Source organism: Numida meleagris, chromosome 2, assembly GCF_002078875.1.
Source record: "Numida meleagris isolate 19003 breed g44 Domestic line chromosome 2, NumMel1.0, whole genome shotgun sequence".
In the NCBI taxonomy this organism is placed as follows: Eukaryota; Metazoa; Chordata; class Aves; order Galliformes; family Numididae; genus Numida; species Numida meleagris.
In genome coordinates, this window is record NC_034410.1 from 95544657 (window position 1) to 95826332 (window position 281676).

Genomic DNA, 281676 nt, shown 5'->3' on the forward strand with positions numbered 1-281676 from the left:
AGCACCCATAATTCAGCAGTATGTGAAAGATAGGAGACAGATTCCTGCCAAGAAACAAAATACCAGAAATTATTACTATGCAGTGTAAGACAAATGAAATGAGTGACAGATCACAGAAAGAAATTAGTAGCAAACTTGGTTTATATGGGCAGATTTGGGTGTAGATAAAATCCACAGGTCTTCACATGAGTAAAGTGAGAGTAAAACTCCTATGCGTGTTTAGAGAAGAAGTGGAAGAGTGAACCTTATTTTATAGGACATTCTGCTTTGTTGCTGCTACAATCACAGTTTGATTTACAATCTGATTTTATTTGTTTTGCTAGGAAATCAACTGGATCTCCCAATCTGAAATCAAAACGAAATCTTTACCTAAAAAAAGAATTCTTACACAAATGCAAGAAAAAGATAAATGACAACTCAAAAAATCACATTTTACCACATAATGAGTAAAGCTGTACTGGAAGACACAGTAACCAAAATAGTACTTGATTAGCCTAAGAAATACCATTTGCAAATGCAAAACAGTCGCCCAGTCGTGATCAAATATAGCTTTAGCAGTACAAAAACAAGTTAGCTGAGGGGAACCTGAAGCGATGTTATATAAGCAAGCGGCTTAAACTATTCTCAGTCGGATGAACGTGCAAGGAAATGCAAAGGAAAAATGGAAGAACATCCGGACAAGCAACATAACTGACAGCTAGGAAGGTAGTAATGGATTCATAACAGATGGATATGAGGGTTGATCTCAAACCATATAAATTCTTCTGAGCTATCTTTAAACTAGTGATGTCAGGATGGGAAATAGAAATAGAGCCTGTAGGAGTAAAAATGTAAAATAGCTAGGCCTGAGAGTTCTCACAGAGAAGACAGGAAAGTCTGAACTTAGCAGCCGTGACTTTCCCGTCTGTTTTGGTGTGAATGGAAAGAAAAAGCAGAAGTAAGACAATGTACAAATCACTCACAAAGTTGACAGTCAAAACATTTTTTGTGGACTACACCTAATGTAATACTAAAAGCAATATTAAAGCTGTTGCTTACAGAACGGGCATTTGTGCTGGTCTTTGAGTTAAGGAAGCTTTTAGTGCATTTACTTGTGGGGATAATGTGAATCTTTCCCTATACTAAAAAATGATTTCACAGCACCACAGTAATATTTAATTACTTGGACAGAGGTATCAGACGGGATTTGGTGAACTCTGAAAGAGTAGGTCCTTATCCCACTAATTCTCCATCTCCCCAAATAATCTGCCTTTCCTAAAGCCTGTACCCTGCCATTTTGCATGGCAAAAGCTGCAGCATAGCATTGAACTATCCTGCCTTTACCCTTCCTGATGGCGGACCCCAGGCATGTACATGTCCCCCTCTCTCTGGGCAGAAGGGTCTCTGCTGTCCCACACATGAGCCTAGCCTCACTTCCATCTGCGGTCTGCTCAGTTTTTATAGAGGGAGTAGTCAGGGTCTGTATAAAAAGAGCATCATGGTTGTGGAAGGTGGAGGTGCATGAAGAAGAGAGTGGGAAAGAGAGAAGAGGGAGGTGCAGGACGATTCATTGAGGAGACAAGCTGAGAGGACTCAGTGGGATTTTGGCTGACTGGGAGGAGGATTAAGCGTCCCTCTCCATCCTTTGATGGATCTCAACCCTCCAGTCTCCAGATTCAGGTTCTCCTTGCCCACACTTCTTACCTCTCCAGCAGCAACCTAGACATGGTTTACATCTCTTCCACCTCTGCCAGAGCTCAGCTGTTCCCATAAAGGGAAAGGGCAGAGATAGGACTGAGTCAGATGGGTCATGTTTGCTACTGCTGACAGCACATACTCACTCTGAGAGTGAGTATAAAACATGAAAATACAGTATAACATATAGAAATAAAAGCATAAATCACTCAGGATCAGAGTAACTGGCAGGAGCTAGAAATCAGTTGTTCATATAGCACGAACAGCTCAAACCAGCAGTCTTCCTCTCCTCAGAAGGGGAGTGGAAAGAAAGAGTGGAGCCTGGCTGCTCTTTATTGGGACTGCTTTGCCACCCCGAACTTCTGCATTCATAGACAACCTGCACCCATGTTGCCCGCACCTGCAGCTCGCCTTGATTCTCTATTCAAGTAGAAGAAAGATTCTGAAGTTCAAATGGAAAGCTCAGCACTGGCTATCAGTATAAATAAATTATTTTAATCATCTTTTTTTTTCCCTTTGGAAAGAGAATAATAAAGGCTTATACTAGGGCATGCTAGCTGAACTTTGTCTGGTAAAAATCTGAACTTCAGATTTCAGATTTCACTTCTGCAGCAGAAGTGGTACAAGGCAGTTTGAAAGATTTCTGTCAACAAGACTGATGTCATCATTGCCGTATGAGCTACAGAGACAACTTGCTCATTACTCTTGTTACATGATTGGTACTTTTGCTGTTGGTAAGCATAGCAACCATTAAAATTCTATTTAGCTATGATAAGCCAAAGAGCTTTTGAAATTAACATGTGAAGAGAAAATACTTATTCCTCAATCCCAACAAGATCACCCACCTAAATATAAAGATATACAAGGACATTAATAGATTTCTGAAGCAATGAGTTTAACAGAGTTCATCTTGAAAACAGCCTCATACTTTTAACTTTCAACAAAAGAATAATCCTTGGGGCCATTTTCATGTGTCTAAAAGTAGGTGCTTACAGAGTCATGATCAGAAGACCAAATTCTATTACACATTCCAGGTCTAACAGGAATCCCAGCCGTGGCAAGTGCCTGTGGTTACAGACAGCTTCAGACTTGGAGGAATATTTCTGAAAGGGCAGTGAAAGACCAAGGGTTTCAAACTGTTAGAAAATGCTTTCATTTCTTCCTAGGTGGAATAGACTCTGCCTCTCTCTGAGATTTCAAATTTCCACATGTGTAACTTTGGTAGAAGTTTTAGAATCACCTATTTATAAATGTCATAAGTTTTACTTAACTTTAGATCTTTCTGAGATGACTCTGAGCACAATTAGATGGCGTTAATTTAACTAAGGGACAATGTGGGGACATAATCCTGATGATATATATCAGCAAATGTTACATGGACAGCACTGGAGTTGTGTGCTAGTGAGACCACCATTACGAGAAGCTGAACAGATCTGTCCAGAAACATTTTGTAACCCCATAGAGGTGAGACCAAAGGGCTCACTAGAGGTCTGCTAAACACTCCTCCCCTCTCTGGCACATCAGAAAGCAAAGAAGATGAAGCAAAGATGATTAGAGTTTTTAATTCAAACTCTGGAATTAGTTAGATAGACCTATCTAAGCCTGTAGGTGAGACATTTATGCACAATTTATTTCATTCTTTAAAATGTGGTCATCTGACCTTCACTGAAAAACAAAAAGAATTTATTCTGACAATAATAGCTCATTGTTTCCAAAGCATTTGAAACATCTGGATTATAAACATGTAATGAAAACCCAAACAGGATTCCAGAGGAGCTGTACTTCTAGAAGACACACGACTGCAAGAGCTAATTTTCCATTCACTGGACATTTTGAGAATGTTTTGTTTCCTGCACTTAATGCTTCAATCCCCACCACCTACCCAGTCAAATTCTTACTAACAAATACGCTGCTTTGCAGTCAGCTGTAAGAGTGTGTTCCCTCCGAAAAAGAACTATACGGTGATGCTCTACTCATCACTGACCACTTGATTCACCGTGTCTCAATGCAGAGTTGCTGTTAGATCAGAACCACAACAAGGAGAAACTTCCAACAGGAATGACTACAAGGAAGATTGTCCAAGGGACCAATCATTAGATGCTGTAAAGAATTTATATAATTTTAAATTAATGCTGTATAAACCATGTGATCATAGTTCGTGTTTACATATTTTCAATTAAATTGTTTCTAAACTTCACTGTCTCAAGACAAGAATGAGGTCTGCACAATTTAAAGTCTATTTTTGTCCCGGCCTGTACTAATTAACATGGTTGTTGGCCTTACAGGGCTAAGGGATATTTGTGCTGCGACAGACATTTAAATTGAAAGCTCTAGACACATGTCAAAATAAACACTGTCCAAACCTAAGACAGCATCCACCATATGAACACACTGAAAAGAGCACTCGAGTATTTTGAGACACATTTGTTCGCATCATGCCTTAGGAATAATAGCACTTTTAACATTCCCGCACAGCTCCATGGTGGAGGCTCAATAACTGCTGAACAGCAAGTACTATTTTCAGTGAAGGGCACATAAGTGATGCTAATTACCAGTAACTGCTTCCTGCCCAAGGTAACTCACATGCCACATCGTGGAGAAAACAATGTACGACTGACATACGTAACTGACAAAATGCATTCGACATTTCACACAAAAAATATCTGCTCCTGAGCAAGCTGAAATATAATTCTTCAAGATTTGTGCATCCTTGGTGAGTGGCTGATAAACTCAAGTCCTCAAGTACTAAACATAACTTTCAAGCCTAATGAATGCTCTTGAGACATCTCAAATCAGAATTCACAGCACATTGCAGTGCTCTGTGGGAGGATGGTAGGTAGAGATACTTATATATAAAAATACTGTGCATGGAGTATAAACACACACATGAATCACTGAACAGAAGTGTTTCGGGCATGGAGTTTACCTACCATCTCTCGAATAACAAAGATTAATAAACATGAAATATTATTTCCATTTTCCCCCAACAGTGCTATATTCTAAGACGTAAATTTCAAAGAGTTGATCACACAGAGGCATGTTGCCTTATTGCAGTACAACCTTTCCTATGATACTCAGCGTTTATCTGAACTCCTATGACAGAACTGTGTAAAATCTACATGAATATTGCACATTGATGATGCACATTTGACAGCAGATTTAGCTGCAATGGCTAATTGCAGGTACCTCCCTCACCTATCTCCTTCATCCTACTTTCAAAGGTTGATGAAACTCTAGAAATTAAATGAGAATTATCCTTAACACTTCGTACAAAGCCAAGAAATGAAAGCATAACATAATCTTATTGTTTGCTTGTTGTCCACTTTCCCTGTTCAGTGGTTAAGTAGGGTCTGGAAAAGAAATGAACATCCACCTTGGGCAAAGAAAATGCAAAGTGAAAAGAGCTTCCAAAATGAGTTAAATGTAAATATAAATACTTGCACAATCTTTATAATGTTCTTTGTTTCCTTATCTTTTTATAGCACTGTTCTATTACTACAAGTCTGTGATTTTTGAGTAAATGCATTATTTCATTCTTAAATCTTCAGAGGAATCTGACTCAGGGTGATTAAACACCGTTAAGACATTTCTCCTATAGACCAAAAAATGTTGCATTAGGGCATCTTAACAAGCATTTTTCTTTGTGACAAATTACTTTCGCTGTATTGAGATGATCTGAGTAAAGAAAGTATACTGGTCTATTTGAGAAATGGTAGCACAAGGCTATGAAAAAGAATGCCTTTTGATGACTAGAGATGTATCTTCACGTGCAACAAGAGAGTGGGAAGAAAATCTGAAATTTAAAAGAGGCGAAGAATTTCATACACCTGTTTTGATACCAAGCAGATGTGGCACAGGTGTGACACTGAGTTATTAATTCCAGTAAGTAGCAGTGTCATGACGTGAACTGCTGGAACTGTGCCACTGGCTAAAATAAGAAATCAAAAACTTTAACAACATTCCAATTGGAAAACCTGTGTTATGGACCCCTCTTTCAATACATTATATTCATTTCATCCTTTTTTTTTTTCAGAAAACAAACAAAATGATTTGGCAGTTACAGCAGTTTATACGCCACAAAGAGATGAGTTACAGGTTTTTAGTGCCTGGACCAAAGAGAACACAGCATACATTCAGAGACTGCAGGATATTTGTTATCCAGAACAGATTTTTTTAAGACTCCTTAATTTGGCAGATCATTTCAAAGCCATTGTTGTAAGACACAAACACAGTATTAAAATAAAGAGGAAAGATACATTTTACGTGCACTACCAATTCGTTTTCATTAGGAAGTCATACTGCCTGACAAATCAACAACTTCATCACAGGTCTTTGCCACCCTACAGGCAAAATCTATTTTCCCTCTTACTTTCTGATTCAGTTTCAAGGTAAAAAGAGAGATGTGATGATTATTACAATCCTGTCATGCAAGGTAAAACTAGCTCTGCCGATTCTTACGTAGTATCCCACAGCCCGTACAAGATTCAGTGTCTTTATGCACAGACCAGTATGAGCACCTTACTCTGTATCACATGCCAAGTGATACCTCAGCAGGCAGAACTATGCGCACATACAGGGAACCCTGCCATTGAAACAGTGATTCAGGAAACGTGGCTCCTCCAGGGCTGCTGATTATCTCAGCAGGACGAGCTTATACGGGAAACTGTATGAAATCAAATCTATTAAAGCCTACTTAAGAACAAAGACATCACAAATTTTGCACAGATCTATCTCTGCTAGCACAGGAAAGGCAGAATTAATTATTGTAATCTATGTTGAAGGCTCATTATCACATGGTGGATTTAAGCTTCTATGAAGTCAGAAACAATAAGATTCTAAATACAATTATTACAGGTAGCAGTAAGAGAAAACCTTTTCCTGTTATTGGCACTTCAGATTGTCTAATGCAATAGCATAAAAAAAAAATGGATTACAATCCTAAATCATGTTGCCAGAAACACTTTTATGACTTTATTTCAAACTATTAAAAAAAAAAAAAAGAGGGAAACACAATTTGGGAACTTTTGCACCCACAAAATTAGGCATAATTGGTATGTTCAGATGCTGGGAAACCCAAAGGCAAACTGGAACACAAAATTGAGAACACGAACTCATAACAGAAACATTTACCGATATTCCTCAGTACAAACTTCTGCCAAAACATCATTTCTTAGAAGAACTTATCCTAGCAAATAGCAGTGATAGGAGTTGTGCACCTCAACCTTTTCAGCTGTAATTCAGAGAATGCCCTTACTTTTGGAATCTGGAACATAAGCTTGAATGCAGATGAAAATATATAGTGTCCTGCAATAAGCCCCTATAATACAGAATCTGTGCTAGACAAGTTAGAAGATTATGGTAACATCATTACAAAATTAGGAAAGAATATGAATTGAAGACTTGCTGGGCAATATAATGCTGTTTTCCAGACTGCCATTTAAGCACCTCTTTGACCTTTATACAGTAATGGAAAGAGATGCTTTGGAATAATAACTGTGAGGTTAGATGTGGTCTAAGCGTGGAACAGCCCTATGCAGTCTGTGGAGGAAACCATTTTAAACCCAGATAAAGTGGTGGCCTTCCAGCAATTTCAAGTCTCTGTAAACTTGCAGTGTGAAACCTTTATGTCAGGTGTAGGCTGTCTCTATAGATAGACTATGCACTTTCTTTTCAAAAATCCCATGGTTTAAATTTAAATGCAGATTCAAGAGGATCAACTAACACAAACAGAGATCAGGTAAATTTTTTCTGATGGCAATTTCATGATCTTTTAAGGTGGAATGACATCAAGCTACTCTGGACGCTCACTGCATTAGACTTTCTTACCTGCAAACTATGATTTTGATAAATATCACAGCAGTTAGGGGTGAAAAGAGGGACAGAAGATCAACTAATGTATATAAACTAGCCCCAGCAAGTAAGATCCTTTCTACAAGCAAGACAAACAGTAACTTGGAGTCAACTCTTGGCAGCTGGCCATTCTCCTCTTCCTGTAGCCGTACCCTACATCCCATGCACTGACTCACAGACATTAGGTTTTGTGGCTGACTGCACATCGCAGCTTAGGTTGCTGGAAGGGCTGCTTCACAAAGCCACAGCAGTCTGAAGTCTCTGCCCATCAGACATCCTGGCTGGCTGTCTTTTCCGCTAACCAGTGTCCATTCACTCGTGACAGCACTTCTGCCAGCTGCAATTTCCTTTTTGCATTCCACAGTTATTTGAGCTTCACTATAGGAGTCCAGTGCCATGCAGACTGGCACAAATCTCTGCAATAGGAAACATGTCTCTTAAATAGACCTTAATCTTTCCTTTCTTCCTTGGCCATGAATTTCTTCTACCCAGAACTCTAAACTATAGTGTTAGGGCAATCATTTACTATACACATAGCTGTGTCATCCTTCTCTTCAAAGCATAATTATGTCTTCCATTAATTCCATCCCTGTTACTACACAACCATCTTTTATTAGACATTGGATGCTAGAATCCCACTGTTGTGGATCTGTGACTGATCCCTTAAGATGTCCTTAGCTGCAAACCTGCTAGGGTCCCTTGTGATTCTGCTGCTACTGCTGCTGTAAGGATTTGTATTTTGCTACGCAAGTTTTAAAGTATTGTCTTCTCTTGCTGTATGCCAAAATACTACTTAGAGTAGGTGAAGGAAATCAATAGTATAGCTGGAAAACTGGCAAGCATTTTCAGTAAAAGGAGTTCTAATGTTCATTTGAACATGGAATACAGTCCTCCAAAGCCTGAAATAGTAAAGTTCCACTGTACATGCAGAGAATCAATGAAACTCATTTCATTCTGAGCACTGGACCATTTTATTCATCTTTTTCTTCTCCCCACCAGATGCCAAAAGAGTGCCCAGCCCTTCCAGATTCTATCCTCTACTTGAGGGAAGAAAGCATCCTTTCTTTTCTGGGCCAAGGGCTATAAAACTTAAATCAGGAATTATATGTACTCCTGCTCTTGCATTGTGGTGAGCTTAAGTACATTATAGCTTTATTTCTTAGCAGCTAACGTTGGTATGGAGTGCATCTGTGAATAAAGTCACCTCAGGGAAGAATTTGTTCTTTATCTACTAATATCCAAAATGGTTCTCAGAAAAGCAGCACAGAACAGATCATTTCCGATAAGTGATACTTGGGTAATTTCCAGTGAATGACCCAAAAAAACAAATGGGCGTGTGAAGGAACAAGCACTTAGTCCATTCTGGAGTGGTACTAAACTTAATTGTTGGTCCAAGGTCACTGGATAAACAACATTCAGAGTTAACTTCAGCAGTCCTTTTCATGCTGATGAGGAAGAGCACCAAAACCAATTTTGACATCAGAACTGCTGTGGATATGAACTACCTTGGGGTGATAGTCTATCTGCCAGCACAGTAAAGGGCTTCTCCAATTATCAGACATTTTAATGAAGAAACATTACAATAACGACTTGCTTAGACAGAAAACACTAATATACCACATTCCGGCAACTCCATTATCCAGCTTTGCCTATGTCTCATGCTGTTTCAAGGGTTTAAGAGTTTATACAGCAGTTCATCTCCTAGCAGGAAGCTGGAGTATGTTATTGGCAACCAAGTAAATCAAATTTTCTAATGAGTGTAAATGGTTTCTTTTGTATATATGGTTTTCCTCCACAGACCAATATAACTGTAGTCTTGGGCCTACACTGGGCTCATTTCCCAAAAAGCAGTGAACTGGTACAACATTTTCAGAATATCTGCAGTAAAAAATAACAAGTAAAGGGCAAACAATAGCAATTTCTCCAGAAAACCATGTTTTTGCCAATTACTGTTGTTCTAAGCCAGATTTAAACAGCAATTAATAAGTATTTATTTTTACATAAGCTGCCTCCAGGCACCAATTTGCCTACAGATTCTAAACATAACTGCTGCCACAATCCCCCCCTCCTAGTAATACAATTACATTGCTTTCCCGATGGAAATATGTGGATGTAGTTCCCCAAATACCACAAGACAAATACAAGCTTCTAACGTGCACTACAGCTGCTAGTTAGAGCAGAGTACATACTATGTATATTTACTTAACAAAACTACATTTCTTCTACATTCTTCTCAAAATATACCAACGTCTGAGCAGCCTGCTCAGCTAATACACACAGAGTGTTCCTGCTGGTTGGCCTGTCCTTGGAGACAGGCAGGACATCTCATACTCTGCAGGGAGTGGCCTCCAAGCCTTCCCGGCCTTTGCACTAGAACAAAGAGGAAGCACCACGTTACTGGGCAGTGTCACTCTCTGTTCTCTGCACTGACAGCGCAGCACCCGGGCCGCCTTCAGCTGTGGCCATGCAGGGTGGCTTCATGGTGGCATGGATGCATCAAGTACAGCATTGCCAGCTGGCTGAGGGAAGTGGCTGTTCTGCTTTACACTGTGCTGGTGCGTCCTCACCTCGAATTCTGCATGCAGGTTTGGGTGCAGCAGTACTCATGGGACATAAAACTATCAGAGAGTGTCCAAAGGAGAGCTACAAAGATGGAGAAGGATCTAGAGGGGGAAAACACATAAGGAGCATCTGAAGTCCCTGGGCACGTTCAGCTCAGAGCAGAGGAGCTGAGGGGAGGCCTCATGGCGGCTGCAGCTCCTCACAGGGAGCGGAGGGGCAGCGCTGAGCTCTGCTCTCTGGGGACAGCGACAGGGCCCGAGGGAACGGCATGGAGCTGTGTCAGGGGAGGGACAGCTGGGGGTTAGGGAAAGGGTCTGCACCAGAGGGCAATGGGCATGGAACAGGATGCCCAGGGCAGTGGGCACGGCCCTGAGCTGCCCGAGTTCAGGAAGCATGTGGACACTGCTCTCAGACACGTGGCCTGATTTTTGGGTGCTGCTGTGTGGACCACAGGTAGGTCTACCTACCTACTTATTTTCTTACACCCAGCCTCTGGAAGATCACACTCTTATGAGGTGATAAACACCTTTTGTTTGCTGAAACATAAATTCAAAGAAACTTTTTTCTTTTTAATTAATCATTACATTGAGGATGGGCAGATTCACTTTCGTACTCCTAAATCAGAAACATAATGAGTTACTTATTGTACAGATGATCCCATGGACTCAACAGAGAGCATCCCAGCCTCACCCTCAAGTAGAAGAGTTTTTCCTAAACATCTTTCAAAGTTAGAATCATAGAATCACAGAAGCATCTGAGTCAGAAGGGACCTTTAAATGTCATCCGGTCCAACTCCCCTGCAATGAACAGGGATACCAACAGCTACACATTGGGATGGCGAAGCTAGGAGCAGAGCCCGCTCTGCCGCTCAGTGCCCAGCGCCCCGTGTCCTCTCCTCCTTACACACTGCGGAGGGCAGCCCAGACTCAATGCGCCCACACCGCGGCCGTACAGCTTCTTGCACGCCCCTCAGGCCGCGCTGGCGGCAAAGCGGGGCGAGGCTAACAACAAAGGGGCGGGACTAACAACAAAGGGGCGGGACTAACAACAAAGGGGCGGGGCTAGCGGACGCGACGGGGTAACCGCCAGGGGGCGGCGAAGCTGAGGGGCCGCTGTGGCCCCGCTTCGGTCTCCGCTCACAGCCGACTTCCTTGGTGACGTCATAAAGAAGCGCCGCCTCCTGCCCGCCTCGCCCCCGTGCGGCGCTGCCAGGTCTCGCGGCCACCTGCGGGCGGCGCCCCATCTCCCAGGTGCTTACTCCCCCTTCTGCTCCCCGGGGGCGTGGCCTAGGCCGCCCTCGCTGGACAGGGGCGGGGTTACGCATGCGCCCGGGCGTCGCGGGAGCCGCTGCGAGTGTATGTGCGCGCGCGGCGGCGGCGGTGTGGGCAGCGCGCAGGAGCTGGGCGAGCGGGCGGGCAGCGGTTCTGCCGCTCTGCTCCGGCCGCCGCCATGTCCGCCGCTATCGAGCGGGAGTTCCAGGAGATCGACGCCACGAACGACTGGCAGGCGCGCTATCTGGTGAGCGGAGAGGGGGGTTCAATTGCCTGGCGGGGAGAGGCCCGCGATCCGCGGCGCCCGTTGCCGTTATGCGGCGGCTCAGCGCGGAGCGGAAGTTGTAGGGGCACGACTCGCTCTCAGGTGCACGCAGCGAAACTGCGGGCGGGCGGCGCGCATGCTCCCAGGCGGCGCTTAGCTTTTCCTTCTCGGGAAGGGTGCGGAAGGGCAGCGCGCAGGCGTTGCGCTGGGGCCGTTGCCGGTGCGCATGCGCGCCGGCCGGCAGCGTGCGTGCGAGCAGCGCCTGCGCATGCGCGGCGACTGAGGAGCGGGGTTTGGGCTGAGGCGGGCGGGCTGCCTCGGCCCACCCGTGTGTCAGAGCCGCCCTCCGCCTGGCTGAGGCGGTTCGTACCTCTCGCTGCTGGCAGCGCCTGTAGAGTGGTCTTATAGATAATGCCTGAACTCTTCCCTGAGCCCTTCCTTGAGCGAGTTACATTGCTCTCACACATGAGGAAAAGCAACGCAAAGCAAAGTTCATTTTACTGAATTCAAGCAGTTTTTTGTTTTTTTTCTCAGTTGAATTATCACAGAATCATAGAATGGTTTGAGTTGGAAGGAACCTCAGAGTCTGTCCAGCCCCAGCCTCTTCCGTGGGCACGGCTGCCACCCACCAGCTCAGCTGCCCAGGGCCCCATCCAGCCTGGGCTTGAGCGCCTCCAGGGATGGGGCACCACAGCTTCTCTGGGCAGCTGTGCCAGTGCCTCACCGCCTTCTGAGTGAGGATCTTCCTCCTAACATCTAACCTAACTCTCCCATCTTTCATTTTAAAGCCATTCCCCTGTGTCCTGTTACTATCAGACCATGTAGAAAGTTGGTCCGCTCCTGTTTATATTATCACTTCAAATACTGGAAGGCCTCGCTGAGGTCTCTCTGGAGCCTTCTCTTTTCCAGGCTGAACAAGCCCAGCTCCCTCAGCCTTTCTCCATAGCAGAGGTACTCCAGCCCTCTCATCATCCTCATGGCTCTCCTGTGGACTTGCTCCAATATACTGACTTCTTATTTAGGAATGTATTTAGCTATGGCTGTGTTGTATAGACGACATACGTGCTTGTTGTGAGAGGCTTATGTTTTCTGAAGAAAAAATCCAGCTGAGTATTGGGGCTTTCTTATTCTTCTTGCTGAAACCTGTGTTAGCCCTTCCATTCCATGAATTTACAAAGACTTGTGGTAGAAGCTTGGAATATTTATGAAATTATAGGTATATTTCTGAGCACAGAGGATGCCTGTGCTTTTTAAAGCAAAATATATTGCTTCCTGTAATGGGATAATAAAAAAAACCAAACAACTACATCTGGGGGAATTTGATTGTGAACGCTTGCGATTTATTTGTTGCGTGTGGAGGCACTCCCAAGGTTTGTAAGGCATGTAAACTAGATGAGAACATAAGCTCCACTGTGCTGTACCAAAATCAAAATTTGGTTGTGAAACAAAGTGATTTATGTAGAGGTGCATAATGCATTGGTGCTTGGCAGTTGCTGCTCCGTATTGTAGCTGGGGTTTTCCGCAGGTTGTCATTGCACGTGTCACAGCATACAGCAGACACTAAAACATGAAGCTTTTTTACATTTGTTGGATTTACAAAGTCCTGTTTCATTGTGTTCGTTTTACGAGAGTGTCTCAACTGATCAATAAGCTTGAGAAAATGTTTGTTTTAGTGGAAGCACAGAGAAAGTCCAAAAATGCTTAGTTGTAAAGGGAAGTATAAATGCTCTTTAGGATAGAATCATGTCATATAGCAATTTCGTCTGGAAAAAAAAACCAAAATACTTCTAATCTTGTATCACTGCATGTCAGCTGAGTACAGGCATATAAAGACATGGCTCAGTCCATTAGAGGCTGCTCATCAATAGCACATTGTCTGTGTTTTCACACTTTTAAATCTGTGTTTTTGAGTTTGAGGGTGGAGTTGTGGAAAAGACAGTCTTATTAGAGGCAGTAAGCTTTAAAACAAACGAAAAAAACCTTCTACATTTACAGCATGTAAACAGTATTTCTTCTTTAAAATCGTGTGTAAATGAGTGTGTTTAAGTATCTTCCAAATGCAGATTATCAAAGGGTTTGTGTTAATGCCTGGTAGAAGCAGGCTGTGATTTTTTTTATTCATAAAAGTTGACACTTGGGAGTCTAGAGCTGTTTTCTCATATAGGCTCGTTTAATTTTTGACAGTTCATCTTGAACAGCCATAGACCTGTAACAATTTTGTGGCTGTTAATGATGTTATGGCTGCAGCTAGTTAGTTCATTTTTCTTTGTGGCATTTACACTGCCAGTTGCTGTGAAGGAGCTAGCGGTATACTGCTCTTAGTTTTGACTCTTACTTTTTCTGGGAAATAGCATGCAAATCTCAGTTCAAATGTAGGCATAAGAAATACTTTTTTTTTTTCCCCTTTGTTTCTGTTATGTCAGTTACTTGCCAAATTGTGCACATCTTAACGAAGTGTAAAAAGATCTAAATGGCAACAGCATGGCCAAGAAAGGCATGCGTTTTTTGAATGAGAATGGTATTAGCTGTAATAAAAGTTGGCTTAAAAGTTAATACTATTAATTACTGCAATTAAGTAACTGAGCTTGAGAGACATGTGATAGAATGTATAGAACGTCGGCCTTAATGTGCTCTGTGACTATAAGTGAATTGTATTTTTGTCTTTTAAAGGAAATTCGACATAAATCCAGTGACTACCCTCATAGAGTTGCAAAATACCCAGAAAACAGAAATCGAAACAGATACAGAGATGTTAGTCCATGTAAGTATCTTTTCTGTATTTACTGCAGTGCATTTTTCAGTTCATTTGCTACTGAAGTTATGTGGACTGTTTTTGCAACCGCGTTTACTTTAGAAACTTTAATCTAGAATCCTTACGAAAAGACACTTAAGCAAAAGATGAACAATGTGTAATTATAGCTAGAGAAAGCTACCATATATCACTTTCAAAAGGACTACGGGGAAAAATGAATACGAACTTAATTTTTCTATAAAATACTGAAGTTGAAACAGGCTAAATGTTTGCATGTCCTTTTTGCACTAGGTTTCCCACAGCAGTAAAATCTTTCATAAGCCCATTGTTCCTGGATCTAGATTTTTTGAAGAGTTGCTGATGTATTAGTGCTTTTTGTTTGAGAGCCTGCCATGAATACCTATTGTATATTTTGGAGAAGTGCTGAACTCCTTGTTTCCAGTTGAAAGTTGTGGTAACAGCATGTGCATAGCACTTCTCAAAATTACACACAAAGGGTCTCGAAGTGAGTCACCCTGTTGAGATAGCAGTGCTGCTCGCTGATTATTAGGCAGCTGCCAGAACGCTGGCTGGCATGGTGTACTCCTACCAAATGGATCCACTCTGGATTAATGCTGAGTCTAAATACAGTGCCACTGTGAAACTGAAGTTGAGAGTTCAGTACAGACCCTCCTTGCTGTGTCTGCGTGGCATTTCCCATCACCATCCTATCTGAGAAATGTGCAGCTCTGAAGAGGGTACCTCAGGTTAAGCTGAGGCTTACCGGCTTCTGCTGTGTGTCCAGCAGAATATGGTCAGGACCTGAGTGCCCCTGCTAGTCCTTAGTTAACCTGTGCAGGTCAGCCTGAGACCTCATGTCTCAGGTTTACTGTCCTGTTAGAGCACAGCATTAGCTTCTTACCTGTGATAAAGCAGATTGCATTTCATTCACTTTCTGTTTCATACCTAAATTGAGACAGGTTTTAAGAAGAAAAGGCAGGAAATTGGTTTTTGAACCCCTGAGACCTGAAGTCTATTCCTGTGTCTGTCATCTTCTACAGCTTTTGTAACAGAAGTTGTACTCTTTTTTTTTTTTTTTTTTTTTTTTTCTTTTGCCCTTTCTCACACCTTTGGATTTAATTTCTTTGAAACAACTGCAAGGAGAATGGCAGCTTATCTTCAAAGTATGCTATTTTTCTGTGTTTCTGAAAGAGAATTTCTGTTATTTCAGTAGTATCTGGAATCCCTGCAATCATACCTTACATGATTGGCTTATATTCATCTCCGGTAGGGTTGTGAGTTGGTTGTTGATTACATTTTTTTTTTAAATCAGCGTTTTCCTTAGTCATGATATGTCTTTCACAATAGTGAACACTTCTGCCCTGAAATGCTCTGGTGTCCAGGAGGAAATGATGCAACTGTAGTGAACAATGGGTCCAATATAACAACAAAGAGACAGTTAACTAAGACTAGTCTTGAAGTAGTATCTGGGTTCAGGAGGACGTTAAGTTAATGACATGCTAGTTCACATGGAGTTTAACACAGTGAGCATTAGGGAGCATGTCTCAGGTTTTTAGCATGCATGGAAGGAAGAAGGTTTGAACTGAACTGCCAAAATACGCCCGCAGAACTGGGTGCCAGTAGCAAGGCTGTATGAGAACAGAGCAAAACAGTCTTTGAGCTAATTACTGTTGCATTTTACATATATGTTTTCAAATACGACTCGAAATTGTTTCTGTGACGGTGGTAGGAATTAGGATGGGAAAGAGACCTGGAAGAAAATAGATGATAAATGACATTCTAACATTTTGGTACCTAAAACTTCAAAGCAGCTGGGGTAGAAGCTATACCTCTGATACCTAAGGGTCTTCAGATCTAGCAGTTATTCCTATACTAATTAAATATATTGTAAAACATGAGACATAATTTGATAACAACGTTCTATTTTTCCGTAGCCAAGAGAAAATGATTTGTTGGTCTTTACAGCAAACAAGCCAGTCTAAAATGTGAGATGGCGCGTCTGTAAGAGGAAATGCAGAGATTGTTTTGTGTTATGGAAAAGATGCTTTGGGTTGGTTTGCCCCACTTCAACTATAATACACGGAGCATGTACATTTAAACTAGTTTGTATATCCTGTACCTTTCTAGGTAAAAGATGATTGCAGCTGCCTGTATAAGGCTAACTGTCTGCCCATTACAATTGAGTGAGTTTTACATTGTCTCCTGTTTCAAAAATATTTTTGTTAGTGTCATTTTCCTTGCTAAAGAGCTACAGTGTGTAAAATTTTAGTTGGAGAAATGCCCTCAAGAGTGATTGCCTAGCCAAAAAACCAATAGTCATGCAGTCTGGTATGGGTCTAGAAGGGGGAGAGGAATATCTTGGCTATGTAGTAGTATTGAAACAGGAAGTTAATCTGAAATAGGTTTGGTTTGACAGCCAGTCATTTCCTGACAGATGAAACCATTTCTCAGAAAACATTGTTCAGAGGAAAATAACTTATGGGGCTATTATTCTTTATTGATACCTTTATTGGAACTCCAAGACTTAATACATTCCTTCTAAATCTTATCTCGAGTTCATATCAAAGGAGTCCAGTGTCTCAGGTTGACTGTAAAGACCTTTAGAGTCTTTAGAGATCTTCTTACTGTGTTCCCAGGTCTAGGGGCAGGAAGGGAATCCCCCTCAGTTAAAACTGTCAGGGTTTCTTTCTCCCCGCTGCTTTTGGAGGGTAAGTGAGGGATGACACAAGTTAGTTTTATCTTCAGCCTTCATTTGTAGCATGGTGTGTAGCCCTTTGTCTTAAGTCATCGGAACATTTTCACCAAATAGATTGTGTTGCTGTTGGAGAATCTTAAAAGGTAGTGATTTCTCTTCGTTTTCTTCAGGAGGCCGCTAGTAGACTTTGTGTTGGATCTTTCAACCATCGGCTTACAGTTGTTGGAGAACGTATGCCAGGGAGAGAGGAATGTGAAGAGTATTGTTCTTTACAAGGAACCGAGCTGGAGCCGATGTGGATGGTTTTGCACTTAGCACTGATTGTTTGTCGTGGCAAAATGTTCCCTTTTTGTCCTGTGTTTCAAGTTCGTGCCCAGAGGTTCTGTCCAAAATAAGCTTACTGCACTTCTTGCTGTCCATCTTAGAAGCTGAAATTAATGCTTTTTTGTGATGTTATCTAATGATTCTATAGGACATGTTGTTACCAGAAGCATGCTATAAATAAACTCTGTGTTGCTTTTGGAGATATTTCTTACTTTGTGTTTGGGGAATAGGGGAGTATCCTGGCACATGCTGATCTAAACTTTAGAACAGAGGAGTTCATTTGGAAGGGACCTTCAAAGATCATAGAGTCTGAGCACTTCAGAGCTAGCCAACATTTAAACCATGTTGTTGATAGTGCAGATTTTTATGAGCAAGGCATGCAGGCTCTTGTTTGTGGCTCTTGTTTAGTGTTATGATGCTCTTTGTATCTGTTGTAGTTTCCGTGGAAAAACATAAAGCATTACTTTCAGAGTGACCTACGTATTTCAGTACGAATAGATTCCAGTTACGAGCTAGGCCTTCGCTGATGTCTCATGGTGGCACTCACTGTGTGCGACCGGTGGCAAGGTGGGGAAAGCCGCTTTGCCTTTCCTTTGCCTTAGGCGCCATCTGAAAGCATTTGTCTGAAAGTTGAGAGTGCGCATCCCGTGATGGAGGGCTGTGATTTGGGTAATGTAGCAGCTCAGGTAGGCCAGCTTTAGATTAGTGAAATGAAGGGGATTTACTGGTAGGGGGTGAAGCGTCACACAGGGTCACTGGGATGGCTTATCGCTGCATGTTTTATTTATGACTTTGTTTAATCCACTAAGTAGCGTGTCACCCTCCTCTGTTATAGGACCGTATTTGGCAAGAAGGAGACATCTCTTGGACAAAAGATGGTTTTTAAGTTACACAGTGGTTTCAAGTTTAGAAGTGCAACTGTTTTCAAATAGAAACCTCTCGTTAACTAACTGTGAGATCTGTGTCACGTGAACGGCCAAACATTCCTATCTCCATTTTAACTGGATACGTCTCTTTCCTTTTAGCAGGGAGCGGGCATACTGATGTGCGGTGTGAAATCTTGGCCTGGTGTGAGATGCAGGGAACGTTGTCGGTGATAGTGGAGGGACAGGGTTTCGCCTGAAGTGAGTAATAAGAGCTTATCTCAGACATGTTGGCTGTGGGAGCAGGGTTCTTAGTGCAGGACCAGAATGAGAAGCGTGCTTAAGGTTGCCACTTCCTTTTCAGCTGTGTAATTTGTCAAAATAGGGAAATTAACACTTCAGAAAATGAGTGCTGTATTTTAGCTGTTGCGAGCTTGGCAGTGTTTGAGATAAATCTTTTAGATTAGATTTAAGATATGTTTATCGTTCGTATAAATCTGAAGTACTGTGTAACTGGAAATGATTTACATATGAGAAATACGTTACAGCTAACTTGCTGTCGAAGGTTGGCTCGCTTCATTTAATTCGGACGAGCAAGCCAAAACTTGAATGAGGTTTCTAGGTCACTGCGTCCTTTAGGAACCCATTCCCCTGAAAGGGAAATCAATACTTGCTCGTGGCTTTCTTTGTCCCCTGGGTACGCCACTGTATTTGGAGGCTTGCCTCTGTTTTGGTTGGGGAGGAGGAGGGAGATTAACTGTTAGGAGCTACTTCCGAACTTTCTTTATAATGTTAACAGAGCAGAACTGAGGGTTAAAAATAAGGCTGAAAATGTGTGTAAGCGTTACAGTACGAAGCCTGGTTAGAGCCCGGACAGTTATCTCCTGCTGGCAGCAGAGCAGCAGCTGCTGCTGGGTGATTAAACTGTTAACAGCGCCTGCTTACGTCACCTTTCCGAGAACACTAGTACCGGTATGTGTGATTTACTATAACAAGATCTTAAGTTTTTCCTGTTGGCAGATGACATGTAATATTTACAAAGGTCTTGGTTTCTCTCCAGTAGAAACATTTCAGATAAAGTGATACAGGAAAGGAAAAAGTAACACTTGAATTTCCAGATAAAATAATGCAAGGGCACATTTTTACCTTAAAATGCATCTTAACTCTACTGTTTTGACTGTTTTTTTTTTCCTTCGTACGATCTTACAAATTGTTTTAAGACTCCTGGGAGTCAAAACGGTGTTGCCTTACATCTGGAATGCTAATGAAAACAGACTAACCCAGTAGCTTTCTCATTCTTCTGTATTAAAAATAGCTTTGCAGCATACTTCTGTGCTCTACAGAAAAACAAAAAAAAAAGCCAGCAGCTCGTCAGCCTCAAACCTTAGTCCTCTGGGGGGAAAAATAATGAATTTTACTTTTCACTTTCTTCTGTGAATCTGGTAAGGTGCCCATATATTTAAGAGGCTGAAGGATATGTCATGTAAGAACAGTCATTACAGGTCTCGTAAAGGATCCGAGTACAACCTGGTAGCCTCTGGCAGCTGCCAGTAGCAGAGAGCTGAGGAAGAGTGTAAAAGCAGATTGAGGTGCATTCTTCCCAGGTTTCCATAACTGTGGAAAGTATTTGTAAAATCATACAAGCAGTCCACAGAACAAGGGGCTAATTCAGTAACTTTTCTGATTCTCATATAAGCTATTTGTCCAGTTAGGGTTATGTTCACGGATTTCTTCTTAGGTAAGCCTTGCGCTGTACAGGCTAGCGGTGACATAGGGACAGCACAGCTGTACTGAGGGTGATAATTAGTGGTTTATTAATTTTGTAAGATAGTTGTCAAAAGGAACTTAGGCTTTTGGTGACGGTACGGGAAAGGGAACAGTGGGCTGACGTGTTTTGGCAGCAGCTGTGACAACTCCAAGTAAGTTTTGTGGTCAGTGAAAAACTGGCATCGCACCCTGACTCATTGCTGGCTCTGTCTGTTGCTTTACAGAATGGCTTCCTGAAATGCACTGAAGTAGCCTTGCTATTGTTTCTTAGTTGTGCTTACAAACAATCCGTCGGCTCACAGTCACTCAGACCTCACTTTGTGATACGCAATTGTGTACAGGTTTCAGACAAGTTGCTGTTTATTTAATGGAGTCTGATAAATGGCTGACGAAGCATTATTTGCTGTGAATGAGTCTGATTACCTAAGTTCCTCCTAGAGGATAATTAGCAAGTACTGGAAAGTCCTGCGTACATATAGTCACAGTGACTTTATTATGCAGCATTGTCATATGACAGTCTGATAATCTTTTTCATGTTAATGTTAGTATTTTAAAAGCAACCCTTTGACTGCTTCCATCGGCATTAAGTAGGGAATCTTCTATCCTGCCTGCGTAATCATGGGAAAGGTGGAAACCACGTAATAAAATTAGGCTTTAGTTGGAAGATTTGTTGAATAGGGACATCTTTTATGTGCTACTTCCTTAGTGCTTCTAATTTGCATTGTGTTAAATTACAAGGAAAATTAAATTCAGCAAAGCTTGATTTGAATGACTGCAAGTAGGTGATCTTGTAGCTGTCTCAGTTTATGGTTCTGCCTTGGCCTGTGGAATTGTAGCTCACTGAAGACCTTGGAATTCCAAACTTGAAGCAAACCATGCAGTGGAATGGCACAGAATGTTGCTTGTTGTGGGTTATCATGCTGTTATATTAAGGAAGTAAAATTGTTGAAGGATGGACACGAGCTGCTTTTGTTGGGGGTGTGGGGAGTTGGTTGGCTGTTCTTTAGGGGAAAAGTGGTACTCCAGTTACTACCCTGTGATGGAATGCTGAGGAGAGGATGAGACAGACATGATTATCAATGTTACGTGAGAAACTGCTTTCATGTAGTTTGCCATTGGCTTAGAAAATAAATTCTTTATTAATGATTGCTTCTTAGGCCTAAACTTCTCCGCTTCAGAGTATTCGTGGAGATAAAGGCACTGTTCATTCTTAAGTTTCCTTTAATTTTAGATGATCACAGTCGAGTAAAACTGCAGAACACAGAGAATGACTATATCAATGCCAGCCTAGTGGTCATAGAAGAAGCCCAGAGATACTACATCTTAACACAGGTAAGTCGTACCAATTAATAGGTATTACAGGGACTGAGAATATGGGGGAGGTGGATTTGTACAGTGGTAATTTATATTTAGATGATTCCTCGTCACTGTGGATTATGTATCTCATGCTAATGGCCTGTTTGATCTAGTTGTGAACATAAATTTTAATAAAAAGGTAATGGGAGTACTTAAGTGTATATAGCTGACTATGTTTAAAGCTTTGCAGGTATTTCCTGCTCTTCAGGTAATAATGGTTTTATACTATTAAATACAAACTTATCAAAGTAAACCCTTTATACTTCTATGGCTTTGACAGTATTATCTCCTGTTTTATATGCTTGTATATAAATAAGCAGAGCATACAAATATAAAACAGAATATGATGTTAGATAAAATTAGGACCATACATAATTTTTATACTTTTTATAAGTGTAAAAATATAAAACAGTACTTTACCACTTAATTCACTTGTTTCTTTCCAGTATGCTGCAGTAGCTTTTCTTCTAGCTGCATGATAGTGTTGATGCCAAAACTAAAGCATCTATTCCCTGAGTTTTTACTGCATTAACTTTTAAGTACTTGAGTGATTTGTGTGATGTAGTTACTTTCCGTACTGTCTTCTCTATCATTTTGTTAATAGCTTGGTTAAACTTTTCAGACAAAGACTTTTCTCCTGTTTCACACAATAAAACATTAGCCATGTTCAAACATCTCTTTACTTACACATTTTCCCACTCGTTTTTCTTCTTGCCACACAGGGTCCGCTGCCTAATACATGTTGTCATTTTTGGCTAATGGTATGGCAACAAAAAACCAAAGCAGTTGTCATGCTGAACAGAATTGTTGAAAAAGACTCGGTGAGTAACATCAGGTGTTTTGCTTAAGTTACACGTAACATTACTGAACATACAGATCGATTGTTATGCTTAAAGAATAACACTTTTTTTTCATTGGTGTACAGCATAATGTGTATTTACTATACCATTAAACAAAGTGATGGAGCTAAGGCAAAATTAATTTCAGTAAAACCAGCATCTAGTATACATCCAAAAAGGTGAAAGTAACATGATGAAAAAGGAGCACATAGAGGCAGAACTAAGATGGAGTAGAAGCAGTACGGGTAAATAAAAAAAACAAAACCTGCTATAGGGGAAAAAAAAACAAAGTCTTTTTCTTCTAATGTACCTAAAACCACCGTGGACTTGAATAAGAAATGCATGTCATTTTATGGTGATTTTTTTTCTTTTCCTAGGGTGGATTTGTTAGTGAAAATGTTTTGCGTAGTCTGTAAAATAAGTCACTTATTTACCTACAGTAAGCCTGAGTGCAAGGCAAGAGGAAGTTCTGCACTGTTAATTCATTCTTGTGTTTCACTAAATCTTCCAATTTTCAGCAAGGCTTAGGAAAATCAGCACGATGTGTTGCATCACTTCTGTAAATGTGCAGGTGTCCATGTCAGAAATGTTGGGAAGAAGTGTTGAAATAGATGAGTAAAGATCTCTGTAGATAACTACGTGGAAAGTTGGGAAAAGGGAGGAGGGTTAAGGTACATCTCAAAACACTGGAACTGTAATGAAGGAGACCTTGAGCAGATGCAGCTGGAATGCCTAACACCAGTTGAAACACTTGCAATAACTTACATTCTGTAATGTTTACAGTCGAGAATTCCTCAAACTAGGAGCAGGTAATGTGTACTTCAATCTGCTATACTGTATTAAAAGGTCTCAGAATCTGGTAGCGCAAAGCCCAAGTTGCTAGGATATTTAACTAGATTTTTTTTCTCTTTTTTCCTCGTAGGTGAAATGTGCACAGTACTGGCCAACAAAAGAAGAAGAAGTTATGATATTTAGTGAAACAGGTTTCCGTGTGAGGCTAGTATCTGAAGACGTCAAATCCTATTACACTGTTCACCTACTGCAATTAGAAAATATCAACGTAAGCTTTTGGCAGTCTGTATATCTCATATTCCTGACATTAAGTATATAATGCAAACCATTTAGAACACTGTCACTGCAGGTTTAATTGAGCTTTTTACACTGAAAATTGTAATGTGTTTTGCTCTTAATAATGTTGAAGATGAAGTGTGCCATATAGCAAGCGAGCAAATCTCAATCTAAATGTTAAGAGAGAACTCTGTCAGCACTTTTTTTTTTATATTTTTGTTTTCCATTTCGCAGTACCTTAGCGTGCTGAATTCTTATTGATGGTAGAGGTGATCCTAAGAGGAGCTGTAAGAAATTCCCTAAAAGGAGGAACCTAGGATGGGAGGCTTCTGATTTCTTTGAATGTCAGAAATTATACTCGGTTATTACTGTATTTTTTTCAACTGTAGTTTCCCACATATTTCAGTGCAGCTAAGTAAGTTTGGGGTGGGGGGGGAGGGATAATTACCACCTGTGGATAGGTAACATTATCTCCTCTTGCTTACCTCCCCTTTTGCTCCACAGGACCAACCATCTTTTTGTCTTAAAAGTTAAGCACTTTGACAATTTAATCAAGTTAAGCTCAAAAAAAAAATTGTTCCTGGCCTCAGCTTGGGTTGGAATTTGCTGCTTCTGTTTCAGAACTGAAGACAGGATTGAAGAGCTTGTCTGTTTGTTCCAGCTATGTCTTGTAAGATATTCTCTCTCCCTATAAACCTTGCCTTATATTAATTGAAAGTGATCCTATGGCAAGTTTTATTCAAGGTTGTCTTGTCAGTGGATTTGGGAAAGGAAAGCTTGAAGATTTTTTTTTTGCATGTTGTTTTATGCAACTAAGTCTCGATGCGTTTGATCAAAATTATTTGAATTTATAGTAACTCTTAATGATACTTTGAAACAAGTACCATTTGTTTGTTAATTTGAAACCTCCCTCACGAGATCAACATGATAAAACTTGGCATGTTGTTCCCTGATTTACTCAATGAAAGAAGAGCTTTATGAAATTCTGACCTACTGACTTGGAGAATTTCTGTTTAGTCTTTGGTTTGTTAACAGCAAAGACTAAGAAAAAGAGCAGCAGTACTTACAAGATAGCATCTGAGAAAGATCCACAGTCCTTTTTGGAAAGCTGAGGCAAGTTTTCCAAACTATCAAAAATGCTTTTTTTAATAATTATTTGGCTGCCATTGGCCTGCAATCTTGGATTTCCTTTTTAAAAGAATACAATTTTCATGATACGTCTGCATTTGGACATAACATTAGCTGGAAAATGCAGAGATCACATGAGGAGCAGCACAGTAGTATAAACACTGTAGTAGATTTTGTGGCTTAAAGCTGCTGAGAACTTAAATTTCTGAGTTTACTGGACTGTTAATGCAGGCCCATCAGTGTTGTATAGACATTTGTGTAAGTCATTTAACTCAGATACTGAGCAAACTTAGTGTACTGAGTTTTTATTTTTATGCCCTAGCATTCTTGAAGCCCTATGGAAGTACTAACTCCAAATAACATTTCGTATGTAAAACAGAAGAAACCGAACATAATTGGTTACTCAAAGAGGGAAAAAATACATAGTTCCCAGAATAATAATGTTGTGAATTTCAAGTGCAGTTTAAAAAAAAAAAATAAAATGCATTCTATAAGTATGCCATAAGATTAGTGGGAATTGAGTATTCACAGTAAATTGAAATGTGACCTTAACTGAGCTCATGCAACTTAACTCTGGAGGGGGCTTTTGTGGGGACAGAGTAGGAAACCATTGAGCCACTTGATACCTGGAATATGAGTCACAAATACAGTTTTATTCTGAGTTCCAAGAATACTTAAGAAATTGCAGTATTTCCATGAGAACATGGAGAACTTAAATTGGTGTTACAGTTCAGCTCTTCTGAACTCAAGTAAACTATGTTATTTCAACAAATCTCACTAATACACAAGCAAAATAAATATGTATGAAAAGTAGTGTTTAATGTTCTTACCAATAGAACAAAGCCTGAATATTTGTTTTTAATTTCTTTATCGTTAAAGAGCAGTTAGAAATGCAGGTGATATGGATTTGAGGGGTGACGTGTGTTTTTTAGGATGAGATGATGATACTTGACAGTTTGATTGCTTTCGATCTGTTTTAGGCAAATGTTTGTTTTTGCTGTTGCGGCTGGAGTTGCCCAAAAACTCTGTAGAGGAGATGATGTTTATTGGTGTCTTTTTTTTTTTCTGCTCCCCTTAAGGAAAGACTGAATGTGAAGGCTTCTACAAACCCTTGCCTACACTGGAAAATAAGAATAGAGGAAACTGTTGTGCTTACATGATAAATTCATAATCGTTTACTTGAAAAGCTATTGCATGTCTTCGACTTGAAGTAATATCTCCAAGTGTAATGGAGAGACTTTGCTCCTTTGTTAAGTCCGAAGTTTGGTGACTGTCATCATATTCTGGGTGAATTGTTAGATACAGAATATGTAATTTTATTTATTAATTCTTTTGGCTTTTCTTGTGATGAGTACTTAAAGGAAAAAAAAACCTGGCATTTCCAATAACTTCTGGTGTGGTGGCTAGGTAGCGTGGAGAAAGATACAGCGCGCATCACCCACAGGGCATAGTGTACTGAGTGCTGATGAACTTGAAGGGAATAGGTCAGTATTGTGGAATTCAGGGAAGCTTCAGTGAACAAAGGAATATCCAAATAAAGAAATATTTGGGGGTTGGACTCGATCTCTATGGGTCCCTTCCAACCTTTACAATTCTGTGATACCAGTATTTTAGGGAAACCAGAGGCTGTCTCAGTGCTGAAATGCAGCAGTGGAATGGAATTGAAATTTCTAGAGGAACTTAGAGCACGGTGTTTCAGGCTGGATTCCTGGAGATAACAGTAAAGCAGCTCAAGGAGAGGTTTGCAAAGAAGATAGATTCTGAAAGAGAAGAGACTGGAAGAAGTAATCTAGATTTGTTGCAACATTAGTGGTAGGAGACCTTAGAGTAAGGTCTGTTTTAAAAATAAATAAATAAATAAAAGATCAGGTGTAATCACAGGATCAATGTAGTAAATGAAGATAAGATTTGATTTGCTGTTGGTTTCCAGTGTTCAACATTTTAAATGTCTGAAGAAGGTGTTCTGCTTATGGAGGCAGCAATCTAGTAGCAGGCCATGTTCTGGTATCTTGTGAAATCCTTGTATGTGGAGGGATGTGTGTGTGTCAGAAAATCCTTTAAAGCACTGTATTTATATATAATGTGATTTTTGTCATTGTGACTGTGTGTATATATTTATGTAACTCCTACAGTGGTTGGAAGGAATTTCTGAAACATAGCATACACTTGCTTTAAATCCTGGGACATTCTCAGCACTTTAAAAAAATTACAGTAGGTGTTAGTTTTGCTTCTCATGGCGACAGAAATAAGGCTGAGATGGTAAGAAGAATGTTGTTGCCTTACGAGAGTCTGGGTTTTCCTTTCCTGTATGTGAAATGCTTCGCAGCCTTAGTGGGCATAACTACCAGTACATTAACTGAGAGGATATGTACTTGTTTTGGAAAACAGAATATTTGTGAGGATTATTTGGCTGCATTATCTTTATTACCATTTTATATATAATTTGAAAACCATTTTGCCAGGCATTAGAATAAAAAAGTAGAGAAGGTTGTGGTAGAAGTCAATATTTTGAATGTGGATATTTCAGTTACTACCCCAGAGCACACCTTCTCATTTTTACACAAATTAAATGTTAACGCACTTGAGGCCTGATTGTTAAATACTAGACTACCACTGGGATGCGTGTGTATTATATTATTCCTTGATCCGTTAGATCATTTAAATAGCCCACCAACTATCACGCTTTTTTTTTTAAAAAAAGATGTGTGTGAAATTTGGCAGGTGAGCATTTTCTGTCTTAACTTCGTCTGCTTGACAGTGAAGGCATCAGCTTCTTTGAGCAATGATATTTTATTCCTGTTCAGGCTCTCAGGTGACTAAAGTTGTTCTGAGACTTTTGTATCCTTCTTGTTTTGGATTATTGGATATTCACTGTAAGATGATTGTGGTAAGGTTTATTTTGTTGAAAGGCTGCCTCCTTACCATGTATCATTCTTCTGCTCTGATCCTTGCTTGCAACTTGGAGCATGGCTTGTGATGGTACTGCCAGATATCAGTGGAGAACTGTGCAGTGTGGTATTAACCTTCCAAGCTAACCTGTTTTAGCTGTGCTAAGTATCTGATGTGAGCTTATCTCAGGAATGTAGCAATTGGAATGATCAACACAATGGAAAAAGGCATTACAACAGAGGTGTAATAATGGAAGGACCAGCTCGATAGAAAGGTGCTATAAAGGAGGGGAAGAAAATTGCTCACCCATCTCCAAAGATCTAGGTTTGCAGGGAAAAGCTCCACCAAGGAGGAATCTCCAGTGCGAGATCTTTCCTCAGTGGCAGTCAGCCCTTAAATGAGGCTTAAGAGGGGTGGGGCCTGGCTTCCGGTCACACAGTGAACTGCCTTCACCTGTGCTCCCAGGGCTGACTGGGTCTTTTCTCCAGGGACTCAGTCAGTGGTTCAGGCTGTGACTTGACAGTTCCGGTACACAGTATTGCATGAAACATTCCCTAGAATGGCTTGACACCATTTTTCAAAAAGTTTTTAAATATTATAAGATTATTTTTGTAGAATATTTCAGGTAGCTAGGCTTAAAGAATAAGTCTTAAAATAATATGTTTTAGTTACTACATATAAACTGATTCTCAGCTGTCAAGCAGAAAAGCATTACCTGCTTAAAACACTGATGTCGTTTAGATATCTATAAAATGTATAGTACCTGTCTGAATCCTGAGGCTCAGCTTTTTTCTTCAGAAGAACGTTTAACTACTTGATAGTGCTTTAAATAATTAGTTGTTCCTTAAACTCGGTTTCTGTCACTCAACAGCTGTAAATCCTTACCAAGCCAAACCTTTTTTCTATCTTGAGTCTTGCATGAGTTCATGTAGGAGGTACCTGTGGTGCATGGCTAGCCACATCCCCCCAAAACAAAGAATTTCTTCAAGAAAGAATGGTACAGTTACTGACATAAAGACAGTATTTCAGCTGTCCAGCTTGACTGCCAAGCACCACTTGAAAGAGTCTTTCTGTCTAAGAGAGAAAATGTGGGAGGTTTTGAAGAGTCAAATGGGACTTGGCCGTATGCTTAAAAAACTGCAAGTTCAAAGAAGACCAGCTAGTTGCAGTGCTTTGAAATGAGACTCATAAAGAGATGAAGAGCCTAGATATTTTTAAATGAGCTTAAGTGATGGAAAATTCTGGAATGGATAAAGCCTTCGTACAGTATGGGGAGGAAGAAAAAGTAATTCAGCGGGCTAGAGATGGATGAGATGAGATGTACGACAGCACTGGTCTATTTTTCCATTAGGTATAGCTGTTTTCAGATTTGTGTATGCACAGGGGAACACTTGGCCATGTGTTAGAAGCACTGCTGTGTGTTTTTGTTTGTTTGAAGATGAGGATGCCAGTGCTTGTTACAGTAAGGGATTTTAAAAAAAAAATCTTCAATCCCACAGGTCAGCTTTATTTTCCATAGATAAGTACTGCTTTTTATTGTCTTGAGGTATAAGGGAGGCTTTCATCTGAAATACTGTTTAAGAACCTTGAGGAGGAGGTGAGAGTACAGATTACCACTTCAAAAGATCATCTACATTCAGAAGAAACACCTTTAAACTTCTCTCTACCTATTATGTATTTCTTCCTCCTCTCTCCATTTTTCCTCTTGATTTTTGTCAACTGATGAATGATTTTTCTTAGAAGTTGATGAAATTTCTTAGTACGCTACCTTCCTTAAATTTTTATAATTTCCAGATTTATAAAGAACATCTCCTTTGTGATGTTTAAAAAAGTTGACTAGTAAGTTAACTCGGTATCATTAAAACTACAATCTCAGTTGAAAACACAAACCTTCTTTTTACTGCTTTGCTTCAGACAAATAGCAAAGGAAAATCCCACTGTATTTATATAATTGAGGAGGGTTTTGATTTTTCATTTTTGAAATCTTACTGTGTACTCATGTACCAAGTGTGATGGGTCAGACTGTTTTCCATGCTGAGCTTTTAGCCAAAAGATGAAATATCCCTGCAAAGTGTTGTGTATTTGAGATTGAATTGAGTCACAGTAATAGACCTTGTTATCTGTGGAACTGTGCATTCTTGCAGTATCATGGCAAAAGACAATGTGAGAATATTCTTGTTATTGTGGTAACTATGAACTGGGCAGTCTTAGTTTCTCAAAGGAGTTTCATAAATTATCCCTCATCAGACATCGAAACAAACTGAGCAGGAGGTGAACAGTGAATTTCATAGATGTAGCTTGTTTTTGCTGAAAAAGAAAAATGGATTTTCTGTAATGCACGGGTATCTTAAATCTACTGATGTTTCAAATATATGCAAGTTTATGTAGATTTCAATCTCTGTGGGAAAAGTAGGTGAAATGGAGGGAGGTTAAAAATTCCTGAAAGAAACTGGTGACCAAATTGTCTCAAAATCAGCGTGTAACAAGAGAAGAGGGGAGGCAAGGAGTAGCATTAGTATTTAGCAGCAGATCTGAAGGGAGTTCTGTAAAGATACGACTCAAATTCATGACCAAAGGTTTTCAGAGTACGTGCAGATTTGCTTACTGTTGTTTTGTTGTTTGCAGAGGAAAAACTTGGGTGGCGTTACGATTCTTATTTGCTTACAATCGATGAATACTTCAAGCTGAGTCTTGTTATGCATTTAGTGGTGTGCGTTATATGTGCCTTTTCCACAAAGCTTCCTGCTACTCAGTGGCGTGGTTAGTAGAAAGGAGATGCTAGTACCTCTTGGTATTGTACCCTGCTCTGAACAGAAGGGAGTGCTTACAATACTGATGGGTATTTCTTCAGTCCTGTCCATGATAACAGCCTCGCATAGTGCTGTCAGCCATTAAGTTGCGTTAATGGTTGAGAAGGGATATTTGAGGGCAAGTAGTAAAGCAAAAAAAAATAAAAAGAGTGAAAGTTTGAGAAGAAGAAAAACAATATTTGGTAATAATTACAAAGGGAAAAACCGCTAATGCGGGTGAAGAAATGCTTCAGATTGCATCGTTGGTAGTAGTCCAACTTGAGGAAAGATATTAGATTGTTTATCTGAATGGGAGGTTTAAAATAGATTTGGATTGATTTGGATTGGGGAAATGTGTGCTAACTAAACACAAATCGAGTACTTTCTAGTTGCACTGTTTGTTTTCACTTGTAGAGTGGAGAATCCAGGATGATATCTCACTTTCATTATACTACGTGGCCAGATTTTGGAGTTCCTGAATCCCCAGCTTCATTCCTGAACTTCCTTTTTAAAGTCAGAGAATCTGGTTCACTAAGTCCTGAACATGGACCTGCAGTAGTTCACTGTAGCGCAGGGATAGGACGATCCGGCACGTTTTCATTAGTAGATTCTTGTCTTGTTCTGGTAAGTACTTAGTTGTTTTCTGACACCACTTTCCTGCCCACACTCTGCCTTTGTTCCCAGTGTGGGTGTTTTGGTCAGAAGGCTTTAAAACCATTTGAGTTAATGACGTATCAGTGAAAGTTTTAGTTAAGGTATCAGGTTTTTTTTCCTTCACGTTTTAATGGTTATGTACACAAGTCTTAAAATATACTTACAAATCTATCCGGAGGTATTTCACACATTTCACAGCATTCTGGAACATACGTAAGAAGCGCTCTTTGCCTTTTATATGAGATACATATAGAGTAGATTGAGATTAGCCTAGGTTTATGCTCGTGGACACTATAATCTAATTGCTGATAATTTGAGTGCACTTTAAATGGTAAATAATATTTAAAATGTCTTTAAGTTTTTGTTGATTTTCAGATTCCAGAGTCCACCTTTGGCTGTGCTCATTACTAGTGAGAAGTATGGCATAGGGTTAAGAGAGAGGATTTCATTTTAACTCTAAACAAGTCATCTTATGTTTTGAGTGTGCCCTCTCAATTTGTTCTTTTTCTTCAGGTTTTTTTTGTGTATTCTAAAAAAAAAAACCAACCCAAAAATTAAAACAAAACAAAAAAAACCGGCATGTATTTTGATGCAAGCATACTCACCGTTAAAAGAATTAAAGCAAACATTGCAAGGAGTGCAAATATGTGGTTTAAAAAGCTCCCGTGAGTGTGGAATGGAGCTCAAAGTGTGTCTGTTGCTTAAATTAGAGGATCTGCTTTAAGTAGGGAAATCTCTGCTTTGCTCACTCCAAACTGATGTTCAATTCAGGAGCTGTAGGAAATACTACTTTCTGATTCTGATTGTGATAGGCCTGTTTTCCAGTATGTCCCTGAATAAAATCAGGCGTATCAAAATTTCTCAAAATTAAGACTTGATAACAGAGTATTGATGTATTTGGTTAATACACGATCGTAGATTTGCTCAGGAGAAGCTTTCATTAATAATTTTTTTTTCCCTGTGAAAACAGCTTAGAAATCTTGAGCTGTTTGTTTCTATCAGTTACATAAGAAATTATGTGAAGAAATTAATTGTTAGTTTGAGTTTTGTGACTCACAGTTTTTTAATTGTCATTATTTTTTGTTATTTTTTTCTCCATACCTATGACACTTTCAATTCTTTCACTTCCTTCTTTACAGATGGAAAAAAAGGATCCATTTTCTGTAGATATTAAGAAGGTATTACTGGATATGAGAAAATACCGAATGGGACTTATTCAGACACCTGATCAACTAAGATTTTCATATATGGCTGTAATAGAAGGAGCAAAATTTATAATGGGAGATTCAACTATACAGGTAATTATTTTAGCTCTGTGTGTTTAAGCATAAACAATAGACTGCTAACAGTAGTTGAAAATGAGCGTTGAGCTACTTTAAAATCATCAATTTTGTGAGTTTTAAATAAACTACCTTTTTCAGTAGATGCCTTGAAGGTATTAAAGGTTTCTCATCAGCCCTTTCTGGCTGCTGAACTCTTAATCCTATGTAATTGTCTTCTCTGAGATGAAATGCAAAAATAACCTGTCTGTACTAATTTTAAAAAGATTAAGTCAGTATCTTCAGTACTGAAAAGCAGAAGTAACACTCGGTGTCACTTTGAAAAGATAACAAACATCTCTGCTGGATTTAATTCTTGCCCTACATTTTCCTAGCAGTAATAATAGCCCGATGCTAAAGATGAGCTTTATTAGTAAAACTGCATTTTTTCCATATCCTTTAAATTTTATGTTACAGTTAGCAGAATCTAACTGAATATAGCGAGGTTCAGAGACCACCAAATCTCACTGCTCTATCAGCGTGATTGCAAGAATTATGGTAGCAACAGCTATTTTAAATGTCTGGGTGGGGAAGGGAGGGCCAGGAGGAGAGGTTGCGTAACAGACTTAGTTCTGCTTTCATATGCTAGGGCTTTTTTATTCAGTTGATTCATTAAAATTAATGAAGCAGATGGGCTAAAACATACATCTCTTCTTCTGCGGTTCTGGTAGTTGTCAGATTCTTCTTCAAGAATTTTTTTCTCGACTCGCTATGCATATAAATAAATGATTTTACACAGCTATGTACCAACACGTAGGGAGTTTGCTGCTAATCTGAACAGCTGCACTGAGCGCCCAGAATACTGCATGATTCATCCAAACACACGCAGCCTCCTACCTTTCTGGAGCTTTCTTTCTGGGAGCATGAGGGTGTTCTCTTTTTGTAATTTTTCTGCTTTGTTGATTAAAAAGCTGTGCTTCAAGTTGTGCAGCTCTGACTCCCACATCTATGCAGAAATCTTGCAATATAGATAGATAGAAGGAAGAATTGTCAACTCAGAATACTGCTCATCAAGTTCAAGTATGTTGTTTCTGCATCTGAGAGTATATCTGAGGCATATTTCTGCTGGTTGCTTGGGTTTTGTTTTCTCTGTTGATTGTTCAGGTCACCTTTCCTAAGTCATTGTTTTCTGTAATGTAGTTAGTTGTCTGGATGCTCTTCTCTTTCTGCATCATGGTCATGTGCAGAAAATCAATACCTGTTTGACCCAAGCCTGCAGTACATACAGGGGTGTTTCTCCTTTCAAGGTCAGCTGCGTCATGTTTTCACCCACAGAGATCTGTTGTACTGTCCAGAGTGTGAGAGCTGCTGGAGTGAGCATGTAGTTGTGGCAGGTTTCTCTCACGTAGTGCTACCGAAATGTTCGTCTCTGACTTCTCCATGGATTTTAGTAAACTGTGCAAGCAAGCACAGCACATGCTTGGCTGCAGCTGCACTATTTATTTCAGGGTAGGAGAATGCTCTTCCCTTCACTTAGCACATGTGGGGCTTCCACCCAGGACTCTCAGGAGGGGATCAGTGCTCACCTCATTTGCCCTGGAGCCCTACAGAGATGTGTGGCTGGTGTGCTGATACCATGGTTTCGTAGCTAAAGCACTGACTTGCTTCTTGATTGTACTGCAGCACTATGTGCTATAAATGAGGGGGAACAAGACTCAAGTTTTTGTTTCTATAAAATACCTTCTTAATGAAGTTAAATTGTTTCAATGATGCAGCAGAATAATTTGTCACTTTTTCAGGAAAAAAAAAAACTGTTGAAGTGAGTGGTCTCTGGAAAACGAATTTGTGGCTTTGAAAGGACAAAGAAGGTTGAATTGCTTAGGTCATCTCATAGAGGTGTTTTGCCGACATGGAACACAACAACTTCGTACTGATGTTTGTGAATCCCCAAAACTGGAGCTGTTGTTCAGCTGACAGGATCAGATGTTCATCTTAACATTTCCATTGCCCAGACACATTCTTTATTGTCTCCATTTGTTCCAAGAGGCGATACGGGCCCTAAAGCTTAGCTACCTTTCACAAACATTTTGGTTATAATTTTGAGGGTGATTGTATGACAGTGATGGAAATTTCATCACTTGTTTGTTCCAGACGTCATTTCACAAGATGCAGTGCAGTACCTCAGTTCCAGAGATGCATTTTTGTTTTTTTTATAAAGTTGCAGGTGCTGTCATCTAATTGGAAACTTTAACACCACAGTCCTTGCTGCTTGTTTGCTCAAAGATGTACACTTCTCTTTTTTTGCAGCCCTGATGTTCAAATAGTCTTGTCATGGAGATTTAAACTTAAAATTATATTTTGGACTAGGCATTGGAGCCAACTTATTGCAGTTACAGTAGAATGAGTGGTGGGAAATTCCTTTTGTGTGATAAAATTAGTAAGCTTGTCTCTGATTTCAGTTCTTCCTGTGTGCTTGTTACCCCAGATAGAGTATTCGTCTTAGCCAGCAAATATCTTATTGACACAGCTATGTCTTGTGAAAAGACTTTTTCTCTGGCAGTGAATCCGCACTGTGGATTTTCTTGAATTGTTAGTGGCTGTTTCTTTATAAAGCAAAACAAAACCTCTGCAGTGGAGGAATTAGTTTATTGCTAAAGCTGATTCAGTGGTTGGAAAATCAGCATAGTGAGGTACTCTTCGTAGCTTCATTTATGAATAGCTATGGTTTTGACATCAGTTTTTGAGGGTTTTTTTTTTTTAGGTTAGTCTTGAATTCATTCCACAGATGACAGTCTGGCACTTGTTTTGCGAAGAGTCAATTTACAGTTCATCTTTCTAATCACAGATATCTAAAAGCGACTTTTCTTTTTTCCCCAAGGTATTCAATGTCCTTATTGGCTGCATGAGAAAATGACTGGTTAGTTTTTGGCAGCAGTTCTTTTCCTTCCTTTTATCTTCTGTTACTTGCAGGTTTTCTTACGCATAAACTTTTTCTCATGCAAGAAAGCCTTCATTAGTACAGCACTACCCATTAGAACAAATACCTAGCATACCAATTTTATTTTTATTTTCATTTATTTTTTCCTCCCATCTTGTTTCAGATTACTTCTCCAAGCAGGGTGAATTTCTGTCTTACGATATCGTGGATCTGTAGGCTAATGGGACTTAAAATAGATGAACTAACAGATTGCAACTTTGGCATCAGTAACCCTAGTTGTTTTTAGATAGTTCTCACACATAAGAACCTATTGTGTTTTGGAGCCAGGAAAGCTAACAGCACAGAGAGATACAGAGAAAGAGAGTGAGATGACAAGAAGTCGCTGAACAGTGCAGGACTATACAAGACAAGCTTATTCCTCATTTTGGAGCTGTTGTAAGTAGTATAAACCAACATCTTCACAGTATCGTGATCCAGGAGAAATATAAGAAGAGATCATTGAAGGATATGGAGGAGGTAGTTAGCCAGAGATCCAGGACAGGCAACAGGGGCCCTGGAAAAAGGCTGAAGAGATGGTGAATGGTAGAGCTACAGCATGTCTAATTCAGTATAGAGACCTTGCTTTGAGCTTCCTGCTTAACTCCTTACCGAGAGCTTTCAGGACAGGCTGGGAAGAAGCCCTAAATCACTCTTATAACAACAGCCTCCAGGTAGAGAATGTTCAGTTGTAGAGCAGGAAGGTACATGACGCTAGGAGTACATCAGCTATAGTGAGGGCTGTGGTGTGGAGCTGCCTGCGAGCATTGTGTCAGGTACTTTTGTTTACTGTAAATGGAGCTTCTCAGATTCATGTCTCTGGTTTGAGTGAACCTAGCAAGAGGTTTTTGAGATGAGTAAAACTGGTAGAAGGGAAATGATCTAATTAGAAAGTGGTGCTGTACTTGTGCCTTTTTGCTATTGGTATCATATCAGTTGCAGAATATGTGTTTTAAAAAAAAAAAAATCTCCAAAGCTGTTATACTAAAATACAAACAATGTAAAAGGAAGATATTTGAGCTCCTTCTAGGATTTCAGTGTTTTCTGGTGCTAGCATTGCATCTAAGAAGGGCAGTCTCATACCTAGATTTCGGCAAGTCTTAGGAAACTTCAAAATCTCTTCCTTGTTGTCTGCCTAGGAGTCTCTGACAGCCTTTCTTCATTCATTTTTTTTCCCATCAGTAGTAGAAGGACGCTTCAATACTATTCTCATTTTCAGTGTAGTTTTACTATGCTAAGCCTGCCTTTCCCTGTTCCCTTCCTTAGCTTCCCCATCTCGTTTGAAAAAACAAGTTTCCTTGAGCCTTTTGAAGGCTGTAGGAATTAATTTGGGTGGTCACTTATCTAATGAGAGCAGTCTCATCTCTGAGATGTGTGATCTTCTCTAAAAACAAAGGAAAGTATTTATCATCAATCCTTACAAAGTACTGCTGAACTAAAGACAATCTGTGCAGTTCATGCAGCAAAACCTGATCTTCTGATCTTTAATGTGAATATTCCTAAGAGCTTTGTGCTTATCTGTCATGTAAAAGTAAGAAATTACCATCACTGGAGTCTTTGATAAAATTTGTGTTAATTGGTTACAGCCATCATACCGGTCTGTGTTGGTAGGAATGGCTGTAAATTTTGATCTGTCTGGGAATTGTTTATGCTAGCTCGTTAATTTTTCTCATCAGAACACACACCTTCACCACAGTGTTCTTGTGTCTGGTTTTTGCTCTGTTGCTGAAGTGTCGTGTAATTAGCAAAGTTAGTATTTGTCATAGTTGTGCTATTACACTATCCCTGACAGTAAATTTAGAGAGAATGTGTACTAGGTGGCAGAAGTTGATTTGTGAACTGCAATAACTGGGGAAAAATGTGTTAGCGAGATCCTGGTATTTCAACAGCATTAAGTGTTTCTACTAATGTTATCCAGCCCCAGTCAGCTGACCTGTTGTTGGAGAACATCTTTATCTGACCTTGTTCATTTGTCTAGCAATTTTTATTTTTATTTTTTTTATTTTTTTAATCTCAAAGTTCCTTTAATCCACATCTGTGGCTATTCTGTGGGAGGGCATCTTAGACAAAGAGTACCTTCAGTGTTAGGAGAATGTTTGAAACACATTCTTCTTGTTTGCAGAAACGGTGGAAGGAGCTCTCTAAGGAGGACCAGGCGCCAAGTAGTGAGCAGTCTCCTCCACACCCAGCCAAAATAACCACCGAGAAGTACAATGGGAACAGCGTAGGCCTGGAGAGTAAAGATCAAATGGAGAAAATAAATACTGGTCTGTCCTCTAAAGTTCAAGATGGCACAGATGGAAACGTTGAAAGGTACGTAAAATGAAGGAATTGAGACAGAGATGCTCTTGAGGGGTTGAGTTACTGTGTGCTTTTCTGATCATAAATCTTGAAGATCTTTCTTCAGCAGAGGGAAAGGACAAGGTGGTATTTGAGTCTTACTTCTTTTTATCTTCAGATATTTCTTTTGATAAAGCTTCATTGTGTAAAGGTCAAGAGAGAAAAGCAGACGTCTCTACTTTAGCTTTAGATGCCCCTAAACCTCAAGCTTGAAATAATTTTCCTATAGTCTGTGAATTCCCTTGTACAATGTGAATTAGGTCCTAAAAATGCCCGACATCATTTGATACACAGTTTAGACACTATAACAACTTTCCTAAAATACATGGTACTTTAGGAGCACAAAGGTTCGTATCACCTACAGTTTCTAATTTGGTGGTTGAAATTGCATGGTGGAAGCCATGTGTTACCTTCCATTCATGTTATATGTTCACAGATTTCTATGGTCTAGCTGTGGTATGTGAATTTGTCTTTCTGTATCAAGTTAACCTGAGTCGTGAGTACAAACGCCTCAGCTCCTGGATTTATTCGAGTTGAGGTTGCTGTGTGCTGCTGTATTGGGAATTGAGTTGCTTTGGGCACCGTGTCCCCGGGGTCTGCCCCTGTTGCTGTGGGGCCAGAGACCAAGGCTGGATTGTGCGGAGCTGCATGAGTGTGAGCTCTGCTACAGAGGCAGACATTAGATACTGCAAGTGCTCTCGTCTCATACCCTACGCTGCGCATAGCTGCAGTCTCCATGCAAAACATCTCAGCCAGCAAGTGGGGCACTCATGAGAGTAAAAGGCAAATAATTCAGCTAATTCTATTCCCTGTTGAACGCTTATGCCAGCACTATTGCCGTCTTCACATACGTCGTTTGCTAACTTCAGGGGGCTTCACTTACCTTAAACTACCTACGTGAAGATTGTTAAAACAGAATGTACAGTTGAAGAGTTACCTTTTTCTTTTTTTTTCCTTTTTTTTTCTTTAAGTGCTGTTCGAAAACGACTGCGAGAGGATAGGAAAGCTAACACAGCACAGAAGCTACAGCAGATGAAGCAGAAGCTAAATGAGACTGAAAGAAAAAGAAAAAGGTGGTTATATTGGAAACCTATTCTCACTAAGATTGGGTTTGGTACACTGATTTTAGTTGGCGCTTATTCTTGCTGGAAAATGTATTTTCAAGAACATTCCTTGTAAGTAACAGTAAGTCTGTGTGCTCCGGCAGCTGATTTTGCTGCAAGTTAATGACCAGGGGTGTGACTCTAAGCAGTAAACTCCTTACACCTGGAATGGGTACAGACCATTACATACAATAGAGGAGTGATGTAAACTTGATAATCTGTCAACATCTCAGGACTTTCCACTGCAGGTACTCAAATGAACTGCTACCCCCCAACAGAGCTGTTATTTTTTGTTTATATAAGCAGGTACAAACGTGCTGCAACTTCCAAAAATGGTCTGCCGGATCTAGAGCAAACCCTGAACCACAGAGTTGTAGCTACTGAAGGCTGTTTGGATTTAAATTTACATGCCTGACATAAGCAATAAACAGTGTTGTACCATTACGTTATTAATACCAAGAAGTTATCCTTAAATGTGTGTAATGTGTAATGTACCGGTGACACGAGCATAAACATTTTATATTCTTATGACCTAGGATAAATATATTTTATAATTGCATATTTAATCTTTTTGTAGTTCACTGTACTTTTAAAAGCTCAGTTTGTACAAATTTCTGACCAAAAAAAAATTTGATTTAGAAACTACGTGTAATTTGTGCATGAAAATAATAGTGCAACCATACCCCGCATTTTGACTCTCAGATTTACGATGTGAGCAGCTAGGGGTCTGATGAAGCACTTAGCAATTTCTACTCTGTTACTTTGCATTCCTTATTTATTTTTTGTAGCTTTTGTTATTTAAGTAAGGCTTGAAAATTTGAATTTTTTTAAGGCTTTGGAGAACTTAGCCCCCACTGAAAAGCATACTGTTCAACCGATCAATGTATTCAGACTTCAGCTACTGTTTGAAGGCCAGCTTTGTTAAAGTTCTGACATTCCATTAAATGTGAAACGTAATGTTCTGTGTGTCTATAGATTAATTGCTATAAAGAATAAAATCCATTTATCAGTAATATACGTAGAAAGCACCTCAAAGGAAACTAGTTTGTCTTCCCAGTGTGGCTTTGATAGAAAACAAATGCTGGTAGTATTCCTTGTAGCCAGTATTTTCAGTTGTTAGCCACTTTCAGAATTTCAGGAAGTGCAGAATTGCTTTTCAGGTTGCATATCGCCTTGTTTGAGAGGCGTGATAGTAAAACACTCCATGATGGGATATTTTGGGAATACCTATCCTATAGGCACTTTAGTATTGAGTACTCCCTTTCCATTGCTTGGATGATAACAACACTTGCTAGGCAGTAACCGAACACAAATCACTTGCTGTCCTTTAAGTTCTCTTGAAATACGGAGCTTATACGTGGTGTATTAGGTTGAAACTTATTAATTTGTAGTATCGGACTGCACTTTGAAGCCTGGATGTATTTATTCAAGTGTTGACTTGTTGGATGACTTCAGAGAAGTCGTGTTGACTTTCTCCATTGTCCTGGCTTGACTGTTCTCTGCTGGGTGTGGGATCCTGGGATTCCTTATTGAGGTTTTTTTTGTTGTTCTTTCCTAAAGCACTTTTTGGATTGATTGCTGAAAAATACTGAGAGAGCTAGATGATTTGCTCCTCATTCAAAGGAAGTGACAGGTTTCCAGCACGTTTGAGCTCAGCAGTAACGTGCCAGGCATGGGGCCCAAACAGGCTGACGTAAATACGCAAAGCTCAGTTGTGTGTACTGTTTGAAACTCATTTCACAATAGTTAATATTATTTTGGACTACACTGTTTATATAGTAAACAAATGCTAAAGTGTCCAGATAAGGAAGAGAAAACAAGTGTCCTTCCTTGGAACACGCAGTTCTGTATTTGGGAAATGGTGTGTCAGTAAAACAAAGCTAATTTGTCCTGTGGCATTGCTGACCCGCTGTACAGCTATAATAGCAGAGCGGCGTGCCAGTGGCTGTGACGCAGTACGGGCAGGCAGCTTATGTATTTTAAGACATTCATAATTTTGACAACTGCAATAACTTAGCCGACAAGTTGGATGGAAGACCCTTTTCTTTTTCCTTTAATTAGGAAGATTGAGGATTTTTGAAGTATCAGCTGCAACTGATACACCATGTAAATTTATGTGCCTTATAAAATATATTTTGGCTTTAGAAAACCACGTGGAATGTATTGTTATAAAGAAATATTCCAGATTTTACTCAAAATACTTAAAAGCAGCTTAGGAAAAAGTGCAGTCAGAAACTTCAGTGAAAACATCATCGTTTTCCACCTTTGTGTTCGCGTTAGATGAGTTTTGTCTGGTCTGCCAGCATCCTCCAGATGCTGAGCTCTGCTTGAGTCTTGTCAGGTTTTCACTTCAGAGTTTCCCTGATTGCAGCTTCTATGTTTTGGCTTTTTGTTGTGTAGCTGCTGAGGAGGCCCTCTTTGCTGGGAGGGAGCCGTGGGCTGGGGCAGCAGGGAGCCACTTTCTGTCATCTCGCGTTACCTTCTCGATGCAGTAGAGTAAAGGAAGCATCTTCAAGTGGTGATAGGTGGAAATTTGGCTGCATCCTTGTAAGTGTCTTCAAGGTCTGAGTGCCCTTAAATTGAGTTATGAACCAGGACAAGTCTTGGAAAAACAATTTGAGCAGTGAGTTTTCTGTGAGAACGCAGGAGCGGGAGGGAAATGAACATTAGCTCTCTTAGAATATCCCAGGTGTCAGTTTGGATAAAACTCATCTTTCTGGCCCCTCAGCATCAGATTTGAGCTTGGGACAAAACCCTTCAGCAGAACTTGTGGAGGCCTGAAAATTTCTGGCTGCAAACGGAGCCCTTGTGATATTTAGTTCTTTGGTAAGATTAGAATGTAGAGCAGTTGTGTACAAGTTGGATGTTAAATAAGAATAAATGTGGGCCGCAATGAAGGCCTGTCGACCCCAGGGACCTTTGTTTTAGGAAAAGCTTAGAGTGAAAGTGAGGGAAATGCCTTCTGCCACCCTGCTCTCCTGATCTCTGGCAAGCTGTTGGCTGTTCCTGCAGCACTTCAGAAGTGTTTTTGCACTTTGATTTGAAGTGTTACTGCGCTGGGCTTTTCCCTGGTTTGGAAATACGTCGGTCAAAATGTTTGAGGCGTACTGGATGTTAGAATTTGATAAAGCAGTGTTTGACTCAGATGAAAGCTGTATACAAACCATGTGCGTTTTTATGAAAATACCACTAACAAATGTTTGGACTTCAGTTGCAAGTGGTTTGGAATTAGTCATTAAGTCTTCTGGTTGGTGATATTCTTCATGCAGGGACGGTCCACTTAGTGTCACGGTACAGTTGTATCTCTTGAAATAAATTAATTAAATTGAATTCATTGCAAAACAGAATTCTGGAAAAATTAGAGATTTATGAAAGTAAGATACTGCAAGTGGAACCCAGGTAACTTTGCTAGGTCTTGACTGAAATGGTTTACTTGCATCAATTGATATTCCACTGAGTAGAGAAGTAGTATAAATGTGTATTGGATTGTGCTGGCCACGAGCAGCCTGGTGAGCTTTAAGTTCAATGAATGTTCACTCAATTACTTAGCTTGCTGTTGGCGTTATGCTTTAACCTGACACACTTGATGACCGCACAAGAGACTAAATTAGTGACAAAAGAGGAAGTCTTCCGCGTGGCCGAGTGGCTTAAGTCACAGGATGGAGTTGGCAAAGTTGCCATAACACACGATAGTCTTCCTGGGTTCTTAACCCTGACATCCCAAAGGTTTAGGTCAGTCTTTCATTTCTATGTATGGAAAATAAAAAGTGTTCAACATCGTACTTCTGTCTGAGTCGTTATTTAAATTGGATGAGCACTCGGGATAACTTTTTGTATTTTAACTGAACAGAAGAAACCTGCTCTGTGCATCCGCATAGTGCTTGCAGAATGTAGAAGCGTTTTGCTTGTAGCACGCTGGGTATTTAGTACCGCGGGCTCTGTGCATTCCTTGGAGTGTAGCCTTTGTTCCTGAGGGCAACACGCCTCACATACTGAGGAAGACATTCCAACAAGCAGGCTTTGCCTAAAAACTTACTTCTGTGCCAGGATTGGCCTACAAAGCCACGAGAGGCGGCAGGTCTGCTGAGCGGCAGCCTTCTGTAGTCCCCCTCAGGTCAAAGAAGATTTCTGCAGCGCTTGTGGCTAAGTGCATGCGTAAGCGGCTTGCTGGGCTGACCGCTACTTGGAGCTCTCCAGCGAGCTGTGCCGTACGCGGTAATGTGGGAATACCTTCCGAAAGCGCAGCAGCTTCCCAAGGGTGCTTGCCGCAGGCGAACAGTGATCGGTAGCCACTTCAGTGTATGCATGAGCAGCTGTTTGTGTTCCGTAGCGAGTTGCCGACCCGTTGTCTGTTCTGATTTCTCTGTCCTTGCACTGTGTACTGAATCGGTGACTTTCTTTTGCGTTGTATGTCGTAGGCCGAGACTGACTGACACCTAAGCCTCCAAGACTTGTGAATATTCTGCAGCTATAAACTGCAAATTATTGACATGCAAAGCGAGACATGAACCCCTCTTCGGGAACAAAAGTGAGGTCTGTTAAGTACCAAGAGGACCTCAGTTATCTGTTTACAGCGTAAACCGCATCCAGGGGACGAAGAACACCACCAGCATGCTACTTTGCAAAACAAAACGACTTACTGTCTTGTGTTTTTATAATGCCTGTATTAATGTAGAAAGATGTAAAAGAAATAAATTAGGAAATATTTTGTTTTGTACTGCCATTCTTATTGTATTTTTATACGATTTTGGCAGCATTAAATATTTTTTTAAATTGACAACGTGCTGTTGTGTGCGAATTATGTTAGGAAGCCACGGTTAAAAGCTGCTTTGGAGCTAGAAGAGACGTTTCACCTCACAGTGTTTCCTGATACCCTGTCTTAACTGGAACGTTGCAACATATTCTCGCTAGAATGGGCTTTGTGCAAATACTTTGATGAATGCTAAGTATCGTAGTCTCTGCTGGGAGGAACTCTTGCACGTTTCTTTTGTAATACACCACTAAGAACATTATTTTATTAACCTGCCCGGTTGATTTGGTAATCCTGATGTTTGCTACCGCACACACACAGAATGTTTGGAGCGACTTTGGGAATGTGCCCTGTTGTTCTGCCTTCAGGGAAGGGGGAGTCTCGCTGCCCACCTCTACCTGCAGTGAATGGGCTGAGGGCCGGCTGCCCAGGTGGAGCCTTTCATTAAAGGGTTTTGTATTGTGCCATTAGCGTGTGTTATGTGTACTATTTCGCTTCACATCTCCCATTTATCGGTGTTCTGAGGAGCTGCAGTGGGAAGGGGTGAACTAGGATGGTCTGAAGTTGGTTTAATGGACTCAGCGCTGTTTTCAGCCCTGTGCCTTCTGTTATGGGAGCTAAGCTAAATTCTGCGCTCGTGGGAACTCTGGTAGTTTCAGATAAACCATAATTCCCTGAAAAGCTGTATTTTGTGAATGTCTAGACTACTGCATGGTGGGGTTTTATATGTAACTTGCACTTCACGTATTTCTGTAACAGGATTTTTGTATAAACCCTTAAGTCCCTGAAAGCAGTGAAAAGAAAACTACTTGGAAGGTGTGGGAATGCGGGATAGTATTTTGGCTAAAATACACAGCCTGAAGTCCTGACTTGGGTTTGAAGCTGACTGGTGAAAGCACGTTTATCCAAGGTGGTGGTTAACTTCAATATGTAGCTGAACAGGGCAGTACTTCATGCAGCTATTTAAGCTAAGTGAGTGCTCGGCCCCAGCTTGAAATAGTCTTCAGCGTTGGGTTTGTCTACATACCTGTATTTCGTTAGGAGATAGTACAGGGCCTATCCTGGGGAGGCAGTGCTGTCACAGTTACATTCAGCTTCATTTTAAAGGTGGTGTGGCTGTGCCTACTTCCCGTGAAGGACGGAGCTGTGGCCTATGCTGCGGCAAACCTGGGTGCTGCAGAATGCAGGAGTGGAGCCTGGCTGCAGCACTGCGTGCATCTTTGGATACAGCTCGCAGCACTTCATGCCTTTTAACCTAACTTGAGATTTACGTTTTCATTATTTTTGCCCTCTCTGAATTGTGAGTTGGCCTCATGCATACAGCGATGGGGAACACGTGTGCACGCTGCTTTATTTCACCTGCCGCTATCTCTGATAGCTGTCCAGTACGCAGTAACTTGTACTTCGTGGTGTGCCCTGAGGGTACTTTGGCCCTTATCCCACAGTGACTCAATTCTCAAGCTGCTCTTCAGGGCTTTAAAAGCTGCTCTCTCAGCTGAGTGGGTCATGGGGCTGCCTCACTGAGCACAGGGAACTGAGAGCAGTTCCCATACGGACGGGCTGTACTGTGACAGCAGCAGTGTGAAGACACAGGCTCAGGAAGTCCCAGCACGTGCCTCGCTTCTCTGCGCAGGGCTCTCAAGTTCTGCTGTGAAACATGAAGGCAAAAAGAGGATGGGCTGCTTCTTGAGACAAAAGAGAAATGAGTTTCCAGCTGGAGGCTTAAATTGGCTGCTGGACCCACACGCAGCAGGCACACACTCCCTTGGCCTTTCCTCCAAGGCTTTTTATCGTTCCTCCTTGCTTCAAAGCAGAATGAGTAAGGCTTGGAATATGAGCCATCGTGGCTGTTAATTGATGGAGACAGCTCTGCAGTTTGCCACCTGCATCCCAGAATCACTCAACATACATCACGCTGCATCCTGATTACTGCAACTAATTGTTACCATCATTCCATTTGCTGAGCTTTCTGTAGATACCCAAGCACCACTTGCTTGTCACCCTAATAAGTTTTGCCCTTCAGATTATTTCTGTGTCTTTTCAGAAACACAGAAGCTGACTTGAGTATTTCAAGGGTCATTTTTAGTACCTTGTATGCTTTCTCTGTGCACAATATATTCTGGACCTCGGACAAAGCTGATGCCTGCCTCCAGCAGCTGCAGGGAACCTCGTGAGAGGCTGCTATGTGCACAGAGCAAGTTCCTCAAACACCAAAGCTGTCCACAGATGAACTCCCAGTGTGCAACACATGGACTCCCCCTGGCTGGAGCGCTGAGCATCAGACAGAAGCCCAGGCTGCGGGGAGCAGAGACATTTCCTAAGTTTGCTGCAGCGTGGCTGAAGTTCACAGGTGCTGGAATTATGGCACTTCAGAATAAGGCCAAAATGAAGTAGTTATTCTGATCCCACAGGAACGAAGTAGTTGAACAGATCCAACTGAATAAAGCTTACACAGACCTCTTGGTTATTTTTTAAATAAGGAAACCAGAAAACTGGAAAAGCTTGTTCTTGTAGTTGTTCTTTTCCCGTACCAATATTTTATGACGGTTGGAAGAGTCTCATTAAGCATGCCCAGTGCAACTATACCCACCAGCTGTACTTGTCGCATGAGCAGGATGTGAGCGGTAGGCAAAGAGCTCTCTGAGAGGTGCTGCTGCATATTCTGCAAGTTCAGCAGCAGAGTATTTAAGACACCTGTCCTTTTCTAACCATGCAAGATTTGAATAAACAGCGTTTGCAGGTATGAAATACCACTGTGATGAGTTCTACGTAAAGGCTGCAAAATGGTTTGGCCTTCCAGTCAGGTTTCTTGCAAAACAATGACAAGACCATGAGCCAAAAGAAATAAAAAGATCAAAACTGAATATGTAGCTTAGCAGTGCAGTGAGTCCCACTGCAAACATGAAACACGTGAACAAAACTGGTATTCCAGACTAGGCCTGTAACATACAGGCAGCAGACTGCTTGCTCTCAGGACAGCATTTTACTTTCTTTATATTTCAGGGCACGGTCTACATTCTCATAGTCTAAGAAAGCTCGTCTACCTTGCAAGCTTTCCCTCTCGTGTTTCTGCAGTCCCTGGAAGAAGAGTGGAAACTGTTACCATGAACATCAGAAAATACCGCACAGGCAACTCTGTCACTCACAGCCTCCACAGCTGAAGCTACTGTGGCAGCACTGGGAAAAGTAGGCAGAAGGATCACTTGTGAGCTATACTGACATCAGCAGGAAGGTTTTGCAAAAGAGATCCACAGTTAACTTAGAAGAGTGAGGCTTTGTCTTTCTAGAAAGAAATAAAATACTGCACATCGGTCAAGTTCCCAGCTATGCTAAGAGAGACACTGTGAGCTTTTCTACTACAGTAACACTTAACCAAAGAAAAAGTTTTTAAAAATATTTTATTTAAAAAGAAAATCTTCAATAAACAACTATGCGAAACCTATTTCTTTGTTCCATTTCTGCAAGTTACTGTTATTTCAATAGTTAGCAGGGGTAAAAGGTTTTTCTTAATGTATTTACATAACAAATCAGGCTGCTGTCGCTTGGCAATCAGTAAATAATCATCTTTTCAAGGGATATCGAGACTATGCCAGTGTGACTTACAGAAGAAATCCAAACAGATCAGAAGAGCGCAGGTGGAAGACCGTTGCCAAAAAGCAGGCGCCAAGAACTTGGTATTTTCCATTGTGAAGAAGTATCTGGTATTTCCCTCTCTGGAGAAGCATCTGCGGAAGAGTTTCTCTGCAACAAGGACAGAAGAAGGCTTTAATTTTAAATAATCACACAACCGAATGCAATTCTCTCTCTGGCATACGTATTAAAATCATGGGCAGTCTTTTAAGCGTCAGTGTCATAGTGGACTGCTTTAGAGATGAGTAGAGAAGAGTACTGCAAGTTCTAAGTAGACCAAGTCTTTACACAGTTTTCCACCACCTCTGCCCAAGGTTTGTTTTTTGGGTGGGAAACTTCCCAGCACAATTTTAATCAAAACATATCTTATACTTGGCCTGCTCTTGGCGACCGCAGGCCAAAGTGAAGCCAGCCAATACAGAAAATGAAAATAACAGAGATAAAATATGAAAGCAAAAGCTCTAAAACAAACAGCACTTACTCTGATTTTAATTAGCTGAAGCCATTCATTCAGATAGTTAACAAGCCCAAAGGCGTCAGGGATATTGTCCCCTTCTGAGCAGAATTTGAGAAGAACTGCCATGTGGATTCCTTTGGAACAGCTGCAACAAAAACAAGCAGGCTTTTCTGGTTCTTTTACAAATCAAGAACAAATGTATTTATGTATTTAGCACAACAAGCTGTATATGGTCTTTTAAAACAGAAGTATCATACATAAAAAGGAAAATACAGATTTCCATATACTATACATACACACATGTATTCCTTATATATTCATATACACACACACACACAAGATATATATTTTTTTCTCTTTTTTTTCCTGCAGATTTGATTGGTTGCATTTTCACACTTAATGTTTCCTTTCTAAAATGTGAATTTATTCTTTCTTTGCAAGGCAAGAATCCCATCTCATGGAGAGTTACTCAGGGCCTCCTTTACATGGAGTTTGCCACCAGAGCGCTGGCATTTTTGTCCTGGTGGGGCATTTATACAGATCCTTTGGTACAATCACTCCTCATCCTACCGTGTATTTCAAACGACAGTTTTGCAGGCTGTTAAAATTTCCACTTCTGCCTCCTACCAATGAAGCGAACTTTCCAAGCCCCGTTTAATATTTCAGCGTTCAGGAAAAAGTCATTAAAACCCACAATCACAGCTGACTTAAGCATATATTCTGCAAAAACATACGTTGAAGTTTACCCTTTCCTTTGTTAGAGCAGAACCGCTACTTCTGGTAAAATGGCTTTTACCATACTGTTGGTATTGTTGCTTTTTGGTGGGTTGTTTTTTTTTGGGGGGGGGGAAGTGATACCAACTAGAGGGCCACAAAACAATGTCAATGAGTTTAAAATTAAGTCCTATGATGTATGTGCCACAACAACTTCAATTTTTTTTATCTTTACACTTCAGCTTCCCTTAGCATTGCCATGTTTTATTCGCTTAGGCATGAAGTTTTTGTGTGTTTTTGATTGGTTTAGTTTACTTTAACTTCTGCAGTCCTGGGAAGTCTCAGCTTTCGCATCTATGCACCGTTTCCAAAACTGAAGCCAGCACAAAGGTAAGCATGATAATAGGAACTCCTGCTGCTGAAGATAACAGTTTGGATGGGTGACAAAAACAATAGTGAAGGGAAAAAAAAACCACACATGAAAAACCAAAAATCCAGAGGCTAATTTTCCACCTGGCACTTACAAAACAAATCCCTTTTGCAGAACTAATAGATTTAGCACAGTGATTGAGCTTTGCTAGCTAAAGCTTGCCACCCGACATGCTTTTGCCACAACTTCTAACGCACACACCTTTTAACAACAATGAAAAACTGCAGCTAATCCACAGTAATTTTACTCATGCATTAGAATTATTGAATGGCTTGGGCTGGAAGGGCCCCCCAGGATCACCAGGTTCCAACCTCCCTGCCACAGGCAGGGCCACCAACCTCCAGATCTGGTACTAGGGCAGGCTGCCCAGGGCCCCACCCAACCTGCTCTCGAACACCTCCAGCTGCTCTGATAGGACACCTGATATCTTTTATGCATTTATCTACAGGCAGCTCACCTCTCAGTAAACAATAACTTTGTGATGCCACCTCCGGGAATATGTAGAACTTTTTCTGTATCACTTATTCCAGGGTAAGCTGCTACTTTTTCCATTTCTTTCCATTTCAGCTCCTGTATATGGCCATCAATTGCTTTCTCAAGAGCTGGTGTAAGTAGGTAGCGCAGTGGTGTCCTAGGAACAAATCAAGAATGCATTCAGTCTGACAGTAAAACACAGCACTGAAGTTACTACTTGTGACAGCAAGGAGCTGCAAGCATTGAGGACCACTAACTTGCAATGAAGAATTGCAATATTCCCTTCCTCCCCAAGCCCAAGTTTACAAGTACTCGGTGACTTCGGACAATATACACAATTTTCTGCCACAAATATAACCAAGGTATCCTTTTTTATATACTTTTGTAACCGGCAAATACCAGAAACATAAGCACATAAGTAGGAGAACTTTTGCTGTTAAAATAATTTACATATAAAAGGTGTTTTTTCTTCTTTCAGATGGGAACAGATTCAATTAAAGTTAGTTTGTAAGCATGGACTTCACTGTTACACAGTATTTTTAACAGGCTCACGCTACAACTACCCACAGACTTCAGTAAGCTGTTTTCTGCATGTGTTAGTCTTCAGTGACTCCGTTGTCTGAGTTATGCGATGGTGCTCGTGTTCCCCTTCACAAAAAAAAGTGAAATGGGTACAACTTGTGACTCAGAATGCGCAAAGTGACTATCACTCCAGCCCACTTCACTCCATCTTAGCTGGCCGTTCTTCAAACTGCATTCAAACAGCACTGGGAACTCTTATCTGGGATGCGCATAGACCTAAACCTCCTTTAAGGCTCTACACATGTATGCAGCCTGGAGATCTTACCATATATTGAAAATCCTCAACATGCAAAATAATCGAATAAAGGTTAGGAGACTAACTAATATTCTCAATTTTAGATATCTACTCTGTGACCTCTAGCAGCTGGTCCTTGACATTGCTTGCAACAGCAGGAAATTAAGAAGTTATAACTGAGGCTGACAGTGCAGGCAAAGCACGATGCCCTTACAGTGTATGATTTGCTCTGGACTTTCAACAGGAGTAAGTTCAGAGACTAGCGCCGCATAACATAAAATATTTAATACATTATTAAAACAAGATGTCCTATCTACACAGCAAAGCAAAATAACGAAAAGTACTACAAAAAGTACTAAGCAGAGAGAAAAAAGTCAGTTTGCCAAAAAAAGCATAAGTATTAAGTAGATCTTTTAAGGACACAAACATACCCCAGAAGTTGTTCGTCATCACGCTGGTATGCGTGGCTGCTGGACAGAAGAATGACTCTGGCACATTTGCTGCTTTCCACCCAAGAAAGCAGTGTTTGACAGAATGGCCTGTACTTGTTCTTTATGCAAAGACAGAGGAAAATGAAATAAAAATGTTTTGTGTCAATAAAAAAACACCAAAAGCCAACAATGTGAGATGTTATATTTAATGCTCAGTTTTGTATAAATTTTTCTTCACATCCCTTCAACTCACAGGTTCACATTTCCTTTCAAAAAGCAGTGGACTGGCAATTTACTTAATCAAACTACACACATGATGATTATATTTACTAAGATCACATTAATAACAACAGTTTTGTGTGCAGTAAGTACCAACGGAAAAAGCTCTAGAACAAGATGGGACAACATTTAGATCACATCGTATTCTTCCACATTTTGCCAAAAAGCAGTGGCAAAAAATGAAGCCATTACAATACAAGATTCATACGCAATGACAAGAACTCTATGAAGAAAAGAGAAATGGACAAAACTCAGAACATTCTGTGTTTTGTTCAAGACTATTAATAACTAAGGACATGTTAACAATAAAATCTAACAATACGGCTGAGCTGTTCTGGGGTTTGGAAAAACAAAACTAAACCTCAGCCCATAGAGAGTGCAGAAATCAGCTCTGACACAAAACTGTATCCATCACAAAAAGTATTGCAGCACTGAGTAGAAAAATATTTTGCTAGATTTTGGTCTGTTTTACGACAACATTTTCTAACCTGGCAGAGTTCTTCTAGTTGTGCTTCTTCAGTCTGTTTATTTTGTAAAATTTACCATCTGCGCACAGAACTACAGCAACTACTGACCAGTAAGCTCAGAAGAATCCATGGACGCACATACCTTTATAAAAGGTGATCTGATCTGCAGAACTACAAGTTTCTTTGAAGGCAATGAATACACTACAAGGAGAAATAATGAAGCTTTTTAACAAGAAAGAAATCTGGGCTTAGAAGTATACAGGTTTATCTGCCTTACAAACCTGAGGATAACCTTTCAGTTATCAAATCCAATTACTGGAAAACTCGACTGCTGTTAAAAATAAATACCTATTTTCATGCGATGTCTTCATTGGATTTAATTTTACTTATTCCTAAGACAGCGATTTAGGTATTGAAGCTGTTATTACGGACCTTAAACACTGTTCACATAAGCAAAATGTAACAACAACAGAAGTAAATGCAACCTTTTTTGCACCGTATGCATCTTGCAAACACCATCAGCGTTCAATACACACCTTCAGCATTTATGCTCAGCTCCACTGAGTTCTCTTTTGTTGTTGCATATGGATTATTCCCCACCATCGGCACCAGGCAATCGGTGTAGAAGTAGCCCACTTTAGGCATGCAAAGTGTGGAGATCACTAGATCTACTGCCAGCTGGCCAACGTTTCCCACCGACACTGCTGGCTGAAGTAACAGAAGTCAATGAATTACAATGTGTTTTACTTTCCAAATGGTGAAGATTCAAGATACTTCATTTCTGACTAAACGTGATTTCTTTAAGTGACAGCTCTTTTTCAGACAAGATGACAATTCCTTAGGTTGGTCACACAGAATCATACTGGCCACTTCTGCAAATAACCTCGTCTCACTGTAAACTTGAACAAAGGTTCTGAAATTTTCTCCTCCCTCCCTTTTTTTTTTTTGGAAGGGGGGAGGAGGTGGTACAGAATAAGTAAAAGTCACTCCAGAAACAAACGCAGAATGGCAGGCCTCAAGTGACACCTAATGGTAATGCTGATATTACACACTAAATTAAAATCTCAGCTTGACCAGTATACAAGAATAAGGTAAGTCCTGGTGGTAGGACGAGGGGGAATGGCTTTAAACTAAAAGAGGGGAGATCTAGGTTAGCTGTTCGGAAGAAACTCCTCGCTCAGAGGGCGGCGAGGCGCTGGCCCGGCTGCCCAGAGAGCCGCGTGTGCCCCATCCCTGGAGGCGCTCAGGCCGCAGCCCCCCGCCCCCCCGGCACCGCGGGCCGGGCCTCGGCAACCACTCACCATAAGCAGCGTGAAGCCCGCGAAATCGGAGCCTCCGCCATCGCAAGGCACGAACATGCCGGCAAGGCCGCAGGGAGAGATGGACGCCACGAAGCCCCGCCCGCTTCCCTCCCTCCCTCCCCTCTCAGCGGGGCGGCTCGGCCCCTCCCGCGCTCCTCGCTCCGCGGCCGTTGGGGCGGAGCTCCACGCTTGGCCCCACTGCCGCCCGCCGCCATGGCGCTACCGCCGGGAAAGGGATCGGAGCTGAAGCAGCTTATCCAGCAGCAGCTGCAAAAGGTGAGCTGCCCCAGCTGCCTCCGCCGGGATTTCGCCTCCTCGCCGCGTTTGGAGGGGGAATCTCCCCCTAGTGTGGTGCTGGAGTGGGGAGGAAATGGGCATTGCCTGCTTTTGTGCCTTAGAGAACTCAGAAGTGGTCATCTGAGGTTTTTATTTCTTTGTCTCCCTCAAAATTCAAACGGGAAACGGGTGGATTTGCAGGTGTTTGCGAGGAAGAGGTTTAAGGCCCAAAGCATGCTCACGAGGTTTTCATTGGTAGAGTTGCTTTGGGGAGGCAATGTGACTTCCTCGACTGGTTCTTATTAAACCAGAGAACTCATGGGCACTGTGTGCAGAAAGTACTGGCAGCCCTACAGAATGCTTCTTGAGTTGTAACTGGTATGGGAAGCTTCTATCTGTAGCGTGTCAGGGGTTCTCTTTCAGATGGATGTCCATGGCAGGATCCGAGAAGTTCTTGCAGAGACGATCCGTGAGGAGCTGGCACCTGAACATCAGCAGTTATCCACAGAAGATCTGATGAAAGCCTTAAGACAACGAGGAATCATCGATGACGTTATGAAAGAACTTAAATTTGTGACTGTGAGAACCTCTTGAAGAGTGAAAATACTTTGCTTATTTCTCTTACTGACATGGTGTCTTGTCAAAGTTGTAATGCACTAAAAGCATGGAATCACAGAATGGCTTAGGTTGGAGGGGACCATCCCCCTGCCGTGAGCAGGGCTGCCACCCACCAGCTCTGCTGCCCAGGGCCCATCCAGCCTGGCATGCCTCACTGTCCTCTGAAAAAAAATATTCCTTCTATCTCATCTAAATCTATCACTTTTCAATTTAAAGCCATTGCCCCTTGTCCTATCTGTACACTCCCTGTCAAAGAGTCCTTCTCCTATTTTCTTGTAGACCCCCTTAATGTACAGAAAGGTATTATTTCTAACAGTTCAAAAAGGCTTTAGTGATTTGAGATGTTTTTAGGACAGAACAGTGTGTGCTGTATTTGGTGTAGTGATAATACTGCACTGTCAGTGTTTGTTCAGTTTTTGTTAAGACTCACATATTAGTAGCAGGCTTACAAGAGGAATAACATTTGAATAGAAAGGAGGATACTTTAAATTAAAGAAGGATGTGTTGCTTCACTTAACACCTTAATAATTCTTTATTATGATTCCAGGATGTGAATGGAAAGGAGAGGACTTCATCTCCAAAACCATCGACACATTTTGTTGATAGAGAACCACTGGTTTTGAAAAAAAGTATGTTGCTCGTTTATTTTAATATTTCTGGATTGTAGTTTTGATAGAAATATCAAGTGTAGGATTATTGAACTTCGAATTAATAATCCAGTATGAATTGGATTCATTTAAAGCCTCCAAAGAGGGGAAATAGATGTCTTCCCTGCTTATCTAAAGGATGTAAGTTTGTGTGACTGATACAAATTCAAGTTTTATGTGATGTTAATAAGCTTCATTTATTTTACATTAAGGTAGCTTCGATGTATTTTAAAATCACTTTCTCCCAAGGACTTATTTTCAAAAACTTTTTTTTTTAATTTCAATTCTCTTGTTAGTTAGCTGATGTTTAACATGCTTCCTGAGATCTGTTTGTAGTCTCGTCATTTTTGTTGCTACGCTTTACAGCTAACATTGACCCAACACGAAGGTATCTTTACCTTCAGGTTCTGGGTGGAAAAGCTTTTCTGGAACATCTTGAAGAACAAGATCCTCTTCCTGGCCAAATCTGTTCTACTTTCACTCTATGTCTACATTTCCGAAATCAGCGTTTCCGTTCTAAACCTGTTCCCTGTGCTTGTGAGCCAGATTTCCATGATGGTTTTTTACTTGAAGTACACAAGGATAGCCTGGGTAAGAACACCATGGACTTAAAGCTGATGCTATGTTGTTTCTTTTGTTTTTTTTCATTGGATTTCTTTTTGAGTTAATAGTTAATCTGAAATAGATCTGATATTATTTAGTGTGTTTCTTTCCTATTTATTACTATATTTTTGTAGGGAAATGGATGACTGTATTAGATGTCTCTTCTGGATCCTTGTCTTTTCCACTTTAAAGTAACTGGCATGGTCCTGGGCACCTTGCTGTCGGTGTCCCTTCTTGAGCAGGGGCTTGGGCCAGCTGACCTCCAGAGATCCCTTCCAACCTTGAACATTCTTGTGGAGATAGATAGAAAGCTGTCACCACGCAGAAGGAAAAACTTTACTTTGAGCTCGGTTTGCTACTAGTTGGCAGATACCTGTGGAATAGTCAGTTGTCTACCTCCTGTATTACCTTTCTGCTGTTGGTAGCCGGGGAGCATGGTAGCAGCTAAATGTTACAGGAAGAATTCTGGAATCAATACTGGTGTATAGTAAATAGACCTAAAGCATTCCATGTTATCAAGAGAATATATGCAGTTAGTTTCATTTAGTGGTGTATTCTAAAAGTAGTATTATTTTAAGGAGGGCTTGGGATGATAATATTCTGGCTATTTTATCTTGGTTTAATTATGGCAGGTGATGGAAGTAAAATGGTGGATGCAACCACTATGTTATCTGTATGTGATCCAGTGCATATGGTTCTGATCAAAACGGACACCTTTGGTGAGACAACACTAGTAGCATCCTATTTCTTGGAGTGGCGATCTGTCTTAGCTGCAGAGAACGGCGTAACAAATGTTGCTGTTGAACTCCTGGGTGTAGGTAAGAATAAATAATAAGCATTTAATGATTAATTAAAATAATTGTATACTAAGTTTGCTTATCAGCTTAAAGAAGTATTTATGATGTAGTTTGATTTTAGTTCAATTCATGAATTACTTTAAGGTATCCTTAGGAAGAGTTTATGTAGGATACTAATGGTCAGATTTTTGTCTTATTGAAGTGCTAGGAACATGTGTTCCAGATCCTGTGCAGTAATGGCCCTTGTATCTGGGAGCCTCCGTTGGTTTTCTGCAGAATGTGGATAAACTATCAAGACAAATATAAGTCAGCAAATGCATCTCCGGGAAACTATCCTGTCAATGCTCTCAAGTGTAAAATCTAGTTTGTCCTTTGTAGCAACAGTTGGAGAAAGGGATCTCTGCTGTGCTACCATGCATTCCAGTAGCTGGAAGCATGTTTTCTTATAGAAGGGTGGAGCGGCTTTGTTTAGGTGCTGAACTGTTAACATACCTTTGTATTTTTGTGAGTCACTTGTCATCGCCACCCTTTTCAACTGTTCGTCTTGAGTATTTAGGATAATACAATTTTAAGGCCTGAAGTCTAGATCTAGGACCATCATGATGTATCTTGACTTCCTACCCCAGCATTCCATCAAATAATAGCTGAGTTATTTGAGTATGTGTTGTCACACTCTCTCTACCTGCTAGGTATCCTAATAGGCCCTTGCTAATTTCAATGGAGATTAAACTCTATCTTCAAAATAGTTTCAAGATCTAACAAGCTATTTAAGTCATTATTAATTTTCATCATTGTAGCAATCAGAAGGACTAACACGATGGAAATAGCGTTAGAAAAGGTGGAAGGAAAATATAGCGCTCACCCGGATCAGAAGATTTTGTGCTTACAGGGAAAGGCTCCCCACAAGGAGGGATCTCCAGAAAGAGAACCTTCCTCAGGGGCAGTCAGCCCTTAAATGAGGCCTAAGAGGGGTGGAGCCAGGCTCCACCCCTTCTGGTTGCACAGGTGAATTGCCCTCACCTGTGCTCCCAGGGGGTGACTGGATCTTTCCTCCAGGTGCTCAATCAGTGGTTCAGGCCATGTCTCAGCAGTTCCCATACAATCATTATTGTCTTCTTTTCTTTTTCAGTGAACACAAATATAGTATGTTTATTTACTAATATGCTTGCATCATTTTATTCTGACAATGCCGATTGTTGGCAAAGCTTTACAAAACAATATGGCTTTGTGCAGACTTTTAGGTACAGAGGTGTTTATTTATAATAACTTGTTTGACACTTATATGGGTGATGGGAGGAGTTCTAATCTAATTTTCTAATTAATTTATCATTAACTTTTTTCCAGAGTAATAAAGTATAAATCCAGATATTCAAGTGCTTTTTCTCCTTTCCCAAAGTCTAGCCGCTCTACAAAATTCATCAAGAGCATCAGAAAGCATGCTGCTATCTCACATAAATAGACAAGCCACTATGTGATGTTTCTGCTCGGATTATTTATCATTCCGTATCTCTATTGTAATTTATTTCTTCTTGCTGTTTATGGAGTTCAAAATGTTGAGCATTATGCAACAACATTAGATTCCTTTTTAAAATATATGTATTTTAAATACGATCGTTTGTGTGGCATCTCAGGTCTTCCATAATAAACTGTATGCTGGGTAAAATGAGCTTCACCCCGCTCTGACTGCATCAGTTTGAGCAGTGAGTTGTACAGTCAGTAAGAACAGGCACTTTTACACTGTGGCTCTTTTAATCTGTTTGTAGTTGCATATTCTAGCACTTACAGAGCAGCATTAATATTCTGATATTGCTTAAAGTATTGATAAAGTTCTCATATTGGCTGGAAAGAGACCCTCAGAGCTCAGATCCAATTACCAGCTTCTTAAGCCAGGTTATTTTTCCTTTCATTCTTGAGTTTAAAATTTAAGTGAAGATCTTTATGTTATATATACTTAGAGAAGTTTAGATATTTTTCATGATTGTATGATTTTAACTATTATTTGTTCCTGCCCGCTGAAGTTCTGAGTAAAATGAATTTGAAAGGACTGATAGGAATTGTATTTTGGTTCAAAGGTACAGAATCAAAGGTTCCTGTTGGTGTTTTGAACGTCAGACTTGAAATGTATCCACTGCTTGGTAAGACGCTGTCTCCAGAAATAACGAATACGCAAGTAAGTAATATCCTGGGGGGCAAGGGGGTGACCTCTTCTTTTATCGGCAGGGGGAATGCTCGCTATACAATTACTTATGTAGATACTGGGAGCTGTGGGTTTTTGAATGCTTTTTTTTTTCATTCCCTTTAAATGCAGTTACCTTGTTTTAAACTACTTTGTTTATACTATTCATTACTTCATTTGAAATTTTACAATGTTTATTTTTAATAATTACATACATCGAAACTTTAGAAAGTGAAATAAGTAAGATACTATCTGAAGAACATTAAGTATATTGTATATGTTTCCTTGCTCTCTTTTCCCATTTGAAAAAATAATTTCAACAGTCAGCTATTCTGCTTGAAAAGCCAGTAAATAGTGGCCTGAAGATGCATACAGATATTATCCCATGCTTCACAGGCTGAATAATCCTTCTATACAGACATGCATCACTGAAGATGAACGCTACTCAGTTAAGCTCAATATATGAGCCTACAAACAAGAAATGTAAATTGAGTTTTACATTCATTGGATTTTCGTTTAAAATACTATTCTTTAGCATTCGTTGCGTGCTGTCCTATTAAACTTCATTTTACATATGCAAGGATTGTATGCTACTACGTACATTGATTACTTTTTTTATTCTTATTTGGAATTATATGTATGATTGGTTATGTTTATTTTCTTACCTATAGTTTACTTTGGAACGTCAGAAGATAGCAGAAAAAGAACGTTTATTTCTTGTATATGCTAAACAGTGGTGGAGAGAATACCTGCAGATTAGGCCTACACACAACACAAGGCTGGTAAAGATTTTTGCACAGGTTTGTACATTTTACAAATATACCAATCTGTTCTTCAGGATATCTTTTTAATCTTAGATATGTTTTTGAAGTTTGTGTATGTAGAATCTGTATAGATTTATGATGTGGTTACATTCCAGTCGGGACTGCATGTGACATAGCATGCTGAAAATGAAATTTTCAAGAATTGAACTATGTATACTGAAGCTGAAGAGCATGATGCATAAAGAAGGGCTGCTCCAAGCACCCCCGATGTAGATGGTAGCAAAGCCAATTTAGTCTTTTCCTTGAATAACTACAAATGGCAAATGCTTAAGTGATCTGTGCAAGCTATTTCAAACAAGTTTTACACAATAATAAAGAGTGGAGTTACTGGATATATTAGAGCAGATCCACACAATATTTGAGCATTCTGGTCAATAAAGTAATCTGGCTGGTGAATGTTGCGTGGCAGCTACAGACATGAACAAATCATAGGCTAGTAAGTTACGGTGCATCAGTTGTTCCTTGGTAACTGCCCCTCAGTGGTATGGTACTTTGTGTTTATCATGCTATGAATTTAACTTGCAGAGTAGCAATTTTCCTGGCACGGATGCTGAAATAACTTCCGGAAGCAATCCATACCTACTGTTTGTCTTCAGTGAAGTGAGAGCTTCCGTTCTGGCAGGACCAGGTGTGTTCAGGGGTAGTGTCAGCTTCCACGTAAGGGTGTGGCGGGTTCATCTCACTGCTGAACGCACCTGGTGCAGCTAGAATGGAAGTTTCACTGAAGACTAGCAATAGGTCTGAATTGCTTCAGAAAGTTTTAACAGTACTATTTTTTTTTCCCATGTTCAGGATGAAAATGGAGTAAACCGTCCGGTATGTTCATATATCAGACCACTTCGAGCAGGCCGGTTGCTAGACACGCCTAGACAAGCAGCGCGATTTGTCAGTGTCCTGGGTTATGAAAGAGCTCCTGTCATTGGAGGAGGTGGTGGAAAACAAGAGCAGTGGTGCACTCTTCTCGCATTCCTATGTAGAAACAAGGTATGTAAAAACAGTCTTTGCATGACACATTAATTCTTAGATGCAAATAGCTTATTGAAGATAATTTAAAACAGAGATGGATGTTAAATAGTAGACAAGAAGGCTTTGGAGCTGACTTACTTTCTTTAGTGATGTTGTTGGAGTCTGTTTTTCAGTGCATCCATTGGACAGTGAGGTTGCTTCATTTGCTTCTTTAAGATCCTATGTAGTTGTTCAGTGAATTTATGCTTAATTTTGGACTAATCCAGGAAGAACTAGGAAAGTCTTTTCTGGAAAAATAATGTTGTAGATGGTGCTAAAACATATTGACAGTAAGTGTTTGCGTTCCATTTATGCAAGATAGGGTTTTTCACTAAATGTTTCCACCTAGTCCACGGTTTGTATCACATGACTATAATAATTTAAATCGTAACTCATTCTGGATTAGAGTTTTTATCTTGTATTTATTAAAGTAATACTGATCCCTTTTAATACCTCCTTGGAGTCATTGGTGCTTTTCATCACCACCAAGATACTTCTGTGTTCAGAATCACAGTAATTTGCTTACGATTAAAAGTAGAGCTGCACATGGAAGCAAAGCAGAGCAAGGAGTTTGTTTACTACTTTCCCTCACACACAAATGTTCAGCCACCTCCAGGAAAGCTGGTCTCATCACATGTAATGGCTCCTCGAGAAAAATGCCGCCACCGCAAATGTCCCCCCTTCCTCTTTCACCCCAACTTTTATCGCTGAACACGGTGCCATATGGCATGGGACATCCCTTTGGCCAGTCTGGATCAGCTGTCCTGTTTCTGTCCTCCCAGCTCCTTGTGCCCCACAGCTCCCCGCAGTCAAGGCAGCTTGAAGAGCTGAAATATCCTTGGCTCTGTGTAAACACTGCTCTGCAACAACTGAAATGGTGTGTTATCAGCACTGTTCTCTTAAATAATCCAAAACACAGCACCATATGAGCCTCTGTGAAGAATGTTAACTCCATTCTAGCCAAAACCATGACATGTTATTAAATTAACACATTCAACAAAAACTTGTTTAAATGTACTTATCTGGATATTTTCTTTGTAGATTATATTAGGGGAAGACTATGCTATTTATCTAATGAATGCTGTGATTTGTATTAGCAAGGCTTTGTTGCGTGTGGACTTCTTTTCTTCTTCTACAGCTAACATGTTGTAAGGAACATAGGAGGAAAACTTAGACATAAATTTATTGCTACCAATTTCTTAACATGAAGAAAACTTATTTTCTGATTGGCAGGAAATGCAGTGAGACGTGACTTGCAGCTGTTTAATAGCTCAGTCCTTGGGAGATCCCATTTTATATTTTTCTGAACATTATCAGTACGTTTAAGGCAGTATAATTACAGAAGAGCTATTTTTTATTTAGTGACTAAGTTTCCTAACTTATAATCTCTGATATTACCTCGGGTATTTGCCTAATGTACATTTGTAAATTTAATTAGAATATTAGTTTTGTCTTCGCAGATGGATAGGTCCTGGTTTTGGCTTGCTTTTCTGTGGTATGTGCATAGATCTTATTTTTCTGCTGTACTCTTATTACAGTCTTGGCAGTTGTAAAAGCCTGATATGCTTTGATACAGTGCATATAAAAAAAGGACTTCAAGATTTTTAAATTTGTAAACCTTCAAGTCCTGACTTCTGGTGCGTGCTTTAGGCAAACAGGAGGGAAACATGACATGTTAGATAACAACTGGAGAAATACTTTTTTCTTTCTCTAATATTTTTAGCTGTGCTTGATAATCAAACCAACTCACAAACATTTACTGCCTAGGGTGACTGTGAAGATCATGCTAACCTTCTGTGCAGTCTTCTTCTTGGCTATGGATTAGATGCCTTTGTGTGTGTAGGAACAAAGGCAAAAGGAGTCCCCCACACCTGGGTAATGACATGTGGAACCGATGGAACAATTACTTTTTGGGAGAGCTTAACGGGACATAGGTGAGTAAAAAGAAAATAAGAAAACTAAACAATGTGTACTGAGATTGATGTAGTTCTTTTGGTGGTTTTGTTTTTGTTTGTGTTCTTGTTGGTTTTGTCTTGTTTCTTTGTTTTTTTTGGTGTGTTTTTTATCTCTCTGTCTTGTCATGTAAGTAAGTATCTAGGAGACTTTTGTCTTTGAATCTTTTTTCTGTGTTCTTCTGCTGTTGGGAGAATCACTGCTTGAGTGTGAGGTGAAATATTTCATAATATACTTTTCTGTGGTTTTAAGCAGTATGGTAACTGTTTTGCCTCTTAGGGCAATTGATTGTTGTGATTTGTGAAGAAGATGAAATCTGACACAATAGTTTAGGGGCCTATATATTTTTTTTTAATCTTAGTTCATCTGTGAAATCAGTGTTACATTACTTTGTTCCCTGCAGAAATCTCTGTAAGATCTCTGAAATCCTCTCTCGTGTGGGTTTTCTTAGAAGAGCACGTGTAGTCGTGTGCTCTAAAGCTTCTGGAATCCGTTAATTCTTCCCCTTTTTCTTCTGTGAACCCTATCTCTCAAGTGCATAGAATAGTACTGGAGCCCGATTTTTACAGCAAATTTAAACAGTATGCTCAGAACTTCAGTGAAAGGAACTTTCTGTGTATGGATGTCGGCGCTGATCTGTATCATTATACTTCTTAGTGCTATTTGAAGCAATACTTTTAGAAACATAATTTTTGTAATACGTAGCTTCAAGTCACATTGGTGGAAGTACAGTGGGACCGTATATTTAAACATAAAATTTTTGGCTTTGAGAAAAGAGCTGATGGATCTCGAGTGTTGAAAATAAGAAATGATGTTTCACCAGTGATTGCGTATGCTGTGATGAACATTTTAAGATTTATTTCTCAAAATGTGGTAAATAATGTGGAAGCTGTATGAGTATGCAGTTGCAAAATGTAATTGCTATTGAGCATCTGTCCTATTGATTAGCTTACTTTTCTAGATTTAAAGAAGAAAAGTGATGCGTTATTGCATTGTATGCTACGCCTTCAAAACGTATATGATTACTTTTCTGTAAGAATGTCATTTTGGGGGGGGGGAAGATAACAAATTTAGGTAACATTTTTACAAGAAGAAATGACTTACTCCTGTCCTATCAAAGTATTTTTAGCCTGACTTGAAATACAAAGTGTATTAATTCATAATTGGGTGTTTTTAATCAGGTACATCCACAGACCTATCAACCCTGATGACCCTCCGATAGTGGAACAGCCCAAGCCATTGTATCCTTATCGCACAATAGGTTGTGTCTTCAACCATCAGAAGTTCTACGGAAACTGTCAGCCCTCTGATGCTGTGGAGGTCTGTGTGTTTGACCTACACGATGAGTCTAAATGGAAGCCCATGAGTGCAGAAGCAATAAAATCGGTGTGTTCTCCTGGAACAGCATCTTCAGTTCCCCCTTTTCCTCCTTTGTGTGCTTCTGCAGTAGATGTAGCAGTGACAAGCAACGATATAGAACTGCAACTGAGAATACTTGTCTCGGAACACAGGAAGGTAATCTTGTTTAAAAACTGTCACTGATAAGGTAATAAAGATTCATGGTTTTACTGTGTACTTGTTTTGAATAGCTGCTTGTAATGTAAATACTTACGCCTTTGTAATGCGTTCTCCATCAGCTTTTGCAGAAATGCAGTGTGTTAAAATTGAAGCAAATGAAAAAAACATTTGGGATGACTGTACAGAGCAAGTTTAGATGTCGTACATACTGTTTGCAGTGGCAATTCTGCATTTGCATGTGGGCTTATTCCTCCCACCCTGCCTTTGGTCTCTTGAGGAGTATGATTTTTGGCTTACAGGCATCTACAGGCTGCTTATGAGTGCTCTATGATAGAACTAAAAAGAGAAAATCTGTTTGTCAGTGAGCTGAGTGTATCCATCACAGTTTTATTTATTTATTTATTTGTCCCTTGATAAAAGCGGTCTTCCAGCTGTCATGATTTTACTCTCAATGCTTTACAAAATTAGCAGGTATTTCTGGAAGTTAGTTTCACCCTTAATCAGGATTTCTCTCCTTCCTCCCTCTCTCTCACTCTCTTCCTCTCTTCAACTCCCCCTTTTCCTCCCCTCCTTTATTTTCATTATTATCTCTCTCTTACCACATAAAGCTCAAACTTAGGGTGGCAAACAGTTCTCAGAGTATGTATCTCATAAACTATATCTGGTAGATTTTTCTGTTTGTTTGCACTTGTGGAATGGGTGGAGGAAAGTGCATGTATGTGTGTGTGCATTCGTTCTTTTGGGAACTTGTGTGTTTTTTGAAGTGAACTTCGAAGAGACATTAGAAGAATATGAAGTGAATCTTAGTTGATCTTTCCCATATTTCTGCTGTGTCTTTATGACCTAGCACCATCTTAAATTTCTTCCGAAGTTACTGTAGCTAAAACATCTAGTTTTTACTCTGCTAGTCTTGGTTTAGTCTAGTCTGACTTAATTTCTTGATCAGTGCTTGGTATTTTGTTTGTGGTGTTTGATTCCTGATCCTTCTAGTTTGGTGTGTGAATCAGTATCTGTATCTTACTGCTTCGTGGATTCACTTCCATGAACTACAAGTGTCATGGTTTATAGATTTATCTGAATCTATACAGTATGCGAACGTAATAATATCCTAATTTATTTTTCTTCGTGGTTGTCATCGTGCTGTGATTTGCCTCACAGGATCTTGGCCTTTCTACTGTTTGGGATGACCATCTATCCTATCTATTGTCACCAGCATTAGCAGCCTATGAGCTTGAACGTGCAACAGGTATTTCTGCAGGAAACGAGGAGTTTCAGGATGCTGTGAGAAGAGCAGTACCTGATGGTCACACATTTAAAGGGTTTCCTATCCATTTTGTGTACAGAAATGCCAGAAGAGCATTTGCCACATGTCTTCGGTAAGACTAAGTATATATAAATACCAAGTAGTAATAGTTAATTATGAATTGTGGCTTTTTTGGGGGAGGGAATTTTAAAGAAAATCAGTTTCCTGAAGTAAGAACTGGAGGAAGTGTGTGGTATACTTAATGAATGGCTCATGGGATACAGCTCTTACGTTGAATGGGTATGTTTAGTGATGAGAAGACTTCTAATGGATTAAATAAAAAGACAAGGTGTGTCTTTTTTTTTTTTCCCTGAAATATGATTATTTTTGTTTCTCTGCAGTTGTTAAAAGTGGCCAGTGGTAATCTTGTTCTCAAACACAACAGCCATTCCACTACAAAACAGTATTTATTGTATCCGCAGACCTCGGATGTTCATAGTTAACTGTCAAGCGTGTTTCAAATAATTGCACACGTGTAACTGAAAATGTAAAAAGCAGCTTGGTGATATTTGTTACTCTTGTCTTCTGTCACAGGTCTCCTTTTTGTGAAGAAATAATCTGTTGTAGAGGTGACCAAGTGCGACTTGCGGTTCGTGTACGGGTGTTTACATACCCGGAATCTGCATGTGCTGTTTGGATCATGTTTGCTTGTAAATACCGCTCTGTCCTCTGAAAAACAAAGTAATTCACACCTCTCTAGATGTGCAAAATAATGTACTTGCATATCAAATTACGCAACAGAACGAATATTGTATTTTATATAAATGCCACTGATTTTGAATACTGCGGTATGTTTGTAGTGAAATGAATTGTGTACACAGTAATGATTGTATTTATACAGAGAATTTATTTTAATAAAAGCTACTTTTAATACTTACAGGAATGTTGGTCAAGTTATTAAAATGCATACATATAATATTGTTTTCTCTTCCGCAGTTCTGAATTAATGTGAGAGCTAATTTAGAAAATAGTCTGTTTTATCTCTGCATCGGTGGTGTCCAGGGCGTTCTTTATGAATGACGGAAATCAGAGTTACTGAAGTTCATTTATGCTTCTTCCATGATGGAAATTTATTTCTGCCTCTTTTGGGGCTAACAATAGCTTCTAAGTTCAGCTTCTAGGAACCAGCAGTCAGGTACAGGTAATACAGTTAATCTATGAATGTAACAAATTATGGGGTTTTTTTATGTTTAAAAATAAGTCTTGGACACCTGAACATGTGGATAGCTGTACTGAGTTTGGTAATGTCTATCTAACCTCATCCCTTTTCCCTGACAATGTAGTGGATGATTAGAAGAAAAAAAAAAAAAAAACAACAAAGCTGTAGAGGCTCTTCTCTGTAACAATTCTACGGTTTTTGACAGTCAAACTTAGCAGGCTTCTGAGCTAGAAGTTGTTTTGGTTAATAACCAGTCCTGATTTTGTCAGATTCTGATATTCCCATCCACACTTAATTATCTATCTGTGGTTTTGGTGGTCTTAAACACATGGATGATTTTGTGTGGATGTCCTCTAGCCTTTATGCTTTGAGAAATGGCAACCATGCCCTGCATCTCGTGCTTTTTACCATGGGAACTTTAGCCTTCACTTTTTGAGGCAAAATTGAAATGAGTCAATTGCTTCTGTAGAAGCTGCTCCTTGCCTTTGATTATCTGTGTCCACCTCCTTTTGTTCTGTTGCACGATAGAACTCGATGCTGAACTCTGTTATGAATAATATTAGAGAAGCTTGCAACACATACTGCAGCTGCTGAGGATGAAATAATTACGTTAAGCTGTATTTATTTGTCTGTTACACAGTGTAAAGCACAATTTCTCCCTTGACTTCATTGTATCCAGTACAAGTTGAAAGGCTGGATTGCATTGGATGCAGGATAGGGGTAATGCAATGGCTCGTTTAAATACTGATTGTGTCTCGGTTACAGTGGTGTCCCTTACACACGTGCGTGTAACTGCAGGAGGGTGAAAAGCATTATGTTCAGTACGGCTGAAAGCAAAACATGGACCAGTGTGTGTCTCTTTGGGACCTGGCAGTGTCTTGCCTGTCCAGCATGTGGTACTCTGCTTGTACAGACGGGGGCACTGCAAAATACTGTCGTGTATGTTACCAGCCTCGTATTTCGTAGGAAGGGGATGCTGAGAGGGAATGTTTAACTGCCTTTGCTAAAACTGCAGCTGGGTAAAATTGTAGGTGTCCAGATGGGTCTTGAATATCTCCATAGAAGGAAACTCCACAACCTCTCTGGGCAGCCTGTTCCAGTGCTCTGTCACCCTTCCTGTAAAGAAGTTCTGCATGTCAGGACAGAACTTCCTATGTTCCAGTTTTAGGCCATAACTCCTTGTCCTATCGCTACACACCACCAAGAGGAGCCTGGCCTCATCCATTTGTCTCCCACGTCCGTTAAATATTTATAAACATTAATCAGACCCCCTCTCAGTCTTCTTTTCCTGAGGCTGAACAGACCCCGGTTACTCAGCCTTTCCTCATACAGGAGATGCTCCAGCCCTTCAACATCTTTGCGGCTCTCCGCTGGAGGGCCTCCGACTCACGCGCAGCCCCGTCATCTCCCTCACGTGTGGAAGGCAGCTCCGGCTGTGGGCAGCGCACACAAGAGCTGCTCTCAGGCCTTTGTGTGCCTGCGGACTCTCCCGCCTGCTCCCGCGACGGAGACCGACCGAGCTCCCTCCCGTCAGGGAGCTGCATGGCCCTGGGCGTGGGTGCTGCGCGGGAGCCGCGGCCCTCCGTCAGCTTGAACACAGCGCTCTGTTCGCTGACGCTTTCTGTGCAACCTGGAACACCAGTAACAGTGAAGCAGAATCGTGCAATTCCTAAACGTTGGAGGGGGGTTTATCGGCGAAGCTGTGCGGAACCCACGGCCCAAGGACGCAGGCTCATCCGTGCCTGACGCAGCGGGCAGGCCCGGGCCGGCCGGCAGGGGGCGCTGCGGCGCCGAGCGGCGGCCGCTGGCGGCGGGGGCGGGCGAGGACGCCATTGCGTTGCTATGAGCTGTGCCCCCTGCGGCGGCGGCGGCAGCGGCGGGCGCCGCTCCTCCCGCCGGCCGGCCGCTGCCCGCCCGCCTGCCTGGGCCGGGCTGTCCGGCGGCCTGCTGCCACTGGCGGGGCGGGGAGGATGAGCGCGGCGGGACCGCGCGGCAGCACCACAAGCAGCAGCAGCAGCACCGCGAGTGGCAGCAGCAGAAGCAGCCGCAGCGGGGCCTGAGCCGAGCAGCAGAGCGGGCAGCCCGGGCGGCGGAGCGGGGCATGGCGCTGCCGGGGGAGCGCGGCGCGGAGCCCCAGCCCGGCGCCTCCCGCCCCTCCGCCGCCGACGAGGAGGAGGACGGCGGGGCCGGCGGGCAGCCGGAGGCGCTGTCGTTGGAGGAGATCCTCCGGCTCTACAACCAGCCCATCAACGAGGAGCAGGCGTGGGCCGTCTGCTACCAGTGCTGCGCCTGGCTGCGGGCCCGCCGCCGGGAGAGCCCCGCGGGCAGGCTAGGGGCGGCCGCCCACCTCCGCGTGTGGCGGGACGGGGCCGTCACCCTGCAGCAGGCCGAGCCCTGCCGCGCGCCGCCCGCCGCAGGTAAGGGCTCGGGGCCGGTGGTCCTGCCGGGGGCGTCGTGTGCGGCGCTGATGTCCGGGCGGGGGGCGGCGGGCGGCCCGCACCTGCGCTGCGCAGCGGACCCGGCTGCCAGTAGACGCGGTTGCGTATAAAGCTTGGTTTCCGAAAAGAAAGTCAGGCTGGCCAGCACGGAGATGCAGCTTGCCGTCGCTCGGGAAGCGATCCGCCAGCATTCACCAGCGCTGGCTTTCCCGAGATAGAAGTGTAAGGGCTGCGGAGCGCAATTCACAAAATGGGAGCGTGGGTATTACGCTGGGTGTTGCTCGTTAATGGGGCCTTTTGATGAAGTGTCTGGCTGAAGTCTTTGCAGAGATTCACAGTAATCCGGTCTAGAGCCGGCGGTACACGCGAGCATCAGAATGCACAGGATGAATCAGGGGCCCTGATCCCCTTCCATGAGTTAAACGAGCTTAATAGTTGTCTTCCATTTAAACGTGATCTGATGCGCTTTTAAATTTAAAAATTAGGTTATTGTCGTGTTAATAGAATGCCAGCCCAGCCCCCAGAGGTGCTGGGGAGATACCTCCGCAAGCAGGGAAACTGTGTCACAAGAACGCACAGAGCGGAGTACTGCATGCTGCTTTACTTACGGTGCTCTGAGATGCTATCAGACTCCTTCCTCTCTCTGTTCAGCAGTAGGAAATGCCTTGATTTATTATGTTTTTTTTTTCTTTCCCTTTTGTTGCTTTTTCCTTGCTGTTTGACAGCTCATTCCATTTCCTCTTACAGTACGTATTAATGGCCTGTAGGAAGGTATTGGGTGTATCAGGGTGTGAAGTTCAGGCTTCTCCAAGGGAGGAGGCAGGAGGGAGCTTGCTGCCAGCTGTCCACTGCTTGATGATCCCACTCCTGCCTGAATCTTCACGGCAACAGCATTCCTCCTGGGGTCCTTCCCCCATCTCCCCTGTGTCTGTAGCTTTGAGCACACTGGGGCAATGCGTTGCTCAGCCTTTGAGCTTGTGCAAAGGATTCTGTGTGTTTGTAGGAGCAACTGTCAACAGCACAAAACCAGTGTGGTTCCGGTCAAGCAGCTTTTATTCATTGGTTTGTGGATCCTGCGCTGGTTTCCATTGGAAACCATCATTTGCAGGATACAGTGAATGTTGATAATGCACTAAATTGAAGAGCTGATATCCAGCTTGCTTCTTTTTGGTATTTTTTGAGCTGCTCCATTTCTTTTCTTTACCACTCCCCTCAATGTCCTTAGGTTATGATTAGTGAGCATTGTGACCCAATTTCAGCACAAGCCTCTTGAATGGATACTGACTTTAACACTCATGCCTTCTGCTTACTTGCAATGAGAATATAAGGAGCACTACCCTGGTGCTATGGCTGGGGAGCCCAATGCAGGAACGTGGGCCCTGCAGCTGTCTGGACACGTTAATTTTACTCTTGAGATACAAATTAAAGTTATCTTAAAGAGAAGTACTGATTATGTAGAATTCAGTGGTACGTTTCCTAATCCGTTTCTTATGAATTAGTTTTCTGGTTAACGTGTAATGCTTGAAATTCCAACTAAAAATACTCAGAAAATGTATAAAATGTCCTTGAGGTAGGAAACAAAGATGAGTTTCACTGATACGCAGGGCAGAAAAACAACCTTGACACTGAGCCCCTGTCATTAACCAAAACCAGAGAACAATTTTAAAATCTTCTTGGTTTTACCTATGGAGTCTGTTAATACTTGGTTATCTTGTTATTTTTTTAATCAATTAGGTTTTGGCTAACTAGAAGAAAAAATGATTCAGAATGGAAACATCACCCAATTGTTCATTTTCACGCGAGCGTTCATGTTACCTGACGTGAATCCTTGGTGAGAGAGGATCAGGAAGGATTCCTCATCATTGTTTTCCTGCCTTCCTATCTTGGACAAGTGAGGTTTGAGTAGCTGTGTCAGGAGATTAGTGGGAGCAGTAGGGGTTCTGTGGGTTAGTGCTCCGAGCTGTGAAACTGTTTTGTTACTGCATTAAAAATGTATGACTGTAGGTTGGTGCATAGGTTTGGATGATTCACAGAATCCAGTATTGGCTGTTGGTTTCTGTGTCTGTGCACAAGAGAATCCTGTGTGGGCAAATAAAGGAGTCCCCAAAGAATGGCGCCTTTGGGTAGTGAACATTCGGGCTTTGTTCAGGGCTGCGGGGAACGATGTGATCAGTCATGCCTGTCAGCAGAGCTCAGGCTAATTCAAGAGCAAATGCGGCCGTGTCACAGAGTTTGCTTTAGGGACACTGATGAAGCGATGTTTTCACAGTGTGTTGCAAACCATACCGTCTGCCAGATCTGGAGTGAGGAAAAGAGCAAACCTGAATGTGGAAAAAATAAGGAGTTCGCTGTGGTCTTCTTTGTATGAATCATTGTAACTGCCTGACATCTCGATACCACAGAAAAGTGGGTTGCTTAGGAATACCCCAGATGAAATTGGAGATAAAGCATAGAAAGTATTTTACTTAATGCATGTTTTTGTCCTCTGTATTTTACTTGCAATTAATACGAAGTGAACTCAGGGTCGCATCTAGTGAGGTGCCAGCTGCAATCAAAACCAACTTCTGAACAAGTTTAAATGTTTGATGTAAATGTGTGGTTTGACTCCTTTGAATCCTTTCCTTGAGGGGCAGCGCTTGCAAGTGGTGGTGGTTGTTTTTTTAAACTTGAAGCAGTGATGAAGTGATAGATACAGCAGTAGGGAATCTGCACAAGAAGGAACTTGTGCCCTGTACTTAGATGCGGCAGGGTTGCAGGAAATTGATCCTCAGAAACTGTGTGGCCACGCGGATGTTCTTTGAGCCCTGGCCACACATCCCTCTACTGTAGGAGACAATTCTGGGGATGAACAAGCTTGGAGAAACCAAGTTTCAGCTGCTGAGGCCTGCTCACAGACAGCAATCCTTCACAGGGAAGGCCACAGAAGGCCTTCCCTTCTGTGCGCGATGGTGGCAGGCCTTGTCTGCGCTGTGCTCGGGCCCTGGAGGAGGAGGCACAGAGGAAGGCTGCCACTGGCTTTGTCAGCATTAAGTACCATGCAGGTTTTCTCTGGGACAGCTGCCAGGTGTTCAGAGTGAGGGTATGGTGCAGGGGGTATTCCTGCTTTGAACCAGGAAGATCACAGAGAAGCTGACTGTATGGTGGCTTTCATGGGACTCGGAGAGCTCAGGGTGAGACACGCCGGAGAGGAATAGCTTACACAATGTGGGCAGTTTTAGTGATTTTCACGTTCTTCTTTGTGTGCCCAGCTACTGGAAGGCAGGGCGGAAATTATAAGGCTAATAAATGCAAATTGAGCTTGTGTGCATCAAGACATTCTCATCTACCAGTCTCTTGAAGAATGCTGATGAAAAATATGCAGGCTTTTTGGAACAAAATGAATGTCCTGATGTTTTCCTTCTAATTTGGTCAATTCTTTTGAAAGATAATAGATAGGACTAGCTGTGTTTGCTGTTTAAATTTCAAAATAGGTGCTGCTATGAATACTGCTGAAATAAATCCCACTTCTAGAATTAACAGTTACACTCTGAATCCAGAAGGATATTCAGAAACATCTGTACTTAAAGCTAGTAAGGGTCAACAAATCTCACCATCTCTTGGCTGGATTTTTAAGGTATATATCTAGTAATGGTGGAAGTCAGCGTAGGAAGAAAATGGCTCTAGACAGCAGAGAAAGAGCCTTGGTGGGTTAATGCTTCATCTGTGTTGCTTGTTGCACTCGTCTGTAAAAGGGAAAAGGCTTAGGCCTCATTCATGCCAAGCTTTCTACCATTACAGTATTTTCTAGTATGTAAGAGTAACTGGAAGTCTTCCAGTTGTGGCTTATGCTGAAGCACTGGGAGTTTGGGTGGGTTCTCTGTGAATGCAAGCGGATGCCCAGGGACCTTGTTGGACAGAGAATAACAGAAAGACCCCAGTGTAACAAAATAATGTCTGTGGTTTCAAATAACTAAATACATTAATTCACATTCCAGATGCTTGCACAAAACAAGTGGAAGAAAGCTACCAATAGTGATAGGTGACCTCTGTTACTTATCACATTTACATTTTTGCAAATCACGCTAAGAAGGCATAGTGAGTAATTCGGTGTTCTCTGAAATTTGCATTTGTAGCTCTTAAGGAAAACTTTAAGATCTGAAACTTTGAAGAGTCGTGGGCTTCAGATATTCATGACGCAAAAAGTACTGAGTAATGGAGTCCAGTTTCAGTACCTGGCTGGAGGTGACACTTTACCAGGTACTAACTGGGTGAGGGATGATAGGTAGGAGTGGGGTAGCATGTTAAGGACTTCAAAATTGAGGGCAGTAGTTGTGATGGTGTGACAGAGTAGCCTTTAATGGGGTGATTCAGGACCGAGAATGGCCTCAGGCAGAGAGGCTGACCCACAGCAGCGTGCTGAAGGAGCCTGACTGGAGCGTGACTGTCCTTGCCGAGGCTGGAGCAGGTGGGTTGTGGTAAGGCAAGCAATGAGAGGATTAAAGATACGTAGCACCCTGGATCCCTCTTGACAATGGACATATCTTAGAAAAGTGAGGGAGCTTTTTCATCATCTCTATCAGAAGAAAGCTGCAGAAAAACTTTTTGTTTCTGCATTAATTTATTAGATTACAGAATTGGATCCGGTAAAGAGACAGAACAATTAATTATTGTTCCATTCCCGATAAAACCTTAAGCTCGTTTGCGTGACGCACGTAGAGCTGTGAGTGTGCTATTGAATTTTATTGCTGTGCACTTTAAGGGCAACAAAGAGGTGAGTCAGTTTGTACAGTGTAAATACAAGGCTGCAGACATAGCCAAGGTAGAGAAAAATGGAGGACTACTTTTCCATCTATTTGAGAGTTGATTAACAGCTGGTAAAAGTTCATGACTGGTACAACAGTGCTGTGGTATCAGTTTAGGAAAGCTGTGGCCTGCTGGAAACTCCCAGCAGCCTTCAGTGGAGTCAGCATTCTCTTGCAACACACATGCTTGTTGGACTGGCAAGTAAGTGGATAGCTCCAGGAGGAACAAAAATACAATTAGAGTAACAGAACTTAAGGTAAAGAAAATTTTTTGAGACATGTGAACTATGAGTGCACATTCATGCGTTTTTGGGAAAAGACTAATATATGGGCATGCCAGAGAAGAGTGAGTGCATTATCTGTACTTTAATAAGTATTTGCACAAAAGAATGATGGCTACAAATAGAGCTGTGCAGCACTTGGAGATGTGCATTGACCACAATATTTATCTTAGAATAACAAAATTGACTCGATCCTTAGGTAGACTTAGAGGTTTGCTACGGAGGGTGAGCAGCTGACTGTAGAAACAATTGTCCAGTGGCCAGAGCCAGTTTCCTTGTGCAGAGTAGAAGTGGGACAAGACAATAAATAATCATTGTATCATACCTTAGAGGATAGCTTTAGCATAGTGTGGGTTTGTTAATTTGGTATTAAAGAATATTATTTTGAAATTATTTTCACTACAAAACATAACCATGTAAAAGAACTGTCAGTCTTTACTTGTTTTGTACAATGTATAGAGGATTCCAACTCTGCTGTGGCTAGGGGCTGGAACTTGGTAATCCTTGGAGTGCCTTTCATCCCAAGCCATCCGATGATTCTGTGATTACTTACAACTGTGTAAAATGAGGAGTAATTTCAGTGAATCCGGGTTGAAGGGAGAAAGATGGAGGCATGATAAAAGATTGATGTGGTGGAGGAGATTTCTGGCCTCCTTCTGTAACCTCTCTGAATTTTCTTTGTATTTTCTGTGAATTTTCTTTCCTTTGTCATGTCCCAGTGTGAAAAGTGAGGCAGATCATTTCCAAATCATCAACTGGAGGCAGATACATAAATCACAGTGTAGATCCCAAAAGTCATGAGCTGTAAAGGTTCACCTAATTTCTTGTCATTTTTAATTACATAGTTTAGAAGAGAGATCTGTTGATCCTGAGGATCTAAGCGTTTTTCTTAAAAATAACCTCTCTGAGGGGTCTGTTGTTAACTCTCCTACTCCCAATCTTCTTCCTCCTGTTCTCAGTCTTCTTCACCTTCCATCTTGCAGCCTGGTGGTTCGTATAGCCTATGCTTGACCTGTATTTTTCTTTGCTACTTTGACCTTTTGTTTATTTGTTTTTGTTTTTACCCAAGATCTCTCTCTGTCCTTCCATTTTTTTTTCATTTCTGCTTCTCCTGTAACATCCATCCTCTACAAGAAATCTGTCTCACTCTTGCTACATCCATTATTTTCCTCTCCACGTAAATATGAATCCAGTTCTTTACATATTCATCTTTTTATGTTGCCTGGTTGCCTCTGCTTTCTTTGTTCTTTCTCCTTTTATTGGTGCAAGTCTTGACTCTTGAGTTGCAAATCTTGTCAGATTTGGTAGTGAATGCCCCAATTCCTGCAGTCGGATGGTTAAATGAGACTGATGTTTTTCTTCTAAGGAGTTCCTTCTTCTCTTAAGGGCAAGGAAAAGCCTACTATTATTGCAGGTACAGTGCCTCTTGAAGACTTGAAAGTCAGAAAGCAAATACAAATTCAACTTATTGAATGGGCAGTGCCCCTCTATCCTGAAGGCACTCTGAGGTCTACTGTTGTGGAAGCAGTAGGTTTAGTTCACCCAGAAGCACGGAAGTAGGCTGTGAAATCTAAGTAGAATGTTACTCTTCAACGCAAAATCATTTTCAGGCTTGTTGCTGAAGCATACATCAGCTACACAGTTGTTGGAACATCAGTGCTGACAAGCTTGATTCTGAAAGCAAGCCAGCGCTTTCAGATCCATCCAGAGGAGCTGGGGATGTTGAAGGCAGGCCAGGAAGGTGCTCTGAAGCTCTTAAGCTGCTTCTAGTGGAAGCAACAGCCCTGCGGCTGTGGTGTCAAATCACAAACACTGACTCAGTAGTTTAGGATTTCTTTGGACAGTGGAGTGCAAACTGTTTTGTACATCCTGCGTTTATAGCCTATATTGGTCCATTTCAACATGCCAAATTATCTACTTCAGCTTTAAAATGAAGTCTTAAAAGCAGGCTCCTTAGTACTGGCAGCAGTACATGATATGCTTGCTGTTTTTAAATCTGTGGAGATCCTTACCTGTGATTTGCTCATCCTTGGAAAGCATGGCAATTGTACTTGAGTGAAGCACGGGCTATTGATAAATTGTGTATAGTCCTTTTTAAACAGCGTTCTGAGAGATTATGTGAAAGTAATTATTTTTCCCTGTTGAAATGGCGGCCTGAAGTTCCTGCCCTGAGGGATGAGTCAGAGTGCCTTAGTGCTTGATGGAAGCTTGGCCTGAGTCCACTTGCTGGGGGTTGGAAATATGAATAATTTTCAAACAGAAATTCTGAGAAATGAAAAATGTTGCCCAGGGGTTTGTTGTTGTGTTGTTGTTCTTATTATTTCATGACACATGTGGCTCTTTGAAAACAGTTTTCAGACATACAGGAAACCTCCTATTTAAGCCTCTTTGCTTCTTGCAAAAAACGAAGGGTTTTTTCTTTTCACCAACCTATGAGTGAAAGATCATGTGATTTCTCAAACTGTAGCATGTTTGTAAATTGAAGTTAACTTGATGATTCAAGTTATGCTGTTTGCTAGTAATGAATGCATTAGTCACTATTGGAAAGCTGTCATGGAAAAATACAGTTGAGATATGTATATTTTGGCATGAAGAACAGTGAAATTGCTGCACAGCTTAGCAGGTAGCTGAACGGCTGTGAAGTGTGGAGAAGGATGGATCTAGGTAAAGAAGCAACAGCTGACATGACTTTGTAAACCTTCACCTAGTTACCGGATAAACATTGAAGGCTGCTTGCAGACAGAGACTGCAAACAGAGACAGTTTTATGACTTATAGGGACGTATTTTTATTCCTCCCAGTGCAAATTAGGAAACTGTGACCCTTAGGCTATGTTTAGAAGTTCCTGTTTTTTTTTTTTTCAGTAATCTCAGCTGAGGAGAAGAAATTTCTGTTCCTGGCTATTAGGAGTAAATTGGCTTGCGCAGACCACACAAAAGCAAATTCACGTCAGTCTTGACAAATTCAAGTCAGTGTGTATTTCTTGGGCGAGTACTGTTAGTACCTGGGTCTTCGGTAATTTGGGAAATTTTCAGAGGAGTGTGCCCATAAGTCACTGCAAACAGATCAGGGAAATCTGCTCAGTGTATAGCTGGAATCAGAGTTCAGAGGGGTAGGTAAGGGAGGAGTGAGGTAAATCTATAATATTAAAATGATGTACATCAATCAGTAGTTTGCACCTGACTAGAATACCATCTATAGTGCATTTGAGCTGTTGTGAGACTTAAACTACTTGTTCCTCCCCCTTCCCTACCTGGAATATGGAATCCCATGCTAAAAAACAATTCTGTTGTTTTTAAGTGCTGGTAGAAACATGGCTCTTTGGTGGTGTTACCCAGTTCGCAGGTAACGAGAGTAAAAAAATCAGCTTAATATGTTCTCTACATTAGTTACAGTAATAATAAATATTTGCTCTGAAAGCAGTAGTTAATTTTGATAGCATCATGTATGAAATAAGGCAAGTTTCTAAAGTTCAGATGCTTTCATGAAAATTTATCAAAGATTTATCAAAGGCGTTGTGAGATGAGTTTCTTGCTATTCCGTTATAAATGCAATTTTTACATTGTTTGTTCTGGTCTGAGCTGATGGGTTTGTTTTGGAAGGATTTGGTTAAACCTTCTGTTCAAAGGCTCTTTGTAGGACCTCAGCGTGGCTTTGAGGTGTAGCGATGGGTGCTTTGTGTCGGTGCTACTGAGAGGATCTGGTGGTGGTTGACTCCTCTTCCACTAGACTATGGGAGATGCAACTTGAAATAGTTTATCAGTGGTTACAAGTACTGGAGGACTGGTATGCCATTGCATGGTTAGAGGTTTAAAATGGCTATATGTTTTTTTCCTCTTTCTTGACTGCCTTTCTGAGAATTGCTCTTGTATTGTCTTATATTGTGGATTTACATTGTTTTGGTCAGCGTTCATTTGAATTTCACAGAAGTGGCCCCCAGTATTCATAACTCTGCTAGTAGCCATAGGAGTACTAAAAGAAAAGTTCAGTGAATTTCCCCCAATTATAATTTAAAATAATAACACGAATCTTACGATTTTGAATGCCAAAAATGGCTCTTCTATGGATCTTGACCTGAGTGAACCAGAATCACCAGTCCTTTTGAGAAGAGGATGCAAAATACATTTAAAAGCCGCCCTTTTAAGTCACTCTCCTGTGCTTCATTATGAAATCAGACACCAGTGTTAAGTGTTCAGCTTACACTGGCAAGAGTTCAAAACAAAGGCAAACAACTTTCCCTCTGTTGGTTAGGTGTTCCCTATTCATTCAAGATGTGTTTAACCTTTAGTTTCAAAGGCAAGGTGAGTAGTGCAATATGAAAAATTAATCTGTTACTATGCGAGTGACTTCCCTGGCGCTGTCAGTTTTGCATGCCATTCAGATTTTGCTCATTAAGCCAGCATGGTCATTCCTCAGTGCAAATATTGTGCTAACCACTTGGTTCAGCTTCCTTGAGCTCACCAGGCAATCTGATAAAAGCAATCCTCCTAGTTAGGGCTACAGATTGCAGGCTCTCCGTGACCACTCCATTCAGGCCTTCGGTTCTGTGGGCGTGCTCAGCAGCCATCAATCGGAGCAGATGTTCCCGGCCAACACGTGCAGCCCTGAGTTCTGAATGCAGGGGGATGTAGAATCACGTCCCATGCTCCCAGGCTGAGCGCCGCCAGGTCTGGCACTGCGGATTGCAGGTGTAGCAGTGTGAGTGCAGCGCAACCCAAAAAGAGACAAAGGAAGTGAAATTAAATGTCTGCGTGTTTTGAAATTAAAGTTTTGGGTATCTCCTCTTTGAAATGGAGATACTTCTGTGGAATATTTTCTTGAATATTGTTTTCCAACAGAAAATCATCCTGCCAGAATTATTTCACGCTGCTCTGGTAATGAATTATTACTATGAAATGGTAATCTTGCTGCTGAAATGGTATATGATGCAAAACTTTTGTCCTATTTTTTGAAATCCATCAAGCCACTTGCACCTTTATACCAAAGCGTTTTGACTTTGAGAAAATGGAAATTTTCAATCTGAAACAATTGAGAAACTTCATTTTTCCGTATTGTATAAATTCCAAAGTGATGTTTCTGAGATGCAAAAATTGAGAGGGGGGGCTTACAAAAATATTACAGTAATATTTCTACTTTAGTTTTCTTGAAGTTGGTGTTCTTGTTCAACTCTTTGATATCCCGATAGTATCAAATGAGACAGTAGCTTTTTCCTAGTTACGAATTAATCATATTTTTTCTCTTGAAATAATTATTTGCTCCCGCTTAATTGAAGCCAACATGTTTGCATGTTCCCTTCATGGCTGAGCATCATTCATACAATTTAAATAATGAAGCCAAACATTAAAGACGGATCTTAAAAGGGAGAGTTATGATCAAATAGAGTGCAGGATCTTTCTGTTGTTAATCCTGTGATGCGTGTGTAATGCCAGTATTACTGAAATGTGTGATTGAAGTAAGGCAAAGAACCATGTTTTCTGTCCACTGACTTAATCTGAAAGCTTTTTTTTGTTTGTTTTTAATTACAGATAAATCGGAGCGTTTACACTGCACAGAAATGGAGGTAAGAGAAGAATTTGTGTTCTATGGTGGTGCTGATTTAGCTCAGAGCTTTTTCATTATTGCATAGCGTAAATGTGGAATGTTTTCAATGGGAAGTCTTACTGTGAAATGTGCATAGTATTTGTCACCGATTAACAGGTACATAAATGTGTCTCAACATGGGATAATTGGTCTCATGCTCAGAAACAGGAAAGTAAGTCCATGTAGTTTTTGATTAACAAGGCTGGAGATACAATGTAAACTTGTTTGTTACTCATTTCTTTTAAGTATGAATCTTTAGCAGAATACTTTATTTTATATAATTCCTCTTGGATAAATTCTCTTGATACAGTTACTTTAGAAACAACTAGTAGATTGTGGAATAAATACATAGCGTTTACAGAATAGGTTGATGATGTTTGACAACCCAGGAATTTGGATAGAAGCAAAGACAAGTGATCTCCAGATTGTTTGTCCACTTAAAGATGTCCTAATTTCCTGTTTTTTTAAATATTTCTTTTCATTCAGAGTTGGCACTAAGAAATGTTATATGATGTCTTGCTGGACTAGCGACGGAAATACAGAATCAGTTAAAACTGCTTGCATTGTATCTTGACCATTATTTGACGCTGTATCTTTCGTACTTAGCTGTGATGAGGGTTGAAAGAATGTTCAAGCAATCATTCCGTCAGATTCATAGATTTAATCCAAAGCTTGAATGAAAGCTAAGCAGACCTTCTTGCTGAACAGGATGTGAACTCATAGTTGTTTATTGTGATACAGACTAAGTCATATAGTCTACTCCTTAAATAAACTTTTCTAGCAGTAAACACAACTATCTGTGTCCTTTGCAGGGCAGTCTGTTCTCACTGCTTTTGAACTTTCTTTCAAATGTAAAACTGAGTTTTTTACTTCAGCTGTTCCACCAGTACCTCAGGCTTAGCCTGGAGATGGTGCCAGTGCAGGCATCCTAATTGGCGGGCTGTCTGTTTTCTCATCAATAATATATGTGAAGGTGACAAATGGCTGTTGCTATAAGGTTTATACATAAATAAAACTGTGTATGAAAATGGCTGGTTTAAAGGTAAAACGAAAGGCCAGCTAATTCGACTCACATGGCAAATTGCCAAAGCCATCCAGATTCTTGCGAGTGTTTATAACAAAATGGGAAGGTTCTTTCTGGAGTAAGGACTAATTCCTAACAGAAATGAGTACAGAAATTGGAAGTCAACACTTTTTGTTTCTCTTTATATAGTTCAGATTAAGCAAATGCATCCTGTCATGTTCCAGAATGTGTAGAAACTTGGTTCATGAGTGTGGTACCTTACTTAGAAATGCGGATCTACTGTGTCACTTGCTTTGCATACTAAATACTGTTTACAGTTTTGCTTTGTGTTTTTTAACACAAGATAATGAAAGACCCCAACAGTAAAAATGGAGACGATGATAATAAATCCCTGGTAAAATATTTGTAAGGGAACATAAGAAAAATTCATTTTGGGAAAATAAAAATGCTTTTATTTTGAAAGAAAATGCTGAGATTCAGTTGGATGAATTGTTATCTTCCATGGAGAAAGAGCTTTTTAATTTTGGTATTTTTTAAAAATTACTTTTGACAATGGTTAGAAAGAAAAGCTTCAGCGGGTTAGAATTTGCCTTGGGACAAAGGCACCACTTAAAATTCTCTCTAATAATTACTGTGACCATGATCATATTGGCTCTTCTGTTTGTCATTTTGAAGGAGACAGTGAAGGAGTCAGTGGCTTCTTCCTTCTCCCAAATCCCCTAAGGGCTGCATCTTTAGATTTGGTTATGATGATGATGGTGTTCTTCAGAACCAGGAATTCAGCAGAGAGCGCCTATTGCGCTTTTTTATTCCCATAGAAAAGAGCGTGGCCTAATTGAACATATTAGAGTTTGTGGAAAACTTCTTAAAAATGTAGCTAATAACAGTCATAACTTTTTTTTTTTTTTGCAGAGCATGTAAACTAACCTGAATTGATACTCCTTTTATTTCAAGCTATGTGTGAAATTCAGGGTCCAGTTGCCATAGCCGTAGTGGGAAGTAAGGAATCAAGAGACCTCATTTAATGTGCGTCTGCCTGTGACTCTGTATGAGATGATAGCTTTGTTGTCTCAAACAAGGTGGTGAAGATTATATAAAATATGCCAGCCTCATTTGTAAACACGCAGCGCTCATATAGAAAGCATTCTGTGAATGTGAGTGACTCATATGTAGGAGGGGTTAATTGCCAGGTACTGGGGAAGACCCACCTAACAGCATATGCTTGTTGTGTGTGAATAATGGAGTTAAGTGGTGTGTATGCTGGTATAAAGATGCACACAAACTCACTCATTTGTTTAAAAGTCGGGAATTAATGAAATAGTCTGTCCCAAACAATGGTGAATAAATTTCTTGTTCAGCATCATCCAGCTCACGTCAAATCACAGAGTGAATCAGTTGTCACACTGTTTCAAGGAGCCTTTTGTGTGCTATGTCTGCAAGCTATTGGTTATATTATTTCACGTAATTATTACAAATCTTAATGTGCTTTGAAAATTATGGTATTTGTGGAGTTTTTTTCTTTGGGAACTTGAAATATTGTCTGTTTCAGACAATAATTTAGGGGATTAAATAGGTTATAGAGATGCTGTGTTTATTTAATTACATATAAGAATATTCTTGTTATTCATTGTATTGAATCAAACAGAAAATCAGCCACCTCTCTCATGCTAATGGAGATGAGACCTTGTATTTAATAGCACAGGATTTGAAAAGCTGTGTAATAATTTTGTTTTAAAAACAATGCCATGCCTACATTCAAGTGTGTTATATGCTCAAAATTCAAGCAGTATTAAGTGAGTTTATTTACCGTATACTAGTGTCTAGGATTTATTTATTTATTTTAATCCCTGGGTGTACAGTAAAGTTGCATTCTGATTGAAAGGCAATTGCAGCGGTGAAGAATCACGGACACGTGCAGTGATGATGGTTATTTCTACTCACTGAGTTCTGACCTTATGGTGATGATGGAATGTCACTGCGAGGACAGGCAGAAATGTTTTTATGAGAGTAATTTCCCTTTGTAAAAATATGTCTGACTCTTGTCAACAAAACTCTCTGTGAATGGTTGGGTACAAGTCTAGTAATTCCATGAAAGCTCTTGGTTCATTGTGCTGTTAAGAGGAGAATTAACAAACAGGGATTCAGGATGGCCTCATGGAAATCAAAGCAGAGTGGTGCATCTTTTCTGGAGAGCATTAAGCTCTGCTGAAGCTTTAGATGCCAGTGGTCGTGAGTGAAGTGCTCATCACTTGTTAATGACATTACCTCAGGAGATGCTGCTCGTCCAGCCTGTAAGGGACCTGGTGCTTTAGATACCTGAGAGTCCATTATGATGTTCCTTGATGTGGCAGCTCTGTGGCAGGCACTCAGCTGTACCCACGATTTGCCTGAATTGCTTCATAGTCACAACAAAACAAGAGACACTTGATTATATAGAAAACACACACACAAAGGTAGAATTGAGATTTTGGCCTTCTGTGTTTTGTAATGAGCTGCTTTTTCAAGAGGAGCTCAGTCTTTTGTGACTCATATAAACAGCAGGAGAGAGTTGATCTTGGAGGAAAGTGGATTTCTGTTGTTTACTTGCTTTAAGCTTGGCACATCGCCCTTTTCATTCAACGATTTCATTAAGAATACGCAGTGAATTATTGGGCTGGAGAACTAATAATGTATTTGACTAAGCTGATTTAGTGATAGTCCAATCCTGCCATCTGTCCAGGGTCTTACAAGAGAAATCGACTGCTCCTTGTAAAGGCTTTTTGATTTTGCAGCATGGTGTGATATGCCTTCAATAATCTGCACACCCCAAAGTCCCACGGGATTTGTGATGAAATCCTTATTCCAGTGATGCTTCTGGGAAACCTCTCTATCAGCTGGGTGAGAGCAGGGAGGCAAAAATTCAGCCCTAGTCTGCTGACGGAAGTTCAAGTAATGGCTGGTGGAAAAACAGATCTCACAGTAAAGATGATCCCTCCAAGGAAAGTTTTGCCATTGAAGAGCAGAAACAGCGGAACATGGAGCAGTAAGTTAGGTGTTACGGTGTTTCTGATAGATCTTAAAACACAAAAATGTTCCTTCTGTGGTTAATATGTGAAGCCATTCACATTACCCAGTTGTATCACAAAATGAAATATGGGAATAGAAGTTCACAGATTTAGTTTGTTACTCTGAAAGGGATCTCAGTGTGGGGAGAATAAGGTCACTTGTACCGGTCCTCAGTTTCTGCGAAACCCATTCTCTATCAGTTGTATTGTTTGGGTCTATCATTTGATGTCTATCGTATTAATGATATGCTGTCATATCTATAGTAGCTGCCATGTATATTGATTGACGTGATAGCTATCATGTTAATCAACATTAAAGGTGCCGTTCTTCTAGTAGACAAGTGCCAGTGGACATGTTTGCCTCCTTGTTCAGACCAAAAGAATAATATGATTACTTGGTCAAGTGGCAGGGAAGGCTTAAGCTTTAGGTGTTGGTTGTGTGCCTGCAGTTGAGCAGTCCCTTGTGTTGTCCTTTGTTTTGTGTTTAATAAAAGATAAGTTTAGTGTATCGATATGAAATTAAAAATACAAATTTTCATTTCAGAAATTTCATTTTTGTTTGTTACTGCAAAAAAATTTTAAGCAACAAAAATTCTGACTACGTTCCTTGTCTACTAAATCCTTCAAAGGCTTCTGAGATAATATGGTGCTGGTTTCTAAGAGTCTGCCAGTTATGAGTTTTCTGATAGAGAAGCTGTGTTTTCAGAAGGCATCAATTCTGATATATATTAGATTTACAAAGCAAGTGAGTTTTACTGGTTATGGATATGGCAGTACTGCAATTTTTAAGGCAATTAATATACTAGATGTTCTGCTATTGATTACTGTAAAAAAAGGTAGGATTATAGAAAATAAAAAATGATAGGTCTTAACCAACAGATTTCAAAGCACTGGGGCAAGATCCATACAAAATATGTAATAATGAAAAAGTAATCCTAACAAAGGATGAAATTTCTGAGCTTGAATAGAAGCCAAATAATAGTTCTCAGTATAATTTAATGGAGATGGCTCTTACTCTTTTTTTCCTTTGTGGATTTGGCTTAAGGCAATTCTGAAACTAAAGAAAATACATCTCTGCAGTGTTCAGTAGGTTCAGCAATAAGCTTGACCTAGTGGGATGGTGTGGACAACAAAACCAACAAAATAAAACTCTTCTGTTTTTAAACACCTCAGTTACACATTCAGTACTCAAGCATCTGCAATGTGCAGAAGATTTACAGATTGTGAGGGGAAAAAAAGTACATAAAATGTAGATGAAATGACACAGACAAAAAGCATCCAAAGAAGCTGATTTGGAGTATTGTGCTCTAATAACTGTGCCTTTATGACCTCATAACCAGTTGTAAAATACTTTTTTATCACTCACCTTGTATATTACTTATCAAGTTCCTAAAATGTAAAAAAGAAATGAGATAATTTGAAAAGAAAAAAACTCTTTTCATGTTTTTTCTCGTCAATGGAGAGAAATATTAAGGACCTAATGTTGAATCAGAGCTTGCTTTTACTAAGTGCTGTTTTTTGCCTCTGTGGCAGTTTTGAGATATTTATTGTAGCAGGTAGACTGCGGATTTTCGTTCACATCTTCATCTCTTTCTTAATTCTTAGAAGGAGTAAAAAAGGAGAAATGATGTCAGATAGCTTGCTATTTTGGTTCCTTTTCCTAAGTCTTGTATCTTTGTGTTTCCTTTTCCTCTCTCCTTTTGCTTTGATGGTATATGTGATAGGAAGTAGACATACAGTGTAATGTAAGTAGAACAGACGAGTTCAGTTGGAAGGGCCCTTCAAAGATCGAGTCCAACTGCCTGAGTACTTAAGTGCTAACCAAACATTAAAGTATGTTATTGTGGACACTGTCCAAATACCTCTTGAACACTGACAGGAGTGGGGCATCAACCACCTCACTAGAAAGTCTGTTCTCAAGTTTAACCATCCCCATGGTAAAGAAATTTTTCCTGAAGAAATGTTGCTCACGGAAGATTTCCATTTGTTTACAGCCATTCTTTCCCTAGGTGTGTGTGTGTGAACCCTTACCGCTTCTATTTGCATAGCACTTGCACGTGCACTGATGAAGGAATAGGTTCAATGGGAAGTTTTACTTTTGGGAAACCAAGGGAAACATAGTTCCTTTTTTGTCAATTTTGAATTTGGTTGGTGGTCAAAGAAAGCAGGGATTCAAGGGAGCTAAAGATTTCATTTCATTTCAGTTGTTACCACTTGTCAGCTTCCCAACTTAAAACAACATCTGGATTTAAATTGTAAATTTAGCCATTAAGAAAATGACCCAAGGATTGCAAGATTAAACTCAGTAAGTTTATTTTTGAATACTGGAGAGATTTAAAGCGAGAGAAATACTTATTTATGGATGAAATGGATCCAGAGTGTTCCTGTCTTCTTCAATGACACCTACACTTTTCAGTACCAGTCATTCTAACGGTACTCCTTTGAAGCTACTTATAAATACTGATCCAGTTTATCTAAACTGTATCTAGTTTAGTTTACATCTATTGTTCTATGAAGCGGATGATGTTTTAATGTAGAAATTCTTGTTCTTTTAATGTGTAGAACTCCCATCAATTTACATCTGGGGAAAAGACATTGGGAAAGACTTTTAAATGCAGCTTTAGCTAATAGTGCAAATGAACGTGTGAAATTTCTATGAACAAGTAGACAATGTGTTTAGCCTTTAATTTCTCTTGCCTTCTGATGCTGCCTTGACTATCTGCTGGGAGAAAGAAGAGCTGTTGTCCTCTGGTTGTGAACATGCAGAATTTTCAGTTACTGCAAGAGAAGGGAGGAGAAATATGGTGTCATCTGATGGGATTTCCAAGGGTTATTTGAGGAAAGTACTGTGAATAAAACCTAATTCGGTCTTCAGTCAGATGTGCTCAAACAGAGCCGATGAGAAATTCCCTGCAACACCATCCTTGGGCATTCATGAATCACAAGACACATACAATGAGATAATCAGAAATTTGTTAGTACATACACAAATGCTTTTTCTTTCAATTCTGTGACTAAATGCTCTTCTTCACATGAACGCTAATGTGTAAAGCATTATCTAAATCACTTGACCTGAGAAACAGAGACATTTAACGACACAAGGTTTGCAGCACTGTGTACTTTGGCAAAAAGTGTACTGAAGCTGGGGGCTCACTGAGACAAGAAAGAGTTCTTGTTACTTTGCGCTCTCTTTCATTGGACGTCACACACTGCAACTCATGTGAGCTTATGTTCTGCTGTGAACTTTTTAGTAACTGGCAGGTTTCTGTGCTCCCCATGACTTAATAGTGTTAACATTTCCATGTTAATGTCAATCATTAAATAGAAAGCAAGTTCCAAGATCTCTCCTTAGCGACGTGAATGAAAGACTCAAAAAATGTTCAGTGCTGAACTCTTAGATTGTCATTGAGTGTTGCTGTGTGCTGCGGCATGTGCAGTGAAGTGCTTTGATTTATTAAAAGGAAGTAAAAATGGTAAATAAAACATACAGATTAAAAAAAAAAAAAAGAGTGACTAAATTCTAAATGGGTGTTTCCACTATGTCCCTTTCTTCTATTAACCAGTAGTTAATAAAACTATGTAGTAAATTACAAGGCACCTTGTACCACTTTTAGTCCTTCACCTTCAGCAAGAAATTGAGGTTAAATAATTAACAAGGATAGGGCAAGCTGCTCACCCTTCATAGATTAGCTCTTGCTTCAGTTAAGGAGGTAGGAACACTCTGTTAACCTGACCATTTTTCTCCCCCTTGCATTCTTCCCTAAGCCTGAAACACCTGTGTACAATTTTCCTGCTTCTCACTCTTTCTATACCTTTACTTCCAAGCTGTTTTCTATTCTCCCGTTTTCTCTCAAAATCTTTTATAGTTCATTCATTCATTAACTTCCTTTGTTTTTGTTTCTCTCTGACTGAAAAGTTAGTCATCTGTTTCTGTGGGCGTGTGTTACTGCCTCTGCCTAATATTTGATGACTGTCAAAATTGCCATCTCTGCTTCCGAATGTGTTTTTTTCACAGCCCGCTGCACCTCTGCTTCCTTGCTCTGCTGGGCATAGTGGTTGTTGTACTGCTATAAATTCATTATTTCTCTGTTATGCATTTCTCATTGTGTTCCTATCTTTCTCTGTTATCTGGACTTGCAATATTAGCCTTATCTTTGACTCACACTCTTTCCTCTTCTCCAGATGCTTGCCAAATCCTTAATTGCCGTCTGTTAAAAGCACCCCTCTCTTCTCTGGTGCCAACCCATTAATTCAGCCTTTGCTTTTTTGTTGTTTTTGTCTTGGCTGATGCGAACTGCCAGCCTCCTACTCTTTTGTTGGCAATGCAGAAAAATAGTTCTTCAAAGCTGTTTTTACAAGACGACTCCTCTAGCTGCATCGTGGCTTTTTGATTAGTGAATGCTGCTCTCCTGTTCAGCTCTGCCCTGCACATCCAGATTATCTCCTTCACGCTGTTGTAGGTCTGGAGCAGGCACTTAACGCACAGTAAACAAGTTGCCTTGAGAAGCTCTGTCTGGTCTGCTCCTTTCGGAAGCTGTGCCTTTCCTTGTGCTGTGGGCTGCTTACTTTGGAGCCAACACGCTGCCAATTTTAGGGAGAACATAGATGAGAAAGATGTGTGTGTATTCTCAACTATGTATCTCTAGCCCCAAATCACCATTTGGTTTTCGTGAAGCAGTGTTTGCTTTTGAATGTACTTTGTGACATGTCCAATTACATTTTTCTTCTCTGAGTGCTCCTTGTGCTTGAATACTGCATTGGGTGTTTTGCTTGTATTACAGCAGTGCAAGCTTCATGCAATCCCTACATCTTCCAACAGTGTTTTGTGTAGTTGGGCACGGAGAAAACAAATACAGCTGAAACTGCATGAAAACAGTGAAGTAATTTGTGGTCTCTGCCTGCTGGCTGCTTTCTTACCTTGTAATTTTCCAGAAGGGCTGCTCCTGTTTATAAGTCTTCGTATGGTTTGCTACTGGAGTTTGCTTTCAAGCTACGAGTAAAGCATGCAGAAAATAATTCTTTTTCATTTTCTGCTTTCTTTTTTGTTTATCTGGTTTGTACTGACAGCAGTAATATTCTTAAATGCATCCTGACCAGCAACATTTATTATAACACTTAACATCCTGCGTTACTTTTCCGTACTGCTTCTAGTTTTTGATCTTCAGCTTAACTACTTGAGGACTTCTGCTGTGGCTTTGTTGAGTAGACAGACTCCTTATTTTAATATATTTTTCTTCAAAATTTGGCCTTTATAGTTTTGTCCATTTTCAGAAATCGTTTAATGCAGATCTAGTAGACAGAGCTAATGTTGAACCTGGCATACTTAAGGCAGTCTGGTACTTCGTTGTGAATTCTAGAGGACATTTGACTAGAATCACTGTGTGAGGAGTCGGTGTGTATGCCTACAACATTTGAAGTATTGGCACTAAGAAAATTTATTGAAATACTATTAGTTTTTAATGTTTTGGAGCCATTACTGATTGTTAAATAAAAAGCTAATCTGAAAAATGTAGGTAAGAACTGTTAAATGAGAGAAAGGGAGAAAAGCATGCAGTCGTCACAGAGAGTTTTGCCACTTATTTGGAGGAGCTAGAGCAAAATTATTTTTCTATTGAAAGTACTTTGTTCTATTACATAAGGACAATGTTTATTTTAAAAATAAATCCCAGTTTTTAATCCCTGGACTCCCACTTTCTGAGTGTTGTTTGTTTGCAAATCTCAGGTCCTCCAGTTGATGCCTGTCTGTTGTGCTAGTTCTATATGCAAATGAGGTAGCATACTTAATAGCTTAAAAGCCAGCAGTAAATGAGGTGTGTGCTGAACCTGAGGTTCTGTGAGTAGTCCTGGTGACTTAATTGTGTGGTAGCCAAGGTGAATGACTGATGCGAGAAAACAAATGCTGTTCTCATTTTAGAGAAAGGAAAGTCAAGCTGAAGACATCAGGGAAGCTGCCCAGTGTGACATTGAGGCACTATGGCAGAGCTAGTGTTGATTCCAGGTTCTTTAAGCCCCAATCACAAAAGCAAAAATCTTTTTGCAGATTTTAAATACTACCCAAAATGACAAACCTATTTTACTTTGCTGCCAAGGAAATACTAATTACGTTGAAAGATGCTTCATCAAAATACTGGGAATTTGCTTGCAGACTAAGCTATCCCTATTTTTTTTCAGTGTAGATTTCTTAAATATTTATTTCTAAAAGCAGTAACCCATTCTCTTTCAGATAAATCTCTTTCACGGTTATATATGTGTATGTTCCTCTGCTTGTACAAAAGAAGACTTCACCGTCTTTTGTTCGCTTGCTGACGATAGATGGACAAAGCATTGTTCCTACACAGAAGACAAATTTGCTCCTAAATTTCCTGTAGATACTTCAGATACAAAACATTTCAAAACTGAAGCAGTTACAATGTTTGGGGAAAAAAAAAAAAAAAAGAACAGCCTTATAAAAGAAAATAGTAAACCTGGGGGGATTTGGAGCAGGCGTGAAACTTAGGCATACCAGTAATGAGGCGAAGAAAAATTTAAAAAAAAAAAAAAAATACAGAATGAGAAAAGGCAGCTCTTTCTTTACTGCAGCATATCGAAAGGCATTGAGATAAATTAAGTGCATTGTCATAAAAATGTGAATGAAATAATGTTTAGCTTTACGATACCTAGGTAATACTCAAGTAGCAGGACAGAGAACTTGGAGGGAAAAAAGGTCTGATGGAACGGAGCAAGCCAGTGGTCCTAAAAATAGTCCTTCATTCTATAAAATACACTTCGGAGGAGTGGTATCATTTTTCTGCAGATACCTCATGAGCAAAGATATAATAATTAAAAACAGCCTGAACTCTTCTGTGGATTTACATTTCAACAGCGTTTCCGTATTCTTCTAGTGTTTCAAATGTCATATTGAAACACAAACTGTCAAATTAATGAGATACCAAGCGCACTGCTGTCAGCGGTTCATCTTTTTTTTTCTTTCCTTCAGAATTGCTTATATAAGTCTGAAGATCTTAGTCCTTCTATCTTACATCTGTGTGAGTATTTAGATAGATTTTACCCAATGGCAGGCGCTGCAGCAGCAGATTCATAGTCTTTCGTTTCCTGTCTTGGCATAGCAGCTTCAATGATATGGATTAACAGGCAGTTGTGTTTGTATTCTTGTTGTAGCTTAAAGATATTGTTTTTCAAAGATGATTGAACTTATATGATGCTGCTTGTGGGTTGTTTTTTTACTTTTTTAATGTGGCTTCATTACCGGGTTTAGAAAGTGACTGTGATGGCACGTTTTTAATAAGCTTTCTGAACAGAAAACAGGAAAGTGTTGATTGCTGTGCTTTTTCCCTATTTGGTGGCTGTAGGAACAAAGCACAGTAGCTACTTATCATAGAATGAATCACAGAATCATAGAATGCCTTGGGTTGCAAGGGACCGCAGAGCCCACCCAGTCTCACCTCCTGCTGTGGGCAGGGCTGCCACCCACCAGCTCAGCTGCCCAGGGCTCCATCCAGCCTGGCCTTGAGTGCCTCCAGGGATGGGGCACCCACAGCTTCTCTGGGCAGCTGTGCCAGCACCTCACCACCATTACACTTTATTCTGTCAGCATCAGGCTGTCGGCCTCCATCTTTTTTTATAACTCCCTTTACAGCCTTTTTGGCTTCAATGCGTTGAAATTGAGAATCATTACACTTGAAAATAAATGTATTTTCTATCAAGAATTGTACAGAAACTACGAAAGAACCTGTTGTTTTGCTAACAGTGTTTGTTTTTGTAGTCCTGATTTCCTGTCCAAAGCAACTGTATGTGTAATTATGTTTACACTGATGCATGAACTTGCTTGGGATACAGCAGTTTGTTTCACAGAGATAGTTCACATTTTTATTCAGAGTTTGCATTACAACATACCATCAAGACTCAAGCCCAGAGATTCTCCCAGTGCTCATCAAAGCTGCTCTGTTGTGCCTCCCCCATGACATGCAGAAGACGTAGTTAAGAGTGTGTCAGTCCCTCTGAATCACTCAGCACAACAGGAACTGTGTTCTTTTTTGAATTTACGTTTTTTTTTATGACTCATTGGAATCATAATGGAATGATCTTCTTCACTCATTTTTTGTACTACTCTTCTTTCTTTTTTTTATTTCATTTAATTTTCTACTTACTTTGCCCATTATCCCTTCAGCTTCTCAGTGAACACGGATCTCAGTCTGCTTTTTTTTCTTCTTCAGTTGCTAACAGGCAGCAATCTACTTCCTGAGAACAGTCTCCTCTAAGCACATATCTTTGTATCCAGACCACACAGAGTATTGCTGGTGCTCTGGAGGGATCCGTTAGTGCAGCATAGAGTTCTCATTGGTCTCAGATCCCACAGACAGAGGGCAAATCTGCAGAATTCCTCCTTCTAAGGGTAATGGGTTGCTTTTTAGAACATGTTGACCCCACTGGTGTTCTTGGCAAATTCCAGTGTTGTCCCTGGCTTGACCCACTTCTGCTGTGGCCCTTGGCACTGCGAATTTCAGAGGTCCTCAGCATCTCAGCACAGGATTTCATTTGCAGGATTTCTTCTTTCACAAGGAAGATTATGCTGAGAGGGGAAAAAAAAAAGGGTAAAAAACTTGATCAAAACAAATGCCTCTGAATAGATACAGCAAGGGATTGTCCTCAACCACGAATTCTGCTAAAGTACAACAAGTATGACTGCCCTAAGTCTAGCAGCTGTACCCTCTGATAACACTGACAGCTAGGATCCACAATGTACAGTTAACTCTTGTGGATACCTTATACCTCATACTGTATTCTCTCTGTTTGTTGTATGTTCTTGGGCATCTGACCATGATCCGCAGACTCCTGCTGCATGGCATTGTGCTTTCTTGCCACTAAGTTGGAGGAATAAAACTGCTGCGGTCCACCTTAGAGATCTAATTACTGTGCATAGTCTGATTTCCTCAGCTTCGTCCATTAAGGCAACTGACTTATGGATGAGACATAGGATTTCTAGGGTCAAGAAAAACAAGCTTTGTCTTTTTTCAGCCTGCACTGTTAGGTCATAAGATGTTATATAACCTGTGTCATAGGATGCTGAACAACACAATACCCTATTGAGTTTGTACCTTTGGCAACATATTTACTGGAGTGTCTTTCTGTGAATTTGGTCTTCCTGATACTCACAGTGTTGTTTATGAGGAGACACTACCAGTGTTTTCCTTCTCTGTGCACAAAGTCTGAGCCGTATTACTTTCTCTCAGTATGAGGAACTATCTTAACATTCACAGATCCAAGCCCCTCATATTATCTCCCAGATTTTTGTCTTCACTGTGGAGTAACTGTGGGTTTTGGCCATCCCTACTCATACCCTTATGACATGGCTAATGTGTTGTGCCAAGACTGATTTATATTAGCTGACGTTTTGCTGTCTTTGGTGCCTTCTGTTTATTTCCACAGAGCCTTAACTGTGTTAGAGTTCATGTTGAGAAGGTCTCCAGCACTGACACGTTCAGCACTTTCAAGCTGTATGGCATTACTGAAAACAGTGTTGTGTTTTCTAAGGACTGTGCTGGATTCTGGCTTTGTACCAGTGTGGTAAAGATTTCCTGGAAAGCTTCTGTGATCGGCTCTTTGATGATTGCAAATTTGTGGCACTGGGCTTGAAATTAGCCAAAGTTACAGCATCATTGAGTCGTAGAATAATATAGATTAGAAGGGAGCTTTGGAGGTCATCTGTTCCACTTCTGATGACCAGATTTGCTCCAGACAATGTTAACCTCAAATTAAATGAGGTTGATGAGGACCTTGCCCAGTCAAGTTTTGATTGCGTCCATGGAGATCCCACAGGCTCTCTTGGCAATCTTTCGCCACCTTCATTGTGAAGAATACTTAGGCAGGTAGTCACCCAAAAGCAGAAAAAGAAATTCTTAGTAGTAGCTGTAGTTATTTGAAAAAGTAATCCATGGGTACAAGTACATTCTTTTTGTCATCTCTTTAATCTTAGTACTTGTTTGAATTGCAGATTGAGAAATACTGAGGGCATGGAGGTTAGTGCTTGGAGCAGAGCATTGGTGTAGGAGCACAGCATGAAAGACAACTGCATGAGCTCCTTTCTCAGAGGGCTGTTAAAGCCAGAAAAGCTTCCCAAACCTATGTGTACTTATAGTATGCTGAAACTTTGAATTACAGGTGCTGAGGAACTTGGATCACTGGTAATAAATCTTTTGTTCCAAGTTTCTGCATATGAACTTGCAGATGTATGTTTAGACTTTTGGCTTTGATCTGATGATTTCATACCAGGCCTCAGTGAGTGATCTTACTTGAACTTTGCTGTGAAATTTTTTGGATGCAAAGCTCATGTTTGATTATGCATAGCAAGCAAGAATGCACGTGTGTGCATATGTGTGTGCATTTGGTTTTGTCACAGTGAAATACTAAAGAGAAAAAAGGCATAGTGATGTGCTTGTGTTCTCTTTTAGCAGCATACTTGATTTGCACACGTGTAGAACACCACCAGGAGTTAGTGTGTGCTAGAATGTGTTAGGAAGAAGTCAGATGAGAGTTGGTAGTTTTTTGTTAAGCTACAGTAGGTAAGTATGTGCTCATACTGAATATGTAAATCTCTGGAGGGGAAAAAGTAGTTTCCCTTTAAGAGAACTGATTATGTCAAGAGGCATAGAGCCTTGTGACTGATCATAAGTTTTAGAAGAGACTTCAAATCACTGAACCTAATGTTGTGTAAAGTTAGCTGTTATTTAACATGTCTTAGGGACTGTAATGTTTAAAATACCCAGCATGTTATACGATGATGTATCCAGTTACAAATGTAATCGAACAATCTTGGAAAGACTGTTAGATAAACATTGTTATTAGACGGTTGGATATTTCATTTTCTGGTTTAGATTGTATCACTGTTTATTTACAATAATGCTGCTGATGAAATGTTTTCCAGGCTGGACAGTTTCTACTTCATTGAAGAGCTCTTCATATAACCTAGATCTTTCTCACTGTGTTGCGTGTGCTCATCCTCCCCCTCACCCCAAAATCAGATGTATGTTTGCCAGTGATTTGTCTAGAGTTTTCATGCCTGAGTTTATTTTGTATTCATCCTTATAGAAGGATGTCCGCTCAAAAGTGAGAAACTTGTGTTATAAAACATGTGCTCATATATATGCCTATTCCTAAAATTTGCTTCTAAAATGAGAAGGTTTAGCAAATACTTTTATGTATTTCTCGAATACTAGTAATGTTTTTTTAAGCTAGCCTAAACATGCGTTGTTTGGAGCGTTTTGGTAATCTGTTAGTTCATGTTGCTGTAATGAAACAATTTATGGAAAAAAGACCAAATTCATGTGTGTAAATCAGTCCTTTTTATTGCTTCTTGAATGCAGTGAGTCAGGGTTATTTTAGTCACATATTATTTTGCCCACAGTATCCTCTTCAAACATCTGATGGAAAGTTTAGTTGTTTTCCAAGTGCAGAGAGGAGAGCAAGCCCAATTCACGGGAGTCCTGCAATGTTTTAATAACTCAGGACTCCTACACTGACCTTGCACATGGAGATGAGGTGTTGGAGATGATGCGAGAGGTTTCAGGGAGGAGGCGGAAGCATTGCACAGGCTGTCGGCTGACTCACGGAGCAGCACTGTGAGTGTACGGAGGTCACATGGCTAGGAGTGAGACATCATGTTGGCCAAAGCAGGCCTTAGTTTCCTTAAAGCAAATCAGAGGCCTGGGGAAAGAACAAAGTAAGGATGGGACAGAGGAGACAGAACCCATTTATGGATGGGAGAGGCTTGTGCTAACCAAAATGAGTCCTGCAGTGCAGGATTGACAGTAACGTGGCATGCAAGACTGAGTTGCAGATATGGAAGTTGTATGCATGGCTGTTTTCAGTAATACTTTCAATAGCTGCCGATAGCCTTTCTCTTAAGAGAAGGCCTTGCATATGTGGTACTGTTGATGGATCTAATCGATAATGGTTTCTAAGCAATATTGGCTTACAGAAGGTATTGTTCTCTTAAAACCATCAGTGAATTTATTACAAGCTTCTTTTTCCCCAGAAGATTCCTAAATATAATAGCATTTATTTAATTAAAAAATAGACAACATGGCTTTGTTGCTAGATCTCACTATCAGTTATGAAACAGGTGTAGCAAGCAAATTACCAAATCCTCATTCAGGAGAGTGAAGTTTCTGTTTTTCTTCCTGAGAGATGTGACTCCTCTATTTCTGTCTCATAGGTTCTATAAAGTTAGAAAAATGTGAGATAAATACAGAGTTAAACATACCTCTCACAAGGTAACTTTCAAAGCTATTTACATATTTCCGTATTTTGTCTGACGGAGTCAGTCTGGACACTGGGATTGTTACTAATTTGACTTGAGATTTCTGATTTTTGGTAGCACTTTGTCTCAAGGTTTCCACATACAGAAAAATGCACCCTTTTTTTCCCTACAGAAGACACAGTGTTATGGCATTTCCTGGCACCAAGGCATCATGCCGCTTGTCAGTGCTCTACACACCCACTCTGAGGAGGACCTGCACTGCCCAGGTTCTCCACTCTGCCAGGTGGAGTTGAGGCCTTGGATCAGGGTGCTCTTAGAACAGCTGTGTAAAGGCTATGGTAGAGCCATGACAGGTCTCATAGCCTGTGTTGCTTCTTCCAGCTCAGGTATTTAAACTGAGCCTTTGCATTATTGAGCTACGCTGCAGATCTGCCTGGGCCTAGCTGTGTCCCTCACCTATCCTGACCGGCTGACTTGCCTTCCTGGCCAAACTGCAGACCTTCTTCGTCACTGTGGGACTTCTATGGTGATCGCAGACTGTGTCTGATCCTGGTTTCTGTCACTAGACCCGCTCTTCTTTTCCTATTTGGGTAGCTGGGACTGAGTCCCTGGTCAGTGAGGGTACTGCCTCTGCCTGTGTTGTGGTCACCCTCATCTCCCAGCTCACCTTCACTTGCAGAGCTGGCTGCCCTTGCTGCTTCCTCATGCTGTTTTCTTTGCTCATTCAGAAACAGGCAAGCTGGTTTCCTTTCTCTGATTGCAACATAGAAAGCAAGAAATTACAAGCACTCATGGATGCTGAACCATGTTGGTGATGATACGTGCGCTTCTCTCTTCCTGTAGCAGTGACAACCAGCATGTGCTGGTCAGTACAGGTGTGCCGATCACAGTGCACAAGTAATTTTAAGGCAAAGTTATGAATGATCTAGAGAAGTTATAGCTTTAATGGCTCATCTAGCTTGAATGTATCATAGTGAGATTTCAAAGAAAACACTGAGGAGTTGCCCCATGTTTGTCCCTCTGGATTACCATACCCTAGCTGCTGACAGGAATCAGTGTGCTCCAGTGTTTGAGAAACTGACCTTAGCTTTGTTGCAGTATTTGATCTCCATATCCTCTCAGCAGCCAGTGGAGTGGCGTGATGAACGGCCCATCTGTAGAAGAGCCACCAGTCAGGGGGGTGATAGTGGCCTACCTGTTTTTCCAGCGTCCCACCCTTGATGTCCAAGTTATGTGGCCATTGTGAACAAGTCATAATTTAATTTTAGATTATTACTGGGATCATTGTCCCCATTTGCTTGAAGGTCAAGGACTTATTTGTAAGAGCAATTCCTATGTAGAAAAACAAACAGCTCAGTCATTTCATAATGAATTGTATTCAGGAAGAAATGGGCTCAGTGAACTTCTGAAAAGAGAAATTATGATGCCTACTTACTTTATGAGTCAGAAAAGAGCAGGCCAACGAAAATAATGCAACAAAGTACTAAATGTCATGTAATAATGTGTGAGTGTCCCCCATGTACTTTTCTTTGGCAGTGTTAACATCGGTATTGCAAAAACAGTTCCAATTTTAAAGCAGTGGATATGTTTTGTGCCCCACTTCTCTCTGAAGAGGAGATAATACATTCAGAGAGGGAACTTGATTTACTTGTAAACAGGAACTGTAAAAGCCTGACCTTTCTAAAGAGATATAACAAAGCCTTGCCTTTACTGCTCTTGCAACACATAAATTGGGAGCTATTTTCAAGGAATATCTGTTTATTAACTTCCATAATGTTAAATTTAAAATTAGTCAAATCTAGCCATACTTTCATACAAAAATTAATCTTGGTCTCTACAGAAACAGAAAATTATTTTTGCCCATTTTCATTGCACTCCAAATGTAAATGTTCATATACTTCAGGCATCTTTGGTGAAGCTCCAAGTTAAAAGTATTTATTTGGTAGCTTTGATTTTTTGCTATTATTACAAACTGGTGAAGGAAAAGAAAACATAAATCTTTCCGTTCTAAATTGCTAAGAAGCCATTTCAAAAGTATAGAAAAACCAAGAAAATAGTCTAGCAGAGAATATAATAGTTTGTTATCTGAGATACGTGGATGTTATATATATTAAAAACCGATATGCATTAACTACAGAATCTGTTATTAAGTCAGTGGTTCTCTAAGAAACACTGTAAGCTAAGCCTCCCATAATCATTTGATGCCACCTTCACACATTTTTATGCCAGGTTCCTCAAATCAAGTACTTCATTTAAAAAGTGCAAGGATTTCATTAAGAACAAGAACAGAAAGTAACCATATACTGTGTTTTGGACTAAAGGTATCTTCAATCCAGTACAGATTGGCTGGGGCTGTGAGTCAGGGAGAGCTACTGCAGTATGAATTGGCCTACAGATTATTTTTGTGCACATCTTGCAAGAGTTCAGTGTGACTGTGTCATTTCCTGATCGATGTGGGCTCAGCACAAATTTCCCAACTCAAGAGTTGCACTTGAGATTCTTCCATCTTGAGCTAGTTGATGTATTTGGGCTGCCTTCAAAGCTTAATAGAGCGAAGACTAAGATGCTTTGGATTTGAGCACACAATTCTTCCAGAAAGGAAATAATTCAGAAAAAATTAAAATATCTATATAGCTAGATATTTAAATGAATATCTATCTGTCTATGATGTTGCCACCTCGGTAGTACTATCAGACAGCTACGGCATAAGCTGTAGCTTATTGGAAACTTTGGTGGTGTGCAGTGTGGGCAAATCCTTCATGTACTCAAAGTCAGCCACTCAGAATAGCTGCTGTTTACTGTTGGAGCATGCTCTTTGGTAACAAAACCGTGTGGAGTTCTTACCGCTGCTCTTCTCTGAAGTAGGCTGTGCTTGATGAGTGAAACTGGTAGTACAGTTACCTGAGAGAATATTCAAGGTACATGGACACAAAAGTATCAGGGAGGTAAAGAGCATGACTTTTGTTTTAAAATGCAATTTATTTTTTCATTTGTTGACCTTCTGTGCCTTTGCCTATTGCAAAGGTACTTCAATATAAGCGAGAAAAAAGTGTGAAGAGATGACTGGTGATTCCATTCTTAAATAGTATCACTTCACAGTTAAATATGTTGGCATGGTGCCCTATGAACATTAGCTGAGAAGCACTATCTTCATACATACTTAGATTCCTGGAAACTCACTTTCCAAAGGAACAGTAGACAGAAATCTGTTTTCAAAAAGAGTGCTTATATATGCCAACACACATTTAACAGTATAATGGTCACCTACCAGATATGCTCAAAACTAATGTCATATCTCACACTGGATCAAAAATTAAGTAATACCACAGATGATTGGTTAAAGCATCTTTTTCTTCTGCTGGAAATATGCATAAATGGGGAATCTCATAAAATTGCAGGTCTTAAAAGTTTATCTGTCTTAAAGAATTCCATGTAATAGAGTAATGCAATGCCATAAATACATTGCATCTGCCGTTTAGGAAGAATGGTGCAAATGTTTTGGTTTTTTTTTAGGTTCTTACTGTCTGATCAGTAGAATAGTTAGCTCTCATGACGTCTTGTGTACTCAGTGGGGAAGTCTTTGGTGATTATAGCTGCCTCAAGATGTATAGATGTATATGATGTCACAGATTCATAAAAGTGCAGATTGAAGGGACTTTCAGAGATCTTGTGAAATTCTTGTAAAATTCCATGTGGAAGCAGAAGTCCATCTACATTATGCCAAACATCTTTCAGTTGGTGGTTTCTTAGAAAAGTAGTTGATTTTCTTGTTTATTCCTTAGCTGCTCCGCTTTGTTCTTGCCTTCCCTTCCAAGAACGTGAATCCTTATCTTTTGCTTTCCAGGTGGTTCTTTTCATGCCTTTGGTTAACATAACACAGGAGATCTGTTGTTTGTGCTGTAAATGTTTTATCCTCTTGTTAATATTTCCTGATTCTTTCAATCTTTTAGGTATAATAAAGGGCTGCCTGTTTTACATCTGAGGAAATTACAGAGTATGTAACAAGCTAAGGTTAGGTTCAGGAAAGGTTTCATGTAAAACTATTTTGTAGAAGCTTAATCATCTTTGAGGAATGATACATTTCTTTTTTTTTTTTTCTTTGTTTTCTGCTTTTATTTTATGCCTTACATCAAGTACATTGCTGTAACTGAAAGACTGTGCAGTATGCTTATGTTTGTAATGGAGTGTGCTTTTGCCATGGGTAATTAGATACAAAGAAAGCATTGTAATAATAGTAGCTAGTAATACTGTCCTTTTTGGGTAGGATTTGACTGGTGTTTAAAAATAGCTTATTGTTTGCAGGAGGATAGCAGGAGGTTTTTTTCCTTTTTCACAGTATTTTTTTCTTTGTGCTAAGTATTGCTGTAAAATGTATACACAGCCAGCACATCCAAAACATCACTAGGAAATCTGCAGCTCTTAAAAAGTAGAAGTTGTACAATTATTTTTATGGGAATGGTACAAAGGAATGGAAATGATACAAAGCAGTATTATTAAATCCAAGCATTTGAAATTGGGTCAAGCTTTAGAAAACCTTTTTTTTTTTTTCTCCCTTGAAAATTTGTAAGTTTCAGCTATTTCATTTCCTCCTCAAAGCCCTAAACCATGAAGACTTCATTTTTCCTTTTTTTTTCTCTTTTTATTGCTTTCACTTTAAAGGCTAGAACCACCAATTCTAAATGAACAAACGAAAAGCCCCATCCTTTGTTGCACAACTCAGAAATTTGAACTATAAGGAACAGGCTAAATTTGCATGAGTCCTTTGATGAAATAATGAGAACTGGTAATTTCAAGAGCAATTGGAAAAATATATTGTGACAGAACAAGTTTTAGGACAAATATGACCAGATAGTTTTTTGTGTTTTTTTTTTGTAGCTGCTATGCTGCAGACCTCCTGCTGTCTTAAACTAAAACCTATGTGGCTTAAGGGTTTGTCCTTACATTACATTTTCATTTTCAAGATGAGTTTTATTAAAGTCCCAAGGAATGCCTAGGACATCAATTGTGTTACTAATACAACTCTTATTGTCTTACATTGCATGTGGAAGAACAGATTGTCTTTTATAATAAATATGCTCTGGCGTATTACTGGAATTAAAAAATAATACTTTAAAAAATTTTAGGGAAATGCTGGGAAAAGATGTAGCCTTGTAATGCTACAAAAAACTAGCACCAGGGACAGTATAGAAACAAGTGTCCTCAAAAATAGAGTTGTCTGAAGAGAAGCATCAGGGCAAGGGAGTTGGAACTAGATGACCTTTAAGGTCCCTTCCAACCCAAGCCATTCCATGATTCTTTCATTTTAATGAGGCCTCCTCTTACTGAGGGAATAAAATAGGTATATTTTGTGAACTGCTTCTAGGTATGACCTATAAACTAAACCTTCACCTGGTTATGTCAGAATACATTGGCATAATTTCTTCTTTTAACAAATAGTGTTTTTGTGATGTTGATACAGACTGGCTGTTCTGGGAGAAAGATCTCACGCCTCTTGTAATTACTGAGACAAGAGAGTGACCTACTGGATTTCATAGCATGACTCTGCATAGTATTTCAGAGTAAGATCTGTCAAATAGAAGCACTTCTATGCATCAGATATTTAATTGCTCAGAGAAGAAACGCCTTATCAAACTAGGCAGTATTGTTTTCCACCTTTCACCCAACTCATAATAAACTACCACATAGAATCATAGAATCACCAAGGCTGGAAAAGATCTCCAAGATCTTCTAATCTAACATAACCCAGGGGTTCTCCTGTATGCTGTCCTTCAAATACACAGTGCCTCTTGTCTTCTGTTGAAGTCGTCTGTTTTCAAGTTGAACATCTCCCTTCCAAGATGCAGAGTTGGAATCAAGATCGGCACATTCGTGTTTGGTGATGCACAGTAGGCAGCTAAGTCAGGTGGCACAAAAAGGGTTTAGTACATCAGGAGCAAGTTGAGTCTCTTGCAGATTTTTAGTGACATTTAGTTCTTTGGTATGTTTGATTGCTTTCCATTGTTATAATCTAGCACGGTAATTTTTTTGCTGGCTTGTTTAGAAGTTCTTCAGAATATTGCTATCATCTGGACGCCCAGAATAATAATAGAAAAGAAATACAGGGATCCAAGTAACATAACTGCTTACATTTATTATTCCAAAAACAAAGCGAAGGGAGATATTTTATAAATTCTGATTTGCATTCTACTTAATGTAAACTGTTCTTCAAGGCTGTATAAATTATCAAATTCTAAATATAAATTATTTAAATTATAAATTGTGCAACTTTTCATTAGTTTGCCAGGAAATTCTTTTTTCTATTAGCCAGACAAAACAGCAGTCCTATATGCTGTTTATTCCAAAATACATGTAAATATGTAATGACTTTTTGTATTTTCATTTAAAATTCATTCCATCTTAAGGAAAACTAAAAGTCTAATAAATACTGGACAGCTTCAAAAACTTGGTTTTTAAAAAAATATGCACATGTGATGATTAGGCACAGTATTTCTGTAAAAAGAAAATTCCTCTCTTCAGCATTTTCTGCTGCTCACAAGTTAGCTTATGTGGCCATCACTGTCAATATGATTACATTAGGTAAGCTACTCTTTCCAGTGCAATTGCAACATTAAAATTTGAAGATAAATGTTTGGTTAAAAAAATTCCAAACAAAACCATGACATTGGAAGGGGCCTCTGATCAACCCTGAATTTGGACCAGGTTGCCTCAGGGCTTTTTGTCATTTCAGTTTTGAGAACCGCCAAGGACAGCAGTTCTGCAGCATCTCTGGGTAGCCCGTTCCAGGGCTTAGTTACCCTTCAGGTGCATATGCAGTCTGAAAATCTGTTTCGATTTATGATCATTGTTTCTTGTTCTCAAACCATGAAATTCAGCGAAGAGCCTGGCTCTGTCTTGTTATCGCTTTGCAGGGGTTGGCAGGCTATGCTTCAGTCCCTCAAAATTTTCTCCAGCCTTACAGATTCAGGGTCCATTAGCCTATCTCCTAATGGCAAGTACTCCAACACTCAGCCATCTTTAATAAAGGAGATAATCCCTGCGTGTGACTGTCTTTTCCTTGTCTATTTTTTTCTTTTATGAATTTAATTTTTTTTCAACAGGTTATATTTTTAAGAGACCGTAAAATAACAATAAACTGGATGAGAGAGGAGCGATGGGAAAGAACTGCTCCAGAAGATTGTGAAGCCAAGTAGATAGGAAACTGCCTATTCACACCCAAAGCCTGATCTGGGGAACTCGGTGCTTTGAAACGTGTCATTACAAAGATGTTAGAACTTTATTATGATAAGGATAACAGAGTATTTTAATAATTAAAAATGAAATCTTAATGAGGATGGTTTTTAGGCTTTTGAACCACAATGGGCTCTCCCACGTTATCTGATTTTCCATTTACTTGCCTCTTGCATCTGTACTCATAATATTTTGCTGTAGACTTCCTTGGTTTACTCAGCAAGGTTTTGTTTAAATGAGCTCTAAGAACAAGCAGAGATGTAGGAGATACGTCAATACTTTTGTATTAGTGCTCATGGAAACAAGATGCCATGGTCATGTTGGGAAGCAGTCTGTCAATTAAATAAACATTATATTCTGCAGGAAGGTCCATGTGATTCTAAAAACAAAAGATCTTTATTATTCACTTTACTGACACTTATTCTGACATTCTTTTCATGCTTTGTTGTGAATTCTTTAAACTGACAATGTTCAAGATGCTGCTGGGATTCACTATGTTTTAAAACAGAAGCAAAACACTAGGGGTTGTGTGCTGTTAGAAATCTCCTTTTTTATTCAAACAAAAAAAAAAAACTTGGCATTGATTCAAAGTTAATCCAATTTTTCTTCAATCTTTTGGATATTTTGAAAGAAAGGAGGAAAAAAATATCTTATTTGAAGCCTTCTTTAACCGTTCTTTCTGATCATAAAAAGGTACCTTTGTGCTCGTGACCCTTCTGCCCTTGCAGGCATAGAGCAAAATTCTACTGGTCTGTATGTTTACTAAGAAACTTTCTAATTAAAAGCCATCAGAAAATCTTTGGTAGCAATCAGAAAATTTATGGTAGTACCTGTTTTGTGTTTTCACTGGCTGAAATGGTTATGGTTCTCTTAATGCCTCTTTGAAGAGGTGTGGAAGTTCATGTGCTCATCCATGATCTTATTAAGAGCTGATTTATAAATCTTTAAGTCTGTTAAATGTCTAGAAATAATTGCTCTTTTGTTCCTTGTATAGCATCATTAATTTGGAAGAGCAGTAGGATTATAAAGGTTTGCCTTTTTACAGGCATTCTGATCGTTCCTTGTAAAAACAAAACCAAATCAAATAGCAGAGTATTAGATATGAACAGGCTAATTCCGGATAGCCATGAATTGGCAAAGGGTTTCGTTTCTAAAATGTAATGACTGTTTTCTAGGTGATTATTGTTTTCCCAATTAATTTCTTACAAAACCTGTGCAGATTACATTTTATAAATAGAACCTTAGTATGGTTGAACTTACAGTTGAATTTACAATTTGTATAACCGCACAGTAAAGCACTTCTAAACAAGACTAGCCAAAATTAAGCGTTAAAAAAAGTAAGCTGATCTTTACAAGCTCTGTGGGCCTGGCCTAGCCTGTGAAGTTTGTAGGTGGTGTTAGCAGTTGGTAGTTAAAAAGCTGCAGTGACCAGTCCTTGTTTAAAGGAAGCTGGTAGAAAAGGGCGGTGGTTAAACGTCTTGTGCCTTTTGCTCGTGGAGCTCCAAACCTCTTCCTCTTGAACAAATCTTTCACTGCAGTTAGTGATGGTTGTGTGAAGGACTCAGTTAGGGTCTGCAGCTCCCTACTGCCACATGAAAGGAGCAGATGCTGGGTTGCTCCATGGGGCAGCAGGTGAGAGCACTCAGCACTGTGTGTCTGCTCTGCGCTAGCTCTCTGCTGCTGGGCACATCCGCAGTGTGGCTCTAAATCAGGCTATTTCTGTTCAAAGCCCTAAATGGGCTCAGATGGCCTTATCTCAAAGGCTGCCTCTCATCTCTGTGGCAGCTTCATCCACTGAAATAAAAGTACTGAAGCACAGGTTTGGTCTCTGCTTTGTGACATACTTGGGTCCTAGAAATAATTTAACGTTTTGTAGTCTTCAGAAGAAAGCTGAACTACTGCTTTGTTTTGTTTTTAAGCAAGTGTCCATCCTACAATTACAGTGTAAAACTGCTCCTAATAAGTTCAACTCTTTCCAAATAAGCAGCTTAGCTTCAAAGCTGTGGCAGGGGATAGATGGGAAAACCATTTACTGCTGCAAGTAATGGTGCTTCTGCATGTATGTATGCCTGTGCTCTCATGCATGTGTACTCTGTATGCACACATTTTGAAAGACTATTAAAGTGGACTGTGCACGTATAATGTATGATGCTACTTCTACACATATACATGATTTAAAAAAAGCCACAAAACTCACAACAAAAGCCACCATCACCGATGTACCGAGGCTGTAAATTCAGGCATTCACAAGCTGAGAATGCTTTTGGAAAAACAGTTTGCTTTTGCTTGAAAAAGAGACCTGATATCTGAAACTAAAATTAGACATCTAACAATGCCTGTTGGTCTGGGGACAGGAGAGGGAAGGAAAAAAAGACAGAGCCAAGCCTTTAATTACTAACACAAACTTTCTGTTTTCCTTTGCTCTCTGCTGGTATCAGATACCCGGGAGACACTAATGCTTTCTCTTCTTTCTCTAACTGCGTTGCTGTGAAGCCCACTTGTGTTCAAGTTACAACCAGCTCAAGATACCTGACCTTGACAGCCCAAAGTCCTGCAGAACAGGTGTAGGCCACCTGAGATTGCATCTCACAGGCTGGGCATTGTGGAATAGCCACAATTGGCTGCTTGTACAGTGGGTTTGTACATCAATGCTGCTTTGTGAGTCAAGTCCTCATTAGAGTCCTGTATTGCTTCTTGTAGCGTAGCTCCAGCCTGGCTAACTTTTCAAGGTGATGTTGGACAAATGCTGACCAGCTCAGAAGTTATCTCCCTTTTGAAATAAATACTTGTTTGAGAGGGATCTCTCTGGCAAAGATCTGTGTGATAAAGTGGCTTAGAATACCACATCCACTTGTGTTCCTAGTACCATTTGTTTCAGAGACCATGGATCAAAATTAATTACTGTGTTTTCAGGTGTATAGCACACTGGTGATGGCTTTTTTCTTTTTTTTTTTTCTTTCCACCACAGATACAACAGCACAGTTTCATGTGTATCTGGGTGGCTGTATAAAGCGTTTTTCCTAACTCCCCATTCCCCTTCCTTCCCCCTGATTCTGATCCCTCAGAAGCTCCTTTACTCTCATTTGTCTCTTATACCTCCATATGTGCAGGTTTTCTGAAAAGATGCATTACCTGAGAGTTTGTTTTCCATTACAGGTATCTCTTGTCTTGTAAGTGTTCATTAGATTGAGGGACTCAAACTCTAGAACAAAGACAGAAAGACTTCTTTTACACCTGAGGAATGTTTTGATCAGGAGTATTTTTGCTCTACTGTTTGCTTTAATCAAGCATGTAATTTCTGCTCAGTCTTTCTCAGGTCTTTTTGCGTGCCTCCTTTTCTTCCTTTTTAAGGTTATGAATGTTATGATTTCACTTTGCAGGGGCAAAACAATACTTTTTGGAGAATTTAACTTGAGTCTCTGATTGGCTTTCCTTGAGAAGCTCTTGTTCTGCCAATAGTTGCTTGGAAAGTGTCAAGTAATTTAAACTTGGAGAGGAAAGAGGACTAGGTTTGGTGCATGCAGAGAATCCAGAATCCATCTGGCCTTCCTGAATCCTTTATTTTAGCTATTAAAAGATGCAGACACCTTCTAGTTGTAGAGGTGGCCAAGCCATGGTGAATTCTTTCTCCTGCCTCTCTTCCGTTTCACAGTTTTATGCACGGTGGAACTCAGCAGAGAGGAGATGGCTGTGTTGCATGCAAGATACTACACAGGTGAAAAGAATCCTGTACGGGGAGGGTGTGGCTTGGGAGATGGTAATTACAGTATTTTAATTATTCCTGGGGTGTTGTAAGCATTTAGCCTGTAACTAACCTTAATTCCTCTATATTTCATTATCTGTAATCTGATTGAAATTGGACCTGCAGAAAGCAATGTAGATGTCCTAAAAGGAGACAAATAGATTGCTGAAGAAGACTTCTGTATACGCCTTTAAAAACAAAACAAACAAACAAACCCAAAACACATTTGTTGCTAATGTTAAACTTCCCTTTTGTTTTTATTTTTGTTTGTTTTTTACTTAAGTCGAAGTATCCATTGCGAAGTCTGCATATGATTTCCTTTGAATGGTGCAATATAGGTATACCTGTATGATTTCAGCTTTTAATATGCAAAACTCCAACTTATGTTTCAGTTGTGTTACATTACAGTGGTTGTTACATTCCTTTGGTAATTCTACATTGGTGGTAATTGCTTTCAGTTTCACAACATTGTAGCAGCAAGAAAGTATACTGATGTTAGAGGAGGAAAAATGGGCTATTTTGTTTGGAAAGTCTAAATTACTGTCATCTCTTTTTTTTAAAGGAACTCTAGTTCCTCTGCTTGTTCTAGTGCATGGAAGGTATTTTTTAATGATGTTAAGAGGAATGTGGTTGGTCAGTTGTCTGTTCCAGTAGGGTTAACAAGCCTATCTTACTTGAAAACTGAAATGCAGCAATACCTTTAGTGACTGCGCCTGAATTATCCAAGCACGTGCTGCCTTAGTTTGGCAACCTGCGGTAAGCTTGAGACATCAGCCATGTTGTAGCATAGTGCATTCTAGTCGCAGGATGGGAAATAAATGCAGAAACAAGAGTGAATTTATTTTTCACATTTATTTTCTAAAGCTAGTGAGCGCTTAGTTCTTAATGATTTACTGAAGAGCAAATGCTTAGTACAGGTCTAGATTTTCTTAGTGATGATTAGTACAGTAGCACAAAAATGGGGCCTGAACTAGAAACAGCAGAAATGTGGGCCCTCAATAATGAATGCTGCAGAAATTGTAAATGCTCATAGCAGAATTGGTAGGTCTGGTAGTTGTTGCAGGTTTCCTTTCCTAGGTTTAATGGCTATTGTTCCTTACAAAACAGTGACAAATGATCTGTTGAGAACACCTTAATATTAACTTTTTTTTTTTTAAGTTTGGAAAAGAGCAAAATGGAAGTTTTACAGTTAAGATGAAGTGCAGTTTGGAGGAAGGATCTGTAAAACAGTCCAGGAAAAATCTGGCTGTAGTCAAATGACCAGTAAGGGAGATTTGGGCAAATAACATGTATTCTCTAAAAGTATTAAGTCTTGCCTTCAGCTGAAAATTTTTCAGAAATTCTTATAGTCTGAATTTGTGATGGCTGCTAGCCATCCTACCTAGATTTCATGTAGTGTTCCCATAAGAGCACCAACTACTGAAGCATCTGCACACTGGAGAAAGTTTATCTCTGAAGGCATGCCTTCTTCTGAACAGTAACTCACAGTTCTAGGTGTACTTTCTGCAGAGAGGAAAAAAATATTTTTCTCTTGAAATTGTTTTGTACAAGTTTCTAGGTTACCATGTGCTATTAAGGCATTTGTACATAGTTCTGTAGATTGGCCAATTCCTGGAAAATATGTTCTTGCTTGGGGCTGTGTTGAAAATGATTATAAACATTATTCATTACCTCATCCTGACCATCTAAAAATAGAGCGCTTTCTGGGACAGAGCGAAGTTCAATTTCTTCTGGTAGAATACTCTTCATTAGCTTAATTAGATAAGGGGAATGGGCATGAAAGGTTGTGTTTCCAGTCAGCCTGTTCCTTTGCACCTGAGCTTTGTAGAATGTCAGGTATTTCTTGTAAAGAACACCTTTAAGTATAATGGAAAAATCCTTACAAATTTGATTTTAAGGGTTTTAAGAATTAAGGTTTTTTTTTTTTTATTAAATCAAATGGGAAAATGGGAAAAAATGCTTTTGGAGTATTTCGCTCTACTTTGAGAACTCTTTCACATTATTAGAATTATATTACTAATAAATATTAGCTTAAAATAATCTTATTATTCAAATTAAGATTTTTGTTTGTCACGCTTTTGATTGGCTTGATTAATCTTTGATTAATTTTAATTTAATTTTTAAATAACCCAAACTCTTTCTTTTTAATCTCCGCTATAGAAGGCAGGGTTTCCTAGCTTTTCCCACTTGCAACTTGGTCTCTACTAAGAAGTATTAGGTAAAACACAATGTTCTTAGATTGGAGGTTAGGGAAGACAGTCTATTGTGAAAATGCAGAAATACTGTCAGAGAAATGTTTATGTTTACACCAAGCCATATTTTATTTAAATATATGAAAAAGTTACAGCACAGTCATGCTACCACTCCTTGTGACAGATCATCTTATCTCTTCCAGTTGAAATAGATGTTTCTTTATCTGTAAATATAGCTCTGAGGTTTCTGCAGTGCTGTGCTGTCTCTTGGCCTGAAGCCATGACTGATGGATGGTGCCGCAGAGCAGAGCGGCCCTTCCCACTCCAGCTTGTGCCAGCCCCTGCCTGGGCTCCCCTCCGGCCCCCGGAGCACAGGACTCTGGTCAGCCTGGCTGGAGAGGTCATCTGGCTGTTCTTCCCTCTGGCTCTCTTTCTTTTTTTTCTTTTTCTTCTTCTTTTCCTAAGCTGGTCAGGAAATCACAGAATCACAGAATTGCAGAGGTTGGAAGGGACCTCAAGGGGTCATTGAGTCCAACCCCCCTGCTAAAGCAGGTACCCTACAGTACACACGTAGGCGTCCAGATGTGTCTTGAATATCTCCAGAGAAGGAGACTCCACAGTCTTCCTGGGCAGCCTGTTCCAGTGCTTTGTCACCCTTACCGTAAAGAAGTTCTTCTGCATGTTAGCACAGAACTTCCTATGTTCCAGTTTTAGGCCATTACTCCTTGTCCTGTCGCTATGCACCACCAAGAAGAGCCTGGCCGAATCCACTTGCCTCTCACCTCCTTTAGATATTAATAAACATTTACCAGATCCTCTCTCAGTCTTCTTTTCCTGAGGCTGAACAGACCCAGGTTACTCAGCCTTTCCTTATAGGGGAGAAGCTCCATTCCCTTAATGATCTTTGTGGGTCTCCACTGGACTCCTCCTAGGAGATCCCAGAGCTGGACACTGTATTCTAAATGTGGCCTCACAAGGGCAGAGTAGAGGGGGAAGGTCACCTGACTTATTTCAGCAGTTTTCTGATATGGGCAACTGGACTGCCACACAAACACCATAGTGTCAGGGTATGTGGAGAAATGAGGACGACACACTTGCACACAGAGCTAGAGAAGTATAGTTATACTGTAAAACCAGTGTTCTCTGCAGTGGTGTCAGTTCTTTTTGTCTGTGATACTCACAAAAAACCCACCTCCTCCCCAAGTAAGATAGGAAGACTCATCAACATAACTGGCCAATGGAGAAAAGTAGTCCATGCAAAAGGGTTAATGAGGTGAAAATAATACCAAATTCTGCCATCACTCTGGGCTCTAGGCTTCACTGATATAAATTGTTCACTGGTATTTGAAATACTGAGCGTTTAGTTCCCTGGAGGTAGCTGAGCAGATGCTCTTTCAAATTGATTTCATTGATCTTTAACTCCTTCAAGGGTGTTGACTAGTATACACATTTAATTAAAAAAATTCAGGCTTATGTTTGTAATACTACAATGATGTTCTTTCATTCTTAAATATCTTAAACATTTGGGGGGCTACAACATATAAACAATGAAAAAAATGTTCTCGGATTCAATAAAATGGCTGTCTCTCTGAGTTAAGGAGATTACTCTTGATTGACCTCTTTCTCTGCTAGGCTGGAATGTTTTCACCTTTTAAGAGCTGTAGTTCCTATGAAACTCCAGCAAAATTCAGTGTTCCTTCTATAATGGGCCTCTGACAGGTACATTGCTTTTCTCCTCCACCCAGGAAAATGATTTAATTTAGGGAATGAGTTAAAGAAACAACCTTTTTAAATTTTGTTTTTGTCTGAAGAAATTCTTAGGCAGTTTCTATTTGAGTGTGAACTGTCATGCTGTGTCTATTACAAAAGCTATTCCTGAAAGGAATGATCAAATTTATAGAATGTTAAAATCTTAAAAATAAAATAATTTGAGTTTCTTACGTAAATTAAGGACCAAAATTTAAGGCATCATCTGCAATCTTTAAAAATATGTATGTTGCCATTCTTCCTCTTTCTTAAACTTCAAGACATTCATTTTCTAGGAAGAGTAGATTGGTAGATATAATTACATTAGTATGACGAGATGAAGGTTAAGAATTTATTTCCTGTAAAATTTAGAATAATCTGATAGTCTACTTTTAGTAGCTATTTTCTCTGGCTACCTGTGCTATTTACATTTAAATCAATTACTCTTACATCTTGCTTTGTATTCTTGAAGAAAAGCAGTTTTGTGTGCTGCACTGCACCCAGCTGATATGCCTAACCATTAGCCTCAGGCTTGTACTTTTCTTTATTTTTCCTTTGCCTATTTTATAGGGAACAAAAGTCGTAGAGAAAACAGGATGATTAGAGGGGCTTCCAGCTGAGTTTAAGTCTTTGTGTGATGTGCAGAAATATAATTTAGACTTGCACAGCACTTCTCATCCAAAGCATTCAAAATGGGTCAATATCCTCATATAACAGGGCTGAAACTGCTGTAGGAAAGGGGAAATGCTTAGTGTGAGGTCTCACAAGAAACAAGTATTTAGGAAAATCCCACGTGACCTTTGGTCCCATACATTTCTTACATTTGAAATTGTCTCCAATACTGGATGAAAGATGTATTGCCTTCTTTGTGTTAGGAAAACTACACTCTGACTTAGAGGTGCTAAGACAAAATTATAAACTCAGAATTCTAGTTGATTTTTTACAAAAGAACACATAATGTTTTCAGAATCAGAAAACTCACTACAGTACAAACAACACCTTAACATTCATTTTCCAGTAGGGTTCCCATTCTGTCACTGAAGGGATGATTACATGGATAGAAAAGACAGGGTAATATTGCAGCATGATTTTCATTTCCAAGACATGAGAGATCTATGGGGGTTTCTACTCCCAGGAAACTTTGAGGAGTTTGTTGTGAATCTTTGATCCAGAGTTGAATTGTATAGGGCTGTATTAGAGCTGTCCTATAAGGGTGGTGCTAGAGGTATCATAAATCACTCTGCCTTGGTGTTCCCCCTTCTCTTTGCTACCATGTTACCTCTTATGTGCACCTTTGTATATCTGTCTCTTGGCTAAGAATGGGGCTTTTCCTTTGGCTAAGAATGAGAGAGTGGCAGCACATGCCTTCATAAGCACTGGGCACAGGAGAGACTTGGGTAGCTCTTATAGGCCTAATTTGGAGGGACACTCGGCACCCTTAAGCAACACAAAATGCACTCAATAGGCAGAATTTGTCTATCATTTTGGGAGCAGTAAGGCTAGTTAATTGGAATGCATATAACCTATCTTAAAAAAAAACAAAACACTTTTTTGTTGTTGTTTTTATTGTTTCAGAGTACCTAGACAGTGTACGTAGATGTGTTTTTGTATTAACCCCTCTCTACCAGTGGTTAGGTATTTAGTAACTTGGCTGCTATCTAAGCAGCTAAATGAATTATGTAGATAATATCTCTACTTCATTAGAAAGCCAAAGGCTGAGCATTGTAGAAAATCTGGCTGTATGGTATAGGTTTCTGCAAAGAGCTGGAGTTCAGAATGTGTTGGGTTCTAAGTGTTTTTTGTTGCTGCTGTTGTTCTTTGTAATCTGAATGTAAAATGCAGATGGATTTCTGCATTTTAAACTGTATGATTAATTTATCAATAACTTTTAATTGTGGTAGAGGCATGCTTTAATATGGTTTCCTTTTGTGAAGGATTTCACTGTTCAGAATGAACAGTGAAGGAAGCAGTAAACTCTGAATGTGTATGTTATATGCGAGTTTTCTGGGGTTTTACAGTCCAAAGAGCAGGTGCTAAAGTTTTTGCTGAAGCTTGGCTAAAGATTCTGTTTGCTTTATGGTTTAGTGTAAGGCAGCTTCTCGTGCTATCATTGTATATGAATTTCAGACCTATAAAATAATGTCAGGCTTCTATCTTCTTATGAGTAGATAGATATGGCTGAATGCTTACCCATAAGGGGTGCAAGGTAGCTCTGCAGTCTATGGTTGCTATGCAGTAAAAACGAGTATCCCATGGACTTCTTGAAAATTTCTCCTTTTGTCTGCATGAAAAGGACAATCTTTTTAACAGTGCTTATTTGATTTCCCATCAGTATTCATCACCAGCAGCATTAAATTTGTTTTGTGTATATTTATCATGTATGCTGCTCACTGCAAAGCAGAAAGGTATGTCATCCCTCTTTTGTGGCACATGACTTTAAAAAGGACATGTTAACATTGTTATGTGTGGTCTTGGTTCGTAAAATGGTTGAGTTCAAGCTAAGGAAATCTTAAAATTGCAACAATTTGGCTGATGAGAATTCAGGAATCAAAATGACATATTTTCTGAAATGGGAAAAGATGGATTTTAGGAAAGCTGCAGTTAAATCAAGATAGCTGTCAGATGCTTCATCTGTCTCTGTTAAGTTCATCATATACAAAATGCTTGAAATGCACACTTAAGTCTGACAACTATAGTGAAAGCAGCCTGGCTTTTGTGAAGTCTGTTGAGAGACTCTGATGAGAAGCTTAGAAGACATACATGCTAATGTAAGGTTTTAATTAATCTAGAATTTGTATTTGAAAGAATAGCTTTCATTCTACTGTCATTTTATTTGCTTTGCTTCTGCTATTATTAATTTTGGGGGAAATAGGTGTGAGAAAGTTCGTGAGAAGAAATGGTTTACATTGCAGTTGGTATTTACTCGCTTAATTTTTGGATTAATTAAAGTGGGGCAAAGCCTGTCGCAGACAACTCCAGTGATTGAAATGAAATCTGTGTGGGAAGGCTAAGAAGTTAATACAAATCAAATTGTTGAGTAGATTAGTTGCGCTCTGTAGACATTTTGAATAAAGGTGGCATTGGTTTTGTATTGCTTCATGACTAAAGTAAATTGAACTGAATCAAAGCTACTCCAAGTGTTTTCAAGAGAGGTTATTTTATCATATTGCTCTCATGGCTTGTATTGTAGACTATAGGCAGATATGCAATATCAAGCAGATTTAAACCAGTCACATGTGAGTTCTGAGGATCAGAGCTACTGAACTTGCTTTCCTTCTCTTTATGCCAATTTTGCTTGAGCTAGTCACTTATCTCTCACTAAAAAATCTTTTGCTGTATTTAACCTGATATTCTATTTTAATATGGATAAAGCTTTATTGAACGACTGATAAGAAAAATGGTAATTTCTAGCTCTTACACAGTTGGTTCCTTGGAGTTTCCGTGGCTTGGTTTGGTTTTGCTGGTCAACTTAATTATTTTTTGTTGGCCTACTGAGTTTATCTGATAGATTTCTATTTCTGTGTCAACCTATATAGTTGCTGTTGTTTTTAATGACTAGATATAGTTAAACAACAGCAACAGAAACAAAAACGTGCTTCCTTGGGCCTAATTTTATTTAGTAAATTCAGTTATACTGAAGGATTACATGTCCTGAAGAGAACAGTAATTTATTCAGTTGGATAAATACAATATTAAATGATTCTGGTATACTATCAATTTGAGTTTTATCAGCTTAATACTAGATTCAAACTTTTCTTTAAAAAAAGCTATCTCTTATGTGTAAGAAGCATTGCTCTGAAGAGTAATGGCATATTTGTGACTTTCACAACATGGCTGAGGTGGGAATGGCCCTCTAGATGCCATCTTGTCCAAGCCCCCTGGCTCCAGTAGGGCCATCCAGAGCAGGCTGCCCAGGCCTATGTCCAGGTGCCTTCTGAAGGGTCTCCGAGGAGGGAGATGTTGTATGGTGATAAGGAACTAAGACAGGAGTTTGTGGCAAGGTCTGATTTTGTATCTTTCATGTGTTATGGTCGATGTTTAGCTGAATGTGTGCCAGCAGTGTGCCCAGGTGGCCAAGAAGACCAATGGTGTCCTCGTTTGTGTCAGAAATAGTGTTGCCAGCAGGAGCAGGGAAGTGATCCTCCTTCTGTAATCAGCACTGATAAGGCCGCACCTCAAGTGCTGTGTTCAGTTTTGGGCCTGCCCTTCACTACAAGAAAGACACTGAGGCCCTGGAGCCTCAGCAAAAAAAAAGTCTGAATATCTTCTGAAGCAAAAAGTAAGAAACGAAATCACAGAATCACAGAATAGCAGGGGTTGGAAGGGACCTTAGGAGGTCAATAAGTCCAACCCCCCTGCTAAAGCAGGTTCCCTGCAATGCAAATGAACTGAAATGCGAACTTTTAACTAGATCCAATCTGGTTTAGGTGTATTCAGATTTAGGAGAACTTATCTATCGTATTCAAGGATAGATCGTCTCTAAGATGGCTTTATAATCCGTAAGTCTATCAGTGTACAGTGTGGTTACAGAGATCTACTTGCTGAATCCTTTTTACTATTCGGTGATACAATAAAGAGATTCAGTGGAGGAATTCGTTGTGGACCAACAACACCCGGAAGTTAAATATTCCTATATCTTATGTCTATATCCTTTGGATATGAGTAATTCATCTGATTCACTGCAAACACTCTGAATCCTTGCTGCTCAACTGGAAGTAGTTGAAAGTTTTCACTTTTGTTGTTTGATCATCTGTTGCAAGTTGCTCTAGTTTTGTGAAGGTCATATTTAAGTTTAGTGATGTCCCCAGCTATTAAAACCTGGGTAGTGCTGGCCTGTTCATGCCAAGGAATGCTGTGGTAAAATTGACATTGGTGTACCTGCAGTGTGTGGTAACAGCATTAAGTCTCTGACAACAGCCTACTGAGGTGTACCCTTGAGAGTTATGTAGGACATCTGATGACAAGGTAAATAACCAAAATGTCTACCTGGGTTTATCCTAACCAGGCTGTTTGCACGCCCTTCCTGAAAGTGAGGTCCCTCAGTTACAGAATTAGATGCTGAGGAAACAAGCAAATTCCTTTGCTACCCAGGACAGTGGCAATCAGGGCAGTAGCTTGCTCACCTCTATCTACCTGGAGACAAACAGTTATTTTTATAAGATTTGAATACGCCTATCTTTTGGATTGTATCACAGAATTTTATCATGAAAACTTGTGCATTTCCTAATGTGCAGCAGAAAATTACTCTTGAATTCAGAGGCGTCTATAAATATGTCTGTGCAGCATGTCACAATACCTGTGTGGAACCCCTGGCATGCTGATACGCAGCCAGAAGGAGGATAGGTGGGTTATCTGCAGGTTGTCCCCAGGCTGTCAGCTCTCTTACCATAAGACAGGGTTATTCTCTGTCATAAATATGTTGGAGATCTGCTAGTGAGAAGTGTGAGCATTTAATAACTGTAAATTTTTTAATTAAGAAAAAATAGAATTCATAAAAGCGCAGTAGTAATGAAAATATTATCATTACTAGTTGCTGTGTTTGAGGTCCCCACAGGAAGCTCTAAGTCAGTTGACTCACCTTAGGAGCTGGAGGTTTATGGTGTCTTTAATCCCAATTTAGGGCTACAAAACCCATGTGGTTTTTGGAGGAAGGGAGAACTTGAACTTCAGGGATGGACAGGAATTTGAGCTGAAAAAAAAAGGCCCTTTGCTACTGTAAGTATCAGCCTGTCCTTAGGCTTTGTTGCTTTGTTTGAAAACTGAAGCAAGCCCTAGGAAGGGGATGAAAGCTTAGACAGTGCCCTATTGTGTGTGCAGTGAGTGGGGGGGGAATGGCATGCACATTCTGCCTCTTGCCCAAGTTTCAAAGTCGGAAATATCCATGGTTAGGGGAAGAGGGATTCTTCTCAATTTTATTATTATTATTTTAAAGAAGTGAAATGATTTCACTGTCTCAGACATGTTTTACTCCTATACAGAGGCTGAATATTTGAAGATTTTTAAGATTGTGAAATTGGCAGCATTCATGGGAAGAACAAGACTTATGCCCTATAAAAGACCTGTGAAGTAACAAACCCCTTTCTGAGAGGTGTGCCTTCATGTATTGGAGGAATGTATGCAGAATGGAAAGTTCCATTGGGTGTTTGTTTACGAAAATGAGATGAATGGTTTGGGATTTGTTTTTAGTGTGTGTAAAAGGAACACAAGGACACCATGTGTAAAGTCAATACATTCTGGCAAAGTCTCCTGCAAGTTTATCACAACTAGTTGTAAAATAATAGTATAATACAAGTCCAGGCTGGTGTAGGAACTGAAAGAATACTCACAGTGAGACAAAATTCCCCTTTCCCTAATTATTTAAGCATTAGAGTACAAGTTCAGTCTGTGGGAAATGCTTGGTGTTTGGTGTTGGTTTTTTTTGGTCTGAAGCCATGACTTTCAAAAGAACTTGGGGAAAATGTGTAAAGCAAAACAATGCAAGCTTCCATGTTTATTTTCTTAAGTTATTTAGCCACTGATTGATTTGAGAGATCAGGTCCTTTGCCAAAATTTAAATCAGCCAGGAACAAATGACTTCCAAAACTCGAGGATTTATATTTTTTTAATCCAAATCAAACAGCCTTGTTTATCATTCATACTGACACTTGTTTCAATGGCATGTACATGTTTTGATGTGTTAATGTACAACTCTTTTAGCACTTTGCTAAGTCCCTTATACTTTTCTTCTCCCTCCTATAACGCTGTATTCATGGATGTAAATCAAAACTGTGTCAGCACTTGTTACTTGTTAGGAGCCAGAAGTATTTAGTTCACATTCAATTAACAATCAGTGCAATGCAGAATTATTGACTTCTTTTAAAATAGTTGATGCTTTTTTAACCATAGTGTGTTAGTCCCTGGTTATCCAGGTCAGTAAACCAGATATTTATTGATTTATCCATTCAACCGGGAAAATATTTTCCTTTTTTGCTTGTATTTGATTTATGTTACAGGTACAGGGTCAGTGCTCATGAGTAAGCAATGAGCTGTCTAACTTTGTATATTGTGTTTCTAGTTAAATTGATGTGAAAGGGTTTTTTTTGTGTGTGTTAAGTTGCATTAGTAATTTTGCTCAGGTAAGAAGTTTGGATGGTTCTAGGACTTCTGTTTGATATTCGTATGGCACTTGTGGTTTTACAGGAGCCTTGATTAAACCGGTATTACTCAGTGCAGAATGTTCTCAGTTTTAATGCGAGTCAAAGAAAGTTTCTCAGTTAAGAAGCTCGGTGCTTTTTGTCTCTTGGCACAGTGAACCCGCGATACTGACAGACACTAGATAAATACAGTTTTGATCATGACTTCTAAATAGGGATCTGAAAGACTGAAATCTGGGTCTGAATTGGTGCCGCTTGAGGCTTTCATGTTGTGTCAGCTTTGCATGCATTAGGAAATCTGTTCATGGTACGTAAAAATGCACAAGCTGTATTACTGAACTGCAAGAGCTTCACTGCTGGTACATCAAAGAATACAGCAGCTGTCATCCAGCTTTAGCTGTGGTGCTCCTGAATGCCTTAATCCTGTTCCCAGTGTTCCCAAACAGAAAGAGGCAGGGAGTGTGCACTTTCGTTATACTTCCCCTTCTATTTTTTTTTCCAAGTGTTGGTGTAGCAAAATCCAGAATATGTGTTCTGCAGCCATCACTATATGACACATGACATTATTTTATTTGCATCTAATTTAGCCATTTCAGTCCTCTTCGTGAATGTTAAGCTCTTTCAAATCTAGTTCTTATTAAAATTAGCAATCACTTCCCCTGGGCTTGATCCCAGGTGTTTAAAATATCAAAACAAGTATTCAGTTGTACTTCATTTTCATTTAGGTCTACTTCAGATTGGAAATGACTTGTAATTCTTTTGTTCCTGTTCAGTTGCTGAAGGAATGTATGTTGAGATTGCACTGAGAACCAGAGTTAAACAATACACATCTGAGTACGAATAGAATGTATTTTACTTTATGTCATTTTCATTTGTTGAGATTTTTTATTACAATGCAAGTCTTACAAGGCAGCTATTACAAAATACCTTATCGAAGAGGCAAACCAGATGTGCTGCAAATATAAATTTTAACCTGTTACAGCACTTTTAAACACTTTAACAGCACAGCGTCCAGTCTCCAAAGTGGGTCACAGCAGATGTCTGGGAAGTGTGAGAACAGAGTAAGCATACAGTGATGCTTCCTGGGTGTACTTGGCTGTCTCACTAGCATTTTCCAGCCCAGAAGCTGTTCTTTGAAATAACTAAATCAAGGCAAATTTTTCTTCATTCATTTGCCTAATCACTTTTCTGAACTGTATTTTGGGAATATTTTTGAACGAAGCGCAAACACATTTCAAGAAAATAGTATAGGAAAATTATTCATATTGAATTGAGCCATTACAGTTATTAGAAATAGATTCTAAAAGGGTGTTTTTTATTTATTGGGTTTTATATTTGTTTATTAACCACTTTCTTGCAAAGTTAATTAGCACTACAGAGATCTCAGCAGAGGAAGGAAATATGCATGTGTACAGCTGTTTCACAAAGTTGTCTAATAGGCCGTCCTTTCTATGCCTTTGCTAGCCTCCAGCCACTCAGACAAAAAATTACTTGCAGCGTAAGAACAAATGAGTTGCTAGAGAGTCAAATTTAACATTTTGAGAATCCAAATGTGTAGCCCAATTTACTCAAATGGACTTTGAAAAATCTGCTTTAAAGATGTTGACCGGGATAGTACTGAAAGCCTGATGAGAGAAAATGGCATTTGATGACAAGGTTTGGTATGCTTAGAAATTCTTCTGTTATTAAAGTTGCCCTAGTGCCAACCACTCCTACACTGCTCATTTGTGTGACACACTGGCCATCACAACACACAGGAAAGATCAGAGATTACATGCAATAGCTCCAGTCCTTCTTTCCTTGTCAGACAAGGATCTCCCAGCATCTACCATTACCTTACTGTGGTTTGTTCTTGCAAGCCCATGTCTCCTTCCCTCTCCATTAATACGCCTTTCCAAACTCCTCAGTTTGAAATGTCATCTTGTTACATCTCTGCAGTGCTAGAAGGTTCAGCGTTATTCTTAAGGAAAATAATTGATGCCAAGAAAGGAAATGGGCAGTTAGCATTTTGAGATGTTCGTGGCAATTTGTTGCTAGCTTTCACTGAGTAAGGGATCATTTGTTTGCTCTGCTCTGGACAGAGCACATGAAAGGAAAAATCATGATAATACCTCATTACCATGAAATTCAGGTGTTGATAGCCTCAGTGGAGCATGTGCAGCAGCCAAAGGAGTTCCTGGGGACTGATAGCCCAGTGCTCAGTGAGTTAATACCGGGATGTCCACAGCTGTCTCCAGACATTTCTCAGGTCAGCGAAGAGATGCAGAAACTGAAGGCCAGTTTCCAAGTATTCCAAGGATACTCCATTCGAGGGAGGAAGAAGTGTTAGATCACTCTTTCTTTTCATTTTTTTTTTTCATTTTTTCTTTCCAAGAGAAGAAGATCATATGTATGTGATCTAATCTTACAAAATCTATACTACTGTCTTATGACATTTGTCATTTTAGAAGTAACAAGGGAAAGTAATCTAAAAGAATCCTGCTTTGTTTTTAAATTATGACTTTGAAATAAGAAAGCAGTAGGTATGTGGTGCATTGTGTGCTCTTGCGTGGTATGTGCTATGTTACTGAAGTTCTACTGTAGGTAGTAGATGATCATTTTTCTTTTTAATTTTGATGTCAATTATCCTCTCAGTTGCTATGTTTGTTATGCAAACACCAGAAAGTAGTGTTGAACGGCATTCTGAAATATTTCTTGTTTTCTTTTTTAGGTAATTGAATCCCTAGGGATTATTATATACAAAGCCTTGGACTATGGCTTGAAGGACAATGAAGAGCGGGAATTAAGTCCTCCACTGGAGCAGCTGATAGATCACATGACCAACACCACAGAAACCGATGGGAGTCGAGATGAGGGATACGATGCGCTGGATGAGGGGGTGGAGGATGATGATGATGATGACAAAGAGGAAGTTGAGGCTATTCATTCCTATAAGGATGTCATGAAGGTACAGTAATAGGCAGATTATATGATATCCCACTGGCCTCATCAGTGAGAAAATCAACTGATTTCTGTGTTCTTGTCCAGTTTCATACTAGCTGTATTGTTTTTTGATTTCTGATCTTCCTGCTTGTTCTTTAAAGTTTGCTTGCAAAAATGACATGCAATAGTATTTCATTTTGACAGTAAGCCACAGCAAGGCCACGATCAACTTTATTTTAGGATCTGCCATTTATATCACATTCTGATTTCATCTATGCATTGAATACTGAGCCTTCTGGTGTAACATATGTTACTTTGTGTATGTTTGGTTACTTCACAGGCTGTGTCAATTATCTCACCTTTTCATTAATGCAGTGCTGCTTTAATGATTCTTCATCAGTTTCTTCCTTTGCCTCCCTTCCTTACTGAAGCAGAAGACTGCTTTTATAAGTGTAGCTTATTTGTATGGAGTGAGTCAATATACAGTACTTCACTGATGATAATTATGATTGTGGTTCTTGACCTGAGCTGCAAGATTTGGAAATACAGTTTAGGAATTTTAATTGCAACTCGTTCTTCAGTGCTATCTGGACTACTGTGAACAATGATGTAGAAGCTTTTAATCCTCTGTTTCCTATAGATAGTCTTCAGTACAAATTTTAGAGCCTCTAGTAGAGACAAAGATGTTAATCAGCATGTTAAATGTACTAGTGAATTGAACATTGTATATTGCTTGTTCTTAAGTGCAACTCATATCTCATCGTAGGGATGAGAAGCTCAGTGTGTCACAGAAATTAAGAGACTGAAACAGAGTATGCTGGATAGCACATAAGGACGTATTAGCATGCAGAAGAAAGACCCCTTTGAAACCTGGTGCTTTTAATGGGCTGACAGTAAAGATCCTCTCAGGAGGCTGGAATGGGAATAGCTTTTGTCTGAGATGCTTTTGGACACATAGTTAAATTTGTGGTGTTATTTGAATAAGTAGGATTGACAGCCACTCCTCATAAACTTAGTTAAAATTCACGGTATGTTCCCATTTGCCCTTCTTCTGGAGGATTTACATCCCCTTGTTCCTGCTTTTCCCTGTGGCAGGGCTCTATACGCTTCATTGCAATCCACTCACCACCCAGCACAGTGGCTTATATACATGTATGTGTGTCTACTGCCCTGATCAAGGCAACTCCTTTTCCTCCCTGAAGCATAAATAATGTTAAATTCTTAAAGCCTCCATTTTTCCCCTCCTCAGAGAAACAATGAAGGTCAGAAGGAGCAATGAAGGGAGCAGCCTACAGGGAGGCCAAGCTGGGTGGCATGCTCTCCCCTTCAAGCCCCTTGCCTCTGGGGCTTTCTGAGCTAGTGCCCTGGCAGCAGGAGGAACTGAGGGCTGCTTTGCTCTCCTTGCTGCCAGGCATCTTGTGCATGACCACCAGCAGCAAAGGCATGGAGGAGCAACCTACTAAGCCCCTGCAGGAACTACTCCAAACAATGTGGCGTTATGTCCACGCTGTATGGGATAGATGCGATGTATCCTCTTTCCCTCCAGTTTGGCACAAATGCCATGAAGTGGTGGAACTATCAAAGCTGGGTTATTAGAGGGAGAGACACCTGTATATGCAGAGCTGAGCACAGAGGTTTGTAGGCGTGATTATTTTGCACATTCTTTACTTAATGTCTGCAAATAAGAAAATACAAGTTTGGAAAGCTTCTCTGAAATCTTTCAGTTACACTGGTACACATGCCTGGAACTTAGAGGGCATAAGGAAATGTTTGGTCAGTCTTCAACCAAGAGAGCTGCTGAGTGGTGGACTTTTCTGGTTTGGCTTTGTTAATGCACATCTCTGCTGGCCTGAGGTATCTGCATATTTATGTGTTTCAGAATCAGTATCTTAACTTGTATTATATTTTGCTATCAATTTCTTTTTATTCTGGAAATGTACTGCTTTTGTGATTTCACTTTGATGAACTGAACTTCAGCTGTCAGTTCTATATCATCCTAACTTTAACTCCTAACTCCCTCAGAATTCTCTTTTGTTGCTGTTGTTGCTTTCACCTAAGTTATTTGCTGCAGGCTTAACTCCGTGACTTGCCTTTATTACTCTGCATCATTAATGCATTGACAGTACTAGAACAGCATTATCATTCTTGTCATTTTTTACATTTGTGCAGGTTTGTGAGATTCTTTTTTCTTGACTTCAAACCTTTTGAAGGATAAGACAGTGTTTTGGATGTGATTTTTTTTTCCCCTCCGGAACTAAGCCATATTGCAGGCTACACCCTTATTTACCCACTGACTGTTGCACAACAGTAGTGTGTGGTCTTGTGACTATAAGGCTTCATTACTATAATTCTCTCCTAGCAAGACTCACTGTGAAGCTTTCTCCTCTGCAGTTTGTAGTGAATGCTGAAGCAGGTTTGCTTGTTGAATTAAGAAACTATTATTTTTGCCTACCCTGCATTCTCCAAATTGCAAGCTTGAAACATAGTGGAAGCGGGTTGTATGGTACTTGTATTGATTTAAAAAAAATTCAACTATATAGTGTCCGGTATGGACATGATTTTGTCCTTGAAATGCAATTATGTTTCATCTTTCTCCAAAAAGTGTCACTGAATCACAGAATCATTAAGGTTGGAAGGTTATCCAGTCCAACCATCAACCAGCCCATCGCCACCATGCCCACTAACCCATGTCCCTCAGTGCAACATTGACTTGTTTCCTGAACACCTCCAGGAACAGTGACTCCACCACTTCCCTGGGCGCCTGTTCCAGTGCCTCACCACTCCTTCTATCACTAGTTGCCTGGGAGAAGAGACAGACCCCCACCTCACTACAACCTCCGTTCAGGTAGTCATGGAGAGTGGTAAGGTCTCCCCTCAGCTTCTTCTTCTCCAGACTGAACAATCCCAGTTCCTTTATCGGCTCCTCATAAGACTTGTGTTATTGTGAGGTTCAATGTCTCTAATACCGCTGTCTGAATTTTTCTATAGATTGCTAATGTGGGTGAGCCTGTATTGAGATTAAAACACAGAAATAGGTAATATGTGTGTCAAGTTCTGCTGTAATCTAAACTAGGTAAGGTCAATCCTGAACCCGCCCTAGTGTGGAAAATTCTGAGTAATGTGGTGGATATCTATTCCCAAGAATTGGGAAAAGAGTGCTAAATAGCTCTGCCAAGGTCAGCGCTGACAAAGCTGCTTTTCGGAGAAAACATAGATGGGCTTTTCTGCTGCATCTCTATATGTTTGGTTGATCTGATTTCTGATTTCCTTGGCAGGACCAACCTGCTATGTAGATTTGATCGACTCTTTTAAAGAATGTATCTATGAAGAGAGGAGATATTGTTTGCCACATGTTTAACTTTTTTAGACTTTGATATATTTCAGACCTGGTAGATCTGGTGCAAATGAAGGAAGAAATAGAAACAGTAAGGACGGGATATTTTCAGGCAGCTGCTTTCCATGTCTGGGGCACTCTTGCCTGTCCCCATCCACAGCATATGCGCACAAGAAAGGCAGTGCCTGTGCATGTACAGTATGGGAAATCCATACATCCTGGTTTACTACACACATACACAAGGACACAAGGGTACATACAAAGTAGTCTAAAGGGGTCTGGAGTGCATCAGGTTTACATCGCACATACAGCTTTGTGTCAACAGAGGATATATGCAGAGTGGGCCTGGCATGCCAGGAGGTGTGTTAGGCTTGCTAAGGGTGTGGAGAGTCCTGTTGTGGCACCTTTATCATGCCATATGGCCCTCCCTGATATTGAAACAAGATGATGCAGTTCATCAGCCTCTTCCAGATCATGTTCAAACTCTAATTCCCCTCCTAATCATAGCATTATCTCCCTCCTGATCCCGCAGATCTCTGCAGTCAGATGGTCTAATCCAGCACCACTTCTCATGTTAACCTGGAGGTGCTTTCTAAGCTGCAGCTTGACAACATCTGCTGGCCTTGAGCCCCCTCCCTAAACTCATTTCTAGTGCTGTCTTTTATTCTAGGTCAGCAGCCTCTTCACATTCCATATATGAATAAAGCTCCATGAACTTCCTTAATCCATTTGATAACAAGTTTTGTTCTATGCTGGTATTTGCTGGGTTGAGCTGCCATCCTAATTCTAGCCCTGACATTTCTTCCAGCTTTGATGAATTATTGCACTGTATTATTTACTGTAGATGAATTGCTGCTGACCATACTAGCCCCTAGCTTAATTCTTCGTCACAGAAGACGCGCAGTCAGTAACACCTTCAAGTTGAGACACTGACCTCTCTTCTATGACCTTTCTCTGTACATCTCTTACAAGACATGGAAGGAGGCAGTGATCTTCATGAACCAATAGCCTACTCCTACTTATGTTTTCTTTCCAAAAGTAACTCAGCTTTAGCAGGAAACTGACCTGTGGCTGAGCCACACCTTGTGCCAGAGACAAACATAGGTGGGTGGCCCCAAGGTGCAGTGTGGCCTCTGGACCTAGGCCTCACTGAAGAAATCATTCTGAGGTAGTTCAACAACAATGTTAGTTAATTCTGACCAAAAATTAACTCTCATGCAACTGCTGCTTCAGAGAGATAAATTAGTGACCCAGATCCCACTGTAAACAAAACTCGTACGTAAGAAATCTCCATGCTAACCTTTTAATTTGCATGAACATTATTTTTAGAGCAGCATGTTGCAGTGTTGTTTTATCTTGCTATAAAAAATGTAAACAAAATTACAGTTTGCAGTATTTTTATTGATAGAAATTCATGTGTGTGCTTTGCTCATAAGCAAAGAGGAAGAATAAGTTACGTTTCCATGGAAAAAAATCCCATAATGTAGCTATCTTACTTGTCCTGTAGTCATTGGCATTGGTCTCTAAAATAAATTTGCCAATTTAGTTGGTTCATATTTTGGTAGTTCAAGTGTGAACTGTATCCTCTCAGCTGGAAGGAATTGAAATTTACCATGATGATACTGATCTGTTTGTGTTTTGTTTTCAGTACTCTGGTGGTACAGTTCAACTATCTATGGCATGTGTTGAGTATTAGAGTAAAAGAAGAGTATGTTCTGTTTCCATGCAATTACAGGTGGGATGAAGAGATCTGCATGTTTTGGAGGCACCCTACTGAGTTTGAAACTATATATTATTATCACATATGTGGTATGACCACATATAAGTGTAATGTCCGAGAGGAACCAGAAACTGCAGTTAAAAGCAAATCTGGGTATTTGTTTATGACAGTTAAAGGGTTCTTGTTACTGGAATTCAGAGGCCCATAATTGTACCTAGTTCGTGAGGTTAGAATAGGTAAGATGCAGCTTTCTGCAAGTGTAATTCTGTTTAGAACTGGATTGGCTTTAGCAATTTTATATGAGCCTGCTGAACAGTATTTATGTGTCATTTTGAAACAAGCAGCTTGCAGCATAGCCTATAACTCTCTGAAACTGAATATTTTGGAACCTTACTGAGATGATAAGCAGTGCCCCAATTGTCTGCTCATAACAAGTGATCAGCTTTCTTCCCTTGAGTCCTGTTCTTAGCATAAGGAAATGTCACATGCCAGTCTTTGTTTTGGTGGATCTTGTTTTAGAACAAAGATTATCTGCATCTCTTGTGTGTTGAGGGGGGGAAATACTGAAATCAGTGAATTGGAAGTCCTTCCATGCTGACTGAAAATTAATCATCTATCTCTGAATTTTCAGTTCTACATAGAGCCCTAGTGCCTGAGACACTTTTTCTAATATTGAGGAACCTCCTGAACCAATTGTTGAGTTCTTGGAAGTGCCACTATCTAGTTTTCGTATCTCTTAAGTTTTGAGGGAGGCAGACTCTCCTTTGGGTATTTCTATTTGCACTTTAACTTTTTGTAATCTAGAAATAAACCCAGACCTCCCAAAATGATTTTGTAAACACCAGCCTCATGTCATACTGGTGTGACATGGAACCCCTTGGGGAGTTTGAGCCACCAAGGATGGATCTCCATGGTTGATGCTGATTGAAACAGGTAGGTGGCTTGTTTTGACACGCTTCTTGGCCAGAATCTTCACTGAAATCTTCATTGCAGAGCTTCTGGTCCTTGAACATCTTGGCCACTTCTCTCTGTGCCATGTTTACAGAAATTAGACCTCTGTATTCAGCAGTGTAAAGTCCCATGGAGTGCTGCTCAACCAACCATGCTCAGGCAGCTTAAAAGCATTCCCTTTTGGGCTCCCACCCTCCCAAAGCGTGCTGACCTAGGGTACACCTTCTTGTGTCAGCTACTCCAGGTCTTCAGACAAATGCACAGGTGCTGTGAAGGTCCAGAAGAGCAATTGCTCAGATTTAGTTAACAAAGGAATATATAGATCTTAACAAAATAACATATATCTACAGGCATTTTCTTATTTCTTCACCATTCTTTGAACTGACTCTGAGTTGTCTTCAAAATGCTATTTTTCTCTTGCCCAAGTCTTGCATGTCATGGCTATTCATTCAAACTGTAGCATGTTTCTTCTGTCTGCTCTGTTACCTTGGCTGGGATCCACATCACCTGTGTTAGTCAAGCATCACAAAAAGGTTTTTGTTTGTTTTGTTCTTTAACTCCGTCAGTTTCTTCCTCTATTTTGCTGCATAGCCCCTTGAAGATTTGTGCAGGCACAACCAAAGGATTGTCCAGGTAAACTATGCTGTGGGCTGAGTCATGGAAGAAGTCTGTTTGGAGCTTCCGTGCTCTGCAGACCCAGGGAGCAGAGCTGAAGACAGAACGTGCAGAAAAAAGCAGAAGTATCCCCACATATTTCAATCTTAATAATGTATAGGCTATAGCAATGTGTTGTTGGTTTTAAAATAAAATCATAGAACAGTAATACCATGGTTTTGATACAGAGGGCTTCATAAACGTCTGCAGAGGAAGCAGATGTATGACAGCTGAGAACTCTGCAAGTAAAAGATAAGTATTATAAGTAATAATTTTGTACTGATCACAACTTCTAGTTTCGTTTAGAACTACATTATACCAAACATGAATGCAAGGAAGCTGTCTTGCAGGATTTTGGTCTTTCCACTGAAAAAAGCTAAAGGTGGTATTATTTTCTGTCTTTAAATTATTATTACATAGAACACTTAAAACATCCCTTCCATCAGCATAGGCTTAGGTGGATTGAGGTGTCCAGGTTGGGACATAAAAGCAAAATCACCTTTTCTGTGGTGATTTTTGTTTTCCCACTATGGCTCGCAGTAATGCATCTACACTGGTTAAAAAAACCCTGTACCCATAATTCATGTAATTATACTGGTATAACCTGTCTAAGGTCTAAAATAGTCTGAGGAATCCAAGGAGTTGTCCAACAAAAACAGGAAACACAGATTGGGCGTTCAGATAATGTTTATATATTGGTAGGTTAGAATAGGTCTGAAATTTGTGTGTGGCCTTTTTGCATCTAAAAGAAGCAGAGCTGGGCATGGACTTTCTTTCTCCTCTGTTTTACGTTGCAATTACTGTAAATAATTTATATGTGGGTGCAAATAAAGTTCCAATTTTTAGTGGAGGTGGAAGGATTCTTTAGTGGTAATGGTATTTGGTAGTAATGGTGTCCTTAGTGCACAAAAGGCAGAATTTGCCATGAAAAACCTCTGGATTTCTCTTTAAAAATACAAATATCTAAAATGTGCCAAGCAGTCTGTCAGAGATAACACATCAGAATATAAGCTTTAATCTGAATTATCAAAGAATCTGTGTTATCCAGTGCTACCTAAAATAGACTCCAGAGGCTAAAATAGATCAATGAGTGTTTACTTTTATGAGGTACGCTTTGTTTGATCAAATTATTTTGAAATTCTAACTAATGGCTTGAAATCAGGGTAATGGTTAGTCAGTTAGCATAGTGCCACTGTAGTGATCCATACAAAATAGAAAAAAAAAAAAAATAGAGCTGCCATTAATTACCAGTGTGGCCTGAATCTCCTCTGCCCTATGGAGTAGCTCTGGCAATTGGCCAGGCAGTGCAGGCTGGCGATGCAAGCTGTGCAGAGTGGCCCTGATCTGCCTTTCATCAGCTTGCATATGCCTCCCTTCTCCAGGTGTTGAAACCGATAGGAGCACAGAAGGCCACAATGGATTTCTCAGATTCGCTGTCAGCCTAGTAAAGGCAGTAGATCTGCTTGGAAAGATTGGCTAGGACAGCAGCTTGTCTTACTTCAGGATTTGGCAAAGGTTCATCGTTGTTAGAATCTTGTTTCTACCCATGTAGACTTTGCAATCTTGGACTTTCACAGTGTTATAGCTAGCTTTTAGCTTTTTACTGACTCCTTCCACTGCTTTAAAAAATGTACAAACATGCTGGATGTTTTTATACAGATTCACATGGCATCTTCTATTGTGTCTGTAGGACACAAGTAGTCTTCGAATTCCATGTAATGCTCCAGGGAATGTTCCAGGTACCTTGTAAGTACTGCTTGTACCATTTACATTGTATATATGATATATGTTTTAGCAGAGTAACATGTTAACGATGACATACGAAATTGCTGTGCACAACTCTCTCACACCATATTACACGCTGAAAATTCCCAGTGGCTGCACTTGCAGACCATATTCAAAACAGCAGATTAACTTGTTTCTGCAGTTTGAAGTTGTCCATATAGAGCTCGTGATTGAAATGAGCAGGATGAGCGTTCTTGTAGCCATAATGCTCTAAAGTCATGAGAGAAGCGGGATTTATGGGGGGAGGAACTAATTAGGCCGACTGATTTATCTGGATGAAAACATCTCAGCCCTTCCAGACTGAAACAAAAGTGCCAGTGGCAGAGTCTCCAAGTATTGTCTGCTATAAATTTTCAAGTCAGTCTTCTGTGAGGGTGAGGTATTTCAGCCTCACCCCATGCCGGAGAGATGTCAAGAAGAAAGGTGCTGGTTGAAGCTTTGCCTTTTCATGTTCTTGTCAGGACACAAATGTCTGGGTTTGAGGATGCTCAGAAGTTTTTCTTGTTAGCAGTTGTCAAACCTGTGGATGTCTCAGTTGTCAATATTGCTAATTTGGAGTCACATGGAGGATAATTTAATTGCATTGCCAAAAAAAAATGGAAGCAGCATAGTTGCTACAAAATTACTTAATTCTTATGGAGGCATACTGTACATGGGAGCAATATGGGAAAAGTGAAGAACTGAGCAGGGGCCCTTTAATTAAGCCACTGTGATCTCCTTGCTTCTGAATTATTCAAGAGGGAGCCTTGTGCTTGAGGCAGAGTTCCTTTTGGTGCATTTATTTCAGTGCTGGTAACAGTATTAAAAGAAATGAAACATTTGGAGGAAAGTTGTTTGAATTGACTTAAAAGTACCACTAATTTTCCAAAATAATAATCTCTCTGTTTGAGCTAGATGATTGTTTTAATATGCTCTTGATTGCTGTGTTACCATGATTCTATTTTCTGTTCCCTTTTGCTTAGTGTACTGTTGAATCTAGTATTTTAGGAAAAAGTATTTGAGATAAGGCCATTTGATACAAAGAAATAAATTATGTATTAGATAGTAGTCCCTTTAAGATCTGAATCTAGACGTCAGAATATCATATTTATCTCAAGGATTGGTCTTGGAGACAGGGAATGTTTTTCACTTCTTAATTAGAGGAACTTTACAGTAGGTTTTTGTATAAAAGATGTAGTTGCAACATCCTTAAATAGTATTGTAAGTGGAATAGTCTTATGGGGTGGCTTTCAAAAGACTGTTATCTACAGGATGCATGGCCCAAAGTGTATTTTAAATGATTGATTGATAAATATCTTTAATGAATTACCACAATGAGAAAAGCAATATTTTCTGCATGATGGTTTTAGTGAATTTCTTAAATAGATTTTCACTTTGTTTGCTAAATTGCCTGTGCTATGCAGTCTCGAAGATTGTGCATCTCTGCAGATGAATTTTGAATGCTTAGTTGTGCAAAACTATTTGAACATTTTTATCTGGTAGCCTTGCTAATAACTTATATTAACTTATGCAACTAGTGAAAATGGTCCCAAGAGATAAACTCCTTGACTCTACCAAGTTTGAGAGAGCATTTATTGAAGAGAAGATATAGACTAGCCTGGAAGCTAGATGAAGGCAGCAGGCATGGGAATTCAGGGGTTTTGTGTGGGGAGGTATAGTGAACTGGCAGAGCTGAGTAGCATCCATCACTACTTGTTGTCTGGTACACTCAAAACAATCACATAGGGATTTCGCTGATTGGCGTGGGCAGAGGGTACAGTGCTTATGCTGAGAGAAGCCAGAGGCATATAGAAGCAATGCTTCACACTCAGCTCTGAGTTTGCCTTGTTTATAGCCTGTAAAGGGGACACTTGGAAGCCTGGTTGGATGGAAAACAGAGTTGCTTTTTATGTCTTTTTCCTGAGGAGAGAACAAAACCCTTTGTTTTATTTATATATTTGCTTCTGGGAGAAAGAGGATGGAAGCTTGATTTTAAATGCTAAATAAACTAGGATTTTGTTTTATTGTTTCTGAATTCCTGATGGCAAGGAAGAGCAAAATACTTGGAGTGATTTAAGCCAAAACAGAGAACTATGTTTTTTGCCTGCCTTTTCCTTAGGGCAAAACAAGCTTGGAGCCCAGACAAGAAGGTCATAATGAGCAATTGTATTTGCTTTTCCTTTTTGGCATGCCTAAGTTTCTGGAGATGAACAGTAAGACTGACACTTGCTTTAGATGAGGTTGCTGTAGATGAGGTGAGAACTCCTTGCTAAAGAAATAGTCTCTTTTTGAACTGTTCCCTTCTAATCAATTTACAGTTGATTGGTGTACTTTATTGTACTGTGTGTAACAAGTTCCCATATATGTGTTTTATACATTTCACACACACGGGTACGTGTCAAGTATCACTGTCCTGAATCCACTAAAATGGAAAGATAATCGAAAACATGGCAGCACTGGGGCAGAGAAGGTATAGTGTTTGTTTTTTTAAAAAAGTTTTCACTTCTGTGGTAGCATGTAATATTAAAAAGCATATGAAAAACCTCTGAAGTTCAGGGGAGTATTAGTCAGCATGATTTATTAAGTCTTTTCATGTCTGGACAGAGGAATCGTGTCACAGTAGAAATATTTTTAATGGCTCAGAGGTATAAAGTAGAAAACATGTTTTCCAGGCAGCACACATAAATAGTCAGTAGTTTAATTTTTCTCTTCTGTTTGCATTAAATTTTTTATACAGTTATGTAGAAAGTAAAGAGATTTCTGTACTTTGCCCTGTTCAAGAAAATGGAGATGGTTTGTGTAAATCCCTTTAATGTAGTTTTAAAGCTGCTCTGCACATGACAAGTGTTCAAATGAATTAGGTTGATGGACAGGTTTCATTAATTAAAGTGATGTCATTTGGTGTCTTAAAGAGTTGTCTTGGTTTTTCATTCTGGGCAATGTAATTGAAGGTCAACACGTAGTCTTCTTTACTTTGAAATTAACCTCTGTACTCTTTTTAAACATGTGATGTTAGTCTTCTTCACATTTGAATGTGTTGGTGAGCAAAGGAGTGAGTGCTTATTGCAATTTGTTGTCTTGGTAACGGTGTTTCATGCATTGAGAGCCACAGTACTTGAATTTTCCAGTGAAGAATCTGTCTTCCATTTGCCAAAAGCACCAAGCTGCATGGCATCAACTTCAGGAGAAACACTGAAATCTTCATGCTAGAGCTTCTGGCTCTTGAATGTTGGCTTCCACTCTGGCTATTTTGGAGTGGGGAGGCTCTGCCTACTGCTTACGCACTCTGTCGGTTATGGGGAACCTTCAAAAAAGTTCCAAAGAATCGCAAGAATATATTTTTTTCCCTTCCCTGGGGCTGCTTTTTGTCACAAGCAGCTGGAGGAGGAGGAGGGATGATGGGAGCTGCCCCCCTCCTTCAGCTGCTCTCCTCCTGGCAGATATGGGACTCCTCTGCCTGCTCGGTCCAGTAGAGCAATCAGTTAAAGCAGGATGGTGTCTGTCACCTCTAGGACATTTTCCATTGTAAAAAAAGAAGCTGGAGAGTTCTGTAATCTCCCAGATACTAATCCTGCCTGGGTGCAGGAGAGCAAACTGCTGAGGTGAGGTAACTGGTAAGGTAACTAGGCCATCCATCCCCCACTAATCTCTATTGTCTTATGCGCCTACCACAGTAACGTGATTAGTAATTTTCTTTACCACTTGGGCACGTAAAGATAACCACTCTGTGAGGTTAATTTGGCAACAGTTGAGGCCTTTTAATAAAGATTCTGTGAACAAGATGGTTTCTTGGCAGCTCTCTGTTGGTGTCATGTGGAGTTTGAGGGAACTGGGACAATCCCTTTTCTTCCCCTGCCCCCTATTTGCACTTTCCACATCTTCCTTCTTGTGGGACCCCAATGTATATTTAATGATAGTGGCAAAAAGTCCTGTGAAGACACTTCATTTGGGGCTTTTTGACATGACGGCCATATTTTCAACTATCTTCGCTGGCAGAACAGGCTGTAAGCTTTAACACTCATCAGTTTTACACTAGGCTCTTGTAGATGTGATGGTCCGTCCTAAATTCAGCTTACAGCTGTCAACGAACTCCAGTTTAGACAGTTTGCCACCATCTTAGATGTGTTCTCACAATCAAGCCCTTCAATACAAAGCTGATGTTAAACTGGCTTTTGTCTTGCCTAAGGTCGCAGTGTTTGAAATAGATTTATACATTTGCAACTATGGTTACCTGTATTTTGCTCCTATTCTTAAAATAGCTCCCTCAAGTTTTGTCCTTAAAAAATGTCTCTGTCATGAACAATGTCTGTACAGAAAACAGTTACCGACGAGAAACAATTGGTCTTTGACTGCATGCAGGAGAGTGCTCTTCTGTGATCACCACTTTGATAACCTTACTTTCCATGGATTGAGGTCATTACAGTATTAATTAGCTTCCAGAGATTCAATTCCTTTTTATATTTGTGCTTTGAGAGGAGTTGGTAAAAGTATCGTTAACAGGCATCTATTTCAATGGACATGTAGTAGATGCCGCTGCAAGTGCCAGTGGTTTTAAAGCTAACTTTGAAGTTGAAAAACTGAGAGTTCCTGCCTCACTTGGAGAGATATGTCTTTCATGATATGTAACTGAGAACAGGTAAATAATTGTCTATGGCACAGGTCCTTAGAATACTCGACACAAAAAGGTGTAATTATTTTGAGAGCTATGTTTGAAAACAAAGTACTCCTGCACTGTTGGACTGCAGAACTAGGAAAATAATTAGCCTCCCTCCATTTTCTTTTTTTCTCCTCAGATAGTATGATTTTGATGAAGAGGTAGCTCATAGCTGGGTTGTAGTGTGATTTTTTTTCCGCTTAACTATATTCTGCCAAGAATGTATCCATTTAACCAGAGAACTTGTTTCTATTAGACTCCTTCATGGATAAGGGTGATAAGACTTGCCTGATCTGGTTGAAATAATCTAAAGTGAAAATTATTTTATCTGATTTAAAAACAAGGTAATAAGAGCTGGAAATACTCATCAAATACTTTAAGCACAATACTTTTTTATCCCTTTCTTTGAGTATACAAAGGAATTTCACTTCACAAAGAATGCTCAGTATTTTCAAGTGCAAATAGCTCTTTTTAAAAAATGTAACAAGCTTTGTTCGATTTTTCAGTCAGACGTTGGCCAAGGCTTTGCTGTCTTCTTCAGGTGGCATATTTTGAAATAAGCATGTTCACTGTTAGAAAAGAAATAGACAAAATTAGGGAAGAAGAAGACATGCTTCTGAATTCAGGTTGTTAGCAGGGGAGGATATCTCTTGCTTTGGATCTTTGGGTTCTCAGCTTGTGTTATGTATTGTTCATCCTTATTAGAAAGAAGGACTAATTTGTATTCCACCCTCACAATGATTTATGATACTAAAATAAAATTAATGTATTTTAAGACTGGAGCAAGAGGTCAGTCAGCCTTTAGACTGTCCTAGAATCTCCACGATCTCCTAATTAGAAATAATGAAAATTATGTTCCATATGTGTTCTTTTGAGTTCAGAACCTAAGAAAAACACCAATCACTACAAGATGTGTAATTATTCACTACACTTTTCCATTCTAAATTTTCATAAGAAAACTGAAATCTTTTGTAGCAAATGGAAGTACAAATGGACTAACAAAACTGGAATATCATGGAAAAATGTTGTAGTATTCTGTATGATTTGAACAACTGTGGCTTTGAGCCAAAGTTTTTTATTTTCTTAAACAGAAGAAAAATCCTAACCAGTTCAGTGGGTTTTGTATTGGCCTCAGTTCTTCACCAGCAAAAGAGAAATGATAATTCAGTGTCACAAAGATGAGAGGATACATGCAGTGTAGACTTGGTGCTGGTTTGGGTACATGATGTGGTCATGCATGTGTGACAGAATGGTGGTTCTACTTCTGTTGCTGCCATTGGCAAGAAATTTGTGGAGACTATGAGGAAAAGCTGTAAAGTTGCCCTTCCTTCAAGTCTCTGAGCAGTCAGAGCAATACAAACACCATCTGCAGCCCCTACAGGTGGTTAATCCCACCTATGTATAGGGCTTATGTCAAGCCCGTTGATGCTAGATAATTCAATTTCTAGTAATTACCATACTAGAGGTAATTTCCAGGAATAGAGTGTGCATAGAGGACTAGGACAAAAAAGCTCTCCACCTCTTGAAACAGAGTGAGTTGAGGAGAAAATAACACCTTTCACATTCTGTCTTATTAGATATCTTCTGCTTGAATAAGCAACGATATATATTTGGTTCAGAAATACAATATTTTCTTTGTAATGAAGGTACAATAAATTATGGGTTAAGCAATTTCCTTCAAACTTACCTTGAAGTGGTATATGTTTTAAATATTAACATATATGTAACTGATATGCTTTATAAGATAATTGCAATGTCGATTCAGTAGCTAAAAATGTAAGCATACTTTCTGAGAAGAAGAGGAGGAAGAATTTTTCTTTAGGTTTTCTGGTACCATCAGAGTTTCAAGACTTGATTTCCCTGACAAAGGCATTACAAATAAGGAGCAGGGCATACATAAAGGAATGGATTTCCATATGCTGAGATGTAATGAAAGCAGAATGAGACTGTTTAGAAGTTGCTGGATTTATTCATTGGAGGTGAAGTTTAAAAGCTTGTTATGTTTAGTGATGCAGTTTGTTTGGCTAAGCAGCTGGAAATCTGTTTTTTTGGATAGGAATGAAAAGTCATGCTTCAGGACAAAACATGAAAGCAAATTATTATGCCTGGTGAGGGAAGTTTCAGTACTTTACATAAAAATAAACAAGCTTCCCACATACATACATTTTAAAGCTCTATACATGAACTGTAAATTGCTGCCAAGGAAAGTGCATGTTTTTATTTTAGTTGATATATTTTAATTGGATTTTAAGTGGCTTGTGAATAAAACTGCTTTACATTAATACATTGTCTTTCACTTAGAGAGTATCCGAACAACTGAACTGCTTAATAAGGAGATTAATGAGTATTGTGAGAGAACTGGTATAGAAACAACTTTTCTTCCACATTACTCTCCTTTCTTTTCTATGTATATCAGATTTTGTTTCTGCACCGAGAGCTATTCCCAGTTGTTTTGTTGCCTTTTGATGATTTTTTCTTTTTCTTTTTGTTCTTTACTTCCTACTGTTTTTTTTTTTTTCCAGAGATGCCCTATTTTGTTCAGGCAGTTCCTGAAAACGCTGGCAGCTTTATATGCTTGTGTGGAGGCATGAGGAGAGGGGAATAGAAGAGAAGGATGTCTGCCCTGCTGCACGTGCTAAGCAGCTGGGTATAAAACCAAGTCTCTTCTCTGCTGAGTAGGAGCAGTTCCAGTAAGAAGGCACCCACCTGCCCTAAGGAGGGCCTGGGAAGCACATCTGACAGCCAAACAAGTCACAGGGCAGGGGTGCAACCTTCTGCTATCAGTTGTTTGGGTCTGAGTTATTTAATAATGTAAAGGGTGGTTCCACAACTTAATGGGCTGCTAGCTAAACAGCTGCACAGGTAACTCTGTTAATATGAAGACACTCCCCTTCTCCTTTAATTATCCAATTTTATCATGTTTCCCCATCTACGCTTCTACTCCACTTCTGAAGGTAGCTTTCTACCCAGATGCCTCCATCCCATCCCTGGGGATGGTGCAGGGCTGGTGCTCTGCACGACAGGCAGAGTGTGAGTGGTACAGATGAGAGCTGCTGAATGTGCACAGAGCTGCTGCCTTGTTGTGAAGCAGACAGCTGTAGAAAATGGCAGCTGCTGACAGGCTAACTAGTGGCTTTGCTGTATGTTGCAGGGGTTGACATTTCATGTAGAAGAATGGGAAAAATATCATTTGTAGGATTTTGCCCTTGCTCATCAATAATGCCATTGGTGTGCCACTGAATAGTCAAAGAACAAGAGCTAGCAAATTCAGATTACTGCATATTTATATTAATTCCTTCATTATTCTGCTAAAAAACAACAGAGCACGGTTTCTCTGAAACTAAGAGAGAATGCAGCATTGGTTTTCACTTAATTGCCTCCTTTGAAACTATCTCCTTTGGGAAACAGGATGTTGTTAGTCCAGAGGCACTGCAGGAAAACAGGCTAACAATATGCGTAACAAATATTCTAGCACAGCTGTATGCTGGGGGTATATTTGAGCTGTAATAATAACTGAGTAGCTTTCAAGAAGAAATGAAAACGTAAATGAATGTAGCTTTATCAACAAGTCTGCACTAGCATATAAAATTAGTCCAACCGTAAAAATTAATGTTTTCAAATTGTCCAGTGGAAATATAACCTCACAAAAACATAGACTGACCTTCATTTGGAGTCCTTATTCTAATAGTCAAAATGTCAGCTCACTTAGAAAGGTAATAAAGAGGATCACTGATCATGAAAAATATGAGATTAGGCTGACAAATTGAAATGTAGTCTCTAATCTATACAACAGTGTGATTACCTTTTTTTTTAGCACATGTGAAAGTTCTAATTCCTATCTGAAGTGTTAGCAATTGTATTAAATATTTGTTAGACCTTTTTTTTCCCTTAAAGACAGTATCATTTAAATGTAACAGGATGAACATCACCTTCACCTTTAATTTGTTTTTGTTTAGAAAAGATTCTAGTTTATAAACAAGGCGGTTCAGTGAGGTACTGATCTTGCAGTTTTTGTCTTACTGAAATTTTATCAAAGCTATCAGTGCTGCTTAAATTCAGTCTAATATCACGGAAAAGTAGTTAAGACTATTTTCAAATAGTTGCAAAATTTAAGAAAGTGAATCATAGCACTAAGCACCTCAAGCCAGTGGGCACCTGCAAGAAATGGTGTCAGGACAGATATTCTGTTTAGAGGAAAATATTGGAGAAGAGTGCTTTATTGTGCATCAGTTTCATACCAAGCGTTGTTGAATTGCTCAAATTTTGCTTTTTATTTCCAAAAATAAATGCAGTGTACAAAACAGTTCTGCAGCCCTTCCCACGCACTGTGTACGCCCTCATGAACCTTTCATGTGTACATTAAGCCATTTTGTGGGGAGAATCATTTAGAACATGGGTGCCCAACCTTTTGGCCAGCCCAGGCCATATTAAGTGAAGAGGAATTGTCTTGGGCCGCATATGAGATATATAATACACTTAATGTATATTAGTAACAAAACTTGTTTTTTGATTTTTTATTAATTGAAACATAATAGAGAGCAACAAAAACATTAAACTAGTGGAAATCATTGAATTTGTTTTTGTGAAACTAAGGCATCAGTCTGGTTCGATGGAAGTGGGTGCAATTCTCACTGAGTTCTCAAGATGCTCAATGGAGACTTCTGGTCTAATTTTACTCTTCCTGTGCTTCATCCTTGAAAACAATTGTTCACAAATGTATGTACTGCAAAAAAGCAATGACGTGAATAAGGTGTGAGTGAAGCAAAAGATATTTTTCTCTGTTAAGATTGGTCTCACAAAAGTCTGGTAAAGAGCCATGATCAATTTTTTCTATGTGTTGAATGTCTGATTGCAACTGTATACCTCCCATTTGAAAATTTGCAGGTAATTTATTTATGCTGACTGAAAATGAAGTCCAAAAAATGGATGATTTTTTCGGCAGTCTTGAAACCTATTCTTGTATTCCTTTATCAAAACTGAAAGCAAGGCTGCAAATGTTTCACTGTTCACAGGACTGTGTTTAGACAATGTATCTAAATGCATAAAATTATTTGCCATAATTTGAGTTTGCCATAATTTTTGTTTTGAACACTGTTATGGTTTTAAATGTAGCACAGGTAAGTTGATTTTCACCTGGAAGACACGTGTTTAACTCATTTAAATGAACAGTCAAATCCACAAAAAAATGCTAAGCCCGTGAGCCATTTTTCATCTTCCAGTTCTGGCATTACTAGCGGGCAAGAGCTGCACATGGCCCACAGGCCATGGGTTGGACATGCCTGATTTAGAAGATTGACTTCTGATCTTGTGTGAGTAGAGTTGTTAGGAACTACATGGTTCTTCTCTTGTCCACCTCAAGGCAATGGGAAGTGTGATGAAAATAATGATTCTCTGCATGAGGGGAAAGCCTTACTAGATTGCTAATATTAACACTTAAATAATGAGGGAGATCTCCTTGACACCAGCAAACAGGAGCAATTTGCCTCAATTTTCACAAATTTCCTCTTCTTTGAGGCGTGTGAAATTAATTAGGAACTCTCATGTCAAACAATTGGACATTCCACTGCACTTGCAAATGATCATTTTAAGTATCTATTTAAAATTTATAAAAGCTTCTGAGGGTAGCTTTCCAGGAATAGTCACTTTCTTGAATGCTTTCTGTACTTCCTGTGATTTTGTTCATTGATTTTGTGGATTAACAGCTACTCTGCTCCCATCCCTGTTGTGTTAGCACAGTCTTACCTCGTTAGTGTTCCCGTGAAGTTCTTTCTCACAGTACTTCGGGGACCTGCAGAGGAGCCAGGATCAAACCTCTGTCCAGAAAGGTCAGGAGAGCAGCAGTTGGGTGAGCAGCTCCAGCTGCTGTGACAGCTGCCTCTGAACTTGCACTGAGTAAAGCTCCCTTGTCGGAAGCACAAGGGTGGTCCTACCTGACAGAAACATCTTCCAGACTCCTGTCAGAACATGTCTTACTCCTCTGAACAGTCTATCCTTTAACTTTGTTCTGGATAATAAAGCTGAGCAAAGTGCTAGGTTGGATTTTGTAAATACTCAGGTGTTGGTTTTTTTTTTCAGTAAGACGATCTGCTTTTCCTGGTGAGGCAGATGGATCCTTGAAGTTCACATTAGTAGCAGTAAAATGTTGTGATAGAACAAGGGGAAATGGTTTCAAACGTAAAGAGAGTAGATTTAGGTTAGATACAAGGAAAAAGTCTTTTACAGTGAGGGTGGTGAGGCACTGGAACAGGTTGCCTAGAGAGGTGGTGGATGTTCCTGGAGATGTTCAAGGCCAGGCTGAATGGGGCTCTGAGCAACCTGCTCTAGCTGTGGTGTCTCTGTTCACTGCAAGGGAGTTGAACTAGGTGACCTTTAAAGGTCCATTCCAACTCTAAGGTTTCTGTGATACTATGAAAATGATACATATATTAAAATAAAAAAAAAAAAAACACCCCCAAATAATCACAATTTCTGGCTCATTTGCACGGAGATAAAATCTTCCTGAAAAGAACTTTGATTTGGGAAAACAGCTCAAGCTCAGTTATGATCTCTGAGCCTGCTGCAGCGCTGTCCTGCAGGGTATGAGGCTAATACCCAGTCCAGTTGCATGTTCAGTGATCTGTTGGTTAAAAGTAATTTTTCTCCTTTTGGCTAAGGAAAAGGTACATCTTTTAAGTCTTATGTTAATTCTCCAGAGCTTTAAATCACTTAACAGGCCTGGCATTTGCAGACTGGTAGTGTTATTTGCGTCATATCAATAGCTTGCCTTTGTGTACTATGGGAGAAAAAGATCCTTTTATTCTCTGGGGTACGTTTGTACAGACGCTCTGCCCAAGATGACTGCAAGTGGAAACACTTTTTGTCTTTTGAAATTTGAATTCCAGCAAGCCAGGTGTTTTGGTAAAGTTTGCATTACAGGTCTAGCCAAAAAGAGGGTTTTGCAAAACCTACCTGGATTTTAGGAGGTGAATCAACTGTGAGTATTCATTGTAATTGTTTGTAGTCCCTAATATTCAAACAGAGCCAAGAAATGCTGTTGGATCTCTTCTGATGGTTAAATTGTGATATCTGTTAACGCTGATTTGGCTGACACGCTCTGTTTCCTAGTCATTTGAGGGTGAATTTGGAAAGAGGAGCTGGCAAGGCTACGGTATTTACGTAATGCCTTTTTTTCTGTGAACCTCAAATGTGGATGGAAACAGTCTCTAATCTTCTTAGTGATCTAAGCAAAAATTGAATGCTTTGGGTCAAGCTGGTTTTTGGACAGGCTCAGAAAAACAAGACAAAAGCAGAAAAAAGAAATCCCTTCACAGTGATTACAAATGGAAATATTACAGACTGAGCTAGTTAACATTTCAGTAGGTGATAATATTTTTGATACTCCCCTCATTTGCAAAGACCATATAATTTGTTTTCAACCGTACTGTTTGAGACTTCTTGGAAGGAGAACAAACAGCCCTTGTATTTGGCTCTGGGCAGTGTTCGCATTCATTCCCACTGGGCTAGTTTTAAGTTGTATCATGAGGGATGAAAAGACAAGTGTCAGAATAAGCAGCATACAGAGGCTTCCCTTCCTTGATGAGCTTTGAATGGCTGGAAAAGATTGCAGACTTGACCTAAATCCTTCTTGCACCATGACTGCAATGACACGGTAAGAGATGGAGGAGCTCATGAGGTGGCTGTGTTTCTATAACTCAGTTGTTAAAACATTATGACTGATTTTTTGTGGTGTGTTTCAGAAATGTGGCTTTTCAAACACTACTACCATCAAATTAAAGACGTGATTTAGAAGACAAAATAATTTAAGTGGATAAATAAGGTGCACTTAGGCTAGAATTGACATTTCGTACTTTGTGTGCCTTGACTTCCTAATTTTTTTTTTCTGAACAGTGTGCAAGTGCAGTAGATACAAATGAAGGGGAAAAATCAGTTTATCTTATTTGCATTTTACTTTTTCTTCAGGCTTTCTTCCCCTATCCAAAAATAGTATGTTAAGGCATGTAATGTGACTTCACATAATCTAAGATCACTCAGATTGATTTTTCAGAACATGAGAACTAGTAAGAGCTGCTGGTCCTCTTAATATCTGCATTCTAACACTTACAAACCAAACAGTTCACTTCTTACGTGGCTACTTTTCTGCTGGCTGTAGCAGCAGGCATTTTTTTTTTTTTTTACTTTGTGTTCAATAATAGAATCAAGATTATATCCATCCCCTGCTTGTACTTGCCACTGCTGCATTCATTAACTTTCTGAGTATTTGATGCAAATTGTTTCTAATTAACATGCTTCTAAATAAAGAAAAAAAGGCATTCTTAGAAACGTGTGCCATCTGATTAAATAAAGTTTTATTCACTGCTCTGAAGACCTTTACAATTTTAGGATCTTTTTGAAATTGCTGTTGTTATTATCCTATTATAGTCATTATTATTCCTATAAGTGGTGCATCGTAGAATGAAACCCTTTTTATCTGTGGTATAGTTAATAACTAGAAATAGCTTACTGAAAACATAGTAAGGCAGGTAAGAACATGATTAGTTATTGAGAGAAAAGAATGCCAGTTAACCATACTCTGCTTTAATTTAGTATAATTCTTACTTTTTCCATTAAGCAAAGGGAAATACTTAACAACTGCTGTCTTCATAGTATGAGTTGTCACGGTAGCACACATAGGAAACACAGAATTGCTTCTGTTTCGTTTTTTCTCCCTTTACCTGCAAAGTAGAAGATACGATTTGCTAAAAAATAATGAGGTTTTTTTTAAATGTCCCAACTTTGCTGCTATGATTACCCAGAAATAGGTATAACGAGCATAAGAAAAGTTTGGTCATCATAAAGCATCATAAAATTTGGAAAAAAAAATAGGAAGGAAGGAAAAAATCAATATACACTTTCCAACGTGTGTATATATTCTGTTTTTAGGGCTAAAAGTGTTTATACACACATGGTTACAGTAATCTGGGTAGATTATAGCAGGAGTCCAGATGGTGCTTGTGAGATTTTATCAAGGAAGTTGATCAAATCTGACCATTGGATCCTGTGTTGTTATACTAATTGGAATAAATCAAAAATAAAATGGAGGCTGCAGCCTTAGAAAGCAGTCAGTCAGCGAGATTAAGACAATTTAACGTTGCTCAGCCCTTCCTCCCTTCTCCCCCATCTCCCCCCTCTCCCTGTTCCAGCAGCATGATCCCATTACTCCTTTTTTGGCTGCTGTGCTATGTGTGTCCAAGCTATGAAGAACATCATCTCCTGCCCCTTTTCTTCACTGCGTTAGTTTTTGCCTGGTGGAGGAATCCTTTCGGCACTGGGGCACAAACGTGGGTGCCATCATCGGTGGGAACCCACAGCCAGAGGCCGCAGAACAACATCTGGGAATGGCAGCTTGGATTTAAGTCAGATTGAAAGCAACGTGCAGTGCAGCCAGAGCCCTACATGTATTGTGCCCTCTGTAACCACCGTGCTTGCTGTAACACAGGAGAGATTTAGAGAAGTATGCCACTAGGCTAATTAAGGGCTCGTCTCCTAAAGAGGCTTTTGTTTTGAGCTTTTCTTCCGCAGGTCTTCTGAATGTAACCATCTATTTCCTCAGGTTTTGGCTTGTTCCTAGTCCTAGCTGTAGAGAAAATAGCTGTTATGAAACCACAGTAATAAGGCAAATTTTAAGGCCCTCGTTAAGATTTTGTTTTATTTTAATATATATACCAGTGTGATACGGGATATGCCTATTTGAGTTTTTTCATTGGCGATCTAGACATTTAATGCTAGCATATTATTATAGACATTATTTTATTTTTCTGTTTCCGGCAAAGATTTCTTGCATCACTTACATGTAATGGATGTGACTCAAGGGAAGTGTAAAACAAAGACTACAACTATGAGCACGAGTGCTCAGCTGTTCTATAATAGTCCTGTTCATGAAGCTGGATGTTGCTCATACGATTGTATTTGAAATTGAAAGACTGGTTTCAGTGAGGCATCTCTTGTCAGCGTGGGGATCTGCATGTTTTCCTCTAAAAGCAATGCCAGTCTGACTTCTGCTTAGTGAAAGTTGTGAATGGTTATTAGTGATTTGAATAGGATTTTGGAGTTTTGCAGGGTTAGTGTGTATGAAAAAATCTATCAGTATTTCTTTAAATCAGCTGCATCTGTGTCTGGAAACATCCATGAATGTCTGATTTGAAAGATTTCGCAGCTCTTGCTGATTTTTAAGATCTTTGTACCACTTCAATAAATGAAATCAGTTTCAGCTTCACCATTGCTTTCTGTCCTTTCATAAACTGATAGGGATACAGTTCTCTTCAACATTCATAAGAAAGTAAAGAAATGTACGATGTTAAAACTGGTTTGAATTAAGTACATTTTCCAGAATTTAATACTGCAAGGTTGCTTTTTTCCCTTCACAATTATGTCTTTTTTTTTCTTTTCTTTAAACAAAAAGGCAATGCCTTGATTTTCCATTTTTACATGATGAGGTTAACCAGTCTCCTTAGAAAACATATCACAATTTCCACCTAAGCTCAAATGTCCTTACTGGATTTTTGTGCCTTAAATATCCCATTGCATTCCCTTTCATTTTATCTCATGCTCTTTAGTGATAATTAAAGCAATGGGGCACTGTTTGTAATTGCTATTTATTTTTCTCTCTAGCTGTGTGCCGCCCACCTGCCAACCCGATCAGAGGCACCGAACCACTATCAAGCAGTGTGCCGAGCTCTGTTTGCTGAAACAATGGAGTTGTACACTTTCTTGGCCAAAATTAAAAGTGCAAAAGAGGTAAGCTTTTGAACTTGTTATTATGTGAACTAGGCTTACAAAATCACTTCTGTACCCAGCCAGTTGTAGATGGCAGATGCTTGTGGAAACTGACAGTAGTGTTAAGGGAGAGCAGTTCTACAGCCAAGTTATAGTGGGGTTTGCGTTATGTTTTTTTTTTTCTTTTCCTTTGGTTTGTCAGCATTTGCATATGTCTCTCAGAAATTGTCATTAATGTCACAGTCTGTTTGTGAGGAAACCAGAACATTCTCTTGGAGTGTTTTTTCATTCCAGCGTACATGTACGCAAGTATTTGAGTCTGAAAACTTCTCTGGTGTTTCAGGGATGTTGTTAAGAGTCTGAGCTTCAACTGTTGTTCCTCAGCTCCTTCTTACGCCTTGTCTTTGGCTGAGAATTTTCTGAGGATCTTCTTGCTCATATTTTGTCCCCAGTCAGCAATTTTCCTTACCTTTCCTGTACGGTTGGCTTGTTTGTCTGTCACGTACTTCACAGCAGAGTCAACTTAAATAAATAAATACGTAAATCCACCTGTAGGTAATGCTGCCCGTGTTCACTGCTGACTTGGTTGTTACTGTTGACTGAAAGGCCATCCTATGAACCACTTCAATTAAATGATCTGGCTGAAGAATAACTTTGAGGGTGGGTGGATTTTTTTTTATGATAGTTGATAGTTTTGGTGATCTGATCTGCAGAGTAGCTCCATAAACTGTTGTCCTGTATTAACACGTTATGGGTGTTACACTGGAAAGCCAGTGGGTGGGTGGGTGGGAAGGGCAGGAAGGTAAAGATGCTTTTTAAGGCCAGCTTCTTCACCAAAGCCAACCTGTCAATTATTCTTTTTTAATAAAAAATCTGAGGTATTTTCTTCTGTGTAAGATCCAGAGAACCTCTTGAAAAGCAGTGGAAGATCTTACAGGCCGTTATAACTATTTTGCTTCTTAAAGAGGCAGAACTTTTTCACCCGTGCATGCATGCTCCCCGTGCTTTGCTTCCGCTGATCCTAGAAAACAAATGCATCAAATAAATAAAGTGTAAAAAATGATAATAAAAAAAGAATCTGTCTGTGTCAAGTCAATGAGCTGAATCAGCTCTTTGTTGGGTCAGATGGACCCCAGAGCAGCACAAGAGAGTTCTATTGTCACACTGGTGGAAGATGCAACCAGTCAGAGGCATAAAAGGCTGGTGCAGTTCTTCCTGTTCAGAACGTGGCTGGGATGCATCCATCCAATGAGGACAATCCTCCTGTGATGTTTTTCTATTGCACAGGGTAAAAAGTTTCACCTCCATTTGTCCTCCAGTCCTGCTCAAGCTGAAAGCAATTTTTAAACTGAAGCAGTATCATATGCAAATAATTTTGACAGTGTCAGCATGGCTAAAGAGCCACTTGTTTTCTGAAGTGCCTGTGTTACGGTTCATCTGCACCCAATGCAGATAACATAGAGAGCGTCTCAGTGCTAAAGCCATCTCCTGAACCTTGACATCATTAATTTCACATCTGAGCATTTGACTGCTCTTTAGTGTCCCAACCACTGGTTATACTAATTGAAAGATCTGTGCTAGAAATGCTTCAACTAACAGCTAGTGCAACATCCATGCTGAGGCTTGAAGATAGGAACCCTTTGGGTTCTTATTTCCACAGAGAGGAAGTGCATTTCCAGCAGTTACCAAAGATTTTGACAACATTAAGTGGTAATAAGATGTCTGTATTGCCAATGATGCAGTGAAATATTGCATTTTATAATTATTTAAATTGTCTTAAAAATGTTTTTTTTCAGTTTATTAAAATAAGTGCAGAGGTGTTTTGAATTTGTAGATTATTTAATCATCTTGTAATTGGACATAAAAACCCAATATCTGATAACACCACAGAATGTACTATGAGTTAATCGCAAATGAAAGGAACCTTTTGCCTCTCAAAGGCTATTAGGGATGATTTCAAAGCACATTTAGGTCAGAGGAAGTAATCCTTGTAGATGGAATTCTGACCCTACCAAAACCAATGAGACTTTTATCACTGCACTTTCCAAAGCCAGAGTTTAGATCCTTTGATTTAATTTTACCCTGGATCAGTACCCCAGCAAGCATACAAGAAATGAGAAAGAAAATGGTCTTACAAGCCATGTACTATGAATTTCTTTTCTGATGTGCCAGATCCTCGCTTATAGGTTTTATCCAACTATAGATTCAGATACAACATGATTCTTGAAAATAACGTAGCATAAAAAGGAAAAATAGGTGAAGCAAATACAAGATGGAATGCTGTAAATCTTGTTAGCCCATTTTTAAATGACCTCTATAGTTTATACTTCAGACAGGTAGAAGTCATATGATCACACTAGGTTTGCACCAGTGAAAACTGCAGTATTGTTTATGTGCTTTTCTCTTATTCAGATACATGGAAGAATCTTCATTTGTGAGGAATGTGGTTAAATACATGTCAATAAATTCCCTTTCCTTTTTTAACGGTCATATGAGTAGGGGTATAAAGGAGAGAAATGTTTTATACGAAAGTGAGGATATTTTATCATCAACAATTTGTATTGATTGCAATGGTAAGGAATTAGGTAAAAACAAGTTACATGGATCAGCTTCAATTTAAAAAAAGCAAATTTAAACTGTGTAATATTGTGTCTCTGTATTAAAGATACCAGGAGTTTTAAACTATTAGTTTATTTGGAAAACTGAGAGCTTCATTTGGAGAGCTTCCTTTAGAATCCTTCAGACCTTGACACAGTTGTGGCAATGAGATTAAAATAAAATTAAAAATTAAAAAGAGGGGGAAAATGCTCTAAAATGACTTTAAGTAACTTTCCTCTGAACAAAAACCACTTGGGCTCCTTCTAGGACAACTGTGTTGTACCTGGAGATCCATTTCCCACATACATGAAGCTTCCTCTTTTTGCTCAGTAGGCAATCAAACAACCAACATTATTGCAGTGGATGAGGGAGAACTTTTGTCTGCAGAAATTCACTTACCAGGAATGGACCAAATCTGATCTTGTAATATAGCACAGGACGGGGTTAGCAGCAAAGTACACTTTGAAAGAGGCAGGGAAAAAATATTGCTGTGATGCTGTTTTCAATTTATCTCCATACAAACTTATCAGGATTTTGAGTTATTGGCATTTAAGAGGGCTGGATTGGGGGGCAGGACGTATAGACCTATAGGATCATGTTTGGTTACCAGCATATCTACCAAGCATCCACGTGCTTCCAGTCTGTCACGTGAACATCACTATCATAGCAAATGGAGCGTAGCTTCAGAAAGGGCTTTACTGGCATGCATTTGGATGAGTGCATTATTCAGAAATGATGAAACAGTGAGTGAGCCGTTAATGTCATCTCCATGGATGTCAAATAAAATGTTTCAGGCACTTTGTCACATACTTGATGCCATGTGGATTTTATTTCCAGTCTGATTCTTTGTGTATAAGGGGTCAGCAGTAGAGATGGCTTGCAGACAGGGAGATGACGTTTCCACTCTTAAAAAGAATGACGTTAGGTCTAATAGTTGTACAGGGCAGGACTTGAGCCAGAGATGGGAAAGGTATGGTACTACTATCAAAATAATTTTTAAAAAATAGAAATATTAAAAATGCATATTTCTTTAAAATAGCAGCAGCAAGTCCAGAGTAGGGTTGAAATTTAGTTAATTGATCTGACCTAACTTTACATTTTTTTTGCAAAGTGGAGGGTTTGTATCAAGTTTACTGGGTTGGTTTTTTTCAGCTTGCTGGCAGCATCTGTATGCTGCTCAGGCTCTGCAAAAGTTGCCCTTGCTGCAGATCCACCCTGTGTACCATCTGCTGCCATCCAGAAGTGGTCTTTGGATGGACTAGGATCTCCTAACTCCGTATCTTGCTGTGCAGACATTTACAGCTGATGTCAAAAATAGGATACGGCTTGTTTCTCACCTCAGGCAGGGAGCTTTTAAAACTGCAGTAAGGAACTTCCACAAAAAGGGGATCTTCTCATCCTTAGTTTTTGATAGTGTGTGGGGAAACATGGACAACAAGGTAGAGGAAATTTATTTGTGTGTGAAGGTAGTTTGAATGTCTGTGAAAATGAATGTCATCTGAAAGAAAAGATTAATCTTTTTAAAGATCATCAAAGTCGTTGAGATCACCTTTGGTGGCACTTAGCAATAGACAGAGCTGAAGGCACAAATGAGTGATATCCATGAGATAAAACAAATGTTGTAGAGTGTCTGTAAAAGGTTACATGTATTGCTCAGAGATGGCAGCAAGTGTGACTGTGAGAGACAGAGAGAGGCTATGTAAGCACAGGAATACAGAAATTGCTGTTGTAGACTGGAGTGCAGATCCATCTGGTCTGCTGTCTGTGTCGTGATGCTGATTTACTGAGAGGTTATCTACCCTGGTCCTCCTTCAACTCCATGTCACAGCCCAGGCTTACATCCTTCTGAAGGGAATGTTCCACACGTGCTTACTACCTGAGTGACCAGTAATGCATCCTTGCTGCAAAGGCTTATGATGTCCTGGGCTGCATTAGGTAAAGTATCACCAGCAGGTCAAGGGAGGTGATCCTTCTCCTTGTTGGGGAGGCCACGCTGGGAGTGCAGGGTCCAGTTCTGGTCTCCCAGTACAAGACAGACTTGGACATACTGGAGAGTCCAGTGAAGGGCCACGAAGATCATGAAGGAACTTGTGAATACCTCTCCTATGAGGACAGGATGAGCGAGCTGGGACTGTTCTGCCTGGAGAAGAGGAGGCTCAGGAGGGAATGCTATCAGTGTATATAAATAGCAGAAGGGAGAGTGCAAAGAGGACAGGTCCAGGCTCTTTTCAGTGGTGCCCAGTGCCAGCACAAGTGGCCATGGGCACAAACTGGAGCACAGGAGGTTCCCTCTGAGCAACAGGCAGCACTTCTGTGCTGTGCAGGTGACGGAGCACTGGCACAGGCTGCCCAGAGGCTGTGGGGTCTCCTCCTTGGAGGTGTCCAGAAGCCGCCTGGCCGTGGGCCTGGGCTCCCTGCTCTGGGTGGCCCTGCTGCAGAGGGGCTGGGACAGGGGGACCCAAAAGGTACTGCCCACTTCGGCTGTTCTGGGATCTTGTGAGTGGCACCCGTCAATAGTGGTGTCTGCCTGTAGCAGAGCTAAGCATTTGTGACTGGGCTGTGAGTGCTAAACTCACAGCTGTCACAGCTGGTGCTTAAAGGCAGCATGTGATGTGGCCAGGAGTTTACTACAGGAAGTGTCTTGTAGGCAGATGTCTTGATCTGCCACATGTCTCAAAATTGACACATTATCTCCAAATTTGTTGAAATGGATGCACATCATGAAGTATGAAGATTAATATTCCTAACCAAACTAATTAAAACTTTTTTATAGTTTTATAACTGCTCACATCTTCAATTGCAGTGGGAGTTCATTGAAAACTTGTCCATAAATTCATTATCCACAGTATGCCTTTTAATTAACTAAGTTGTTAGAAGAATACAGATGAAGTCTCTAATCTGTTATCCTTGTGCTGTTCTTTTAAATCATGCCCCCTATGATTTCTGTCCTTTCTGATATAAAATCACAATTCTTTCAGTCTGTCTGGATATAGTTTATAACATTACATAAAGGAAAATGTAAATCTGCAAAGTATAATAAAACACATAAGTAGAAATTAAATTGTTCCTTTTTTTTTCCCTAGCTTCATGCCATGTAAAGACTCAACTGGAAAACAGTTAATTAAGAAATTAGATTGTTACTTTCCATTTAACATGGCTATACTGGTGTATTATTTGTACAAAATATTGTCATAAAGGTAGTTAGTTAATAGGTACCTAAATAATGTTAATGGATAACTTATTTTGGAAATACAGTCACTAACCAGGTTACTGCTAATAGTCTCATGACTATGAAAGCTGTTAAATACACCTGCTTGGATTATCAGAAAGCTCTGCTGGAGAAACTGATCCACAAACCTTTCTGCTTATAACCTTGATTTTCCTGCACTCCCAGGCTTGCAGTGACTACAGTTCTGCAACTGTGTTGTCACTGGGCTTGCAACCACAGCACAATTTGTTTGATCCCTCAGTTTAGGAACCACTGCAACCTTTTTAATAAGAGAAAAGTCTGCTTGTTTTTATAGTGTGTGTTTGATGTGGGCATTGTAAGTCACTAAGTGTTTCAAACATTTGTTTGGTTTCTTTTGTTTGTTTGTGTTTCTCTCTTCATTGAAGATGATCTCTAGAGGTCCCTTCCAACCCCTACAATTCTGTGATTCTGTAATAGTATGTTAAGCAGTACTGCTGCTTAAGGTCACTACTGCGCTTTCTGGAACTGATCAAAGTGTGTCGATCTACACCACTGTTTATGAGAAACTTTGTCTGATATTCAGTGATACCCTTAAAATGACATGAAGAATGAGGGAATTTTTCAGAGACGGATGGAACTCCCTTCAACAACTGTCACTTTAGTTAAAGGAGTTTGGGCATCTTCAAAAAGAGCACCTTTCTTATGAAGAAAGGCTGAGGGAGCTGGGCTTGTTCAACTTGGAGAAGAGAAGGTGTCAAGGAGACCTCACTGTGGCCTTCCTCTGCTTAAAGGGAGCTTATAAGCAGGCGGGAGACTAACTTTTTATGTGAGCAGATAGCGATAGGACAAGGGTGGAAGATTTAGGTTAGATGTTAGGAAGAAGTTCCTTACTTTGAGTGTTGTGAAGTAGTGGAAGAGGTTTGCCAGGGAAGCTGTGGGTGCCCCATCCCTGGAGGCGCTCAAGGCCAGGTTGGATGGGGCCCTGGGCAGCTGAGCTGGTAGGGGGCAGCCCTGCCCATGGCAGGGGTTGGGACTGGGTGGGCTCTGAGGTCCCTTCCAACCCAAGGCATTCTATGATTCTGTGGAGTAATGCTGCTAGCCGACCCTTTGGAATTTAAATCAGGATGAATAGTTGAATACATAAAAGCAGTTTTTCCTCATAGACATGTTATGTATTTTTTAAGTGACACCAAGGGTGCAAGAACATGTTACTAGTTTGCCTGACAGCAGTGTAAGAATCACTTGTATCAGTGACCAAATGAACAAGAACTGATATTCTGGGAATTGCAGGAGGTTGTGTTCTGAAACTGACAAAATGAAGATTTGCATTCCTGAGAATATCATCTTCAATAAAATGTTGTGTTTTAGAGCACTTTGTGGGAGTGAGTCCTTGATGCTGTGCTGACAAGTGTCTTACATAAGCTCCCATCTGTCACTAGGCACAGGAGCGCGTGTCCCAAATGGGGGACAAATGTGGGACACAGAGCAGCAGCAAATCAGCTGCCAGCTTTTAATAGTGCAGGAAGACATTTGAAGAAATTTGCTATTTTTGTTACTAGCATTTATCACAAAGTGCAGTTGAAGAAAAAAAAATGGCCAAATGTTGTAAAGGTTTAAAAAAGCCAGAGCTGTTGAAATGTTCACTACCTACACATCTAACCCTTATTTCCTGAATGTGTGCCCAGGCTGTAATAGATAAATCAGATCTGCGGTATGGGTTTGAGGTTCTGGGATGATTTAGAAAAACCTTTTTAAGATGTTTTTGCTTTCTGAAAAGGAAACCCATTTAGGCTTATTGTATTTATTATACTGTAATAGATTTCCTTAATCCACTGTCCCAAGGGTAAGAACAAATGGATACAGCAGCTGAGGTTACTCAAAGGTTTTGGATCACAGTTAAGTTTTAACCGTCTGCTGTGTTGTAAATGTTTGGTTTCCATAATTTACGACTGCAACCTATTCTGAAACCTGCTGATACTGGCAGGGGGTGCTGGAGGGAAATGGTAATATTTCATTTTGTCTAGAAATTTAAATGTAATCATTTGTCACTGTGAATTTATTCCTTCCTAAGCAGCACCTGACAGCTGGAGAAGAATTAGAGAAACCTTCATAAATCCTGGCTGCAAGGACAGAGTACTCTGTTTCTTTTTCTCCTGGTTTTCCAAAGCTTTCTATATTTTATAGCGATGGAAATTACTTTACAGTTCTCCAATTACTGCATGATGAGCTGCATTTAGGGGTCTGAGCTGCTGCAGGTAGAAGAGATCTATCCCTATTACAAAGTGAGTGATTCTCCTGCAGGTTTTCCTCCCCAGACAGCTCACTGTTGGTTGGGGTGGGTGTCTGTGCCCCCACATGGGAAGCACCAGGAGCTCTCAGCTGGATGGGGAGTAGCAGGACTCTAGCCTGGGCAGTAGCCTGTGCTTGTGCCTCCTCATTAGTGTCATACAACTGCTCTTTGGGAGACCTATTGCATAGATGCCGGGTTTGGCTCTCACAGCTCCCCAGTGTTTGGTAGTCAGCATCACTTACACCTGAGGTTTCTAAAGTATCTATGTTACAGATAAACTAATTAGGTGGTTGCCTTATTTGGAAGATCATGTTGGTTTCTGAGTTGTTTTTTTTCCACTTCTTACTCTTTACTGCAAAGAAAAATAGGTTGTAGTGTTTTTAGTTTTGTGCAGTATTTATGTCAGTCAAAGGCATCAGCCTGTGGGCATAAACCTGCCCAGTTAAGTGTATTGTAGGGAACATCGCTGCTGAAATGGGTAATTGCTGCAGGTCTTGCTGAACAAAGTGAGGGTTACGCATCTGGAACATGTTAATTTTAAAAAATTAATGTGTACCTTCCAGTAGGTACATGGAAAGGAGGAGCAAATCTGACAGCTGTGAGCTCATTCACTGAAGATAATTTTCTCTTATTATGAAAAGGAAAAGGAGAAAGTATTCAAATAGCCATTCACAAGAAAGCAAGTGAATTGCAGTTCACAGATACCACCATCCTCAAAATGATTACTTAAACTTTGGAAATGCTGGATGGGAAAATATGCATAGATGAGGCTCTTGTGTTACCAGCTCCTACCATTTTTGTTGGTTTTTTTTTTCCTGTGGACAAGGGTTATGGCCTGTAAGTGTTAGACTGTGCTGTGCGCAGCAGCTGAGCCAACATGAGTTTTCATGCAAACACTCTTTCCCTGTGCATTCTGTGGCAATGTTGCGAGTCATGCCAAAAGATTCCTGGAGTGTGCAATGATTACTTACTTCTGTAGCACAGGTGATTTATGGTTTTTTTGAGAGTCTTCCTGTAAATTATGTATTGTTTTTTATAGGACGGGGTAGTATTTCTTCTTGGTATGAAAGCAAGTGTGTTATTCGCTTAAATAAGACAATAAATAATCCATCTGCTTTCTTTCCAAAACCTCTGTGGTGGCTGACTCACATGTGTCTGTCTCTGTCATCAGCTGTGGTAGATACTTGTTACATGTGCAAGTTAAGCACTCTTCCAGTCCTTGCATTTCTTCCCTAGAAATGATTACAGTTTAAGAACTACTTGCGGGAAAAAAATGTTTTACAAAATATGCTTATTTTTAAGCTTTCTGGGAAGCTGAAAGGCTGAATTGAGTCTCATTGTTCAGGTCCATTAAAGGAAGAGCTTGAGTGCTCAGCAGCGAGACAAATGCTTTTAACGTATAGATGCATACATTTCTATCAGACCTCTAGACCATGGGTTTAGTCTTATAAAATAATGAAGTTGTTAGCAGAAGATTTAACTACCAATACATTCATAAGTAACAAGAAAACAGATCAAATTAAACATTGCTAAAGATTTCCTGGAAAATGCTCTGTTGAAGTGGAATGGAATGGAGTATTAAAAATTTGTTTGTACTGCTGATTCCAAAAAAATTTCAATACGGAAGTAAAATAGAAAATAGCATTTGGAGTAAGACATTATTTGTGAATAGGATAATTTCTCTAAAGTCACTCGAACCAGTCATTTAAATCTTTTGCTTTGCTTTTTGTTAATTGTAACTTTTGATCATTCTTTGTATTGTTGTTAGTATAAAAGCTTTGTTTTTCTCCTTTGCAAACATTCTTTTCCATATTTGCATCATCTAATCTTGTTCATAAACAGTAATTTTTATTTTTAAAGAACTGTTTCCCTTCCTTTTTTACAGATTTTTGGATTCTGAATAATAAAACCATGTAATTATGCTGTACAGGCTATTTAATTTCTATATCAAGACAAGTCTGCCACTATTCTATTTAAAGGATTTCATGTAGTTTATTTCCCCTTAAAACTGATTTCCTGGGATTTTCTCATTCTGCACAAATAAACTGTCTTGCATTTGGCAAGTAACAGTACTTTTGTTATGAATTGATCCCATTTCTGTGTTGGAGTTTAACAAACTTGCTAGTGTTTGGTTTTTGTTTTTTTTTTCTGTGCATAGCTTTAAGGTATTGCCACAGTTTAGTTTATTGACTAATTTTCTTTTCATTGGCAGAATCTGAAGAAGATTCAAGAAATGGATAAAGAGACAGGTGATGAATCCAGCACAGATCTTGATGAATTAAAGAATGCTGACTGGGTAAGACAACAATTGAATAATCATAGAATTGCTCAGGTTGGAAAAGACCTTCAAGGTCATCGAGTCCAACCTCATAATGATTCAGCATCATTAGTAATTTATAAATCATTACAATGCTTACCTAAAATTGTTTTATATTAAAATCAGGGTTGGTTGAAATCGGGAGTCCTTTATTTCAATCTCCTATCTGCCACCTATTCTTCCTCCTCTCTCCCTATTCCCACTGCTCAAAAATAAGAGGGAAGTGCATGTGGCAAGCAGAGCAAAAGCAAATTGAGTATGGAGAGTGTGTTACTTACTAGACCTCAGAATTTGGAGTCTGTTCTACAATTTCTGTGTGAATTGCTGCTAGAAATTTTTTCAGGAATATTGAAGGCCTAAGCAAAACAAAGTTTAGGATTCTATCACTGTTATAGTCCACTTGACACTAGTTTTATGTCTAGAAACTTTTCTGATGTGCATGTGTATTTGAAATGGCAGTTTGGATACATGAACTTCGAAGTCCTTTTTCTGTATTACTTCAGTGATGGATATCACTTGAGGTGAGACTGAGTTGCAAAAAAACTTTTTGTAATGTTCATGGGGGTTAAAAATGGGGTTATATAAGATAACAACAGACAAAGTGGGGTTTGGTTGATGTGTTAGAGTGATACATTTGTATATATTTGGTGGTGTCAGGAGAATGAGCAACAATCTGAGTTGGTATGCAAGTATTAAATAAAATTTTGCTCTCTTTTCTTGTCAGGCTCGTTTTTGGGTACAAGTGATGCGGGATTTACGAAATGGTGTCAAACTCAAGAAAGTCCAAGAGCGTCAGTACAACCCACTCCCCATAGAATATCAGCTCACACCCTATGAAATGCTGATGGATGATATTAGATCCAAACGATATACCTTAAGAAAGGTCATGGTAAGTCACGAGCATTACAAGAATTTATCAAATCTGAAATATTCTTTGATTTTTTTTTTCCTTTTTTTTTTTTTCGTTTCTTCATATAGATAGTAATGATCATGGATTTTATATGGCATGTACAAATCTATGTAGTATATTGAGGAGAAAAATCTGAATCCAACAAATGTTTGTTTTCCATATGGCAGGCATTTACGATTTTGAAAGACATACTTATCATATGCTTGAATAAATGATTTCTATTGGTTTTGTGATAACCTTAAGGATCATATCAACAGTCCTGTCGCATTTTCTACTGAGATATCATTTTAGGCTTCTGCTGGGGAGAACATTTATGTTGAGATACAACATAATTTCTGCAATATAAATGTGGCATTCCAGAGTATAAAGTGCTCTCCTGTTGTTACATGAGTGATAGGTATTGTGAGGGAAAGGAAAACATACAGTGTTTGAAAACTTAAATTGCCGCGATCCGCTAATAATTTTCAAGGAGTGCTTTGTCTAAAACATTTTAAGTCTTCAATCTATAGAAGTACAGCTCAATTATTTTCAGCATATCCTACTTGAAAAAAAAAACCTTGAGTAAATTGGACAGGGTTGATGTGTCTCCTCCTACATACTCATAAAGGGTATGTGTAAGATTGACCTGAGGAACATTTCTCATCAGAACTCCTTTGGTATCTACTGGCATCTCCCAGTTCCTTTGTTTCTTTTGTTTTCTATTATGTTCAACATTAAGGTGTTCTTCCTGATAAGGTAGCAAGTGATCTAAAGGGATCCTTATCCTTAGTAGGACATTTTAAACCCCTTTGTCAGAGGCATGTATTTGGTCAATATCAATATTTATACCCTGCACTTACTGTCTGTGCCTGTTTTAGTTACAGTGGGAAGCATATTGTTAGGATATTCAGTATTCAGCTATATTTGCATTCCTGAAAAAAATGACAAGACTGGTTAGTGAGAAAGCCATGATTCCATTAGAAAAATTCAGAGAGTAGAGAGGGAGAAAGTTTGTAGTTCTATTGGAGATCATTAGAGAAAAGAATAAAGGAGGAAATAGTTGAAACTACAACATGGAGAACAAATATATGAATCCTGTTACAATGTGAGTGCCTTTTACTGTACAAGGTAAAAGTATTTTCCTAATCAAGGTCTGAATTTAGACTATCAGATTGTATTTATTTTCTGCAGCAATTTTCTGTTGATTAAATGTTAAGTCATTAGGTTAAAATACACACCCAGGAATGATATCTATCTATCTTTACAATAACAGTTCAGAAAACAGTGTTACCTTCCCACACTGCCCACTGCAAAATAACAGTCCCCTCAGCTCCTTGATTACTGTATGCTATCTGGATAGTAGCTGTGTTTGAATGGGAACCCCTGGGTCATCTGTTCTTGCTTTTGGCAGGCTAGGCTTTAATTCATCTGTTCAGCAGGCTCCTGCCTCTTCTGAGGAGATTTTCTTCATTATCTAGTATGTCTTGGAGGCACAGCTGCTCCCTTGTTCATCCAGGCTCTCACTGTATATGAAATCACTGCAAGCATCTATTTTTGTCCTTCTCTCTTGCCTACTGGGTGGATCCAAATTGACCTCTGGGCATAAATGTGAATTGAGATTCCAATCAGCTGCAGGTACAGGACCTGTAGTGCTGTCTCTGAAGCAGTTGCTGCCTTAGTCTAACAACTGCTAGTGACTTTCCATTAGAAAAACAGCTTGCTTCTTATTATAAACTGTCCAACCATAATTTGGATTCTGCTGCAGGGTCTGCTTGCAGAATGAGCAAAACATGCACAATAATAATGCAGTTTGAAATGAAATGTTTGGAGCCTGAAGGATTTGTACAGAATTACAATTTTGGTTAGATGTCATCAATACAGCATCTTTTAGCTGACTGCTATGGGTTAGAGCTAATTATACGTATTCCCATCAGAGGAGACTGTCATGCTTCTTGAAAAAAAGGAAAAAATGACAAGAACCCTAAATCTGAATTTTAAAGCAGCCTGGGAAAGATGGTTTATGTTTCTTTCTATCAGTCAAGACAGATGTTTGGCAAAATTTTTATTAAGAACATTTTCATTAACATTTATTAAGAACACTTACGGGTACTATTTTTAGAATTGATAGCTTGTGAAAATGCATGCTGCTAATGATAACAAGAGGTAGATCGTTTTAAAGTAAATAAAATGTAGTGTAAATTCTTTACTCTTTACATAAGGCTGTGTGTAAAAGAGTAGCATCATCTGTCCCTGACTGGTCAGTACTCAGGAAAGGAACTGTTATTCTTGCAAGGTACATTATTTAGGAACTATTTTGATGTTTCAGATTGTCAACAGTGTTAACAGAGACCAGTAACTGGAGCTGTTGTTTCTCATAAGTCATCTGTGATAGGGCAGTTATTCAAAATGCCTTGAAGATGTAAAAGGTCAAATTCCGGACTTTTTTGCAAATAACTGGTTTCATTAATTTCAGTGACCTCTACATTTCTGTTTCAGTACATATGAAAATAATTTAAAATTCGGCATCTCTCTGTCCTTCTGATGGAAGAGTCATTGTTTCTGTGGTTGTCATAGGAACAAGATTACTTTCATCCCAGCATTTGGTAATCTTTGCATGTTTACCTGAGCAGCTTTAATAATTTTTTTTTCTCCTTTGGAGCTCTCACTAAGAGCAAGTTAGAATTGTGAAACAAACACTGGTGGAGTCTTGAATATTGGGAAATTTTAAATTACTCTGACAAGTTTCATTTTTCTTTTTTAATGCCTGTGTGTTAATCTGCAGCTTTTAATTCCTCCTCCATTCACAGTTAGCTCTCCTTCCTGCCCACCTCCCCCCTCCTAGATGCATGCTGGACCGCTCTATTTCTTGAGCAGTAGGCAGCTCTTGCGTTAGTTTCTCAGTGAGTGGCTGTGACGTATCTTCTATATAGTATCCAAACATACTATTATTGATTAATAATTAAATTCTTCTTAAATTATGGTGCTCATATCTCAATATTTGAGCTCTCCACAAATACCTGTGCTACAGTAGTATTACCTTGACTGCATTACAGAAGGTAAATTTAGGCATGTAGACTGAAGTTATTGCTATCAAAACTGTCCAGTCATTTAAATGTCTAATCTGAGAATCCTCTGGCATGGTTGTTCCGGTAGTTTCCACAAAAATGCCTTTATTTCATTATAGTATTTAGCATCTTACAGTGTTTAAATTAACTGCAGTAACAGTTATAAATGAAATTTCAGACATTTTGAGTGGATGTGAGGGATGTGAGGAGGACATCATTAAGGACAGCTCCAGCCGATTTGTCCAGTTGGGCATTATAGAGGCTGTTGTTCTGTTGCGCACAGGTCAGAATTGTCTTTACTGAGTGGTGTCCAGCTGCCATAAGCAGGGAACCATCTCTTTGTCATTCTCTGCCATTGTCACACGTTTCTGCAGAAGTTTAGGAGGTGTCCTAGGTACAGCAGTGAGCATTTTGAGGTATTTATTTAGATATTAGTTTGCAGTTGGGGCTGTTGGTATCTGACAAAAAGATAATTTTGCTTCTTTGCTGCATCTGTGCAACGTAGCTCTGATTAGACTTTAATTGAGCCATGAATTAAAAGATGCATTTTAAATTGTTCATTACAGAGGGAGTTAGTTTGAGTGAAGAGATAGATCTAACATGGACAGGGAAGATAAAAGCTTCCCTTTGGTGTCTTTCCCACCAGCATCTTTTCAGGAGCAGAAGAGGAGAAGGGGGATTCTGCCCTTGGTGCTCCCATTCCTGGCTTGTTGGCTTAAGCAACCAGTAAACATCCACTTGCTTTGCCACCAGCTTCCTCTGCATCCTGTGAAAATCACTTAGGCAAACGTTATTTTCCTCCTTTTCCAATCGAATAGGAATGCTGATACTAATTACACTCTGATGGCGTTAAGTCAGTGCATAGAGTGCCCTGAGGTGAAAGGCTCAGAGCCATGTATTATTTATTTCCTAGTGTGATGCGCGGAGAGTTGTTCCCCAAGGCTGAAAGTGAGATTATCAGCATACAAAATGACTGTTCTGATGGTAATAACTCTCAACTTAAGCTATCAACTTTGACATCTGATGAACAGTAACCTGGGGATGAGAGACTTAGCATTTCATTAAGAACCTGCAAACCATGCTGGCCTTGAAGAATAGCTCGGTCTTTAAACAGAGGAAATCAATCACATCACTTAAATTAAGCTTCTCCTTACCATAAAACATCTAATCACCACTTAATATAAATCTTTTTCATTTTAATTTTACTGTACTGTTTCTAGGAAGATGACACGTTGCATGGTTTAGCAGCTTGGTTTTCTGTGGCAGACAGTATGAAGTTCCCGCTAAGGAAGCTTATTGTGTGGGTGTGGGGAACACTGCGTGTCTGGGGTAGGATACCTCCAGAAAAGGTCCCCAAGAAAGCAATGAAATGAGGCAGAGGGATTCTGCATCAAATTTCTTGTAAGGGAAAGGATGAGTCTTCAATGGAAGGCTGTCACTTCCTCAGCCTATACACTGGGCACATCCCAGGTCAGCAGAGCTGGTGTGGAAGCTGCGCGGCGTTGGTGAGGTTTAGTTAGGGTTCACTCAGGTGACCACATGGGAATTTAACCCCATTTTTTCTGACTGCAGCATTCCTTCTAGTTAGCAAACACATATGATTTGACAAAACAGAGCTGTGTCTTTACATGTGTTGTATCTCTCCTAAAGAAAGTCAAGCCATCTGGTTCTTTAAAAAAAAGAAAAAGTGTTGAAATTTGGGACATCTAGTCTAAAGAATAAAGTATTATAGGAATTTCTGTCAAACTGAAGAATGAGACTGATAGTCAGGTACTGTTTAGTAATGGAAGGTGCCAGAAATATGTGTGGCATGGGATGTTCTCTCATCCCTGATAGGGTGCTTGGACACTGTGCTATATAAATACTGAACCTGACAAATGGGTTTCATAAGTAAATCCATACCATTATTCCCAGCTTACAGTTTACACATTCTTCAGATGATACGAAAATCTCTGTTGCCTTGTTGTATATCCTGTACATGTAGTGAATTGCTGTCTCCTGTGATGAGCTGTATATGGTCTTACCTCCTAAATGAGGTATGTGAGGAAGAAATGTCTGTCTCTTCAGAAAAATACAAGTGAATGAGAACATTTTGCACACAGCCTCTTGCCTGGTCTCTATCTGTACTTCAGTGCCATAGCACTCTAGTTAATGTACTTTTTAGACATATTGGCTTTACTCTTGGCTAACATTTTAACATGCACATGGAGAGGTAGACATGAAACATGCTCAGAGGTTATCTCTCCAGCTGGGATTTCCACACCAGGGCAACTCTTCGTGGCCAGAACAGCAGAGAAATTTGGTAACCACAAAAAATAAAGGGAGCTTATTTTTCATACATTGCTAAAAGCAGGTCATAGAATCACATAATGGCTTTGGTTGGAAGGGGTCTTAAAGCCCAGCGAGCCCCAACCCCCTGACATGAGCAAGGCTGCCGCCCACCAGCTCAGCTGCCCAGGGCCCCATCCCACCTGGCCTTGAGCACCTCCAGGGATAGGGTACCCACAGCTTCTCTGGGCAGCTGTGCCAGCACCTCACTGCTCTCTGAGTGAAGAATTTCTTCTTAATATGTAACCTAAATCTCTCCTCTTTTAGTTTAAAGCAATTCCCCCTTGTCCTATCACTATCAGACTGTGTAAAAAGTCAGCCTCCCTGCTGTTTATAACCTCCTTTCAAATGCTGGAAACCCGCAGTGTGGTCTCCCCGCAGACTTCTCTTCTCCAGGCTGAACAAGCCCGGCTCCCTCAACCTTTATAACAGAGATGCTCCAGCCCCTTGATCATCCTCATGGCCCTCTTGACCCACTCCCAACAACTCCACATCTTTCTTTTGTTGGAGGCTGGGACTGGATACAGTACTCCAGGTGGGACCTCACTAGGGCAGAGCAGAATGGGACAATCCCTTCCCTCTCCCTGCTGGCCACTCCTCTTTTGATGCCACTCAGTTCCAGTTGGCCTTCCAGGCTGCAAGCACACACTGCTGGATCGCGTCCAGCTTTTTGTCCACCAGGCCCCCAAATCCTTCTCTGAAGGGCTGCTTTCAATGAGTTCTTCTGCCAGTCTGTATGCGCATCTGGCACTGTTGCAACCCAAGTGCAACACCTTGCACTCAGGTGCAATCTTTACTTTCATAGTAGACCTGGGAGATGATAAGGAGATCAAGAAAACCACTTGAGGAGCTGATGCTGAATCTAAGAACTGAGAGTTAGAGACTGTGCAGTGGTTCCCAGAGAGTCGTGGCTCAAATACATGTTCCTAAAAAATGCTGGCACCTTTTTCTCCAAACGAGACACAAGCTTTGTCTGCATTCTCCTATAGCTGTGATTGCAGACTTAATATTTAATTCCATCATTTCAAAATCCTAAGTATTGCTGACTGATGCTGCTGCAACTGTGGTTATTCTGTAGCTATCTGCAAAGCTGAAAAGCTGTGACCTAATAAGTCTTTGCTCGCCTCGGTTCTGCATATGGATTGTTGTGCTGTTAAGACTGGTGGGCTTTTACATCTGGTGCAGATGTAAGAACACTGCAGGCTGTTGTCAGGGTTGTCCTGAGTTTTCAGCTGATCTCATCACATCTGCACAAATGTGAATGCAAGACATAGAAATAAATCTTTTCTTTTTACTTTCTCCTTTCCAGGTCAATGGTGACATTCCACCTCGATTAAAAAAGAGCGCCCATGAAATAATCCTGGATTTCATCCGATCGCGACCTCCATTAAATCCTGTATGTAATCCAACGTATTTCTTTCCTAATGAAAATGTGGCTTTGTAGAGAACGTCTGTGTCCAAGGAATACATTAAGTATAGTTTCTTACATGGGCTTTCAGAAATACTGAATTGTGTATGTAGAATGTGGTCTTTTGAAGAGCAGTGTGTGTGATAACCTTGCACCAACCAGTGGCTGCTCCTGTTGGCAGCCCTTTATCTCTGAGTCTGGAAAAAATACAGTTTTCTTTCCGGTTTCTGTGAGTTTTTCAAGTGAGTGCACATAAAATCATGAAATAAAATGCCACTTTTTTTTTAATTAAAAAAAATAATCCTGACATATACTTTCGAGGAAGCACTGTTTTATGTAAATATAATTGCCTTTATCTCCCAAGGCCTCTGCAAGAAAACTGAAACCTACCCCACCACGGCCACGCAGCCTGCACGAGAGGATACTGGAGGAAATCAAGGCTGAGAGGAAGCTGCGTCCAGTCTCACCTGATGAGATAAGGCGTAGCAGGCTGGGTAAGTGCATTGCTGGTTTTCACCAGCAACATTCACAGGAAACTTTCCACATACGAAGCACCAGTATTGGCAATATCTGTGTAGACATCACTGAAGATAAAAATAACTCTTGTCCTTTCAGAATAAAGAACCAAAAACGCTTTACTAGGGCTGTGTAGCCTTTGTACTAGATTATTTTTTAAAATAGGGTACCGTATGGTTCAGCCTGATCCCATTGTGTTTTTAATGTAAGCATTAGATAAATGGAATGCCATTATATTGCTTGTTGGATATGAGAGTTCATGTTAGATTTGATCAGACTGGAATGGACGTTGGTTCTTCCCAGTGCAATATTCCTTGCATATCTTTAAGTGTTCTTTACATGTCTGTTTTTAATTAATTCTATTCTCTTTGTTTCCTGTTATTAGCATCATCAATTTCCTCACTGTAGTTGAAAATCTGCTTTTATTTGTTTGCTGAAAGAATTTATTTCATTCTGCGATTCTAACATCTGCTTTTATTTCTTTGCTGAAAGCGTTGCTTCTGTTTTAAACCTAAATCTTTTTATAGGCATGTGCTTGCGTATTTTCAGTGGACCAACAATTAAGACTTGCTCTGCAGAGCAGTTCATTTCTGCCGTGTGCATTCAACACCCTTTTATAAAATACAAATACTACACGTTCCAACAACCATCCATTTGCACTACTTCAATGGTTCTGACATTGACAAAAGCATGACAAATGCAGCCTTACCTTGTGACATACTTTACTTTAAAAGCTCGGTATTTAACTGCATTAGTAAAACTGAGCTGGCTGGATTTTTGAAGAGCGAAAGTCGCATCTAATGGTTGAAAAGGCATGAAATAATCCACGTATGCAGAATGTTTGTGCCTGCCACATGTGCTTAAAGGCAGTGATGCAGATTCAAGTGGATTGCAACAACCCATTGTCTCTAGAGAAAAATAGTTTCATTAGTCATTTTGTTGCCTTGTTCTTTGAAGTGCTTGGTAGTTTGGTGAATGCTTGGGTGCAGTTCTAAATGCATGATGTTCTGAATGTTGTTTCTTTGGGACTTCCAGCTTCTGCTTGGATTCAATTAATGTTTGCTGTATCAACCAATATTTCTAATAGCTATAGACATTTTTCCAAAAGTAGGAAGCTTGTAAAAACCATGGAACAATTCTTTGCTTATATTTTAAACATTTAACTTCAGTATTTTACATGTTCTCCATGCCCTGTCAGGGGCAACAAATCTGATTTATTTATTTATACTTTGCAATTTGTTAACAGATATAAAGTACATCAAATCCATTTAGTAAACAGTTTCTAAAGCAATCTTGAATTTTGAAATATTACTGGTTGGGACTTCTGAGTTGATTTCAGTGTTCTCCTCCAGTGAGGACATATCCACCAGTTCTTCCTCTTTTACAAAAGAAGGAATTATTTAAGTTTTGGAACTGTGGCAATATTCTTTAAGTCCCATGAATTGTTTAGATTAAATGTCATATTATTGGAGGTGTAAAAGGGGATGCGTGTGAATTTTACTTTCCAACCATAGTTTTGAAGATTTTATTATTTTAATGTGGGATCATATAAATGCTTAATTTGTTGTTGGCATAGGAAAGAAAAAAAGATGAAGGAACTTGAAAAGAATTGTTTATTTTGTTGTAACATGAGGTTTGGGGTTTTTATCACATTGAAATGATTGTTCTGCCCAAAGTTCCTTTTAGAATAAAATGTGTTCCTGCAGAACTGGGGATGAAATAACGCTAATGACCTTCCATGTGTTACAGATAGATCTGCCATATAGTTTAGGTGGTGGTTAAATGTAATTCAGTGTAGCAAAATGTGAGGCAAAAAGATTTAAGGATTACAAATCTAAGTAGAAACCACAATTTGGGACACTTACACCATCTGGACAGAAATATTTGTTGATATTAAAAAAGAAAGAAAAGGAGCATTAGAGTGAAATATATGTGAGTATATGGTACATTCCACATTTCCCAAAGTTATTTGTTGTTGATCGCTTTATAGCAGACAAGCACATACCCACATTTGAGTACTGGGGGAAGAGGGCTGTACGCTGCAGTTCCTCCTCTGCAGTATCTCTAGACCCGTGGCATAAGCTAACCATAGCCACAGGCTTTGCTCTCTTGCTCTGCACAATACAGGTAAGATCTTCTCCATCGTGAATTGCCATTGAGCAAAGAGAGCAGCTGGAACAAAGTGCCAGCCTCCAAGCCACGTTCATGGGCCACGGCTGGTCCAAGGCCAGCCATGGTTGAGCTAAAACTTCTTTGGGAACGACAATTTAATCCTGGTAGCTGCAGTCACAAAGGGAGACACTGGGGAGAGGAATCTGAGTGAGTTTTCAAATGACATCATCAGAATAAACTATCAAGACAAATGCAGCTTTGAGGTACATGGCTTTTGAACAGAAAGCTTGGATTTATGACTCGAGCAAGTTGAGCTCACGGAGCTTGGAGAAAATTCTGTTTCACACACATTTTATCAACCTTCAGTTAGGACTCAGCATTAGGTGATAAAACCCATATGCTTTAAAATGTATTTGCCTTTATGTTACCTTTGGACAGCAAATTAGATGCTGTTTCTGTGACTGCTGTCTGGGGCTGATGTTGTCTTGGTGATGAACTACAGGAAAAATGCCCTGACTCTTAAGTTTGGCTCAACGTCAGCCACCTACTGTGTTCCCTGCCTAAATTTACACTCGTGAGCAAAGGTTGTCCCAGTGCAACTTTTTTTCAACATGTTTTAATGCTGCAGTATGTGTGGCTGACAGACCCCTTTGTGCTGCCATGCGTGTTTGTCACCCACAAGAATCACAGATAAGCTGATGGCAGTTTTGACGTGTTCTGGTACATTCTTGTAGCTGGGCCTGGCCTGCTTATCTACATCAGTGTACTGAATTTTGGTTTCGGATGAGAATATATTGAGTGCCTACTCCCTGAATGACGCTGTGTAACTTGAAATAGGGGTAGGCTGAGCACAGCAGTGGTTTGTGTGTGTTTGGGGCTGGGACTGCAGTCAGACCAAAGGCCCGGAGGAAGGTTCAGCAGGTGTGCCATGTGATTTCCTTGTACCCAGAGACTGTAATTTCATGTGCGATTTTTTGTTACTAAGCTGGCAAGGAACAAAGCTAGTGGTTACATAACGTTCCAGAAATAAAGAACATCTGACCATTTCTTATCAAGGAATAAAATGGCTAGAGGCCCCGAGAGAAGAGAATAATATGGATATGTTTTAAAGGCTAAATCCACTTAAGGTTTTTTAAAAGGACAAAAATCAGCACAAATCACACTGTTAGACTTTTTTTTTTTTTCTTTCCTATTCAAGGAAACATCTGCTCAAGCTGAACTTAGATGTCTCACTTTATTAGTTTAATTATAATCATTGGAGATTATGCTCAAAAAAATTAGAAATATTTATTTCAGGTCACTGAAACCTGTGTGAAATGTGGCTTTGTACTTTCAGCTTTTTTCAGTTCTTTCTTTCTCTCCTGTCTTACTTTTTCCCTCTCCTTTCTTTCTTTCATAGCATTTTGGTTGAAAATACTGTGGTATTAAGATACTTGCTTCTTGTTTTGGTATGTGATTTACTGATTCAAAAAATCCGGTTCTACAGCTATACAAGTATCCTTATTCTTGGTCTGTTTGCAAGTCCCTTAATGTTGCTTAAGTTTTCAGACTTGAAGCTTTACTACAGTAAAGCAATAGCATCTGATACATTTTGGATTTAGGCAACAGAATCCAAAATGCCTCAAGTGGAATTAAATCTTTGCATTATCCCTCTGCTTTTCTAACAGCTGAATGGTTTTCTTTTTGTTGTTTTTATTTCTTTTTTACAGCAGTGCGGCCACTTAGCATGTCTTACAGTTTTGACTTGTCAGGTAAAAGGTGCAGCAACACCTGACGTGGTCATTGTGCTTATTGTGAAATTTGTTCCATCTGTTTGTTGAATTCCCATTTAAGAAAGAAACTTGAAGGGATTCTTCCAAGATATGGTCAGTGAAAATAAAAATTAAGTATTTGTGTTAATACCTACATTTTCCCTGCCACAAAAATATACCTAGGTGCAGGAAACAGCTGTATTTCATCTGAAGTAGAGTGCTGGTGTTCTATTTAAATAAATAACCCTCCTAAGGTAGCCTGGAGGTATTCCAGATTCTAAAAAGAATACACTGTCACCTTCAAGTCTGGATTGCTTATTATTTATTAATCTGACCTTGGTGTCTTTACGAGCACTTTTTGACTAGACTGTTTTTTGCAAGACTTCATTTCTCACAAGTATCCAAAAACTAGTTTTGAACTCTTCTGCCTTTCTAGATTTAATGAAATACACCACTAATCTGGAAAGGAACTGTCAATTGTACTGAGTATCTTTAAGTAAATATTTTGCAAATTATGAAATCAAAGATGTTCACTCAAAAGAGATTAAACCTTCCTATTTGCTGGTTAACAAAGTAAGTTGAAAAGGTTTGCTGGTAACAGCTGACATAGAGGAATTCAATAGCTGATCCTTCATTGACCATCTAATACCAAATATAAAGGCTCTTCTTAGCAGGCCATTAGTTAGGGCATGGAGTGGCTGTACAAACATGTTCTGCTTCAGAGACAGCAACTTCTGAGAGAGTTTGTGCCTGCTAGCTGTACAATAAATTTGGTCCTCCCTCTTGTGCCCTAACTTTCCAGGATGCTGAAGCCCAAATCACAGAATTACAGAATTGCAGGGGCTGGAAGGGACCTCTAGAGATTGTCTAGGCCAACCCCCCTGCAAAGCAAGCTCCCTAGACCAGGTTGCACAGATAGGCATCCAGGCAAGTCTGGAACCTCTCCAGAGAAGACGACAAATGCTATCATTGAGGCTATCGGTTTTCTACATTAGCCTCAAAGATTTGTTCACTGAGGAGGTCTTCTATGCTAGCTCTTCGCTCATTTCCCCTGGGTGTCTCCTGAAAAAAATACCAAATAAATCCATGCACTTGTTTTGTGAAGAAGCAACAGCAGCTATGTCCTTCACCCACCTCCTTCCATTTGCACACAGAAACATATCATCCAGGGCTTCTGCAGAGCATTGTTCCTCTGTTTTTCAACCCATCCTCTAACCTCTCTTTCCCTTAGAAAGGCATAATCTGATTGAAATGATACACAAAAATGAAGTTACTTGATTACCACGATACAATTAAATACAATAGCTTTGTAATATAGGAGTCAAGCCCACAAGTGAATCTCTGAATGTGGTTCCATGTCATGGCTGAGCCAAGCAAACAGCTTGCCATTGCCAAGGGAGAGGAGTGGGGTCTTTCTCCTTCCTCTCCCCCCCAAGCATGCCATTTCCCCTTCCTCCTCTGTGCTCATTTATTCAGAAGATAAACCGATTCAACTCATATAAACTAGACACAAATACTCGTATTTTTGCAATGTTGGCTTTCTGCTATTTCAGTGTTTTAAACCTGCTTGCTATCTGATCACAGAGCTGGCTGAGAGCAGATAATGAGCATGGGTGGATGGGAGGAAGGAACAGGCTTTCCCTGTCACAGGTGGTAGCAAGCTGTTAATCCAGCTCAGGCCTTTTGTGAAACCCTGTGCTGACAGTGTATTGTACAGCTACTGCGGCTGTCTGGTGGGCTCCAAATTATGCATTCGCTCGGTGTCATGCTTTACTCTGCTGAAAGCTGAAGTGTCCCCCAGGGGCAGATAACAGCATGAACAGTCAAACTCCCGGTTGCAGAAAGTGCTCTTACATTCAGATATGCCTGTAAATTGTAAGTTCCATCAGTTTTAAGACTATAAAACTGAATGTGCCAGTCACCAATGGAAGAGAAATTTCATATCCGTCCTTCTTCACATATCTGCTTCTTCTTTTGCCTTTTATTTCTAAGAATCCCAAGGCATCCACATTTGTTTAAATCCAAAAAATAGTTCTTTAATGCTCCATTCATAATCAATTCATTATCATTATATTTTTACTTTGGAGAAGTAACTGCATAGCAAACTATACTGTACTTGGAATTGCACTTTTTGACTGACCACTGAAGAACTCTTCTTGTTTTCTTTATCCATCTTCTAAATGTGATTGGGTTGGTTTTTTTGGTTGTTTTTTTTTTCCAAGTCATGTGGTTCTCAGCAAGTAGCGTCATATTGCGTGACTGCGTGATCTGATAAATCACCTTTAGGAGTTAGTTCAGGATGATTAAAACCTCCCAGTTAGCTGGATGTGAGGCACCAGATGAGCAGTACAAATGAATTTGATGGGTTGGAATGTAAGCAGTAAGCAGATAACCAGGAGTTTTGAGTGTTGTTAATTAGTATGCTTTTTTTTTTTTTTCCCCATTATTTTGGAGATGGGGAAACTAGATTGTGCTTTCATTCTCTGGTCACTGTTACCACATACTTGCTCTTTCACGGCTTTCATTGCTCTCTGCTTGATGGAATTGCTGTCACAAAAACACAAACCTGCTGAAAATCAGGATTGTTTTCTTCTAAGTGCTAACATACAGGCTTAGGGCTTTGTTACACTTACTGTGTACGACTCTCTGGCACCAAGCTGGTGAAGTTGACCTGTCACACTGCCCAGCTATCTCCCTGCCACTGTCAGCCTGAGGAGAGGAGCACACATTCCCGCTAGTGAGCAGAGGGAGCAAGCACATATGATGACAGTCATCTGAGATGTACTCCAGTATTGGCTAGGGACCAGGGCAGGCAGTGGCTGCTTCCTCTTATAGAAAAATAACTTAAAAGCATCTTTATTTCTATGGACTGCATTGAATATGGCTCAGAAGACCAGTCACTCATTCCCTTAACACTCAAGTTCTTACCTCAAAGCTGTGTATGCTCCCACTTTGAAGATATTAGTTATGCAACAGTTTGCTCGTTTGGGAACAGGAGAGAAGAGAGTGAAGAAAAAGGAAACTGAAGCATTTAAACCCAAACTTCACATGGTTTCCAGCTCCGTGAGTTAATTTGCATTACTGTTGGTTTTACACAATCTATGCCTCAGACCTTTCTTGGTGGAGGAGAGAACTCCACCAAGTCCCAGTAATCTCTTAATTTAGGTAATACAGTAATGAGTGTGATGCAAATGCCAGCAAAAGGGTGACTGCTTAGTATAGATTTATTAGTTCTTATGTCCTGGACTTCACCAGCCCAGTCCATTAAAAGGAGCAGCACACCTCTGTTACTTTTATTCATTATATAATATTTCCCAGTATATTAACACAGAATCACAAAATTGCAGAGTTTGGAAGAGACCTTTCGAGATCATCGAGTCCAACCCCCCTTCTATAGCAGGTACCTTACAGTAGGTTGCACAGGAAGGCATCCAGATGGGTCTTGAATATCTCCAGAGAAGGAGACTCCACAACCTCTCTGGGCAGCCTGTTCCAGTGTGCTGTCACCCTTACCGTAAAGAAGTTCTTCTGCATATTTGTGTGGAACTCCCTATGTTCCAGTTTTTGGCCATTGCTCCTCGTCCTGTCACTGCACACCACTGAAAAGAATCTGGCCTCGTCCAACTGCTTCCTGCACTTTAGATATTAATAAACATTGATCAGACCCCCTCTCAGTCTTCTGTTCTAGTGAACAGCCCCAGGTCTCTCAGCCTTTCCTCATACAGGAGGAGATATTCCAGGCCCTTCATCATCTTTGTCGCCCTCCACTGGACTTCTTCTAGGAGATCCCTGTTGTTTTTTTTAATGGAGGAGCCCAGAATTGGACACAGGGCATCAGATGTGGCCTCAGCAGGGCAGAGCAGAGGGGCAGGATCGCCTCCCCTGACCTGCTGGCCACGCTCTTTTTAATGCACCCCAGGATGCCATTGGCCTTCTTGGCCACAAGGGCACACTGCTGACTCATGGCCAACCTGCTGTCCACCAGGACCCCCATGGCCCTCTCTGCAGAGCTCCTCTCCAGCAGGTCATCCCCTAACCTGTACTGCTGCACGTGGTTATTTCTCCCAGGTGCAGGACTCTACACTTGCTTTTGTTGAACCTCATCAGATTCCTCCCTGCCCAACTCTCCAGTCTGTCCAGGTCTTGCTGAATGGCACACAACCTTCTGGTGTGTCAGCCACTCCTCCCAGCTTTGTATCATCAGCAAACTTGCTGAGGGTGGACTCTATCCCATTATCCAGGTCATTGAAGTTGAACAAGACCAGACCCAGCACCAGCCCCTGGGGAACACCGCTCGTTACAGGCCTCCAACCAGACTGCCACTGATCACAACAATCAGTTCTGCCAGTCAGCCAGTTCTCAACCCACCTCACCATGCACCGTCATAACTAGCAGAATGTAAACAAGTGTTAATTCTGCATCCATTTTAGTCTTCTTTCAAACTCAGTGTAAAAATGGTAAGGTTGCAGAGCACATTTGCTGTATAGAATCAAATTCAAGTTTCTGTTGTCATTATTTTCCAAGGAGAACTGGTTAGGAGCAGACAGCATGGTTGTATGACTGCTATAGTTTGTGTGTAATCTGTGGCCTGCTTATTCTTTGCTTCATAAGAGACACAATCATAATGTAAATCAAGGCAAATTTCATATTATGCTAGGGCGTTTTTTCTTTCCCTTCTTAAAAGGCTAGTTAGGGAAGGCTGACACAAAGACAAAGATAAAGTAGTCAAGTCTAAGACTTGATGTTGCAACATTTCCTGTTGTAACGATAGCTTAGAAGAATCTCTGAAGAAGCCAAACATTAATCCAATTTGCAGGTACTGTTCATTGTACTCACTGACTGAAAATGTGGGGAAATGATGCACTCCCAGTGGGTCTGATTCTCCAATAAATTCTGAATTCCAGGCTGTTACTCACATGAGTTTTCGTTGCTTGTTTTTTAATGTCAGTTGAATCGTCTTCAAAACATTTAGATATTCTATAAACTAGTGATTGTCAAACTGCTATTCATTTTAAATGGGCAAATTTATTTTTTGCCTCAGTGAATTTTCCATGAATTTCTTCTGCCATACTCGTTTTTATAAGCGCCTGTCTATTCATTGTTTCTGACTTATTTATCCTAAATAGTTTTATCTTGTTTGTGGTGATATATGCTTATTTGCCACACAATAAGGTTTCTGCTGCCTCAGTGCTTCACTAAAAAAGCTCATACAAAGTCATGATATTTTTTTCTGTGTTAGCTAACAAATTCTGTTTTTAACTTTAGAATAAGTTAATTTTGTTGAAATCTGATGGATGAAGCTAAAGTTTTGTGATCTTTCCTTTAAATTATGATAATCCATCTTTTCATGTATATCCAGTGCTATAAGTGCAGGAGTGAACTGCACGTACAGTACAGAACTGAACTCAAGCACTGTTGCCCAAAAAATTTTTGTAAGTGGATGTTTGTTTGTTTTTTTTTAGTTTTACCTTTTGAGGTTTTTATTCTTTAGTGCTTGCAAATTGTAAAAACACTCTCCGTTTTTTATGGTGATAAATGATATTTCCTACTGAAGAGCCCTTCAAAACAAATTCTCTGGCTGTCTTATAGGTTCACTTAGATCTTCTTTGGTATTTCAAGAAGACAAAAGCAGTGTGTTTCTAAACAACTCATACATATGAGAGCAGAAATAAAAATGTTTTTAGGCTGTGTAGATAGTGATTGACTACATAAATTACCTCTAAAATTGATCAGAAATTTCGGTTTCTGGAGCCTAAATTCTTAGCAAACAAACCAAGCAAACAAACATAAAATAACAACAGAGAACATTTCATGTCATGGACCCCGAATATCCAGTTCTCTAATATCACATCCTGTCATGCTAGGCTATGTCTGGTGGATGATGCCTCCTAGTTCCTTTCCCCAGCTCAATTGCATGTTTTCTTTTTTGGAAGGAGGGCAGTAATGTTGTCACCTTTGGCCACTGTGTTCCTGGTGCTGGGGCTGCTGCTTCGGCTGGTCTGTTCAGGAACCGCCCTGTGTGATCAAAAGACAAATCAAAGGTTTTTCTCTTGTTCATTTGGGAAAACCCCAAGCTTCTTCAGTCAACTGCTTGCCAGCTAGTTATGAGGTCTCATGAAGTGGTGTTGGCAGCAGGGAGGAGAGGCAGTTTGGTTTTCGTTTTCCTGCTGTCACTTTCTGGAATTGCACGAAGCGATTTTTACAGCAGGAATGTATTTGATGTGGAGGACACCCATGCTGTACTCGCAAAAATCTAGGAGGAGAGAAAAATATGACCTAGAAGCCATAAAGCTAGTCAGGACAGCCATTAGCAAAGCCTTTGAAGATAGGAACTAAGGGTTAGAGAGTCTAAGTCTTTGATTGCAACTCTTTGTAGGGAGGACCTGAAGGCAGTAATAATACTGTAATACACAGATTCACAGGCTTGGAATGTCACCATGGCTTTAATAGCCCAAATAATCCTCTTTTCTTGCATTCCCAGTTGAAGATATGATTTATTGAGGAACTGTAATATGTCTTCTGCCCTTTCCGTCTGTTTTCAGTATTTAACAGTGACATAATCAATTATTTTAAACACATATTCATTTAACTTATTCTTTTTATTATTCCTTTAAATAGCTGCTCTGGTGAGAATGTTGTAAAACTGACTTAGTACAGCAACTAAGGCTTTGTCTATACCATGTAGTTTTAAATTAACTTTTGCAAGAACAGCTTTTATCAATACAAATTGTGTTGTGGCAGCAGTGACCATCTCTGTTTAAACCAGAGCAATGCTGCAAGTGACTCCAAATGGTGTGTGAGTACTTGCATTGTTGGCAGTGGGAATATTTGGACTATATCATTCCTCTGCCGTAGTCCTCCTGGTAACCTAAGGTACGAGTCATTTGACCTTCCCTGCCTCTCATCACCCTGTGTAAAAACGGGAATAATAGCACTTCATTACCCTAACCCTAAAATACCTGGAGGTACTTTGTTATTACAAGACTGGGGAAGGAGTCATGTAATTACATGGGTAGAAGAACGCATTTGTAGAAAGACCAGATGCTTAGGCATACATGCAAATGGGAGATTAAAAGCTTCTCTTCGTTCTCCCTCCAATGTAATTTTCTTCAGATCAGAAAACTGCACTTTGTACTTTTACAGGGATAAAGCTGAATTATCAGACCAAACTCTAAGCTCCCCTAAAATATCAAAGCCTAGGTCATTATCTTAACATCTAAGCTAAGCTAGGCTAAGCATGGCAGACCCTGGGCTTAAATTGCCAGAGATGCATCCTCATTGCACACGGCCAGAAACCCTGAGTAATTTATTTGGTGGAGCTGCATCCTTGTAAAACACATGCAGATGAAAACAGAACAGCAGCTTCATGTTTCTGCTGTTACATGAAGATTTAGCTTCACAGACATATTTTTAATACAAATGACCACGCAGACCTACAAACTGTGCATATTTTTGATGAGTGCTAGTTATTTAGCTCATTCTCATTTCACTTCTGTGTACTGCAGAACAAGGTGTAATTCTGTCCTCGCAGGAATAACTAGATTTACTCCATGCTAAACCTCATAATTTTTGTGTGGTGTTACCTTCACTGGAAACCCACTTGTCCAGATACGACTGTACCGTCTTCTGATACTTAGTTAATTAGAGACCCTAAGTTGAAGGAAGAATACTTCTGTTTTCAACACAGGAATTATTTTTTAAAGTCGATGGGGGTTAGTCTGAGGTATTCTTTTAGTATTTTGCACTGCTGCTTTTCCCACTGCTTTCATTCCTTCATGTTGCTTTTGTACCATAAGCCATTGCCTGTAGTTGTCAGCAAGGTATTGCTGAAGTAGAACAATTGCACATGTAGTACCATCACAGTATTTTTTTTTCCTTTTGTGTGTGTGGCCTTTACAGTAAGATTTGAGGAGGCAAAGTAGATTGTAGGGCACAAGGTCCAAGCACCAACTGCTCTGTTTCTTTCGCTAGATGTCTCTGCGCCAGAGGCTGAAAGGAAATCAGCGGATGCCTCAGTAGCAAATGGCGGCCTGGCATCGCGGGGGAAGCAGAACGGGGCCACGCAAGTGACAGTGCAGCGGAAAAGACTCCTGAAGGCTCCCACGTTGGCTGAACTTGACAGCTCAGATTCAGAGGTAAAGCATCAGGACGGACCCTGCTTCTTGTTTGTCAGAACTTTGTCCTATTCCTTAATTGGCTGAACCGATTGGCTAAGTGTCTGTGTGGATTGCAATGCGAATTTTCTGTGGCTGCTTCAGAAATAACAAGAAATCTCAGAAATTAGAACATTCTTTAAAAAGTTATGTGATGATTTTGTCCTTAATCCCAATATTTACTTTTCTTTAGTGCCCACTATCTGTCCATAGTGTATGTTTAGCAGTTATGCTTTTGGGAATTAAAACAATTGTTTTTTGCCCTTCTGGCACCCGTGCAGGAGCTGTCATTAAAGACCTCAGATGTGAGCCCAGCCCTACCATACCAGCTGTTAAATAAAGAGAATCAGCTCTGCCAGAGAGGTTGCAGTTCAGCGCAAATTCAGTGGGTTAGGCTGTTATGTAGGCTTAGGAAGTAACACCCAGCAATTGCTCACAGATAGAGATAAGCAAATACCACTTAGATGGGGAAGCAACTTTGAACCCACTCTCTCTCAAACAGAGAATTAAAGATTTTTAGAAAGCATTAAAAGGAGAAAGGATTAAAAAATCTCTCTAGCTTAAAAGCCACATTGAGTATAGCCTTCAAGGAGCACCAACATTACATTGTCAAGAGTGAATTTTGTCTTTTGGACCAGTAAAATTACTGAGATCGAACCTTTCTGAAAGTTAAGCTGTCTGGAAAGTCAGGGTTTATTCAGAGAGGCTAATTTTAGCCTGGGGAAGGCAGTCTTCCCTGAGTCTCTTTCTCTCTATTAAATGGAGAGGGTGGAGTTTCCTGACAAGGTGCTTACAAAGGCATCTAAGCTGAGAGATAGGAGGCTGGGGAGAAATAAATGTGGAGATAAATGTATCTTTTTGTATACTTTCTTTATCCATGTGAAGTTGACCCTCTTTGTGTCAGGGGTTATCCTATGGGTGACTTGTATGGGTGCATAATTTGGTGCATCCATACAGAAAGCAGAAGAAATTAGCATTCTGAAATCTCTCAGCAGTGTTTAAAATTACAATAGAGGCTATGTGAGGTTTTGTTAATATTAACAAAGCTGGGCAGAGCACAGCAATATTGAGACTTGTCAATGAAAGAGTTGGATTTCGAACTCCAATCTTCTCGTCTTTTAGGTCAGTGCATCCTGAAGCTAATGCAGGATGATATTTCACATGGAAAAATGAGCAGAAATTAGTGAAAGAAAATTCCGTAAAGGGAAACATTAAGCAATTATTATAGGAGGGAAAAATACGATGTATGACTATGACTATTGATTAGAAGTACCGTGCAGGCAAGCAAAGTCATTTAGAAAAAGCTTTGGGGCATACAGCAAAAGATAAATTGAAGAATAAATCAGCCGCATCAAATTGTCACGGAGAACAGATGCTGTATTGGTTTGAGTCAACAAAAGTAGTTGGTGAAGCAATTAAGAATACTAAAATGCCCAACAGAGTACTGGTAGGGTTTCAGGAACAGTGCTGAAGTGGTGTAAACAAACATGCTGAACGGAGTTTGGGTGAAATTTAACAAGCTGGCAAAGGTGGATGGGACATAGAAGATTTGAAGAAAGTGAAGTATGCTCTGTCAGTCTATCTTACTGGCTGAATTTTATTTCTGTGTAACACGCTGAGTTGTATATGTTGTCTTGTTTGCCTATAAGCATCTCAGGCACATCTTTGCCTTCAATTTGAATTGAGCTTAACCTATTTAGGGTTACTCACTGGCAGTTAAATTATGACTCTGTTATGCCCTAAATTACAGGCTGCAAATATCTGCTCTGCTGAGCTACAGAGCTCCAAATAGGCTGTGATGCAGATGCATTTTTTCCCCTGAATCCCCTTTGTTCTTTTCTCAGCTGTGTTGTGATGCTGACTATGCCCCAGCACTTAGTATTGCCAGCCAGAGGTGAAGGGAAAGGTCTGATATAGCCCTATACCCATTTGCTGGCAAGGAAGAATATTGCCTAAATCTGTTCCTACTTTCTGTCCTTGATTTTTTTCTGTATTGCCAGTAGAATCATGGCTTCAGATGGAGAGCAGGAAGGGCCATTTTGCCTTGTAAGGTTAAGAAAAGTAGAAATCTAATAGTCGTTTTTGATACAGATACAAAAATGGTATCTTCCTAATTTTGTCCAGCAACTTGGACAAAAATCATGTCAGTAGTGTAGTCAGATGTTTTACAGTGATGCCTTTAAAGCTGCAGCTTTCTCAGGACATTTAAAAACATATAAATTATGTATATTATATTTAAATAATATCTCTATATTATAAATTTAAAGTTATGAATATTTAGCTCTTAATGGAAAAGTGCAAAATTCCAGATATTGGCTTTATCCATCCTCAAACATGAAAAGTCATATTGTCAACCATAATAGTCAACAGTTACTCTATTGATACAAATAAGTTTGTAGGAAGGTTCATCAGTGCTTCCTACACAAGATTTCATTCTAAAAAAAAGTTTTCTATGTTTGAGAAATCATAGGTCAGTAATTGCATTTTCAGTGCATGAGTTTGTGAACAGAAAAAATTTGAAATTATAAACTTGGAATACCTATTGTCTAAGCAGGATAATATGTCAAACAAGGTACTCCTGGCTTCCATTCTCCCTGGGCTGATAATTTATACTTAGCAATTGGCTCTTGACAGTTCGTTCCCTATCATCCTTTAGTATAAGAAGTTTAGCTTCTGGGATCTTTCTTGTAAGTCTTTACCATAGAGAAGCCATTTATTGCCCTTTTTTTGTCCATTTCTTTCACACTTTTTGAGACTCCTAGACCACTGCAATTGCCCCCAGAAGAACTCGGGTGGATACAGCACAAATTAGTTAGTTCAGCCATTACTAATGAAGTAGCTAGAATTCTTTCACAAAAGTGGGGAAAAGATGGAGACATCCGTGTCCTACATAGCTTTATAACATCTAAGATATCGTATCAAGCTTGATTTCAGAAGTGGCATGAAAAATAGTCCATATTTTTTAGCTAATTCTTTCCATTGGAATATGGCAATTAGCAAGAGGTAAAAATCTACCATAATCACTGTTTTACAATTTTATAAGCGATATATGTAGGCTTTTGATATTTTCAGTTGTTCTCCTTATTTTGTCTCTCTTCTCTCCACACCAGTGTTTCAGGCACAGGAGAAATGCAAGAAAAATGGGAATCAGAAAACCATGTAAATAAGCTCCATGCACAAATTCTTGCTTGAATCATGGTTCAGTCTTTAATAAAACTTTACAGTATAAATGAAACACTTCAAATTTTTGGTCGGGTCCAGGTAGGATCCCATAGAACATGAGACTTGGATGGATGCTTGGATTGTGCTCCGCAGAGAGCTGCTCCCCCCTACTCCCCTACAAGCCCTCACTGAAGTGCTGGCTGCTCTTCGTTCATAGAAATGAGCAGTAGAGCAGCATGGTTATGTTCTTAATTGATGGCTTGCTTAGTTCTTCATCTTAGCCTTTTAGCTCCTCTGGCAATGGAAAAGTAATCTTTTACCTAGATTAATTTGATTTCTACAGACTGAATGGTTTAATGGTTCACTTTCTCCAGGAGTTCACAGAACCTAAACATTGAACTCCATGCTTGTGAGCACTTTTGGACCACTTCTAGAGAGCAGTGCGTTCAGTTATCTTGCGAGTTCTGCAGTGTTTTTTAGGGCAACCATGTGGTGTGAAGCAGTGAACTGCAAAGATACCTTTGCTAGCTCTGTAGCTGAACTGTACTGGTTTGTGGAAGCAAAATGGCTGCTGTAGTTAAATATGCCGTTTAGACTTCCCTACAATTTTTCCATCTCAAATGTCTGGAAGAGACATACTGGATATGTTGAAGCGAGTATATTGTTTTGGGATCTGACCCGGTTGGAGTTTCTTTGCAGAATACTGTGCTGAGGCGTATACAGTGGAACAGTATACATCACAGTATCTTTGCATACAGTGCATACATGTCCTAGGGCTAAGCAGAAAGTACAGATCACCTGATGGCAATTTGTTAAGGCCTCTGTCCTGTGATGCATGGTGTTCACTGAGCTGACCCTGCCAGCTTTTCTTTTCTGACTTGCTGTTACCAAAGGTGACATTCTTTCAGCTAGTGGGGATTTTCCTGCTTGCAGTTCTGTAACTAGAGAAGTCTGTGTGAAAAAGAGAGGCTCAGCCACTTGCTAGATTTTAGAGCAGGCCACCTTTTGTAAATCTTGACAGTTTAAATGATGGGAAATTCCGTGGTTAAAAGCATTCACATTAGAGCTAAACAGCATTCACAATCAGTCCTTCAACTTCATTCCTTGGGGAGGCTCCTGTGTTTGATGTACCTTACTGGTATCTGGTGGCTGAGGAACAGAGGTTTGGGATGGGATGATTTCATAATTTGGGTGGCATAATGCCTTAGATATCTGAAAGGTGTTAGTCAAAGCCTGTTTCACCTTGGGCTTGATCTTGGCTGCTGTGATAAAACGTATAATGAAGAAGATTTATTTTAAATACAGGAGATAGGAGAGAAACACGTTGGGATTAGGAATTACAGAACAGTGCTGCTTAATTTCTCTTTTCTTGAGTCACTTGTATGAATACCTGTGATTCCTTTGGAGACTAGAGAAATCCAAGGACTGATTCCTTGCTAGTGTGAGACATAAAATTGACTTAATGCATCTCCTGTAGTTAAAAATCCTTCAAAGATTTTGAGTACAAATTACTGGTGGAAAAGTAAGAGGTCACAGTGGATTCGTTTTGATCCTATTCCTTAATGGGATGGTTAAGTGCACTGAATTCCAACCATGTACCGTTTATATTCCAGTTTCTGCAAATGTTGAGCTTAGAAAATTATACAGTGCTGTGTAGGGTCAACATTTTTCTCAGGACTTCTTCTAGGGCTTTGGGTGATTTAATGTGGTAAAATACCTTTGATAGCTTGTGATTTCTATGTGCTAAGAAGCAGTAAGAGAAGAAAAAATAATTTCTGAGGAATTCTCTTTCTTCTCCTCTTTCCACACAGGAGGAATCAGTGCACAAATCAACAAGTAGCAGCAGCATCTCCCCCTCACAAGTGGAAGACCCCTCTCAGGAAGGTACCAGCAGAAAGAGTGAGTTTTGATTAGAGCGCCTGCTTTCACCTAGTTCTGTTGCTTTCTGTTATGTGAACTTTGAAACTCTTATAGGAAGCTAAAACTGAGTGTAAATGGAATAAATCTGTAAATCTGGACCCTGGAACATGCTGAATAGGTCAAATGTAATAAGTAACGAGTGGAAGGCAGTAGCCTATGCTATATGTGGATATCTTTGTGAAACAGAAAGCTTCACATTTGAAACTGATACAGGATTGTAAAGAAAGCCAGAAGTGCATATTTCAGCTATGCTCATCTCAAAAGGATTTGTTGCTGCATAAACACATTCTAAACCAAAGCCAATTTAAATATTTTCAGCACTTCTGACACAAGTGAATGTACTTGTTTGAAAGACACATAGTAATCACCAATATGTCTCACAACCCAAAGTTCAGACAGTTACTGCAGGCTTTACTCTGCAACAGGAGTTCCAGTTTCACTGGAAAGCTTTTATAATTAAATATGTAATCTGTGCACAGTGGTGAAGTAAGTTGTGTAAGCCAATATCTTGACACTCTGAATTTATATACAGTGATAAATGGATAGTAGCATGCCTGTATTTGCTGGTCTTACAAGTATTCTTATTCTCTCGGTCTTGAAAATGTAATCAGTGTAATACTTGTACTGAAGATGCTCTGAGTATGTAGGTGTAACTTGAGCCCCCAGTGGTAAGAATTCTAGGAAATCAATGACTGTTTCAAGTACTGAGCAATGTTATCCAACAGTCTGTCTTACAAGAACTAATTCTTTTACGCTGGTTGAATCTTTAGCACCTCCAAAGTTCTTGCCCATATCATCTACACCACAGCCAGAGAGACGGCAGCCACCTCAGAGACGACACTCCATCGAAAAGGAAACTCCAACCAATGTCAGACAGTTTCTACCACCTTCAAAACAGAGCTCCAGATCACTTGTAAGTGGAGTGGGTGGTAGGAGAGAGAAAAAGAGGCATGCTAAGAGTATAATGAAAATTAAAACTTGGCTTCAGTGTGATTAGAACTTGACTCAAAGAAAACTCCTGAATTCAGAAACAGCCCTTGTCTACTAAAGACATTTTGAAATCAAGATTTGAACTTTCTGTCTTTCTGATTGATCCAAAATCCCAGGTACAGATGCCTCGGAAAATATTTGCACTTTGATTAGGACTCTGGATAAAGCCATGTGCCTTGCTTTTATTTCAAAATATTACCAAAACAGGCAAACTTTGCCTTACTGATTTTCCATTTGAATAGAGACAATTCCAAAGCTCTTGATTTTTTTTTTATGCTTTTTTTTTTTTTAATTTAGTTTTTGGCAGCATTTTAGTTAATGGCTGAATGAATGGAATGGCTTCTTTTCTTTCTACCCTAAGAATTTGTGTGGTTAATGTTTATACATGTAAAAGCTCTTTGAGTAATCCAAATCAGCATTTGTTTATATTGCTTTGTTGAAGTCACCGAGGCAAAAAACTGTATTACTACTTGAAAAGAAAGTACAGTACATTTGATCAATTAGCTTTAATTGAGAGCTGTTTTCCAACAGAGTATAAGCAGTAAAGGGTATGAAATCCTGCTTCTTTTATGCTGACCTGCTGATTAGTGCTTTGTAATTTCATGCAGGATATGTTCCTCGTCTCTTTTTCCTACCAGCAGGGCTTTGGAGTACGCCCCATGAGGTGCTGGTGAATAGAGAAATCAATAAACACATCTTAGTTCTGAAAGGAAGAGAATATTCACTCACCCTGTATTTTAGAGCAGTGGTATTAGTGGGCTTTGAAGAGTGTTCTTGTTTGCCCAAGCAGTGGTGGCCGGGATCTGAACCCATTAGTTGATGATAAACTAGCAAGAAAATAATCTCCAAATATTCAACATGCTTTCTCCATTTCAGAGGGTCTGCTGGATTGTGTTTATTATGTCCTTCCCCAAGAACATAGTTTCTCACTCGTGGCAAAGGTATTGTAGTAGCAGATCGATAAACACAGCACAGGTAGACTTCTGCTGAAGTGAACCTGGAGCATAACGTATTGCACCAGAATCAGATGGAAGGTTCCTTCGGTACGTGTTTGAAGATGCTCTCATATGAAATGGATCATTGTCAGTGCCTGCTGCGCTCACAATATGGGCAAGCACAGGATTTATTTTCTGATAGGTCCACAGTCATTCCCATACACACTGTTGAAAGGGAGGAGGGGAGAAGGCATTGCATGTTATACTGAGGTATTTGCTCCATCACTATTTTAATCCGTATAAATATGGTACATCATTATAATATTGATCTCATCTCATGCATTTGAGGGGATTGTACAACTGAAGAATCTTAAATATGAGGCTGTTGTTTTGAATAGGGGAAACAAGTTCTCAACCTTTTTGGCCACATATGCATTTTCATATATATGCCTGTTTCTAGGCATATGCTCACTGACATATGCCTAGAAAAATAATAAATGAAATAAAACCACTGCCAAAAAAATAATTCAGTTATTCCATTCCTGCTAAAAGTATTAAAGTGAGAAAAGACAGTAGATAAGTCAGGGTGTGTGGGAACACATGAGGAAGATTTTACTAGTTTCTTTTCTGTTGGACTTCTTGGCTTCCAGAGAGCTGTCAGCTAGCTTGGTTTTGGCTATGGAGTGAGAGAGGAGGCAAATCAGCAGTGAAATGATGTTCCTTTAACAAGAGCCTGTCTTATTTGATGCCTGGAGAGTGAATTCTTTAACTTGGCAATAGTGCCCTCTAGGGTGTGACAGACAACTCCCATAGTCCTTCTGTTTTTAATTTTGGGAGGTGGTTTGTGATATGACGGCACTGTCCCAGTTACACATGCTGGCTTCCTGCAGAGCCCTTCCTTCCCTGAAGGATGCCGGCTTGTGTCGGTGGCCACGCCAGGCGCTGCATGTGTAACCTTGCTGTTTCCTCAGTGAACGCTTTGCAATACCTGCAGAATATGATTTATTTTTGATGTGACTTCACGCTTCTTCATCCCTTCCTCCAGGATTGATGGAGTTTCATTTCTTATCACCCGCTCCCGTGACCGCAGTTTCTCTTCAAGGTGGAAGAGGCCTCGTCAATAAATAGCTCTCCATGCCAGAGCAAACAGGCAGGAGTTTGCTACAGTCTCTTAGCAGGATTAGCAAGAAACTGGTCTGTCTTGCATACTAACTATGGTTTTGTGAACTGGCATCTCATCAGACAGAGGGAGTTAGAGCTAAGTAGGCGGGGAAGGGAAACAAACTTGGTATAAAGGCCAAACGTCGTCCTTTTGATATGTCGCCCTGCCAGTGCTCCATGGGAAGGCAGGTTTTTGCGGGACCGGCCTGGTGGTGTGCGTACTGCAGTGAGCTGCCTGGGTGCCTCATCAGAGAAATGAAGCCATGTCCTGATACGTACATATGAATGCCTTTATAGTTTGTTTGCTTTTTTTTTCTTGCTTTTTTTTTTTTTTATCAGCATCATCATCATTATTTTTCGTGACCTAGAGGACCAAAGCTAATGATTTCATTTATACACAGCATTCGCTTCTCTGCTTCCTATCTATTGTTCAGGTTCCTAGGATAAGGAGTTTATTTCCAAGGATGACTTTCAGACCACTTTTTTCAACTATGCAAACAGCTTCTCTGCTCAGCTCTCATCCCGTTGAAGCAGCCATGTGTGGGGTGGCAGGGGCTATGTACTATCTCTGTGAGAGAGCTTTTGCCAGCAGGTGGAAACCCGCAAAGGTTTGCCTCTTTTTGCTGGCTTTGGAAATCACCTTCACCAGCATGTTCCCTCTTCGGGGAGCACTTCCTAAGCTGCGGCAAGAATTAAAGCTTAGGCTGGGACACTGCACCTGATTGACATTGATTTCAGTGTGTGTAGGATATTTGTGTGTCTTCAATCACCTCACGGGGAAAAGAAATCAGTTCTGAAAGGACAGCAAACTAAAAATGCAACATCACGAGATTATCAGTGGGACAGACCTTAAATGTTACAGCACATGAAGATCCTGCAGAAAAACAAACAAACAAACAGCAAAACTATTGTAATCCTTGGACTATGTTGAAAAGAGTGAGCTTTTGTGTTTCTAACAAGATACACAATGTAGAATGGAAGGGCATTTGCAATCTGTTTTACTTGAAAACGTGCAGATGGTTTTGGTCCTCAGCACAGTTTTGTATCAGAACTTAGAGAATAATTCCTAACTATGTACCACAGAGGGCAAGCCCACTAACAAGAAAAAATGACTCAATTCCCCTATGTAGAATCAAATGTGAATAATTGAATTTTTTCTTTTCTTTGTCCCAACTAATAAGTGAGTGTGCAACCTTCTGCAGGAGAGCTGAGACACCCAGCTGAACCTCTTAGAAACTTTTAGTCTGCAAAATCAATGAGAGCTTAGAGTGCTTGACTAACCGTGAATTGCAGAATTTAGAGCCCAGTCTGGCACATGTTCCTATTGCAGTTTACTGGTGCAGCTCATTTGATTGCCCAGTGACATCTTTTAATGAGAATTTTTACAAGGAACATGTTAGTGTACAAAAGGTAGTCATAGGACCGATTAGGTTTTGAGAATGACCTACAAAGCACTTCATTTCACGTTACGATTATATCATTCTTAGTACCTGCTTTTCCCGAGTAGAAAAAGTTAAGTTACACATATACACCTTAAGCTATTACGGTATATGCAATGACTGCACTGTCAAAGCTTTAAGCCAGTTCTCATGAGGATCCTGGAAACTTCCAAGTTTAAATTAGTATTTTTAAATAAGACTATTTCCCTTAAAAATAAGAATACCGACTCACCCTGAATATTAAAATGAGTATCGAGTACAGTTCCAGAAAATTAAGACCATTCAAATCACACTTGATCTTTAGTTTGTTCTGTCGTATGCAAGTTGCACAGAGAACTGAAGTTCTCTCATTTACAGCTGCCTGACTTGAGCAGATCATTGCTGAAGTTTGAGCAATAACTCCAAAGCATCATTGTTTAATGAAGTTTAGTCAGTGCTTAGTGTAATTTTAATTAATTTCGGTGCCTTACAGCTAGTGTCAAAACAAAAGATTTCCTTGCGTACTTATTTCTATGCCAAAAAGGGAAAAAAAATTCAAGCAGTTTTCTGAAATCGGCATAATATTTATCTTTCATTTAATGTTGCATTAACATTTTGTTGTCCTTGTGTAACCTCTGGAATTAAAACATTAGCATTTAAACATGTGAACATTTTTTTCTGTTTCCCCTGTTGCCTGCAATTATTTCTATGTGCTGTAGCAGTAATCATTTTTGATTGGTACGACAGACCCACACTATTCCCCCGGTAGCTGCTCTACACCTATAGTAGATCTACAGACTGTCTTCAAAGGAGCAATACTCACTGACATCATCGTCCTATAAATTAACGGAGCGGGCGCACATGAGGGGGAAGGAAGTGCCTTCAAGTAAGAACTGTATTTCTAAAGGACCTAAAGCTCTGATTGATGAAAAGCATTCAGCCTGCCTCATTCACCCCAGACAGCTTCTCAGTCTCCCACAATGCAGAACTGAGGTTTTCTGCTGGCATTGTGTGCATCACGCTTTCCCACCCACTTCCTCTCCCGTCTCACCCGGCCCGCCGCCGTGCTTTCCCTGTAGCGAGGCAGTTGCTATGGGAAGGACCGGAATGAAATGCTGAAAGCAGCCAGTTAGCTGTGAAGTCTCATAAAGAACAGAAGGCATTTTGTTTGGCTGTGCTGTTTTACACCTCAGAGCAAATTGCAGTTGTTTTTGACATAGTTTGTTCTTTCCAGAAAACTAGCGCTCGTACACCCCAAAGGTTTAGCTGGCAAATCTAACAAAGTTAACTCAATTCTAGTCTATTTTGGGGTGCCTTAAACAGAGTGAAGTTTCTTTGTGTTCCCTTTCTAGATGGGTAAGACAACAGTTTATAAAAATGTGGTGGTTCCTAAATGCTAATGTTTGCCAGGTCTGCAACGTAGAAAGATTTTCTTTTTAATCTAATGGAAAGACAGAACTCTGGGTCCATGTAAATTGAGCATTTCACAATTAATCTGAACCATCTCCTCAGTTTATAAATTAGACCTCCAAACTGTCAGCCGTGTCTTTGTATCTGCAGGAAAAATTTCCTTCCTTTATTCAAAGAGCATTGGATGTCATTGTCATTACCGCACAGTAGCCCCTCTGGGCTCACTGAAAGGGTTCACTAAGCATAAGGCGATGGGAATTCCCACAGAGGTTTCTGTCTTTCTGTTGGAGCTGTATAATCAACTACAGGGCTGGATTACAAATTGGGTTGGTGCTTTTATTCTTTGGTACCAAATTCAGGAGTTCTCTACTCAATATTCTCCATCACGCTGTAATACAGAAAATACAGAAATTGTGTCGGTGGGAAGTTGGGTCATTCTCTATTTCATTCTTCGCCATTAGTAATTCAACACTGGGTAACCAGTTCTCGTGCTTTATATTTGAAGGTTACTCTGTAAAGCTTGAATCACCGCTGTTACTTTCTGGGGGCAGAAAGGAGAGCCTTTCTGCCTGGATTGCCTTAACTTTCTGTTGTTAGATCACATGAACACCAAGATGTGGTACCACTGAATAAAAAATTCTGCTAGAATGGGCTACTAATGACTTTCCTCGGCCATATTGGGCACCACAGATCTCAGAGAAATGGTGTGTTCTCAAGAATACTTAAAAGTAAAACCATGTGTCAAATTACCTTTTCCTTTTCAAATTATACACCTGAATGTCAATTGATTAAAATCAATCTTCGTAGTGAAAGACAAATGGAGAGAAGGTTCAAATGGCTTGAGGAGGGAAGATAAGCAAAACTCATTGTGGAGGCTGATCCATTTGGATCACACTTTCACAGCTTCAGATGGTTTGAAACTCGTGTGATGTGATGCCCATGAATGAGCCAGTGCTAGTGAAGGGAGAAACTCTCTTTCTGGAGTTACTAACCAGGTGGCTGGTTGTCTAGGTTGAAATTTGGATGAAGCAATTTGGCTTTGAAGTAACATGTTTTTTTGGCTTCTAGGAGGAGTTTTGTTACCCGGTGGAGTGTCTGGCTCTGACGGTGGAGGAAGTCATGCACATCCGTCAGGTGCTGGTGAAGGCAGAGCTGGAAAAGTACCAGCAGTATAAAGATGTCTACACTGCTCTCAAGAAAGGAAAGGTATGGCTGAGCCTGGGGAGGCAGCGAGCTTACTGTGGGAGGTTGGTTGCACAGACCTCTCCTTTATATCTTCAGACTGGTGGAAAGCTGGGAGCAGGCATCAGAGCTTGCTAGGTAGATCCATGTGTTTCTTACCCTGTATCAAAGAAGATAGATCCACCAAACATCCCCTGAAATGTATTACACGTGGGTCAGCTTCCTTGAATTATATATACAAACAAAAACTTTACAAGGAAATACCTTACTTATACCTGTTATAAAAATGCAGCAGTGTTTACAGTAATCAGAACATATCTGCATATGTAAGTTTTAAATTTCAGTAAGGTCTTTTCTGTCCATGTCTTCTGCAGTATTGCTTAGTGTTTCTATTTCAGAAAATGGAATTACAGCTAGCAGTAGGAAATTACAAGAGATTTTTTATAAGTAGCCCATTTTCCCCTAAATCTACACAATCTTCCCCTCTGTACTTAATTCCCATTTCTGGAGTGGGAACATTTGTAGTCTGCGTGACCCAGTAGCAAGTTTTCTCACATTATGAAACCTCCTGGTGTCTGGTTAAAGTCTGGGTCACACTCTGCTTGGTTGGAGGTTTGTCTGGTACGTGCCTGGCTTCTGTCCCCAGCTGTCTGCACCCCAGAACAAGTGGGGCACCTGGTGCGATTTCCCCCATTGCTTGGGGGTATTTCTTCAGGCTCCACCCTTCCTGTGCAGTGCACCTTGCGAGCAGTGTCCTACGTCAGCCAGCATTTTGAGCTTTGCTGTGGCATTTGCAAATTAGAAATACTTTAAAGCACGCTAGAGAACTGCAAGTACTTGAAAACCAAAGCAATCCTAAACATGAAATATTTGAGGACCCGTTAACTAATACATTTTTTTCCTTTGAACTGCAGATTGGGAATTGATATTTACCAGTAGAAGCAATGTCCTTTTCCCCTTCTTTTGTCCTGTGCTTCTCAAACACCTCCGATAAGTGTATGTTGACTGCATAATGTATTTTAACTACAGGCTGTGATTAGTAGGCAGATGTAAAGGTTTGATTTATTTAAGGCAGAAGAACCGAAATCTGAAGACTTTGTTCAGCTGTGGATTGAGCTGTTGCATATTGTCATGCAACATAAAGCTTAGTAATGAGCTTTTATCAGATCTCACAGTGAGTTGGTGCTTTAATTTACCCCACTACTAAAATTGTTCCCTTTTATTTTTAATCAAATTTGTCTAGCCTCACATCGCAGTCTTTGGATCCCAGTGTGTCATCTCTTTGACAAAAAAATATTTTCCTTGTTTGATGCCTTTTCTTCATATAAATGTTCATAACCTGTGATGCCTACCTCCTTTCAATGACCAAAACAGGTTTTCCTCAAGTAAGATAGCTGTAGGAGCTCATTCCTTGACCTCCTCTAGTTTTCAAGAACATAGGATTGGAAGAAAATCATCAAATCTTATCACAGGCAACCACTTAATATTCCAGAATCCGGCACAGATGGTTAGGTACAATTTCCAGCTTAAAGGTATTCATGGCTGAGTTTATCCCCATTAGTTCTTGTCTTCTTCAGTTGTAATAGTTACTCTACCTTACTGTTGTTACTCTTACTTTGCTGTCATTTTGGTTGGTTGGTTTGGATTTTTTGTTTGTTTGTTAATGTAGCACCAGTATAAACACTAGTAAGGGAGAAATAAAATAATTATTAACTGGCAAGCATTTAATTTAGTTGAAAGAATATTTCTAAATATATGAAGATACAATTCTTTTCAATATCCTCTTGGAGGTACAAACCCGAGAACTGGATGCAGTGTTGTGACGCTGGTCTCACTGACGGCAACTGGCAGACGAAGTCATTGTTGTGTGGAACTTGTCTAACATGGGAACTTCTCTGTTCTCTTTTCAGCTCTGCTTTTGCTGTCGGACAAGAAGGTTTTCTTTCTTTACCTGGTCTTACACTTGTCAGTTCTGTAAAAGGTATATATTTAATATCTGTTCCTAATTAAGTACCACTGCAGAGTGAAAAATGTGGAGTTGTACCTTAGATCCCTCCAAATGCTGCATAGTGTTGATTGTTTTCATTTAACGGTCCAGGTTCAAAACCAAATTTTCTAAGTATGCTAAAATGGATCTTTTGTAAGTGACATGCTTCCTTGGACTCTTTAGCAGGGTCTGTTGTGGTAGGACAAGGGGAAATGGTTTCAAACTTAATGGAGATTTAGGTTGGATATAAGGAAAGAGTCTTTTGCAGCGAGGGTAGTCATGAGACCATCATGGAGACATTCAGGGTCAGGTTGGATAGGGCTCTGAGCAGCCTGATCGAGCTGCAGGTGTCTCTGTTCATTGCAGGGCAGTTGGACTAGATGGCCTTTAAGGGTCCCTTCCAACTCTAAGGATTCTATGATCCTTAATCAAAAGTGAAAGAAACATTAATTTGCTCTTTTACAGGTGAGATGGAATTTATTCAGGCTCTCCGTTCAGCAGTTTCATAATCTCTGCTGGTGGGGAAAACATTTCAGGACAATTTACCTTTTGGGTTCTTTTGGAATACCGGAGGGGGAGGGGAGAAGGAATAATTTGCAGGCAAAATGAAAAAAACTTAAGCTAAACAATAGGACAATAAATCTGAAAGATCTATGGAACCACTGATATACTGTGTCACTTACCAAAGGGTATTTATTTAGAGGAAAATCAGCTATTTCCTCCTTTTTTCCCTTTTTTTCTTTTTGTAGCTGTAGTTCTTGTTTAGCGTTCCTCCTCACATTTGGCTTCATGTTATGATTGAAGTTTTTATATTGATGAAACATTAAAAATGTTTGGGCAAGGGGTTGGGGTATTTATGCCTTATTCTTGATGTCAGTGAAGCGTAGCCCAGTTAAATGACTCAGGCTTTCGTTTTCTTACACAGGCCCGTATGCTCACAGTGCTGCAAAAAGGTAAGTAAACACATTTCTGGTTTGCCCCTTTCTGAAAAGCTGTTGTCTTTGGAAATGATAATGCATCTTTCTTATATCACATGTTCCTTCTGTTCTCAACAGATGCGATTGCCATCAAAGCCATACTCTACTCTCCCCATCTTCTCACTGGGACCTTCCACCCTGCAGCGAGGAGAGAGCTTCATGAAGCCAGAGAAGCCCTCCACCAGCCACCACCGGTCACTGCGGAGCATGCCCAGGTGAGAAGCAGCCCCGGCTCACCTGTGTGCACTGGAAGTCCCTCTGGAGTTATAAACTCCAGTGCCAGGACCAGAGCAAACTGGAGCACAGGAGGTTCCCTCTGAGCAGCAGGCAGCACTTCTGTGCTGTGCAGGTGACGGAGCGCTGGCACAGGCTGCCCAGAGGCTGCGGGGTCTCCTGCTTGGAGGTCTCCAGGAGCCACCTGGCCGTGGCCTGAGCGCCCTGCCCAACTTTACTCGTACTTCCAGCTAGTGACCCTGCAGTATTGCTGAGCCAGGTGTCATTTTTGGGATAGGAGAAAGCAGAACGGTTTTGACTCCAATTGTTTTTTGCTGTTTTCTGAAGGCATCCCGGGGTGCTCTCTGCCATGCTGCTGCATATTGAGACCGGTTCTGCTGTTTTGCCTTTCAGGTTGGCCTCGAGGTCCAAATCTGTGGATAAGTCACACGAAGAGCTGCAGTTTCCCAAAGAGTTAATGGAGGACTGGAGCACGATGGAGGTGTGCGTGGACTGCAAGAAGTTCATTTCAGAAATCATCAATTCGAGCCGGCGCAGCCTGTCCCTGGCCAACAAGCGAGCCAGGTTAAAAAGGAAGACGCAGTCCTTCTACATGTCGTCGCCAGGAACCTCTGACTACCGCCCCTCCGAGAGAACTATCAATGAGATCTGAGCCTTGTGCCTTTTTCTTTGCTTTTGTCTTCACGAGGTCATCGTCTGTAGGAGAGGTCACCAAAACGGGGTTATCCTTCCATTGCTTCGTTTCACTTGACCGGCTTGGATCTGCATTCAGTCACAGGGTTTCCTGCCGCCATGTTCTCCAGAGACGCAGAAGCTGTGTTTTTATCTGGACAGAATGACACGCGGCACGTCAGCTGCTCGCACTGGAAGAAAATCAACAGTTTGCAACCGTTGCCTCTTTTGTATGTGTGCGCATTGAATCTAGAAAGCCTTTTCTTGCTTTCAATCTTTTTTTTAACCATTCTTTGAATCATTTTTCCAGAGATGAGCTAAAACGTGTGCTTAACGGAGAACCCGATCTAACAAAGAGTCGGCGCTAGCGCAGTAGTGAGCAGTAAGTCATATTGGCGTTACCAAGCTGGTAATGCTCACATCCTGCTTTCAGAGCGCACCGGGCACTGGCGCGAGCGGCTGAGCTCTGTGCAGTCCTTCTTTGAACCATTTCTGTTGCTCTGAGGTCAGGGTCCAGCACGGAACTGCAGGGTCTGGGCCCTGGGGTAGAAGGTGTGACAGAGCCGCTCACTGTGGGGCTGCTGCTCCTTTAGGCCTCAGTGCTGCCCTGGCTGTCTCTGGGCGGGTTCCAGTAGCGCACTGCCTGCTTGAATGTATGATGCCAGGTACTGGTGGTAGTGAATTCTGGTGATAGGCAGAGGCATACAGCAGATGGAGAGGATGGAAAATGAGGGAGGCTCCTGGTGCTACCGGGGCACCTGCAGCATTGTTCCTGGGGTCACTCAGGGAAGGGGACAGGAGGCTTGATGCATGCGTCTTAGCGGGCGTACAAATCCCGCTATGGCTTTGATGGCAGCGTGCCCACCGAGACCCCGTTTTTGCCGGGGCCGTAACTTGGCTGTAGTGACCCATGTTCTGCTGAGATTTGGGGCGGCGCTGTCCCAGATTGGGAGCGATCTCTCTTTTTCTCCCCCCTTTGTTCATTTTTTTCCCTCTTTGCTTTGCCCGCAGAACACCAGGCCACTGGGTGAGGTGTTCCAACGATGCTACACCATTAGCTGACGCCATCGCATGCTTTTTTGCACTTTTTTTTTTTTTTTATATTGAAATACTTTTTTTTTTTTTTTTTTTAAATGTGGGCTTGACCAGAGTTTAGTCCATAATTTGGGGCCGGATCATTCTGGTGTTTAAAACTAACGTAGTCAAGTTGTTAATACTTGAAAATCAACTACTGTAACTTTTTCATAAATTTTTTAATACCCTGAGGCATATTTAATACCTATATAGCAGTGTACTATAGGAGGACGTAGCAGAAAAGTTTCAGATCTATTTATTAACATTTCTAAGGATTAATTATGAGCGATACCTCAGAGCTGCATGGAGCAGCGGGGCTGGATCTGCCCCGTGGCTTCCAGTGATGCGTCCGTCCCACGCGGACCTCACCTCCGGGAGAGCCCGGGCAGGGTCGGCACCACCATCCGTCCGTAGGTTGACTTGAAAAGCACACGAAAAGGCTCCTTACACCTCCGCACAGATTCACCCACGCGTATTTTTCTTTCATTGTCGCCTTGGGAAATGAGAGTTTTGCAGATGGAGAGTGTCGGTGCGAGGTGGGATGCAGGCAGGCGGGTGGGAGGCCGGGGCTGCCTGAGGCCGCTGCTGCAAGGAGGGCCCCTCATCTCGGTCACATCTGCACTTTTTCTCATTTCTGTGCCAAAAGCAGGCCTCGCGTTCGCTGCATAGCGCGTCAGGAAAACTAGGCTGAGAGAAACGCATGAAATCTCGCTCTGAATTTCCCCCGCTGCTATTCTGATCATTTTTCTCTTGGAAATGCCCTGGCCACGTGCTACGCTTGCTCCAACTCCACTCCCCCTGGGCACCGCAGGCCGCTCGGGGCCGGGCGCCCCGCATGCCCCTTTCCCCTTTCCCAGGGCGCGGGGCAGCAGAGCCGGCAGCACCCTGCAGCCCTTGGGCCTCGGCCCACCCCCAGCACCAGCCCTGGGCTCCGCACGGCTTCCGTGGGCCCAGCACTACGCCGGTGCGGGGGTGAAGCTTGTAAATACGTGTAATATATTTATTGCTATTTAGGAAGTCTCCATCAGTCATGCAACGGGAATTAACTTTCCACAAAGTTTAAAAAAAAAGATGAGTCCTATTTATACGCGTGTTGGCCGTTACCTTCGTTAGAGTTAACGCTTTCAGCCCCTCCGACAGTCCGCGCTCCGTAGGCATTTTAGAGTGAATTGCTGCTGAATGTGGGACAGCACGGTCAGCTCCTCCCATGGGTTTTTAAAATCTCGTTATTTTTGTAGCTTTGTTACGATGCCCGAGGTCTGCCCGGATGTACCACGGGGCCCACGGAGCTGAATGGCACAGGACTGTGCCGCACTGAGGCCGCTGCTGCTGCTCGATGGCGAGCGGGGCTTGGCTGCAGTGCTCCCCTGCACGGCACCTGACGCTGCAAGCGCTCCTGTGACGATGCCAGTTATGGGGGTGGTTGGCAGGTTGATTTCTCCTTTCCCCGTTATTTCCTTTATAGTGGGAGGGGTGGTACTGGGTGAAAATAAAATGCCTTTCCATTACAGCCTTTGTCCGTGCTAATTCTTCCTGGGGGAGCAAATGTCAACGTTTCTGTCTTCTTCTTTGTACTTTACCATTTTGTGAAGAGCAGGCGGCCCCTTCCTCGGGCCAGGGCCCGTTGATGAAAAAAGCTGAATACCATTGGAACAGGGACTGGGAATTGGGGGGGGAACACGTGATGGCCCCTGAGAACAGCACTGACTGCCCCTGCAGCCCGGCAGCGTGGCAAGTCACAGCCAGTCACTGCAGGTGGCACCTCCGTGCGTTACTGCTCACCAGTAGGCAGCCAGCAGACCCAGATGGAATCACAGTGCAGACAAAGGGCAACCACACGCTGCTGAGCAGCGAGACACCTGGCTCCCAGTGAGCTCCAGGAAGCCACAGCCTTGTCCCAGCGCTGCTCAGCACAGAATAACTGATGGTTTTGCTGCAGACGGCTCTGAACACTGCCAGCCCGTTCCGTATCACAGGAGTACACCTAGAAGGTCGAACTGAGGCTGTCATTTCTTTAAGACAGATAGTACCACGGTGCACAGAGACACCTCGCAGGCTCCTGGACATCACAGCTCACTCTCTAGGGAGATGTAAAATGGTAACGGTGCCACCGACTGCTCCACTTGGGGATTTAAATCAAAGGTGTACAAGAACAAGACAGGCAATCCCAAAAGATTTTTGCCCCAAAAGGTGAAGTCTATCAGTGATGGAACAGGGGTGGGAAGCAGCGTGCTTCAGAACCAGCTCTGCAGAGCAGGGCTGAACCCAGAGCTGCCTACACACCATGGTCAAGGCAGAAGTGGAAGCTCTGTGTGCAAACCTCAATGAGCAGAAAGCAGAAGAGTAGAACTCTCCATGGAAGCTTAGAGAAAATTAAGAATCGCTTCATCTGCTGAACACCGAGGCCCACCTGGTCACCGTATGATCGCTGTATGCACTGCCAGCACGAGCAGTCCCAGGGAGAACAAGCCCAGGGCTGCAGGAGCATCACACACCCCAAAGATGATGTGAGAAACGGCAGCACCCTTCAGGCTGCAGAGAGAGGCAGCCAGGAGCTAGAACTGAGCTCTGGGGGAAAGTGGCGTCCTTCCTCTCTTAAGGGGCTGCCCTCTCCCTTTCAGCTCAGAGTCCAAGAAGAGAAGGTGCAGAGCTGTGCCGAGGGGGGGCAGCAGAGAAGGGAACACCAAGCACTTCAATGTCTAGATCCTGTAGCATGAAACCTGGAGAGAAATCAGCCCCAGACCTGCAGCAGGGAAAGAAGACAGAAAGGAGATGCTGCTACACAAGCAGGTAAGGATTTGCTCTGCAAGAAGGCAACAAAGGGCGAAGAAAGTAATTGGTCAAACTAATGCACAGCTGGTACTGATCCGAAAGGTGCAGCAGCCGAGTTTGGCTCTGGGGACAACACAGGTGTTTGCAGGGACTCTTCTGGGATGGCAGCTAGTGCTGGGAGGTGCCATAGACACATCATTTGTGTTTAAGACAACGCTGAGCACATGGTGTAAGAAGCAGTTTTAGACAACCCTTCCTCTGAACTAAATCAGTACACGAACCTCACAGAAAACTTTTCTATTGCCTCACAGTTCAGGCTTCATCATCTCCCATAAGCACTATGGGAATGCTGCAGATCAGGTTTCCACACTCACAAACACTTACTCATCTCCTCTCATTCTCAGAACTCTGCCATCACTGCACTGCCCTTCCTACCAGAGGTCACTGGGTGCCGGGACAGCTCCTGCCATCCTTACAAAGGAAGCAGCACCACTCCCCTGATGAGTACCACAGCGACAACGAGCACCAAAGCCACCCGCAGTGCATCACAGGAAGGAGCTGCTACCAGGCCAGGATCTGACGCCCTGTGCCCAGTCAAGAAAGGCTTTAGGTCCATGGAAAAAGAGCAGTGCAAATATTAGCTACTCAAGTAATTGCTTTTAACTTATATATACATATACGTAATGTAAATTATATTTATTAGAACCATGTCATTTAGCTATACTACACTTACATCCAAACTAATGTTCACTTTCAAGCTAAACAGAATACAAACTCTGAGATTTCCCTTAAGCTACACAGACATTTTAAATTACCAGATCCAAACAGTGACCAACATTTCACTTTTTTTTTTTTTTAAAGCTCTTCATGCTCTCTCTCAGCTCCCTGAACCTAAACACATGCCTGCCAGCTCAGCAAACAACCTTGCAACATTTATCTCTGTTTGTGTGTACACAAAAAAATAATTAAAACCCCCAACAGAGGGCTAGCTAAGAAACACTGACTACACACAGAACAAATAAGAAAGTCTTGTGAACCTCAGACAAAAGCTGGTACTGTTACCAATCGGTATCTCTGCATATTTTCAAAGAGGCAGTTTCCACAATTACTGCAGTATTTTTCCAGACAATCAGAAGCATTTAAAACATTTCTAAAAACATTTGTACCAACGTGGCAAAGCGCTGAAAAAATTCATTACAGCAGAGGGCAGTCGTTTGTAGAAAGCGTTCAAAAAGGAGAGCCCAGCTGTTCTTCTTGCGTTCTGCTTTTCCCCTCTAGAGCACAAAAACACGACTTGATGAAGCATTACCCTTTGGATTTCAAACTTCTCGTTTCAACTCTTCGTTTCTCGCAGCCAGCTCTTTCTTTCTGACAGGAAGAGCAAGAAGCAGAGGAACAGCACAGCCTCTTTGTTCCAGTAGCCTGCAAGCACCCTTCTTACAGATAAATAACCCAAGTATTCCCCAGCCCCTCCTGCTCCTGTTCTGCTACTGAGGGGAGAAGCTAGGGAAAGTTAATAAATATGAAAATAAATTATACCCTTCTCCCCACAAAAAAAAAGAAAAAAAAAGCCTGTTTAGGCAGTTAACATCAATAGAAACTCTCTTTGGATATAAACATCTGAGAGGTAAAGCATCTGTGCGTCACGTTCAGACAGCACATTAAGCAACATAACGAGTCAGCACAACACAAGTTTCAGCTTTCGGGGAGAGATACCTAATAAGATACCTAGGCAGGTATCTTATTCTAGAGTATCATGCTCTGTTTCATGTAGTTCCCTGTAAATGGTTTTAGGAGTACAAAATGGACAAAGTTTAGTGCTCTCAGCCCTTCACAGAACTAATGCTCACTTGGAGAACCCTCGGTAAACACGTGAGTTCTTTTCAAGTTTGAGTATGAAAAACGGAGATGGTATAAAATATAGCATACTCTCAATCTCTGTTACAAAAGGCACATTTAGGCAGATTTAAATGTGCTGAACGTTTTGTTTCCGGCGTTCAAAAGAAATCGTTTACTTGAAAAGAGCATCTGCAGGAGGGCAGTTCAGTCTTCAGTAGGCAATGGGAGCTGCTGTGGAGATGAAAGATGAGGTTATTTTCCCGCTGATCCAACGTTCTTATAAATATATAAAACCTAGGCAGATCAGCCTTGGAAGGACGATCGAGACAGCAGTCTGCAGAATGAAATGTTTCAATCAGTTACTTGGTGTGTTTGTGGCCTCTATTTCCCGGTGGATGCCGCTGCCATGGCTGGTTTTATGCCCTCGCGCGTTGACTTCAGCTCCTCCAGTTCCGCGTTCAGTTTGCTGATCACCCACTCCAGGGCATCCCGGCCCTGCCAAGAAAATAGCAGAGTTTAGGATTAGAACAAATACCAGACCACTACTCGTGTTTCTATAGTTTTTCCTCTGTCAGACCTAAGATTCGTTTTAAAATTCCCCGTCCTGCACGGTTTGAAAGAGGATTGTATTGATTATTTCTCATCTCACTGAAACTTCACTACAAAGGCATTTGAGTAATCCATATGCAAGAGGTGAAGGCAATACCGGCGTGAGCTCGCGGCAGTGCCCCTGTGCAAAACGCCCCATTCAGCTGTTCTGTTCCTGTAAGGACGAGAACTGCTATTTCTACTGTCTGCTGCTCCCACCACCTTAAGGAGACCAATACATTTATGGAAGAGTCCGCATATTGTTCTCACACTCGTTAACAGAGCTATATATGGACAGCTGTTGAGAAGATCCAGGACAAAAAAAGATAGTCTTCAAGTGCTCACTGAAACAGCAACAAATTGATTTGAACTCCAGCTAGAGTTTGAAGAGATGGCCTTGCACTGAGTTCCACTGAGCAGTATAAAGCAAGCTGATGGAGAGACTGCAGCTGCACCTCTTCTAGCAAGGGACGTTCAGCTCTCAGAACGGGCAGGGCATACCTCAAAGCCTGGCACTGATAGCCTGCATTTTAGAAAAAGCAGTAGAATTCAGCGAAGTAAGTCAAAAGTCTTTTACTTTAAGAAGATCCAGAGCAGCTGCACCCCAGAGACCCCCAGATGAGCACGCAGCCGCACAATGAAGAAAATAAAGAGAAGCACCTCAGCCAAGAGTACTGGGTTTACGTGGCAGAGTATTGGTATCGGGGAGCTGCAGGGATGGCCTCTGAGCAGAGCCCAGCAGCTGCCCTATGTCAGAGCAGAGCCAGCTCCAGCTGCTCCAAAAGGGACCTGCTGTTGGCCAGAGCTGAGACATGAGCAATGCTGGTTTGCTTTTAGTTTCTCACTGCTCTTGTCTATTAGTAATAGGCAATAAATTACATTAATCTCCCTATGCTGAGTCTGTTTTGCCTGCGACGGTAATTGGTGAGTGATGTCCCTGTCCTTATCTCAGCCCTTGAGCCCTTTTTCACCGTATTTTCTCCCCCTCTTCCTTCAAGAAGGGGTAGTGAGAGAATGGTATGGTGGAGTTCAGCTGCACATCTCAGTCGAACCGGAAGATCTTGGAGTTCCACAGTCTCAGAATGACAGCTTTTGCCAAAACAAGCAGATGGGATCAGCCCGAGAAAACATGCAGGCTTTTTTTTTTTTTTCCTAAAGAGAAGCCAAGGCACTTTCATCACTCTTACCCTACTAAGAGTAGGGAGTAGAAAGAGTGGAAAGCAGCAACTGCGTGGTACCGAGGCACCCTCTCAAGTCTAGTCTGAAGTAAAGGGTCTGAGCTCAAAGAGCCTTCGAGAGCACAAGTGTCAGTCTTGCAGGCTTCTGCTGGGACTGAGGAAAAGGGGTGAACCTCCTCTCTCCTCACAGAGGTTTGCTCTTAACTCCAATATGCTGTTTTTATTGCATGCGTGACAGGTGATACGGTGAACAAAAGCTCAATAACATGCCTAGAGCCTACTTCTTCTGCTCCTTCCAAACCACTAAGCACGAACAAGAATCGGCACAAATGACCATGAAAACTTCCCAAAAAAGAAAAAGTCGAAACAAAGCAAATGCTTTGCTTTGCTAGAAACGTTATCCTGGAATAATACTAAAAGCCCAGATCCAGGGTGCAAAATCTAACCTATTAAATGAAATACAGTTTTACTATGAATGAGAGTGCATTCACCTCAAGGGTCTCATTGAACTGAGTCAAAGGCTGACTCCGGTTCTCTTCAGGTTTTTCCTATCACAGGGACTAAAAGAATAAACACAAAGTCCTTACACGGAGAAAAGCTGCCCACTTACCAAAACAAAGTGTTCAACCCTTGGCCAGAGCTTTAAATTGTCCAATTGTTCAAGTACAGCTTGCTGGAAACATTCCCTAGAAGAGTATGAGTTAATTTCTGAGTTTTTCTGCTTGCACACCAAACTGACCATGCCTCAGCAGGTGATTGCTTGAACCATTTCTGTGCCCTGTGCAAGAGCTGGGAACACCAGCAAAGCACATGCAGCAACACCCAGACGAGAGCAGGCTACTGCGCAGCAACAAGTTGTAATTAGCCATGAAGGAGCAGAGCGCTCCTCAAGGAACAAAGCTCGGGGGGGGGGAGGGGAGGGATCACCTTCCAGCAAGCCTATGTTGGGTACTTAGAAGTCAGGTTAAAATGTCCTCCTGTAGATGACATGCTGGCACAGAGAACTCGGTAAGGCAGGAACGGCATTTATGTAATCAGACAAAGAAAGCTTGTCAGAAGGTCAAACAGCTTCGATGTAGATAGAAAATGCTCAGTAGAAAAAGATTCTTCTCAGGCCCTGATTGCGAACCAACCCGGTCACAGCATTTTAGTTAATATATTTGTTGACAAGACAAAACGAGGTGTTCAACTAGAGCACCAAGATATTTCTTTCAGCTTTTAAGACTATTTAGGTCTGTACATTCTTCCTATGCTACGTGCTGTAATTTGCAGCTAAGAATAAACTTGTGATATTGGCAAGGAACATCTCAGAAGTATTCTGCGAGGGAAATGAAATCACAATTCTTAACAAGATGTAAAGCCTCCAAGCATCGTAGAACTACCCAGTTTAAAATAAAAATTAAGAAATCTGACAGAGGATTGTTCTATAAGGTTTCATATTGTACAACAGTATCTGTAAGTAGCTCATTAAGCAAGCACATTCATAACCAAGCATGCATACTCGTTTTCATTGCATGTGTTAGCAGTGTGATGGGTTTGGTAGACCAGACGCTACAGATGTAGATTTGTTGGTACAGCTTAAGTGACTAATAAATGCTGGGCCTCTGTGGTTGGCATTTTCTAGAGAAACAGCCATGAAAGCTTAGTGGAATAAGAACACAAAAGCAAGCACTCGTTGCACAGACTGATCTCAAAGTAAGCAGTGTAAAAAGAAAAAGCCCTACGGTGTTAACAAAGAGAAGCAACAGGATGGATTTCAAAAAAAAAAAAAAAAAAAAAAAAGGAATTTTATTAGTTGAAATAGAAGCTAATACAGGAATGACAGAGACAGGCTTCATTGGCTAGTGGAAGGAAAACCATCCACAGAGGTATCAGAAGCAACTATACTCAGTTCTCCCAGCCTTGAAGTCAGCTTTTGTCACAGTCGCATAGCTGAGGGGACACATCATTACCAAAAAGAAGACAACTAACAAAAGCAATGAAAACCACCAAGGGCGCCTGGTATTCTGCCAGCTTCAAACTTTGTACAGATTTCCATGGAAATTGGCAGAAGGGCGACGATATTTCCGAGACATAAGAAAATCAAATACAATTTCACTATGTAAAAGATTACAGTCTGTTTTAAGAAATCAACGGTATCAATTTCTGTGTCATTTTTGTAACGCCAATTCCAGTCACTAAACGACGTGTGAATTCCTTCGGGTACCTGCTTTCCATACTGAAGTCACAGGAAGCGAGACCCGAACAAACGTGTGGTAGAAGAGCTCCCTGACGTGCCTGGCTATCTGCAGCAATGGTTCCACTTGCACACGGCCTGCAATGCTGGGGCACAAGCCGTGGCTGCAGGAGGTTTGCTGCCCGAGGGCATGAGCACGGGTTAACTAACTGATCTAGGCCTGACCTACTCCGTAATGAACATGTTTGCCATTCCTGTACGTAACGTATATAAAACATACATGCAGGTTAATTCATGACATTCACGTCACAACAGCTCATGCACACGTTTGCTAGAGAGCTGAAACGCTGTACCAAGAAGAAGAATGCTGGCATTACCACTAGTTAGTACAAACTGTAGGTGTGGAGAACCGCTAGCTTAGAGCGCTTTCAGAATTTTGAATTATCCACTCAATAGCATCCCACCCCTGGAGTAACACAGAAAAGATTTACAACGTATGGCAAAAGATTTCTCCATTATCAGTGCAACAGTAACACATCACCTGCCTCGTCCCCATCTCTACCTCGGAGCCAAATCTCCATCCTTATCTCCCCACTGTCCTATTTCTTCAGAACAACAATACATTTTTCATCATCGGTCGTGAAGCTGTAGAAGGGCGCTACGAATACAGAAGCGTAGCGCCGCGTGCTACAACAGCTCGTAACAGCGGGCTGCGTTACTGGGTAGCAAAGACAGGGCTGCGACTACTAACTCCTGCTAAGTCTCTAAAGAGACTTGTCAGCAAAACAGGCAGGACAAGATGATCTTTGTCATTTGTAAGAAGCTTCTGAGCCAGTGTGTAATCTGAAAATGGCAGAAGAGCCTCCACTACAAAAACTAAGCTTTCACACAGGTGGCACACAAATACATGACATTAAACACTCTCTCCTCTCAATTCAGTAGAGCTGTGCCTCTCGCAGGGACAAAGGGCTGGCCAAAGCACAGGATCTCTGGCCTAACAGAAGTTGCCTGGGCCAAGTTCTCAGTGTGCTGAGTCTCTCCCAGCAACACAGAGCACAAGTTCACATTTCAGTGGCACTCATCCTGCTGTTAGGCAGCAATGCTTCTCCATCAACTCCACTTCTTTCCCACCTCCCAACCTTCCCCAAAGAAGCTGCACGGAACAAACTGCTTGGAAATAAGCACCCTTGAAACTCTGCCTGTGCTGAAGTTCAGCTCTGTGGCTGCAAGCCAAACAGAAAAGGCAAGCACGAGACAGAGGAGTGGGTGTAGTGTTACCTACAAAGGCCTCTGCAGACATGACATTACTTTCAGCCAAAGGCAAAGAGACAACTTAATAATAGATAGGAGCTGGAGCAACTCACAAAGCCGCCCAAAAAATATGCTGGCATCAACTGCTAAACCCAGATTTAAAAGGCTGAAAAGGAAGCTACATCCATCCACTACTAGCACTAACTCCAGTAAATGGGTGGCTAGTGTTTAAAAATGTACCTGGAAAAAACAAGACAAAGCAAACCTAATAATCTGTGTCTGGGATGTGTAGCTGTAGCATGCACACAGAGGTTGGTTTGTTCTGATGTGCAGTTCTGGGTGGAAAACAAAGATTCAGGAGTGAAACCTTCTCATACTTTGGTAAATTATGTTCTGCTTCCTGAGGTCCTATAAAAAGTCAGTTGGAATTCTGTGCACAAAGTTCAAAGAAATTAAATATAGTATTCAGCACACATGCTTGACAATTAATTACTATTTTAACAAAAGGAAAGGTGTGGGTGGAGAGAGAGAGAAAAAAAGCAAAGAACACGTACCTTTCTGGCATTAGAAGATATTGTGTTTGCCATTAAGCTTTCCAAATAACTGCTCAAGCTAATGCCTTTGACAGTAATAATTGCTTCTTGAGTTAGCACAGTTCTGTAAGAGAACAAAGAGAAGTTAGTACTTACACTGAATTTGCCTAACATACTTTCTCCTCTACATGAACAAGCATACAAATATCCTTCCTTACTTTTCAGGGTTTTCAGGATGAGGTGTGTAAACCAGTCTCTCATCAACAGACACCAAGTTTGTAAGGGTAATCTTAAAGAGAAAAAAAAGACGTGAAATTCTCACTTCCCATCTTTCACTTTTGTATTACTGACAGCACTGTTCAGTTGTAGAGCACTCAATTCAAGAGACAAAGCAGCAGACGCAGAGTATAAAACCCAGAACACAGTCAATAAAAAGACCTATAAAGGGTGATGCATATTGTCCTATCATAGATTTAATTGTATCAAAGTTCCTATTCGCAGTAAGCTGCACAAGCAGCTTTCCATTTGCTCTCTTTTAAATGTCAACCCATATCTGATTTATGGCACGCAATTCAGAAAGGCTCTTTAAGACCAGCACCACTATGACATTATTCCAAGTGTACCGACAATTAACAGTCAAGAAAGCAAACACCTCTCGTACAAAGACAAGGCTCTCTCCCATACAGACAACTCCACTTCAAATCTCAGAGTTGCAAGTTCCCAGGATAGCAAAACACAGCACAACACTTCATTTACACTTGTGGGGAAAAAAAAAAGGCAATTCAAACTACAACTTTTGTTGTAAACAGCGGTGTAAAGCAGAACAAGTTATTTGTTTCAAAGTTGAAACATCGTGTGCATTCTGAGAAACAGTCTTATATTAAGAAGAGAATCACAAATCCTTGATCGCAAAGCATTTCTGGGAAGAAGGAAAAAAGAAAAAAGTGGAAATTGCCTTCTTCTGATGAAAGATGTAAACTCATTGCCACTTTGTTAAGAGACGAAATATCTCATCTCCAGCACTAATTACCGGAAGCTTCTTAAGCTATCACTCACATTAGTTGAGCAAAGCTCCATCTTTTTTTCCACTGGATCCACCACAGAATGTTCCTCAATGTAAGTCAGAGTTCTACTTGTTCCTAAAATCTGAAAGTGAAGAAAGGCAAATAAATAAATAAATAAATAAATAAATAAATAAATAAAAAGCTAAGTATAATTCACAAACACAAAACCACTGCATTCTGTGGCAAGACTACAGGGTGGTATGTTGCATCAGTGATACAGAGTGACACAGACCAGCTTGGAAGACATGTACAGGCAGGAACACACTGTAGGCACATCGCAGCCTACAACACGTCCTTGCTGTGCACCACACTGACTACAGCTTATGTGATATTTGTGGATGACATTTCCAATAAATCAAGCTTATGCTTGGAATTCAGTGCCAGTTCACGTGATGGCATAAAAATGCATCACACCCTCAATAAATCACGAAGACTGCAAAAGCATACCGCTTTGACAATACTAGGCAATCCCCACTCTGTGCTGAGAAGACGGTGACTATGCAGCCTCCCCCGGTTGTCAAGGCTTCTGTCGAGGACATCTACTCCCACCACACACGGGTTCATTGGGTTGGGGTACTTTCTCATAGCAGCTTTGATCACTGTATCCCAAGGGTGCCTGGAAAAAGGAGACAATATTTATAACTACTTTGGATTTAATCGCAAGCATTCGGCAACCCTAAATCAGGGCTCCAGCTTTCTTAGCATGGCATGCGTTGTACAACTTCACAAGCTCCCAAATATCCCTTCAGAATTAGGTAATGCTTGGAAAGGCCAGAAGGAAGTGTTAGTACGCAAACAGGAAAACAATATATATTCCTTAATGGAGAGCAAAGAAAGGAATTATTAACCCATGACTAACAGAAGTAAGGGCAAAGGGCAACAGTCACAAACTGCTACATGTGACATTCCAATTAGCTATGTAAAAAAACATAGTGTCAGGGCGGATGACCACAGAGTTTGCTGAATCTCCATCTGCCTCAAAATTCAACTAACAAAGAAACATGACCCAACATTTAAGTCAGCCCTAGTCTGAGAGGGAAGCTGGACTAGGTGGTCACTAGAAGTCCATTCCAATCTAAATTCTTCTGTAATTCCAAGCAAAGCAAATAAAAGAGAACAGAAGTTATCAGCCTGGAGTTGAATTCAAGTTTAAAAAAAAAAAAAGGAATCAGGAAGTTCAAAATAAAGAAACAGATTTTAGGAAACCACATCACACTGGGGAAGAACTTTTTATAAGGGCAGGTCATAACAGGACGAGGGGAGATGGTTTTAAACTGGAAGAAGAGAGATTTAGACTAGATATTAGGGAAAAAATTCTTTACTGTGAGGGCGGTGAGACACTGGAACAGGTTGCCCAGGGAGACTGGGGGTGCCCCTCCCTGGAAGCATTCTGGGCCAGGCTGGATGGGGCTTTGAGCCCCATGGTCCAGAGGGAGGTGTCCCTGCCTATAGCAGGGGGTTGGAACTCAGTGATCTTAAAGGTCCCTTCTGTCCCAAACCATTCTATGATTCTATGATCAACTCTGCTGCCTTCGTACTGCGCTTTTCCTTCTACTTGCAGCAGCTCGTTAGCACGCATTACAGTTACGGACACTCTTCTCAATACGGAATTGTTTTTATTTTAAAAGTTTTGAGTGTATCAAGCGTTGGTAATCTCAAACTCCCGGGACAGGAGCAGCCCCAATGAGGAAGGACAGGCTGTTCGTATCTCCTTGTCTCGGGACCTCGTATATCTCCTGACGTAACGAACGCCAGGGCTCCAGCGGAGATGCCCGTGGGACGGCAGCCCTCTCACAGAGCGCCTCACGGCCGCTGCCGCCTCGCCTCGCAGCTCGCGGCTCACTCGCACCGCGTTAACCACAGCCGCACTCGCTCCCTCCCCCACCGTTTACTACCCGCTCGCCGCCCCCTACCCGAAGACGTGCTCCGAGCTCCAGATTTTCATGGCCGCCGCCGGTGTCTCCTCAGACGGGAGGACGCGGCGCGAGCCCTGCGCCCGCAGCACACGCCGGCCGGCGAGCGGGAGGGCGGAGCCGCGCCGGGCCGCGTCACGGAATGACGTCACCGCCCGGCCGGGCGCTCCCTCGGGAGGGGCCTCGCGCCGCCTGTCTCCCGCTTTGACCCCGCCCCGTGGCCGCCGGAAGTGACGCAATGACGCAGGGAGGCGGACGTAGCGCGCGGGGGCGGGGCGGCGGCGTGACGGCGGAGCGGCGGCGGCTGACACGGGACGGCCGTTGGGGCCATGGCGCAGCGCTACCTGCTGCTGGCGCTGGGCGGCGGGCGGCGGCTGCCCGGGGTGCTGCTGCAGCAGCTGCTCTGCGGGAGGGGCCTGTTGCCGCTGCGGCCCTGCCTGGCGCAGGTGAGCGGTGGGCCGCGGGCAAGGCGACTCTGTGTGCGTGCGGGCCTGTCGGTGGGCGCGGGGGGCGGCCCTTGCTTGCCCGGTGCCGGCCCTTGGAGTGTTGTGGGGCCGGGGAATGGGCGTGAGAGTGGAGCCGGAAGCAGTGGCCGGGCCCCGGCAGGGAGCGGCTTGGGGAGGCTTCAGCAGCGGGTGCGTGGTCAGGCTGGTGAGCGGACACCGGGGTGCGGGTTAGGAACCTTGAGGCGGGCGGTGAGTCCTCAGTGGTGCTGGCTGGGCGTCAGCTCTTCGTACGGTGGCTCGGTTGTAGGGTGGGCGTTACCCTTCTCGGCCCCGACATCACGGAGGAGCTAGCTACAGGCCTGCGCTAGTGCTCGGGAAAAGGTGGTTGTTCCTTTCCTGCATCTGTCAGCGATAGCTTATGCAAGGTGCTGGATCTTCCTGTGATGAGGTAGGAGAGCTGCTGCTGCTCCTTGCCTGTTGGGCCATCCCTGCGGCGGTGGGTAACTCTGAGAGGAACACACACAGGGATGTTAGTGACTTGTCCTAACAGTTAGTAAGTTTCTAGTTTTAACGTTGGAGTTGTGTTTGTTTGGTCGTCCTTAAGAGAATTAAAAAAAAAAAAAAAAACAGCAACGCTGCTGGTTTGTCAGAAAACTGCTTCTCATTTCTGTCAACGTAATGGATTCTTGTTTGGAATGGAGCAAAGAAATAGTGTATCAGAGGTAGTGCAGCCAGCAGGAGCAGGGAAGTGATCAGCCCTCTGTACTCAGCTGTGGTGAGGCCGCATCTCGAGTGCAGTGTTCACTTTTGTGCGCCTCGCTATGAGAAAGACACCAAGGCCCTGGAGTGTGTCCAGAGAAGGGCAGTGAAGCTGTGAGGGGTCTGGACCACTAGTCTGATGGGGAGCAGCTGAGGGAGCTGGGATTGTTCCGTCTGAAGAAGAGACTCACGGGAGACCTCATGGCTCTCTGCAGCACCTGAAGGGAGGTTGTGGTGAGGTGGGGATTGGCCTCTTCTCCCACATAACTAGCAGTAGGACAAGAAGGAGTGGCCTCAGGTTGCTCCAGAAGAGATTCAAGTTGGATACTAGGAAAAATTTGTTCTCGGAGTGGTGAGGCACTGGCACAGGCTGCCCAGGCAGGTGGTGGAGTCACTGTCCCTAGAAAAGTTCAGTAACCACGTGGATGTGGCACTAAGGGACATGGTTAGTGGGCATGGTGGGGATGCGTCAGTGTGTGGACTAAATTATCTTAGTTGTCTTTTCCAACTTTAATGTTGCTATGATTCTATGAAAGGAACTGTGGAGAGAACTTCATGTTCATTCTAGCATCCATGTATTTCTATAGGTAGCAAAACAAGAATATAAAAAGAAGTATTTTGGCAAAACACATTAAGTAACTTACCTGAAATTAGATTTAATTTTTTTTTTTTTAGCCAGCTTCCTTTCCCTTCTTCAGAATGGTGTTATGTAGTATTTCCGTTATGGTTAGATAATGGAGATATCTTTCGGCTGCGTTTCATTTTCTTTCTTTCAGAACCTCGAGCTGGAACTTGTGTATGGATAAAGCTTTAAACTTGTAATTTTCCTGAATTACAGCATTTTTGTTCCTTTATTTACATACCTGAAAGCGTGGATTTTCTGTTCTTAGTTTGTGTATCCTTGATGTAAAGCCAACAAAGATCGGTTATGGTCACAAAGTTTCTGTGAAGCCAGTAGTTCTGCTTTCTTTAAAATGACCTGTTTTATTTAAGGTTGGAATTGTGGAGGAGGCCCTTCTTTGGTGCTGCAGATCCTGTGTTTGTTATACTCAGGAGCAGTAACGTTTTCACCTCACTTCTGAGGCATCTTAATTGTAAAACCGATTTCTGTATGCTTCAAACTTGCTTGTCTTGAATTTCTATTTAGAATAGTCTTGATTTTTAGAAAGATGTCACATTTACCTGGAAAAAAAAGTAATATGGAGCATGTCCATGCTCTCTCTGTCTCTGCTGTGACAGTTCTTTTGTCTCTGGGAGAAGCTGGGCAGTTTCCTAGTACGTAGCCCAAAACAGCCCCTGTGCTACTAAAGCATCCTGTCAAAATGTGTGCTGTTTGCCTTCCCTGTCCTTGGGCAGTGGGTGTGCTTCCATAGGCTGAGGTTGATGTGGCATTTCCATGGGCAGCCAGCTCAAGGACAGCTCCTGTATCAGGATTGATACGATCAGCTTTCATCTTGGTGATTTACCTTGTCAAAAAATAACCCCAAGTACAATACCGTTGTAGTGTGGTTCTACCAACTTCTGTGTTTCTGGAATGTGATGGCGAAAGGAAACAGTGTTTTGCAGGGAATAGATTTTGATGAGTCAGTAGGTAGTATAAAAGCGTGCTGCCCAGAGTCAGTCAGGTGACGTGCTGAATGTGCCGTAAGGTTGGCTCTTACCTTTTCTCACAAAAACAATTTCAAAACACTTGCTTCTGCATAATAAATGTATAGTTGCCTGTCAAGTTATTACTCATAGATCTTAGGATCTGTCAAGAATGTCCAGCAACAAACCAGCTGTATTCATCAGGTCTGTCCCCAAAGCTCTGTCATCTACTTCTCTTTCCATGCCTCTCTAACTTGAAATCTGATAAAGCTATGAATTAAGGCTGTAATAAGCCTATGCTGGCCTGATCTGGCTCACTCAGACTTCTGTTTGAAACAAGCAGTTACCTTTTATTTCTCATGAGACAGGAGTATCCAGAAATGTTCACCCCAGTCAAAACAATCTGAGCTTGTGGAATAAATAAATCTTAATTTTTTGTTATTATAGGAGACCAGTGACATAGAACAGAAGCCAGTATTTTGGACATGGCTTTCAGTTTCATCTGTTGCTGCATTCACTACCTGTTGGCTTTTGAAGTAAAGATAGGATGATCAGTGACAAGCTCTGTTTTTTTTTCTTTTGCCCTTACAGATTCATCTCTGTTGTCCCAGAGCCTCTTCCAGGAGTGCACGTGCTCTTGCTCCTGGGGGAGGTGATAGCGTATTGGCCCTGGAAGCTCCCCTCTAGATAAGCTGTTCTCCAGGTTACCCATGCTGTATATGCATTACGTGAAAAATATCCTTCTGAATTTCCAGAATCAGACCTTTTTCAAGGACCTGTGGTGGCTGCATCTAACAGCCAAAGAATTCTTCTTGCCACAGTCTATCGCAAAAGCAAGCAACAGAGACGTTTTGGCATTCCTCTTGGTTCCAGCAGGTGGAACTAGATGACTGCTCACAATAAGTCTGGGCTGTTTCCTCAGTTAATAAGCTCCCAGGCAGAAGACTTCTGGAGAATGAGAATTTACAATATGCTGGTGTTCCTAGAGTCATTTGAGTGAGGAATCTAGTATTCTACGTGTTTGTCTTAATGCATAGGTTTTGTTTAAAACTGTGAAAATTTGAATATAACAGTTGTTATGGGGATACTAACTTTGAGGTTTCCTTTGTAGATGTAGCCCCAGGTTTTTCAGGCTAGATGGATGCTTGCTGTCTCGTCTGAATACCATGAGTTAAGTTTTCAGGAACTTCCTCCGATTTTTTTTTTTCTACTAATTCTCACATAAATAATTTCTGATCAAAAATAACAGGAGTCTGAGCACTCCTTTGGGACAAAAGCAAATGGAAGCAGGAATAATTTTTATTGGAAAACTTAGTGGCATTTGGTCTGCGGGGAAGTCTTGATATGAACTTCTTTTTTGGAAGTGGGTGGGGAAAGCTTGGATTTTTTTTTTTTTAATCTACAATATGTCCTTGGAGCTTGAACTCTGTGATGCACTTTACACCATTTTAAAGTATTTGGTTACAATATCTAGCTTTCTTTTAAAGTGCTTATATTTCCTTCATTACACTTAAGTGACAAATATCAGTAAACAATCTTCTTGGCTTAAGCTGCAGTAGTTTGAAGTGGATCTGTACCTACGCAGGGGTTTGGGTCTACTCTTTGGAGCACTGTTCCTCTCCAGATTGGTTTCTTAGCTGGACATAAGTATTGTCTGATGCGTTCCTTTTGGTTTCAAGGGAGTCTTTTATATTCAGAGGCTGTGTTCATAACTACTTGGAAGAGGCTGCCGCTCTTTCACAAAAGTGCTTCAGCATTGTGTACATCGTTCTTTCTTGCTGCTTAAGTTTATTTTTCATCTTTCAGCTTCGTGAAAATGTTTCCACTGGTGTTACGACTGATAGAAGGACGGTCTTGGCAAGTGTCATTGCTGCTTGCAGAAGGCTCTTCTCACAGCCTCCCAAAGGTGATTACAGCTTTGATCTCTGGAGCGAAGCGGGCTGCTGAGGATGGCACTCATGTGCCACTTAGGTTTATTGTGTACGAGGCAGTAAGCTCTTTTATTAACCAGCCATTAAGCTTGAGGTGGAGCGGCGATTTATAGCATTTTTAGCCATAAACAGAGCTGACTGCAGTTTGCTCAGCACTGTGCAACACCATTTTCTGTTGAACTAAGCTTGTCTGTCTCTGGTTTAAAGGACAACTTTAAGCTATTAAATGCACCTGAGTTTTCCTATATCAACAGGAGCAGATTTACTTATGGGAACCTGGTAGAGCTCTTCAGCAGAAGGACAAGAACAAGACAATTTTTGCAGTTCATGTATTGCATACTTCTTTTTTACGATGTGTACATTCAGCTTTCTACTACTGGAATGTAATGTTAGAATTGTAAACTAAAAAACAATTATTTGCTTTTTAACTCTTGCTAGGATTTGAAAAATATTTTCCCAATGGAAAGAAATCTAATGGAGCTAAAGGTTCAGCTGGAGAAACAAAAGGTACAAATAGCCACTTGATTTCAGTTCCTTTTTTTAGGATGTGTATTCATTATGTTAGATTTTAGCTTAACGTTGGGTTTGGGCTTTTTTGTTTATTTTTCAGAGAATATATTTATCTACCAGATTAATTTGAAAGTATAAATTGACTTTTTTAAAATGCTGTTTAGCTTTCATGTAATGTGTCTCTTCTGGAATAATGCTCGTTTTCTCTCATTCTTTGTTGAAGTGCTTGTCCTTAAATTCTTGTTTTCCTGTCTCCCATTAGCTGATAGAGTCATGCATTCAGATATTTTGTGCGTTTAGCTCTCAGCTTTTCTTTGACCAAGCTAGAGCAGTTTTTGTTGAATGGAATAACCAGAATTGTCATTCTGGGTGGGAATCCAGAACCAACTCTTCAGCTAGAACCAAGCACATAGAAAGAGGAGTTGGTGGTGGCAGTCTGGTGCTGTGCCGCGCTTGTTTCTGGAGTGTTTAACAGGACTCCAACCTGTGGTATCAGTAAACTCTGAACTTGAGGAGGAGTGTATTATGAGTGGGGGAGGTGAATTCTGGGAGGTGGTGTTGCTTGGAGTTTGTGGGCGTTTCTTTGCGTGTTGATTTTGGTTTTTGTTTTAAGCCAAGAATAATCTCGCATGTCTTGGATTAGTGTTGTAGAAAAATGTTTCACACAGTCTCCATAATGTGCTTCTTCATGGATTTGTGGCATGATAGGGATGTCTCTGCCAATTAGTGGATCTTTTTCTATGGAAAAGTGTAGTTCCATGTGCTCTAGTTATTGAAGCATTGTAAACTACTTCATTTTGCAGACTTCTTTAAAATTAAAACTAAAATAAAACTAGAGTGAGATTGCTGTAAAATATAAATAAACATTTTTTGCTGTTTTGTTTTTCCTTAGAAGCAAAGCAAGCTGGTGCCCGACAGCCAGGTGGGACTGGTAGTGGAGGAGGTGGCAGTGGTGGGAAAAAAGGTGGCAAGAAAGAAGACGCTAACTGGTGGACCAGATTGCAAAAGGTCTTGACTTCAAAATATCTTTCCTTTTCATAGTAACTGTCTTGAAGTAACCTGGTGTGCTTTTTTGCTTTCTAGGGACATTTTTCTGATTGCCTAAGTTCTTCTTTGGCCTCCTGTGCCTTGTATTTTGTAGTAACCGGCTCTAGGTGGCACCCCCACTCAGTGCCTTTCATAAATACTTGCTTGTATGTACCTTCAGAGGCATCCAACTCTTTAACTGGTTCAGGAACCTTAATGGAATGTTAAGGTATATGAATATGGTTGCTCATACTCTGTATTTCTGTAGTGGAGCCTCGGGCTTTTAAGAGTTTCGTACTTTGTCTGAAAATGTCAGTGCTTGTTAAACAAGCTAAACAAGTTTACTGTTAGCCATTCTGACTTTGGAATACAAGCATAAGCTTAATTTTGTAACTTGTGCTTACTATCGTTAGCTATAGCATGAAGATTATAGCATCTGACGGTATAAGAATATAGTTCTGATTTTACTTGAGGTGTGTAACTGAAACATGTTAATGTGACAAAATAAAATTATATTTCACTTTCTCTATGGTAACCTTGAATGGAGGGAAGGTAACTCAAATAGATACTGGAATCTGTTATTTGCTTACTGTATTGTATATTCTAAAATTTGTTTCTTTTTCCCCGTAGGGTGACATTCCTTGGGATGTCAGGGAGTTTCGTATGTACGTAGTGGGAAGTTCATTTTTCTGGACGATGGTTGTATATTACTTCTTCTTCAGGGTTCCTGGGAGAGAAATCACCTGGAAAGACTTTGTCAATAACTACCTTTCTAAAGGAGTGGTGAGTAGTAGGGAATCAAAATGACAAATCAGTGTGCTGAAGGTGCTCATGTCTGCCTCCCTGCTTATGTTTGTATTTTTGTAGCTGCGCAGTGAGAAATAGCGCAAGAGTAACTTTTGAGAGAGAAAGGGATTAGCTTTCATCTTCATCAGTTCCTTGTCTGGTGTTCTGAGTGGTTGTATGAAGGCTTGTGTCAGTTCAAGAAAGCAGAGGGAGTGGACAACCCGGAGTAGAGCTTCTTGGTTGATCCGTTAATGTTTCTCCTAGTTCAGCAGCAGTGTAGCTTCAGTGTCTCAGAATGAATTTACAGTTGCTTTAATGGTTTAAGCAGATGTGGCAGGTGCCCTCAGGAGAAACTTATTCCTATCCCGAAACGCTTCCATTAGCCCCGCTGGGGGTGGGAGGAGTTGTGCTTTTTCATTCCTTATATCAGTAGATCACCAGGAATCTGAGTAGCCCTGACGCTAACAGAAGGGTGAGGGTGGGAAATGAAAGAATCCCTTCCAGGAGCAGTGAATTAGCTTAACCCTATTATAAAATAGTCCCCTTTACTTGCTTTCTCCTTGTATTTCTTCTTTCCTTCTTACGTAGAGCTACTTCTGGAGCAATCAATTCTGTCATCAGTGCCCAATCTCTCTGTAACTTGACATCTTTCTACGCTTGGAGTAATAGGTTGGTGATGCCCTGAAGTGCAGGATTTTGAGTGTTTTATACAGGCCTGTTCCACCTCAGGAGCCACAAGTGCTGGGCTCTCTTCCATATTTGTAGCTTCTCCTGCAAGTTAGGAAAACACGGGCTTGCTTCCTCCTCTGCGTTCCAGACCTGGGGTTTTGTGTTAACAGCATGCCTCCTGCACTTTTATTGCTATCATAAACTGCTAAACAGGTTGTGTCCTACCTTTCTTTGTCTTAATGCTCAATGCAGAGCCGCTCTTTATGCTTCTACCCTTCTGCCCAGACTGCATCTGGAAGTTCTGTTCTTTGTTGGCAACTGTGTGTACATCTTGTAGAATGGAGCCATGCTGGTGATGCCTGTAAAGCAGCTAAGACACTAGCTCATTAAAAAAAAAAAAGAAAAGTTTATCAGTAACAGTTTATGAAGTCTGAACCTTGGTTGCAGAAAAGCATTATGAAAGTACCTTGTTGCATAAAATGAAGTCCCTTGGGCCTCTGTAAGTCTGGATATTCCAGTAAGCTGAAAATGTAGTCATCAAAAGCTGTTGGTTGCCATTGTGGTGACCAGTTAGTGGGGAGAAAACATCAGCAGTGCTGAGGTTACTCACTTTCCCTAACAAAGATGTTCAGGTGACCTTGCTTCCTGGAGTCAGATCAGATCTTGAGTGGCTTCTTAGCTTGTATTTTGCATGAGTTTTACCATAAATGTTCACATGTAGCGAGTTCAGGAAAGTCTTGCTAGCCTGTGTGCAGCTCAGGCCCATCTTGTAGAACTATTGTTTTAAAACTTTAAAAAATGCTGACTACCGGTTATTGGATGGAAAGAGGCAGAAGAAATGAACTAAACTTCTTTGGTTTTTCATATCAGTTATAACCTTTCAAGACACTGTCAAATATAAGAAGCTAATAATTTGACGTTTTTTCCATCCCGAAATAAAAAGCTTGACATTTTTTATCTGCGAACCTGCAACTTCATTCTTGATTTTAGTTTCTGATTTGTTACCTTAAAGAAATTCTTTTGTTAACTTATGGATGTTCCTGTGTTTAATGTGGTCGTACAGGAAGCCTTTTATGTTAGGAGAAACAACTGTAAAAGCAGAGTTAAGTTTTCCCTCATTCTGTTAAGGTTGGAAGCTCCTGAAGGAGTTTGGCGTTGTGTGGCCTATCACTTTTTGTTTGAACACTGAAATAGTTACGTGATGTTTAACTGCCTTACTGTACCTCTAATTTGAGACAAGGTGTATGGATTTGTTCTTTGATGGTTTTTTTTTTGTCCTTAAAAAAGGGTGTGAGGTCATCGTTTCCGTCTGATTTCTACTGTGCCAATATTCCTTATTTACCAGTTACATACTTGCTTCCTTACATTGGAGTTAATGAAATTCAATTGAATTGTCACTGGAAGTTGATTGAAAAGATCTTCTTAGTGAACAGCATTCCTAGTTTGTAAGTTTGGAGTGGAGAGGAGCTTTTACTATTTCAGGCTGTGATCAGGATTAAGTCTAGATGGAATTTTTTTTAAAATAGAGCTGTAAGCTACCAAGCAAAAGCATGCAAGAGTGTAAAACTTGCTATATACATCTGAAACAACACAGTTTATTTAGAAACTTTTGAGCTTATCTTAAGTAAAAACTCAATAATTTGTGTAACACGAACCGTAGCTTGTGGAACTATCCTGATCTACAATGTGATTTTCTTTTTCTTACGGAAAAACAGAAGAACAGGTTCATATCTGGCATATGCAGCTCTGCTAGCTGTGATGGAGGTGTAGGCAGAGTCTGTACACTTTAACAGTAACAGGTTTTGTGCTTCCCTTCCCCAGGTGGACAGACTGGAAGTGGTGAACAAGCGCTTTGTTCGAGTGATCTTTGTGTCAGGAAAGTCTCCTCATGAATGGGTAAACGTTCCTAATACATATACATGAGACCTTAGAAAGAACGAGGCAGTCTTTTTTGATAAAGTCTGATGCAGAGAACTTAGGAACATTAATTGTCTTTTAATCTAAAATATGGTTTTTGCCTTACTGGTACATTATCCTACAATGTGTTTGTCACTTTACTGTGTTATGTTTTGCCCCAAATATCTTAAAAGTATGCCAAGTAGTTCCTTTCCAGCACCATGCTCTTAATACAAATATATAGACAGAAGGAGTGAGAAATTGTTGAGGACTCTTTATTTGTAATTACTGTTTTCTCTCTGCTCAAGAGTATACCAGCCTTAAACATACATTTGGATCTTTTCTGTCTCAGACTGCTTTTGGATAGTTTGTTGTAAGCAAGCAAACTTTTAACTTTTTCTGTTTGATACTACAGTCTTTAAAGCTAAGCTACTAGCTCTTATTCTCGAGAAAAGCACTTTTTCAGTGAGTTACTTTTCTGAGTAACATGATGAGAAACAGGCTGATGAAGATAAAAGTTCTCCAAAGTATAGGAGGCAGAAAAAAAGTATTGGAGGCAGAGACCCATTCAAAAAAACAAGCATCAAGCTCATATATATAAACATGGAAACTTTTGTTCTGGGCATAATCTCTGCCAACTTCAGACCTCTTCAATATGCCGGTGAATGACTCTTATTGTCATGATTTTTTACTGTTTCATAGCTTAGAGAAGCTTTATGTCATTACCTTCTTTGGTGATAGGTTGTTTGTTTAGGGTCTTGTTTGTTTTTTTTTAATTGACTTTCTGAAGCAAGGTCTGCAGGTCCCTCCAGGGTAGAGTGAAATCTGCAGCAATTACTTCATCTGTGGGTTTCAGCACAACTTATTTATTCACCTACTCTTTAGCCCACATACCATCCATTGCCTTAGTTTCTCAATCAGTTAATACTTAGGGTTACTTTTGTTCCTCCAATGTTAAGAGTAAGTGGGGGCAAGTCAGGCAGCTCATGGTGCAAAAGGGGAGATTCTCATGAAACAGACTCAGTCTCAACTGTGTTTAAAAGTAGAATCTGGAATTATTTTTCAGGTATCTAATAACTTCATACTGTCTCTGTGAAGACAACTAATTTTAAAGCTGATACGGATTCCAAATACAGAGCATTACTTTTCTTAACCAGGGAGGCTGAGATCTTATGGTGAAATAGTAGGTTGTATGACGACTGTGCTTGCTGGTTCAGTGCTGTGTTTTATTTTGAGTTTGTAATTCCCTTCTAAATATATGTTTATCTGTTTTCTTCTAAATATTTCTCCCTCCATTTGTTCATGGAGGAAAGACCAGGATTTCAGTTAGCTTATGATGCACAAAAACTTGGATGTATGGTTTCTGCAGAAGCAGTGACAAATACGATGTCCAAGTTAGATGCGTCTTCCATTGGTTACATACTTTATAAGGCAACTTAAAATAATGTTTTGGTCTAATTATGTTCTGAGATTTACTTGTGTATGTGCTAGAATTCGGCTTAAAATGAGGCTGAGGTGAGATAGGGCACTTTGTGGTGATCTCTGCTCTTTTTTTAGCAGTATGTCTGGTTTAATATCGGTAGTGTGGACACTTTCGAACGAAATCTTGAAACTGTGCAGCAAGACCTGGGTATAGAAGTGGAGAACAGGTTGCCTGTAGTCTACTCAACAGAGAGTGATGGGTAAGAAAAACGTTTTGTTGTTTTTGTTTTTAAAGTATCTTGATAAGAAGTTGTCTCTACAGTAGAGCTGTACAGTAGAGCTACACTGGGTGGCAGTATTATCAGAGCTATAGTCATCTTTGGTTTATTTCTGAAATTTAACTGTAAGGGGACCTGTTCAGTACATTATCTTTGTAAAAATCTTAGTATGTACATATTTCTGTTCACAGTTAACCCTTCCTTCATTAAAGCCCTTCAAGTGGCATGGACTAGAGCAAGAGTCAGTAATACACAGCAATAATGCTCCAGAGATGGCAGTCAGAGATTTTTGAGAGAACAAATATGGCACAGAACTACAGTCTATTGACTGAGTAACAAGAGACATCTTGTTGCCATCTTGAGACATCTGCCTGTAAATTTGACAGAGGCCTTGTAAAAAGACAAGGTACTGGTGATGAAAGGAATTACATTATTGTGCCTCTTAGCAGGAGCTGGAAGATGCATCGTGCTTTTAATCACCAAGTTGTTTAAGAAAAATAACACGTCTGATGTACGGCATTGTTGCTACCTCATTAGGGAGTAATGGTTCCGATACTTTAAGATTTGTATTCTTTATTGGTATTCTGTAGCTGAGCAGCAGTGTATGATCACAGATTCAGAAGCTGCTTAATTCCATAGTGTAGTGAATTTCCAGCTTTCCCTTTTCATCCCAAAAGTCTGGGCTACTGCAAGAGCTTGAAAATCTTGTGTGAGACGTTGTGGTAGCACTGCTATCTCTTTAGCATTTTATTATTGCTGAGAGTTGACAGAACGTCTTGTGAGCTGTTAACAGAGAAAAAAAATGTGAAATACAGTGATAATGAGAACTGTTTAGAATTAGGATTTTCAGCCCTTACAGAGCTGTGCTAGAAAGCTGGAGGGCAGACCGTGTGGGATGGGGGGCAACTGAGTAATCGGAACAAGACCGTAGCCTTGGGGCAGAGAAACAAACACTGACAGAAGGAAATGTAGAAATTGACAAAGACCTAGGGCAACATGAGTGAGTATGATTTTTGAGAATTTTCTGCTTGAAGGTGTAGCATATACTGATGATACATTACCTAATACAGCTCACTTTGATAGAAATAACCATTTGCATACAAGTCCTGTGAATGTAAAGGGCACGGAAAATGAGCTGCTTCTGTTTACTAGGTAATACTGTTTTCTTCTGTGAACTTATTGTTATGACTTGATGATGTTGGTTTAAAAAAATAATACAAAACTGCCTCTTGTTAAGCATCAAGAGTAGGAAGGTAAGATCCTCTAAGACTTTCAGTTTACATTTTCCAGTAGTTGTAGGAGAAGGAGGGTGGGCAATGAAAAATTAATTCCAACTCTTAATTACACTTAGAAACAGTTTTTTTGGTTGATTTGACTTCTGTAATTCAGAATCTTTTTTTCTTCTCCAATGTATTTTATTTCCCAATGTGAACATGTTATAGACTAGCATTTACAATATCTGTGCAAGCTGGAGTATTAGTTCTGGATTTGTTCAGGTTTGCTTATCGTGAAACCAGTGTCTTGTACATGCTGTGCTCAGTAATGGATTTTTGTAATATGTTTGGCTTTCTGCTTTTTGTTTTTCTCCACAGATCATTTCTCCTGAGTTTGCTGCCTACAATCCTTATTATTGGTTCTTTACTGTACACGTTAAGAAGAGGTCCCGCAGGCTTAGGTCGAGGAGGGCGTGGAATGGGTGGACTTTTCAGTGTGGGTGAAACCACAGCCAAAGTCCTGAAGGATGAGATCGATGTTAAATTCAAAGATGTAGCTGGCTGTGAGGAGGCCAAATTAGAGATAATGGAGTTTGTTAACTTTCTGAAAAATCCCAAGCAATATGAGGATCTGGGAGCAAAAATTCCAAAGGTAATGAAGTGATTACTTAAGAGATGATGACTTGATTCTTTTGTTAGTCCTCAGGAATTTGAATTGGACTGTGAATGTTTATGTAGGCAGTGCTTTCTGACTTTTCTTCTCACAATTGGGAAAAAAAAATAATAGAAATTAAATGCCAACAGAACAACTATAGTGCCAGATTTTTTTAATAGAATATTTCATCCGTTTGTGCAAGTCAGAAATTATACACAGGATACATGTCTACCGTGGTTGTGTGTAATGGTTTTAGAATTGCCTGTCACTTTTTGACTGTGCTGTAGTGGCAGCCCAGCTGGCAATGGGCCACTTTTTTTTGAGTGTTAGATGAAGAAATCACTGTTCCCATCATTCTAAGACAACATGACAGTGCTGTGACTATTTTTTTCTTTGTGCTGGTTTAAATGACGGATGAAATTTCTGACTGTTTTCTTGCTCCATTTTTACTGTAGTAGATGAAGAAACAGTGGAATAATTGTTTTAGCATGTAGAAGATCTTTAAGTGAGGTATTCCGTAGAGTTACATTGTTTTCTTAAGGAAAATGTGTTTCTCTTGCAGGGGGCAATTCTGACAGGTCCTCCAGGTACTGGAAAAACACTTCTAGCTAAAGCTACCGCTGGGGAAGCTAACGTCCCATTTATCACAGTCAATGGCTCTGAGTTCTTGGAGATGTTTGTTGGTGTGGGTCCAGCTCGAGTAAGTTTTTGCCCTTGCTGTTTAATCTGTGTTGGTTGTTGAAGGGTCTTTGTCACGTTTGGTGAGCAGTTTGATGATAGCTTCAGGTTTTAATCAAGAACTGTTTTTATCTGTAAGTTATTTAATCTATGCAGATTACCCTGTAAGTGATACGAGATGCTTGCCTAAACGCAGGAAGTGTAGAGGTACCTTTCGTAAAAGGAAGAAATGTAGTTCAGTACTGTCTGGGCTCTAAGGGTCTACTTCTTTGCAGAGATTTGGAAAAAAATCTATAATAAAATCAGAATAGAGTTCTCTTCAAGTTCTGCTCCAAAGTAGTCACACTAGCTGGGTCAGAAATACGTAGCTCATTTGACCACTGCTATGGGGGTGTCTCTTCCTGCTCTAAATCATTCGTATTTCTCTGAAGACCTTTGTTTTCTTTGTAGTGTCAAACTCTTAAATATAGTTGTCTGGGACACACATATGAGCTTCTGGTTGAAATAGGAGTCCAAGGATCATGGAGCTAATACTTTAAATTCTGGAGATCAGGTGATTTAAATAACCAAATATATCATCTTACATTTTTGGTGTTTTGCCTTAATACATTTTTAATGAGCTATTTTAAGTGGAAAGTGTTAGCTCTGTTCCAGCACTTCCAATTTTCTTTGTTTTTTGTTTTTTTTTTTTTTACTACTATATTTCAGACATTCAGTTTGAAGTCTTTCAGTCTTTTCTGGCCTAGGAAAGGAGGACGCTTACATCTGCTCATTAAATATGTTCTAGAAACAAGTTGCTGGCAATGTTTTGTAAGGCTGGTAACATCAGAAAATAGGACTCCTTAAAATGTCCAAAATTATGCCCGATTCCCAACAGCTCATACCTTCACCAAACTCTTAACCATCTTGTCATAAGCCTCTGAAAGTATATTTTCAGGCTGACACTGTTCTGGAGAATTGGAGTTGAAATTTGTTTGCTACAATTTCTGAGAACAGATGTAAGGAAATGTACCTTGTTCTTCACTTGTGTTTAAAAACTAATTCTGCTAGCGTGGAAGTGCTTTAAGATCTTGATTTGAAATTTTACAGGAAATGGGCATTACCAGATATATGCGGGTTTATGTCGTATGAAAATTCACAGGGAAGTTTATTTTGATTAAGAACCTTAAAGCCTTGAAAAACTGCAGTTTTCACATGGCCGGACTTATTTGAGGCTAGTGGTTAAGCTTTTCCCAAATTTGTCCCTTAGTTTGTAACAGCTGTTTGAGCATATGCCTCCTGTTAGCTTAAGTCTCTTCTGATGATCTTCTGAAGGACTTCTTCCAGTAATACAGATGGGAGAAGATGATTGGAGGCAGGCAATTCTGGATCTTCTGTAAAGAGAAAAGGGAAGAGGGTGGGAGGCACGCTAGTTGGCATAGAGCTTGCAGCTGAGAGAACAGGAGACATTTAGAAATCTGAATGTGGGATCTGGTTTGGGAAGAGAGGCTCCAATGAGGATGCAGAGTGAAACTGAAAATATATAAGGAAATTGTCAAATGGAACTGCCATGATGTGGAAAGGGTATAGACAAGGCAGGGAAATATACGTAGGAAATGATAGTATAGTGGTAAAAAACATACGTGGTGACTACGCTTGAAAGGTATGAAGATAGCGATCGTGTCAGTAGCACGGGTGGGAGCTGAAAAAAGCGTACCCTTTAGAAAGGACTTCACTGAGAAACAGCAACAAAAGAAACAGATCTGTATCCTCCCGGAAAGCATTAGGCATCCAGAAGTACCAATGGTACTCAAGCTGTATTGTCATTAACTGTTAGCTTATACCTGAGAAGCCCAAAGGCAAAGTAGCTTAACCTTTTTCTCTTGACTTACCCAGGTGTAATTATCACCTCTTAGTACTAAGTGACATCTGTTGACATAACAGTTGTTGCTTCAGCTGTGAGTGTTTCAACACCGTTGGTAATTTCTGGTGACTGTCAGTACATCGTGAGAGAGCCTTTTTGTTTCATTTGGTAAATAAGACCGTTTCAGTGATGCTACATCAGTTGTAAACCAGGATACACTGGAATTAAAAGAGCCTTAAGATCCTTTGTGGTTTTTTCATTCTGTTGCTTCTGAAAAATAGTCATTTCGTTTTGGATCTTCTTGTTCTTATTGATTGTACTTTTTTTTTTTTCAAACTCCGTTGACAAATCTGAATGTGTTTTCATGATACGGCATACTGTCCAAAATTTGCATCACTGCACATCTTCTGCACACTGTGTGTCTTTTAGAGACATCTATTCTGCTCACATCTGTAATGTACAAAATATTAAAGCTCTGAGCTGTGTATAGTTGTCACTCCTTCTGTAATTTTATAATTTCCTGTTTGTTCCAGTTATATCACCCAGGTCTATAAATTTCCTGAACTGGTTTTAATGAAGTCCTTCTGATCTTTCTGCAAGAAGAATATTGTAATGTTGCATCTCGTAGCCCATTTGTGGTGTAACTACTACAGGAGGATTTGGTAGACAATATCTTATTTGGGGGGTGGGGGGAAAGGACTTCCAGATCATAGACATTTGCTCATGTTTTAGCCATCTTTACAGACTTCTAGAAGTTAATTTAATTACAGGATACATACTTGGAGGTGAATTCATTTTTCCTAGCCCATGTAACGGAGAGACAGGATGACTGAGAGTCAATATTTATAAACAGAATATTGTTAGAGTACAATAGTAAGCACTTAAGAGTAAGCCTTAAGCTCACTGTAGGAGCTACAACGCTCTGTTCTAACTAACTGCAGGAAGACTTGAAAGATTTTATTTCCTTGATATGAAGAACTACTGTGTTAGAGGATGCTTATTCACGTTTCATTTCTGCTCGTACTGTGCATTAAAAAAGAGCCTGAAAGAGAGATTGCCTTGAATTTTTGTAGGCTTTTAGCGTTGATATGGAAGATATAATCGTTCAGGGAAAATGATTATTTCTTCAGGCTTTTAATTTATTTTATTTATGTTCCTTATTTATGGATTGAGAAAGGAACTTTCAACCAAGGGGCCTCCGTATCAGTGATTCCTTCGGAGTGGCAGCTGTGGTGTAACAGCTTTGCTTTAGAAACCGGCTGGGGGATTTTGAGAACTTACAGAACTGCAGTGGTCAGTGATAATAGTATTGTCACTGGTGTGCTTTCCACTGCCTCGACAGCCCCAGCGCCATTGTTGAACAATGGCTAACTCTGTTTTGTATTTTGTTCTCCTATTAAGGTTCGAGACTTATTTGCTCTCGCTCGTAAAAATGCCCCATGCATCCTCTTCATTGACGAAATAGATGCAGTAGGAAGGAAGAGAGGAAGAGGCAACTTCGGAGGACAAAGTGAACAAGAGAACACACTCAATCAGCTTCTAGTAGAAATGGATGGTAAATATTTAATTTATAATATTGCATTACAATGACAAGGATCTAATCATAAGCCCGTAGCGACTTAAGTACCAACTGCATTGATCACTGCATTAATGTTTACAGTTTTTGGTGCAAGGTGTAAATGTGCAGATGGCAGTAGAGGGAGGAACACAAATGGAAGAACTAGTACACTTCTCAGACCTGTTAACCAACGCTGGGTTCATTTTAAATACGAACTGCATTTGTATTAGGAAGCAAGTGTTTCCTAAAATGAGCAGTGCTTACTTCCTGGAATGAGTAATTGTGACTCATTTTGCTGCAGCCTGATGTTTACTAAAATTCTTTCAGGAAAAAGAACAATCATTCTGCATCTGATAACTTTGTCAAAGTTGAATAAGCAAAAAATAAAAAGAAATTGCATGATAGCAGTCTGTCTGCTAAAAATATACCTAGGCATATGCACATACACGCAGCTAACCAGGTTGGTTCTGCAGTTGACTAGGAACTTAATCTGTTGTTGTATTTTGAAGATAAAGTAGGCTTTGATATAGCACTAAAGAAAGCAGAGCCCTAGGCTGCTTTTTGCTTGTTGTAAAAAGCTGGACAGTGTTCTAGAAGAAGGAACTATTTAAGATCATTTTTTGTTAACTGTCAGGACTGCTGTGGCCCCATAGAGTCAACAGTTTGTTGGTTTGTTTTTCTTGGAAGTTACCTTTACACAGATGTTTATTGTACTTTTTCCAACAGGCTTTAATACCACCACAAATGTAGTAATTCTGGCAGGTACTAACAGGCCGGATATTTTAGACCCTGCTCTAATGAGACCAGGACGCTTTGACAGACAGATCTACATTGGTAAGTTTATTTGCATCACTGTATAGTTCCACTCATGTAGAACGCTACCAAAATCACTAGCTATTTACATGTGTAACTCCTTCATACGCACTGATTTACTTGTGAAAAGTAAAAATGTGTATTTCTTTAAATTTAAAGGCCCCCCAGATATAAAGGGAAGAGCGTCTATTTTCAAAGTTCACCTTAGACCCCTGAAATTAGATACCATCTTAGATAAAGATAACCTAGCAAGAAAACTCGCATCATTAACACCTGGTTTTTCAGGTAGGTAACTCTTAATAAGTTTCACAGTAGTTTGCATGAACGTTCTATGGGGGAATTTGAGTTTCTGAATGTAGAATCTTCTCCCTGAAAAATGTACTGTGACCTTTTGTTGAATTAGAAATGAATGTGGAAAATTATGCTCTTGGCTTCTACCGTAATCCACCTAATACCCGTGTTGACTGATAATTGAATTCTTCCTTTTTTGTGGTCTTTAATACAACTGTTTTTCTGACATCTGACTGCCAACATCTCTGGCAACTGCAGTGGTGTGGTTTTTTGCTTGTTTTGAAACTATCAGTAGCGTTACCATAAGTAAAGCTAACAAGAAGTGAACGTCTTGAAGCCAGTAATGTGTCTCTAGAGGGAATCCTTTCATGTCAAGGTCTGAGCTATACTCAAACCATATGTAGGAAAGTTGTTCTTCAGTCCAGTCTGTTGCAGACAGAGCTTACAGAAGGTGCGATATGCCCTAATGTACAAACCAGCATCTCACTGCTCGTAAGCTCTACTCAGTAACTGTCTGTCTAAGAGAAAAATCCTAAAGCTTGTAATCATAGTATGTGTATTTAAATCTGTCTTTAAAAAACACCGTGTATGTGTAATGAATTATTTTGGAGTCCATATACCTAATCATAGGTAAGACTATTTTTATGCGACAAAGAAAAATTGATGAAAGCTATAAGTAACTTATACCTTCCCTGCCTTGTAGGTGCTGATATTGCTAATGTTTGTAATGAAGCTGCATTAATTGCTGCACGGCATCTCTCAGATGCTATAAACCAAAAGCATTTTGAGCAAGCAATTGAAAGAGTTATTGGAGGTAGGTGTATTGCATCAGTCATTTATCAGCGCTTTTTATGAAGGCTGCATTTTCAATCTTCTGTTCTTAAAGGCTGTGTTCTTTCCTCCTAAACAAACATAAGATTTAGAAAATAAGATGCTGGATTATTTTGCTGATTTCTGAAATGGAGAAGGAGCAGAAATAGACATTTGTTCAAGGCACGTTCTAATTTCTTCAAAATGACAGGAGGAATAGCTGCTTGGATTTAGTGATGTTTTTAACTGCTGTTAGCCTTAAATAATCTAGAAAATGATTGGATTTTTAAAGAGCAAATGTTTTATATAAAAAAGAATATTCTTAAGAACTTAAGCTTTGAAACTAGAAAACCTAATGAAGGTAAATTGTAATTGTAAAACTGCAAAGGCACAAACTTCTAAAAGTTGCTAGTTCTGTTCTATATTTAATTTCTTTGATAGATTATGTATGTGGCATCTAAGTATTGCTGACTGCCTTTCTAAATGGAAATAAGGCATTCCAATGGAGAAAGATGCGCCTGAAAGTATTAATCGAATTTATTTTGTAAAGGTTTGGAAAAGAAAACTCAAGTTCTGCAACCAGAGGAGAAAAAGACAGTAGCGTATCACGAGGCAGGGCATGCAGTTGCAGGATGGTTTTTGGAACATGCTGACCCACTCTTAAAGGTAAAGGAAGCACTTTTTTTCCTGTTGCTGTTTTATTTCCCCTCAGTGCTGGAGGACACTGAAATGCATACTCTCACAAAAGACGATGTAAATGTTAAATTTTGGGTTATTTCACTTCGTGTAGCTTTCTTAAATATTTTCTGATTTGGGTGTTATGGGGTTTGTAGAAAGAACGGCCTTGGAATGTGAGAGGGACTTGATGTTCCCACCAGTCTGGCTGATTTGAAAGCTGCTTTTTCTCTGAGGCTTTTGGTACAGATGCAGTGTTTAGGTTCATCTTAGCAGATTACGCAGGCGCATGCCTCTTCAGGAATACAGCTACCAAAATGATCATCCAGAAGCTGATCTAAGTATGCATAGCTTGGCAAGTTGAAGATAAGGAAAAACAGCGCAATTTCTTAAACTTGCTGTGATGTTGTGTTTTTAATGTCTAGTTTTCAAGCTTAAAATTTTTCATCTACAATTTACTGCTCGAAGGAAGAACATCAGTAAACATGGAAGCTGTCTGTTCAGAGTTCTGTTGATTCAGAAATGTGGTATCTGTTCTGGAATACTTAAAGCCCAATATGTATCTCTGAAAGAATTGTGAATTTTAGTTAACACATTTAAAAATGCCATGCAGTCTTTGGAAGAGGTATTACAGTGGTTTTACCTTTCTTTTCCAGATATTCTAGTAGTTGTTATCCCAGTTTAGAACTAGCCAGGGCTTTTAAGGATAAATCTCAATGAGGGCCAAACAGTAAGCGGAAATAATGTCTGAATTAAACTTGAAGGGTGAGTATGGTATAGGTTGTGGTATTAAATTAAGTTGAACCAAAGAACACTTTTTTTTTTTAAACACTATTCAGCATTCTGTTAATTTTGATTGTAGGTATCTATTATCCCTCGTGGTAAAGGACTGGGTTATGCTCAGTATTTACCCAAAGAACAGTATCTTTATACCAAAGAGCAACTACTTGACAGAATGTGCATGACTTTGGGAGGACGTGTATCTGAGCAAATCTTCTTTGGAAGAATTACAACCGGTGCTCAAGATGACTTGAAGAAGGTGACACAGAGTGCATATGCTCAAGTATGTGCTTAAGTAATACTTATTTTTCTTTCTGTTTTCCTTTTGTACTACTTAACACTAATGTTTGTTAAAGATATGATTTAATCGGGTATGTCAAAAGCCGATCTCAGTAGAAGATTATGTGACTAAACATGATGCTACAGTTGGATAGAGATGCTGATGACTCAAGTGTTTTATTGTAGTCTCGCAGTGAGTTAATCACTATTCTGCATCCTGCAGAACATGCATGCTGCAGTTGCATTCAAATACATGAGGAAACTCTACTTAAATTATTTTAGCACATAAATTTGATCCTCTGATGCTACTTCTAAAATTGCTCAGTTTGAAGACCCAATTTGGATTTACATGCGTAGCTAAATCCAGAAAACCTTGTACTTGAGCACTATTTGCTGTCAGTTAATATGGTACCAACTGTCTTGTCTTAGCATAGGTAAGTGATTTGAAATCTTAGAAATGTAGTGACTCATCTAACTGTAGCTATGTACTGTGTAGATACTTATTCCTGTTCCCCCATCAATATGACAGCTGTCATTTAATGAGATGCTTACAAGGTGAGCAAGAGAGGCATTTTAGATGTCCTCATTCCTCTTCCCCTTCACAACACGTTGCTCTTGCCCTCCACTTCAAACCACACCTATTTGCTGGTCTCTGGTTCAAGTCTCTTATTTTCTCAGTTCTGGAAGTTAAATGTTTAATGAAATCCTTAGCAATGCTAATTTTTATCTGGCCTTCAGTGTCTCTTGTTCAATTTTAAATAGAAAATTGTCAGAAAGTACAGACTTATGTTCATATTAAGCATATTGTCTCCAGAAAGATCTAGGGCCTTGAAAAAAGGTTCGAACTTTTCTTCAGCAGGTTAATGACTTCCTAATTTCAATTCTGTCTACCAGATTTGTATCAATATATCCTAAAATGTCACCATCTCCCCTTTACTTTCAGATTGTCCAGTTTGGTATGAATGAAAAAGTCGGGCAGATTTCCTTCGACCTCCCTCGTCAAGGAGACATGGTCTTAGAGAAACCCTACAGTGAGGCAACTGCCAGATTGATAGATGAAGAAGTTCGGTCACTAATTAACATTGCTTATGACAGGACATTATCTCTTCTGACTGAGAAGAAGGCAGAAGTAGAGAAGGTGAGTATGACAATGTTCTCAGACACCAGCTGGTAAGCCAGAAGCCAAATTGAACTGAATAGGTCAAAAATGAGTGTATGAGAACATTGCCTCAAAAATTACTCAATGTAATCTTTAGAGTGTGACACAAATTTTAAATAAGTAAATAAAAATATATTTGTGTTGGAAATCCCCAAGGTTCTAACGCATATTTTAACATCTCTTTGCTAAAATGTTAAATGTTCATTTGCAGAGTTGGGGGGAACAGTCCACCTGCTAAAGTAGGTGTTGGCAAAACACTCTAGTGCATCTACTAAGTCTTTTAAGTAGGATTTGGGAAAAAATAAAATAAAATTTGCTACATAGTGTAAATAATAAATAAATTTCCTCCACTGCTGACAGAGGAAAATGAAGTATCAAGTAAACTCTGAGCAACCTGTTTCTTTTATCAAATGAATCTGTGTTGAATTAATGTTGTCCCAGACTGCCTTAAACTCTTGCAAGGAAGAGAGACAACTGATGGTGCCCTGTGTGACATAACTTACTGCCATTCCAGGTTGCCCTACGACTACTGGAGAAGGAAGTGCTTGATAAAAGTGATATGGTAGACTTGCTTGGCCCAAGACCATTTGCAGAGAAGTCTACCTATGAAGAATTTGTTGAAGGTACGGGAAGTTTAGATGAGGATACTTCTCTGCCAGAAGGCCTTAAAGACTGGAACAAAAAACGTGAAAAAGAGAAAGAGGAGACAACAGATGAACAGGTTGCTAGGCAGATCAGAGGAGGGATGCCATTTTAACTGCAAAGCGTGTGGTGATGCTGACTTGCACTCTGGAAGAGAAATAAACTCACCTAGTTTATACTTCCGAAACAAACAAATATTTATTCAACCAAACTGTATTCGACATGGATGGAAGAGTGATGTCTTGTGAAGAGGCAAAGATATTGTACTCCCAATATGTGGTATCATCAGTTCACTGGTAGAAGATCATCTTTCATTTGTCAGCTGAAGAAACGTACATTGGATTTGAGCTGCAGTGGGATGCCAGAACTGAACCTCTTGAACACTGAAACAATTCGGATTCATTCACAAACTTCATGGCAGTGGTCTCTTTTTTTTTTTTTTAAATGTATGTAGGCTTATTAAAAAAAAATAAAGTATTTTGATTATTCATCTAAAATATACCTGTATGTGATTTGTTTACAAAAAAAAATCATAGAAAAATGCATTGTTGAATGCTTGGCCAAAAGTCTGGTCTTGCAAAGTGTACTAGCTGTGTAGAAATGGCGGCCTTTTCATCTCATCCTTTCCCTTCATTTTGATTTTTTTAAAAGGATTTGTTTACAGAGAACAGTCACATAAATTGACAGTGAAACTGGATGCCCACTGAAATATCTTCAAATGGTTCAGTCTGAAACTGGCTCCTGCAGTTTTAATGGTCAAGTTTTTTACGGAGTTCTGTAAGATATTGAACATACGAATGTGTTGTGTAAATACAGTTTGAGTCAATAAAATCAGTACTTTTCTGAACAAAGTTTCTTTTTTCTTTTCCCTTTTGCCGATTTCTTGTTACAGAATTCAGTCTAGTACAAAACTTCTTGAGCTTAAATCTTTGGTAAATTAGGGTAGCAGAATTGTGCTCTCACGTTGCAAAACAGCAGCCACTCCAAACGTACTAAACCAGATTGTCTTGAGTTTCATACTGGTTTGATTAACCTAAAGGGAACAATTTTCTCTGCTTAGTTTAATACAGTGGCCTCAGTGTAGTAATTGGCATTGGTTTACCTGCTGCATGCCAGCAGTCTGTTTGTTGGAGAATCCAGCTGTTCCAAAGATAACTGACAGTCTCCTTATCGCAGAAAAAGGGAAGGAGCATGGGCTGGGGAGGGTGTGGGGTTGGGTTCTGTTTAACTTTTCAAGAGGAAGGAGAAGAAACTGAACTTCTTTGCTAGATTGCAAATTCTTTAAGGCTTATAACTGAGAGGACATGTTAAGGGGCTAATTAGTGATTGATTCCAGCTGCATGTTGCGATGTGTTGGAAAGCAGCAGGATGGTAAGGAAAAAAGGGTCTATGAAAGGTCAGACAAACTGTCTGCCTGAGTTACTTGAAGTAAATTGTTTATGGAAATGATCTTTTTTTCTTTTTTCTTTTTTTTTTTTTTTCCAAAGCTGTGAAGCCGATGCTATCAATGATGTCCTCCTTTGTTGCAAGCCAGGTAAGGAGGGACCAAGGGCAAAAAGTAATTTAGGATCTTTTTAGTTGTTAAACAACAGTTGTGTGCTCCTATTGAATTCCTTGTTGTAGAATGAATATTATACAGGAAAGCACCCTGAAAGAAACTAAACTTCAGTTCCTTTATTACTGGAGTTAAACATTCAGAATGAATGATTTCTGCAACAGTAAACCCTTTGTCTCAAACGTGACTTGACCAATGAAGGGTAGATTTACAGAGCTTTTACTGAAGTGTAGTCAAAATCATGAGACTGCTGCTCCATTAGGAGAATAAGAGGAAGAGAGACTTCCTCCTCCATTAAAATTTGCAGCAGCTTCTATACAATTTGCAACAAAAAGTTATGCAGACACATGCAATTGTATTACTACAGCAGTCCTGGCTGCAAATCATCTCTTCTTACTTCCATGCGAAGCAGAGCTGCTGGCACAGAACAGGTGCAGACCTTGGGTTGGCTCCAGTCCTCTGTTTTTGTCTCCCTGAGACTTTACTGAAGCTATCTATCTCAGAACAGGATTGTTGTGGTTTTGTCTGGTAATCAGTTTGTTGCTCCCAGTGCATCCCGTGACAGCGCTCAGCGCAGTGTTTACAGCTCTGCATAGACAGAGCATCAAGTCCCAACTGTTAGGATGGTTAATTCTGTCCTCATGATTGTAAAACTTAAATTAGGCAGACTTGGCAAAGTAGCAACCAATTTATTTGCATATGGTTTAGTGTTGTACTTTAGATGTAGCTGTATTTACTGCCGTTTGTTTGTTTCCCTGTTTCCCACCTTGTGGAACATATCTTTTTCCTATTCATCACAGGCAATTTGTAGCCAGTGCTGAGAACTAGATGTAGTTACACTGTAGAGGCCTTAATTTCCTCATTCCTTATTTGACTCTTCCCTCAAATAAGCAAACAAACAGACCAAAAAAAACCCCACGAACCATGCCAATATACACAAAATATCCTAACTGAAGTCTTCACAGCGGTACCACCTGCCTGTAAAAGAAACCTCTCCAAGACGTTTTCTCTTACTCCATTTGTGCTGTCTACACAAATAGGACTTAAATCCCACTCACATGTAATTGCATCATACAGTTCCTAAGCCTATGAGACTATAAGGGAGATGGATGTTCCTTTGCCTCTATTTCAGAGCACATACTTACTTTGTGTACTCTTACCTCAATAAGTTTTACTATTTTGTGCCAAAAGTGGCAGAAATTGGCTATGCTGGGATTTTGGATTCAGAACAAAGACATGAAAACTAAATAAACCATTTACCTCACCTGCTCCTGTGAAGAGGACAGTTAGCCTCCTCACAAATTTAAGACTTCAAAGTTTAGTCTGTGATGTGGCTGCCAGTAAGGTCAGATTATATTTGTTTGCGAACATTTAGCAGTGCTGCTTCAACTAGTAGGGGCTTGTGCAGCATGAAGGGAACCATTGCCTTCCCTGTTTCTCCTACTGCTGAGAGGAGGAGCAGGTCTAGCCCTCTTCCTGCCTTGACCCTGTTCACAGTAGGTGACTGCCTTTTCCTAAGGAGATGGAGAGAAATGATTTCAAACTTGTGAAATTGAGAGCCTAAAGAGGTCAAGGTAGACCATTCAGGGACTGCGTGTCAGAAAACAGGCTCTGCCTGGATGCCTTGGTGCCTTTGGTCAGAGCATCTTTGCAAAGGACCTGTTCCCTCCAGGTTAGATGGTTGTCTCTGACCTGCTCACTTTTTTTTTATAAGTGGTATTGATAGTGTAGGTTGTAATTTTTATTTGTCTCCTCTCCCCCTTATTCTAATGTTGGCAGAGGTATGTGTGAATGCATGGTACTAGGAAACACACTCAGGTCTGGCTTGATCTGGCATCGAGCATCTGTGTATCTCTGTGTGGCCAGATGCAGAGTAGTAAAAAAGGAGAAAATGAAAGTGGACTAGCCACAGAAAGAAAAGGCACAGGTGACTGTGTTGAAAAACCTAGAGGGAAAATGAAAACGAGAGTGAGGAATGTGAAAAAGACAAAGACAGACAGGACTTGACAGGGAGATTTCAAAAGATGAGAGAAGTTTCTAAAAGTGAAGGGCAGAAAGTAATTTGAAAAGAAATGCAGCTGAAGGAAATGTTCAACAAACATGTTAGAAAAAAAAAGACTTTTAGTTTCATGTCATAAAAGGAAGATTATTAGAAAACTGCTTGAATGAAAAGGAAGCATTCCCATTTCATGGCTCTTACTGCTTTCACACAAGCTGATCCCCTGGTGATGTCCTTGCTACAGGTTCCCGGGCTCGTTTGGGTGTTTGTTTTCTTCTAAAATCACTTGGAAGATGTCTCCCTATTGCTCTGAAGAGGGCATTAAGTTGTCCCTCCCACCTTCACATCCAGCAGTTGGGAGTAAACATGTGAAGGAATGACTGAGTCAAAACAGAACCAGAGGACGCTGGCAGGCGTGGATTCTATGGGTCTAGATTCTGTATTCTGGATTTTGAGTTGGTGCATGAAAAGCAAAGAGGCTGGTTCACCAAGTGAACACACAGCTATTTGAGATTCCTGGCATTTTACGTAGTAACTATTTTTATTAGTAATATCAGAATGCACTGCTGGGAGCTACTCATTAATTAATGAGTATGAAATTAAGTTCCAGAAGATAAAAGATGGCTGGTCTTACTTCTCTCGGAAGCAGCTGTGCAAATGCTTTTACTTGATTAAAACTAGGCTCATTCCAGTTCTGTCTAGAACAAAACTGAGCAGACAGCTTCAGTTTGCGTGGTTTGCAGTTACATGTAAAATACAATCTCATTCTCCAAATCCCAAACTAACAAAACAGTATAATATATTTTTAGGAGCAATGGATCTTCGGAAGTTATGTTTGTGAAGTGCTTTTTTTTAAGTATTGAAGCAAGATTGTTGCTTAGAAAGTGCTTCAGAAAGCAAGAAGAAAAAGAGCTGAGTTCCTGAAACATATAAAGCTTGGATTTCCAGAGGGTTTTTCCTTTGTTTGCTTGTTTTGTTGCCTAGAAACTGACCTAAATAAGACACTCCATGTAGGCAGTGTGTTCTACAGTGGAGGCTCTCTAATGGAGAAGGGCTGTTTAATTGATATGGCCAGAAGCACAAAGCGTGAATACCCAACAGTCATTTCTTCAAGGCAGCAAGTCAGTTGGGCAAGATAGAGACCTTTCTGTGCCAGCTGTCATGTAAGCAGATAAATTAACATTCATCTTTCATTTTGCCAGCTGTTTTGGTTATCATGGATAAATAGCCGTACTTTACTTTAACCTCAATCTGCCCCGCAATTATAAGACATCCATAGGTGTGAACTTCAAATTTGGGTAGCGAGATACATAGACACGTAGTCTTCCTTCCCACCATGCTGTGGAGAACCTGAATTTCAGGTATGTAGGCAAGGTGGAGTGGAGACAGGAACCAGAAAGACTATTATCTGGTGATAACCAGGAAGACGGGGACTGCAAGATATTGTGCTGCCAGAGGGTCCCTAAAGAACCTACCACAAGTGGATACATTTCATGTACATAAACCATCATTACTCAGCAACAAGTCAAGAAGTCACATAGCATAAACCCAGCTCTTGGCCTGCAGCTCACTGGATATCTATACAGCATTGACTGGCCAGAACACTTGTGTGAGATGATACTAGTCTTTTTTATTTTGTTTTCATAGAATTTGAATCAAACATCATCACTAATAGTTACTGTACAGAACAGTTAAAAACTTTTTGTTCTCTTTATTATCAATAAATTTTTGTTCCTGGCAGTTCAGTATTGTACACTCAGTACAGAATGAATACTTCAAACCCACAAGATTTTCTTACTCATAATTGGATGAAAATAGTGCAGTTCTATTTCGTAGATTTTCATGCCTATTTTACTTCTTCTCTCGTAAAACTTTATGGAAGACAAACTTTGTTTGGAATAAAAGATCCCAAACTACCAATCTCTGTGTTTTGACTCTTAGGCCAAAGTCTTAAATGAATGCCTCACATTTGTCTCATGAATAGAAATAGCCTGATTTTCAGAAATGCTGAATGTCCTCAGTTCCCAGTGACCTCAGTGGACTCCAAAGAGTAGCTCTAATATCTGACAGTTGTGCTCCCCTTTTCTTCTTTTTTCTTCATTTTGAAGCCTAAATACAGATTTATAAGCCTAATTATTAGAAATCCAGATGTGATAATTCAGCCTGGAAAATAGCATACCTAGTTTCTTTATTCATTGATCTCTTCTTCGTCATCTTCAAACGCTTCTTCTCCATCATTTGCTGTAGCTTCCTGGTATTGCTGATACTCTGACACCAGATCATTCATGTTGCTTTCTGCTTCCGTAAATTCCATTTCATCCATTCCCTCTCCTGTGAACCAGTGGAGGAAAGCCTTTCTCCTGAACATGGCTGAAAATTGCTCAGAGATCCTTTTGAAGAGCTCTTGAATGGCTGTACTGTTGCCAATGAATGTGGAAGCCATCTTGAGGCCACGAGGCGGTATGTCACACACTGCCACCTTAACATTGTTGGGGATCCACTCCACAAAGTAACTGCTGTTCTTGTTCTGGATGGCCAACATCTGCTCGTCAACCTCTTTCATTGACATGGGACCACGGAAGACAGTAGCCACTGTCAAATACCTCCCATGCCTTGGGTCACAGGCTGCCATCATATTTTTGGCATCGAACATCTGCTGGGTGAGCTCTGGAACAGTGAGTGCTCGGTATTGCTGGCTCCCTCGGGCAGTCAAAGGAGCAAAGCCTGGCATAAAAAAGTGAAGGCGTGGGAATGGGACCATATTCACCGCCAGCTTCCGGAGATCAGCATTGAGTTGGCCAGGAAAACGCAGGGATGTAGTTACCCCACTCATGGTAGCAGAAACCAAGTGGTTTAAATCACCATACGTTGGAGTGGTGAGCTTCAGGGTGCGGAAGCAAATGTCATACAAAGCTTCATTGTCAATGCAGTAGGTTTCATCTGTATTTTCAACCAGCTGGTGGACCGAGAGTGTGGCATTATAAGGCTCCACCACGGTATCAGAAACCTTTGGAGAGGGCATGACACTAAAGGTATTCATTATTCTGTCAGGATATTCCTCTCGTATTTTGCTGATGAGCAGGGTTCCCATGCCAGACCCCGTCCCTCCTCCTAGGGAATGAGTGAGCTGAAATCCTTGCAAGCAATCGCAGTGTTCGCACTCTTTTCTTACTACATCAAGTACAGAATCAACCAGCTCTGCCCCTTCTGTATAGTGTCCTTTGGCCCAGTTGTTTCCTGCACCAGTTTGTCCTAAAACAATATACAATAAGAAAAGAAAATATACAAAGTTATCGGTAGCATTTGGTCACCTAATGGCTTCACATCACATCTGTAAAAATGAGCTGCTATAAGTCTGTCAGGTAGGTAACACTGCTCTTCATTTTCGCCTACAAATACCTTTGGTAATATCAACATAAGTTTTTTTTATACAGACTCCATTTGCCTCAAATCTCCCATAGTTTTTGTTTATGCCTTTGGGTGGCATTTTCATTTTTGGTATTTAACTTTCCATAAATGCAAAGATGGCACTGACTCCTTGTTTTGCAAGCTCTCACACTCCCAGCCCTGCTTATTCCATAAACATACAGAGACTGTTTATATTTAAATGCTTTCTGTTTATAGGGATCATGATGAATAAAAAGCTAAATCACAGATGCACATTTCTAAATGAAAGGTTCTTGGACTGTTCTCATGTTTGCTACTTTCAGACAGGAGGCACTGTTGTCATTCAAGGATGAGGCTAAGCTTCTAAAATAAGTCCTTTCTAACTTACTACAGCAAGAACTATAGCTTTTTCAATCAATGGTTATCTAGCCTGAATGAAAATACTGATCAACAGAAGCTTCATGAAAGGTATTCCAAAAATTCAGGTGTTACTGAGTGCCATTTAATTTTTACTGGTTTCTCTAGAAACTCACTACTCTTTGGGATCTGCAAAGCAACCTGCCGAATTGGCTAATTTACATTTCACAAGCCCTTCATTTTCTCCCCCTGGCTTCCATCCGCCTTTTATGTGCCTCTCAGGATGGATAATCTGGATTCTTTGCTACATCACTATTTTATTATCAGATAACAAAGATTAAGCAGGAGACCAGCCTTTAATACTCATGTTCCTTACAGTGGCTACTACATATGTACACTGTGCTACCAAATTCAGTCAGTAGTACTCTTGCAAGTAGTCATCAGAAGAAGCAATAATCCCAGAATCACTTATATATCCATTTCCTCATGGTTCTCCAAGTCCTCCCTTCCTTCCTACTACCATGCCTCAATTCAATTCCCAGTGTGCTGTGCTGGTGCCAAACATACAGTTCTGGGAAAACTGCTTGCTGGGGTATTGTTCAAATATGACACACTGCATTTTCACTGCAAAAAAAAAAAAAAAGCTTGATTTCCTCGTGATTTATCTGGTTAGTTGATGCATTGTTCTATACGCTCCTATGTTTTTCTCTCTTTGAATCTAGGAAGGTCAGCACTTCCTGTCCAGCTGGACACAGCACAAAGTAATATCCTTCCAGAATTAAATATGCTTGCAACCACCTGCAGTGTGCTTGAGCAGGTCCCCTACTAGAGACAGAGATCTGTATAGCACAAGACAATGCTACTTAAGATGCAGAAGGATCTTAAAACCAAATACTGAGTTTTAAGTATATATTTTGCAGAACATCCTTCGTACTTGTATCGCCCTTCTCCAGTGGGCAGAGAGAGAAGAGAATAGAAGAGAATGGAGAATAGGAGCAAAGAATGAGGAAAGAAAAAAATGGGAGTTATTCTCAAAAGTCCGGAAATTACGTGTTCATGGAAAAAATAATTATCAGCAGAGACTGACTTGATTTACATTGGCCTAGCTTGCAAAATAAACTAGGAAGTAAAACACCTAACACAGAAGTGGACCTGTCCTTTCTCAGGCTTAATCCGCATCACAGGAACTCCCAGAAGCCCATACGATCACTGCCATCTCTCTATCGCATTAACGTGGCCTTTGTATTCATACAAAGTTTAACTGTAGCAGTGGCTGCCCACACTAACTGTTCCCCTGCAGCCCATGCCTACCAGCTGCTCCTGTGGTAACACTGCACTCACCTACTAGGCAGCCACCTGCCTGGGGTCTCCTGTGTTTTCTGTGAAACCTCACTGGATGCCCCCCACTTACGAGGTACCTACCAAAACTCTGAAAATCCAACACTATACTGAAAATTGTAGACTTGGCAGATCTTTGCCCAGTCCTAGAAGCTCTGTGTTATATGCAGCCGGCCTCTAGCAGCCAGCTTCTGCCTTTCTTCACTGTTCACTTACTGAAATCTAACAGAAGTCTACAAGAAGTAATCCTAGGACTGATGCTGGTACCTCCAGATCTTCCTACCACTATTTGTTTCTCCACTGTATTACACGTGCTCACGTGTAGGGCTGAGCTGTACATGCACAGAAGTCACTTGTCTAACAGTGAAAAAATAGCAACTATTTTCTCAAAACTTATTTCTCTCCTTTCCACTCGCTCTACTGCTTGAAATAAAAGACAAACCTAGGAAGAGAGACTGGTAGCCTGCATACTAATGCTTAGACGACTACTGCAAACAGCACTGGTGCAGAACATACACTATGATTTAGAGAGGGAAAGTAGCTCCTTCGACTGGCTAACAGCCACTTGTGTTAATCACCATCAGTTCAGACAACCTAAATTGGAGACACCTGTGCAGGAAGAGCTAGCAAGGATGTAGGCAAAAAAGGAATGAGATTGTAAAAGCATACAAATGAAAAAAGGTTAACAAAACTAGTTACATCAGACTGTCCATAACATAATGGTGGGCAACTCCACACCATTAGGGAGCCAAAAGACCTGCGGTGCTCCTATAGCGAGCTCATTCCACCTGTCCTTCTTCACTTTTACATCAATATCCTGACAATAGGAGCATTAAAGTACAAGGATTATGTCTGCATCCATCTCAATCTCCCGCTGGCCTGAGCTAAAATTCCTGTATCTGGTGTGTGATCAGCTACTTAACATAGCTGAATGACATTCTGACTGATGGTCCACAGCTACTCATTACAGATATGCACACATGCATGTATATGCACGCAGAGACTGCAAACATCTCCATCAGAATGAACCCTAACAGCCTGGCATACAGCAAGCATGGAACTGCCAGTTTCTGCCACTGAGTCCTTTGTAGGTTCAGGCTGGATTTTTAAAAAGAGAAAACAAAGTGCTTTGTTGTCTTTTAATACAGAAGATCATTACTTCAGCACTCAGGCAGCCATTCTGCACTATTCAGCAGGTTGGGAGGACAGTGCCTGATGCTGGCAGGGCCCTCCGTCAGATACGAGTTCATCACATGCTGCTGGTTCATTGTTAGATTGTCAGGAAGGGAGTGCAGTGAACTGAGCTATTGTTAAGACACTACACTGATTTTGTCCTGGTTTTAATGGTGATATGCCAAACTGTGAAGTTCCAAAGCAGGTATTTCCAAAAGTTGTCTGAATTTACTTTCAAGGGGCTGCTGCGGTGCACACAGTAGAAAGGGAGTAAAAGAGGAAGCCTGAATATAGAAACTTGCCTTTTAAAGCTGCGTATGGTTTTTTATCCCAAGCTTACTTGACATATTGTAACTTAAAATTATTTTGAAAGAGATCCTTAATATCATTATCATTATCATTGCCATAGATCATGCGGGAGAAAATTAGCAATAAAACTTCACTTAAACTCAGTTAAAGAAGTCAGTTAAAGGCTTGAAGTGACGCCATGGCTTCTTATTCCCTACCTCAGGGGAGGGAGAGAGGTTGAGCTACAGTTTGTTTCATACCACCCAAACAATGTTTATCTTTTCTCTGTCTGTCCTTGGCACTGCTCCTTCTTTATGTTAACATAATATACCAAACTAAGTTGCAACCTAAGCTTGCTTTGGCGGGAGGAAGCATGGCTAGTGCAGATCTGGAAACCAGAAGGACACTAGAGCCCTCATGGTAGCTCTCATCCAGACTTCCTGTTTGAGTGGACCTCTCAACTTTCACACACTGCTTCTCCTTTAGTGCAAAGGGACTGACAGCACTCCTGCACTTTGTAAGGATGCTATGAAATTAAATCATGGTAATATTCGCCTTTAAGCTTTCATAGCAAGTACTACAGAAGTGCAAAGTAAAACAGTAAAAGCCAGAACAACCCCCTCCAAGAACACTGCAAAACCTGAAGTTCCTCACATGCTCTCAAGATTGTTCCTCATTATGTTGGAAAATAAGCCAGTAACTGGCTCTACGAGAGTTTTCTATAGTGCTGCTGGCCTTCCTCTAGTGTTAACTCTGCTATATTGTAAGGCTCCAATGAAAGAGTTAAACAACTTCATGCTCATGCATTTAACGTGATTTCAAGTCAAGAATAGTTTGGTTGGTTTGTGGTTGAGCTTTTTTTTCCCCCCTCTGCTTTCCATTTCCTGCAGAATTTCCATGCATTTTGTTGTAAATAATTGGCCTCAGGATTTCATTAGCATTCACATATATTGAAAGCAAGAGTACACTATCTGATGATAATCGTAGGAAACTTCCACTAGTTTGCTAATGGAAGAAACAGTTAACAGAAGAATGACTTCTTCATTTAATAGGATCTTTTGGCTGACTTAGAGATAACTGGAAATGGATTGTTAAGCTAATAAAGTTTTTCAGTACTAAGGATACTTTGGAACAGGGAGAAGGCAGATAGTTTAAATATTTTTTTAACCATTCACTTTGTTTTCTTCTTTTGTAAATGACATCCACATACCAAAGATGAAATTATCAGGCCGGAAGAGCTGACCAAAAGGACCAGATCGCACACTATCCATGGTGCCCGGCTCCAAGTCCACCAAGACTGCTCTTGGCACGAATTTCTGGGCTACAACGAAAAATAAGCATGTCCTTAATGTTCTGGAAAATATTGAAACAGTTAACAGTGCTTAACATACAATTATATTGCATATTATTATTCTAATACAGATTGTACATAGATAAATATTTCATTTACAGGAAGTCATAGCGAAAGAAGAATCCAAGCATGAAAGGAGCAAAACAATTCCCATTGAACAACAGAGCTGACAAATGTCAATGGAATATTACATTTCGTAAGTGTTTTTAGGACTAGACATAAAGGAGGGAAATTTGTCCAGAAAAAAAAAGATTGCTTGCTTTATTATAAAAAATGTCAATCTTTTTTGTGTATGATGGGGTGAGTGGAGGGTTTATGCCCAAATCATAGAATATCCCAAGTTGGATGGGACCCATAAGGATCATAGGTCCAACTCCTGGCTCCACGAGGACTACCCAAAAAAATCAGACCATAATGATGCTAAAACACTTAACAAGTTTCCATGCTTGAAGGACTCGCCTCCAGTGGAAGAGCTACTTGGTGCAGGTGGCAAACAACATATTAGCGCGTCTACCACAAAGCACAAGAACCTGTATACAGTTGAAACTGCTCAAGGAAACTAAGGTAAATGACATCATAGAACCATAGAATCACCAAGGTTGGAAAAGACCTCTAGGATCATCCAGTCCAACCATTCACCTATCACCAATACTTCCCACTGAACCATGTCCCTCAGTACGATATCTACATGTTTCTTGAACACGAACATATTAAGCTAAGCTGGAGAGAAGATGAAACACTCATAAAATTCTTCTCAACGACCAAATGACTCACTGTCCCCGTTTTACATAGCAATGCCCTCCAACACCAGACTGACACAAAGGACTTCGGTGCCTTTAGCACCTTATTAATGAATCATTACCTACGGCCCAACTCTCTCAGCCCAGAAAACAGAGACTGCGTACTACAGATACTGGCTCACAACACCAATAGTTCAACGTGAGGCAATTGATAAGAGACAGCTGATGCATTAATCACGCATTACAAGAACAAACAGCGATTAACAAATAAACTTCCACGCCGGCTGTGCCCATCGGGACACTCCCTTCTCTCCGCCTGGGGAGAGGGACGCCAGCTGATGCTGGGAGGAGGGCGGCCAGAAGTGCAGTACAGCTTACCGAACTGTTCTCTCCCAGATTCCCGCACCTCTCCCCGCCCCAAACTTACAAGATGATTCATTATAGTAGACATTGATCCTTTCCAGCTGCAGCGCTGAGTCACCGACATAGCCTCCGGCTGGGTCAATGCCATGCTCATCACTTATCACTTCCCAAAACTAGGGCAGGAAAAAAGAACAAGAGGGTTGGGAACTCCCCCGCCGAGCGCCGCGGCCCTGCCCAGCGCCCATCGGCCACGCAGCGCGGCCCGGCCCCGGGCAGCTGCCGGATTCCAGGCGCGTCCCGGCCCCTCCCTGCGGCGCTGCCCGACAGCGCCCGGGACGGCACAGCTGCGAGGGGCTGCGAGGGGCTGCTCGGCCCCCTGCCGCCTCCCTCCCGCCGCTCAACCCCAGCCCGGCTGCTTTGCGAATAGCTGTGAGAAATCCCGTTGGTTTTAGCGCTCCCCGACGCCTTCTGCTAAACTTCCCTGCCCACCTGCAGCCCCCCCGAGCGGCGGGAGGGCTCCCCTCAGCATAGCTCACCTTGGTCCCGATCTGGTTGCCGCACTGGCCCGCCTGGATGTGCACGATCTCCCTCATGGCGCTGCCCTGCCCCGCACCGCACGCCCTGCCCCGCACCGCACGCCCCGTCCCGCCCGCAGTCCCGCCGCGCAACCCAGCTCTGCTCCGCGCGGGCGGCGCTTTATGGGCTCTGAGGCGGCGCTCACCCCCCCCACTCCCCTCCGCCTCCCGCGCCAACGGCCGCCCCCTCCCGGGACCGCCCCGGCTCGGCCCCGCGGCCGGGTGATGGGGGCACGTACCGTTACCTCCGGGGAGCAGGGGTGGGTGGTGTGGCGGTGCGGAGGTGCTCCCGGGCCACCCGAGCGGCGGCCCCGCTGCGGGAGCCGCAGTTGGGTTGTGTGTCCGCACCCTGCTTGCTTCATTCTCACCACACGGAGTCATAGAACCGCTTGAGTTGGAAGGGACCCTTAAAGTTCGCCTAGTCCAACTGCCCTGCAATGAACAGGGGCACCTACAGCTACATCAGGTTGCTCAGAGCCCCTCCAGCCCGACCCTGAGTGTCTGACTTACTTACCGCTGGTTCTCCTGCCCCCGAGGTGGCTCTGATCCATACTTAGCTTCTACAGTGCGTTTGGTGAAAGCAGGCATGTCATCTTTGCCCATCGTGTAACTCCTGCCCCTGCTGTACGCAGATTGGAAACAACCTTCTGATGCTCTTCAGTCGCTTTGGCCTGCCGTCCCATCCCGGGTGGCTGCAGCCTTCACCGCAGCAGTGGCATACCAAGCAACGTGTGTCACCATCGTGTGACACACCATCTTTGCACCTCTGCTCTCTGATGTGGTTTTGCTAGCACCACAAGCCCCTGCCTGAAAGCTGTCACTGGAAAGACAAGGAATCCTTATGGATCAACTATCCGCAAAGCTCATGTTGTCACACTACAGGCCACGCCCTGGAATATGCATAGTTTGAGTAGCTTGATTTCTAATGAAGAGGGAGAATTTCACCCCCCTCCAGACAGCAAACAAGTTCCCAGAGCTACTGTATCTCCTTTAACAGGTAACTGCTTCATAGTTTCCTGGGTAGAGAAAAGCTGTCCAGCTTGACTGCCTGCTTTAACACCCCTATGACTCCTCAGCGCAGTGCAGCTCCCTGCATAGCCTGTTCTGGTATGTAGCCCTGGTAGGGGGCATTCATCTGTCCGAGCACATCTTTACAGTCTGAATGCACCCCTTGTGTTGTGCAAGACTAGTCTTGTGGCCAGAGATGCAGAACCTCACTGTCCAGCTGTATTTCTTAGGTTAAAGAAAGATAGATTATACGTAGCCTGCCCAGAACTTGAATGCTCTTTCCAGTCTGAACACAATTAAGATGATAAACTCCATAAATCAATGCATGACCCCCAAATAGCCCAAAATCTGTACCAAATCTGGAGGTCTCTTCCTCCCTACCTGCCCATATGTTGCTGTGACATGGCTGATAGCTAGACCATGCGCTCTGGGAACCAACCTTGCCTTTTTGTATGTTTTTCATCATCTTTTTGCAAATGACCCCTGAGCAGGCCCCACAAGCCATGCTTTCTGCCATCAGTGAAGCAGATGGAGGATTGGTGCATTTGCCTTGCAAGCAGTCAGCACCACAGGACTGGATACTATGTGCCTTTTTCTCTGCAGAAGGACTCAAATAAATGTCCTTCTGTCTGTGATCTGCATTTTTGGAAGACATCCATGAGCAAGTCATTTGCTCAGCAGCCTGACTATTGAGGTCATCTTGGGCTCTGATTGAATCTATATGTCCTTGAATGTATCTTCCAGGCCTGTTTTTCCACACTCTTTGCAGATGCCATCAGATACCGTTGTGTGGTTCACACTTGCCATCAGAGCATTGTGTCCTGTTAGGATCATTTCTTCTGGGATGCCACTTTTAAAAATTCCATCTCTGGATTTTCTCTTTCTACCTGTTCAATTAAGTCTGTCAGCTGGGCTTTGCTTGTTACTAATCTCAGTCAAGGATAAAGTGATAACGCTTCTGTTAATCAGGCCCAGAAATCAGTTATGAAAATACACCTGTGGAAGACTTGTGTGAATAAGCACTTTCAATTTTGGATCCCATGTGTAAGAGCCAGCACTGTACTTCTCAGTGGCATGCTATTCCATGTTCTGTTGGCAAGACACAAACAGGCCAGCAAGACTCTCTGAAAGATGGTCCAGACCTGTGGCCCTACCAGTACCTCATCATAGTCTCCCTAGTAGTTGGCTTGGGCCCCCTGCTCCCTTCAGTAGCAAACATACAGACCCTCTGGTCTTTTCAATATCTTCAGTCTTACGGCTTCTCCAATATTTGATTCCCAGGCTTCTTACCTTGCTCTCCAGCTAGCCTGGCTTGATATTTACTGATGAATACTGACATACAGATTCATACCTGTGTACACTTTGGTCTCTCCAGTTGCTGGCATCACAGACACAAAGGCCTCTGTGCCTTGTGGCCCCTATGTCTAATTGCTCAGACCACTGTACAAATATACACACAAAATAGAGGGTCTCCTCATCCAGAAAAAATAATCAACATAGAGTTTAATAAGACTGAGGTGATCAAGTGCAGGGCACAGCCAGGCAAGAGTGCTGACCAGCAACTTGTTTACAACCAGCCAGATCATTTTAACCCCTTATCCTTTTTATTTCTCCATACTTCTTACTCACAAAACCACCTTTATCTCCCTCTTTCCCGACCTTTGATTCCTTCTCACATTCTCCAGTAAGTCTTGTGCAATCCCAAAGCTGCTCTCACCCTGCACCCCCTAATGAGTCCCATACCACTCTAGGCAGTAAGTCCCACAGTTCAGCAAGCCACTCCCACTGACTGATGGTGATGAATGTCACATAGCCCACTGACTGATCCCTTTCTGGTAGGTGTTGAGGCATAAGCTTCTTTTCCCTAGGTACATTATTGGGGTTCCCCCACTTGCTCTTGTTGCTCTGTGCTCCTTAGTGTTCACAGAGATAAGTCTTCAATCACATAACCCAACAGCAATCTTTTGAACTGAATGATAATTTTAGAATTAAAAATAGTAAGCAAAAAGTGAACATATGTAGGCCAGTAATAGGGTAAAAGAAGCAATGAGAAGATTGTAGTAGAGCCTTTAGTCCATGTGCCTCCTGAAAAGCTATATGTACCAGCCAGTGCCTGTATTTTTCAAAAGATTCCTCTGCTGTCTCAGAGCAGCAGTTGGTCAAATATTGTTCAGAGGCCGAAACTTCAGCCAGTTTCCCACACATACAAAGCAACCAACTGAAATAAGTGCCAAGCTGCAGAACAGTCTGTGTGATGATGTTGAGCAACAGTTTACCCAAAGAATTTGCATCTCACTTTTACACATTTTAAAACTATTTAAATAGACAGCCAGACCTGAATCAACCTGCAGCTTCTCTGTGTTTTCTTGCTAGTAATCTGAGAAGAAGCAACACCCTTTTGTTGGTCATTGAATGTAAATGTGCCTTTGAATCCTTTTCATCCATGCTTGTGTTTACTTAGTAGTTCAGTTGACTTAGGAGATGGATGTGCCATTGTAACAAGCATCTACAAAAACCTACGCATTCTCTGTAAGTCTTCATAGGCTTTGTCCGATGGCATCTCCATTGGTACTTAGATGTTTCAAAATCTTACTATGAACTTAACTGCCATACTTACAGATGCATTTTAAAACCCCAATAAACACCTCCTGGAAGTTTAAGGCACCTAAATGTCTTTAAAGATGTCTCTCTATGTGCTTCATCTGATTGAGTCAGTGAGATTCATTCTATAAACAGATGAACATAAGAGCACATTGCAATAGAGATGGAGACCTGCAAGACGATCAATGTGGATGTGACACTTAGGGACATGGTTTAATGGTGGATTTAGTAGTGTTAGGTTAATGGCTGGACTTGATGATCTTAAGGATCTTTTCCAACCTAACTGAGTTAATAAATTATATGATCCCAATTTCACAAGGTAGGATAAAACTGTATATTATAGAGAAGAAGGATTTTCCAGCAAGAGCAGACCAGGCAATAGTCATCTCCTACAAGGTCACATGGAAATGGACTTCAATGTCCTGGAAAAAAAAAAAAAAAACCAACCAGCAAAGTTCTTCTGTATTTAGCTGGTCATATGATATGATTGTTAAGTTGCTTCCTGCTTTTCAGGAAACATGTTCATGTTTGTATGAGGGTTGTTGCTAGGAATAATTTTACTTACTGGAGGAGTTTTGAGAGGATAGAGAAAAATTCATGTCATAGCAGAACAGTTAACATGTTAGTTACTGTTTCCTTTTTCAGAATGATTATGTACTGTATTTTGATATGTAAGGATATCAACAAGGATTATAAAGCATTATAAAGCTTGTTAGCACTTACATTAATGGCCTAAGCAATAAACAGAGCAGATTCATTCTGACAGCTCTTAGTAGGCTGGTAAATACTACTTACCCCATGGTCTCCTAGAGCAGGAAAGTCCCGGAGTGAGTGTAGTTCCTCTTCAGTTTTCACGTAAGTTAAAAATATATATACATCTTAAAATGGTTTGGCTCTTTTGTTTTGTTTTATTTTGCTTTTTTTTTTTTTCCTAGCTTCCCGAGGAAACAAAAAAAATGGGAAGTCATGCTCTGTTGCAAGTGTGTGTCCATGCATCTCCATGACCACCTTTTCAATCTGACAGCATATTGTGACAAAATCTGACAGAGGCGCATGAGTCCCAGAGATAGTGCAGCCACAGAAGAATGCAGAAACAGCCCTGGACCTAGACAGTGTGGTCTTTCAAAATGGGAAGGGAAACGACAATACACATGGAAGCATGCAGTCAAATAAGGCTAAAGCCAGCATACACACTTAAAATAGGTATTTTGGAGCTTTTGTTATTTCTATTTTGCCTGGAGAAGTTACTGTATTTCATATAGCCCTCGAACAGTTTCCTGTTTTTTTCCTAGATTAGGTTTATTACTGTGGAAGCTGTAGCATCATTGATTGCCACCAATGCTCAAACATAGTACTCTGGGGTTTGTTTTAATGCTGCTCACCAGTGTGCTTAACAACTGTAGTTGCTAGTGGAGGTACCACTGTTTTTTTGTGCCCTCAGTATGTGGTCTGAACCTAGTAATGTTAAAGCAAAGATTGCTGCATCAGGTCAAGGTTGAATCTGTTTATGGAAGAAATGTCTCTAAGTGCTTGAAGCAACACCAGAGGAATTCCACCATCTCATGGAGAAGTGTTTCTAGCTGCTTTTTCACACGCTTTTCTCAGTTTGACAAGCTGAATGAAAAAAAACCTGAAAGTCCAGCCATGAATACTAACATGGTTGAGTTCAGTCGCCTTTGCACTTTCCTGCACTGGGAGCCTTATTGTCTTTTCATCTGCAACACATTTTTTGTCCTTTGTAAATCAATATTTTCTTTCAGCCTTTTGTTTCTGCCTGTGTGTAGCCTCAGTGCTAACAGTAACTCACCCATGACTTTTCTTAGGGTCAGTCGTAGTGATTTTTGTGCAACAGCTGTAGCAGCTGTAGAAGAGAGAGGCATGTACCTGCCTGTTATGTCAGGCAGAATGCGATTTTGGTGTGGCTATGTTTTTAACTTCCACTGTACTAGGTCTCTTAGCTACGTAAACAAATAGATCCAGAGAATAGGCTGCACTATGTTTTCAACAAGTTGGTAAAACATCTAGATTAATGCTTTCCTACAGCTACAGCCAAAGAGTATGGGAATGAAAACAAATTTTAGCTGGAATGTGTATTCTCTGTTATACGTTGGTGAGCATACAGCTGTAAGAGGATGATGAATCTGAGATATTGCAGACTTGCCTTTGGAGTTAAGTCATTATGCCAAAGATTATTAAGAGTGAAAACTTGCACTCACCATGAGTACACTGACAGGAGCTGATCTAGATAACATGGAAGACCTGGCTAGTCTTGAAGTACATCTCTGACAGTAGCCAGTGATGGGTACTAGGGAAAGAGTATGATAATGCTTCTCCCAGAATGCCTTTCTACATTCTGGCAGTCAGTGGTTAAGGGTTTATTGAACCAAAGACAGGATCCAGTCCATTACATTCAATAATCCTTTTGAAGTAACCCTTACATTATGTGTTTGCTTTTTTAGGCCAGCTACACTTTCAGCCTCCAAAGTCTCCTCGTAGGCTTTACCTACAACTGCATGCTGATCTGTGAAGAAGTTCTCTCTGTTGTAAGGTTTATGTTTTAATTTGATGCCCATAATTCTTTTCTGAGAAGCAGAAATTAACTTCCTAATGGCTATTGTGGCTTTGTGTAAGGTGAAAGTTTTAGTATAACTTTTTTTGTTGTTGTTCTTTCTTTCCCCGTCTGTCCATCATCACTGAGCTGTAAGTATTAGTCTAATTAATTTCCCTGTGAGGGGGACATTACTCCTGTGAAACTCCTTGCTTACCACCTATCTCCGTGTACTATCTCTACTGTAGTTTCTGTGAAATGGGGAGTGACAGAATTGAAATCATGGCCTTTAATTTGTGCAGCGGTGTTCGATGCTTTCTGCTCTGGTCTTTACTTTCTAATAAATCTTTACACTATGTTTTCCTTCTTTAGTGCTGCTGACCTTTGAGCTGATTTTTTTCATTGAACTGTCCACAGAACCTCCCAGATTTATTTTGAGACACATGCAGAGTGGATTTACCCTGTGTTACACAGTTATGGACTACAAATTTCATCAGGTGCTGTTTCACTCAAATCAGTATTATGAAATAATTCTGAGGTTCATTCTGACTGACTGCAGTTTTGACTTCCCTGAAGATTTTAGTAGCTAAAACGCTTCACCAGTTTGTTACTTTCTTGAAGCTTTAGCATTAGCATTATACATTATGCCTTTAGCATTCTGCCAGACAGATCCAAGCACAACCAGTGCATCTATCCTAGGCGTGGTCTCTTCTTTATCATCAAAGCAGAGGAGCACTTGCATGGGATCATATCCCACCCCATCAGCCTCCTTAAGACACTTGAGTAAAACACCTTGCAACACTTGACTGCAGAAATCTGCACTGCCATGTGTGTGTGGGGTGAAGGGTAAGTGTAGGATCTATTACGCAGAATAACTTCTCGTGGTTTTATCCTCTGAGAAAAAATAATAGTAATAATAATAAACCACTAACAAAAGGGGTTGGAGTCCTGCCTAGACTGTCAGTTATTTAGGACTTGCTAAGTATTTGAGATGAAATGGATAGCTTTTCAAGTAAAAGTGATTCATCTCACTGTGAGAAACATTTATTTTATGACAGTAATTTTGCAGCTAAAATCAATTATAAATTGCTACAGCCTGGTCCTGGGTTTCACAGGTGAGTCACAGTTTTCTTCCTTACCCTTTTCCTTGGGTGTGAGTGGCTCCTGGCTGCCATCCTTCACTTACTATCATTGATCCTATTCATCTGCCACACATGTCCAAACCGAACCAGCATACCACTTCTGGACTGCATGACAAATGATTCTCTCAGATTACACTTGCAAGGAGAAGATCACCCTTCCTCCCAGTTCCATCAGCCAGTAACAAAGAGCACAGCAGAACCACAGCTTGACAATGCCTGGCTTATTTTTAACAAGACAATCTGTAACACTCAAGGGCAGATGGGTACTGCTGCTGAAGGAATGCGAACTGATACTGACAGCACAACAGCAGCTGAAGAATTCCCCTCTGAGCAGAATACTCTGAGGTCAGGAACTAGAAGGGGAAGACAGCATTTATGCATGGAGAATGGATCATTTTTCTTGTAGAAAATCATTTTGCAGCAGAGAGACTGAGAGTGCATGCCTCAGACTGCAACCTATTAGCAGCATTACCAGAGTCATGATTTAAAAGCTCATGAATGCTAAGAATGTAAGAGGTCAGTTTGGCTCATGGCCAGGGCTCAACCCACTGCCCACCCACGATGAATTATCCATTTCACGGTCTGTTTGTTGAACAGAGTACCAGAATACGGGAGGGTATGGGATTACAGTATATGCTGGCCGCACAATAGAATGCCATTGCTTTGCTGGAAGGGTGTGGAGATGGGTTGTTGCCTATGCCCAGAAAATTTGTGGAGAGATCCATCTCTATGATATAAAATGATTTCACTGTGGCACCAGGTCTCCATACTAAATAGGAACTTTGTATTTAAGTGTAACCCGTAGGATCTGTCAGGAATAAAGTACAGCTCTAAGTAGTCAACTTCTTATTTTAGGACAGCAGCTTGATTAGTGTGGAAGACAGTTATGCAGAAATTGCTACACAATCAAGGAGGCTGACAATTTGTGCCTAGAGACCAAATAGGAACTACAGATAGAGCACAACAGATACGTTTACATTTACTTAAAAATGAGCGTGTCATTCTCCTCCCTTTTTCCTCAGTTATTGAGTACTTTTTCTTGGAATGTGGCCTAAGGGAATCTGGAAAAGGTGATGGAAGGCCACAAGTAGAATAGCATTAACAGAGCAGCAGAGCAAGTTGCGTGTGTTAAAAGGAGAAAGGCACAGAGAAATAGCAAAAAGTATTCAGTGTTTAAAACTGGTGATGTCTAGATAATGGCATCAACATAGAGGAAGATTTTGGTAAAGGAAAACTAGATTAGTTTGAAAAGTGCTGGGAGCTTCCAAGTGAAAAACAGAGGTTCCCTATTAGCAGTTGGAGTTTTCTGGAGAATAGAAAAAAGGAGTCATCATGGAAACAGAATTGATTTTATCCACTGGGCTGCTACTGCCTTTAGTCATTGCTGATGCAGCCAGTGACAAGAACTGCTTTGTTTTCAGTGATCACAACTCTTGTGAAAACTAAACTTGGTACTGTGTCAGCGGCAGATAAAAATAGGAGGTATTGAGATGGCTGCTTACTTTCCATGGTCACACAGGTGAAACTCCATTAGAGACTATATGATTTTATCTAAATGAAATTCTGACTTTAATGTGGTTTGCATACTATGCTTATCATGATAAGTAAAGCCAGTTTGATCACCCTATCCAAAGATGAAATAGTTTTCTCTGTAGGGAAACTGGACTAGTTAGCTATTTGCAGCAACTATTTAGTAATTTCTGATTTCAGACAAAATGGGCTTATCATTAAAGAATCAATTATCTCTGAAAACACACGAGTTGTTCTGGAAAATACTGACTTTTATTGGGAAAGCATGTTCACACAGGCAGTCAAGTGCAGATTAGAATATTCTACAACTGTTCCAAGAAGCTTTCCCAGGCAAATTTCTTATGTAGGCAAGAAGGTCTGAAAGCTGCAACTGGCAGAACATAAGTTAAGGACATTCAGTACAGCAATCACTGAAATGATGCCTTCTGCATTTTATCTTTTCAGGAGAAAAAATAGAGAGCACTTTTGCAGACCTCTGCTTATCTAGTTCATTAATAAATCAGTAGTTCTTTTTACACTTAAATAAAATTGTTTTCTTTCCTATTTTTTCCTGACTTTTAAGAAGCAGGAAGAACATTTGAAAACATCATTTTATAGAGAGCAGCAGCAGACCAGTCAAATACCTATGCAAGGGATGATGCTTTGTAATTAGAAACGTTTTTAGCATGAAATTACTATAGATTTCACAGCATAATTACAAAATGTGTCAGAAATAATTATACCTAAATGGACTTTAAAGGACTTTCCAGATGTCTGAGGTTTCTGTCTTTCTATAATAGACTAGCTATGCATGTCATTACGCTAATGCTTTCTTAAATAAAGTTGTTGTCTAAGGAGCTAGGCCTTTTTTTGGTTTCTTTTAAACACACAGATTCACAACCAACCTGTAGTGCTGACAGCAATTATATTACTTTAAAAAAGAGGCATACGTAATCTAACCGTAATGTACGCTGACTAATTATAAAACAGACTTTTTAGAGAACTGATGATCAATCAACTTCTTATATTGGAACTGCACGGAATGCATTATCCTGATCCCATAGCTTGTTAAGACATACTATTTTTTTTAGTATTCATTATGTTTTATAAAATAACAGTATTGTTTCAATGTTCTCTTTAAAATGGTAATTAACTTTTATCAAAAACTATTCCTAACCAGTGGAGCTTAATATCATAGAAACACAGAATCATAGAATCATAAAATATCTTGGGTTGGAAGGGACCTCAAAGTCCATTCAGTCCTACTCCCTGCTGTGGGCAGGGCTGCCCCCCACCAGCTCAGCTGTCCAGGGCCACATCCAACCAACAGTTTACACTGATGGGCGACCTGAGACTGAGGCCAGTACATATTTTGTATCACATTATTGAAAATATTAATCTTGTCCTGTATATATAACTGTAGTTAGTCTCTGCAAACACAGATGTGAAGAAAAAAAATGGAAAACACGTTGAAAGATTTTCTTCCAATGTTAGTGGCCATCTATAGCAGAGGCAACTTGGTTTTGGCTTATTGTTACTACTGCTGTTTTGTCTTGCTGTGAACTAACATTGTCTGGCTGCCAGGTGCTCAGCTAGCTGACCTCTCACTCCTCCTCAACAGGACTGGAGGGAGAAAAGAAGATGAAAAAGTGTAAGGGTTGAGATAAAGATAAGGGAGATTGTTTACCAACACAGACTTGGGGAAGATTAATTTAGTTTCTTACTAAATTAAAAACAAAATCACTTTCCTCCCCAGCCCACCTTCATGCCATGCTCAGTTTCACTCCTTAATTCACAATTCCTCTACCTCCTCCTCCTGCCTGAGCAGCAGTGTGGGGCACAGGGAACAGGAGCTGTGGTTAGCACCTGACACTTTGTCTCTGCTGCTCCTTCGTTTTCTCACTTTTCCCGTGTCAGCATGGGGTCCCTCCCATGGGTTACAACTCTTCAGGAACTGCTCCAGCGCTGGTCCTGTCCATGGGGTGCAGCCCCTCAGGGAGACTCCAGCATGGCTTCCCCATGGGCTGCATTTCCTGCACTCTGCTCCTGCCTGGGCTCTCCACAGGCTCACAGAAATCACAGAACAGTTGTGCTTGGAAGGTCCCCTGGTCCAACCCCTTCTCAGGGCCACCCACAGCAAGGTGCCCAGGCCCACATCCAGGTGGCTTTTGAAGATCTCCAGGGAGGAGACCCCACAGCCTTTCCAGGCAACCAGTGACAGGGCTCTGTCATTCTTACAGCTTTCTTCAGGCCACGTCCACCTGCTCCACCATGGGCTCCTCCACCAGGATCTGCTCCAGAATGGTACCCATGGGCTGCAGGGAGTGAGCCTGCTTTACTATGGTCCTCTCCAGAAGCTCAAGGAACTTCTGCTCTGGTGCCTGGCGCACCTCCTCCCTCTCCTTCTTCAGTGACCTTAGCATCTGTCCGGCTGTTTACCTCATGGTTTTTCATCATTCCTCTCTCTCACAGCTGCTGCACAGTGCCTTTGTCCTTTTCTTAGGTATGTTTCCAGAGGTACCACTAGCACTGCTGATTGGCTCAACTTTGAACACTGGCAGGACTATTCAGAAGCATCTGGAACTGGCTCTGTTGGGCAAGGAGTAGCCCCTAATCACTCAGAGGCCACTCTGCTACCAAAACCTTGCTGTAATTGGTTTACTTTGTGTTCTTCTAAAGTAATAAATCAGATTTTGGTTCTCTTCTGAGAGGGAAAACTGTTCAGTGGTCAAGCTCTGTGAAACTGTCACTTAAGCTGAGCACATGACGTACTCACTGGGCAGAAAAGTGTCCTAGATTCATGCTACACTAACATGCTATTTCTCTTTAAGCACAAGTTAATTTTGGATTAGACAAATCTAATACTTCAGAAAATTAATGTTTTTATGCAGTCAAAATGTGTACTGTTGTAGCTGTAGGTAAATAACTGCAGGGAATCTTCCGTAAGTTATTTCCACAATCCTGTTATTCAGTGGAAAGAGGCAACTCCTACCAGCTGTTTCCTAATCCCCCATCTCCTGTACTGTGTAGCGTGTAATCTTCTGCAACTTTGGTAAAAGATGGAGGAAGGCATTCCTTTTGTGTGAAAGGAAGCATTCTGCATGGTTTCTCTGAGGCCAGAAAGTGAGTCAGCAGCAGAGGAGCTCAGAGCCACATAACAGTATCCAGTTAGTTCACTGCTGCAGTCCAGCATTTGGGAACCTCCTGTGGCAGACCACGGATCCATTAACAAGCATGATTATTTCAGGAATAAGTTATTCTGAAAAGTAATAGAGACAACATCCAAAGCCACAATTTAACTTTATTCGTGGACATTTAAGCATTCCTCAAAATTGGCACCATGTATCAGAAAATATTGCCATCACTCACATCATTCTCACCCATCTCAGTTTCCGTAGCAAGTTAAACTACCGGGTTCTACAGTTTTGAAATGGTAAAACATCATCTTTTCCTTTAGCAAAACATCAATTCTCATGTTAATAAATATCTCATAGCAAAGTAAGGTATAGAAAGTAGTGATAAATGTTAAACTCCACGAGGATGATTACTATAATTGAAGTATACTGTTAATTATGTTAATACCTCCAGTAATGAAGCATTAAGTTCAAAATCCTTCGTACTTTGGCTTTAATCTTTAATTAAAGAAGTTTGTGCTTTTAGTTCAAGTTCTATCTCTATAAGAAATATGCTGAAATGATTTAGTTACAATTCTAGTTTGTTATAAATAATATGTTCACATTCAGAATTACCAACATTTCCTAAATAGTTAACGCCTACCTCTCTTCTGTGCTGAAAAAGCTTCCAGCCCAAAGTCCTGTTTTCCTTTCTTTAACCCCTCCCTTCCCCACAGATAAGGGATTTGGGGTGTTTCCTACAGCATATTCCTAATGCTCTAAGGAATTTAGACCCTGCCTTATGCCCTCCCCCCAGGCAGAAGAACTTGCAATCCTATTTCTCCTGAAGGAATAGGAAGGTGTAAGAAAGCAACAACTCCATGAGCCTGTGAAAGGAAGGAAATTAAGTAGTAAGTTATACACACACAAAAAAGCTATCAGATTCTTCATTCTAGTCACGAAAAGAGCAACGTTGTTTTGCCTGCAGAACATGAGCAGTGCCTGAGTCAACAAGATCCAGTTCTTCAGTGAAAATTCCTTTTTTGGTAACTACAGAGTATGACTTGGTGCATTGTTAGTAAGTGATGCAAAGGAACAGGCAAAGAGGGTCAGGGCAAGCAAAGAGGGAGAAAACATGTTTCATGGTTTTGAAATTTTAGTGTTACCAGCCTTGCCTGCAACAGTAACAAGTGCAGATTAACTGGGCTATGGGGGAAAAAAAAGTGAAAGCTAGAAATATCAAGTAGAAAAGCTAGTTTCACTTCTACATATTAGCAGGGAAGAGCCCATGCTTTTAGTTTTTGTAGCTTCCTGAAAGCTGGGTGGTGGTGTTCTCTGCCATCTACCACATACAGCCAAAGTAAAAGCTACACATCTCAAGCAGGCTATAAAAAAAAAAAATAAAACTGGCTCCAACTCAGAAAAACAAACTCCTCTGACTGAAAGCCCAAACTTTCTCTCTGAAAAGTAGTTGGTACAGCAGCAAATATCTTCTAAATACTAAAACTGTGGCAAAACCCAGATTCAGAAACAAAGGAGCAATTTCACAAACTCTGAACTTCCTGAGACATTTCTCCTATTCTGAGAAGGTATCAAAGTCGAGCTACTTTCTTCATCTGTTTGCATTTTGAACCACAGGGAGATGCTCTGAGGGTGGAGACTTTGCAGCTCACGTGACCTTCAGCAACTCAAGCATTAAGTGTTAGGCTGCCAAAGAAGCAGCTGCTTAAAAACATTTCAAATTCATGCTGAGTTAGCCTTATATTTCTACCATAATACCATAGGAAACTACGGAGTGTTAGTTCTGTGACAACTGCCTCTGGCTGTAGAAGGATGGAATTTGAGATCTACACAGTTCAGACTTGCCAAAGCTTTCATATTACAGAAAGTTGAAAAGGCAGTTCATACAGATGAATGCAATATTGAACTATGCAAGCATATTGTTTGCTTTTTTTTTTTTTACATTTGTGCTTCCACTATTAACAATGTATATGTTCCTAGAAGCATTACATTACATGTAGACTACTTTGAGGCGGGCTCATTTTAATGCAATAAATGGTCCTTAAAAGCTGAAAGAGTTAATGGTTAATGACAAAGTCCTTGCACTGCAAAAGCTAAGTGCAGTTCCTTGATAGGGGGTAGAAAAACTTTGGCCAACAGTTACCACAGTAACAATCATGGTAGGGGTGGGGGAAGGAACAATACAGATAGTCTTCATTTTAACATAATCTTTTTCTCATTACCTGCTGTTTAGTCTGTTTTCTTCTGAAGGAAACCTAACAGTGCTGCAAGGTGCAGATATTCTTCCATGGGAAAAGAGAGTAAAATAAACCAGTCCACCCCTTGCCTGGAGCTGCATGCCTCACCACCCTCTCCCTCCCCAGCAAATATTCAGAAGTGGATGGGAAACAACAAATTAGGGGAAAAAAAAAGCCACAGAGTTTCTTTCTTAGCTGTCTACTCATTTGTAATACCATTACTGAAGAGACAGGTAGAGACTCAGCAGACTTATGTCTGTTAGTCCTTTTAAGATTGATTTTAGGCTGCTTTCCACCACAACAGTGATTTCAAAGATGCAGCTCCAGCTGGCTAAATCAGATCCATAAAAGGAAGGCAAAAGTAAGTATGTGAAGGTGAAGCTGGCAGATAAACATGAGCAGTATTCCCATGTATTAGTAACATTTTAAGTGAACAGCTCCAGCTTACAGATCAAAATGGATACCACCAAACATGATGCTTGGTTATCTCAGTCCATCCGTTCCTCTTTTAGCACATCATATTTTCCTCCAACTAATCAGCGCATATGATGCATGCGGTTAAAGGACTTGCATCTCAGCAGAAGCATGGCAAGCACCCTGGAGCTCACACTGGTCCCTTTCATTCCTACTTTTTCCCTTCCATCCCTCTTCACCCTGTCACCAGGGTTTCTCGTCCTGAGTGGCACTTGCGGTCAGGTAGGATATTTACCTGCATGTTATCTCCTTAATGGCTTTCAGTCTCAAGAATGTAACTGAAACTTCATCATAAGATGAAAGCAAATAAAAACCTCAAAAGCCACACCTATGAACAACAGGAGTTGAACTTTTCCCCGTCAACAACGGTGTCTGTATTTTATCACAAATGCCTACCACTACTTGTTTTCCCATCTGTCTTCACAGCAAGGAGATTCTTTCTGAAAACCAGTCATACTAACAGCTCACTAAACTGTATAAAGCTTTCTGGACAATTATATCTGAGGTTAAAAAACTTTGTCCTTTAATATAGTTTGTTTTAGGAGATTAAGACTGCTTATATGCAATTTTGAGTATACATTACAAGTAGATAGTGTCCTGCTGTTCCCCTCGAACACAGGGGCATCAAAATCCAACATTTCTTACAGATTTATACTACACATTTCAAGTACAGCTTGAAATGTCATCTACATGCATAGCTGAAGAGCAAAAATTACAGAATTGGAGGTTTAACCCCTGAATGAATCTTCAGGAGGTTTTCTGTAAGCCATACGGACTATGGCAAGTTATTCAATGCTTTAGGGCAGAATGGGACATCAGACACATTAAAGAAATATGTTGTTCTTCAACTGGTATAAACTATATTAACCAGAACTTTCTATAGACTTGAAGAACAATACAAGCAATTATACAAAATGTTTACTTGTTTTAAGGGAAATAAGGCTAAATTTTAAGCCTCTGCATAGTAGTTGCACTTTGTTGAATTAGACTTCATGAGAGTATTCAGTCACTGAACCAGGAGTCAGTTGCATTGTATATTTCCATTATTAGAAGTAGTAAATAAGACACTTCAGCCTTTTGTATCCCAGTGCCAGCTGGACACTAATCCCAGCAGTGTTATGGATCAAAACTAAAAAAACAAGCACAGCCCTGTCTGTTCAGAAGGCAAGTAGACAGCCATAAAGAAAACAAACCACGTTTTGATCAGCAGAAGGAAATGACCCACTGGTTACAAAGCATGCATGTTTCCAAATATTCTTATTTTCCATTGAGTTCCTGGGGTAAAAACTTGCCCTCTCTTCTTCTTTTGCCTGGTTCTCAGTCATTAGGCACCCATCCTTTTGCTGTGTTAAGAGCCCGTGAACACCAAACACTTATTTTACAACTAAGGCCTACAAGCATTCCCAAATGGGAAAAATGTTAGTTCACCTTAGTGGATATCTCCCTACTAAAACAACATTACAATCAAGTTTGGGCAAGAGAGCGTTCTTAAACAAAAGGATCCAATATCAGAAGTGCTGCTGTGGTCTCTACTTGTGCTGTGATCTTGTACAGGTGCCGTCTTCATCACATTCACCCATCAAATGCAACATGTATGTTCCAGTATAGAGAAGAAACTGTCCAGTTATTTGTGCTATATGGGATATTATCTGAAGCACTTTCCTAGAAGAAAAGCCATTTGTTAAAAAAAGTCAACATGGAAACATAGCCCAAACCCCTCCCATCCCCAGCACCTTAAGGATGAATTAGGTAGATACATTTAAGAATTCTCTTATTCCTCTTCAATTATGAGAAGTTTGTACATTCTTTAGAGCAAGTACTTCCATGGGCATTGACATGCCCATGACAGAAAATTGTTAACATGTTGTAGACTTGGGCAGAACCAGAGAACACATTTAACAAATCAGTCTGTCATCCTGTTAGGCCCTCTGGAAAACCATCACTCAAACTACCCAAGCACCATGGAAGATTTAGCTTTGCCTGAGAGCCCAGCAGCATTCCTGCAGCATGAATCGTTCTTGCTTACCTTCAGGCCAGTCAGTAAGAACACTGTGTGCACCCCAAAGCTACAGATCAGACTTTATTAGCACTGAAGCTGAGCAATTGCATTACACTGGGTGCCCAACAGCAAAACAAATGAAGCCAGTCAAGTTTATGCTCTCCAAACTGCAAATCTTAAATACCATTCACAGCTGTGTCACTTTTTAACATGTAAAGTATCAGCAGTCAGATATATCATGTTGTGGAATCTGTACAGATCTATAAATTAAGACTAGGCAAGTGTCAGAAGTCTACAATACAGACTATGGATCACCACAGGATATCTAAGGAATGGAAATCATCATATCTGAGTGGTAATTTATTCAACTTAGTTATATCTGTTTTTACCTTCCAGCCTCCATGAAACAATGGAGACATCAGTGCTGAGAAAGGTATTTAAGCCTCGAAAGTAGGCCCTCAAACATGTGAGGCCAAGGCACTGGAGAAGTGGTATACAAGAACCAGAACTACACCAAAATCAGAAGGGGATCAGTTTCTGAAGGTGCCAAAATGAGATCAGTGTTCCCCTTCTAGGGGAACTAGGGGGAAGATTTTCTGAATTCCTGTCTAAGTAAACAAGCAAGAGGGTTCACAATTGCAATTTACTTCTCCTTTGAGCTCTAGCAGAGAGCAAAAACTTATCTTCTTATAAATTCAGCGTGTTTTTTTTTTTTTTTTTTTTTGCAGTGTGCTGAAAGGTTTGCAGTCAAAATCTAATACTTCAAAACTGTTGATTACCCTGGGTACACGGAGTCTGGGAAGCCTTTGAAGAACAACGTACCCTCTTTCCTATGCTTCCCACACATACGCCCTGTCAATATGTCCTTCCCTCCACAAGACAGTGCATGCCAAAGGGCCATACAGTCACAAAGAAAGCTGCACCTGGTACCAAGATTTTGAGCAGCTGCAGCATGTTGCTTGCACATGAGACCAGTTGTCATTTAAGCCATGGAGGAAGTTATTTGTTGAACTGGATATTTGATCCTTCAGTTGGACAAGACAGGAGAAACTCTTAAGGGAAACGCACTAAACAGATCTGGCAGGCTTTGAGCCTCTCCCACCAATGAACAACTGCAGTATTTTAGGGTTGTTTCCCCTCACACTCCACAAGTCGGCTCAGGGAGAGAGCAGAGTTAGCAATTTAGAACTCATTAGCAGAGAATACACTGAGAATTGAACACCATGTATCCCCAGTTTAAATGGCAAGTTGAGAGAGACTGCCTCACTGTGGTATTTGAGAGCACCCCAAGTTCTCTTCTCCCTCTGCTCTTTGGTAGCAGACTGTTTTCCCACTCTCACGCTAGCACTTCCCCTTCAACTCTTTGTAATGTAACAGTGCTTCTAGAAGAATTTCAGAGCTATTTCAGCTGTTGCCAGCACCATTTCTTTCTCACCAGCTGCACTGTGTTGGCAGCAAGGCAGAACTGTCACTTAAAATTCTCCTTGACAGGGCAAGTTCTAGTGCTGATACTCATCTCCATAACAGCCAGAAATCAGGAGTTTGTTCTGGTCAAGAGGCTGACAAACACAGGAACTGGAGGAGTGCAGCTGTTTGAGGGTAGATCTTTGCTTTAAAGAGATTAATAAAAGCGGTACTATGGGTGGATGCAGCGTACAGCAGAACAGTCACTGCTGTAGCCTCATCTACAGTGACACAGGACTGTAGCCTGAAGGATTAAGCAAAGGATCACCTAAGCAGAGTGGCAGATGTCTGAGGCATGGAACAAGATTAGCATTACAGTGCTTAATATCTGCACCAGTGAGTCTAGAGACTATTAGAAGACTTCATACTAAAGACAACATGTTGTTTAGGTCAAGTAAAAACTTTGCTTACAGGCATGTAATCTGCTCTGTATAGAGTAGATCTGGTCCTCAAGTAAGAAAATGCAGTAACTACACTATTGCATTTCAACCAGAATGTAATGGGTCAGGTAGGGAAATTCAGAGCTGTTGCTTAAACAGTTGTCAAAATCAAAGTATGGTATCTCTGTGAAGGAGTCTGAACTCAAGAAGTTTTCTTCAACCAGAGTGGCTGGTTTTGACATGGCACTGACTTTCACAGTTGAAAGCAGCAGACAGGACAAGGTGTTATTATTCTGTACTTGCATGAGATGATGTTTCCCAACAGCCTGTTTTACCAAACCTACAATCCACTACAGGTTGGTCCTGTGGAAGTCAGTGGCCCTTGCTAGGCTGTCTTAGAAGTGAATTTGGCAGCCACATTTAAGACCTCTGCTATCAGATCTCCAGTTCCTTTGTTAATTCATCTCATTGATGTTCCCCATCAAAGAGCATTCCTCAGCACCCTGCATTCTTTAAACAAGCCAAAGAAATCTGAGGAAATCCTCTCAGGAGAGCAGCACATCTATACAGGACAGCTATTAAAGGAAGATTCAGCATATTGGTCAGATGTAAAAATTAATAAAAAATACTGAGTTTATAAATACACTGGCTTTGTAGAACTGATAAGCAAACAGATGTTTCATTAATGCCTATGCCTGATCATGACGGAAGCACACTTACCGCAATATACTTTTTGCTCCCATACATTTGATGTCATATGACACTGAGTAGATCTCATAGAAGGTTGCCTTCACATTTAAGCAGCCAATAAAATCCTTAGGGTTCAGCTTGTACAGATCAAATGTGATGTTAGCTACTCCCATTTTCTTCTTTTGTCTTGCAGGGACAACTCCATTTCTTGTCTAATTTAAAAAGAGAGAGACAGTTCATACCATAAACCAGGGAACTATAGAAAGACAATTGTTAATGGCACAGTTCTTTGGAGGCAACTCATTGAACTCTAGTCTTTGGAGTTAGTCTAAACAATCAGGACACTAAATTAAAAGGATGTTAGGTCCTTTCATTTAGGACCAAACACAGTACTGATCAGCAATCTCAGAGATGCTGCAAAGATTACTTGTTTCTCATGTGAAGAAAACACTTCCTGTGAAAACAGTCAAGTTCTCATTTCAAATCCTGGCTCAAAACACTTTTCCTTCTTGCTAAAAAGTAACAGTAAGAGGGGCCTACAGATCAGGCCTAGGTTTTAATACTGAATTTAAGAGGAAAAAAGGAGTATGAAAAGTTATCTTCAACCTGAAATCTAGCCTCTTACTAAAAGCAGCCTTTGCCCTCTTTCAGGATTGGGCCATTTGTTTCAAGAAGAAAAATAGTAAGCAAAACCCATGTTCATAGAGACATCTAGTGGATACATGGGTTACCCTGTTCAGCACAGCCGGTTCAAGGTTCCTATCCTAGCAGCTGTCAATCTGCCTTATGATTGCTGTATGAAGCAATAAGGTTGTGTAAGACTGGGGCTTTTTATACTTGTCACCCCAGTGCTCAGACAACGCCATGATAAGTTAGTTGAAGTTAAACACTATGGTATGTCATTAGCCAGCAATTTTATGCCTGGTGTACTTTGATAGCCTCTGAGCTCCTAGCTCCAGCAACTGCAACCCCATCAACAAAAGTTTTGTACACACAGTTGGGTATGCTTGGTAGCATATGTTCATCTCCCATTAGCACACAGAACATCTGGATAAAGCATGACAGAGTTTGTGCTACCGTCCAGATGATACCTGAGAATAGAGGCACCACTTACACTTGTCCAGCTGCCATGCCAAACAGGACATAAGGCAGAGGAGAAAGGAGCAAGGTGGAGTCACACCCTGGTTGCAATTCCTTTTGTGCCCTTGGAGCTCAAGGCCAGATGTGGCAGGTCGATAATTCCTTGGCAAAGCTGCCCACACAACCTGCCCACACTGAAACAGCCCAAACAATGGGGCCACACGACTGAGCCATGCACGTACAAACAAATAGTGGGCCTGCTAACAGCTAAGCTAGCTCTGCACCCGGTAGAAGAAATTTTGATACTAGCTTTCTAGTAACAATTATTTCACTGAAGACACTTAGGAGTTTGACTATCTTATTAATGTACAGGTAGACTACTCCTTCACTAAACCAGACACAGAGTTTACATTTTTAGCAAACTAAAGCTAGGCAATCTTAATAGTTCTTACAAAATCTCAAAGCACAAAGATCAATGTTAGGTTTTGATGACAACATTTAGCTATTTGCAAGATTAAATACAGGCATTTTTCTCATCTTCCCTAAGTTATTATTGCAAACAAGACAAAACTTGTTTTGTACTGCTTAATTTGGGCATTTTCCCTTCTAAAATTAACTTAAGAGATCAAACTTTTAGCTTAGGGCAATCAAAGTCCTTATTTCTTGTGTTATACAACAGCTCAAGAATTAAGTTATTCCTGTGGCTCTTTAAAAATGAGAGATTTCGCCTATATTTTTTTTCCAGTTGTAACATTTCAGTTCATGGCAGATCCTTGTCAACAATTTACATCCAAGCGAGAGACAACAAATGGAGATGAATTCTCATCTGGAAAGGATTAACAGGGAATTGGTACCTTCCCTTCTTTAGGGAAAGCTTTCTTCCCCTTCTCTCCTGTTTCCAAGAATTTGAGAGCCACAGACCTCTTCCCATCCACTTCTCTTCAAGTAGGAGGGAGACAGCGAACACTTACTTGTGTCCATTTCTGCCCTTTCTCTAGAACCATGAAGTGTGTGTTATCATCCAGAGACTGAAAGAACTCTTCTGAGTCCACAACTGTGCCATCTTCTTCCAAAACCAGAGTAACCATGCCAGCAGTTATAAGGAAGGCTTCCAAAGTCTGCAAAAAACAGCAGATGATAGAATTCAAATGGCAGCCCCAGCAACAGGATTTTTTCCCATCCTTTAATACTTAGATTGCTTATCTGCTGCATTCTCTTGAACTTCCCCTCTAGTGATATTTAGCAGAACACAGGTCTGTGGGTTGCCTTCCTGGAATACCGTACTTCAGAATAAATTTCAGCCAGAGTGGGAATGTTTGCTGTACCTTGCTGATGAGTTCTTGCAGGCTGCTTGCAACAATTCCTTTCCGGCTGCTTCTGGAGGCATTTGACACACGGAAAGGTCTCCCTGCAGGCATGAGAGGAGGGAACAGGGTCTGTTTTGTTACTGCTCCCACAGATGCTCCCACGGACACCAAAGATCTAAGACAAACAGAAGTTTGGTGTAATTATAAAAACACATCAAGTACTGTGAGAAGGAGGACCGTTGAGTTCAGTACATAAGCACATTAGAAGAGTAATTCAGAGGTCACGGCACACTTGCGGAGCTTGCTTTCAAAAGCAAATACTACACAGCCCTATAGGCAGTTGTCTCTGAACCCTCTCTTGCCAGTGACATTTGCAAACACTTCTCAGATGAAAAACATCTCACGCAGACAGGGGCCAAGTTGCTGCTCAGGTCGGCTGATGTCAAGGTTACAGCGAGGTCAACAGGTTTTAGCGCTATAGTGAATTAGAAAGGTAGCAGCTCTTACTGCATTCAGCCATAGACATTCTATTTAACTGCAAGGTAAACACTCAGATGGTACACAAGACTAATTTTGACTAGTCATTTGAGAGTTTACTTTATGACGACTGAACATATTAGCCATATTCAAAACACACAGAGCTGGAATTCAAGTGGAACTTCCCGATAGTTACACTCAACTTGCAAATCGCAAAGGTGTTTATAAATACCTACAGACCACAGAAATGCATTTTGCTCTGAAAATATCAAAATAAGGCTTATCCATGCCCTTATGTATCAATGGCGATGAAAATGAAGATCAAAGAAAATGAATAGATAGCACTGGAGAGACTTGAAGAACTCAAACAGAATGCCAAAAATGGGCACCTGGAAGACTGATTTCCAGCAGAGTACGTGCCTTTTCCACATCTCTTATCTATATATCTGGTCTTCAGGCAGACTTCTGGGATACATGGAAAGTCATTATGGTGACTAGCTAGTGAGAGCTTCAGTCATTGACTTCTTTCTTGCTCTCATTCTAAACCACTGTTCCACAAGTCTTTGGGATATTACTTTTCTTCTGTATGTGACTGGATTTTGGTGTCCCCTGTCATTTGGGTGAACAAGTTTCATTCCTGGATTTCAGTGACATGTACACTAAGGTGTTTCTCTTCCTCAAAAACTAATCAGCGTTACTGGAGCTTTTATTTATTTTTAAAGGAGGGGGATGTTCAAGTGTTATTTCTAGCTGAACCTAATAGCTTCTAGGTAGTGCTGTCTGAGCACTGCCTCCTCTGGCTTTCACCAAATATACACATGGCATGAGAGAGCAGGTATGTGTGAGCACTCAGTAAGGGTTTTAGGAACCAGATTAAAAAGCTAAGCATTTCCCTCCTGGAGGAGGATCATGACCAGGGAGGAGGACACAATGACAACATAGAACCAATGATGGCATTAATTTCCTCTCCATAGAAGGAAAATGTGCTAGGACAGGGTGTGTGTTAATCTCTAGACTGACTACACGATCAGTGCCCCAACCACCCTGCCAGGCTGCAGGCAGCTCCCATCCTGAATCACTCCAGTCTTCTTGAGTACGAAGTGTGTCCATCTACCTCTGCGCCACTGGGCACCTACATGCTGGAAGAGCAATGCTCAAGATTCAAGAGACAACACTTTCAGAACTAGCATAGCCCATCCCCTCTTCACACATTTGAAAACTAGTGTGTAAATAGTCACTTAAGTAATATAATATAGCAATACTGCCAAGATGTTTTTTTGTGAATACCAGTCCTGTTCTCTCTCATTGCTTAAGCACAGTTATTCTTTATACAAGACAAAGCATAAGGGAAAAAGCCAAATAACATCCCGATGCAGGAGGAAGAGCACTGGGGACACGGCTCAAGAGGACTTGAGCTCTTCTAGGAGCAAGGGTTCATCTCAAGCACCAGCAAAGCCAAATATGTGCCATGTTTGTAGCTCTGAAGAGCCTTCCTCAGGGCTCAAGAACCATGCAGGACCTTACACTGCTAATTCTATCAGAGGAAAGAAGTCAGAAAAAAATATGGGTTAATAAACCAGGACTTGTTTTTAGCTCCAAACTGCCACCTAACAGCAATCCAAGACTTAAGTAGGTCTTCAGTGTTGATGCCATCTCACCTACGTGCTCCAGCATTATGCAGTTTGCCTTGCAGAACTGCAACCAGCTGTTCCTGGGGACCTGAGGATGCTGCCCCAAGCACTCAGCGGAGCATCAGTGCTAGTGGGACAGATGAATTCATTTTGTGTTTTTTGTTGTTGTTGTTGTTGTTTTTTTTTGGAGGTGAAGCCAGGGATTAAAGCCTACCCTGAGCCCTGGACACTAATTTCTCTTGTTATCTCTATTTGCAGTATACCTCATAATGTTTGTCTTAGAACGTGGTGCAATGGTCTTCGGGTTCAGGAACATTGCACAACACACATGGCTTCAGAATATGGCACAATCTGATTTGTAGGTTAGAGTTCACAGACAAACGACAGGGACAGCACCAGCAAAGCCCGAAAAAGAGCCAGAAATCAGGCGAGAGACTTTGACTTCTATCAGATCACAGCCGGTTTCTCTGTTTCCCTGCTAAAACGTAAGGTCCCTGAAGAGGAGCTATTCCTAGGGCCGCTCGTGAGGTACGGCGCCGGATCTCCCCCCCAGGCAGCACACCTGAAATGCGAACTCAGACGCGGCACCGCTACCGCGCTGCCCTCCGGGACGAGCTAGAAACACACCCGCTGAGAAGGCGCCCTGCACCTGCATGGAGCCCCGAGCCCGGCACCGACACCCACTCCGGGCCGGCAGGGACACGGCCCCGGCCGCCGCCGCCACCACCACTCACCTCAGCACCGAGCCCACGCAGTCCCGCGCCACCTCCATAGCCCAACCCGGCCGAGCCGAGCGGCAGCGCCCGCCGCCTGACTTAAGCGGGAGCGGACCGGCTCCGCCCCTCCAGCCGGCCCGGCCCAGGGGCGGCCCGGCAGGGACAGGAGCGCGACGTCCTTGCTGGTGTGGCACCCGTGGCCTTGGTGTGTGGTACCGATAGAAGCGAGGCAAAACAGCGGAGATGGAAGGTGTTTCTCCTTAAGGCTTGCCTAGGGAAAGAGTGGGAACGATTTCTTGTTTCGCGTACAACTGAGTGACAGCTAATAGAGCAACGGCGGGAGCCGATCTCATGTGAAGCCTTTAAGCATTAGAGCAAATCAACAGATTAAAGTGTTTCAGCTTCTGATTTTAGAGCCTGGGAATAAGCTTATGGCTTGGATTAATGTATATAGTGGCTTCAGTAGAGGCATTTAGCCTTACTGGGGCTGAGGAGCAGCGACTTGTGGTTACAGAGCAGGTTCAAGTGCGTTATTTCCTTTTTTTTTCTTGGGCTGTGGGCACAGACACAGTATTTCTCAGCTCTGAAACCACATGAATAAAACCAGCATGGGATCCCCAGAGCTGGTGCTGCATGATGCAGGGCCAGCACATGGCCCAGCAGCCCCCTGTTACTGCTCATCAGAGCTGGTCGTGGATTACAGCCAGCTCACCCAGGGGCCCAGATCGCTCTCTGGCCCAGCCTGTGCAGCACAGAAGAACCACTCACCATATTTCTTTGCTTTCCAGTCTTCTTCAGCACTCAGCCAGACCTGGCTGGATGTCCTCAAGCCTCAGCTTTGGAACCCTTATCAGCTATAAAAGGATCCAAACCCTTCAACCCAGGGGTAATTGTCTGCTTTGCTTATTTTAGTTGTTTTTTTTAAGCATCTCTTCCCAACCCAGAAGGAGTAAACTCTCCCCCCCCCAACCCCACAACAAAACTCAGACCAGCAGCCTTCCTGCTATGAACTGAGCTCAGGCTTTTATCTCTTCCTCCTCAGGCTACTTAGGGCTTGCAGGTGTGAGTGTACCCTTCTCCAGTGTTAACCCCTTCTTTTCCTGTACTCTGCTGCATGTAGCTTAGATTCGATACTAGGAGGAAATTCTCCACTCAGAGGGCGGTGAGGCGCTGGCACAGCTGCCCAGGGAAGCTGTGGGTGCCCCATCCCTGGAGGCGCTCAAGGCCAGGTTGGATGGGGCCCTGGGCAGGTGAGCTGGTGGGTGATCCTTGGCACAACCAAAATTATTTGTGCAAAGTGGGGCATTTATAAAGATGTTTTTTTTTCTTCCCCTAAACAAACAGCAATAAAGCCATCGGTTGGGGAAAATTTATGTGGGAGCTGTGCTCCACAGCACTGAGGTGTCTTGGAACACCAGCAAAGACATCATCATACAGATAAGATCCAGCGCATGTGCAATGCTAATTATATAGCTAAATTGTTTCTGATTAATATTGTCCATAAACAGCTGCAGCAAGTACCTTAGATTGGCCTGTCTGTCTCTCCTAGATAAGCAGTGGAAGGATTTACTCCATATCCCCCGTGGGGCCAGGTTCTGATTCCATGATTTGATTTGCCCTGTTGGAGAAAAATCTCAGTACGTGATGCTGTGGTTTCTGGTGAGCTATCAAGAGGGCTTCTATTGCGTTGTTGCAAGTGCTTCCAGAGGACTGGGTGTGTTTACATTTCTAATTTAGCATGTAATTTTTACAAAGAAACATAATTGTGCTTTTAAGATGTAGTATGTTGGGCATGACTGTGGTACAGAAAATAGAGGAAATAACTACCTTATTTAAAACAAATCCTTTGGATTTGTTTCTGGCTAGTGAAAAGGATTAAGTTGAGAATGTGGCAGTACAACTGAAGTCATGAAATTGTAGAGTTCACATGTCTTTGGGGAAACAGTACAGAAGCAGTGCCCTTCAACAAAGGAGACATAAGGAGTCTCCCAGGACTGAGGGACAAGGCCATGTGGGATAAGTCTCAGGCTGAAGAAACTGTCATTTCCTTAAGGAAATATTATTGGTGGGATCAAGATATTATGATGGTGGAAAAGAAGAAGGAAAGGAAATGAAAAAGATCAAGTTGGTCAGACTGTGAACTGAAAATAAGGAATCAAGTAGAAAGCAGAAACCAATCTTGCTAAGGAAGAGTATGAAATGGTAGCAGGAGCTTTAGCTCAGGTAGGCCAAGGCAAAAAAATGAGATCTCGTCAAAAATAGACATGGTGAGATAACATTCAGAACAGGAACACTAGCTGTAAGGAAAACCAAGACAGAACCATTCCACTGTTTTAGTGGGAGAGAAAACCAGCTAGTCATAAGCTGAGGTAAGGAGACCAAAATACTCAGCAAGGTTGTGCTTAAGCCTTCACTGTAAACATTAATCACGCAGGGGACAAAGTACATGGCTGGTATGAAGGGAGTGAACACTGGAGGTGGAGTTCAATAAGCAATTGTGCTGATCGATCCCACTGACAGCATTTCTGCCCAGCTGCCCCTTGGCTGGGTGCAGCAGCTGACGCCATACATATCACTTGTCCGCCCTGGTTCAAGTTGAACAAGTTTGCTTAACCCACTTCTCACAGTAATCATATTGCTATGAAAAAAGTCTGCATGTGCCATGTTTTACCAGCAGCAAGTTCATGGAATCATAGAAACCTTAGAGTTGGAAGGAACCCTAAAAGGCCATCTAGTCTAACTCCCCTGCAATGAACAGGGGCACCTACAGCTACATTAGGTTGCTCAGAGCCCTTCCAGCCTGACCTTGAGTGTCTCCAGGGACATGCCCTCCCTGGGCATGCTGGTGAACATGTAATATCAGAGCAGGTTTTCAAGAAAAGAGTTGACAAATCACAACAGGCTCAGAGGAAAGCAGGAGTGATGGGAGATCCAGAAAACGTGGTGTGTGGGCTGTATAGTTCGGGAAATAGGAAGAGTGGGTGGAGAGGTGAATCACAGGCTTCGGTCATGTCAGAGAGCGCTGCGAAGCATCGTGCATATTGCAGATTAACCCATAGGAATGGAGAATAAAGCTACACATTAGGAAACATTTTGACTGGGGGGACTGTTAGGTGTGAGGATCAGTTCCCTGCTGAAGGTGTGCAGTCAGTCAGACACAAACTTTGCTTTGGGCAGCATTTAGATGACACAAGCGACAAATCAGGAGCCTGAGGATCAATTTGGACATTTCTTCTATTTCTCAAGGCTCTGATAAATTACGTGAGTGAGATCAATGTAAGGTATTTCTGTATCCTACCAACCTTGGTCTGAGAAGGGAGTGCAAGAAGTGAACAGATGTGTTTACAGCAGTGTTAGGAACAAAGGTAGCAGATTACAAGGGTCAGCTTAGATTTGCAAAAGCTGACCTTTTGTGCAGCCTTTCTGCCCTTTCCTCTTTTTGCTAAGCGATCCTTTGGTCTGGTTTCTCAAGAAACGCTCCTGATACTGCCCTTAAGTAAACTTAATTCCTTCTTATTGCTTTCATACAGACTCAGCTTTCTATTCTTCACTGTGCACACAAAATATCCATATTAATTTCTAAACTGCTTTTACTATTCAGTGGATTCCTACCTGCATTGCCCCTGGCTCTGGTTTATTTCTGCCAGGCTGTATGCGTGATATAGACATGGTTATATGATATAGACATTGCTCATTCTTAGTATTTGTGTTAACATCTACTACACCGTCACTGAAAGCTTTTAACAGCGAATTAGACAAGCATCTGCCACAGAAGACTTAGGTACAGATGTTCACTTTGAGATAAGACTGTGCAGTATATGGTCTCATGATGTTACTTTTTACCATTTTCTGTAGTTTTCAAATCTCTGTTGATGAAGCCATAATGTGCAATGCCCAAGGGATCCACAGGAGTCACAGGGTTTTTATTAGCTGTACAGGTGGGAATGAGGCTCCTCCTAAAGGTGATTTTGCTGCTTTGCAAGGCTATGCAAAAAAAGATGGAAATATTTTTTGCACTAATTAAAATTGTTCGTAATTGCCTGGAAATGGTTCTGTGGTCTGCAAAGATTCCAATTTTAGAAGCCTCTTTTGATCAACAGACTAACCCTTTGCTTCAAGGAACCACATGGCCCAGAAAAATGCCCTTTATTAAGAGATTTCATGGGTGGGTATTTTGCTTTATTTTGTTCTTCTAAGTTGTCGATGATTTTAACAATAGCATCAAGACAGTATTGATGGATGGGCACATGCCCTGTATGTGGGGAAAAAATACCCTCCTGAGAATATTTCAGTGGTGTGACATTCTTCAAATACATGCTTAAATGTAGGTTTTTTCTACGTAGATAGGGTGTTAAAATTGGAAGGTCAGGCTTTGCCCTGACCGCCCCCCTTAGCAGTGCTGTGGATGTGAATGAATTCAGATATCTGTGGGCAGCATTTGGCTGAAACCTAACTCATGGGGGAGCTATACTATGACAGTACTAATGAAAAACAGAAATTTTGCCCATGAGTTTTATTACTGGAGATAATGTACTAGATATTAATATTTATTTATTATTGGATTGCAAGGACACTCTGAAATGCTTTATTTTACATTTCAAAAGTTGCAACTTCCAGAAGATATAAGCTGTAAATAAGACTGAATCGCTAGTGGAAATACTTTTGTTTCTAACATCTCTACAGTTCAGTGATACTCCCTCTAGGAAGAAAAGTGAACCTTATTCAGAAAGAAACATGACTTTTTATTTTATAAGCTTTAAATTTTATTTTATAGGATTTTTCTCCACAAAACGAGAGGCTATCAAGCATGGAAATGTCCCATGGTGTACAGCTGTGTTATGATTTTTATGGCAGACCTTGAAGAGCTTCAAGACTCCAGGCAACATTTCAGAGCTATTAATCCTCCAAACTCAACTGTGAGCTCCAGGTTTTCTAGTAGCTGCAATAATTAATTTTTTTAAAAGGATACTTTAAAATCTTCTTGGGTGAGGAATGTCTGTATTTTACATCTCAGATAGCGTGTTTTAAAAGTTTAATTAAAAATAACTTTTTTTTGTCTTTTCTTTCTGTCAAAATGTGTAAAGATTAAGGCAGCAGTAGCCAGACAACTTAATGGGTGAGCTGAGGATCCCACTGCTTTCAAATCAATGTTTTCCAGCCTGTGGTGTGTTAACTTCCAAGCCTGATCAGTCGTTTTTAAGGGATGTACAAACAGGCTCTAGGTTTCTTACACAGTAACCTACGCACTTGAAATTTCCAAAGCATCTCCACTAGAAAACTTTTAGGGACTGCAAATTGAAAAAGGTTGAGAAAAATATTGCTGTGACTTTGTGGTTTAATGATTTGCTTGGGTACCTTTAGTCTCTGGATACTAAGCTCTTGGTGAACTGCAGGAGCTCTCTGTCTCTCAGAAGCTCTCAGACCAAGTGTGTAGCCCACACCTGAATTGGGCAGAGAAATGACTTCTGACAGAGCTGACCTGCCTCTATACCCCTCACTGTAAAATATCCACAGTTAGCCTTCAGGCTCTAACTGCTGTTCCTTTTCCTTCTTTTTTTTTTTTTTTTTAAATGAGTCTCCTTTTACTACTTTCATATGTGTAGCTGTGTCCTTTTATAATCCATGGTTGTTAGACATTGGGCTGGTCCCTGGTGCACCCCAACACCTCTTTGTTTCCCTCAGGCTTGTCAGGCTGTACAAGTAGAGGAATGGATTTGTCCTGTAATGTCAATAGTTCCGCACTCTGCATGATGGAGCCCCACTGCTCTCCCTTTGGTTTCCACCACTTGGAGCTTCCTGCTCTTGGTCACTTCCGCTCCAAAGCCCGTGTCCTCCCCTAGATCACAACCTCACATTTGCGTTACTACCTCATACACCGACCCCAGCCTGGGCAGCTCTCTCCCAGCCCACCCACCCCTCAGATTTGGCTTTCCTGGTTTTGATTCTGACCATAAAGTAACAACCTGAGAAACCTAATTATCTTGGGTTTTGCTCCATTTCTATGTCAGTGTAATAGTAATGCTCCTCCTGTGCTAGGAACTGACCCTTCAGACCACAAAGTCACTACACCCTTCACTTAGAGTGAGGCTAGAGAAGGTGAGTATTGCTAGCAAGTTTCCGGCCTTGTTTTCCTGATGGCTTACCAGCCAAGTTTTGCTTAATTTCTGAAATGAAGTGCATAGAACATGTTGAGGAGAATATGGGCCTGTGAGCCTTATCTCATGGTCACACTTGAGCCATTCTCCTGTTAACAGATACTAGGGACGTATTACTCCCACTGCAGACATGATAAGAGAGCTCTGAGACATACCCAGAGCTGGAGTATTCACTGTCTTATCCATGTTTGATCCCGTGATGAATGACTAAGAATGACTCTGTTTTTGTACCTTATTACAGATTAACTTAGGAGCCAAAGAGCAGATGTGAGTCTGGTTGTCAGTCATACTCATGGCTTTCATGAGGTTCAATAAAAGGCATTGTAGCCATGTTCATGCAGCATACATCATCAGCTCCTTCCACATGAATCACCAGAATTATGTACTTTGTCATCACTTGTTGCCTTTGGACTTATATACTGAGTTTACACTACATGCAGGATCAAATCAGTACCTTCTGAAATGCCACTGAACTCATGTAAAGTTATGATAAATATTCATTTTGTCCATAAAATTGAGTATACTGAGAAAATATTGCTTGGGTCTTCTGCAAATCTGAAATTATGAAGTGATATCTTTGGAGTGGGAATTGGTAAAATCTCTTGGATACTTTTGGAGGATACCTTTGGGCCTCAGTTGTGTGTGTGCCCATTTTTTGTGTAACTAAACTCAATGTAATCCCTTGGAATCCAGAGACCTGCTTATTATGGATCACCTCGGGCCTAGTAATGAATTGTGATGATCTCAGGAAAACATATTCATTTAGATGGAGACTGTTTCACCCTAGGCAAAGGATAGTGATCTCTGATGAAAATAAACAAATAAACAAAAATCTCCCACTCTTGAGCAATTGGTGGAGGGAATACTGTAAATCTGCAGTTAAAGCAGATTTCTGGAGAAATTCAAAAGAAGAACTTTCATTTTTCTGTATGATATCATTACCTGGTGGAGCATTGCCAGAGAAGTTATGTTTCCTGTTATTTTGTTAGATAAGGAGCCTGGTAAACAATTGTATGTTTACAGTGAGAGCAAATGGCTCAACTACTTTGTATCCCAGACAGACATACCCACATACAAAGTGCATGTGATGGCACTGGATTCCTGTCATCAACTCAATGTCCATATAGTTGGGGCAAGACTTTAAGATAACGGAGTGTCAAGTAGTCACATGAAACATTACTAACGTGTTACTAGAAAAGACATAAACATTACTCCTTTTCACTCCCAAACCCAGATATTGTTACTGTCCCTATGAATACACAGAGATCTTAAAGCAGCCCTTAGTGGCTAAAGTAATATACTTCTGTATGTAACTTGCAGTACATAAGTGCATTCATACTTAACACCCATCATAACCTCTTAGTTTGTGGTGGTTCATTGTATCTACATAAGGAAATCTTCCACATGGACAATGGGTGTAGTTCTTGGGGAAAGTGTAAATGGTCCATTCTGGTAGTAACTAATCCTCTACCCACCTTATAGATTTTCTGCTCAGGCCCAGCTGAATGGGTTAGCAAAAGAAAGACAGATGGCAGCAGATTATTTAAAACACTTCTTTGTTAGTGTGTAATCAGCACAGATCCCCCCTTCCCACCCCTGCCTTCACTCAAGGCTCAATCTAAAGCCCATTAAGTAAATGGAAAGACTCCTATTGATTTTGATGGGCACGCAGCCAAGGCCTCTGTCTCAACAACTTTCTCAGCTAAACTTTGGCCTACTCATCATTTTAAAATGTTTTAGTGTTTTTGTTTTTATTTATTTATTTTTTTAAGAAAGAAGAAAGAAATGCTGATATAGCCACTTTTGGGGACCACTGGGGAAGAGAACAAGCTGTACTTTTATATGCAAAATATACTGCCTAAGTGTATCCAAGGCAAAAGGTTGTCCTTTTTTAACTCTATGAGTTTTATGCCAGGGAAGCTGAATAGTTAGGGATCTGCCTGCAATATGTATCCCGCCTCCCTTCTTTGAAGAGGTAGATGATGAAGCTGGATTTGGGCATGAGTACTGGAGTACTGTATTCAGCTCCAGAGCCCCCGGCGCAAAAAAGACATGTTAGAGCAACTATGGAGGAGGGCCACAAAGATAATCAAAGGGCTGGAGCATCTTTCCTGTGAAGACAGGCTGAGGGAGATGGGCTTGTTTGGCATGGAGTAGAGAAAGCTCCAAGGAGCCTTTGTAGTGGCTTTCCTGTACTTAAAGAGGGTTATAGGAAGGATGGAGACACTTTATTGGGAAGCGTAGTGACAGGACAAAGGTCAATGGCTCTGAACTAAAAGAGTGTAGGTTTAGATTAGATACCAGGAGGAAATTCTCCACTCAGGGAGCGGTGAGGCGCTGGCACAGCTGCCCAGAGAAGCTGTGGGTGCCCCATCCCTGGAGGCGCTCAAGGCCAGGTTGGACAGGGGCTTGGGCAGCTGAGCTGGTAGGTGGCAGCCCTGCCCATGGCAGGGGTTGGGGCTGGGTGGGCTCTGAGGTCCCTTCCAGCCCATACCTTTCTGTGATTCTATGAATGCAGATCTGGGAGCTCAGTTCCACTCAGAGCAAGTTCTCAAAGGCTGAGGCTGTCCAGAAGGCCTTGGCCAACCCTGCTAAGATCTGCCAGACTATGCCTGCTTGCTTCAGCTTTAAGACACACTTTCTTATGTCTGTCTTTCATTTTGGTCTGTTCCTATGACAACCTTCTAGAGAAGGTTCATGATTAATGTTATTTCCACAGATCTACCTGAAGCACCTTACGTTGGCAGTGCCAGGGGTGCGGGCTGAGCCTGGTTCTTGCTCCTCCAGGCTGACTGGGATGAATGCGGGCAGGCACACACACAGCATCATGCATGGGTCTGGGTGTCTGGGCACAGAAAAGCAACGTAGCCAGCCACCGAGGAAATCCATCTAAACGTAGGACTGCCCTCTGCTGACGAGACAGTCGGGCTGAGTTAGCCTCTACTAAGGTGTTTTGCACATGGCTAGGTCAGAGGTTAGGGCAAGGTGCGAGCTGGAGCTCCACATGCCCTGAGCTGCAAGGAGGAGCAGGATGGCTCAGGTGCAGCCTCAGGCAGTAGCAGCCTGCCAGTCACACCGGTAACATTGCAGGATTTGGGAAAAAACAAGACCAGGAAGGGACAAAATAGCTGCATCAGGTTTTGTTAGGCTGCTTCTGTACTGCTCTGAGAAGGAAATAAACAGAAATCTGAGGGCTTTGCGTGTACACCCCACTTATTTCTTCATGCAGCTCTAAGTAGAAATAAACAAATGGCAGTCGTGAGAATTTGCTGAAAAGGTCCTGCTTTTGCATAGCCTTGAAGTCTTCACGTGTACTTGGCAACTTACACCAAAACATGCAGAGGTTATTTGGTATCACAGATGAAAGCATCTGAAATGTTCACAGGTGCACGAGGCCTGCAAAGTGGCCAGCTTAAAGCCCCAGGCAGGACTTGTCTTCCAGAGTAAGCCACCCCAGCTCACCAGGTGGTTTTGATCCAGATGCTGGTCAGAGGTGGGTTGCATCGCATCCTGCTCTTTTTAATCTGGCTTCAGCAGCTCATCTCACTGCCAGATAGAATCAGGGTGAGTGCAGGTTTGGTTGCCACTGAAACGAAAATTTGAAGGTGTTGGTAAATGCCAAAAATCTCTTTCTAATGTTACATGCAGTATCTATGCATTTTATGTGTGTTTGAGGGTACGACAGGATTGCAGTGTAGTTTTGTTTGATTTTATTGATCTGCTTTTTAGCTTTTCTTCCTCTTTTTGATAAAGAGCCACAGAAAACTTACCGTGAACTGTTGTTTTCTAGGAAAAAGAGGTAAAAGCCTAAGATCAGTATATGTGGGAATAAAAGATTTGTGTTAGCTAAAATTGGCTTCTCTATTTTCCATTCCTTTTTTTCTTATTATTGAGACGTGATATGAACACCACTTCATTCTGATTTTAAGGATTTGAGACAAATATACTTGGTTGTCAGCAGGTGGCTCTGTGCTAAGTCTGAGCTCTGTTCTTGGTGCCTCCGCAGAACTGGAGCTGCTTCAAGCAACATATTTTATTTTTTTCAGCCAATGACTAAATGATAATGAAGGCATGTGATTTACTGGTAGAAAAGGTGTTTGTCAGAGGAGAGATAAGGAAATGAAAATCTCTTGCTTGAAGGAAACTGTGGCAATGCTGACACAGTGCTATTACAGAAAACGTGTGGTCGTTTTAAGAGCAGCCATGCCAGCTCTGCTCTGTACACAACCAGATTTTCAGGTAGCACAGCAAGAATTTTGTTTCAGGGTTCTTTTGTTGTTATTGTTTTCTTTTAAAATCCTTGCTGTTTACACAAAGAGCATTTTTGGGGCATGATGTCATTGAGGGACAACAGTGCCAGTGAATGCAATGAAATTTAGGAAACTTAGGATTTGGTCTATCTCATTGCAGTAAATGGGGAATATTCCATTTCTGCCAACGGGAGCTGGGCCGGCTCCCCCAGGCCTCACTATTGGGCTGCAGGGCTCTCTGGGAGAGCTGCAGATCTGGTGGTGTCTGAAGCTAATCCAGCTGCAGCAGCAGCTTCATGAATATATAACAGTATACCCTTGTGTGAAGCTGTGTAGCAATCAAAACCACACTCATGATCCAGATCAGGATGCTCTGCAGCTCCTGAGCGTAAAGGCCAGCCCCTGTCCCTGGGCATTGTGTGGGACCCTTGCTTCTCAGGTGGGTGTTTTTCAGTCTCTCTCTTTTGAAACTGAAACGGTATGCTTCTCTGCACGTGTCTTCTATCCAAAGGAAATTACAGTTGAATTACTTAAATGACATTTACTAAATAAACCAGAAGAATGTGCTTTCTCTGTGCTTCTTAGATGTTGTATTAAGGGCCATGGTTTAGTGGGGAAATACTGGTGGTAGGTGGACAGTTGGACTGGATGACCCTGGAGGTCTTTTCCAATCTTGGTGATTCTACGAGTCTTTCTTATTTTAATGGTGGGTAGCCACTGTCTTCCATGAATGGGTGAGAGGATCCTCAGCTGATGAGTATGTAGAAGCTTTATGGACATGGGAGAATGGTGAATTTGAGTTAAACTATGAGAAAGGAAGATGTATATGGGGTGACTGGGCTGTGGAGAGAGTACAGGGTGTAAGGAGTGGGGAACAAAGGAAAAATGTTTTAGCCGCACCTAAATATACATGGCCATTTCCATATTTCAGTATATAGGTTGAATCAATTGTGTTTATGGCACTTAGGTTGAAGCTCATTTGATCTTTTCAATGGAGACTTGGAAAGCAATTAGATCCTTTTTTGAAACTTAGTTCTGACCTGTCTTCCAGTCATACCAATCCTGTTCTGTGACATTTTGCTTGGCAGTGAATATTTTCTGTAATTAGAGCTATATTTGCTGTTTATTTAGGGAGGGGGGGTTTTGTGTGTTTTTAGTATTCTACTTCAGTCAAGATGTTGATTTACCTGAGGTAACGCTGAACTACTTAAGTGAGACCTGAAAGGAGAAAAGAAGCATGTCAGGTTCCCAGGTTTGCTGTGTACCTTGCTTTTCAGTATTGCCATGCAATGGCAAAGGGCTGCTGCTCATTGCATTCCTTCCGCAATGCATTGGAAAGAAGATTTGGCTGGTCTTGTGATTACAGGCTGGTTCTACCTACCATGTGTTGTTCAGTTCCCTCTTTTTTAACCTTTATAACAATGAAGATTGGTTTAGCTCTCCAGGCTTCTCAGGGGACAGTTGTTTGATGCTGATCTGCTGCTAACTTCTATATGCTAATAGTGCTTATTTTCTTAGTGTCTTGGAAAAGCTCTTGTCAGAGGATCCCATAACAGCTATAGAGAATGGATCAACAAATCACTGCTGTGTTTGGAAAGCACTGAGGATTCCCAATTTCAACCTACTATCTCTATGCATAATGAATTAGAACAGATTGCTGAGGGTCATGTGCAGGGGGTCTGAAAATCTTCAAGGATGGAGAATCCATAGTCTATCCAGGCAACCTGTTTCAGCACTCAGTTACCTTAAAAAAAAAATAGTAATAATTAAAAGCAAAACCCTTTTCTTATGTTTAAACAAATGAATTGTATTTCAGTTTGTGCTCACTGACCCTTGCGCTGTCACGGGACAGCACTGAGAAGAGCCAGACTCCATCTTCTTTACTCCTTCCTGCCAGGTATTTATGCACATTGATAAGATCTTCCTGAGCCTTCTCTGCTCAAGACTAAACTATCCCAGCTCCCTCAGCCTGTCCTCCTGTGACAGATGCTCCAAGCCCTTAATCATCTTAGTGGCCCTTTGCTGGATATGCTCAGTGTCTCCCTTGCACCGGGGAGCCTGGAACTGGACACATTACTTGAGGTGTGGCCTCACCAGTGCTGAGCATAGGGGAAAAGGTCACCTCCCATGACCTGCAGGAAGTGCTCTTCCTAATGCAGCCCAGGATGTTGCTGGTCTTGTTTGCTTCAGTAGCATGCTGCTGCTTCATGGTCGACATGTTGTCTGCCAGCATTACCACACCTTCTCTGCAAAAGTGCTTTCCAGATGGTCAGCTTCTGGAGTCTACAGTGCTGGTACATGGGGTTAGTCTTTCCAGATGTAGGACCTGGCATTTTCTTTCACTGAACTTTATGAAGTTCCCATCTGCTCATTTCTCCAGACTACTGAAGTCCTTCTGAAACCAGGCATAATTTCCTGGTTTCAGCTGGGATTTTCTTCTCAGTAGCTAGCATGGTACTGTATTTTGGATTTAGAGTGAGAATAACGTTGATAACACACCGATGTTTCAGTTGTTGCACAGTGGTGCTTACACAGAGCCAAGGCCATTTCAGCTCCTCGTGCTGCCCTACCAGCAAGGGGCTGCTGGGCACAAGGAGCTGAGAGGGGACAGAACCAAAACAGCTGACCCAGACTGGCCAAGGGGGTGTTCCATGCCATGTGGCATCATGCTATCCCACTACATCCCCATGAAATTGTTGCCCTGTGACTGCACACACTGCACACAAGTATACTGTAGTTGATTGATAGATCATTTGGATTTTGACCTTATTTCGAGCCACTTTTGCGTAGATAATCGGGTTGAGTAGGTAACAAAAAATATAGCAGCTGTAGAATCCCTGCTCTGGCTTACTAGGTAAGAGAATGGTTACCACCATGACTACTGGAGGGCAGAGTGAAAGTCAGGCTATGGTGAAGGCCCTGTGTAATCAAAGGCTAGTGGGGAAAGGACCTTGTCAGCCAGGACCCAGTGGCCCAGTACCCAAGTGAGACAAGCAGGGCATGTCTGATGACCAGGATCTGTTCCTGTCATCAGGCAACTACATAGTGATGAGGTGGGTGCATGGGTTGGTGAGGGTGCGTATCCGTGTGGTACATAGGCTAACAAGGGCATGGCCAAGATATAGCTCTGATAAGGCCAAGGGGAAGAGATTGGGAAGAAGGCCCACTTTTCTAGCCCTTTCTTCAAAACAGCTCTTATCAGCTGGTCTTGGGTGAGGGCAAACTCTTGCCATGGGTTCTGTTCAGGGCCCTGACAGTGAATCTGTGAGGATGACAATTAGGATAAACAACTGCCTAATTTGCAAGAGGAGTAAAGGGGATGTGGAACTTGAAGGGGCCAGAATGAAGATGAAACTTGGAGTTTTGTACTTCTGTCAGTAGGGAGAGGAAGAAAGGAATTACACAGAATTTACTGATATTAATGAAATTATTTTCTTCTATGGCTGAGTCACTTTGTATTTATTTCACCTGAGCATTCTTCTCACATGTGAAGTCTGGCTATACTTTCTCCCGAGTGGATTTACTACTTCTGAGACATCTTCAGGAACTGGAAAACTGAGAACAAAAATAGCCTCAAGAGTTCACACTTAAACTGGGAGGTGCATATGTTATGACAGTTATTTGCAGATAGAACAACACATTCTTCCTTTCTTTTTTATTATTATTTTATGGATAATACATATTTGTACCTAAATGACAGCTTCACAGTACTTGAGTTTTCCTAGTTTGCACAATGGTCTATTAATTTCTGTGAACGTTATTTTGTAAGAAATGCTAGAAATGAACGAGAAACTCTTTAAAACTACGCTTGGGTATGGTACAGTACAAAACCATCGCAGCAGTACAAAGAATAACATTGCAAAAGAGAAACACAAGAACGCAGCATGGACTCTTCCAATTTATTTATTTTTTTTAAATGTGCTTTCATAATGGAATCTCTGTATGGTAGAGATGAGCGTAACTTCAGCGGGTATCAGTGGGTGGAGAGCATTAACTGACACTGCATATAGAATCATAGAATCCTTAGAGTTGGAAGGCACCTTTAAAGGTCACCTAGTCCAACTGCCCTGCAAAGAACAGGGACATCCACAGCTAGATCAGGTTGCTCGGAGCCCCGTCCAGCCACTACAAGAGGAATCAGTCAGGTCTTCAATTTCTTGATCCGAACTAGGTTATCAGCTACAGAGTCCATACTTGCCTTAACTTTATAAAAAATCTAAACATACTTATTCTTAGCTTCCAGTATATAATTATAGAAATGTCTTAGACAAAACTGTGGGTAAGAAAAGGAGTTTATATGAATCATAATGACTTTTGTATCTTGTATGTTTCCAGATGCACACTTGGGTTCAGATTTACTACAGGCTAGCAAGTCAGTGGAGGGTGTGCTGGTGTAAATAACTGGCCTTAATCTCGGCTGAAGTCAGGTCACATCTGTAAGACTAATTCCTTCTCCCACTGCTGTTTTAGGTCTAGATGAAGTACTACAGGGATAAAGTGCATCTGAAGCAATATCACTGAAATGCAAACGATTTTCTCCTAAATTTTGGAGGTACATTATTTAAAAACTTGTGAGCCTTTGTACTTTTATTTATTCCTCTATTTGCAAATGGAATGCAAAATACTAATATCCTGTTCATGTAGCATGTCTCTTCCTTTTTAAAAATAGTAAATAATTTCACCAGATGCAAGGCAGGAGTGGACCAGCATTAATTTTCTATTTTTCTGTACATATATATGTCGCAATTGTATTTCACAGTAGAAGAATTCATTAAAATATTTTTTGTCTGAAATATTAAGCGTGACTCTGAGGCACGCTGAGCGTCTGGAGCAACAATTTGGGATCACCTGGTGTTTCCAGACAGCCTGGCTACGTGTCACCCCACGGTGAGAGTACTTACGTGCCAGAAGACTTCACCAAGATCTCAGCACAAAGAGAACTGATGGTTTTGCTGAGTTGTAGTGGTTAGTCATGCTGTGGCCTGAGCTTCAAAGACATCACCACAGCTTTGTCCCCTTGTGCCAACAGTGCCTTTGGCCCACATTTCCTTCACTTGGGCTTGCCGGCATTATCTGGTGGCTCTGCCCCACTAGAACAACAGTAGACAGCGCTTGGCAAGACAGAACATCTGTGTTTCTCAGCAGAACAATGTGTTGGTTATTACAAAGGACAAACAAAAGTGATGAGATTCTGATTTTAGTTCCATCTTGCCCGACAGCCTGAATAATAATGCTTGAATTCATTTCAAAACAGAATAAACCAGTATTCCTATTATGAATATATCCAATTCACGGTTTTATAAACAACCATTAATATTGCAGTATTTAGAAGGAATGCTGTATCACTGATACAGCAACAGTGCGCTTGTACATGTAGTTCTACTCTCCTAAATAGTCCAGAATTTGAATACTACCATGGCATAGCCATGACTAAGAGAAAAGCACTGCTAAATGGCAGAGACTTTTCACACTCCAGCTTAATGTGATGAAGTTTATCCTTTCTACTGACCTCTTTAATACCTGACGTAATCTCTCTGTTTGAAGAATGTGTATGCGTTAACAGATCTTATAACAGTTTACAAAGGAAATACTATACAATTTTGTGTAACTAAAACAGTAACGTTTGGCATGCTGAGATACTGAGTTCTGATTCTCCGTGTTGTGAAATACTCATCTTTCAATTTGCGTTCCCATTCTGTGACGAGAACGGACACGCTTCATCCTTCAGTGTATTTTACTCTAAAGTTTACAGTAGAAATACAATGGGCTGCAAAGTACAGAAGCACCAAAGCACTGCTGTAACACACTTTAAAAACAAAACTTCAGGAGCAAAACCCAAGGAACTCCAGAGTTAGCATCCTTAACAGTTTTCCCTCTCTTGAATACAAGCAGGTCTTTTGCAACTTGAACAGAGCATGCATATAAAATGCAGTATCCTGTAGTGCCATTATCATGCCCATGCATGGATTAGAGGAAAACGGAATTCTTCTTTCCAGTGTTTGTGGATGATTTATCACATTCCTTAGTGGAGATGCTTTATGAAAGACTTTAACACACTGTGAAATGGAAACTGCTGTAGGAGATGTAGTTCTATCTGCTTTACATTTTCAATCTTGGTCATGCAACACTGAAACAAAACAGTTTTGTATACAGTTTCCCTACGGGCATAAAGAGAAAAGATAATTAAACAGTCTTGGTCACGCTATGAATCTAATAGGAAAAAAAGGGGGAGGGTTACATTAATTTGCTAAAGTGGCTTAAATCTCCTTTCATTATTTGAAGGTCCTCTTGCACTTCTGTGTGCACGCTGACCAAGTGCAGCCTTGCTGAGGAACTAGTATAACTCCTAGGTGCTGGTAGGTGGTAGAAAGTGATTTTATTGTTTTAACTGAAGCCAACAGGAACAACACGCTAGATGAAAAATGGAAGGCGCACGCTATGTGCTGATACTTGTCCTGTAAAAGCTGCCAAGCTCAACAAGACACAGCACAAAGGGCTCAGCTGCTGACCGTTTTCCTGAAGCCCACGGCTATTTCTGCTGCTGACGAAACCTGAACGCCCTTATTCATGTCACACGTGAGATGTTCTGAACTGCTGAGCTGCTGTGGGATGCCAAAATGAACCAGGACGATGCAGGGAAGCTGAGCACTGCTTGCTTCCAGAGGAAATGCAGACTTTTCTGAGCACAGACATTTTTGTGCCAGCGTTAGCAGAGAAAATCCTCTGTAGGTATCCATCTCGGC

The 281676-nt window shown here is 40.7% G+C and overlaps 8 protein-coding genes and 2 long non-coding RNA genes across 17 annotated transcripts; 5 read left to right on the forward strand and 5 right to left on the reverse strand.

The window, feature by feature from the left end:
* PTPN2 (protein tyrosine phosphatase, non-receptor type 2) lies at nucleotides 11281-43199 on the forward strand. 3 transcript variants are annotated; one of them, XM_021385758.1, is made up of 10 exons: nucleotides 11378-11604; nucleotides 14293-14383; nucleotides 21255-21355; nucleotides 22102-22200; nucleotides 23141-23278; nucleotides 30507-30716; nucleotides 31886-32044; nucleotides 37102-37292; nucleotides 38291-38392; nucleotides 42841-43199. In XM_021385758.1, the coding sequence occupies exons 1-10, from the start codon at nucleotides 11536-11538 to the stop codon at nucleotides 42860-42862; spliced, it is 1182 nt and encodes a 393-aa protein (XP_021241433.1). In that variant the 5' UTR covers nucleotides 11378-11535; the 3' UTR covers nucleotides 42863-43199. The 3 variants fall into 3 exon arrangements, with proteins under 3 accessions (XP_021241431.1, XP_021241433.1, XP_021241434.1); XM_021385756.1 differs by lacking the exon at nucleotides 42841-43199 and having other exon boundaries at nucleotides 11281-11604; nucleotides 38291-42204; XM_021385759.1 differs by lacking the exons at nucleotides 11378-11604; nucleotides 42841-43199 and adding an exon at nucleotides 18419-18517 and having other exon boundaries at nucleotides 38291-42204.
* LOC110393192 lies at nucleotides 32636-37190 on the reverse strand. Its single transcript, XR_002434875.1, has 2 exons — nucleotides 37056-37190; nucleotides 32636-34903 (listed from the first exon to the last, which is right to left on the reverse strand). It is a non-coding gene; the product is annotated as an uncharacterized LOC110393192 (long non-coding RNA).
* On the reverse strand, nucleotides 46553-52281 carry PSMG2 (proteasome assembly chaperone 2). Its single transcript, XM_021385760.1, has 7 exons — nucleotides 52173-52281; nucleotides 51408-51579; nucleotides 51014-51072; nucleotides 50126-50244; nucleotides 48861-49034; nucleotides 47284-47404; nucleotides 46553-46913 (listed from the first exon to the last, which is right to left on the reverse strand). Exons 1-7 carry the CDS (start codon nucleotides 52227-52229, stop codon nucleotides 46794-46796), a joined length of 822 nt encoding a protein of 273 aa, XP_021241435.1. The 5' UTR covers nucleotides 52230-52281; the 3' UTR covers nucleotides 46553-46793.
* On the forward strand, nucleotides 52300-64771 carry CEP76 (centrosomal protein 76). The gene is made up of 12 exons (XM_021385755.1): nucleotides 52300-52448; nucleotides 52872-53027; nucleotides 53614-53695; nucleotides 54080-54304; nucleotides 54949-55134; nucleotides 57186-57283; nucleotides 57961-58089; nucleotides 58906-59097; nucleotides 60886-61052; nucleotides 62253-62586; nucleotides 63748-63965; nucleotides 64427-64771. The coding sequence occupies exons 1-12, from the start codon at nucleotides 52386-52388 to the stop codon at nucleotides 64563-64565; spliced, it is 1989 nt and encodes a 662-aa protein (XP_021241430.1). The 5' UTR covers nucleotides 52300-52385; the 3' UTR covers nucleotides 64566-64771.
* SPIRE1 (spire type actin nucleation factor 1) lies at nucleotides 66931-192494 on the forward strand. Of its 3 annotated transcripts, none has more exons than XM_021385582.1 (17): nucleotides 66965-67468; nucleotides 78076-78110; nucleotides 119205-119441; nucleotides 143141-143266; nucleotides 153536-153619; nucleotides 154365-154529; nucleotides 161232-161318; nucleotides 161695-161824; nucleotides 173681-173844; nucleotides 178836-178923; nucleotides 179715-179857; nucleotides 182465-182638; nucleotides 185927-186064; nucleotides 187951-188021; nucleotides 188953-188980; nucleotides 189083-189219; nucleotides 189632-192494. In XM_021385582.1, exons 1-17 carry the CDS (start codon nucleotides 67153-67155, stop codon nucleotides 189888-189890), a joined length of 2382 nt encoding a protein of 793 aa, XP_021241257.1. In that variant the 5' UTR covers nucleotides 66965-67152; the 3' UTR covers nucleotides 189891-192494. The 3 variants fall into 3 exon arrangements, with proteins under 3 accessions (XP_021241258.1, XP_021241257.1, XP_021241259.1); XM_021385584.1 differs by lacking the exon at nucleotides 66965-67468 and adding an exon at nucleotides 67694-67711; XM_021385583.1 differs by lacking the exon at nucleotides 182465-182638 and having other exon boundaries at nucleotides 66931-67468.
* Nucleotides 194428-204492, reverse strand: PRELID3A (PRELI domain containing 3A). 2 transcript variants are annotated; one of them, XM_021385585.1, is made up of 7 exons: nucleotides 204299-204484; nucleotides 202833-203001; nucleotides 202378-202467; nucleotides 201540-201610; nucleotides 201343-201445; nucleotides 195959-196090; nucleotides 194428-195826 (listed from the first exon to the last, which is right to left on the reverse strand). In XM_021385585.1, exons 1-6 carry the CDS (start codon nucleotides 204328-204330, stop codon nucleotides 195977-195979), a joined length of 579 nt encoding a protein of 192 aa, XP_021241260.1. In that variant the 5' UTR covers nucleotides 204331-204484; the 3' UTR covers nucleotides 194428-195826; nucleotides 195959-195976. The 2 variants fall into 2 exon arrangements, with proteins under 2 accessions (XP_021241260.1, XP_021241261.1); XM_021385586.1 differs by lacking the exons at nucleotides 194428-195826; nucleotides 195959-196090 and adding an exon at nucleotides 199935-200003 and having other exon boundaries at nucleotides 204299-204492.
* AFG3L2 (AFG3 like matrix AAA peptidase subunit 2) lies at nucleotides 204549-227599 on the forward strand. 2 transcript variants are annotated; one of them, XM_021385579.1, is made up of 17 exons: nucleotides 204549-204744; nucleotides 208897-208996; nucleotides 209460-209528; nucleotides 210424-210539; nucleotides 211188-211340; nucleotides 213834-213908; nucleotides 215466-215590; nucleotides 217201-217474; nucleotides 218040-218177; nucleotides 221400-221553; nucleotides 222283-222390; nucleotides 222529-222654; nucleotides 223364-223474; nucleotides 224021-224136; nucleotides 225008-225208; nucleotides 226148-226342; nucleotides 226878-227599. In XM_021385579.1, exons 1-17 carry the CDS (start codon nucleotides 204628-204630, stop codon nucleotides 227118-227120), a joined length of 2421 nt encoding a protein of 806 aa, XP_021241254.1. In that variant the 5' UTR covers nucleotides 204549-204627; the 3' UTR covers nucleotides 227121-227599. The 2 variants fall into 2 exon arrangements, with proteins under 2 accessions (XP_021241254.1, XP_021241255.1); XM_021385580.1 differs by having other exon boundaries at nucleotides 215469-215590.
* Nucleotides 232170-240247, reverse strand: TUBB6 (tubulin beta 6 class V). Of its 2 annotated transcripts, XM_021388109.1 has the most exons (4): nucleotides 240093-240247; nucleotides 239621-239729; nucleotides 238313-238423; nucleotides 232170-233811 (listed from the first exon to the last, which is right to left on the reverse strand). In XM_021388109.1, the coding sequence occupies exons 1-4, from the start codon at nucleotides 240147-240149 to the stop codon at nucleotides 232748-232750; spliced, it is 1341 nt and encodes a 446-aa protein (XP_021243784.1). In that variant the 5' UTR covers nucleotides 240150-240247; the 3' UTR covers nucleotides 232170-232747. The 2 variants fall into 2 exon arrangements, with proteins under 2 accessions (XP_021243784.1, XP_021243783.1); XM_021388108.1 differs by lacking the exons at nucleotides 239621-239729; nucleotides 240093-240247 and adding an exon at nucleotides 238888-238998.
* On the reverse strand, nucleotides 252221-264669 carry CIDEA (cell death-inducing DFFA-like effector a). The gene is made up of 5 exons (XM_021388165.1): nucleotides 264547-264669; nucleotides 261723-261879; nucleotides 261369-261515; nucleotides 259348-259529; nucleotides 252221-256446 (listed from the first exon to the last, which is right to left on the reverse strand). Exons 1-5 carry the CDS (start codon nucleotides 264582-264584, stop codon nucleotides 256314-256316), a joined length of 657 nt encoding a protein of 218 aa, XP_021243840.1. The 5' UTR covers nucleotides 264585-264669; the 3' UTR covers nucleotides 252221-256313.
* On the forward strand, nucleotides 264671-269590 carry LOC110394366. Its single transcript, XR_002435575.1, has 3 exons — nucleotides 264671-264778; nucleotides 265317-265414; nucleotides 269303-269590. It is a non-coding gene; the product is annotated as an uncharacterized LOC110394366 (long non-coding RNA).

What these genes read in the sequence shown, in the direction of transcription:
- PTPN2 (XM_021385756.1), top strand. Translation starts at nt 11,536, where the DNA reads ATGTCCGCCGCTATCGAGCGGGAGTTCCAGGAGATCGACGCCACGAAC. An exon ending in ATACAGAGATGTTAGTCCAT is followed by an intron (nt 14,384 to 21,254) that starts GTAAGTATCTTT and finishes CTTTAATTTTAG; the next exon opens with ATGATCACAGTCGAGTAAAA. An exon ending in TAGATTCTTGTCTTGTTCTG is followed by an intron (nt 30,717 to 31,885) that starts GTAAGTACTTAG and finishes CCTTCTTTACAG; the next exon opens with ATGGAAAAAAAGGATCCATT.
- PSMG2 (XM_021385760.1), bottom strand. Translation starts at nt 52,229, where the DNA reads ATGTTCGTGCCTTGCGATGGCGGAGGCTCCGATTTCGCGGGCTTCACG. An exon ending in GCTGAGCATAAATGCTGAAG is followed by an intron (nt 51,073 to 51,407) that starts GTGTGTATTGAA and finishes TTCTCCTTGTAG; the next exon opens with TGTATTCATTGCCTTCAAAG. An exon ending in GATGACGAACAACTTCTGGG is followed by an intron (nt 49,035 to 50,125) that starts GTATGTTTGTGT and finishes ATTTGTTCCTAG; the next exon opens with GACACCACTGCGCTACCTAC.
- CEP76 (XM_021385755.1), top strand. Translation starts at nt 52,386, where the DNA reads ATGGCGCTACCGCCGGGAAAGGGATCGGAGCTGAAGCAGCTTATCCAG. An exon ending in CAGAAATAACGAATACGCAA is followed by an intron (nt 57,284 to 57,960) that starts GTAAGTAATATC and finishes TCTTACCTATAG; the next exon opens with TTTACTTTGGAACGTCAGAA. An exon ending in GCATTTGCCACATGTCTTCG is followed by an intron (nt 63,966 to 64,426) that starts GTAAGACTAAGT and finishes CTTCTGTCACAG; the next exon opens with GTCTCCTTTTTGTGAAGAAA.
- SPIRE1 (XM_021385582.1), top strand. Translation starts at nt 67,153, where the DNA reads ATGGCGCTGCCGGGGGAGCGCGGCGCGGAGCCCCAGCCCGGCGCCTCC. An exon ending in GGAAGGTACCAGCAGAAAGA is followed by an intron (nt 178,924 to 179,714) that starts GTGAGTTTTGAT and finishes TTGAATCTTTAG; the next exon opens with CACCTCCAAAGTTCTTGCCC. An exon ending in TCACTGCGGAGCATGCCCAG is followed by an intron (nt 189,220 to 189,631) that starts GTGAGAAGCAGC and finishes TTTGCCTTTCAG; the next exon opens with GTTGGCCTCGAGGTCCAAAT.
- PRELID3A (XM_021385585.1), bottom strand. Translation starts at nt 204,330, where the DNA reads ATGAAAATCTGGAGCTCGGAGCACGTCTTCGG. An exon ending in TGGAGCTTTGCTCAACTAAT is followed by an intron (nt 201,611 to 202,377) that starts GTGAGTGATAGC and finishes TTTCTCTTTAAG; the next exon opens with ATTACCCTTACAAACTTGGT. An exon ending in TATCTTCTAATGCCAGAAAG is followed by an intron (nt 196,091 to 201,342) that starts GTACGTGTTCTT and finishes TTTTCTTGGCAG; the next exon opens with GGCCGGGATGCCCTGGAGTG.
- AFG3L2 (XM_021385579.1), top strand. Translation starts at nt 204,628, where the DNA reads ATGGCGCAGCGCTACCTGCTGCTGGCGCTGGGCGGCGGGCGGCGGCTG. An exon ending in TTGGTGTGGGTCCAGCTCGA is followed by an intron (nt 218,178 to 221,399) that starts GTAAGTTTTTGC and finishes TCTCCTATTAAG; the next exon opens with GTTCGAGACTTATTTGCTCT. An exon ending in ATGCTGACCCACTCTTAAAG is followed by an intron (nt 224,137 to 225,007) that starts GTAAAGGAAGCA and finishes TTTTGATTGTAG; the next exon opens with GTATCTATTATCCCTCGTGG.
- TUBB6 (XM_021388109.1), bottom strand. Translation starts at nt 240,149, where the DNA reads ATGAGGGAGATCGTGCACATCCAGGCGGGCCAGTGCGGCAACCAGATC. An exon ending in CTACTATAATGAATCATCTT is followed by an intron (nt 238,424 to 239,620) that starts GTAAGTTTGGGG and finishes TTTTCGTTGTAG; the next exon opens with CCCAGAAATTCGTGCCAAGA. An exon ending in GCCTGATAATTTCATCTTTG is followed by an intron (nt 233,812 to 238,312) that starts GTATGTGGATGT and finishes ATATTGTTTTAG; the next exon opens with GACAAACTGGTGCAGGAAAC.
- CIDEA (XM_021388165.1), bottom strand. Translation starts at nt 264,584, where the DNA reads ATGGAGGTGGCGCGGGACTGCGTGGGCTCGGTGCTGAG. An exon ending in TGCAAGAACTCATCAGCAAG is followed by an intron (nt 261,516 to 261,722) that starts GTACAGCAAACA and finishes TGTTTTTTGCAG; the next exon opens with ACTTTGGAAGCCTTCCTTAT. An exon ending in GGAGCAAAAAGTATATTGCG is followed by an intron (nt 256,447 to 259,347) that starts GTAAGTGTGCTT and finishes CTTTTCTTCTAG; the next exon opens with GAAAGTGCTTCAGATAATAT.